General features: G+C 52.3%; 3 protein-coding genes across 15 annotated transcripts; all 3 read right to left on the bottom strand.

Moving 5' to 3' along the window:
* Nucleotides 1-428: 428 nt before the first annotated feature.
* Nucleotides 429-17,035, bottom strand: SELENON (selenoprotein N). Of its 3 annotated transcripts, XM_057305150.1 has the most exons (13): nt 16,955-17,035; nt 16,821-16,843; nt 15,230-15,347; nt 12,023-12,156; nt 9,131-9,343; nt 8,785-8,909; nt 8,061-8,198; nt 6,393-6,474; nt 5,871-6,059; nt 5,438-5,543; nt 4,248-4,360; nt 4,054-4,155; nt 429-2,740 (listed from the first exon to the last, which is right to left on the bottom strand). In XM_057305150.1, the coding sequence occupies exons 1-13, from the start codon at nt 16,983-16,985 to the stop codon at nt 2,570-2,572; spliced, it is 1,545 nt and encodes a 514-aa protein (XP_057161133.1). In that variant the 5' UTR covers nt 16,986-17,035; the 3' UTR covers nt 429-2,569. The 3 variants fall into 3 exon arrangements, with proteins under 3 accessions (XP_057161133.1, XP_048077929.1, XP_057161134.1); XM_048221972.2 differs by lacking the exons at nt 16,821-16,843; nt 16,955-17,035 and adding an exon at nt 16,088-16,273; XM_057305151.1 differs by lacking the exons at nt 5,871-6,059; nt 16,821-16,843; nt 16,955-17,035 and adding an exon at nt 16,088-16,273.
* Nucleotides 17,036-29,161: 12,126 nt separating this feature from the next.
* MAN1C1 (mannosidase alpha class 1C member 1) lies at nt 29,162-169,618 on the bottom strand. The gene is made up of 12 exons (XM_026517002.4): nt 168,062-169,618; nt 115,866-115,962; nt 64,817-64,932; nt 62,913-62,993; nt 56,662-56,756; nt 50,144-50,270; nt 47,136-47,229; nt 42,137-42,252; nt 36,599-36,818; nt 33,663-33,835; nt 32,318-32,433; nt 29,162-31,371 (listed from the first exon to the last, which is right to left on the bottom strand). Exons 1-12 carry the CDS (start codon nt 168,599-168,601, stop codon nt 31,245-31,247), a joined length of 1,902 nt encoding a protein of 633 aa, XP_026372787.1. The 5' UTR covers nt 168,602-169,618; the 3' UTR covers nt 29,162-31,244.
* Nucleotides 169,619-180,538: 10,920 nt separating this feature from the next.
* LDLRAP1 (low density lipoprotein receptor adaptor protein 1) lies at nt 180,539-230,024 on the bottom strand. 11 transcript variants are annotated; one of them, XM_026517007.4, is made up of 10 exons: nt 229,820-230,024; nt 220,536-220,678; nt 219,596-219,708; nt 217,527-217,641; nt 211,679-211,751; nt 211,232-211,318; nt 210,546-210,676; nt 209,123-209,157; nt 189,707-189,833; nt 180,539-182,334 (listed from the first exon to the last, which is right to left on the bottom strand). In XM_026517007.4, the coding sequence occupies exons 1-10, from the start codon at nt 229,905-229,907 to the stop codon at nt 182,314-182,316; spliced, it is 933 nt and encodes a 310-aa protein (XP_026372792.2). In that variant the 5' UTR covers nt 229,908-230,024; the 3' UTR covers nt 180,539-182,313. The 11 variants fall into 11 exon arrangements, with proteins under 11 accessions (XP_026372792.2, XP_044246560.1, XP_044246561.1 ...); XM_044390624.3 differs by having other exon boundaries at nt 182,212-182,334; nt 209,123-209,154; nt 229,820-229,986; XM_044390625.3 differs by lacking the exon at nt 189,707-189,833 and having other exon boundaries at nt 229,820-229,986.
* Between the last annotated feature and the right edge of the window lie 5,204 nt (nt 230,025-235,228).

Raw genomic sequence — 235,228 nt, 5'->3', positions numbered from 1 at the left:
AACCTTTACACCCAACATGGGGCTGGAACTCACAACCCTGAGATCAAGAGTCATATGCTCCTTCAACTGAGCCAGCCAGGCACCCCTTCTTCACTCCTTATACAGGCTTTTCCTGAAGTGCACAACCTCAAAAAAAAAAAAAATTACCTAATGCCTGCCTTAGGCTCTGCTTCTAAGACAATGGGTAATTAAATTCAGAATCTTTCTCACCAGATTCTAAAAACAGTAGTAAGTTCTACTACTAGGTCTATCACAAACTTACTTTAAGAACATCACTTGAGCCCTCTAGTGACAGCGAAGATAGTCGATAGATGGATAGAGGCATTCCAGCCATGCTCCCTTGCCCGTCTGCCAAGCCTATCCCACAGAGGAGTCAGACCAAGGCTAGAACTGACCCACATCCCATTCAAAGGAAAGGCACTTAGAACCACCCTGGTCTCTCCAATTTTATTATTGGCCATGTGGGTAGGGGAGGGAAGTGGCAGACGGGTGGCAGGAGGGAGCTGGGGGCCCTCCCCCACCATGAGCTTCAAGGCATAGTGGGGGGGGGTTCAGGAAAAGGCTTGAGGTGAAGATCAGAAAGCCAAAGCAATGGATGCCTTACACGGGATGAGGGCTGTTCAGTGTGGGGCGGGCCCTCCTGGAGCAGCACGAGGGGAAGAGCCTGCTGGGCCGCGAGGCTGGGTCTCCGCTGACACTGGGGGGCTCACGGACTGGTTACTGCCGCCCAGGCCTGGAAGCCTGGACACAGACTCAGGTGCCCTCCCTCCCTGTAAGGGGCCTGGAGGCACCACCTCCCGGAACGACACAACTTGGTTGAGCTTGCTGGCTCATGCCTCTTTTGGTCTGGAGATCAGAGGGAAGGGAGACATTTTGGTCTGAAAGGCTTTCTTTTTCACCTCAGTGAAAATGGGGAGGGGAGAGAGGTGGGGCGCAGTGCAAAACAAAACACTCCAAAATCGAGACAGACTGAATCTCAACTCTACTACGCAGTGGCCTTGGGCACATCACTTCACTTCCCTGAGACTCAGTTTCTTCATCTGCAAAATGGGAACAATTAACATGTGCCTCACGGGTTTGCTGTGAGGATTAAATGAGCAAATACAAGTCATGTTAACGGAGCACCCCTGAGAGAGAAGGCGCAGTACGGATACTTCAGTGGCAGACAGGAGAACTCAGCAGATGGAGGCCTGGGAGTGTGTCTGAGGAAATGTCTGCCTTCCTCTTCCAGGTTTAAGAGTGAGCCCCTGGGGGGTCAGGCATTGGGGAGCAGGTGTGGCTCCAAGGCTTTAATGAAAGCCCAAGGATCTCCCATGGGTCTGAGTGGAGGACAAGGATAGGGTTGGGGGTACACTGACCTTTTTTAAAAAGCTGGAAGAAAAGGAAGAGAGGACTATTTCTTCCCATAGTTGCAGCTGCAAAGACATCAAGCTGGACCCATCTAGGATTTCAGATCCAGCCATCATGGGGCTGCTGCTGGGGGGAGACACTGCCCCTTCTTTCTCCTCAGCGTTGGGGTTATCAAAAATACCTACAAACTGTGAGAAGCTTCTCATAAAAACACTTTTCTGCATATATAAAAAAGACTGGCTGTGGTCCGTGGCTTGGGACGTAGACCAAGGCCTTAAGAGAGGCCAAGGAGGGTCAATGGCTGCTCGGGGGTGGGCAAGCTGGTCTGGGCTGCCCTGGCAGCCGGGGCAGCACCAGCTCTGGGGGAGGCCGTGTTCTTTGGCTGAGCTACACTTCTGGGGAGCGGGGGTCTGAGGGCCAGGAGGCTGGCTCCAGTCGTCCTTCTGTGACCCTCGCCGGGGTGGGCAGTTGGGGGTGCCTTGGCCTTGGGCCTCAGGATCCCCTCAGTGGACTCCCTTGCTAAGAGCACAGCCTACGTCACAGTGAACTCTCCAGGCGGCCGGCCTCCAGCAAGCCCCACAATAGGTGCTGGGTCCTCTCGTTAGGTCGGTTGAGTGGTCTGGGGAGCCGAGGTCTAGGTACAGTGAATTCTCCTTCCGAAGGAGGGTTTTGCCCTGAGCCTCCAGAAGGCTGTCTCCAGCTGAACTGACCCCACTGGGGGACACCAGGCAGAGAGGGGCAGCCAGGAAGGAGGCTCCAAACAAGAGTGCTTCCCTGATAATCCCTCCTTAACCCCCAGTCCAGGGTTTCTTGATGTTTCTTCTGGGAGGGTGTGAATGTAAGGAGAGGGGGTGGCCCAGTCTTCCTAGCACCACTCCTCCCTGATCTTTACCCACAAGGACCTGAGCTAGGTGCCCGAGTGGGTGAGGTCCAGGGAGATGATCCGAGGCCCTGGTTTGGGTATCCTGAACAGCTTCTGGGACCATGTGGGTAGTAAAGGGCTGATGGTGGCAGCTGGAGCCAAAGGTTTATTTGTCCAGCCAGCCCAGGCACCCCCTGTCTACCCCCCATTGACCTCAGGTCCCACGGGCAGCCTGGGAGTGGCAGGGGCGGGAGTGCGAGGACCACTGGCTCTGGCCCTGAGGGGCCTGTCCTCGCACTGGAGGCCCTTCCTTCAGCTCCGCCTCTCCAGCCTGGCCTCTCGAAGCCTGAGGGCACACTAGGGCTGGAGGAGGGGCAGGCCACGCCGAAGGCCCTCCTTCAGGAACTGCATATAGGTGGCTGTGGACGGGTCTTCAAAGGCGGACGAGAAGCTGAAGACGTTGTTCTCAACATCCTCCGGCTTCATGGAGGTGATATCCAAGAAGTAGTTGGCGTTGATGTGGTGGACCTGGGAGAAGGGCTGGGTGAGGAGAGCGAGGGGGGCCCCCTGCTCCCTGTCTGCTCATGCTCTTTTGGGAGAAGGGACCACTGTCAGGCCTCGACTGTCCTCACTCCGAGGCAGATGGCAGACGGGCAGGGCAGAACCCGCCCAAGGCCAGCCGCTCCCCTCTCCCGCCTCTGGGAGCACAGGGCCCTCCGCCCGCAGAGCTCTCCCACACCTCATCTACTGGCGAGACCTAATGCCTCTCCGCCTTCCCCCCGCCCCACGCCCCCCGCAGCCCCTCTTCTCCTCTGTTCCTGGGACCCTTGAACTCCACATTCCCTTCAGCCAAAACGCCCCCCACTCTGTGTGCCTGCTCCCCGCCCCCCCCCGGCCTCTCACCCTGGCTAGTCAGCTCCTTAAGGGCAGGTGCCCAGGACACAAGCCAAGAAACAAACGGACAAGTGGGAGAGCACAGTCCCCGGGCCAAGTTCTGTCCGCCTGGCTCCGTGATGCCAGGGCCCTGCCAGGGCCGGGCCCCAGCGGGCCGAGCGCCAGTGCACAATGGCCCTCTTGCCGGCCAGCCTCGGCTCTTGCTCCCCCACTTCCTCCTCTGCTTCAGAGCCTGAGGAAGCCGACTACCCCCCCCCCCCCCCCAGCCTTCAGTCCCACACTGATCACCCCTCGGGACGCGAAGGGTAAGGGCCAGGAGATTCTGAGGCTCACACACAGGCCTGGTTTCCAAACCAGCTGCGCTTCTCAATTGTGCAACTTTCACCAAGTCTCTGGACCTTTTTGAGCCTCAGTTTCCTTGTCTGTAAAATGGGCACTCGTGATTGTCCTTCTCCCAAAGCTGTGTAGACCCCAGTAAGGCTGTGTGTGAGTGCTTACAGGAACCCCGGGGAGAGGTAAGGTCTTGCAGCTTGGCTCAGCCTGGGGCTCCCTGGTCTTCTCTGCTTGTCACGAGGCCTGCCCCTCCTTCCTCCTTCCACCCCAGAGCTGGCCACAATGGTCCAGGGTGAGCCTTCCCTTCCAGGCCATGTTCCTGTCCATTCGGCTGCTAGCCTGTGCTCCTGGCTGCCCGGTCCCCAAAGTGCTTTCGAGGTCCCCCTTCTCGTGGGAGCATCTCAGCCCCTGCATGAGGCACGCAGGGTGGGCCTGACAATTCCTATTTTATAGATGGTTACGAGTGAGGCTCAGACTGGCTAGGAGAGCAGCCGGAAGTGGTGGGGGCAGCCCCGAAGCCCGACAAGGTCTCTAAGTCTGTGCCCCTTGCTTGCTGCTTCCTCTGCCCCCCCGCTGCCTGGCCCAACTGGGGGAAGCTGTCGGGGGCTGCCTACCACAGTGCCGTTGGGCAGACAAATCATCATCTCCACGGGGAAGCTGTACTTCTCCAGGTGCAGGTCAGCTAGCTTCTTGTGGGATGGGTTCTCCTGGTCGTTCTGTGGGGACAGGTGGCACACTCCCAATGCCTCAGCCGCTGGCACCGTCCCCGGGGCTCCCATGGGGCTGTTCCCACCCACCCGCCACTCACCTGCAGGTCTTCCAGCTCCTTCACCAGGGACCAGGTGCTGATGAAGCTCTCGTTGAGGAGGGCAATGATGGGCGAACTTTCCAGGACAGTCTCCCGGAGAGTCCGCCCTGAACCTGTTCAGGGAACAGCAAAGCCAGAAGGGTGAGGCACCCCACGTCTTACCGGGTTTTCGATCAGCAATAAACCTCACGGGCTGTAGAGCGGTCTGTGCGCCCCAGTAAAATAACAGATTCCAAGAGCCTGCCACAGAGTAGTGCTGAGCAGAGGGTAGCAGTCATTCCAGTCAGTGACATCCCGGCATCCTGGGCTGAGATGGGGCAGGGGGGCAGGGGGAGGAGGGAGACAGATAGACGGACGACAACCTCGGCCCAGGGGCCTGCAGACGGTGCCAGCTTCTTCACTCTGCTAACCTTCAGAGCCCAGGGCCTTTGCACAGGTAATTCTACCTCAAACACTTTTCCTCCTGTCACTTGATAAACTTCTACTCCGCCTCCAAAGTCTCAGCTTAAATCTCTTCCTCCGAGAAGCCTTCCCTGAACCCCCAGTTACAGTCTTGTGCCACCTGGGACCTTGCCCTGTGGTACGTCCGCCTTCTGCACATGGCGCTCCCCAAGGACAGGGACCACTTCTGACAAGACTCCCAGCACGCAGCCCATGGGCTTAGCGTGGGGGTGCCAGGGGTGTTTGTGGATGGACTGGATGAGGGCAGGGGCACGGTCTTACTAGTCTTTGTACCCGCAGTCAGACACCCCAGATCTTTGTATGTGGCAGGTCTCGGGTGAATCTTCTGGAAAAGTGAGTGCATGGCCAGCCTCTGGCACCATTTCTCTCTTACTTGTGTGCAACACTTCACGGAGCACAGGCACTTTTACCCCATTTTCACAACTCTGGGAGGTAAGTATGTTACCCCTCTTTCACTGTCGAGAAAACTAAGGTTCAAGGAGGGGAAGTCACTTGGCCCAGGTCTCCACACTGAAAATGACTGAGCGGGGCTCTTTCTGCTGTGAACAGCAGCTTCTTCTGAGCTCGGCGCAGAACTCCCGCAAGCTCTTACCACATACCCCTGCCCTGTGTAGTCCCCAAGCCCCCCCATGCTCCAACAGGACAGTCCTGTTGATCTCAGAGCCCCCCGCACCCCATGAGCTGGGATGTCTCCCCCCATTCTCTCAGCCCGGCGGGGTCTCCCTCACCTCAGCAGGACTGGTCATCCAGGGCCCCCCACAGCAGAATTGAGTGCACCAGCTTGTTCTTGGCCCTGGCTTGGTCGAAGGCCTCGGTGAATGGCAGATAGGTGACCTGGGGCCAAGGGAGACAGAGAGAATCCACTGTGTGCAGCTAGGGTCCTATTCAGGGGCTGTGTATAATGTGTGTGTACGTGTGTGTGTGTGTGTGTGTGAGAGAGAGAGAGAGAGAGAGAGAGAGAGAGAGAGAGAGAGAAGGATTTTGCTGGGCCAGGGGAGGCCTCCTGCCAAGGTCTGAGTGGCAAAAGAGAGGCCCCACTGGTACGGGCCGGGCCAGGCAGGGAGGTGGCCTCAGCAGCAAGCCCTGTCCCCAGCCTGGAATCGAGTGCCCACCCCCAAGCCACTGTTCCCCCAGCCCTGACCAGCTCCCGTCCGGCCCCACCTTCTTGAAGGGGTACATGGCCACCTCCAGGCGCCGGGCAGCCTCCTCCCAGCTCAGCTCCTGCTGCCACTTGATCTCCTCAAACACAAACTGGAGGGGCTCCCCTGAGGGCGGGCGGCTATCGATCATGTTGCCGTCCTCATCCAGGATCATGGAGGGCACCGACGGGCCCAGGGCCTCCAGCTCCATCTGGGCCAGAGGGCCGTGGGGGATGACATCAGTGAGGGTGTCTCAGAGATGGGCAAGAATCCTTAAGAGACCCCCAAAGATACCCCACTCGTGGCAAAGGTGGAGGAACTGAGGCCCAGGGAAGGGCAGGGCCAAGTTGGGGCTCCTTCCACCGCGTGAAGCCGTCTAAGGGCCGATGGCAGCTGTTGGGTTTTCTGTGCAGGATCAGGTGGTTTCCCAGAATCCTGCTTTGGGGACGGTTGGCCTCAGCCCCCCCAGGAGCTCTGTTCTTCACCTGGACTGCCTGAGGCTCGTAGCCCTGCAGACCTGGGTCAGGACTGCCGGTGTGCTCACCTGGGGGATGTAGCCAATGTCCACCTCCATGTTGCTGCTCTCACTGGCCCCGTACAGCCACTCCATGTCCACATTCAGAGACCTGGCGACAGGGAGAGGGGGGCCAGGGCCGAACACCCCCATCACCAAGGCCCATGTCGAACTTTCACTCTCTGAGAGCGCACAACCCTCCCCATTTTACGGATGAGAACACCGAGGCTTGGCAAGGTGAACCCAAGGTCTTAGCGCCACTGGGATTCTGACCGCAGAGCCTGGGCCCTCTTCTGTCCTTGGGCGGCCTCTTCAGAAGGCACTGCAACCACACCAGGCTTGCCTGGCCCAGCCCCTTACAGTTCACAGAGGGCTTTCACGTCCGTGTCTCACATGCTGCCCAAGGCTCTTTGAGGTGCAAAGATTGTCAGTGCCTTCCTCAGGACACAGAGAGGGACAGGAGTGAAGGCCTGGCACCGTCCTCCCTGAGCTGGCCTCCCCGGCTCCCTCTCAGGCAGGAAGTCTGGCCCCACCACATGCCATCTGCAGATCGGCCACATGAGGGAGCCCCAGGACCGACAACTAACCGCCTCGGGCAGGGGGAGCGGGGTGCCTGAGGAGGTGGGCGGACCCGTGGCCTGGTCCTGGGGCTGGTCATTTGCCCCTGCCCTGTTTCATCCAATCCAGGACCCCCACCTCCAACCCTGGGGTGGAGGCAGATGTGCTCTGGGCTGAGCCAGTGCAGTCGAGGAGGGGAGGGGGGCTTGCTTGCTGAGGGGAGGGAGAGGAAATCACTCCTGCTCCTGGGGGCAACTTTCTCTTCCCAGGCTCTCCCAACCAGCCCTTCACTCATGCCCAGGAGCCATCCTCCCATCTAACAGACGAGGAAACAGGCCCAGAGATGGCCAGGGCCTTGCCCACAGCCATGCAGCCCACGGTGCCACAGGGGAGACTTAACTATGGGGCTCCCGGCTCCCAGCCAAGGTCTTGTCCCTGTCCTGGGTCACTCAGACCCACTAAGCAGCCACTTGCTATCAGGGAGGAATCTGGAAAGACTCGAAGCTGGCCTTCTGGTCCCATGCTCCCTGACAAGAGGCTGGGCATGCAGGTGGGCGGCTGACGTGGAGCGCTCCCGAAGGGCCCATTCCCTCCACCCCCCAGGGCCTGTGGTAGCAACTGCCGGCAGCGGAAGGACTGCCCCCAGGACTACATGTGCTGCTCCCTTTGCTTGGCTAAACCCTCCTCACCCCACCCCCTCCCCCACTCAGGTCTCTGCTTCTGTCTCTTCCTCTAAGAAGGCTTCCTGGACTCAGGCCAGCCAGGTCCCTGCCCAGCTGCCAGCACTAGGGTGCCACGCGCAGGCTGTGGTCATGGGTCTGTGGGAGGTCTGTCAGCAATATGGGGGTGTCAGGCTCCAGCTTTGGGGAGGGTCTGCTGCACTGGGTCCCTGGTGCAGAGCTGGCAGTCCAGGCCAACTGGGACATGGTTGCCGGATGATGGAATGACCCACCTCCACTCATGTCAAGCTGCCTCCTGGGTCAGCTCCAGGCCCCTTCCAAGAGAAGTGGCTCTGGGGAGCGAAGGAGGGGTAGAGACAGAGGGGGCCTCTGGGCCCTGCACCTGAGCTCCAGGAGCTGGGGGGTGGAGTGGGGCAAACTACAGTGGGATGCAGGGCTGGGCCGGGGTCAAGACTCCCACCTGTGGTTGGGCACGAAGAGCCGGAAGTCTCGGATGTGAGTGGCGTCTTTGGAGAGGATGATGTGGCCGGTGAACTGGCCAGGTGAGAACCAGAAGGGGAAGTCAGGCGGCTCGCTGAGCTGGAACTCGGCGTGGATCCTGGAGGGAAAGCAGCCCGGCTGGGAGCAGCCCCTGCTGAGCCACGGCCCACCCTGCTGCTTCTGTGCCAAAGCTGGGGAGCCCTTGGCCAGACTCTTGTGGGGGAGGACAGGGCTGGGCAGGGGACGAAGGAGAATGTGCGGGGCAGGGAAAAGCCCCGAGACCCTCCAAGCGCTGCCCATCCTCGGGGCCCAGTACACGCGCGGCCTTCTCCACAGGCCTTGCCTCCAGCCTTCCGCGTGCGTGCGTGTGTGTGTGTGTGTGAGAGAGAGAGAGAGAGAGAGAGAGAGAGAGAGCACGCGCGCGAGCTGGGGTCACAGCTCCTACACGCCCCCTTCTGGGTGGGTAACGATCACAGCCTCCAGCCCCACGCCCAGCATGCTCCCCACTTTCCCTTGCTCCCAGGAGGGGGTCACCGCCACCCCCTCCACAGGCGAGGAAACGGAGGCCCAGAGAGCCAACATGGCTTGCCGGAGCCCAGAGGGTGGTACGCGGTGGCCCTGGGGGCTTCCAGGCAGCCCCCCCCCATGCTCCCCTGGGCCCCCGGAGCGGCTGAGGGGCCTGGGGGCTGTCGAGGGCTACACACCGGAACATCACAGTGTAGTAGAAGTCGCTGAAGGCGGTCAGGCAGGCGACGGCCCCCTGAGGGGCAAAGCGCGTCTTCACGAAGGGCCGCGGGTGGAACATGCTCAGGAGCCGGTGGATGATGACCTGCGGGGGGCAGTGAAGACCCGGGCTGCGGGCTGCGGCCTGGTCCGCGAGGTGAGCGTCTGTTCCAGGCCTGCAGGCCGGGGGGCGGGGGGGGGGGCTGGGGGGCCTGGGGGCCCGGGTCAGAGCAGACGCAGAGCAGACGCAGAAGGGGCCAGGCCTGGGCGGGGGGCTGCGGCTGGGGCTGGGGTGGAAGGCCCGGCCTCACTGTGGGCGGCCCTCACCTCTTTGCCCTTGGGCGGTGGGGGGTAGAAGCGGTTGTTGGACAGATAGCCGGTGAAGACGCTCAGCTCACCGGGGATGATCCACCAGGGCTCCCCCAGTTCCACCTGGCCCCCAGGGGGAAGGAAGGGCTGGAAGTGGCGGGCGGCAAACACCGCACTCGGCAAGGCAGCGGTCGTCCAGTTGCGGAGGCCGGACAGGGCCAGGCGGGAGACCTGGGGCGGGGGAAAGCCGGGGCTCTAGGGTGCTGAGAACCACGATGTGGGGGTCCCTGTTCCACGTGTGGCTGGAGGTCTCCCTTGAGCCCTGAGCCAGCCCGCGAGCAAAGGGAGCAGCAGGACCCAGGGGGTGCTTTGGTCCTGGTGAGGGCCACAGGCCTGGCACTATCTTGCCAGAGCCGAGGCCCACCTCACCTTCCCGGCCCCCAGCAGCACCCCGCTGGCCCGCTCAGGCGCAGCCCAGGCCGGAGCTGGCAGGGCCAGCTAGGGCTGGCACGGGGTGGGGGGAGCTCTGTGCAGGGGTTCCGATGGCCTCTTCCCTCCCTCGTCGAGCCAGTCACACGGTTCCAGGCCTCACAGGCACATGGTCCTGCCTCCCTCTGCGGTGCCAGCTGGCAACCCTGAGTGCCACCACCTGCCACCCCTCCACCAGCCTTGCCTTCTCCCCGACCTTCTTCTCATCAAGTCTCCTCCTGGGGCTAATGTCCCACGGAGGGGGCTGAGACTTTGGAGAGAAGTCTGAGGAGGAAGGTGGTCACCACCTTTTGGGGGAACTCTCTGGGGTAAAGAGCAGGATGCAACCGCAGAGAAGGGGAAGGAAGGTCACTCCCAGAGAGTGCCCCCTTCTAGAGTCGCCCCCTTCCAGAGTCATCCGTACCACACTGGGCAGCACCTGGCATGCCCGGCATCCCTCAGCTGTTGCCTGTCAGCAAGGCACCATCTCTGCCAGGTGAGCTGACACGTGGGACAGATGGGGGTCAGACCGCGCGGGCCGTCTGCACATCTGGAGCGCTGAGGTGGGACCCAGGGCATGGCCTCTGGTAAAAGCTGCCCCTCTGCCAGCCCCTCCCTGTCCCGCACGAGCCTGGCCCTTCGGGGGCGCTCCACCACCAGGGAGCTGCTAGGTCTTCCATGGCATCAGGCTCCCTCTCCCTTCCCCGCCTCCACGGTGGTGGGGGGCCAGGCTCACGGGGAGGAGGGAGGTTCTCGGAGCTACCCCCCAAGAAGACTGAGCCCGCGGGTTCTCTACGCAGGGCCGGCTGTGCTGAGCCAGGCGGAGCTGCCCGCCCGCGGGGTCCTGCCCACAGGCTGGCCACCCCTGCAGGGGAGCTGCCCGCGAAGGGGGGCTGCGCTCTGTGGGGCGCAGTCCCTGCCCCATCTTCCCTCTAAGTGCAGCTGTGCCCTGGCACCCCGCCAGTCCCGCCCTGCTCTCACTGCTCTGTGGGGGACTCATCTATTCGGACAACTTCAACCACCAACTGTCCCTGCCAACCTTCCCTCCCCAGATCTTCTGTGGGAGGCCAAACCTGTGTTTCCAACCTCGCTTACTGGACTGTTCCCCTAGACATCCCCAGGCGCCTCGACTTCACTGTGTCCAGACTGACCTCATTCGCTCCCCACCAGACCCATTCCCTCCTCTGGTCCCCATGGGGCAAATGGCCCACCCTGCACTTGGTCACCATCCAGAAGCCTGAGTACCCCCTCTCCCCTCCCCCACTTTCCATTAGTAGCCATGCCCTGTCTTCCTTCCCTTCCCAGCATCTTCTAGGCTGTCCTTCCTCTCCATCACCGCTGCCCCCCCCCCCCCCCGCCTCCTCCCTCCTGAGAACTGGTCTTCTCCTCTCTCATTTCTCCCCAGCCTGCCAGCATCTGCCGAGGGAACCCTCCCATTTCAAAATCTGCTACGGTAATTTGCTGCCGCAGATCGAAGGCCAAACAAAGTCAAGCGACCAAGGCCCTCTGCAGTCTGGCGACTTCTCTCCCAGCCCCACTGACCGGAATGCCCCTGCCTGTGTCCCACGTGCTCTGGGTCCAGCCGCACCAGCTCTCTGTCCGCAGGCGACTGGCCGGGCACCTCCTGCCCTCAGATCTTTGTCCAAGCTGAAGTGGCATTTCAGGGGAGACCGAAAGGCCGAGAAGGTGTGGGCTGGGCAAAGAGGAAAAGTTGCTCCTGGCAGAGGGGAGAGCATCCGAGAAGGCTCAAGGCTGGAAGAAAGCCTGGACGTCTGGAGTGGCTGGAACAGAGCGAGCTGGGGGGTGGGTGGGGAAGGCAGGCAGGGTGTGGGGCTGCCTCAGGGCCAGGATGGGCTTGAAACCTTGGCCACGGGGGCCTCGGGGCAGGGTGGGGCTGACCCCTGCCAGGGGCTGAGCCTCAGGTCTAGTCCGGCAGAGTTCAGCCGAGCACCTGTCAAGTGCCAGGGGCCTGAGGAGGCACAGAGGCCTCGCCCTCAAGAAACTCACAGCCTGGGGGGCGGGGGAAGACCCACTTGCAGAAAGTAATGAGCCCACGTGAGGCGCCAGCTCCAGTCCCTGAGCTGCCTCCTCGGACCAGGTCCTTCCACCCCTGCCTCCCCTGGCTCAGCCCCCTCCTCCGGCAGTCTCAGCAGATGGCACTGCCTCCAGGAAGCCAGTCCAGATCCCATCTGGGTTAGGGGCTCATGCTTATCCCTCCTGCACCAGACTGTGTCCTAAACGACAGGGTCGGCATCACACCCACTGCTGGACCCCTCAGGGCCTGGCATACTGGGGGCACAGAGGGCAGCTAATAAGGGGAGGAAGGAAAGAGGGAAACAGAAACAGAGCACAGACCTCTTCTCGGGAGGTGAGTGAGCGCGGATGATCCTGTGTCTGTGGTCCCACCTATGGGCGGTCTCCACTGCCCCCACTCAGACTCACCCCCAGGAACCCATCTTTGCTCTTGGTCATGGACTCCGGGATTAGAGGCTGGAATCGGGCTTCTATGGTGAGCGTCTCCTCACTGGGGTCAAGGGGCAGCTCCTCCTCCTCGTAGCTGGCCGCAGGAGTTGACCCTATGAGACACGGTTGCTGAAGAGGGGCCCTGCCCTCCGGCTGCAGGGCCCCTCTTCTCTGGGGAGGTCCACTCCCCCCACCACTGGAAGGTGATTCATGGGAGCCAGGCTTAGAGCTGGAGTAATAGTTGACAATTACCAAAGCAACAACCAGCAAGTGTCACATTTTAGTTTCACAGTAGTCCTGAGAGACAGAGAATAATATCATTACCAATTCCATTTTACATGAGAAAGTGGAGGCTCAGAGAGGTGAAGTCACTTCCTGAAGGTCACACAGCTAGGTAGTGGGGAGTCAGGATTCAAACCCTGGCTTGTGTTACTCTAAACCCACAATCAATAATGACCGTCTTCTGAGGGCACTGTGATCTCAGACTCTGTTTCCTTAAAGGCTCAGGAACCAGATGACCTGGGTTCAAATTCTGCCCCTCACCCCTGTGTGCTTTGGCCAGTGGCTTGTTATGAGGATTGGATGAGAGAATCCACGTAGTGTCAGCACCTGGTCTGGTACAGACTGAACCCGTCATACACTTTAGCTGTATTATTACTACCAGAAGACTCGGGGTTGGGGAGCCACAGAGCTAGGGCTCAAACCGAATTCTTCTGACCCCACCCTGTGCTCTTTCCACCAGGCCAGGCTGGCTGGTTGGCCTGCTTCCCTTTGTTCTCTGAACTGAGTCTAGGTGAACTTGGTGCTGGGCCCACCAAAGGCAGTGTCCGGGCAGGCGACTGCCTGTCCCAGCGGCTGGGGTCCCGGCACCAAAGAGAAGCTGCTGCCCGGGGCCTGGAGAAGAGAACGCTCAGGCTGGGCCTCATCAGCCCAGCTCCAGGCTGAGGTCAGTTCCCTTTCCGGGATGATTTGGGGCAAATCACTCAGCCCCTCTGGTTTTCCCACATGGGCAATCGAGGCCACGCTGCCCTGCGTGAGCCTGTCCTGGGGGCCTTGTGAAGAAATGAACGCTCGTCAGAGAGCCACTGAGAAGAACGAATGAAAGCAAGGAACAGAACCATCTTTGACACCATCTTTGGTGTCAAGAAGCCCTGAGATAGATTGCAACGCCCTCAAGATCGCCAGTTTGGAAGAGAGGAGACCGGCTTCTCCCTGATTCTCTGGGTGGTCCTGTCTCCCCATCTGTGTAAGGCGGGGCTGGAGTGGCAGTGGCTGAACTTGATTTCTCGGGTCTCTTCCTGCCGGAGGTATGCCCAGTCTGAGACCTTTCAAGTGTGGACCGAGTCATGATGAAGGCTGAGGGAGAAAGGAAGCCAATTTCCAAAGCGGGGACTGATGGAAAGGAGGGGCCTTAGACGCCTCCGAGGGGGAAGGCCGCGGCACTGCTTGTCATGGCTGCTGTCCCCGGGCAGGTTCAGGGGACAGAGATGATGCTTGGCATCTGCTGGCGAACTGACAGGCCAGCTGGGAGCACTGAGAGCGGTTCTTAAACAGGAATCATCAGAATCGTTTGGGACACCTTTCTAAACTGCAAATGCCCAGAACCCTCCTCAAACCTACTGAGCCAGAATTCTCAGGGGCTGGAATCCGCACACGCCGGCAGCTTCTGAGGCAAAGCCCTGTTCTGAAGAATCACGGTTATTTCTACATTTGTAAGCCGCTGGAGCAAGACTTTCCAAAGAGCGATCTGGAAGCCTCAGGGGAAGGGAACAGTGAGAATGTGCGAGCTTATTCGTCTGCCTTGCTTTTTCAAGTATTTTACTCTTATCACAGATAATTATTAATACCGATGTCCAGCACGTTTTTCATCAAAAGTTTTATTTCCTGACTTACAAGTAACTCATTACAGACTTCGTAAAACTTTTAAGGTATTAAAGAAAATTAAACACACTCATAACTCTACCAACTAGACAGATTGCTTCTGTTTCCTGCATAGATTTGATGTTTTGGGTTTTGTTTTAGTTTATGTTTTCTTTTCCCAAAACTTGGTTCAGTTTTGCACTCCTAGCGGCCTAGGCCGTAAGGGAGGGAGAAAAAGATTTATGTGAAAAAAATCAAAAGTGCCCTCGAGCCCAGCAAGCTTGTCCAACACGCCATGATGAGGGAACTCACTCTCTCTGTCCACAAAAAAGGACCAGGCGGTGGCTGGGTGGGTGTTCTGCGAAGTGTCTGCAGAGTAAGAGGTCAAAGCCAAACCACACGACGCTGACCTGTTTACCTGCCCAGCTGCCTCCCACAGAACTTAATGCCACTGAGAGACACTGGCCACACCTGCTCAGCAAATGCACATTTTCCATCCGACCCCCTCCTCTGGCAGGGACTGTGCTCACCGGGCCAGAAAGTGGCCGATCTACCTGACCCCGCCTGAGACACGCAAGGCCTGTCCCTGGGCAGCGGGCACCTCTTCCTTGCCTTTCCCACCTGTTGACCTACTTACACCCGGCAATTTGGATAACAAGATCCCACGGTCAAGAGATGTCACAAGAAGTTGGACAGAAATGGACACAGAGGTTGGGGTGCTGGTGAGACCGTGAGAGAAGCATTTAATCATTCATTAGAATATTTCAGGACCTCATCTTTATAAAAAAAAAAGAAATCACGGATTACAACTGGGTAAAAATGGATCGCCGGGACAGGCTAGGAATCTGACAGCATCTAAACAAATAAGTAGTAATACTGGTAAGAGCCCGTGTCTACAGAATAGCGACTGTATACTGGTCACTCGGCAGATAATCTCTCTACTCCTCAAACCCGTGGCCCCGGTTCCCATCCTGGCTCTGCACCTTGCTGGGCCTCGGTCTCCCAAACTATAAACCGGAGAATGATGACAGCGACTGTTTCACAGGACACGGTGAAGATTAAAGAGATAACTCACGTGCAGGGCTTCAAATCACGTCTAGAAGCGGTCAGGGAGTGTTAACTAGTATTTGCACCTGAGAACGGGCTCAGGCAGTGCCAGGGCAGCTCCCAAACCGCCAGCTGGAAAGGGTCAGAGCAGAGAGGACCCCAGGGCTGCAGGATCCCTCTTGTCACTCTCCCGGTGGCCCTCCCGCTCAGGGCAGGCACAGTGGCCAAGACGCTGAGGGCCATGACTCGGGTGCCCCTGTCCCCAGCCTCGCCTGGTACCTGTCAGCTTCTCAGCAATGGGCTTGAACTCCTCGGGGCTGATGTACATATCCCCGTCTGTGTCCAAGGAGGAAAAGAGAAAGAGGCCTTCTGTCCCCAGGGCCTTCAGCGCCGACTCCTGCTGGGGAGGAAGGGGCTCCACTGAGCACCATTTGGATACCCAGCTGGGGTCCCAAACAGGTGGAGGGGGCAGCTCCAAGCACCATCTTCCTGGGTTCTCACAATATTTCCCAGTCCGCCCAATCCAGACCTCACCTCTGCACCATCCCAGAGCCCCAGTCCCTGCCAGTCTCTGCTGGGCCCTGCTTCACTCCGGGCCTTCATCCACTAGCCACTATGCCTAAGGCTGTCCTAGTCTCCTTCTACCTGGTCCTGTCCCCATGTCACATTCTGCCACCAGTGTCCTCTCCTGTCCCCCCAGCACTGTCCCAGCAGCCCCCCCCCCCCCCCCGGGTCGACTCTCCCCACCAGACTCTCCCCGTCCCAGCTTCACTCGCACTGTCCAAGTCACTGCTCGGGACCGCCCCTCCGGTCTGTCCCAGGCGCTGCCTCACACTGGGCCAATGTCCTGGCCTCCCTGCACCGTCCTCCCAAGTCGGCTCGACCCGCCACCCCCACCCTCACCCTCCCTTTCATGCCACCCTCCCTGGCCCAGCGGTCCCCACCTTCCATCCCGCCCCTACCCCCACCCCACGCGGTCCCCTTCCCCCTCCCTCCGAGCCCCGCTCCTGCGGACTCCGAGCCCCCCCACGCCCCCTCCCCCGCCTCCTCCCGGTCCCCCCCACGCCGCCCGGACCCCGACCCCCAGAGCCCAGGCCCCCGCGAGCCCCGCGCCCGCCCCTTCCCCGCGGGCCGGACCTGCCGCGCGGCCGCCTGGGCCTCGTTGTGGCGGGCGTAGGCTCGGGCGGCGGCGGCGGCGGCGGCGGCGGCGAGCAGGGCCCCGAGCAGCGCCAGGGCGCGGGCGCGGCGGGCTGCGGGCGGCGGCGCGGAGGGCTCGGGGCCGGGGCCGGGCGGCCCACGCTCACCCGGCCGGGCCCGGCCCATGGCGGCGGCGGGGCGGCGGACTGGCGGCGGGCGCGGCGGCGGCGGCGGCGAAGGCGGGGCGGGGCGGCCTCCGGCCGTGGGGCGGGCGCGGGCCGCGGGCTCGGCGGCGTCAGGGGCCGCCCAGCGAGTCAGTGCGGGGCCGGGGCTCCCCGCCGCCCGCCTCCCGGCCCGGCCTGCACGTCGGCTCCCAAAATGAAAGCGGGGCCCGGGCGTCGCGTCCTGCCCGGCGGAGGCCTGGGGGGCGGCGGGCGGCCGGCGGGAGAGGGGGGCGTCCGCACCCCCGAAGCTTGCCGGGGAGGGGTCTCCGGACCACCAGGCTTCGTGACCCCTCTGTTGGCAGATGGGAGGGAGGCCGGGGGGGGGGCACCCCACCCTCCACCCTATCCCACCTGCTTTCCAAACCGTCTTCAGTCGTCGAGAAGAATAAAAACCTACAAACTCCATTCCCTCAGGGTCCCGCTGGAAGGCCACCTCCGCGCAGTGGCCGGGGGCGGGGCAGCTACCTGCACAAGGCCACACGCAGGTGCTGCGGCCCTGAAACCCTCACCTGCGGGAGCAGAACGTCCGCACCTGTAAGGGGGAGTCAGAAGAGGCCTTCCCTGTGGGTGGTGGTGAGGAAGAAACACCCGGGTCGGTGGGGCTGGCAGCCCCTTGGCATGGGCAGGCCCGACGGTGACTTACCAGCTACCCTCTCCTCTGCTGGACATGGCATGGCCACAGGAGCGATTTTTCTAGAGAACAACTCTTGGCATGCCTGGAGGAGGACCTTGGGAATGGGGGTGGGTGGAGTTTGAGGAAATACTTTTGGATCTGTCAATGCTTTTGGTTCCTGTCTCAGAAGCCTTGGTTCCACTGGGGCCCTCTTCCATCTTTTTAAAGTCTCCAGGAGCCGGGGGATGGCTCTCTCTTTCCCAGGAGAGGGCAGCAACCGCCCGAGCCTCTAGACAAGAACCCTGGCCCCAGGGGAGCCGCAGCACCACCCTTGGACATCACTGCCAACCCTGGTCCATGAGCACCTGTCAGGTCCCAGATGTTGGAGGGGCCGCTATGTGCTGGACTTGGTGTTGGGTGCTTCATGCTCTTGTTCTCAAGCAACCCAGAGGGGAGGATGGTTTGCCCACCCAGGTCCATCTGAGTCCGCATCTCATGCCCTGCGGCCTCCCAGGGGATAGCCCAGCCGAACGATTGGGGGTGGGACTTCCTTCTATCACCACTCCGTTCTTCATGGATAACCAACCATGACAGCACCCTGCGGGCAGGGCCCCAGCTCCCAGAGCCCACACAGGACCTGACACATGGTAGGCATTGGAATGTCTTTTGGACGAATGACTCCCAGGGACTGAGACTTAGGGGCTCTGGACCTAGCTTTTACCCAGTGCTCTGGCCCCAAAGCCTCAGGGGGACCCGCGGAGGGCCTGACATCTGCTCTTGGCTTCTGAAGGCTTCCGAGTGTGCTACCGCCAGCTCATTACCGCTAATGTTTGGGGACACCCTGCTTACGACAGATGCTATTAGAAAACCAAATTCTGCTCTATCAGGAAGCAAAGCTAACAGCACAAAGCAGGTTAGGAAGGGAAGATTGATGAGCTAAGGCCCCTGGAAAAGAAATGAGGGAAGTTTTCTTTGCCAGAATACTTTTATTTATTACACTCAGTTCTTGTTAAAGACACAGATACCCCACTGATCTCTGTGGGGCCCAGGGCTGGGGAGATGGGCTGCTGGGATTGGGAGGGCGCTGGACGATGGGTGGGTTTACAAGACTTGACTTAGGTCAGTGAGCCTCTGGGAAAAGGATCCATGTCGGGACCCGGCTCTGGGAAGACAACTCTGGGTTTTGGCAATGGAGCCGGGCTAGGTGTCCCACTGGTGGCACCCTTCCCGGGAGGCTTGTCTCCAAACCAAGGAACTGGGCAAGGCCCGGCCTTGAGAGATTGGGCCGGGAGGGTCGCTCTGCTCAGCGGTGGCACTGCAGGGGCCTTTTGGCACCTGGTCTTTGACCCCTGAGTGGGCAAGGGTGGTATTTGGGAGTAGTGGCAAATGGAAATTACATCCAAGTAAGTGACATGCTAGCCTTGAGGGGCTCCCAGGTGAGCAGGGGAATTATTCTTAACACCCGTTCAACACATGTTTATGGAGGGTCTTCTGTGCTTGGGTATCGGGGATCCATCAGAGAAGAAAAATGGAATCTGCTCTTCTAGACAAGTCAGTGGGTACTCTGACCGCCCCCTTCCCCGGAGGTAAGTGATCTGAGAGAGGGATGTATGCAGAGGAGGGTCCCTGTGACTGTCAGGAGGGGCCAGAAGAGGCTTCACAGAGTGGAAGTCCAGCCAGGCCTGAGTTCAGGAGTCGCCAGTCAGAGCACCAGGGGGAAGATCATTCCAGGGGCAGGAAGAGCAGAGGCAAAGGCCTGACAGCACGAACATCAATGGCATGCCTCTGGCATGATGAGGATTTGAGCAGGGGGACCACAAGGGAGTGTGAAGGAAGAGGGGGCAGGAGAGATGGGCTGGGGCTCCGAGCAACTTGTGAAAAGCTTGGACTTTATCCTCGAGACAACAGAGTCACGGGAAGAGTGGGTCATTCAGCCCCGGAGGCTCCCTTCAGACTAGGGAGGGAGGGTCCTTCCCCTCCGTGCTGGGTCCACAGCGGGCATCGGTGTGGACAGCCCGGGCGCTCGGGCCGGCCGCTGGAAGAGGAGGCAGGGCCGGGGTCACGGCCTCACACCCTGGCCTCTCTCCCTCTCTTTCTCACGCACACCTGCCTGGCCTCCAGCAGCATCCTCTCCTCCCCTTGCTGGCTGCTGCTCTCCAGGGAGAAGGTCAGATCAGGGGTTTCGACGCCAGCTCTAGAAGAATGAGCTGGGGTGCCAGGAGGAGGAAGGCCATCTGGGGCGGGCTTTCGTGCTTCTCCTCTGACTCTAGGCACCAGGACAGGCAGAGGGGTTATTTGCTCTAAACCCAGCCCCTGACATGTTGCCGGCCAATCACAGGACCAGCATTTGGGAGCAAAATGCCACTTGGGAGAGGGGAGGCTTTGCCTGCCTGGACCACGAGGGCCTCTCAGCAAGCTCAGGCCCCACTGTGAGCCTGGAACCGGTGTAGGCTCCTGGCACACAGTAGGGAAGACGGACGAAGCACTTCCTCACTTGGAGCCAACTATTCCAGCAGGAGGAGCGGGTGATACATGCGCGAAGGTGATTTGGGACACTGGTGACCGTGAGGACGAGACAGGCAGGGGCAGGCATTTCCGGGGCAGCCCGAACGGGAGGGAAAGAGGCCGGCTCCCGGAGAGGAAGGGAGGCCAGCGCAGGCCGAGGGGCCGGAGCAGAGGCCCTGACGAGGAAACAAACGTGGTGTGTTCAGGAAACGTGAGAAAGGCAGGGCGGGCTGTGTGGAGCAGCAGGAAGGCCTGGCGAGAGAGCCGCGGCCGGGCCCCGAGGGCGGTGTAGGCGGAGGCAACAAGCTGCGGCTGGACACGATGGGAAACCATCGTCGGCTTCTAAGCAGGGGAGTGACATGTCACTGTTGTTATTTTTATTATTTTATTATTTTTTTATTTTATTATTTTTTATTATTTTATTTTTTTATTAAGCTTTTTAAAAAATTCCAGTGTAGTTACCTGATCTGTACTTTCAAAAGAACTTTCTAACAGCCAAAAAGGAGAGACGACCCCACTCTCCACCGAGGAGCCGATGAACAAAACGTGGCAGATCCGCGCAATGGAGATTTGGGGGCAGCAAGACGGAACGAAGCCCTGCCTCGTTCGCCAACATGGACAAACCTCGCACACATCACATTGAAACAAGGAAGCCGGACGCAAAGACCGCGGGCGTACTGTCGGGTTCCCTTAGCGTGGCAGGTCCGGTAAGGCCGGCCTGGAGACCGAACGGAGAGTCGTGGTTGCCCGGCCCGGCAGCGGGGGTGGGGAGTGGCTGCTGGCGGGCCCGAGGCTTCTTTTTGGGCATAAATGTTCTGAAAGGTGGTTACGGTAATGGTTGTACAAATCTGTGAATACACTACAAAAACAGGAATTGTACACTTCCAACGGGTGAACTTAATGGCATAAAAATTATGTCCCAGTAAAGCTGAGGTTTTGTGTTTTTTTTAAGACCTTTCTGGTTTCTGGGTAGAGGACAGACTGAGGGGAGCAGGAGTAGACAGAGGGAGTGGGGACGCTGGTTCAGTCTCAGCCCAAAGGCATCGGGGCCCTGGGCCGGGAGGGTCATGCAGCCCGTGTCAGGGAGACGATGGTGCCCTTCCCGAGGTGGGAAAGCCTGAGAGGCCCAGGCTGCCGTGTGGACATGACCCTGAGCCGCGGTGTGGAGCGCAGTGTCGGGGAGGGGGTGTGTGCAGGAGTTTGCTGCTGTGAGCTATAGGGACCATAAACTTGCGAGTCACCAGCCAATAAAGGACCCTAAAGCCACAGGATTCAATGAGATCATTGAAGGAGAGAGAAGAGGCCTTTGGTTTGCATGGCCTCGGCGGCTGGTACGTGACCACAGATGTGGCCGTGCCTCCGAGGGCTGAGTGGCTTTGGCTGGATTCACAGGCACAGGGCTGATGTGATTAGCCAGGAAATAGATGAATTGTGGGGGTCACAACAAGCTCTCGTCCTGTCCAGGCAGGGAGATTTATTTCCCGGGGTCAGGAAAGGTCCCCAGGACTCTGTCCACGTGGACAGCTTTATTCTCAGCACCATGGGCACAGGGGCCGTGGGTTGGCTAGCCTGCCTGCCACTGGAGTCTCTTGGCAGCCCAGGGGTCCTGGGGCCTCGTCAGGGTGGAGGATCCCTGGGCTGGAGCGAGTACTCGCTGGGCCTCCCTGGGTGGGGTTTGTTGGAGTGCTGAGCAGTGAATGCCAAATCCAGAAGAATTTTTCCTTCTTATAAAAACACTCTTCCTCCAATGCTGTTGCCCATTCAGGACGGGAGGTCGAGGCTCTCAAATGCAAAGACAGGTGAGTTTCATGCAAGCCACGAGAAACGAGCTGGGCATTTGGGGGCCTCATATGGTTAGTGTCAGGCCCAGGAAGATGGTGCTGGGCCAACAGCCCCGAGCTCTGCTCCTTGTGTCTGCTCTGAACTGTGGCCGGGGCCAAGCAGAGAACAGGGGTTGGGGTTATCGAGCTCCCAGTGTGCCTAGGACTGAGGGGTGCCGAGGCTGGGAGCTGCTTGGTTTGAAAAGCAGCAGAGTTCTGGGCAAGCTGGGAGGAGCTGTCCCCCCTACCAGGGGAAGACATGTCCCAGGGTCCCTCGAGGGGCTTACTTGTGCATGTCACCCTAAAGGGATAGAAAAGGGCTTTATGATGACCAGACAAAAAAGCATAAGAGCCCTGAGTTTACAGGACATAAGTTGTTATAAGTTGTCTCTTGTGAATTTGAGACCAAAAACTCAGTGGAACGTCTATAATCTGAAGACTAAGAGGGAATTCAAAGGCCATTTGCCTGAGATGAGTCCGTGGTGGGAGAGGGCAGCCCAGGGCTCGCTCCAGGCATGGCAGGTATTGGCGGACAGCAGGAGGGAGCTCTCTGGATGCTGGGGAAGTTCTCTGTCTTGATGGGGGGGAGGCTACATGAATGTGTAACAGGTGAACATTCCTGGAGCCGTACACGTAAGATTAGTGACTTTTACACATGTGGCTGTGTCTACACTATACTTCAGTCAAAAAGGTCTTTTAAGGGGCGCCTGGGTGGCTCAGTTGGTTAAGCATCAGACTCTTGATCTTGATCTCAGGGTCGTGAGTTCAGCCCTGCACTGGGCTCCATGCTGGGTGTGTAGCCTACTTAAAAAAAAATAAAGTTCTTTTATTTTTATTTATTTTTTTAAAGATTTATTTAGAGAGAGAGAGGGAGAGGGAGCAGGGGGGAGGAGCAGAGAGTCCCAAGCAGACTCCGCACTAAGTGCGGAACCCAATTCGGGGCTCGATCCCACGACCCTGAGATCATGACCTGAGCTGAAACCAAGAGATGGAGGCTCAATCAACTGAGCCACCCAGGGGCCCCCCAAGCTTTTAAAAAAAGCTTCATTTGGGAGCCCCTGGGTGGCTCAGTCTGTGGAGTGACCACTCGATCTTGGCTCAGGTCATGATCTCAGGGTTGTGGGATCGAGCCCTGCGTGGGGCTCCGCTCAGCAAGGAGGGCAAGGAGTCTGCTTGTCCCTCGCCCTCCCCCTCTGCCCCACCCCCACTTTTGCTTGTGCTCTCTCTCTCTCAAATGAATAAATAAATAAAATCTTTTAAAGAAAAGGTTCATTTAAAGGCTCAAGGAAAAATGGGGCTAATTTAAAACATTGGAGCCATGGAAAAATAAAAGTCAAATGAAGGAAGACACAGTGATTTTGCAGGAGGGGGGGTTTCCTTGAGAGAAGGATGGAGGATGTGGAGACAAGGATGGAAGGGAGAGGCGGAGGCGGAGAGCTCCTGACCTCTGGGGAGGTGGGATTAGAAGGCCGGACATGTTTGTTCTTCAGCAGGAGAGAGTTCACAGAGGGAGAGGCGGTAGGTCAGAGAGCAGGTCAGATGTCTTCCCCAGGGAGCGCGAACAGGCCCCGCTGGGAGGGCCCTTAAAGCCACAGTGGGCGGGGGCAGTCAGGGTGGCCCCCTTGGTGATCAGGTGAGCTTGGGACAGGGAAGGTGTCAAGGCCACATGGTGACTTAGGTGGGAGCCTTATGCTGGGAGAACGTGTGAAGCCGGAAAGGTGACCCAGCAGAGGGTAAGGGTGCAACCAGGGACGCAGGTAGATGGAGGCCCGTGCGGGACACTCCATGGAAGGCCATCTCCTGGTTGGAACTGCCCACGGGGGAGGGGTGAAGGCGGATGGAAAATTACATTCGAGACCCAGAACTCACTGGCATCATACCTGCGCGGATCCAGAAGATTCCGAAGAGAAAAGAGGCCCCAGAGCCAGAAAACAGCCTTGGCTCCACACAGGCTAGCAGAGGAGAAGGGCCATCTGAGGAAGCAGCTTCAACTTTCAAAAGCGCAGCTGGACCTGCTTGACAGGAGTGGGGCCACAGGGGGGAGTGGAAGCTGCGAGAACAAAGGTCATAGGAGAGGCTCCGGTGCCTGGAAGTCTCCAGTTCCCCTCCAGATGGGAAGAGTCCAGAGCTCACGGAAACACAGGGCAGGAGGCCCTTGCTTCTCCGGTACTCCCGGGGGGACCAGTTTCAGAAGCTTCTGCTGAGGACCCCGAGAAGGGTTTCCACTGAGACAGATGTAAGGGGAGGATGACTCCAAGGTCTCGCCCCTCAGAAGTCAGAGGAAACCACCAAAAATGTGAAGTAGGCCATCTCACGGCTCTGCTTCAGCCTCTTTCTCGCTGCCTCAGATTAAAATCAGACTCTGCCCTGGGCCTCGAGGCCCTGCAGGATGGAGCGCGGTCCATGCGACCTGCTCCGACCCACGGGCCGGCGCCCTGCGTTCGCTGCCGCCTTCCCGCTCCTCAGGTGCCCCGTACTTCCCACCTCTGAGCCTTTGCACTCGCTGTTCCTGCTGCCTGGAATGGTGTGTCACACAGGTCCGCTCCCCATCTCCAGTGTCCCCCCCTGCCTGTGACCTCCCAAGCACCGAGCCCCATCTGCACGCGCCTGGCCGAGGAGTCTGCGCTTCTGTGCTGGCCCCACCCTGCCACTGGCCTGCAAGCCCCACGGGGGCGGAGACCTTGTCTGTCTCATCGAAGCTGCGGCTGCAGCACCTTGCCCACTGCCCAGCAGAGACGGTTCATGGCCACCGGCGGAATTACATAAGCCTGAAGGGTTCTGGAACGTTGGCCTGGGCAGCAGCAATGAGCCTCAAAACCAGTGAGGGTCTGGGGTGGGGCCTAAGAACTTGCATTTCTATCAAGCTCCCAGGTGCTGCCGGTGCCTCGGGCTCGCCATCCGTACTCTGAGAATCACGGATCTAATGACTGCCCAATGCTGGATCATTCTGTGGGCCAAAGCAGAACCTCCCCCTCCAGGTCTCAGGGGAACTCCCAAGGGAATAGTGACTGGTGGCAAGGGGCTCCCGAGGGGCAGGGCAGGAGGGTCTGGGTGTCTCCCCACAGGAAGACAGCCACACCCCTGATGATTGCAAGGTTGGCCAGTAAATCCAAAGCCTTGGGAGAGGGAAATTGAGGTGTGGGCGTGCATGCGTGTGCACATGCTTGCACGTGTGTGTGTGCGAGAAGCCTTTTCCTCTAGACTGGGGATGTCCCCACTTGGAGAGTGGCCTGACTCCCCTGTCTTCATGAGGTGAAGGGTGGACTCATTACTTTGGTGAACTGGGTGAAGCCTGACACTCCTGTCACTTTTCCTGGGGGGGGGGGAGGTTGTCACTGCACCGACTAGAGGGCCACTGGACCTGCCATCTTACACTCCACCTTTCTGGGATCTTCCTGTCCCTTGGTGGAAGGAGCTCTCCTTCTCCCTCCCCACACACTTTTTGGAATCTATAGTCAGCCCACAATCCAGGACAGCTCCCAGCGACCTTGCAATAAAACTGATCAACTTTTCCCCTCCCCACCCCAGTTCCTTGTGCCCATTCTCAATCGGTTGGAACTTGTGGGAGGCAGGTGGGCAACTAATCCCTAAACCTCCAACAAAAACGTTTACTGCTGTCTACAACATGTTGGGGTTACAAAAGTGAGGACAAGGTCCCTGGGATCTAGGAGCCCCCAGTCTATTGGGGCAGAGTTCATCCGAACCTGGGTCTGCCTCAAGTATGGTGGGGGCCCAGGAAAAGGAGGTTTTAAGCCTGTTTCAGGTGAGAGTTAAGGAGAGGTCAGGGAAGGCTTCCTGGAGGAGGCGACATTGAGGGCAACCTTGAGGAACGAAGAAGTAGGCAGAGCACACAGTCCAGGCAAGAGGCACAGGGATGGAAATGCACGGAGGTATGTGAGAACATGGGCGATTCTAGATCGGTTTCCAAAGGAAAGGATCTCTGGGCTATTTGCATGCGTTTCCGGGTTGGATTTTACCATTCCCTAAAACACTGAAGGTTTCTGGGAGACAGACCTCAGTTATCATTCTTTATATTTATACCAGGGAGGGCTCATAATTTGTTGTCCAAATCGGGGCACTTTTGAGAGCAAAGGGGGTGTGGTTAATTGACGTGCTGGAACAACAGGTTTAAAAACTAAACTGTCCTGAGCACATGTCATGCGCAGGATGAGGGCTCCCCTAGATTTGGGGTCATTTATGTGAGTAGGGGAGAGGAAGGGTGAGGCCAGGGGACCACTGTGGGTGTCTGCCCAGAGGCCAGGAACAGCTGTTTGCCCTGAGCAGGCCTCTCCCGGCCTCAGTTTCCTACTCTGTAACTCTCTAGCCGCCGTGCCTCCCTTCCAGAGTTGTAGGAAGGATTCGTCAGGTATGTCCTGAAGAGGAAGGATGGACGGGACCTCCCCCCACCCCCCCACTGCCGCCCCTGCAAGCAGAAGGCCTCTGCTAGATTCTGGGCATGCTCCCAGCATCTTCCCTAAGCCCTCCGCCCCTGCCTGAGCAGCAACCCCCCTCCCCACGCCACCCATCCCCTACCAGCCCCGCCAGCCCCTGGAAGCCCTTGGATCTTTCCCCAGTTTCCCAATTTCATAGATTCAGGGCTAACAGCAAAATGCCTGCTCAATGTGAAAAGCGGAAAATGTTCAAATTTATTGCTTTGAGATTTTGGGCTATCTCCTGGGCCTGGTTGATGCAGTTTCCTCCAAGTTTCAGAGCATTTTGTTTAAAAAGAAGGATTTTTGACAGCAGCGTTTTCTAGTTACAGAGAGCGCTCACATAATAGCAATAACAATCATTACTATATGTATTGAGTTACTACACTGGGGAGCTCAATTAACCCTCGAAATCACCCTCCCTTTCCACAGCGACAGGCAGAGGCTCCGAGAGGTTAAGGGGCTTGCCCAAGGTCACACAGCCCAGGGAAAGGGCAGATCGTGGTTTCAGTCAGTCTGTGCTTGCCCTCTCCTGTGCCGCCTTTCTTATCTTCACCTTGACCTAATGCGCGCAGATTTCCAGACACACAGTGTGCGAGAACAAAACAAAACAAAAACCAGAGGCTGTGGTGGAAAGCAGGAGGCTGGAATGAGTATAAAAATAACCAGGTACGTCCAAGGGAACCCTCACCTCCCCAAACAATATATTTTGTGCTAAGATTATTTTTGTAATGATGTGGGTGGTAGAGGGTCCAGTGGGGCAGGGAGTCAGTGAGCAGAGGACTGGCTTTCTAGGTTCTAGGACTGAACTGTCCAAAACGGCGCCCAGTGACCACATATGGCTATTTAAATTTAATGAAAATGAAATAAAAATTTAAATTTAGTTCCCGGGAAGTTAAGTGTTCAAGATCCACTGGTGGCCACCCTGTCGGACAGCACAGAAATAGAGCATTCCCATCACCACGGAAAGTTCTACTGGACAGCACTGTGCTAAGCCACCAGCAAGCCTGCTCCTGTCTTGCCCAGACTGTGCTGGAGGGGCCGCGGATGCAGGTGACAGCTTCCTCTGCCACCAAGGTGAGATGCCATCCTGACACCTGAGCCCCTCCACTCGGGGGAGGTTACAACTCCATGGATGCAAATAATTTTTTTTAAAGATTTATTTATTTATTTGAGAGAGAGAGAGAGGGAGGGAGCATGAGCAGGAGGGGCGGGGGGAAAGGGAGAGAATCTCAACCAGACTCCACGCTGAGCGCAAGCCTGACACGGGGCTCGATCTCACGAGCTGAGATCGAGGCCCTGAGCTGAAACCAAGAGTCGGAAGCTTAAGCGACTGCGCCACCCACGTGCCCCTCCGCGGATGCAAATAAAGAGCAGATGGCAAAGGAGTGGGCGTTTGCTGAGCCTTGCTACTCAGTGTGGCCTGAGGCCCCGCAGCCTCAGCAGCTCCTGGGAGCTTGTTAGAGACGCAGCAGCTCCGGCTCGGCGTCTGACCTGCGAGTATGAATCTGCATTTTAACAAGATCTCCAGGTGGGGGCGCCTGGGTGGCACAGCGGTTAAGCGTCTGCCTTCGGCTCAGGGCGTGATCCCGGCGTTCTGGGATCGAGCCCCACATCAGGCTCCTCCGCTGGGGCCTGCTTCTTCCTCTCCCACTCCCCCTGCTTGTGTTCCCTCTCTCGCTGGCTGTCTCTCTCTCTGTCAAATAAATAAATAAAATCTTTAAAAAAACAAACAAAAAAACAAGATCCCCAGGTGATTCCAGTGCACATTTAAGTTTGAAGAGCTCAGTCTTAAGAGACAGGAGGAGCGGGATCAAGATATTGCTCCAGATATAGGGACCAGACCGATATTTTTAGATATAAAAACATAGCTTTAGCACCCCCGTTAGTGTGTGATTAAGCTTTAGTCCCAGAGGGCTAAGCATCTCTGTGCCACATCATCACTGAGCATGTTTCCAAGGACAGAGCCCCAGCGGGGTGGCGGGGAGGAGCTGGCCCTTCCCTGTCTCCAGCACCTTCGCAAACCTCGAAGAGGTCCCCTCCCCGAAGCAAAGGAGGCAGAACTGAGATTCACATCGTGGGTCTCAAGGACGCTGTCTTTAAGTCAGAGTTTCTGGTTTTGCTTTTCTTTCCAGTGCATTTGGTTTTTGAACTTTGCAAATTGCCAAGGACACAATGTGAGGCACAGAGCATCTAAGCAAACGCAGTCGTTGAAAAGGAAGCATCTGGAGAAGGACCCTGCCCCGCTTCTCAGGGGTGTGGTGAGCCGCAGGTCTCAGCGGCTGGAGCCAGGAGCCAGCAAAGCTTTCTGGGCAGGAACCAGCATCACGCCCCTCCGTGAGGAAAACAGGTGCAAATGGTGGTCCCGTTCGACGAGACTTTGAAAGAGACTGGCGGCATGCTGACCCTTGGCTGGGGAAGGAGGGTCTGCTGCCAGGACCGGCTCCAGAACCGGGATTCTGTGGCTCCTTCCATGAGGATGACTCATCCCTTAATTTCTCTCTCCTCTCAGCCTACCTTGGGTCTTACTTATTTTTATTCCCGGAATGGAGTTAAGTGGCCAAAAGGATGATATTTCTCCACCTGCAGGGGCCCTCCTGGAGGATGAATTTTAAAATATTCATTTTTACAACTTGCCCCCAGCGATAACGCAGAAGACAGAAGACTGGTGGCAGGAGATCGGGGACAGCAACATGGGCCCAGCGGGGGAGCCCGGGGCCTTAGGGAACTGCCAAGTGGCTTTGCAATGGAGAGACATTCCAGGAGCTGCCTCCGAGGAGCTGAACCAGAGGGGGAAGAGGAATGGTCAAGGATGCTTTTCATAACTCTCTTGATAATACTGAAAAGAATCCAAGCAGAACCTGCGAACAGTCCTGCTGTTTTGCCTTCACCAGCACGTGGCTTCATTATTTTGCTAGCAAACCTCATTTTCTTCTCCGGGGAATAGCCCATCTCGCATTGCACAGGGTCCTGCTGGGTCTGTCCGTCAAGATGCCTCACCCTCCACCTGCTGGGAGCACGTGACCCAGGCTAGGCCAATGGGAAGCCTGCTTCCTTGAAGGGAGACAGTAGGATCTGGAAACGTTTGAATTCACCTGTCCTGATGGAGGTACTGGGGAGACTGCCCCCTTGGTTCCTGCAGCTGGGATTCCTGGCCACACCCTCTTCCTAGTCCTTCTTGCGGTCTGACTGTTCACGCTTCTGAGATCCCGTGAGTCAACACAAGGCATTTTAATATGTTTTTTTCTTTTTCTTCTTTCCTTTTTTTCTCGTTCCCTTTCTCTGTTTCTTTTTCCTCTGTCCCACCCTCCCTCCCTTCCTTCCTTTCCTTCCTTTATTTTTTTTCTTGCTTAAGTTAGGCAGAGTTGTTTTCTATTACTTGTAACTGAGAACCCAAACTGTCACGAACCCAAACGCCCAGAAATAGGGGTTTAGATCTGGAAAGCATGATACAGCGCACGATGGAACACTCCACAACCAGGTAGAGGTACATGTGTATTTGTTGACATGGAAAGAGCTTCACAATATATAGTTAAGAGCAAAAGCAGATTACAGTAAAACAGTATTTATAGTATGATACCATGTTTGCAAAATATATTCTGTACATTCATAGAAAAAGATCTAGAAGAAAATATAACAGTATTCATTCTGGAGGGTAGAATGGTGGATGGTTTTTCTTCCTGCTTCGCATAAAGATACTCCTCACCTTTCCCACAAGGCTTGTACAGTGGGTTTTCTGTTTTGGTTTTTTTTTTTTTAAATGGGCACTGGCGGGTCTCCAGAGCCACACTTTCCTGATGCCTGTCAAAGGTGAAGTGATTTCCTGGGTTCAGGCAGGGCCTTAGTCACCAGACGGGTTCTGGCCATGGGGACGGCTCACCCACAGCTCTGATCACTGCTTAAGGAGCTGCTGGGGCATCTGCGTCCCCAGAACAAGGAGGAAGCACTTCCCACACTGCCGGGCCGCCCGTGGCTTCTGCTTATTCTCCCAGCAGCCTCGGGAGTGGGGGCTTCTCCCTCTGTTTGATGAGAGGTGAGGTGCGCTACCCAGGGTCCCACGGCCGGGACTTAGAGCCAGGTCACTTGGCCTAGGGCTCCAACAGCCCCGGGGCTCAAGTTTATAACAGCCCAGATGAGGCGGCTGAGCATGGGGGAGGGCTCAGAATGACCGTGTGGTCAGCTGTGTGGACAAGCTGCCTGAACACCTCGCTCCGCATGGTGGCCTCAAGGTTTTGGGCCTCTGGGGGGGTGGGGGGAGCAGGTGATGTCACCAGGGAGGGGGAGTGGGTTTGTGGGATACTCCTCCCGCCGCTCCTTCTTATCTTCTAGGCCTCAGCTTGAAAGTCATCTGCTCAGAGAGGCTCTCCTTGATGCCCTAAGATCATCCCTGGCCCCTCGTCTCTGTCGCACTTCACACGACTCGCAGTCATGTTCCTTATCTGTCCGTTTACTTTACGGTCCGTCTTCCCCTCACGTGGCTGTAGGCTCCCTGAGGGCGGGGCTTAGGACCGTTTCTGCCCCTGCGTCCCTGGCTGCTAGCCCAGTGTCTGGGCTCCTGCGGGCACTCACCACGCAACTGCCGCATGAGAACGGAGGCACACACGACTGGGGTCGTGAGCGACTGTGGGGACTGGGCTCCCCTCTGTCTCCACCGGCTGCGTGACCACGGGCAAGCTGCTGGCCCTCTCTGGGCCTCTTCCAAGCCTTGACTTAAGTATAAACACCCAACTCCATTTAAAGGGTCGGCTTCACCCTTCCTGAATTTTTAAGACCAATTTAAGGGAAGGCAATAGGAGTTGGGAGTTCTTTACTAAATTGTAGGTTAAATCAACTGCTGGTTGATTATTTTTTTCTGGTGATAACATTGCCATGGTTTTCCCAGGAGTCACTGATGTGCAACGAACCCAATTGTATTTCTTATTCAATAAACTCTTTTATTGTAAGTTTACAGGTTTTCCCATTACAATAATGAAAATAGCACTAGTGATTCGTTAACACCTTGGCCCAAATCAAAGGGAACACCTCCTCAAATTATAAGGTAAATGCCACGTAGTTGGACGTATAGTAAATGTTGGGCAAAAGGCATTTAAAATATCGAAAATGGGGGTCAAGGTTTGTGTGTGCAAACACCTGAAGGTTTAGTTTATCAAGATGCTGCCGCTTTCAAAAGCACGTGACTCTGAAACTATATTTCTAATTTGTGGGAAGACACAACTGCAGAGAAAAGGCGAAATCAAGCAAAACAAACAAAAAAACCTCCCCAAATGAGAGGAAGTGAATCAAAGGCATGGGGACAGTATGCAAACGTCCGTTCACTGGGCCCTGGAATGGCAGGTGAGAGGGTTTCATAGAAATTCTCCGTAGAAAGGAAAGTCTGGGCCTGGGGTGACATCGCTGCATCTCCAAGTCCTATCTCCTCACAGAGGAAAAGAAGTTGCTTGTCCGACACATCTGCCCTGGGTCTGCCTGGAGTGGGGCCTACGTTCCCAATCCGTCTGAGAACAGTCCCAAATCCTGAAAAGGCAAGGCCACCCTCCGGGGCCCCGGGTGCGGCAGGGAGACGGGTCAGAGTCGGCCCCCAGCCCCGCTGGAGCTGTCCGAGTGGTTCACAGGGAGGGGGTGGGCCTCTGTGTTGAACACCCAGTCTTCCAGGGAGAGCATGTCATCTTCAGAGAACAGAAGATAGAGATACCTGTGTCCCCGGGGGCAGGGAGGGAAGCAAGACACAGCGGGTCAGGGCTCTGGGGAACAGGGGACCACTGGCAACCAATCTCAGAGGCCTCTGCCACACGGGCCCGTGGCTAAGGGTGCAAGGAGTTCTGAGATCCCAAGTCCACTTGCAGCGCTGGTCCCAGGGAAGGAGCGGAGCATGCTGAAGACAGCGCTGAGAGTTGGGGCAGTCGGACCTGGTCTAACGCTGGCTCTGCCCCTGCCCTCCCTCTGTTACTTCCTACCCAACCGGCTTCACTCAGGTACTTTTGCCACCTGTAGGAGAGGCCGGCCAGGCCCCCTTATGACCTAGATCCTTCTTTCTTTTTACGCTGGCCTGAGTACTGCACCAGTCCAGATTCTTGGGCTGCTCCCTGATGGGCGCCCCAGGAGACTATAGACTCAAGCAGATGTTCCGGCACTAAAATGAACAGCAGTTGTGACTCCAGAACTCCAGCTTCCCAAGCTAAAGGAACGGACCATTCCAACCCATTGTAAGGGGTTAAGCACCAGTGCAAGGAAATGGGGTGGCTGCCTTCCACCCCAAGAGAGCGAGGGAGTAGTGCAGCAGCAAACTGTAGAGGGAAGGTCAACAGCAGTGACCACCGTCACTATCACTCCTCCCATTCTATAGAAGAGGACATGGTTTCAGAGACCCGAGTGACCTGAGGAGGCAGGTTACACTAACTTAGCACACAGCTAGTACCTGGAGGTGGGGTGCTGTCTGGTCTCTCTCTGAGGTGCACCCCGGGGATGTCACCCTGGAGACCCCAGGCCCCCCACCCCTCGTGGCCCACCCTGTGATGGCAGAACCAGACTGCTGGGGAAGGGAGGGGCTGCTGACCCCACACCTCACCCTCCTCCTCCCTCCATCCCCGAGAAAGTCCTGGTTCCCCTCTGGAAAGAACACTGGCCAAGCCCCAACTCACTTTAGTGTCTCCGCTAGAAAGAAAGTCTGCTGTTTGTTGTCGTGGTTGGGGACGCTGCTGTACACATCTTGGATCCCGGAGAAACCAGCGTCCGTGCGACAATATTTCTCCAAGGCCTGAAGAAAAGGGAGGCAGCTTTGGTGTGGGGAGAGGAGAGAGGCCCCCCCAAGACTTGTGCCTGCCCAGGTTGTGAACAGGCAGGCCCCGGACCACTCGGCTGGGGACCCCTGGCATTTGTGGAAGCAGAAAGACAAATCATTGAGGGCTCAGCCGTCCTGGCACCGGGGCTGAGAACTTAGTCCCAGCAGGCTGCTGGCTCGAGCCCTTCTCCTGGTCTGAATTTTTGGCGTTTCAGGGAACTAGGCTCATCCGACAGACTCACCCACAGGGGTGAACAGAGGAAGGCAGTGGAGGGCTGGGACTGGGGGGCTGGACTTAGCACACCCCACAGATTCCCTGTGGAGATATGGTCCCTGGTCCAGAGCAGGGAGGGCCATGTGCTGTCTGCCATTTTTTTTTTTTATATAAATGCCATTTTTACACACTGAGGGGTCTGGGGGCTGGGCCGAGGAGCACAAAACACTTGGCTTTCACTGGCCAAGAACCAGGGCCTTCAGGGGAACGGGGGATTCTGGTCAACGAACTGCGTAAGTGAACCTGCCCGGGCCAGTGCTCTGGGTGTGGTTCTCCCCAGGACAGCCTATGGCTCTGAGAGCGGGGGCCCCTAGGGGAAGCTGGGAAGGGGGGCGGACAGAGAAGGCTTAGCATTCCTCAGGAGACATCCTTCTGGACTTTCCATACCTGCCTTGGACACCTACCCCACAGAGGGCCATGATGCTTCCTGCTGGGTGGTTGGGGACAAGTGCGCTAGTGGAAGAGACACAGGTGGTGGGGAGCAGAGCCTAGAGACAGGTGGGGGCCGCCCAGGGCTGTGCTGGCTTTGGGCAGAGGAGGGAGGTGACCTGCCGGCCTGGCAGCCTATTCCTGTTTGAGAGGAGAACTCTAACGCCATCTGCTCAGGCTTCAGGGTGAGAAAGCAGTGCCCACAGGTGCTCTGGGCCCCTCCGGCTCCCACCCTGCCGTTAGCCCTCTACATTTGCTGGCCCTGGAGCCTGGGCCCAAAGGCTGTGGGTGCTCAGAACCCTCTCCTGAAGTTCCCGGCCTGCTTTCGCCCAGCTGGGGACTCTTGGCTCTGCAACCACACCTTGGCCCTTTGCAGTCGGAACCTTAGCCAGATGTCAAACTGGTGTGACCTTATCTTGGTGCCCGAGCTAGGGCGTTTTGGACCCTGACTGAATGCTAGGGCACCAGTCAGACAGTCAGCCCCCCCGCCCAGCACACTCACCGTCACCACCTCCCAGCCCCACGCCCTGTAGATGGGGTCGTGGGTCTGTCGCCACAGGTACATGTAGCTCTCCACCACCTCGGGCCGCAGGAGATAGTAGCTCTCGCTCAGCTGCGTGGCCACGGCCTCTCTGCCGGAGTTAAACCAGAACGCCTCGGGCCCCAGTTTGGTATCTGTGGGGAGCACCAACCAGAGGACCTGGTCAGAACTCCCACCTCCTGCTTTTCAGGACCCAGCTGCCCCAGGAGCGCCCCCAGTGGCCTGGAAGCGCTGGCAGGGTGACCGGTACAGGCTGGGCCCTGCCTGCACAGCCGGGTAGGGCTGAGCCTGGCAAACGCCCAGCTTCCCTCTTGGCCCAGGCAGGCCAAAGCAAGACCCTTGAGGCCTCGAGCACGTTGCGGTTTTAGAATCTGCGAGTCCAAATGAACTGTCCAGCAATCTGGGGAAAAAAAGGCTTGGGCGATGTTCCCCAACTGTGTTTTGAGACATTAACTCTGCAAGATGTTAACCAGCCAAGAAAGGATTTCAGGTTTAAAGACATCTGAGGAACTGTGGGTCAAATAAAGTGAAATAGTCTCCTTTCTGCAGGACTTATCAGATCCTTTAACATGCTGATACGCGGTGATGCTTCTCCACAGACCCCTTTCTTAGGGAACTGCTTTTCCGCACCTCCCAGAAGGAGCCTTCCAGAGCTGACAGGCTGGGACACTGTTGAGGTGGAGATGGAGGCAGAACTGCCCAGAAGGCACAGACTCAGGCAGAGGAAGCTAGATAGAGGGCTTGGTAAGGTCTGAGGTTTGTTGTTGTTTTTAAGATTATTTATCTGAGAGAGAGAACACATGTGAGAGGGAGAGGGAGAGGGAAGGGGGAGAGAGAGAGAGAGAGAGAGAGAATGAGCAGAGGGAGAAGCAGGCTCCCTGTGACGAAGTGGGGCTCGATCCCAGGACCCAGGGATCATGACCTGAGCTGAAAGCAGATGCTTAACCGACTGAGCCACCCAGGCGCCTCTGAGTTTTGTTTTTGTCACCGTTTGGTTTGTTAGTTTTTGGACAATTTGGTGCCATTCCCATTTTCTGAAGGACCATAGTTACAACCACGGCTACAGCCAACTCTGATTTCAGGGGCTGTGCTGGGCGCGTTAGATCCATTATTTCGATCCTAACAAATGTTCTTTTGTTTGTTCCTGTTTCGTTTTGCTAAGGTAAATGTCAGCGTTCCTCTCTCACGCATATGGAAACTGAGGATCAGAGAGGCTAAGTAATTTGTCCAAGGTAACACAGTGAGCTGTGACTGAGCTGGGATGTGACCCTGGATCTGTCTGATGCCCTTTCCCTGGGCTCTGCTCTCTCTCTTTCCCTCCTGGGTCTGAGACTCTAGGCCCCGAGTTTAGGCCAGAGGGGTCAGCCCCTCCTCCCTTCAGCGCCTGCACAGCCTGTCTGAGTCCTTCGAGTGCTGGGCTCTGGTTCTAAGCGTGCCTTCCTTTTTCCCATCAGGTCAGGACCCTGAGAGCCCCCGGGTGGTTTTCCCCAAGAGACGACTGGGGCTTTGCAAGACATCTTACTCTTCCATGGAGGGCTTCACAGAAGGGCTGTGCTGGGTGCCGTTAGCCAGACCCTGGCCCCCTTGAGTTCTCCATGCTTGCAGCTGCTCCTGGCCGCTACCAAAGGGCCGTTTTGCTCAAGCTGCTGACAGGGTGGGGGCACGAGCTGCCGCCGGGGCTGTCCGTGGACAGGCAGGCTGGCTAGAACAGCATGCTCTATTAAGCAGCTGTCTTTTATGGTCTGGGTTGATCGTCCCAGACAAATAGTGAGCTTTTTATTATTCCTGTGATTTCCTATTTGTTTACGGCTCTAGCTCTTTGAAGGGAATTGCAGACCTGTCGTGAATTGTTGGCTTCATGGAAACAGCTCCAGGAGATCTGGACTCGGCTGGAGGGGTCACAGACACCTTTCAAGCTAACACACGCTTTCCGTGCTGGGGCTGAAGGCGGCCGGCGATGTGCTTTCTATGGGACCTTCTATCTCACCCTGGGAGACCTGTGTTATTGTTCCCATTAAACAGATGAGAAAACGGAGGCCACCCCACTGGTGAGTGGCAGAGTGGCACTTGAGGCAGGTTTATGGCAAATCTTGGGTCCCCTCCACCAACCAAGACTGGGATTACACTCTGAGCAGTGGGCACCTCTCGGGGCTCTGGGGGGAAGGTTTTTTCTGTGGGGCACTGTTTAGAGAGGCGGCACACAATAAGGAGCTGGGCATCAGAAGACCTCAGAAGACATCACAGGCGCAGTGTGACTTTGGTGAAGTCACTTCCCCTCTCTGAGCTGACTCAGCTTCCCCACGTCTAAGACAAGGCTTATGTTCTCTAATGTGACTTCTGACTCTAGCATTTGACAGTTCTGCAATGAGTTAACACTCATTGGGGATGGTCAAGAAGTTCTTGGGCTTTCTGGAGGCCTTGGTTCAAAGAGGGTGATAAATGGGGTGGTACTAGAGGTGGTAAGACCCCCTAAATGGAGGGGTGCCGGGGAGGAAAGGCAGAGGCACCACTCAGGGGTAAGGGCTCAGGGAGAAGGGATCTGCTAGACTCAGGAAGCCTGGAGGACCCTCTGCTCTGTGCCCCTCACGTGGGACCTTAGCCAAGTCCTCTCTGGGCCTCAGTTTATCTGTGTTGTGAGGTTCAGCAATGATGCAGGTCAAGTGCTGAACAACACTTGGCACGGGTGCTTAACACATCACCCCTATTTTCCTTTTAACTTAGGGTATAGTCTCAGTGCATAGACAGCACATCCTCATACAAATTTGACGTAACTTCCAAGGCGAGACTGCTCCAAGACTGTGTGTTCCCTTCACTCACTGCTGCTCTGCTGGTTTTTCTAGTTCTTCCTGGTGTCTAGCCTCAGTCTCTCCTGCTGCCCCTTCCCCTTGCAGGGTTACCTGAGCGGGCGTACGATTCGTGGCACGTCTTGGTGATCTGGGCTGCGAGCTCTCGGTAGTGGGCCCTCTTTTCTTCCTTGGCATCCTCAGCGCCGAGGGCGATCATGCCCCCAGAGAAACAGGCCAGGTGCCCCATCTTGTGGTCCAGAATCCCCCCTCGCCACTCGGCAATGTAGGTCAGCCCCCCAGGAGAGACATTCAGCAAGTAGGTCTCTATTGCCTGGGAGCAAGGTGGGAGTTGGGCAGAGGGGAGGGGCATAGGAGGGGGGACAGAGAAGGGAGGGGGAGAGGACGGAAAAATGAGCATTTTGCAGACAGCAGTGAACACAGCTCTGCTGAGCCCTCCATCCCAGGCAAAGGAGGTCCTTGCCCTCGGCCGGCGGCTGGCAGTGGTCCCTGATGGGGCCGGTAGGAGGTGCTGCCACTCCCCTGGCTGAAGCCTGGTGCCTGCTGGGGGCTTGGACACAAGGCAGCTTCCCAGAGTGAATCTCTTATTTAGACTTTTTTAAAAAAATATTTTATTTTTAAGTAATTTCTATACCCAGTGTGGGGCTCAAACTCAGAACCCTGAGATTAAGAGTTACATTCTCTACCAACTGAGCCAGCTAGGAGCCCCTCTTATTTAAGCTTTTAAATCTTCTATGTATAAATATTTTTAAAAAATCTTTAAAAATTCTTATCCAACCTCCATGATGTCCTCTGTTAGGGAACCTTAACTTGAAGGCCAGCTGGCCTCTGGACGGGCTCCAGGGGGTCCAGAGGCCCCTCAAATTGTATGTGACACTCTGGTGTGTGTGCATTTTCATGGGAAGAGGGGCCATATATTTTATCTGGTTCTCAAAAAGGACGCACAGAAAGTTAAGAGCTGCTCTCTACAAGCCCTTATCATACACCGTCTCATTTAATGTCCACGACAAGCCAGGCACATGGCTGTCATGCCCTCTACAGACAAAAGGGTCGAGTGGCTCATCCCAGGTCACCCAGCCATGCTGGGATTAAGACAAAGACCCCCAGGTGCCCAAACTGGGCATCTTCGACTACCTGACAGCTGCTCCTTCTGGTGGTAAGGGGCTTTGAAAGTCCCCTGTCCCCAACTTCCATGGGAGAGGATACTGCTGGCAAAGCCCCCAAGGAAGTTGGGCGGTGTAGGTGTCAGGCTATGGTGCCCCCCACTCCCTGCCGTTAGCCTCTGGGAGCCCTGGAGACAGAGGTGAGGGCAGTGTCTGTGGCTCCTGATCCAGGGCCGGGCCTCTGGGGCCCTGGCCAGACCTCTTCCTGCATTCTTGCCCCTCTAATCTATTCTCCAGGCTGGTCCTGGACCTCTGCTCTCTGTAAATAACAGACCAGTTTAACCTGATGCCACAGACATGACTCCCAGGAACAGATTCCTCGGGTCAAATCCCACCTCTGTCAGTTCCAAGCTGTGTGATGTTGGGCGGGTTCTATGGGCTCTCTCTGCCTTGATTGCCAAGTAAATGTATGAAATGGGGATACGAGCACAAACACCTCAAAGGGTTGTGAGGATCATATGGGCTGTGTGTGCAGAGCTCAGCATACTTGCTGGCACAGAGTCCTCCGTGCGTGTTGGCTATGACAGTTCCTCTCCAGTCCACCCCCTGCCCCGGCCTCTTTCCAGTCATACCCCCTCCTCCCGTTGAATTTCCTATTAGTGGTGGCTTGGCGCACGGGATGAAGCCTCTGAAGACACACGGCCTGGGCCCTGCCTCGGGGAGCTCACCCGCTAGTAGAGATTCCCAACAAAGTCAAACACACGCAGGGATTATGATTTGTGGTCAGCATTTGAAAGAAACGTGCTCTGCCTCGACTCCGCCGTCCCCGCTTGCCTTTGCGCATGCTCGACCGTGCGCTGCGCTGGAGACCACTGCTGCCCCGGAGACCACTGCTGCCCCGGTACTCGCCTTCCCCGTTACCCTTCTACGGGGTGCTGGCCCCACCTTGTGCATCCGTCCGTGTGTGTTCTGTGGCAACCCTGTCTTTTTCCCAGGACTCTGAGTGCTGCCTGACAGAAGCTCCCATCACCACTCTCCAGCCAGGGGCAGGCATACCAAAGGTGCTCAAACAACATTCGCTCTTGGATGTGTTTTTAACTTTCCCTCCTCCTGCAAGGTCCCGGCCGGTGGGCTGGCTGCAGGACCCTCACTGAGTAGCAGGTGGGAAGCTCTGAGCACCTGCGCCTTGGGGGTCGGAGCACTGAGGGGCCTGGTGAGCTGCCCAGCCCACCCCTGGGCTGGGTCTGCTCTGCGCTGGGCCCCCCACTCCTGGGCAGAGCTGGGTCCACGCAGGTGGGGAGGACGGGTGGCAAGCTAGTCCAGGGTGCAAAAATCTTGCTCAGTCACCCGTTGTGGACACTTGGAAAACACAGACATCCAGGGAGATCCCATGAAGCCTCGTGTGGTAGCACAGAAACTGCCCCCTCAAGACTGGCTCCCATGAGTTATTTCCATTTGGGGTTAACCCCAAGCTAAGTAATCATGGTAAAGAGGAAATGACAGACCAGTCTCTGTGTGAGGACACAACGGAGACAAGCAGATAGGTGTAAAGATTAACATCAACAAGGCATTCTAAAACTCTAAGCAAAACACAAGACAGCACAGGCTGGCAACTGACCGGTTAGGCTTAAATTACCCAGGAGACGAGCAGCGCTGAGGGAGAATCCAGAGACCTAGGCTTGGATCCCAGCTCTCAATGTGAGTGTTGGGTGATTCTGGGCAAATTATTTCCCTTTTCTGAAGACGCCCCCTCCTATCTGTAAAATGGGAATAATTCCTGGGATGGCTGTGAGGTTATTCAGGGACTGGCTTTCTTTGCCTCTTGGAGGGAACCCCATCCGCCCATTCCCCAGGGGGATTTAGGCAAGCCAGGCTCCTTTGTGGTTGGCAGGAGCACCGCATCTGGAGTCAGCTGGATCTGTGTTTGCACCTTGGCTTTGACACTGGCTGCTGTGTGACCTCAGTTTCTCATCTGTAAGATGGGGCTAAATAAGGCAGTCAGGGCACCTGCCTGGAGGAGAGCGCCGTGACAGATGATCTCCCTATTCTTCCTGTTCCCCCTCCTCCGGTGACCCTCAGGGGTGTGCCCCATTGGCCTGTCTGAATCATCCTCACCCACCCCAGCTGGACAGTGGTCTCACCCCCACCCCCAGGGCAGCTTTCCAGGCTCTTTCCTGGGCCCTGGCCCAGAGGTTCTGATGTAGACTTGTCAGGGTGCAGCCTGGGCAATGGGATTTTACAGCTCCCCCAGTGATTCTTAACATGTGGACAAGGTTGAGAATTACCAGAATATTCTTCAAAGCCCCAAACTTGCCAGAGGCCCAGTCTTTACCCAGGGTCAGAGATACTCCAGGCTATTCACTGGGGGATATCAAATGAGGGGAGCAAAGCCAAGTTCTCTCCTGTTCAATCAAGTGCTTTCCATAAAGCTCCCAGTTTGCTTAAATAATTCATGGCCATTTCTTCCCTTGAAGCCTCAACCACAGTGTGCCCTGAGGGCAGGGATCCAGGCTGCTCGCTAACTTCATGTTTACCCTGCAAGGAATGGCAGAAGGTGCAGAAAGGCTCGTGCAGGCTGAACACTTTCGTCTGACAGCAGACACTGGCTGTGGTCTGAGCTCAGCCGAAGCTGAAGCTGGGGCTGAGACGGAGACGGAGATGGGACTGGAGTCCCAGTGGCTGCTTCATGACCAAGGTCTTGGTGCTGGGGAACTGGGTGGGGAAAACTCATCACCAAGCCCACAGTTTAAAAGGTCCATGGCTGTGGAAGCCTGTTTCAATGGGCTTCCTTTAAGCACTACCATTCCTGGCCAGAGGCTAGTTAGAGCTCATTCATCCATCTACCCAACTGTTCATACCCATCCATTCACCATATCCACCCACCTTTCCATCTTTCCACCTGCCTAGCCACCTATCCACCCCTCTATCCTCTACCTACCTACTCATCCTTCCACCCACGCATCCATCCACCCATCCGTCCATGCATCCTTCCATTCACTCATCCATCCATCCATCCATCCACCCATCCGTCCATGCATCCTTCCATTCACTCATCCATCCATCCATCCTTCCATCCATCCATCCATCTACCTATCCCTTCAGCAATCATGTGTTCGTTTGCTTACAAAATAGTTATGGTGCACTTCCTATGTACCAGGCACTGTTTTAGGAGTGAGGCAGACAGGGTGAATGACTAGACAAGATCCCTGCTCCTAGATAGCTCACATTCTACTTGGGGAAGACAGACAATGGACAAGTAAACAACATAGGCACGGGGTAATTTTCATGCTGATGAAGGCGAGAAAGAGAATAAGTCTGGGATATGTGACAGAGGCTGTGAAAGGCCAGTTTCCAGTGGCATTTGACTTGACCAATAAATGGGGCCCAGCCATTTGAACGCTATTCCAGGTAGAGAGGACAGCAAGTATAAAAGCCCCGAGGTGGGAAAGAGTCTGGTGTCTCTGAGGAAGGCTGGGGACCAGAACTGGGAGTAAAGGGGGGAAAAGTTCAAGGTGATTGGTAGGTCTAGCTCAGGTACCCAAAGGGGAGGAGTCTAGCTTCTTCCAAGTGCAAAAGTGGAGCCAATGAGGTAGGGACATGAATTTCGAGTTCTTCTGCCTGCTGTGTGGAGGGAGAACCAACTTCGAAGGGAGAGGAGCAAGAAGTCTAGTTTAGGGGACACGAAACCTCAGACCAAGGTGGTGGCAGAGTAGATCCAAGCTGCTCAACTTACTTGATGGCGGAAACTGAGGCCTGGAGCCTACTTAGTGTGTTTTCCTTAGTTGGGCTCAGAAGTATCTAGTGATGGGCTGATGGGATTCCATAACCCCCTTTTGAATAGCTCAGGCTAACCATTTTCCTCTTCCATCCTAAAGTCTCCCTCTCTTTGGAGAGACTCATCTAAGCCTACCATCCCTTGTTGAGTTGACACCCTGTAGACAGAGCAGCAGTGGTGAGGGACAGTGGGGGGGAACACTGGGACGGGCTTAGATCTGGCTCTCGCTCCAGCTCGGCCAGCTCTGTACTGTGTGGCTTTGAGCAAGTGCCTTCCCCTCTGTGGGCCTTGGTTTCCATCCACATAAAGAGAAGGAGCAGAACCAGATGCCCCACTGAGGGAGGCCCCTCCCTGCTTGCACATGCTGATTACGTCACCTCTGGCTCTGCAGGGAGATGGCTGAGGATCTTGCTTTGGCAGCCTCATCTGGGGGCTCCCAGGCCAGTGTCTGGCTGTGTTCTGGGCTCCGACATATTTACGGAAGCCTAAACACCAAGACTTCTGAATCAGACTGACTGCCGCTTCCTGTGAGACCTCGGACAAATGGCTTTACCTCCTTGAGCGTGGGCTTTGCACCTGTAAAACGAGGGGGCTCACATGGCCCTAATTTCAAGGCATCTGAGTAGCATCACAAGCTGGGCGTGCAAAGCGCATGGCTGGGGGGTAGTGAGCGAGCCCCCGGCACTCAGAGGTCTGCGCCAGAGCTGGTGGTGAAGGACCAACTGCCCGTGAAGAGGCCGGCACATGTCTTACCTCCAAGGCTTCGTAGTACATATCTTTAGCCTCCACATCTGTCTTGGCTGACATCAACCAGGATTTGATCAAATATTCATAAAAACTGTCCCCGAGGCCTCCAACCGAGACGTGGTCTGTGAGGAGAGAGAGGACAGGAGCATTACCTCCAACTGCTGAGGCCGCCGCGCAGGCCTTCCCGAGGGAATGCACTGGGCAGCGAGTCTCGGTCACTGCCCTCGGTGGCCTCCCCAGGGCCACATGCGGGTGGGCAGCAAGCCTTTAACCGGCAGCCTCTGAGCCCTGCAGGAACAGGGGCAGAAAGGAAGCCCCAGGCTGAGACGCGGGGAGCCCAGGCCATCCTGGGCAGGAGGATTTGGCGCTCGAGCGCGCGGCTCACCCGGGAGTATAAATCATGTCGCTTTAGCGGGCCAAGGACGGCAGGGCCTCTGGTTATTAACTGTAAATGAGTTGCATTTCTTTAAAAAGATAATCTGGTGGCAGGGAGTTCAGAGATTTTTATTACCCGGTGACAAACATGGTAATTAATGCTGGGCAGGTTCATAAACGGCCATGGACAGGAGGAACAGTAGGCTTAATTTAGGCAGGATACAGAGCCACTTGGAAAAAACCGAGCTTCAGCTGAGCAGTCTAGGATAAATGGAGTTTCCAAGGAGCGGGGGGTTGGGAAGAATTGGGTCTGAAAAGCCCGTCTTTGCCCTGGTGGCATCTGCCTAGAGTCGCCCATGGAGCAGGACTGAGGGACTCCACCCAGCGCTATCCCTGGAGAAAGACGGGTCAACCAGGAGCACTTAACCAGAGAAGCAAGACATGGAAAATGCTTCACTCACATGCTTTAAAAAATTAACAACAGGGAAACATAAAGGCATTTAATAGATATAACAAAGAGCAAATTTCAGTTCCCTGTTAAGACGCACTTAAACAGAGAGACAGAGAGAGGAAGGAAAACGGGGGCAGATTAAGGCGGGGTAGCGTCGGTGGGGAGGGTATTTCCAGCCCCTCTGGAGACAGTGGGGATAGGAAGAGAGAAGGGAGGGAAGGTAGGTGGGGGGAAGAGAGAAAGAAACAGAGAATCCATCAAAAGCTACCATTTCTCCAGGGTCTACTGTGGGCCAGGAGCTTTGCTGTACTCTCTATAACAACCTCCCAAGAATCCTGCAAGGTAGGCACTGCCGACCCCTTTCCCAGATGGGAAAACTGTGGGTGGACCTACACAGCTCCTCCAAGGCCACCAAGGTGGCAGAGCCGTCACTTTCTGCAGCTTTAGAGCCAACCAGAGCATGAAAACATGCTTCTTCTATGCCTAGAGATAAAAAGGACAAGTGTGAAGAGAGCGGGACCAAAAGTCAGAGGTTGAAGACAGTTGGGGACCAGGAAAGTGGGCTGAGAGGAATACCCAGAGTAAATCAGCCCTTCCGGCTCCCTCCAGCACCATAAATAAATCATGGCCCAGCCAGGGCTCAGGACTTGCAAAAATTGGAACAGACCAGAGAAATCCTGAGCCTTGGGGAGGCTGGACTCTGCTGTGTGAAGAGACACTCACCAGCACAACACACCCCCGGGCCCCCAGTGCTACAGGGAGGACACAGCTTGGGACACAGAACAGAGGGAGGCACAGGGGTGTGCCGGGCCCAGCGTGCTGATGGCGTGCCCGAAACTAGAGCAGGAGGTCTGTGCTGGGCAGGGGTTGGGGAAGGCTGAAGTCAAACCCGGCCAGCCTCCACCGAGGGGACCTCCCACGGCTCACAGCCCACAGAAGAGGCACACAGGCACGCCGCCAGGGGCCCTGCCATCACCACGCTCCTCCGGGCCTGCCACCTGTCACCGTTTTCTCTGCCACCCCAGGCACTCCTAGTCCCCTGCCTCCCCAGTTATCTCCCACCTGTGGTGACCCCTCCACCAGGAATACCCCTTCCCCCGCTTGCATGGCTAGCACTTCCTCACTGCTACACCCCAGCTCAGGCATCACTCTGCAGAAGGGCTTTTCTCAGTGTTGTCATAAACCTGCTCACCGTCCTTCCCTACGGGGTGACCATGAGGAGGGAGTGCGGTAAGGTGTACGCGAATCTGGCCCCGTGGCGCCTCACGTGGGAAGCGCTCCGTGGCAGCCGATCCTTCCATTGCTGGGTGTGTGCCTTGCCCTTGGGGGCTCCCAAAGCGGGGGTATCGGCATCTGCGTATGGGTCTGCCTCCCCCACCAGGCTATGGGCTCTCTATGGGGAGGGGCCGTGTATGATTCACATTTTACGCCCGCTGACCGTATGGCACACCAGGGACACCCAGTAAGTCCCAAACGAAAGAAAGGAAGGGAGGTTTGAGCTGTGCTGGGAACGGCCTCGAATGCCAAACCAAAGAGCTGGGACTTTATCATGTGATTGCAGCATGTGTATGACACGGTTGACGGCGCCACCTGGCAGGTGTGCAGGAGAGGGGAGCCAGGCCCCCAGGAGTTCCATGGGTGTTTGTGACAGGACTCCCTCTTGGGGATGTGTGAACGATTCTCATTTGGAGGTCCCACTGCTTTCTAGCTAGCGTGCGCCTGCGGCGTCCTACCCCAGCAGTGCATGCTACACGGAGAGCCCAGAGTGGGCATCAGAAGACACAGATCTGCCATGAGCTCAGGGCAAGCCATCTTCCTCTCTGGGCCTCCATCTTCTGATTTGGTATCTGAATTAGTATCCGTGAGCCTGAGCAGAGATGGGCCCTGCTGCTTCCTGACCACGTCAATGCTGTCATCACACTTGGCGTCACCATACAGGCTGGGGACGTGGCCTCCCCCATGAACCCGTGGGAGGCTGCCAGGCTGGGGCTGCCAGGCAGCTCACACTGCTGTCCCCACTGGGGAGAATCTGGACTTGTCACACCCTCCCACTGAGGAAAATGTGGGATTCAGGCAGCAGACCCGGCGGACAAGCCATTACGGGGGCCACGCTGAAGGGCAGGCAGCCCTCTGAGCTCTCAGTGGCTCTGCGAGGGTGGGCCTTGTCTGTGCTTGGCACCAGCAGGAGCCTGGTGGACCTGTCCTGGTTGTGAGTCCTAGTGGCCAGAGAGTCTTGGCCTCCCCTGTGGCCCTGCACCTTAGCTCCCCCTCCCCAAGCTGTAGTTTCTGTGGTTGCAAATGGGCTAACCAAGGATTCGAGAAGAGAAAAGAAGGTGAACATACTTAGCTTATGCAAGTTGGGAATGTTATCGTCTGTTGGAAAAACACACAATTACCAAAAATTCCCAGTGAAACCACAGAGAACCTGTGATGGACTGGGGTGCCAGAGCCGGGGGAGGGGGGCGCGAGGTAGGTAGGTGCCCAGATAAGCAGGACTTTCTAGCCTTCCCTCTGTTCTTTGGCAGGTCTCAGATTCATATTTTATTAATATGAAACAATTTTCCATATATGACCAACTTTGCCCAGCCCCTTGACCCCTGGGGCAGCCTAGAAAGAAAGTTCTGCTTCTCCCTGGAATTTGCCAAGGTAGCCGCTCAGACACCCCTCTCCCTCTCGATGGCTTCTGCTGCGTCGTCCTGGAGCAGCTGAGGTCAGTAGTGGGGTGCTTTATCTCTTTACCCAGTCAGGCCTTGCAATTAAAAGCAGTAACGGTCATTGAACTGTCTTCCCGTGGCCATAATCTGTAATTCAAACCTTCATTTCCTCCCTGCACTTTTGGATTTGGCAGTGTGTCTTGGTTAAAAAGACTTGGTATTTCTGTAAGTGGTTCTTGTAGGAGGCCACTTGGGGGTGAGGTCATCATGGGGGAGAATTCCTGGGTCACATTTTCTGGGCCTCCTGGACCTGTAATCACAGAGGCCCAGGGCTGCAAGAATCAGGCCTCTGCGGTTTCTCCCCCGTGTCCCTGCAGGCTGGCCCGACCTCCAGGCCCTACTTGCACACTTTTACTGGTGGGCACTCATTACCTTTTGGCACAACACGTGTCATCTTTGGAAGATGAACTGAAATCCGTTTCCTGCAGCTTCTGACCATGACTCCCACATCCCTCCATGGTGCACAAAAAAGCTATCTCGAGCTCCTCTCCCATTTGTAGGAGAGGAGACCAAGGCTTGAAGAGATAACGTGCGTTTCCCGTAGCCACGCAGTAATTAGTCTCAAGTACTTCGCTCCTGAGCCCCTTGCTGATGTCATAACAACTAGGGCTGGAGGCGGGGGAAAGGGAGAGGGGTCCTTGTTTCAGCAGAAGTGGTGGAGGCAGGGGAGGGGGGAGGCCCTAGAAGGGGAGAAGGGGAAGGGGGGCGAGGCCCTAGAGGCAGGGCCCAAGGAACCTGCAGCCACCAGTTTGCATTATGACCTCATGATCGGGGCCTCTTGACAGGGGAGCAATCCCAGGGTGCTGGAGACTTTTCAACACCCTCCAGCTTGCACGTCCCCCCAAAGCCCATTCTGTCTCGGTAGGTGGAGCTGGGGGGCTGTAAATGAGCTGACCCACATCTGTCTGGCTGAGGCACAAGCCGCTGAACAGAGAACAGCAGGAATCCCAGGACTAACTCTGGTAGGTGCAAGATGCAGCAGTAAATTCGTGATTTTTGTATTACTGTATAGTTACGCTCTGCTCAAGATTTTAAAAAAATAAAGGATTAAAGTTGGAGGTGGGGCACCAGATCCAAGGGGCTGGGAGAGGATGCGTGGTCTTTTCTGGGCCACTTCTGGAGCAGACAGACGGTTCTGTGTGGAACACCCCCACAAGGCTGGCGGATGGCCCGACAGGCTTCAGTGGCGCCCTAAGAGATGGGAGCCCGGAGACAGGGAGTGTTCGGGCGCTGCAGAGGGCAGGCCTCGCGAGGGGGCAGCCACCACACCCGTCACGCAGCCCACACAACACGACAACAGCGAGGACCCCACGATGCCCAGCAGGGCAGGTGGTGCCCAGGAGCATGGAGCGAAGGCCTGGCTGGCCTGCTGATAAACATGTCCCTCCTGACGTGCCCCGGGCGCCTCGCACAGGACACTGGCAGCCGTCAGTTAAAGGCGGGGCGGTGCCATCTCTATACTCACGTTGCATCCAGTTCCCGCTCACTGGGCTGAGGAAGTTGGGGTAGAGGCCGAAGGGCTTGTTGATCTTCCTGAGGACCTTTCGGATGTTCCTGACCTGCCAAGAAACGGACACCAGATGCACCTTCACTTTCTGGAAGAAGCCAGCGGCTCTCAGCTGCCGCCGCCAAAGGAAGCAGCTTGTTTGGATCCAAAGTGGAAACCACTCGGACGAGGCAGGAGGGAGAGCTAAGTAACGAAGGGCAGGCCCCAGCCTGGAGGTGGCAAGATGGCCACGGCTGGGGCCCACGTGTGGGGCATGGCAGGACCCGGCCATGGGGGAGCCTGGCCACCGCCTTCGTACTGACCACTCTGCCTGGGGCCCTGCTAGGCTCCCCTTGCTCCCCTCACTTCACCCCTTCCTCACTGTGCATTGCTTTGGGGCATGGGCCTTTTCGGGAGGGAGGACCTTTTTAATAGGTCAGAAATGGTCAATACTGGCAATTTCATAGGGTTTAGCCTAGGAATAGGTTATTGTATCGGACACCAGAGGAACCATCCAGAGGAAAGTCCTGGGCTCCTCAACACCCCTGCCCTAACAACAGCAGCGGCAGCTGTTAACATTTCTCAGCCTTCCGAGCCAGACCCATTACATACATCACCTCCGACCCTTAGAACAACCCATCTGGTATTATCTCTGTGTAACATGTGACAAACCCGAATCTCAGAGTTTCAGTGGCTTGCCCGTGGTCACTCAGTTCCTAAGTGGCAGAGCGGGGACGCGAGGCAGGGCTCGGCTGGCCACACGGGGTAGCCCTTGTGTCCAACATGGGTCAGGGCAGGGACCGTGCAGTAATGTGTGGCAGAGCTTGCCCGGCTGGAGCAGGAAGAGGCTAGGTTTGCAACCTTTGGGGCTACAAAGGGCGAGCAGAGGGAAGGCTTTCTCCCTCGGGGTCTGCTCTCTGGCAGTACGTGAAATCCTTCCAGCACAGAATCCACCAGAACAGCAAGGCCCTCGGGGACGGTACTCTATCATGCTTGTAGATTTATCTACAAGGCAAGGAGGAGGGAGAGAAGCCTTTTAGCTGTCAGACCTTTCTTTCCAGGGGATGGCACTTTGCTTTACCACATGAGATTTCATATCCATTTATGTTAACGGAGTCCATTAGAGGGGACAGGAATGTGCTTGTACCTGAGTTATTCTCGACTGTCCTGGTGGTGAGCAGTGAAGCAGGCTAAATTAGCTCCCCTGGAGGGTACGGGTGCTTCTAGAATTTGGGCCAATTTGTTGACTGCCAATAATCGCCTCTGTGGGAGGCATGATTGGGGGATGAAAATAGCCGGAGAATATAAATGTAGAGGGAGACAGAGAGACAGGCAGATGGACTCGGGGGGGAAAAGCCTGAAGCCTGCTATACTAATCTGGTCTAGAAAGAATGTGGGCTTCGGAGTCAGAAAGTCCTGGGCCTGAATCCTAGCTTTATCCCTGACCCGCTAGATGACCCAGGATAAGTGACTGAACCTCTGAGTCTCAGTGTCCTCCTCTGTAAAATGTGGATAACAAGGAGACCCACCTCAGGGTTTGGAGGGGTGATTAGAGACGCTATGAGGTACCCAACACGTAGTAGGCGCTTGGGCACTCGTAGCTCGTTTGTCCAGACTAGCCGGGGACTAGAGTGAGCTCCGTCCTGCTCCGGCGTGAGCCAGTCACAACCTTCCAAGAGGAGTTTGACTCAAGAGCAAAGGAAACAGGGAGGCTGGGGGAGGGAGGGCTTGGAGGTAGGAAAACGGATCAGTAAATAAGACCCATCAGGAAGTGGGATGGACCTTCTTCCATGAACTTGCAAGGTGGGGTGTCACAGGGTGGCAGAGGCCTCCCACTACAGGCTCTGAAGGCAGGGCTGACAGGACAGGCTATGTGAGGGGGGTAGTGAGCCCCAAACCAGAGGACGTGATTGAGGGGCTAAAAAGCTCTTCTTGAGCTTCCCAAGAATGTTCGGAGGGATTCCCACACTGAATAAGCAGTGCTCTTAAATCTAGCATCAAAAAGCACATGGGTGCTTATTAAAAATGCAGATTCCTGGGCCTGGGTAATGCCCAGGGATGTATTTCCTAGAGGCACACAGGGTGATGCTTTGAGGCTGGCTGGTGGACACAAGACTGGGAGCTGCTGGGTGGAGGTGTGAATCTATGATCTCCCAGCTCCCTTGGCACCCCAAGAGTCTAACCTTCAGAGAAGGGAAGGCTTTGGGAGTGGAGGCGCCTCCAAAGGGATATTCTTGGAGGCTGGATGTCATCTCCCGAGGCAGGACTCAGGAAGGGACAATTGCTGATGGACCCTGAGTGCCATCTGAGGATGGTGTGTGTACCGTTCCCTTCCTTGGGTTTAGGGTTAGACCCGCAGAGACACTTCCAGGCAGTGGGACTCCCAAGTGCCGTCACCTTCTTCTGGAGGGTGTCGCAGAGGGGCAGGAGGGGCAGCTGTCACGCTGGCTGACAGCCTGGATGCTATAGCTCTCAGCACCCCTCGTGCCCGCGCCAGCCCGGTAACAATGAGGAAGAACAGCCGTGTGCCTCTGCCGTGAGTGAAATCGCTTTGCCAGCCTGCTGACAACATGAGCTAGGCGGGCATCTGGAAGGAAAAGGCAGCAGATCTCACATGAAGAAGTTAACTGTGTCTCTGGAAAGGGGACTTTTGCACCCGGTGGCCAATTCCTGCCAACGCGAGCGGGTGCCTGGATGTCAGTTCGTGCACTCTCTCCGGATTCCACATATGCGTGCTTGCTGCTGAGCTGACAGCCCCGGTGAAAACCTCGCTGGCAGCCTCAGCTCCTCCCTGCCCTGGCAGAGCCCTGATCGCTCCCTGTGCGAACCTTCCTCGCTACCTGGCTTCGGGCACACTCAGGGCTCCCGCAAGCAGCTACTGGCTGTATTAGCGGTGGCCGGAGGCCCCCCTGCTGATTGGGGACCTGCTGAGTGGGGAGAAGAGGGAGGAGCCATTTGGGGGTGGGGGGAGCAGGGAGAACACTTGCCTTTTCTGCGAAGACCTGGTTGCCAGAGAGCTCAGTGAGGTGCAAGAACTCTAGGTGCAGGGATCCAAACTCGGCCAGGATGCTGCTGCTCCCGGCCATGGCCCAGCCCCAGCTCCTGTTGGAGCCACTGTGAAAAGACAGAAGAACCCCCAGTCACCCCGCTGCTGGTGGGGCTGGCGCCCCTGCTGAGAGTACAGGGACTGCTCAGTGGGGGAGCACCCTGACACAGAGCATGCCGGGCCCTTTCCTGGGAGCTTCTGACCATCCGATCTCCAATACTCCTCCCTGGGAGTCCGTACACAGAGGTCAGTGAACAGCTTGCTGAAGGCGACCTGAACCCAGGCCGGTCTACCTGCACTCTTCTTTGTTTCTACATCAAGCAGCCCTTGGGAGACGTATGGGCTCAAGGACGGTAGCAGAGCTGCCTTGGTGGCCAAGACTTGGCACCCAAGTTATGCTAAATTTACAGGTGATATGGACAATGCCGTCAGGGGCCACACAGACCCCGCAGCAGTCCGGCCACTTCATGGTCCGTGGCGCTGTGTGCGGAGGGTACACTGCTGTGGCTGGGGTCGGAACGAGGGCAGATGAAAAGCGGGGACCCCACCTGGCTCTTTCCCTCTCCCCACGCTGTCCTGCCCGCTGTGCTGCCCAAGGAGACACAATGGCCCCTCCTGGAATTCTGTGGAACCCACACCTGACGGGCAGGTGGCTCTGGTATGACCACGTGCCCAGAGCTGCAGGCTCCCCGGGAGGTCCAAGGTTAGGGAATAAAAGAGGCAGGGGCTCTCGGAGTAAAGCTCTCCTTAGCTGTTAATCACGTGTGTCTCATGAACACCTCAGACAGGTCCTCGCGGGAGAAGGCTGTCTCAGTCCCGCTTCCAGATACTGGGTGCTTCCAAGGAGGAAGAGCACAGAGGTGGGGTAATCCTCCCATCTGTCCCTCTCACAGATGAGGAAAACAAGGCTTGGGATGGTGACGTCGCCCACTCGCCATCATACAGCATGTGGAGCAACCGGGACCCAATGCTGGCCTGACGCCAGAGCCGGTCCTAACCACTGTGTGGTCTGCCTCTTTTCATTATATAATAACGAGCAAGGACGCGGCTTTTCCAGGTGTTTACACTTAAATCTCTGTAGCCACGAGGCCGGGGTCAAGCTTGTTAGCTGAGAGGCCTTGGGCAAACCTTCCCTGCCTCACGCGCCTGAGCTCCTGCATCATCAAACTGGGCAAGGGGAAGTGGTCCTGGTCTCTGTTCCTAGGGCTTTTGTGGGGTGAAGAGGGAAGAGCAAAGTGCAGAATGGGGGTGGCCTTGGGCAAGCTGCTTCCTCTCCCCGTGTCTCAGTTTCCTCATATGTATCATGATGATCTTTCCTGTGCGAAGTTTAGGACAACCAGGGGGACAGGGCAGGGACACAGCAGGGTGGAGTAAGTGCCCCCTCTCTGTAGGGGCTCCAGGGAGCAGGCTGAGGGGGCTGGCTCTGCCCCAGCCTCTGGGAAGCCCCTCCACTTCCTTGCTGGGATAGGTCTGCCTCCCTAGGAACTGGCCTCTGTCTGCCCAGGACAGGACCTAGGGAGGTAGGCGTGGGAGAAGGTGGGTCTGGGAGGTCATGGTTTGCCATCTGAGGGGCACCCCTTTTCCTGGGGTGGGCTGGGGCTCTCCTGAGGCTGCCCCTCTCCCCTCCAAACTCCATTATCTGGCCTGAATATAGCCTCTGAAATCAAACTCATCAGTGTCAATTTCCAGAAACAGAGGACTAGAGTTTTAGGATCTTATGGAGCAGGTGGCCTCAACACACAGAGATGACCATTGGCCCCTTCTTCCTGTCTCCACCTCTTTGGGCATTTCCCTGACTTGGGGGCAGGTGGGGAAGGATGGGCTGCACAGAGAGGGGAGACCTGGCTCGTGGATCATAAATGAAACAGCTTCTGTGTATTGAGCCACTACAGATCCCAGGCGCTGGGTCAAGCTCTTTGCATCTTGACTTCATTTAAAGCCCACAAGGTAAAGCGTCATTCATCCCAATATACGAAGAGGAAACTGAGGCCCAGAGAGGGAAGTAAGTTATCAGAAGGTCGGAGCTGTAGGTGGTGGAGGCCAGATTCAGACTGGGCTCAGCGCATCCCCTAACGGTCTCCCACCCAGATGGCCCCACATCCACCCAGAGGGAAGGGGAAGGTGTCCCCTCTTTGTCCCTCTTCCCCTCAGGCCAAGTGAGACTTCTCTCTCCAGCTAGCTCAGTGGGAGCCGTGGGAACCCACAGAGGGTTTCCTGAATAATGGATGCTTCCTGCCCTTGCAGAGAAATTCAAGGTCAAAACAGCCACCGGTCACTCAGCTGTCTTTTGTTCTTGTTTTCCCCCACATGAGCCTCTCCTTCCTGTCCCCTCCCTCCCGAGTGGGCTCCCTGCAGTGGAGCCAGCCTGGCAGACAGGCAGACCAGGGCTGCGCAGAGGCGGGCAGTGGGTGGGCGCCTTCCCTCTCCTGCTTGTCTTCAAATGCCGGCTTCCACAGCGCCTGGCCAGATGACTTCGGGCAGGTCGGCTGATCTCTCTCGCCCTGTTTCCTCATCTGTTAAAGGACAGTACCCACACCTCAGAGAGCTACCGTGAGGTATAAATTAGGCATGGAAGTACTGTCATTTTTCACGTTATGTAATTATGCACATATAAATCATGTGCTTATAGCTTATTAAAATTATTGTTTGAGTTATTGAGTTCCTGATGGGTGCCACACAGCTGTAGTGTCTTATCTTCACATCCAACTTTGGAGGTAGATGCCATGATTCTTATTTCATAGGTAAAGATGCTCAGACTCAGAGAGGGGGAGACCCTTCTCCAAGGTCCCACGGCAAGTGACAGAACTGGTAGCGCTGAATCCAAATCCAAATCCTAGGTACTTCGTGCCCCAAATGCACCTGTTCTGGACAGCATCCGGAGACCAGGAGGGCCTTCCGTCAGCCCTGCAAGGCAACGGGCTAACGGAGGCTCTGCCCTCTGCCTCCCTCCTAGGCTGTTAAGCCTGCAAGTGGGTCTGCAGCCTGTGCTCTCTCCCCTGGCAGACGGGGTCACTCCCCAGTGCCCCTCCCCAGCACGGCAGAAGCTCCCATGGGTATCTGTACGCCTGAGTGTGCACTCGTGTGTGAACTCTGGAGCCAGACAGACCTGGATGCTAATTCTGACTTCGCTCTACTGCTGTGTGACCGTGGGTAAGCTACCTCACCTCTCTCCTGCTCATTGTCTTCACTGGTGTGGTCATCGTGAGATTGAAGAGAGAGAACCGGATCACGCGCTCACATCATGTTTGGCGCACAGTGAATGCTCGAGAAGCGCTAGCAATTACTAAGACGCAGGTATCTGCGTGCGGCGTGCCTATGTAGATGCGTATGTGTGTGGAAGCGTGCGGAGGCACGAGTGTGTGACACGGGCGAACCTGTGTATCTCAGCCTGCATGACTGGGGTGGGTGGCAGTCAAGTGTGTCTGCATGTGTGAGAGAAATTAATCTTTGGACTGGCCACGGCCACCCTCTCAGATTCAGTGGTCCCTTGCAGGTCACAGGTCACCGCTGTCCCCACCTCTGCCTCCCAGATGGGGAGGAGCAGTCAGCCTCACTTCCGGGCAGGGCCTAGCTGTCTACCCTCCCGCTGGGACCCAGTCTGGTGCTTCCTCCTAAAGCTGCCCAGAGCGAGCTAAGCCCAGAGCAAGGGGCAGCAACGGGCGGTCCAGCTCCCACCAGCAGGCCCTCTCCAAAGAGCAAACTCCGCGCCCCGCGGGCCGTAAACGTCCCTGACATTCCCCGGGGTGGAACAGGGAGGCATTTTTTTAGCAACAGACTCTCTTACCCAGAAAATGAAAGGGAGGTGTTGCCAGAAAATATGCATGTACATACATATGTATACAGCACTGGCAGCATGCAAATAGCCTCAAAATAAATGCATTTTCTTAATCAGAAATGTCGGGATCTGTGTCGCATCCGGTCCGGGCTCTGAGGGACAGGGGTAAGGCAGACAGCCAGGGCAGTGCCATGCACAGACGAGGGAAGGATGACTGAGCTAAGGTCCTATCCCAGACTCCAGGCAGTGAGGCCCAAGAAGCTAGCCCTGGGACAGAGGCCACAAAGATACTCTGTGTCTCGGCTCCATGACAGTGGGCTTGTTTCTCCAGGATCCGTGTTCGTGGGAAAGGGATCTGAGCAGAGATCCAAATGTCCGGCTCTGAGAAATCAACCCTGGCACGGAGAATGGGATTCGATTAGCCTGGGGGCCCCTCTGTGGCCTGTGGTGAGATTTATTTATTTTTTTTTAAGATTGTATTTATTTGTCAGAGAGAGAGAGCACAAGCAGCGGGAGCAGCAGGCAGAGGGAGAAGCAGGCTCCCCGCTGAGCAGGGAGCCCGATGTGGGACTCGATCCCAGGACCCTGAGATCGTGCCCTGAGCTGAAGGCAGTTGCTTAACCAACTGAGCCACCCAGGTGTCCCTATGGTGAGGTTTATGTGAGGTCACACCGCAGGAATGTTCTCCGACACAGAGACAGTAAGTGAAGGGGCAGGCGAGTCCCCTCTCCTCTGTGAGGCCCCCGGCAGGCCGGCCGAAAGAGTAGGACCTCCCTAGGACAGAGAGGAAGCTGAGGCACGGAGGCACTTGACCGGAGCCCAGCGCTCCCCCCCCCCCCCCCCCCCAGGCAGCTGGCGGGAGCTACCACTGGATCGAGAGTCCTGAGGTAAGACAACACTTCAGGAGATGGAACGGGGAAGCCTGCTGAGATGGAAATATCACAGCCTTCCTCCCAGACTCAGGGTTGTGGTAGAGCCTCAAGAATGGCCCTGGGGAGTGCCTGGGTGCCATCTACAATGTCTCCCGGGGGTCTGCTCCTGCAGGGACAGCAGGGCTCCTGTCTGAGGGATGGCCTGGCAGGAGCTAAGAGCAGAGCTTTCAGTCTCTAACAAAACGGGCTTAAATCTTATCCCCAATTACCTAGACTTTGGGCAAGTTACTTCACCTCTCCGAGACTCTGAATAATGGGGATAATATTGCAACAAAGGGTTGCTGTGAGGAGTACTTGGTGAGGCAACGTCTGGAAACCGGAAACACTTAGCACAATGGGCACATGGAACTGCTCAGTAGTGGTCGGCACAGTGTCGTGGTTCATCTCCTATCCTGCACACGGACCTGAACACAGATATTTGTTGAAGGAATGAGCAAAGAATTGGACATGGATCCCATCCTCAGGAAGCTCCCAGGCCAGTGGGGAACATGAAGGGGCATGTGACGAGGCCACAGGAGGCAGACAGAGTGCCTGGAGGCCAGGAGAGGCGAAAATGCTTCTAGTGGCTTTAATGGCACCGGTGGCCGGTGAGCTGGCCTTTGCCGGTGAGGGAAGCTGCGAGAAGAAAGTGACGGGTAGGAGAAGAGAGTGAGGAAAGGCAAGACAGCGGGGCACTGGGGGTCCCCAGGAGCAAGACTCGTGCTCATTAAGGTTCATGGGTCATCAGGCTGGCTGGCTATTAGTTCTCTTGACTCTGACCCCATCCCTTCCCCTCTCTGGGTCTCAGTCACCACATCTGGAAAATGAGTGGATATACGCACACTCCCATCCCCACGGGAGGGAAGGGCAGCCTCGCTGGGGGCAGGTAAGCAGCCCACAGGCTTTGGAGCTGGACCCGGCAGCAGCCCTGGCTCTACCCTTCTCTCATTGCATAGCCCAGGTCCCTTCCAGTCTGACATTCTGTGACTTACTGACCACCCAGAAAGTCTCTAGTTCACACACTGAATTAAGCAATAGATCAGGAAGGAAAATCATGAAAGCAGCCAATAAGAATCAATGTTTTAAAACCAAGCCGGTAGAAAGAAGCATTACCGGTGGTTTCTTTGATTAGTGGAACCACATGGGAGTTTTCCGGTCTTATCTAACACTTTTGATATAATCCACATTTTCTGCAATGAGAACTTATTATTTTTAAAGAGGGGAAATTCCAATAAGTATTATTAAAAATGGTGTTGGAAGTCCTGGGTTTGTGTCCAGGAATGGTCAGTTACTGGCTTATGTGAACTTGGCTAGGGCCTTTATTCCTTGGAGTCCAAGCCTCCTTGGGTTTGATGCCCCCAGAAACTCCTCTGGCTTCTGACACTGGGTTCCTGAGACCCAGCCCAGAGGTCTCTCTGCTCAGGGTCTCAAGACCCCCCTAGCGGTTTGGGGTACCTCCCAGTGGGGGGAGGGTGTGATGTGCCTCCTGGCTCCTACCCTAGCAGGGCACTTCTGTAGGGCTGTGAGTCAAGGCAGTGTTGGGGGACGACCACAGACCAGCTGCCCCCTCCCCAGCTATGGAAGATCAGGCCTTATGAATCCTAAGTCCCAGGTTTGGTGACAAACATCAGCCCTGGAAAGCCCGTGGCTAAGGCTCATCTCCACTGTGCCACTGACTCGCTGTGATTCCCAAGGCAGGTCCTGACCTCTCCCTGTGCCTCAATTTCTGCACAGATACAGCCAAAGCCACAAGCAGGAAACCAGATGTCCTACCTTTTGAAGTTCACAACACCTTTTGGGATTCCCGTGGGGGTGTTGAAGGCCGGCAGAAGCTTCTCTCCCAGCTTGATGGCCTTTACTCGGAACACCTGTAAAGGAAGAAGCACGGGGCATCATGAATGGGGCTGGGTGGGCGCCATCCCTGCCCCACGCCGCTCCTGCCGGCGGCCGGACCCAGGAGCTGCCAGCGCTGAGTGGGAGAGGGCGCTGCGTCGGGCACTGGAGTCAGGCTTGGATGTGAACCTGGCTCCTCGCACTCCCGGCGACGTGGCCTTAGTGGAGGCGCCTCCTCTGAGCCTCAGTTTCCCTCCTCACTCATAAAACAAGGCCCAGACTGCCTCCCTCGGAGGCTGTTGGGAGGAATGACAATTAGGTCAGTGTACGGCAGTGTCAGGACTATGACAAGGACTCGGTGATGCCAGCTGTACTTTGGGTGGCCGCTGGGAGGATGAAGCTGGCAGGGTGGCGGTCACCAATGCCAGTGCCTGCCCACAGCTCGGGGCCAGGATGCCACAGGCAGGGCGTGTGGCAGCGCATCTGATGGAGTGTGAAGAGCGCTGGACTGGGAGCCTCGCCCGGCCCCGGGTTCCAGTCCTTGCCTCGCGGCTTGGCTGCTGTGAGCTTCTCAGCAAAGCACTCCAGCCCGTGTGCAAAACCAGGGGACAGGCCCTTCCCCGCTGACATTCGGAATCTTCCCACCGTTCCCATTTTACAGACGGAAACGAGCAGAGAAGGTGAATGGTTAAACTACTGACTTGATGGCCAAGGAGTTGTAAGGAGGCCCCAGGCCTCAGGGCCCTGCTGGAGGCTCTCACCCCCTCACACCTTTCTAATTCAGACGCACTTGTGACCTTCTGATGCCACAGTTTCCCTCTTAGGAGTCTATTCTAAGGAAATAAGTAATCAAAGGTGTTGTAAAGATTGAACTTCATGCCTATTTATTCCAGCATTGTTTAGAATGGTGGAAAAATGAAGATAGTCTAAATATCAAAGGGAAGTGTTAAATTAGGACTTATCCATGCAACGGAACACCAGGCGGCCACTGGAATGATGTAGATAATGACTTAATAGCAAAGAAAGGGTTTGTCGTTTATTAAAAGAAAAGTATATTTTGAAATAGCGTAATTCAACTTTTGTAAAAATTATATGCACGTGGATGTATGAGGAGCGGTTGGGAAGGAAATATACCGAAATGTTAACAACGCTCTCCTGGGGTGTGGGGTAGGCTCATGGAGGAATTTTGCTTTCTTCATTCAGCTTATCTCTCTTTCTGTGCTATTTTTATAATAAAAGCAAGTCCACAGTAAATATTATTTATTTTTTAAAACGTGAAACGGAAGTTCCCTAGCAACTGTTCCGGGTGGAACAGCGCACGTTTCCTTTTGCTTCAGAGCCCGAGGCCCATCCAGTTTACTGACCTCCCAAGTGAGGTAAAACCAAGTCTGCTTGAGGCCCTGGCCCCAGTACGGGCCACTGAACGGCTGAGGCAGCTGCGGAGGGCTTGCAGTGGGGACGAGTTTGCCAGACTAGCTGGGATGTGGCAGCGAGGCCTCTGAGGGCTTCTGTGGTTTTCGCTTGGGAGGGGAGAGGTGAGGAGGGAAGAGCTGCACCTGGGCCCTGGCAGGGATGGGCGAGAGAAGAGGACAGTGTCCAGTGCCAGGCAGTGGTTCCCAGAGGTGGGCACGGGGGCCATCCACATCAGAGTCCCTGCGGGAGCTTGTCTGAAACCCAGGTTCCAAAGCCTTGGCCCAGAAGCCACTGGTTTAGCACAACATAGGGCTCATTTGAGGCTCCTGCTAGTGTCACTTGTCCCCCGGGGAGGCTGAGCAGTGAGGCGCAGAGGAACTGACTCACACCTGAGCCCAGGGCTGGGGCTCCAGGCAGCTGACCGGCTGCCCTCTGCCCTGAGGACTCCAAGCTAAATCTTCTCAATGCTCTTGGGAATTTCCACGTCTCCACCTTTGGAAAGCCCTATCGCTGGTGGGCACTGCAGGGTCTCAACCACACCAGGAAGGATGCTGAGTGAGTGTGTGCGGACCAGAGGGGCACCACCGGGAGCAGAAGAACATGAGTCCTACTTATTCTCTTGGAAGTGAGTGGGTGTGGAACAGATTCTGAACCCGATTCCACTATGTGTGTGTGTGGGGGGGTGTTTCCCTATATCACCAAGCAATTCTCCAGACACCAGCTGGGTGCCCTATAATTCAACTCAGTTCTGACACTATCTTCCTGGAGACAGCATCAGATTCCGCAGTTGGAGGATTCAGTCCTACAAGACTGCCGCAGCACCCCCCCCCCCCCGCCCCCTTCAGACACCAGTCCTAAGTCCAGCCTGTTCCTGTGCTTCTGACCCACGGTCTCTCAAGTCAGTGGTTCTCACAAACCCCTCTCTGGGTTTGATTAATTTGCTAGAGTGCTTCACAGAACTCAGGAAACATTTTACTGGTTTATTATAAAAGGACACAGCTCAGGAACAGCCAGATGGAAGAGATGCTTAGGGGCAAGGTATGGGGAGAGGGCAAGGAATGGGCAGAGGGCACGCAGCTTCCATGCTTTCTCCAGGAGTGGTGCTTTCCCCAGATCTCCGGGTGCTCAGCCACCCCAGAAGCTCCATGGCCCAGTTCCTTTTGGGGTTTTATGGAGGCTTCATTACATGGGCACGACTAATTAAACCACTGCCAATTGGCTCCTGATTCAACCACCAGCCCCTCTCTGGTCCCTGGAAGTCACGGTGGTGGGACTGAATAGAAAAACCCTCTCACCCTGTGGCTGATTCTCCTGGCAACCAGCCTCTATCCTCAGGTGGGGTCCCAGAGTCGCCCAATTTACATAATAAAAGACACATTTATTGCTCTCAGTGCTTAGGAAATTCCAAGTGTTTTAGGAGCTCTGCCAGAAATGGGATGAAGACCAAATATATATTACTTATTATAAGTCACAGTATATCACTGTGCCAGGTGTCTTATCTGCATGACCTTCAATCCCTGCAACAGCCTTGTGGGGAAGGTGTTGACCACTCAGAGGATGGCACAACTGAGTGTCAGAGAAGCAATCTGCCCAAGGTTGTGGAGCTAGTAAGTGAGACCAGCTGCCTTTCCAACACAGAGAGATGCAGACAGCCATGGTAAGCCACAGTCAGGGGCCCAGCGGTTCCAGAACAGAGGTGAGAGAAACTAGCAAGAATTATATTCTGAGAGTGGAAAGTTCTCCGGGCTGGGAGTCAGAGCCCAGGTTGGCAGCTGTGTGACCTCAGGTGAGCTGCATACTGTCTCTGACCTTCGTCTGCACAATACAACTGCTCATGTGCCCTGGACGCCACACGGGGTTCTTCTAGAACTCAAGAGAGAGGATGTGTACAAGTGAATGTGCTACATGAACTGTAAAGAGCTGTGCAAACGTCACCTGGTGTGACTGTCATCACACTTGCCATTCCAGGGGCATCTTGTAGGGCTGGCCTACTCAGCAGGGATTCGCCTCCCATAGGTTCCCTCGGTAGCAAAGACAGGCCTCAGCCCAGGAGGGGGCTGGGGTCTCTGGCACCATTCCACAAATATTCGTGGGGAAGCTGAAGAATGGGAAGACCCAGTCCACAGGCACCCCACTGTGCGCAAAACGGAGGACAGAGAGGAGGGAGGCCTCAGCCCAGTGCGGCTGAGCCCTGGTGACAAGCGGTGACACTGGGCCAGGTTGCATGGGGGCTGTAACCCAGGCCCGTGGCAGAAAGGTCAGGAGCCGACGCACCGCAGACCTCAGGGAACGCGACCTGAGGGAGTTCCTTCTCAGTTCCCGCATCTGCAAGTAGGCAAAGACCCCCACCTCATGGGGTGTTTGGGGGTCAATGAGGGGGGACACATGGAGTACAGTCTCTGCCATGCGGAGGTGCTGGGGACAGAGAGGGATCGGCAGGGCGTGGCTACAGGGTTGTGCCCACAACCTCAGGAGCCTGCCTGCTCAGGGATTCTGAGCCACGTGGGGCTCCCTGGGCTTTGTGAACTATTTCTAAATCACACCCCACTGTCCAGTCTGCATCCTAGACAGTCAGACTGATGATCCTTCTAGTGACACAGGCAAACTGAAGTGACCCCACGAAGGACTGCTTTTTCTGCTCCCTTTCCTGCCTCTCTCCTTGCTGGCACCTGCACCCCTGCCTTACATCTGCCTCACACTATAAATCATGGAGCCCTCCTCATAAGGATCAAGGAGTTCATGATTTCTTTGGAATCTCCCAGCACAACAGATACCATCTAAGGAAAGCCTGGGCAAGAACGGCATACCCTAGAGACCGACACTAGGTATCTTGATGCCAAGACCTCCGGCTCCAAGGAATAAGTCACTTATGGAGGACACCTGGACCCCCGTCCTTGTTCTGACCAGTTCCTGGATGCCTGAGAGGACATGGACATCAGACCACAATCCTCAATAAAAACCCCAGATCCCAAGCAAAGAAGAGACTCGTTCTCCCTTTCCTTTCTGCGTCTCCCAGATGCTCTGTCTACACCTGCACTCTCTCTGTCTTCAATAAAATCTGCTCTCACTTCCTCTTGGCTCACGTTCCATTTCTATCCTGCATGAAGCCAAAGACCCCCCTGGGGGACCTCTCCTCCTCTGGGTCCTCAGACCCAGCCAGACTACATCACGAGGGAGCCAAGGCCTCAAACAAGTTCTGGGAATCACAGATACCCTAACAGAAGGGAGGAGGGTGAGTCAAGCATCAGGACTGAGGGGCACCAGCTCCTCCCTCAATCGCTAGCCCCCAAATTGACCCCTGTGAGCACGGAGCTGCGTGGCTCCCTCCCTTGTCCCCACATCCCGTGGGCACCTCCCAGAGCCGTGAGCAGCAGAGAGGCTGGGCGAGTACCTGGAAGAACAGCGTGCCTTTCTCTGCTCCGTGTCATTTTCCTGGCCTCGGGTTTTCAAGTGAAATTCAGGCTTCGTGTGGCTCAAAGCCAAGGGCTCCCAACTACCATTATTTGGGGATGAGTTGGTACAAGCGGTAATCTCTGCCGAGGAGGTGAGGCTTGGAGGGGGGGGCCTGAAGCGGCTGGGGAGGGGGAACATGCGCCTGCTGCTTCTGAGGCCCTGGTGGGGGCCTTGAACTGCAGGGAAGCAGAAACGACCTCCGACGACGACAGTGCTGGGGCTGAGCAGGGACTTTCCTTTGTCCCCCCGGCGGCAGGCGGTAGGGCTGACATTTGTCTCAGGGTGGACAGAGCAGGGAGAAGTGCAGGGAAGGGAGAGGGCCAAAGCCAAGGCCGTCAGCCCTAGAGCAGTGGTTGTGCTGAGCAGTAACGGGGAGCACAACGATGGATGACCCATGTCCTGGGGACTTGGCCAACCTCATGCCCAATACTTGGGCTGTGCTTTCATGGGAGTTGACGAGGGGATGAAGAGCCTCCCATTTCTACAGAGATCTGTGATCTTCAAAATTCTCTTCCAGCATGGAGAATGTGGGCTTTGGAGGTGGTCAGCTCCGGGTCAAACCTTATCCTGCCTGTCCCATTTCACAAGATTTCTGTGAGCCGATCCCCATGGTGGGGAAGGAAGCGAGGCCCAGGGGTGGGAGAGGACTTGCTCCAGGTCACAGGCAGGTATGGTGTGGGGATAAGATGCAGATTTTCTGACTCTCTGCCCAGGGCTCTGCTTTCTCCCCGCACTTCTCAGCCCTTCCCCTGGAAGCCAATGCAGCTTGCCTGGGGCCTGAGGCCTTGCACTTAGGGCATGTGATCAGCAGTGGCTGCCCGTCTTCTGTGCCACTGGAGACCTGGAGCTTTGTCTGGCTGGTGGCTGGCCCAGGAGGGGAGCAAAGGAGTGGCGGTGAAGCAGGACAAGAACAAGGGCCCCCAGGGGTGGAAATCGTGAAACAATGGTCTTGGTTTCATCCATCCTGAAAACCAACACCTGCAAAAACCAGTCCAGCAGCTCTACAAGCCCCAGCTGAGCCTAGAGCCTGCTGGGTGCTGTGCGAGAAGCTTCGTGGATGGTGTAAAAAGACTAGTCGTCGTCCTTAGAGAATTTACTACCAACTGTGGGAGCCAGCGGGGGCTCACCTGGGCAGCAGAATGGAAGGCCTCAGACAGAAGAGGAGGAAGAGTCAGCAGGTGGCCCTGTGGAGGTTGGGTGGACAACCCCAGGCAAATCCCTTTGAATCCCTGTTTCCTCACTGGTGAAATGAGGGAGTGGGATTGGATGTTCTCCAAAGTCTTCTCACACCTGAATGGTCCAGGGGTCTCAAAGGGCCAACTTACCTCTTCTCCTGTCAGGTAGAAGGCTGAGAGGAGTCCTCCGATGTACCGGATATTCACCTCAAACAAGGATGCTTCTCCACTCTGCAGGGCGGCAAGAAAGAGGAGGGAGGCCGGGTGGAGGAGGTAGGGGGAGGGTGGAGTGGGGTGGGGGAACACTTGTGAGATGCCTGCAGGGCTCCCAGGGACAGCCAGGCCCTTGAGACAGGTTACTCCAGCCCCAGCCCCAGACCCCGCTGGTCTGGCCACCCTTGTGCTGAGCTCTGGGGCCTGGCCTAGCAGGCCGGGCTATGCGGGCGGTGGTTTTCAGAGCAAAAGTCGAGAGCGATCAGCACCTGCTTGGCAGGCCACGACAGCACGCTGACAGCATTGCAAATAAACGCTGGGTTCGGCTTCCTTCCCCAGCCCTTGCCCGAGGCCATCGGAGCAAAGTTTTGCCTGGCTGCTCTCCAAGGAGCTCAAGAACTTGCTGGGGAGGTGCCGGCTGAAGCTTGCCGGAGGGGAGGCAAATTCTCTAGTCCAGCCACCGCCCCTTCCTGAGGGAACTTTCTGGCTTAGCAGGAGGGTGGGGAGACTGGGCAAGGGGAAGTTCCTCCGAGGAGGTTCTGGGGCAAACGCGACAAAGCCGAGGCTGAGAGGCAGGGATGCCAGGCAGACATGTGCAGGTTAGCAGCAATTCTCAGCCTCACGTCTGCAGCCCTCAGGGCATGTCCACACTTGCCTTAATCAGTGTTTTCTTTCTTGGGTCTGGACTGCAAATCAGGGGTCTTGGGGCCTCACGCCAAGGACCAGCTCTAGGTTAAAATCCCACCTCAGCCTCTTACTTGGCTTTGGGATGTCGGCAAGAGATCTAGCTCTTCTCTGCCAGAGGTTCTTCGTCCTGAGCAAGTGGCTCTGAGTGGGACAGGTGAGACACCCGCCCAGCGCCCCCCACATCACAGTCTTTCACTGCTGACAACCCACAATGACCCCCTCATGTGGGAGAGCCTTTCTACTGACGAGCACCACAAGGCCATTCTCAGCGAGGTCATCATTCCCATTTTCCAGATGAGAAAGCCAAGGCTCAGAGAGGGGATGTGACCCCATCTTGCTATCTTCCGAGGACCCTCCCTAACCTGCCCCAGCCTGCTTGAATGTCCCCAGGCTCCCCGGACCGGCCAGCACCTGGCACCCTAGGTAGCTGCCTGATGCCCGTTCTCTCTCCACCACCTGCTCAGGGGCAAGGGAAGATACCCCTTCCTTCTCCCACCTCGGCCTTTCTCTCATTCAATACGGTAGGAAATGGAAGGATTCTAAGCTTCCTCACACAGACCACCAGAAGGCATAACATGCCTCAAAATAACGGTAATGATGAGGAGGAGGACACCACCCTACGTCCATATCAGACTTGACAGTGTTATAATGCTCGTTATAACCCTCTGTGGTAGTTAACCTCACAACAAGCCTGTGAATTAGGCATTGTCAGTGCCACGGTCACCCAGAGGGCAGGCCATCCTCTCCCCCACCTCTAAAGGGCAGCAGAGGGTGGGGTGGGGGCTCCACGTTAGAGCAGCTCTGAGCAGATAAGCCACTTCCCCTGTTGCTGTTGCTTTGCGTGACAGATTCAGCCCTAGAAGGGACTTCCTGGGTGCCTGGCACCGCAGGGAGGGGAAGGAGGGGTCGCTGGCTATCTTCCCTCTCAGAGAACAGGCTGGTAAGTACTCATGGGCTGGCCAGGGCTGGAGAGATCCCCCACCTTGAGGCTGGTCTTAGGACAAAGTAGAGAGTGCATGGAGCCCCATTTGCAGGACTGCTCTGCTGGGCACCTTGGGGCCAGGGGCTCTGGGTCTCAGAAGTGATAGGGTGCAGCTGGCCACTGACCTTCCAGGCCCCTTTTGGCTCTAACACCGCAAGGGTCTCTGACTCACCACGTTCAGATGGAAGTTCTCTTCAACCCAGGCCTTGGCCTCCTGGAACTCCTCCTGCAGCTCCATGAGGTAGAGGGTGTCAAGGGAGTCAATGATGGTGGCCCCGCTGAGGCCTCCTGTAGGCAAAGAGATCGAAGGCATGACCCAGGCTCGTTCCTATCCTTTCCATCCCCAGTCACACAAGCCACCATCCCCAGGCCCCCTCTAAGTGCCTGGGCAGGCTCCGAGGCCAACGCTGGCCTAGGCACGATCCAGGGAGACTCCGCCAGTCTCCAAAGGGGAGTCCAAGAGCAAGTGTCCCCTCTTCTGCCCACCCCAGGCTGCGTTCTGGGCACTGGGCAGCGGACAGTGGGCAGCGGGCTGGGACACCAAGTTCACAGGCCGAACCGCTTCCCAGACCTTTGTCCATGCATATCCGCCTGCAAGTCAGTACCAGCCAGGTGCCCACCACTTTTCTGTGACATGGGGGAGGGGGCGAACCATCATTGGGTTTACACGGTCTTAACAAACATGCCAGTCCTCTGACTTTTCAATTCCATTCTTTATTTTATTCTAAGACCAAAAAAAAAAAAATAAATAAATAAAAATAAAAAATAAAGATGTTTATAAATATTTATCCAGGAGGTATTTATTGCAGTACCATGTACAATGGGGAAAAGTTGGGAAAAAACTCCAACTCCAACAATAGGGGATTAGTTATATGAATTGTGGCTCAAACATAAAATAGGACACGATGCAGCCGTCCCTGCAGGTGAGGTAGACCTGTGTTTATTGGGGAAATATCCATGGGATCTGTTAAGTTAAAAAATGCAGGCTGCAAAAAAAGAAAAGCAGCACAGGCTAATTTCTTTGTTGTATGCCAAATGTGGATGAGCCCGCACAGAACTAAGTCTACTGCCAGGATGTGATTCAATGGTTATCTCCAAGTGCTGGGATTACAGGTGCTTTTTGATTTCTTCAGCTCATGGATTATTTTTATAACCAGAAATGTATTTCCATTTGAAAAAAAAAAAAGGAAAAAAAAAGTTTGGGCAAAGAAACCAAATAAATTGCACAAAGCAAAGATTCTGTGGCCGCTCTAGGACGGTGAGTACAGAAAGCAAGAGCTAGAAGACCTGGCCCCTGCTACTGGGCCTTAGACTCTTGTCCTGGGAGTAGAGGCAGAGATAACAGTGTAAAACAACACAGCATTCCACACGACAGACCTCTCCCCATGTGGTACAACCAGAGCCCGAGTGCAGAGTACTGTGAAGGAGGAAAGGAGGGAGTAAAAGATGTGCCTGGGGCCAGCAGGAGGGCTTCCTGGAAGAGGAGGCTGTTTCCCATCAACTCCTTAAAAATACAGGTAGCAGCAATTTCCTTTAGAGACCAGCACTTGGCTTAAGAGGACTGATTGTTCTTTCAGTGTCCTCCTTGCAGAGGCTCAAAAAGCCTTGAGAACCGTTACAGGCTCCACCTTCCCCCAGCGGGCTGTGCCCCTCCAGCATCCGAGGCATGAGCACAGGCTTTGCGGGCACACCTGCATTCAGAGCTGGCATTTCATCTCCTTAACTAGTGCTTCCCTAACTGCTCGCTTCTGATGACTTTGCAGGCAGAGACTCCTGAAACTCCAACCACCACCTCTCTAGGCCAGGCAAGGTCTGATAAAGGGCATAGCCTGGAAAAGGATAGGAGGGAGATCAGGAGAAATTGGGAGAAGGATAGGCTGGAGGTTTTAGAATCCACTTCCAGAAGCAGGGGCTTCCCAATTCAGAGGCAGGCATCCCAGGGTGGTTTCCGTATTGGGGTGAAAGTGAATTTCCAGAATGTCAACCCCTCCTACACTGAAGGATTGGCGGGAAAACACCCAAAGCCAAACAGGGTTGATCTTTCCTGGTTTGTGCTGTCTGCTTCCCCTGTGGGTGCCAAAGGCCGAACACGGTTCTCGGGAACATTTTGCCGTGAAGTAGAGCGGCAGTGAGGCCTGGGGACACTGGTGTACCACAGATGCCACAGACGCAGAGCTGCGCCCGGCCCCAGAGCGCCCGCCTGGTCCATGCTCTTGGCTCTGAAGCTTATACCACAGGGCCTCACACCTGATTTTTTAAGGGCCTGAAGGGATTTTTAAGATCCCACTGCCCTGCCCCTAAATTTCGTAGAGAACCCCTAGAGAGGGGTTGGGATACGCCTAGGATTAGACCAAAGGAGAAGAACCCAAGTTCTCTCATTTCCCTGTGAAAACAGTCGGATCTGATTGCTAACCATGCCCCTCCCCCCCAAGGGGCAGGAGGCCGCTGTGACCGTGAAGGCTTAAACAGAAGCCTAAGGCCAAGGGAGACGGCTCAGAGTATCTGATTTCTGAATCCTGCCCTGGGCTGCCTGGTGTTTTCACCCCACGGGCCCTCCTTCCCTGGGCTGAGCCTGAGCCCGGGGGCCCAAGCTGGTGACCAGCTCTCCTTCCCAAGTGCTCCAGAGGCACCGCTGAGAAGGCAGCTTGTGGAGGCAGCAAGGTTCCGCCCTGCTCTCAGGTTCCTGCACCTTCGCTCTGATGACCTCTCTCCCCGGCCCACTCCTACCTCGGAGCCAGGCCGCGGGCCAGCAAGGCACTTACTGGAAAGCCTTTCATTCCAGGCCAGAGGTTACCCAGTGGCCAGGCTGGGCAAGAGAGAAGGCCCAATCCCAAATTCAACTCTATCTGTACCTGCGGCCGGAGTGGGGTGGCTCCCCGGGGGCCAGTGGGGGGTGGGGTGGGACACACACAGCTATTCAGTGAGCAAGCACAGGGTGTCTAGGCACAGAGCCAAAGGGGGACAAAAAGTCAGGCAGCCAGCTTGGAAGCTCCACTGCGCTTGGCCCTGAGGCAGATTCCAGGTTGGCTCACTCTCCCACCTCCAGCTCTGAACCCTTGCTGTGCACCAAGGACCGCCCCGGGCCCTTTCCTGCCGGGCAGGAGGCCATGAGGTGAGTTAAAAGGACAGTGCCCTGGGTTCAAACCCCAGCTTGAGCCAGCAACACATCTGCTCTCTGTGCCAAAGTTCTCATCTGTTAAGTGAGGTAAGACCCGTGGGCTAGGTAGGTACTGGGGAGCCACTGCAGGCTCCTGAGCTGGGATAAATGCATCACGTATGTGCCTGGTCTTTCTGATGAAGACACCTGTCTGTGCCTGGCCCAGAATAAGTGCTTGATCAATCAGTTCATTGTTCTTAGTCCCGGGGTCCCATAGCTCATCTTGCAACACTGGTCCTTTCAGGGAGATGTGGTTTCAAATTCTGGTTCCATCACACACTAGCTGTGTGCCAAGGCGAGTCACTGTACCTTTCTGAGTCTCATGCTCCTCGTCTTCAAAATGAGGATGAGAGTAGGACCTACTTCATAAGGCTGCAGGGAGGGCTAAACGGGGCAGTGGATGGAAAGGAGCTGGCGCAGCGCTGGGGCCATGGGAGCTTAACCCAGCTGCATGGCCCTCCTTGCCCCCAACTGGCTCTGAGCAGCCCCTCCACAAAGTCTTCTGGGGTCACCCAGGCCTTGGGGTGCTCTTGTATCTCTGGCCCCTCCTGGGCCTACAAGGCAGTGTGGCATGAGACTACGGCTTGTAGAACCCTCGGCCCAACTGAAAAGTGTCACATGGGTCCCACCTATGTCTGCTGCTGAGGCCATTAACGCCCCTGATCTGGGTGTGCACCTAGCCTCTCAGGTCTTCCTACCTCCGGGACGTCTGCCCCTCCCCTCAGATTCACCCTGCACATTGCTGCCTGACCTGTCTTCCTACAACCAGATCCAACTGTGTCCCTCCTCAGCTCAGAAGCTGCAACGGCTTCCGAGGACCCGTGCAATGGGGGGGGGGGGGGGGGCGGTGAAGCTTCTGGGTCGGACGCTGAAGGACCTGGCCAATCTCATCTCCCATCAAGCTGCACTTTCCAGACACGTGCCATACCCTCCAGCCTCCATTCCTTTCTATGTGTGCTCTCCTCTACCAAGAAAGCCGTTCTGTGCATCTGGGCATACTCAAAGCCCACATGTTCTCAAAGGTCTGCCTCCCCCTGGCAGCCTTCCCTGATTCTACCCAGCTAACCCACTTCTGCTGAGAGAGTTCCCAGTCATGCGCCTACCACTCCTGCCCTGCCTGCACTGTGGGGCTTGGCTCACCTCCTAACTAACCGTGAGCCCCTTGAGGTCAAGGGTCCCCACTGCCTCTCTGCCCCTCTTCTGCACCTTGTCTCCAAGCAGCCCCAAAGGCCAGAGCCCCCAACCCAAGTGGGCCACTTGCCATCCCCTGCGGCCTCTGCGTAGCCCCGACTTCCGTGACCCTTCTGCAGGCTGCTAGGAACTGCCTCCCCCACCCCACCGTCTCCTGGGCAATCTAGAGCCCCTCTGGTGCCTCCCTGCCCGGGAAGCCACTGAGATCACCACCCCGTGGTCTATATAAGGTTCTGCCCCCCCTGACCTTCCTCTCCTGAGAAGTCTTCCCCAGCTCCTCCAGGCCCTCACTGTAGGCCCCTATTCTGTGCACCCCCATCTCCAGAACAATGCTGCCCCCCTCTCTTCACACCACAAAGGAATTGTCAATCTGAACGTCTGTAAGAGCGGGGCTCTGGTCTGCGTCAGACCGGTCTCCAGGCTCCAGGCACAACTCCCAGTGAAAGTGGGCAGGGGAAGGGCCGGGAGCAGGCCGGTCTGTCTCTGACAGCCACACTTACTCTCCCTGGCACCATGCTTGCTTGGGGGCTGAACTTGGCCTTCAGGAAGCCACTCTTTCTCTTGCCTTTCTTCTAACCCTGTGACTGGGCCTGCCCAGTCCCCTCTGCGGGTCCCTCCTCTTCTCCAGACCTCTACGGACGGGCTCCGTTGTTGGGCCTTTTCTCATCTCTGCCCTCCCTCATCCCCTTAGTGATTCAGCACCGCCCGCACGCTGAGGACTCCCAGATGTCCACTCCCAGCCAGGACCTGTCCTCGAACCCCAGCTTCCCCTATCCAGTAGCCCCCACTCCCATCACCACTGGGAGGTCACAGACAGCTCACATTTAACCCGCTCCTCCAAATCTGTTCCTCAACCACCGTGGTTAACGCCAAGCCCCTCCTCCCAGGAGCTGTGCCCCAGCACTTGACTCAGTGTTTCTCTTCCCCACATGCCATTCCGCGGCAAATCCTGGTGCCTCTCGTCACAAGATTTCCAGACTCCACGCACTTCTCACCCCCTCTGTGCTCCCACCTTGGTCCAGCCACCTTCTTCTAAGAGCCTCCTAACTGGCCCCTGGGCTTCTCCCCTCGCGTCCCCCACCCTCCACACCTCCCCCTATCTGTCCTCAACACGGCAGCCAGAAGGATCCTTTGAAAATGACAGTCCTAGCATGCTACTCCTCTTCTCAAAATCCTCCCGTGGTTCCCATTGGACTTGGAGGTCCTGTGATCTGGCCCTGGCTTCCTCTCGGCCTCGTCTCCCTCTCCCTCTCCCTCTCCCCCTCCCACTTCTCTTGCTCCCCTCTTGTTGCCTGCTGAGTCCCCCGAGACTGCTCCTGCTCCGTGTTAGGCCTTGGCAGTCCCTCTGCCACAACAGCACCCCCATCACTTCTCCCTCACCTCTTTGTTCTCAGCACCTTCATCCCAGGGACCTTACATGTGGGATCTGTTTGCCTGTGACTGTCTTCTCCTAAGGGAGCACAGGCTTCTGGAGGGCAGAGCACTGTTTTGTTCACTGCTGTCCTCCACTGTCTAGAACACTTTCCAGCATTTGTGCATAAAGGGCCCCTCACCCTGGGTGGGGAGGGTTTGGAGCGGGCTGTGGCTCATTCACATTTTTCAGCGCCTGGCTGCAGTCTGTTCCAGGGGCGAGGCCGGATCGGCCGGGGTGGCTAAGTGTGTGGGCACCATCATCCTGTATGAAGCTGTTTGTCCTGCGTGGGTCAGTTTCTACAAGGAACTGGACCCCCGCTCCTGTTACCTCTTCCCCCTGGGGCTGCCTGGGCAGGAGCCCTGCCCTGCTGGACTGAGGTTTGTACCCCCTCTCCTGACTCTACCATATGAATGATGGTGAGGTTTTTATGTGATGTTATGTTAGCAAAGGGAAATGGGTCAGGCTGGGCAACAAACTGCAGGAAGAACACTCAGAAAGAAAAAAAAATCACCCAAAGCACAGCCTATTACCGCAGTATCCCCAGAGCCATACTCTAATGGTTGCATTTAATTTGATGACATAATCCTCAGAGACTTTTCTTAGTCTGTAAAGAAACAACACAAGTGCGGCTGTGTGGCAAGCCTTATTCCCCAAACATGGCTGCCACAGTGTACCCCACCTCAGGAGAGGCACTCTTCCCACCGCTCCTCTCCTTGAACCTGGGTGGACCTTTGTGACTACCGGGAACAACAGACGAAACCAGAAGGGATGATGACGCACTAGTTTCTAGACCCAGACCTTAAGAAACTGGCAATTCCCACCCCCTGTCTCTTGGAACGCTGGCGCCTGGAACCAGCCACCATACTGTGAGGAAGCACAAGGTGGCCCATAAGGAGAGAACACGTGTATGTTTTCTGACTGACAGCCCCCTTTTGAGCTCCCAGCCAACAGCCAGCATCAATTCCACACATGTGAATTAAAAAGCTTCCAGATGGCTCTAGCTGTGAAGCTCCCCTTCAAGCCTTTCCAGCTGAGGGCGCAAACACGGTGTTAAAGCGATAAGCTGTCCTCATTGTGCCCTTTCTGAATTCCTGACCCACTGAATCTCTGAGCATCATAAAATAATTGTTTAAAGCCACTAAGTTTTGGAGTAATTTGTTATGCAGGAGTAGCAACTGGAACGTTCTGTCGTGTGGGTTTTTAGGATGATTAAAGTGATATCTCCACTACTCCAAAGGGCATTGTTTAAAACCACACCATCTTGTATGACGAGGTCTTCTGGATGCACGAAATCCTTCCAGGGATCAGGAGCTCTGCACCTCTGTCAGGTCTGGGGCGGGGTTTTTTCCCTCCAGTAATAACATTTTTCTTGACTCTTCCCATGATGGCTATTACATGATTACACCAGGGTGCGTCCAGAGGATGTGCTTCCAGGCAAAGGTTTCTTGAGCCTCTGGAACGACTAAAGATATTTTGTAGGAACTCTTCCTGGCACTCGACAGAATGCTCTTACTAGAGGTGAATCGATAAGAGATGGTCAGATCCGATGATGCTCCTGCCCTTTATGAAGCCCCAGAGCCCTGATCACATTCAAAGTCCCTGGGGCACCGTGTGCAGGGTGCCTGTGGTCCAGGCCTCGGCAGCCTCTCCCGCCGCTCTGCTGCTCTCTGTGTGGGTGATGCTCTATCCACATGATCTCACCAGGAGCTCCCCAAATGCTCTGGGGTGACCGCTGACATGGGTCCCTAGGCCCAGGATACCATCCTTTTCTGAGCTGGCTTCTTTGTCCTGGCCTGGGCTTGAGTGTTGAGCCTTCTCTCAGGAATTCCTGAGCCACCCAGCAGACCTGACTACTTCCTCCTGGGCCAGCCTGCCCTGCTCCACTGCAGTCACAACACTGCCCCCACCACACCATACACGCCTGTGAATCCCCGGGGCGGCGGCTGGATCTGACTCTTCCCGGTGGCCCGGCATCCACCCCCAGGCCAGGCACAGGGAAGGTGAGAACAGAGATCTGTTGAACGAATGACCGGCTCGTGGAAACACTGACGGCGCTTTCTTGGAGACCCCCAAACACTTGACAAGGCCTCTTGGCCTCGGAGCCAACACTCTACACAGCAGTGGCCAGCTATCCAAGGAAAACACTGTCGCAGGGACAAAATGGGTTGCCGCAGATGTCACGGCCCTGGTGGAACGAATGGCTTCCTCCAGCCTTCCCGGACAGATGCCACACTTTGCTGCCACAGCCGGCTGGAGAATGTTTGCTGTGGCCGGCGGCTGAATGAGGGTCAGTGCGCCCAGTGACCAGACGCGGTTCACTGAAGTGGTCTACTGGACAGGGCTCCTCACGGGAAAACAGGGTATGTTTTAAAAACGTTAATGTGGTATTTGTTTGTTTTTAAGTCAGAGGTGAGGGTGCTGTCTGAGCAGGAAACGTGTATTTTAAAACTCTCTCTGACATTGCTGGGGATCAAATTTGGAACTGCTTTTTATCTCAGAACGTCTCTGAGAGAAGAAAAGGCAGAGGGAGGAACTGAAGTCCAGGAAGCTACAGTGATATCCCCAAAGCCACACAGTGGGTCAGCAGCGCAGGGCAGAGCCATAACCAGGCACCGCCTTCCAGACCATGCGATCTTGGAGGCTTGGTTCTTTCTAATCCTAGCTTAGTCCCTTCGCAGCTGTGTGGTCTTGGGCAACCAACTTGACCTCAGAAAAATGGATAATAAGGTCTTCTTTTTAGAAAGGTGTGGCCAATTCAGACAAATGTATACAAAGAGCATTCAGCAGGCATTCAGTATAAGAGAATTTGATATACCCAGCACACCACACCTTAGGTTTAATGCGTGGGCCTGTTATCATAAGGCTCAGTTCCGGCACAGGAAGTCGCAGTGGGGCTGGCGAAGCTAGGATGCCTTGCAGATCATTGGCCTCCTCGGCCACGCAAGAAAGAATAGCATGGCTTTCTTGCCAGGCAGGCAGGAGACATGAGCCCTCAGGAAGGCGGAATGGAGCTGAATAGGCATTGTGGCATTCCCAACACACATCTTGCCTCACTGGGGGGAAAAGAAAAGCAGAGTCTTCTGCTGCTCACCGTAAGAGAGATTAAAGTCCAGCTGCAGCCCCGGACACCTCCCGCGTCCCTCCATACACTTTCTACCTGGCTTTTACCTGTAAGTTGGAGCATTGCTCAGTACCTCCCTCTACCTCCATGGGAGAAGCAAACATCTCCGGCCCATTGGTCGTGTTCATGTAATTTGCTTTGGCTTCATGGTGGGTGGGGATTAAACTGTGCCCTTGATTTTAGGTTTGGCGGTGAGACTTGCCCATGGGATGAGTGGATATGACTTGAATGGAAGTTTGAAATAAGCCTGCCTGGTTGGGCTTGTCCTCCTGCGCTCCCCCCGTCACTGTGAGAAGAATGAATCTCAAACAACCACCGGTCCAAGAACGGTGAGAGATAGGTGGAGCAGACTGAACCCAGCTGAGCACAGCCTAGATAAAATAAAATAAACTCTGGCCTATCTGCAACCACACGAACAAGAAATAAATGCTCATTGTTGTCGGCCACTCGTTGTGGAATCATTTGTTCCGCAGCTTTATTTTGGAAGAGGCTGACTGATACAATGCCCTTCCAGCCTTATTTCTTACTAGTCTTTTTATGTTCTTCACACTCCAGCCAGACTACTGATTCTCTGGTCCCTTCTTCCTAGGCTTCCAGCCCATTACTCAAGCTGTTACCTCTGCTTGGAATGCCCTCCTCTCACCCCAAATGTCTCTACATATCTCCCAATCCAATGGCTACTTTAAGTCTTAGAAAAAATGCTGCTGCTTCCAGGAAGACATCCCTGATTCCCCCGACCTGGACCAAGGGTCTTCCTCCTCTGAACTCTTCTAATAAAAGAATTTCTTTCCACTTTCAGTACGGTAATCTGTGTCCTTTTCTCCAGTCCATCGCGGGCAGTGGGTGTCTTCGGGGCTGAATGTAATCTAAGCTGCAACTGGCCCTGCACAGTCAAGGCATCTCTGGGATTTGCTGAACGAAGGAACGGATGCCGTCCTCCCACTGCCTTGTTCCCAGGTGAGGAACCCTCCCTGACAGCCCGCTCCCCTTGCCCGAGGCCGTTCCTGTGTGGTGTGAGGCGCTGGGGGGCCAGAGACCAACCCCACCACACCCTGAGGTCTTGGCCAAGGGCTGGCACTCCACAAAGGTTTGCTTGTGGAATGTGGAGTCCTCCTCAACGCCAACCACCAACCCCTTCCTCATCAGAGGTTAACAGAAGTAACCGCAGTGAGCACGGCTGGGAGCTGGCTTCGTGCCAGGCGCCATGCCTAGGTTTCACATGTCGCTTTTTTACTGTGACAACTCTGTTATTGTCCCTCCTTTACACGCGAAGATTGAGGCTTCAAGGAATTAAACTGCTCGCTCAAGATTTATTTCTTCACCCCAAAACACATTTCTGAGGGCGCAGGACGTGCCTGGTGCTGAAGCACGAGGGGGAGTGGACAGTCTCAGTCCCCACCCTCAAAGAGCTGCAGGTCTGGGAGGGCGGCAGAGAATGCCGCCAACCAGGTATCTATCACACAGACAACATCTAGGTACAAAGTCATGCACGTGATAAAGGAAGAGAGAGCAGGATCCGAGGCCAGGAGAGGGGTGGCATTCGAGCGGAGGTCTGAAGGAAGCACAGGACGAAAGAGGGGGTGGCGGTAAACCAGGCAAAATGCACAGCCCAGAGAAGAGCCTGATGTGCGGGAAGTCTTGACATGTTTGTGGAGCAGAGAGGAGGTCGCAGGCAGTGGGGAAGAAGGGCGGTAGTGGGAGCGAGGGGTGGGGCCGGGCTGCACAGCCCTAAGGACTCAGGGAGAGGCCTGGATGGTTTAGGGACCCGATCCTCTGGCTGCTGTGTGAAGAGTGGCTGGGAGGGGTACCCAGTGGGGGCCCCACGTGGAGTAATTCAGGGAGCTATCCCTCTTGGTGTGTGCCTACTAGTCACTTGTGGGTGGACGGAGAGTGGCAGGGAGCACCTGGGCCCATGCTCTGAGACTGCCTGAGGGCCGCTGGCGATGCCCCCAAGCTGGGGGGCAGCTGTTCACCAGTCCAGGAACAAGAAGAATTAACCCGGAGCACAGGGCAAGGTCGGCCGGTTGCCTCACCTCAGCCCATCAGAGGAGCCTCCAGCTGTCCTCCCAGGCCCACAGGCACAGGGTCACAATGCCATCTTGGATATATGTCGTGGCCACACAGAGCTATGCATTGATCGTGGCAAACACAGCCTGTGGACCAGAGCCAGGAGACACAGATGCGTGGCTCTCATAACAAGATGAATGATGATTTTTGGAAAGGGGAAAAGAAAGGAAATCAAAGAGGCCCTATTCACCCCAAGAAACAGACACATGGCAGAGGCAGTGCCGGGAGAGCTTGGTACGGCGCTATGGCCCTGGGCAGCATCCTGACACTTGCTGGGATGGCTGAGCTGCAGGGAATGGGCTAGAAGAAAGGGGCAAGCTTGGAGCCACACTTACTAGCTGCCTCAGTTTCCTCATCTGTACTCTGCCTTGCAGAACCATGCTGGGGGTGAGCGGTCACACCGGGTGTGTAAAACACTGGACGTGCAGCTGCCCACATGGACCTCAGCAGAGACAAATCAACAGCCAGCAGCGTGTGTGGAGGGGGCCACTGAGCCGCCGAGCACCCCCGGGCAGCACCTCCTTTATGCCTCCAACAACTCTATGAGGAGGGTCAATTCATGTCCCTGTTCCACAGATGGGGAAGCTGATGCTTCGAGTGGTCATGAACATTTCCCGAGGCTGATGAAGGGTGGAATCAGGATTCCACTCGGGCCGTCTGCTACAGAGACTCTGCATTTCATTGCTGTGCCACCATGGCTAGACTCAGAGGGTCTGAGAGGATCCCAGGGAGGTGCCCACAGCCACAAGACTCCCAGGCCCCCTTCTTGCCTGTGGGCTGGAGCAATGCCCTTGGGGTACAGGCACTCCCCATGTGCGAAGATCTGGGTGCCTCCCCCTGCAGAAGCCCTGCCATGCACACAGACCAGCCTGGCCCCCCTTCCTCCACAAAGCCTTCTCAGATCCCCTCTAGTGCTGATGCTTCCTCCCTGCCCCATTTTGGGTCCCACCGCTAATCACTTGGCCCAGGCTGACTCACAGGCGCATGTGTGTTCGTCTGTCTCTCTGACGGGCCAAGCTTCAGAAGGCAGAGACCCTGACCATCTTCATCTCCGGAGTCATCAAAGGGCCTAGGTAATACCGGGCACACCAGAGGTTCTGAGTAAATATGTACTGAGTCAACCTGGAGAGCTGAGAAGGAGCCAGAGGCCACACCAGGTGGCCCTCGCCCCTCGAGCCCTTGATGGGCCCACCTGATTCACTCCCAGCATCCAGGAAGAGGACGGGACTGACTCGCCCCACTCTACTGACCAGGGACCTTCCCTTTCTTCGGTCCGTTGGCTCCCCCTGGAACTTAATAGAAGCCACACCGCTGCCCCCTCTCCTTTACTGAAAAGATACTTGTGCACATTTTACACAGAAAGTAACGCAGACTTCACCCTGCCAGACTTATGTACGTTACCCACGTAACAGGTGAGGGGGACAGATTTGTACTTCCTACAAAGGATGGGGCGAGGAAATTATTTTGGAGTCAGGCAGGCATAGAGTCAAACCTTACCTTGGCTCTTCCTGGCTGTGTGACCTCTGGTTAGCTACTTCACCCATGTGAGCCTCAACATCCTCATCTGTGAAATGGGGATAACGTCAGATAACACCCATCACTAGAGAGACTGGCATTAGTAGATGTACAGTGAGATCCTTTTTCTTTTTTTAAAATATAAATGGGCTGCAGGGGGTGCCTGTGAGTCACCTTTCATTTGATTACATTTGGTGTTTTTAGAGGCAGTAGCGATAGTGGAAAAAGCACAGGCTGCTGGCCAAAATGTTCGAGCCTTGGTTCTGTATATGACCAGCTGTGTGGCCATAATCAAGTTACTCAACCTCTCTGAGCTGTGAGTCTACATCTGTCAAAAGGGACTGATAAGACCCCCCTTGAAGGTGTGGGCAGCTTGGATAAGGCATAGAGTCTGGCAGGAAGGGGGAGCAGGAGGTGGAAGGTCTGTGCATGGGCTGAGCAGGGAGAGGCCCCTCACCCACTTGCCCACACCCACCCACTCCGCATGCCTGATATGACAACCCCGAGCATGCTTCCCTGGGTAAAAACTGCCTCTGTTTTGGATCTTTGGGCCAAAGCAATTCACAAATGCAGCAAATATGCCAAGCCCAAAAGACAGCTCTCCCTGCTTCAGAGAAAACACACAGTTCAATTTCCTAAAGATCGAACCCCAGGAGCCTTTCAAGGGTTTCCCTGAAGACAGCTGTTCTCGGAACTCGGGAGGCGCCACCCTCGTGCGACTGAACAATTAAAGCCCCGAGTATTTGTCATTCTCAGCAAAGGTTTGTGAGGAAGACCGAGAAAATGGAAAAAAATCTGATTTCAGCGGCACGGTTTTCAGAAATATATGGTAATCCATTTTTGTCAAACCGCAGAAGGCACAGCTCAAATCACTAAAAAGCCATCGTACTTAATCATGCGAACAGAAGGCTGTTCTATGCCCCTCAGATCATTTTCACATGGTTTCAGGTTAACTTTCAAAAACTGACAGGCAAGCAGGGAGGGGATTATGACAGACGATAACTTGAAGAATTTCTGGTTCTGCTTCTCAGCGGAGGGCAAGGGATTTATTTGAGAGAAAATCGCCACCCAGACCTTGGCATGGCGGTGGTGGGGACAGTGGTGAGGGAGATTCCAGCATGGATCAGCCATGACTTCTCCCCACAGGGAGTCTGCAGCCGCTTTCTCATAAAGACAGCACATTCAAGGCAAACTAGTAAGTAAATGAATACTACTGATGTATTGTGACAGGTGCTAATAAAAGGCAGGTTAGCCAGTGGTTGTCTCAGCTGTGAGCACATACCTGGCTTTGGAACCTGTCTGCCACTCACTGGCTGTGTGACCTCCCACGAGCTCCTGTCTCTCTCCGAGATTCGGCTCCCCCTCTATAAAATGGGATGCCCATCTCAGAGGCTTGGCAGGAGTGAAGGAGTTAATTCCTATAAAGCCTTTTGTACAGTGCCTGGTACACAGTAAACTGTCAGTCGAAGCAGGCTAAGCAGCTCACTGCTGAGGGGGGCCTCATAGACAACCTCTGATTTGGATCAGGAAGGATGAGCAGAAGTCTGCAGGGTGAAGAACTGGAGGAAAGACACCCAGATACAGGGCACAGCACGTGCAAAGGCACCACAGTAAGAGGCTGGTCAGGGAGGAGCACAGCGTCTGTGGGAGGAGGGGTAAGGAGGGGAGAATGCTGCAGGCTGGCATTCACAGACCAGACTAAAGGGTTTGGACTCTGTCGAGAGGGCTGCAGGGAGCCACGGAGCTGTGTCAGCAGCGCAGGCCCTCGGCAGCTGTGTGGATTAGACTCTAACTGAGGGGCCATGAGGAGGCCGTGGAAAAGCCTGGGACAGCGTGTGGTCCAGGCTCCTCACAGGGTCAGGAACATCCTACAAGATGTCTTCTTCTAGGTCTCAGCTCACATTGGGTACTTGTTGACCTCTAAGTGACCACCCCCCATCAAACTCTGACCCAGTGTCCCCAACCTCTGTTCCAGGAAAACACTGTGTCCTAGGCCTAGCAAAGATCACACTCCCCTTTGTTGGGGCAGAGCCATCATGGGAAAACTGCAGCCCGGTCAGGAACTGTATGTCCCACCCCTTTGCATTTAGGTGGGGCCCTGTGACCAAGTTCTGGCCAATGGAATGTGGACATAAAGTACATACACCACTCTGAGGCCGATCCAGCTGTGGGTGCTCCAAGGCCAAGGTAACCTTGGGAGTCATAAACTGAAGATGATGGAGCCTCCATCACCTTGGGTCCCTGAGTGACCACAAGGAACAAAGTCCCCCCCCCCCCCATCAGTTTGACTTTACATGAGAAAGAAAGAAATGTCTGTTGTCTCAATCCATTGAGCTGGGTTTATCTGTTATAGCAGCTAGTGTTACTTTAAATAAATATACCCACTCAATGGCAGACCTTGGGTATGTTACTTTGCCTCTCTGAGCCTCAGTTTCTCTCATGCAGACTGGTATGAAGGTCCAATAAGATGACAAATATGAGTGCTGCTTTGCAAGCAAGGAAGTACTAGAGAGGTGCCGTTCATTGCTGGTGTTCCTGGCTTCCATCTCTCCGAGAGCCTGAAGGAGAGCGGACTTGCACAGACCCTGCTAAGGCAGGAGAAATGCAGCCAGGCTTGGAGAAGCTCTAGGCAAGGGGTCAAGGTCCACCAGCAGATCCTGACCTCACTCCACATTTTAGTTCTGTCCCTCAACAGAGATGATCCCCAAATAGCTGAGACCCCGGGGGGACGGGCTGGCGCCTGGCTTCCATCTCCTGGCAGCTCCCCTGGGAAGGAGTCAGCCCAGACTTCTGATGACTTGTTCCAGCCTCTCGCAACTCATTAGCAGGAAATCGCATGCCCTGCCAAGAAGACACACGCCTGATTTTTCAGACATGTCAGGTAGACGCTGTTATCAAAACCTTATCATGTCTCTGCACAGCCCCCACATTCGCCTGCTCTGGTGTCCTCCTGCCAGACTCTGCTCAGGACACACGCCTGCTGCCTTTGAAGATCTGAGAACCTTGTGTGGCTGAGAGTTCTATCAGCCAGTCTGGCTGGGACCCAAGGCTCAGGATGGAAGCCTGCAATCGGTGGCTGAGGCACCCCCTGCACCCCGCTCCGAAGCAGTACTGCACTCACAACCCAGGACTGACGCTGAGACCCGCAGGAAGACAGGAGAAAGGCCTGAGCAATATGTGATGAGCTGGATCTGGCCATCCCCAACTTCAACAGGACCCTGGTTATTACATGTCCTGTAATAACAGGGGGCCTCCTCTCCCACAGCCTGGGGGCACGGGTAGGGAATCCCCTCCCCTAGCCTCCAGGGCCTGGAGTCAGGGGCCCTGCTGCCTGTTCTCAGGCAAGGGCGGGCGGGTGCAGACCAGACTTTCTCCCACTGGCCCTCGCCAGCTCTGGCTGGGGGCTCTGAGGAGCTCTCAAATCACCTGATGGAGTAAAGACCCTTCACGCCCTGGACTGAGCTCTCTGGAGACAGAGAAGAAACAAGAAGGACAAAAAGCATCCGTTTCCAAACTCTTTCCGCACACAGCAATGCACCTGTTTGATCCTTACACCTCAGGGGTTCCGTCACCCCTGTGTCACTGAGGAGGAAACTGAGGCTCATGGAGATTAACAACTGGCGCCCGAGGACTCAGGTAGTCCCCTAGGCAGCAGTCTGTGCTGGGTCCTGCAGCCCCCACCACAGTCACGGCCACCCGTTCAGCACGCCCTGCATGCCAGGCGCTACCCCGAGCATTGCATTCAGCTCCACGGCTCGGGGGGCTATGCTATGTCCATCGCCAGAGGACGAGGCTGAGGCTTAGTGAGGTTGAGCAACTTGTCCGAGGTCACACAGCAAGGAAGTTGGAACCACAGCCTCCGTGCCTACAGTGTTGGTGCTCTCTCCTACACCAGCTGTCTCCCCAGGGCGAAGGCTCCCCCCTGGGAAGGCAGGGAAAGAGGCTGCAAGGTCCTATCAAGCAACAAAGCAAGATAGACAATTGCACCCACGTCGGTCACCATTCCGTTGCACACACGAGTGCGCGTGGATCCGATGGGGCGGTAGACAGTGGGCGTGTGCCTCCGAGTGAGGTGCGACCTGGCCACTTCTGTTAGCTCACGGTCTCCCTGGGCTGAATTCTTCTCCGTACGGATGGCTGAGGGTTAAGGTAAATAGGAACCAGGTAGGTGCAGGTGTGGTGGCTCAACCTTTTCTTGGCCCTGGTGGCAGAGGGTCCTCCCGCCCCTTCTTCTGGTGCAGGAGCCACCTGGCAGGGAACCTCTCCACCTCCCCACATTCCAGACACGCTTCCCTCTCGGGCAGAGATCCAAGCAAACCGGTGACCACTGATGTGAGCACTTAGCGCTTTTGAAAAAATCGAGAGTCACAGGAGGGGGCCTGAAGCAGCAGTTACAGCCCAAGCAGCGTTAAGAAGGCCCCCGTGTCTGCAGTGCCCCCATCGTAGACGCTTAGGCCAAGCAGCTGGCCTCCAATTGCTCTCTAAAAGGCCCTTGGTGGACCTGGTCCTGCCCACCTGGGTGGCTCATTACCCACGTTTCATTTCATGTACAGTCCTACTCAGTTCCATGTGCCAGACCAGCAAGCCTTTGCCCGGGCTGGGCCTTCTGTCCAGAATGCCCTCCCTTCCCCTGCCCTCCTCTTAAGCTCTAGAATGCACATCTGTGGTTCTCAATCGCCCTGAATCCATCCCTCAGGTTTCAGATCATTCAGAGCCTCCCTCAAAAGGCATATCCTAAACTTCTATTAAAACAAACACTTTAGGGGCGCCTGGGTGGCTCAGTCGTTAAGGATCTGCCTTCGGCTCAGGGCGTGATCCCAGGGTCCTGGGATCGAGCCCCGCATCGGGCTCCCTGCTCTGCTGGGAGCCTGCTTCTTCCTCTCCCACTCCCCCTGCTGTGTTCCCTCTCTCACTGGCTGTCTCTCTCTCTGTCAAATAAATTTTTTAAAAAATCTTTAAAAAAAACCAAACAAAACACTTTAGGAGAATCCTAGTACTCCTGGCAGGGAGAGAGGAACTGAAAAGTGAAATGGCCCAAGGACGCACCCCACACCTGTGCTCTCAGAGGCCTCAGCATGGCCTGGGAGCCCCTTGGCAGCCTTGTTCTATTTGCCTCTGCACGCACTCCTGGCTCTCACACTGGCACGCCCTTGCACACACTGTGCCTTCCTCCTAGAATGCCAGGTTCCTCTTCTCGGCCTTCCAGGCTCAGCTCAATGTTACCGGCTCTAGCAAGCTCCAGAGGTGGAACCAGGGGCTCCTTCCTTTGTGTTCCCCACACTCTGCATATCACAATCATGTGTAGGCCCTTCCCCCCACACTCTCTGGGGACAGGGGACACGGCCAGCTCACCTTTGCATCTCTAGCAGTAGCCTGGAACTGGCCTAGAAATGCCGAATGAAAGAATGAATGAATGAGTGAGCCTCTTTTGCTACGATCCCAAGATGCCTAATGTGTAACGTCCTGTGGGCCTCCCCTCTGCAGTCACAAGAGGTGCAGACTGTGCTCTTTGTCTTCACACCACAGTGGTATTGACCAGAGTTGGGTTTTAATGGTGCTTTGACAAAAGGCAGCGCCCATGTTCATTTTCCTTGGCTAATTACATTTCCCGATTGAAACGCTTATCTCTGGGTTGGTGTTAAAGACATAATCAGTTTCCAGAATGGATTAAAAAGAGGTGAGAAGCAAGAAAATAATTAAGACAACTTCTGATTGAATCAAATAATTAAGCAGATTAAATCGGTTGCCTGTGATCTAGAGCCCCAGCCTGTGCCTGGGGAGTACATTTCTCTATCGGAGAGATCATTTCTGATTGTTTTAGAGACGGAGAGCACCGCTCCCAAGTAGTAAGCAAAGGAATGACTCTGTCAACTGAATACAGATCAGGGTGGCAGGACCCCAGGGTCCGGGTTTAGGCAATGCACTCTGGGTTTAATAGAAGAAAACTTGAGGGTGGGGGCACTCTGCTCCAGAGCCACGCCTAGACACCCGTGGGGGAGAGGCTGCTCAGTGGCCCCAGCTCCTCAGCCCTCCCAGTGTCCGTGCCCTTCGCCACTCTGAGCATGGGGTGTCTGACCCTCTCCTTTTACTCTGGGCTCGGCCATGCAACTAAGTTTAACCAATGACAGCAAACAGGATGTGAGCAGAGGCTTGAAAAACACTTGCACGTTTTCCCTTGCTTTCCTGCCCCTTTGCCATTGCCATGAGAATATTCCTGGACTAGCCTGCTGAAAATGGAAGACACATGGAGCAGAGCTGAGTCACCCAGTTGTCCCAGGCAAGGGTCTCCTAGATCAGCCCACACTCGGCCACCCCCAGACACGAGGGTGAGCCCATTCGAGATCAGCAGTCAGTCACTGAGCTGACTCAGCCAGGAGCAGCTGAACCCTGAAGACCCTCGTGCTAACTAAACGCTTTTTGTCGCATGCCGGTGAGGTCTGCGGGTGTTTGCTAGGCCGCATCACTGTGGCAAAACACAACCGGTACAGCGGGTGACGCCGAGGCCCAGGGAGCCACACAATTAGAAGTGCAAGAGATTGTGGTGACAGATAGCGGGCTGGGTATATGCATTAACGTCTGTTTCTCCCCCTGAAACTCCACTAAAACAACAGTGTGAGAATTATCCTTTAAAAGGCATCAATCCACAAGGACAAAGCAAATAGGAAAAGACAACAGCAACAAAGTTTTGGCAGCTGGAGAGGAGACAGGTGTGTATCACTGACTTAGCGAAGCCAAGAAAGCAAAATGGAAGCCCTGATGCCGAGAGCAAACACGCACCAGGTCTCCATCAGCAACTCCAATGGCTCTGGAACTGGCGACAACACAAGGCATCTCTGGAAGTGGAATAATAGGAGGATTTGTGTAAAGTCAGCTTAAAGGCAGTAAGACCCCTAGATCTCCTCCCTACCCCTCCTCAGCCAAGAACACGTCTCCTCCTCACTCCAGCAGAAGACTACAGCTTGAATCATGAGAGGAAGTAAGACAGAGGTCCTCTGGACTGTGGGATCCCTGGAAAAGGCACAGAGACTCATCCTGAGAGCATGAGGGTTAAGTGAAGGTTTCTGGACTATCCCAACTTGTCCCCCAGCCCTCCTCCCCACCCGACTCTCAGCAAGCTGGAGCCAGGAGTTCACCCTCTAGGAGGTGAATGGAAACATCCTCTCTGCAGAATCTGACCAGCCCTAGAAAGCAAGAACCTATATCAAGAAGTCTGCTGTCAGATTGCCCTACAGTGAGGTATCAGCTAATAAAGCCCAGTCACCACCCTGGAGCTCCAGCCATCCTGTTCTCTGCCCCACATTTAACACGAGCACACAACCAAGGAAAAACTGACATGTGAGCTAGACACACCTGCGTATACACACACACAGGAAAAGTAAATTCAGAGGACACGGAGGCTCCGCAGGAGGAAGGAAACGACACAGAATAATATCCTCAGAGGGACATACTGCATCCATGAAATAAGAAAGGGATACTCAAAATAGAACATTCACAAAATAAAACAGAATTCTTAGAAATAATACAGTTTGACAGTAGAAATAAGAAACTCAATAGAAGAGTTGGAATATAAATTTGAGGAAATTTCCCAGAGTGGAACCAAAAAACATTTTTTAAGTGGTAGAGGGGGAAAGAGAGAGAAAATAGAAGAGAAATAAGAAATTTAGAGGACCAACTCAGGAAATCTAAAGTCCAAACTACAGGAATTTCAGAAATGGAGAAAATGGAGGGAAGAAAATAATCAAAAAAACAATTCAAGAAAACTTTCCAGAACCAAAGGACATAGGGTTGCATACTGAGAGGGTCCACTGAGTTCCCAGCACAGTGGCTAAAAAGAGATTCACACTAAGACACGTCACCATGAAATTTCAAAACATCGTCAACATATAAGCTTCCAGAGGAAATACACATACAAGCAATCAGGTGTCAGAATGGCATCAGGCTTCTCATCAGGAATGCTGGAAGCTAGAAACAATGCACCAATTTCAAAATTCTGAGTAAAAATGACTTTTATCTTACAATTCTTAATCTAGCCCATTAGCAATGAAGCATGAGAGTAGAATACAGAGATTTTCTGATTTTAAAGTTTCAAATATTTTACCCCCTCAATTCTCCCCATTGCACTCTTTTCCAGGAAACTACTGGATGGTGTAAACCAAGAAAGAGAAAGATAAGGGATCTGGAAAATTGGGGCTTTGAAACAAGAGGGACTCACTGCTAATATCCTACTTAATAGTGAAAGGCTGAAAGCTTCCCCCCTAAGATCAGGAACAAACAAGGACATCTACTTCTACTTAACATTGTGCTGAAAATTCTAGACAGGGCAGTTAGGCAAGAGAGAGAAACAAAAGGCATCCACATTGGAAAGGAAGGAGTAAAACTATCTGTTTGCAGAAGACATAATCCTTTTGTTTGTTTTTTTAAATTTCAGTTTATTAACATATAGAGTATTATTGGTTTTAGAGATAGAGTTCAGCGATTCATCAGTCTTATATAATACCCAGGGCTCATTACATCACGTGCCCTCCTTAATGGCCATCCCCCAGCCACCCCATCCCCTCACCTCCCTCCCCTCCAGCCACCCTCAGTTTGTTTCCTATGATTAAGAGTCTCTTATGGTTTGTCTCCACAGAGGACATAATCTTATACATAAAAAATCCTAAGGAACTGGGGCACCTGGATGGCACAGTCAGTTAAGAGTCTGACTCTTGGGGGCGCCTGGGTGGCTCAGTCGTTAAGCGTGAGCATTTGGCTCAGGGCGTGATCCCGGAGTCCTGGGATCGAGCCCCACATCAGGCTCCTTTGCTGGGAACCTGCTTCTTCCTCTCCCACTCCCCCTGCTTGTGTTCCCTCTCTCGCTGGCTGTCTCTCTCTGTGTCAAATAAATAAATAAAATCTTTAAAAAAAAAAAAAAAGAATCTGACTCTTGGTTTCTGCTTAGGTTGAGATATCAGGGTGGTGAGATTAAGCCCTGTGTTGGGCTCTGCACTCATTATGGAGTCTGCTTGGGACTGTCTCTCCCTCTCCCCTTGCCCCTCCCCCCTCAAATACATAAATAAATCTTTAAAAAACAATCCTAAGGAATTTTAAAATCCTAAAAATTAGGGGCACCTGGGTGGCTCAGTCGTTGGATGCCTGCCTTCAGTTCAGGTCTTGATTCCAGGGTCCTGGGATAGAGCCCCGCTTCAAGCCCCACATCGGGCTCCCTGCTCAGTGGGAAGCCTGCTTCTCCTTCTCCCACTCCCCCTGCCTGTGCTTCCTCTCTCACTGTGTCTGTCTCTCTGTCAAATAAATAAATAAAATCTTAATATTTTTTTTACTTGTTGATTTATTTTTTTATAATAATATTTTTTTATTATATTATGTTAGTCACCATACAGTACATCCCTGGTTTTTGATGCAAAGTTCAATGATTCATTAGTTGCGTATAACACCCAGTGCACCATGCAATATGTGCCCTCCTTACTAAAATCTTTAAAAAAAATTTTTAAATTCTAAAAATTAAAAAATCCTAAAACACCGAAATTTAGAAAACACTGTTGAAAGAAATTAAAGAAGATCTAAATAAATGGAAAGATGTTCCATATTTGTGGACTAGAAGACTTTAATATGTCAAGATGGCAATACTCTCCAAATTAATTCAGTGTAATGCCTATCAAAATCCCAGCTGGCTTTTTTTGTGGCAGTTGACAAGCTGATCTTAAAACTCATACGGAAGTACAAGCACTCATACAAGGAACAGCCAAACAATAGCCCAAACAATCTTGAACAAGAAGAACAAAGTTGGAAGACTCACACTTCCTGTTTTAAAAACTACAAAGCTGTAATAATCAAGACAGTGTGATACTGGCATAAGGACAGGCGTGGAGATCAATGGAACAGAGCTGACAGTCCAGAAATAAAATCTTACATTACGGTCAACTGCCTTTTGACAAGGGTGCTAACACCACTCGATGGAGAAAGAATCGCCTTTTCAACAAATACTGCTGGGACAACTAGCTATCCACACATAAAAGAATGAAGTTGGACTCCTACCTCACACCATACACATCAAGCAACTCAAAATAGATCACAGTTCTAAAATAAGGGCTAAAACGGAAACACTTTTAGAAGAAAACACAGGAGTTCATGACCTTGGGTTAGGCAATGGTTTCTTAGATATGACACCTCAAAAGTACAAGTAACCAAAGAAAAAATAGAGAATTGGACTACAACCAATTTAAAACTTGTGTTGAAAATGAGACCATCAAGGGGCACCTGGGTGGCTCAGTCCATTAAGCATCTGCCTTTGGCTCAGGTCGTGATCCCAGGGTCCTGGGATCCAGCCTTGCATTGGGTTCCCTGCTTAAAGGGGAGCCTGCTTCTCCCTCTCCTCCCCGCTTGTGCTCTCTCTCGCCTTCTCAGTCGCTATCTCGGTCTCTCTTTCACTCAAATCAATAAATAAAATCTAAAAAAAAAAAAAAAAGATAACTATACCATCAAGAAAGTGAAAGACAGGGGGGCGTCTGGGTGGCACAGCGGTTAAGCGTCTGCCTTCGGCTCAGGGCGTGATCCCCGCATTGTGGGATCGAGCCCCACATCAGGCTCTTCCGCTATGAGCCTGCTTCTTCCTCTCCCACTCCCCCTGCTTGTGTTCCCTCTCTCGCTGGCTATCTCTATCTCTGTCAAATAAATAAATTTAAAAAAATCTTAAAAAAAAAAAAAAAAAGAAAGTGAAAGACAATCCACAAATTGGAAGGAAATGTTTGCAAACTATATATCCAAAAGGGACCGGTATCAGGAATATAGAAAGAACTCTTACAACTCAACAATAAAAAAGATAAATTACCCAATTAAAATATGGGCAAAGGATTTGAATACATATCTCTTCAACAAGATAAACACACTTGATCAATAAACACGCAAAAAGATGCTCAACCTCATCAGGTAGCAGGGGAATACAAATCAAAACCACGATGAGATCACTTCATTCCTACTAGGATCACTGTAATAAAAAGGATGATAGACTATCACAGGTATTGGCCAGGACGGGAGAAGTCGTAACCCTCACACACTGCTGGTGGCCATGTAAAATGGTGCAGGGTCCTTAGAAAACAATCTGGCAGTTTCTCAAAAAGTTCAACAAAGAGGCCTCCCATGACCCAGCAATTCCATTCCTGGGCATACACACCCAAAAGAAAGAAAAGCACTGGTTGACGCAAAAATTTGTACGTGAATGTTCACAGCAGCATTATTCATAGCAGCCAAAAGGTGGAAACAACCCAAATGTCCATCAGCCGATGAATGCAAACATAAAACGCAGTGTGTCCTTCATGAAATATTACTCAGCAATGAAGAGAAAGCGATACATGCTACTACACAGATGAACCTTGAAACAGGACGCTCAGTGTAAGAAGCCAGATGCAAAGGACCCCAGACTGTGTGGTCCCATGTTAATGAGATGTTCAGAAAAGGCAAATGTACAGAGACAGAGAGTAAACGGGTAGTTGCCTGTGGCCGGGGGTGGGAATGGGCACAAGGTTTCTTTCTAGGTGCTGAAAATGTAAAATCAGATTGTGGTGCTGTGATACAGCTCTGTAAATATACTAAAATTCGCGGAATTGCACACCTAAAAATGGGTGAATTTTATGACATGTAGCTTACATGTCAACATGAACTATTAAAAAATAAAACCAAGAGAGGCCACAAGATCCACAGAGAAGAGCCGCCGTGCAACAGGCCTGGGGGTCAAGTCTCCAGAACGGAGCAGATCAGAGGCTCAAAGAGAGACCTTCAAGAGGAAGAACTCGATGCCGCACCTGATGCCCTCGAACACGCGGAGAGGAATCTGCAGGAGGGAGGACGCGGAGATGCGGAGGTAACGGTAACAAACTCAGCAGCAAACAAGTGGGACAATTACAAACTGCAGGAACACAGTTATGTAGGAAAGAGAAGAAAGTCATGCCGTATCAGGATTGGCCATGCAGAGCTGCCATGATGTTAAACACCAAATAATTGATAGTTTGTTAATATTCGGTAAAAGAAGGAATGGAGAATGGGAAGTGTGTGTGTGTGTGTGTGTGTGTGTGTGTGTGTGTGATAGAGAGAGAGACATAGAGAGACGGAGACGGAGAGGGAGAGAGATGAGTGTGGAAACTAAATAAAGCTACAATGAGATATCAATACTTATCCACCAGAATAACTAAAATTAAAAAAAAAAAAAAGGCTGACAATACCAAGGGTTGGTGAAGATGTGGAGCAACTGGAACTGAAAGCAGGATGGAAAATGGTAGTTACTTTGAAAAAGAGTTTGGCAGCTCCTGACAAAGTTAGACACTTCATATAATGCCCAGCAATTCTGCTCCTGGGTATATGCAGAAGAGAAAGGAAAATACACATCTGCACCACGACCTGTACACAAAGACACAAAGCAGCCTTATTTGTAAGAGCCCCAGAGTGGAAAGAACCCAAACGCCCACCAGCTGGATAGTGGGTGGTGGTGGATAAACCAAGCAGGGTCCACCCGCACGAGGAAACACTAGTGAGCAATAAAAAGGAGCGAACTCCTGATACATACAACATTACGTGAACTGAAAGACCAAGACATAAGAGTGTACACTCATTTTATTATATTTATTATTATATTATGATTTTATTTATACAAAACTCCAGAAGGTTCAAACTAATCTAGATTGACAGGAAGCAGATCGGTGATTGCCCGAGCCAGAAGTTAAGGAAATCTGAACTGCAAATGGGGCCTGGGGGACCTTTCAGAGGTAAAAAAATAAATAAATAAAAATGTTGTGTATCTTGATGTTGGCGGTGGTTAAAAGCATCTGTCAAAATGTACTGACCTGTATGCTTGAAATGTGTACATTTTACTGTATGAAATTGTATCTCAATATAATTGATTAGTAAGGGGGGAAAAAGGGATAGAGCTATTTGACTGGGGTTAAAAACCAGGGAGACTTCACGGAGGAGGTCGTGTGTCAGCTTGGTTTTTAAAAACGAATGTGAGAGACATACAGAAGAAAGGGCAGGGACCCGTGTGCAGAGCAAGCAAGTGTGGTCGAGTCTGTTAGCTGCTCCCTAATGTCCATTCTCCCTTGATTTCCAGAGAAACAGAAGCCACGGCTTTAGCTGAACACAGGGCTATGAGAAGAGAGGCTCTGTCTTCAGCCTCCCTTGCAGCTAGGTGCAGGCACGTGTGCACGTTTCGATCACTGGGACGTAAGTGGGAGTGGTGGGTGCAACTTCTGCAGAATATGTTTGAAGGGTGGCAACATTCCTTCTCGTCCTTGTCTTCCCTTGCTGGGATGTGGACATGATGACTAGAGCCCGAGCAGCCCCCTTGGAGCACAAGGTAGAAGGCGTCGCTAAGGAGGAAGAGACGAACTGGAGTTGCTGTGGAGAGTGGAGCTCCCACCCCAGTCCTAGACTGACTACCCAGACTTTAAGAGGGAAGTAACTTCTATTCTGGTTAAGCCACTGCTATTTTGGGTTTTCTTTTAGTTCCAGTAGGATCCCATCCTAAGTAAGAAAATGAGCAAAGGCATAACAGTGAAGTGCTCTTTTCCCAGTGCTGTAGACTCTCCCAGACACCACCAGCAGGATTTGTCTACACTGCTTGTGGGCAGGGCCCTGGGGCTCCTCATCTTTCTGTTTCCAGGGCTGGCACACAGAAGATTCTCCGGGAAAACACTGCGTTGGCTGGAAGACCATGATTCAAGTTCCAGCACGATGTTCCAGACCGAACGTTTGTGTCTCCCCCAAATTCATATGTTGAAATCCTAACCCCTAAATGATGGCATTTGGAGATGAGGCCTCTGGGTTAGACAGGTCATGAAGGTGGGACCCCCTGACGGGATTAGTGTCTCCATAAGGAGAGACGCCAGAGACCTTGCTGTCCTTCTGCCTGTCTCTCTCCCTCGCCTGACATGTACGCAAAGAAGTCACATGAGATGTGAACACACAGCATGATCGCAGTGGCCTACAAGCCAAGAGAAGAGGTGTCAGAATGAAGCTCATGTTGCTGGCACCTTGATCTTGGACTTCTAGACTCCAGAACTGTGAGAAATAAATTTCTGTTGTTTAAGCCACCAGTCTGTGGTATGCTGTTACAGCAGCCCAAGTTAACTAACATACACAAGATGGACTGAGCTTGCTGTCTGAGGGCAGGGCCTAGACCCTCCTGGTTACCACCGTAACCCTTGTACCTAGCTCCAGAAGATGTGCTGTGGGATCTCAGGTATTTGTGGAAGGAGAGAATGAAAAGCTAATGTAGCTGAAGTCTGAGGTTTCAAAGGTCAGTATCCACACATCCTTCTTTAAATCGCCTTCTGGGTACTACCTCTCCTCCCTCACTCCTAGTCCATGTCTTTTTTGGGGTGGGACCATCCAGACCCTGAGCAGTGGGGATGATCGTGTAATCCAGACCTCAGGCAGTCCGCACCTTTCAGTTCTCTGGAAATAAGGATTAGTCAGGGACAGACAGAGCCATGGGCCCAACCAAAGCTTATTAGAGCTAATCTTAGGACTTCGACTGAAACAATTAAGAAAATGGCACTTTTATGCCATGCACAAATTGGGTGGATGGAAGCTAATTTAGCTGTAGCCAAACTGAGAAAGTAGATCACAGGGGCAGAGAAAAAGAAACTGAGTCTTAGTGGCATCATCTGATGCCTGGATCAAGCTGTGCCTGAAGTCCAATCCTAGTGATTTTTTTTTTTTAAAGATTGTATTTATTTATTCGAGAGAGATAGAGACAGCCAGAGAGAGAGGGAACACAAGCAGGGGGAGTGGGAGTGGAAGAAGCAGGCTCATAGCAGAGGAGCCTGATATGGGGCTCGATCCCATAACGCGGGGATCACGCCCTGAGCCAAAGGCAGACGCTTAACCGCTGTGCCACCCAGGTACCCCCAATCCTAGTGATTTCAATCAAGTGATCTAGTAAATTCCTTTGGGTTTAAACCAAATGGGTTTGAGTCTTTGCTTTTTTTTTGCAACTCAGAGAGTGCAAACTAACACAGTTGACCTTGAGGGTCAATGTCATCCCTAAAATACATCATCTTGGGGATAGTGTTGTGTTCTAATACATGTACCGGGGCACCACCAGGTTGCTGCACTCTCCTTCCTTCTGAGTATAGCTGAGTCTGAGAACTCAGACAAGGCCTTGCTGATTCTACCTGGTATGTGACACTGTAAACCAATCTCACATTATCAGCACTGCAAAAATTCCCCTATAAAAACACAGGAGTCTACAATGTTAATCTGGGAATTAGTGGACATTTATCTTCTTTTGGATCAGTATAATTTCCTCCCATTTTTTTTATCTGCTTTCTGAGCCACCTCATTCATCTAAGCTTTCAAAAGCTCATGCAAGACACATAAGGCACTTCAGCTACAAAAATCCATGCTCGAGGACGTGTGTTTACCAGGATTGCTACAGAAATTCTTATACTGCTTTTCTGAGGCCTTACTATCAAAATTTTTATTTGTGAATAGAGCCAGAGTAGTTTTACTTATCAACAAAGCTTTCCCCTAATTATCAAATCAGGGGGGAAAAGTAATTAAAAAATATTCTTTTTTTATTTTTAAGGGGAAGGAGATTTATATTGGTTTGGGTTTCAAACAACCCTCTGTCCCCACCAACCACCCAAGACAACTGACTGACTTTAATTAAAGATCATTTACCCTGGGAATGGATTGCTTGCTGCAATTTGTACTGAAGAGACACATTTGCAGACAAATGGATTGCAGCCCTTACATTCTGCTCCAACGACAAAAGAAGTGATTATGTTCCCCCATCACTTCCTCCCTCTGAAGAACTCTATTAAGAGAATAATTTGAACGGACTCTTCTGCTACTCTGCATTTTAAAGTGTGATCTATTTCAGCACCACCAACATATTTCCCCTTTTAAAAATGAGTGATATTTAAGGAAAAGTGCCAGCTGGGTACATATTTGAGGAGGGGCTACGGGGAACACAAAGGTTTATATAACTCCCTCTGAAGCTCACTTGCTTGCAAGCGCTCAGTAACCTGTCGCCTTGGTTTGCGGCTGCAAATAGCAGCCAGGGACAGTCCTAGAGCACAGGAGGGGACTAATCCAATTCACACGCAGGCCCTGGACACCTTGTTCTATTTTCCCATTTCCTGTTGCCCAGTGCTGGAGGGGTTTGGATGGGGCTAACTGCAGAGTCGTGGAGTTTAAATGGAACTCTTAGGCCCTAAGGCCCCCTGATTTGTATGTGGTCTAAAAAGAAACCCATGGATCTGCCTCGGAATTGGGATGAAGGAAGCCCGGACTGCAGGGAGCTCTCTGGTACTGTGTTAAAACAAATCCAGGGCGCCTTCTCTGTGACTCCATAAACCCCCATGTCTGCTGCATCATAATGCTCCGTCTGGTATGCTCAGGCCTGAGCATGTCTTGAGAGCAGGGGCTAACCTACCTTCTTGGGGCTTAGCTCAGTAGCTGGCATACAAGTGGTGCTCAATAAATGTAGAATGAGTAGCGGCATGAAACCGTGTCTTTAATTCTGTCCATTTGGATCTAAGCTCTGCACCAACAGTGATAGGGTGCCTGGTCAATTTATCCCAAATCCAGGAAAGGTGCATGTAGCCTGGGCCCGAGATGATGGGGATCCTACCTTTTTTCTCTCGCAGTGACCCAGGAGATATTTGACTTCAAAGGTGTTAGAGTAGGAAGGAATCCAAGTGTGGTGGATTGCAAAAGCACTCCCTATTCTCCACCCTTCCCTGTACCCACACCTTTGGCCCCGTGACTTAGCAGCTGCTCCCATTAAGAGATGGAGTCTATGTCTTTGGCCCTTGTATCTAGACTGGGCTTTTAACTCGCCTGGCCAACAGAATATGAAGAAAGGGACAGTGTGCTAGTTCTGAGCCAGGGTCTTAAGAGGATATGCACGCTTCCATCTGTTCTTTCAGACCCTGTCCCTGCCATGAGAAGAAGTCTGGGGCCACATGTAGCAAAGCTAGGTCATCCCACCGAAGCCATCCTAGACATCTGGCACCCAGGTGACCTGCCAGATGCCTCCAGACACGTGAGAACTAATAAATGGTTTTTGTTTTAAATCCCTCAGTTGTGGGATGGTTCGTTATACAGCAACAGCTAACCGATACACTGAGTTCAACATTGCAAACAGGTGGGTGCCCTGAGGCCCAGAGAAGGGAGAGAGCTTCCCTAAAACTGCATCTGCCAGGGACAAGAACCCGAGTCTGGGAACCACTCACCCAGGGCCTTTCAACCCTACTGAACACCGATCTTTCTTCAAGATGCCACATCTTCCGTCTTTCTATGTCATTAACACTCAGGATCCGAACAGTGGGCAGGAGCGGGTACATGAAAGTCATCAGCACCCACTCAGAGGCAAAGCAGATGCCACTCGTTCCTAGCCTGCTACCTCTGAGGTCCTAGCATCGTGTTCCTAGGAAGCCATTGGGTGCCCGTGCGTTGTAACCAGGTGTTCTGCCATGAAAATCAGACCACAAGGGCCTTTTCTCAATTTGCAAACAAATTACGGAAACCAATAAGATTTTATATATTTCAAGTAATGTCCGAAAGGCACTTAGAACAGCATTTGATACCCAGTAAATGTTCAATGTCCAATGAATGTTAGCTATTATTATTAAATTCTCCTCTCACAAATCGTTCTTAAACCTTTGGTGCCTGCTGCCATTTGTCGGCCCGCAGGCAGAGGGATGAACAGTAACAGGCAGCATGAAATCTACTGAGTCCCTGTGTAGGCCAGGCCTGTTACACACGTCACTGCACTTACCAACCCCACTTTACAGAGGAGGAAGCCGAGACTTAGCGGGATGGATCTGCCCCAGGTTGGCAAATCCAGGGAGCGGTGGAGCAGGAGTCACGCCGGCGGTCTGACGCAAGCCTGTGGGAGCACAGACCATGACCACTCATCTCTGTTCTCCCTACCCCTTAGCCCAGAGTGGGGACTGAACAAAAGTGCAGAGTTCACAAATACATAAATTCCAAGAGGTTCAAAGAGGATAGTGTTTCCCCCCCACACCGCCTGCCAGAAGGACTAAAATTTAAAAGACTGACAATATTAAGCATTGGTAAGGATGTGGAGCGACTGGAACTCTCACGCACCGTCTCCCCCACCCTCTACCCCCTCACCAGATCCCAGGCTCTTGTACTTGAAAGGACATGCGTTGTGACTGAGAGGGCAGGGCCACCAAGCACGTCGGATTGATGAACACAACTGAAGAGGCCTTACAGAGCTGTGGTTTATAAGCGTGGATTTTAGAGGCGGAGTGAACAAGGAATACCTGTGAGCCTTAGAGCGCTAGTCTGATCCAGCCCTGTTCTTCTCTGTAGGACTCATTCACGGCTTGTGCAGACCTCACTGCGCACCTGCTACATGCTCGCATGGAGACCCTGGAGCTGCTGCTGTTAGGACTGCAATGTAAGTAGATGGTCCTACTGACCCTGGAGCTGCTGCTGTTAGGACTGCAGTGTAAGTAGATGGTCCTACTGGATTTGTCTGGACTCAACCAGCCTGCCTGGTCTTCGGTCACGGCCTCTAAAAGCTTCATCGGGTCCCCAGGTGTCCCTGCTCTTTGGGAGCAGGAAATGCCACTTACCATCCAAGCCTCACCATTTTAGAATAACCAAAGCTACAGGGACTGCCGTCATACCGGACTTTTGTTTCTCAAGTGGGAAAGCGTGTTCCCTCCCTGGCACGTGGAAGCCTGGGGATTTTCCCTATTAAAAGGTGTATCAACAGACTGAATGTTTGTGTCCCCCCAAATTTCGTATGTTGAAGTCCTAACTCCCAATGTGATGGTATCAGGAGGCGAGGTCTTTGGAAAGTGATTAAGTCATGACGGTGAAGCCCTCGTGAATGGGATTTGTGTCCTTAGAAAGGGGCCCCAGAGAGCTCTCACCCCTTCTACCACGTGAGGACACAGAGAGATGACAGCTGTTCATGAACCAGGAAGCCAGCCATCAAGCAGGCAATGAATCTGCTGGCATTTTAACCTTGGACTTCCCAGCCTCCAGAACCATGAGAAAGAAATGTCTGCTCTTTAAGCTCCCCAGTCTGTGGCATTCTGCTATAGCAGCCCCAACGGACTAAGTCAGGTGCCATTTGGTGGGGGCAAGATGACCTTCCATCCAGTCCAGCCCTCCCTTGCTTAGTGCCCTGGGGTTACCCACTCCAGTGTTTCAGCTGGGCAGACCTACAGACTCCCTCTCTCCTAGGCTCAGGAAAATGCAAATGGCCAAGCCCCACTTGGAGCTGAATATGAAATTCACCCGGGACTTTCTCAGATACTTTTCAAGACAGTGGCCCTTTGGTACTGACTTGAGATAAACTCCCTCCGCCTCAGGTTCTAAGATCACATAAGCAGTTGTCCAACATTTTATATTTAAAAAGTACGGTCCTATGATTCTTCTTATTTAATCCTTCTAACCGTAATCCTCTGAGGCTGGCCAGACTTACGAAATAATCCACTGAGGTCTGAGAGGTGAATTCCTGGCCTAGGCTCACACAGGCTTCCTGCCTGACTCAATCCAGTGCTCTTTCCACTATATAGCTCATATCCTCTTGTAAATGTGGTGTGGTGGGAGCTTTTGTGTGTCATCTCCCCACAACTATGTGAGATAGTACTGTGCCCGTTTTACAGGTGAGGAAACAAATCCCTGGAAGCCGGGTGATTTTGCCAATGTAACGATAATAACAAACGGCAGAGCAAAATTCAAACCCATGTTTTGAATCTCCACAGCAGCAGGCAGAGACCTAACTTTCCAGAAACAGAGTCTATTGGGGTCCTAGTCTGGTGAGTGACAACAGATCAGTAGGACATGATACTGCATGGCTCAGGCACTGGCTCCTGAAAGCCGCTCTCAGATGGGAGGCTAGCGCTGTCTGAGGCCAGGCGGCGTCAGGGAACGTGAGCAAGCTTGTCAAAAGCGCCACCATGAAAAAGAGTCACTTGTGTCATTCTAGTGGTTTTGTTTTGCTTTTAACCATACAAGTTTTGAGGTCAAATAAGATGAGACTGTCATTCTAGAAGGATGCAAGGCTGTCTTATTATCCTAGGCCACCCTCGTGGATTCTGTCCCTGAATACTTCTTTTGGCTGGAGAACTTCATCCCCTCTGTGCTTTGGGGTACGAGTTAGTGTTACTGGCCCTGGGGAAACAGGAAGAACCCAACTGAGGTACACAGTGTAGCTGTCACCACTTCCGGGGACACTTTTCCATCAACCAAGCTCTGGCCTATAGCAGTTTGCAGCTTCTGAGCGGTTCACAGAGAAAGGAACAGGAACAGTCTCTCCTCCATAGCTGGTTCGAGACTTCTGACATGGCCCGTCCCGGTCACCTGCAGATGGGAACCAACCAGATACCCGCGCCCATGCTGGGGCAGGGGCTGGAGGCCCCTCCTTTCTCTTCTGGACCCCCGTTTCCCCACACCCACATCTTAACTCTTTGCAGCTATCTTCCCTGTGAGATCATGAGCAACGTAAGGGCATGACCCAGGTCTGCGTTCTCTTTGAAATCTCTGGGTCTAATCCAAGACTTGGAACTCTACAGGAGTTCAACGATGGCTCGTTGAATAGACAAGTGAAAGAATGAATGAATGGTAAGTCCTGTCCAGTGACTGTTTCCTTGTTCCAGGGGTCCGATGGGAGCAGCTGTGTGGAGGAGGAGGAGGAGGAAGAGGAAGAGGTGAACCTGTTCAAGGTTATAGCAGAGCCTGGACAGCAAGAGCAGACACTGACCTTTTCAACCTCAGAGCCTGCAGTGGCTTTTCCCAGTCAACCTACACCCTCAAATGCATTTTCTCCTCCAGATCCTGTTACTTCAGAGGCGAACCAATTCTCTGGTTAAGTAAAAAGAATGTGAGCAGATTTTCCACTGATTATCATCCCCGCAGGGGCTTTAGATAAAGCCCCCCCAGTCTGGGCTCTGCAAGGAACACTGATGGGCCCAGGGGCAGGGGGATGGGTGGGTCAGGGGCAGGAGTTTTGAGCAGCCTGATTTTCGTGCTTTGGAAATCTCTGCTGCTGTAGGACGGCTTTTCTATATTGGCATTTCCGCTCCTTGGGTTTTAAAGAATGAGAAATCTGTGGCTGATCACATATTCAGCAACCAAGTACACTTATTCGAAGACCTAAATTGCAGAAATAACTTGTGTGATTATTTGAATGAATGAGTCTGGATCATCAAGCTCAGTCTATGGATAAATCAAGAAGAGCTAGCTGGACAGAGGGGAGGGCAAACCCTCCCCATCAGGCTCTTCTGCTGGGCCAAGACACCCTTGCCCCGCAAGGCGCCAAGGCGGGAATCCTTGAGCCTCTGCTCCTTGGAGATGCTGTGCTTTGATCTGCCTATGTTTGTTTTTTTTTTTTTTAAGATTTTATTTATTTATTTGACAGAGGTAGAGACAGCCAGCGAGAGAGGGAGCACAAGCAGGGGGAGTGGGAGAGGAAGAAGCAGGCTCCCATCAGAAGAGCCTGATGTGGGGCTCGATCCCAGAACGCCGGGACCACGCCCTGAGCCGAAGGCAGACGCTTAACGACTGAGCCACCCAGGCGCCCCTGATCTGCCTATGTGACACAAGCAGCCACATCCATTGCCCCAGCTCCAGGGCAGAGCCTCATGGTCTGAGACAGCTAGAATCTGGTTATCCCCAAAGGGATGAGTCAGGCAAAGTGAGGGTCATGAGAAGAGCACCCCGGTCTCACCTCAGGGCCATAAGCCCATCCTCGTGCTCACTGGTGAGTCCTGCAAAACAGGCCGCACCTTCTGGGCTCTGGCCTTGGGCTTGCCCAGTCTAGCAGCAAACCCCCAAGGCCCCCACCCTGGAATCTGCCTCTTGCTCACAGCCTTCTTCTCCCAGCGTACTCCCTGTCAAGGACTCAGGCTGCCTTACGTGTGCCCAACTGTCCCCAGAGTGGCCTGGGAGGACGCCCCATGCAGAGCCCAGCTCCCGTGAGGAACCTGCTGTCGGAAGAGCCCAAGTCCTCCCCGCACAGCTGGCTCGGCTCAGCCCACAGGTTGGCCAAGCTTGCTGCGTTGTGCAGACAGACACTCCCTTCCTCCCTAACATGGGCCTCTAGTCACTTCAACTGCCTGGCTCTGGATGGTTCCCTAGAAGGCACTTCCCAAGGACCGAGAACCACACCTAGGTCACGGTGTTGCCACCAATTCTTCTTTTCCTATTCCTCTTACAGGACTGTGGGTAGGAGGGAATTCTGAGAGGCCAGGCTTCAAGCAAGACAGTCACAGAGCTGGGGGAAGGAAGCAGGGGACAGGCACTCTGACCCCACACAGTGGGAGGCCAAGCAGACCTAATGTTTTGTATCAGAAACTTCTGGGGTCAGAGAGCTTGGGTTTAAATCCTGGCTCTGCAATGTGCCTGCTCCGTGATCCTGACCAAAGTATGTAACCTCTCTTGGCCTCAGTGTCCTCATCTGTAAAATGAGGGTATTTCTGATAGGATCATTTGTAGGATTCAATAAATAATATATGTAAAGTACTCGGCAGAGTGGCATGTGGTCAATGCTTGAACATTAGCTAGTCGTGTTCTAAAAACTTATCCTAAGAAAACATTAGGACACGTATGTAAAGATTAGGGAGCTGAATCAGAAAATTCATCTTACCAGTGCTTAGAATGGCAAAAAATCAGAAATAACCTAAATGCCTGGTAAGAGGCATAAGGAAAAATATATAAAATGTATGTGTGTATATATAATGTGTGTGAATACACACACACACATACACATTGAGTCCATCCTCACAACAGAATACCACATAGCCATTAAATATGATGATATAGGTGTTTACTGTTTAACAGCTTAAAAAGGTGATCACAAAATACTAAGTGAGAAAAGATCACAAGATAGTATTTATCATATGATTCTATTTATGTAAAAATACATATTTATATCTATTCGTTTTCATGGGGACATATCTGGAGAGACGCATGAAACCGCAGGATGTCTGGGTGGTGGGACTTCAGGAACTTTTCTTTCTGGTTCTTGTAATTTCTCATTTCTCTACAATGGGCATGTATTACATTTATCGTTTTTCAAAAAAAAAAAGGAAGAAAAAACAGATGGAGTAACCGTAAGGCTAGAGAAGGATTTTCACACTCAGATAACTCCAACATGGATAAAGGGATCTGTTCAAACTTCATCACTCTCCAACTAAGAAGAGACACCTAGAATGGTAGGCTTAAGAAGAGGGAAAATCCCACATTTCAAGGTTCAGTGTCTGAGAAGAGCAGCTTAAAAATGAAAGCGTCTCCAGCCGTCCTTCCCCATCACTCCGTCCTGTGGGACACCAACCTTGACAGCAACAAACCAGACGTGAAACATGCCTTCCTCTCCGGGAACACAAAATCAGAGCATCAGAATAACAACAAATTTCTGTTTTACCTCACCAAGAGACCCTTCCTGCTGAGATGAGAAAATGTGGGGCACAAATCAGCTTTCTGGAGGGAGGAGGGACATGTTCACAGGATCAGCTGCAGGTCGGGGAAAACTGCAAAGTCTAAACATTCTTCATGTCATAAGTTTGTCAGCTGCACTGAAGGTGACAAGATGCTTACTCAGCACCTCAAGACATACGCCAAATTGAAGGAGTTGAATGTGGAAGCTATCGTAACTACTGAGATTTCTTAGCAAGCAAGTGCCCAGGGGACAGCTGCCTCTGCTCCCCAGCCCGGGGCCCGCACAGCCCCGCCGCCCAGGAGTTGGATTGATTCATTCACCCGCCCGTTCCCAGCACCTGCCCTGTGCCCGGTGCCAGCGCGGGCGTGAGGGTCTGGGCCCGCCTTCAGCAGACCATGTTCCTCAAAGGGGAAAAGAGGAATCCGATCTACCTCACAAAGGGAATGTGGGGCATTGGAGGCAAGAAGAACGATAAAGGGGATGGTGGATCCGGAGGCGGTGGTGCCCCTCAGCTGTGGGGAGAGAAAGGGGCCCAGACGTCCTACTTTCTGGCTGGATCCTACTGGTCAGAGAAGGGAGCGGGGTTGTGCGGAAGGGTAAGGAGCAAGGTCAGTGTGCCCAGTGGGGGCTGCCCCTGGGCTGGGCATCACAGTGAGCTCCAGCAGGAGAAGGTGGGGATTTGGGGCCCACCAGCACCGAAGAAGGTGGGCCATGTGTGATAATACAGCTCCTTGGAGGCTTTCTTAGCAAAAGCATCCCAAATCCTCTCCCTGGCAACGCAGGCATTCGGGGCTGACATACATCCTCATTCCCAGCCCCTTCTCAGCCTCGCCTCAGAAACAGTTCGAAGTTACGCCAAGGATACCGCGTCACCTGAGGGTAGCATCAGCCCCCAAGTACTACATGGCTGGAAGGTAGCCCCTTTACACACAGCTGCTCTGTCTGCCATTTGCAAATGCTATGGCCATCAAACATCTGCTGAATGAAAACCCCTACACATGCTGGCCTCACTCACACAGCGGCCCAGGCCCCCGCAGCCCTGCTGTGGCACTGGGGGCCAGCCACATCCGATAGTGTGGGACCCCCCCTACATGGCGGAGTCAACACCCAAGGGGACTCCCCCTTGTCAAAGGCATTACCTGGGCTAACAGGGCTATGGGTGGGGGACCAACCACTTCAGGAATGACAGACTTTAGGCCCAGGAGGGTCCTGTGGTTCCTAACCCACGATGTGCTTCAGAACCCCCGACAGATTCTATTTTTTTTTTTTTTTGACAGATTCTATTTTTAACACAGATCCCTGGGCCAGCTACAGACTCTACTGAATCAGAATTTCTGGGGATGGAACCTGGAAATCCATGTTTGCAAATGTCCAATAGGTAGTTCTGATGTCTTCCCCTGCTTAAGAGCCATGAATTGGCCCAAGCTACTCATTTCATAGATGGGGAGACTAACCCAGGGAGGGGTGGGGAAGATGCATTGTCCAAGGTTGCACAGACGATCCTTGTTTCCCTGGGCAGCTTTCACAATACTAATGGTAAAGATGATGATGGCAGCCTCTACTATTTATTGGTGCTACTCTAAGCCCTCTACATTATTAACTAATTAAATTCTCACAACCACTCTATGAAATAGGTTCTATTATTCCTGTTTTTTCCAGGAGAGGAAACTGTGGCACAGAGAGGTTAATTCACTTGCCCAAGGTCACACAACTAGGAAATGGAGCCAAAGCCCTGTGTTACTATCCCCCCGGCAAACCTGCCTCAAATCACCAGGACCCTGCCTCCGGGGTTTTGCCTCCTCTCTAGTCCCTGGGTTGAGCTGCAGGGTCTGGGATGTTTCTGGGGAACAGTCTCTGCCCAGGTTTGCATCCTGGCCTCTGGAGCCCGGGGGAGCCCAGAGGGTATATCTCATTTGCCAAGGGACCTGCTTTTGCATGTATACCCTGGTCTGGTCATGGTTTATGTCTGTGGAGTTCAAGGCCCTTCAGATAAAGCCATGCTGCTGGTGGCAAGAAGGACCCCACTGCTGGATGTGGGCAATTACAGGAGAGTCAGGTTTCCTAGTCCAGCCAGACCCCTGTGACACCCTCTTAGACTCTGGAGAGTGTCCAGTAAACAGCCTCACCTGGGGTATCTGGGATTTTGTCCTTCTTGGTTTGGGGAAGATAACTAACTACTTTGGCTTTCCTTTTAACGCAGGGAAGAGGGATGTGATGGACAAAGGCTGAGCCGTGTCAAAGGAAGGTCACAGCCTCCTCCTGATGTAGTTTTGGAATATAGGTGAGGTTTGGTGGGGTGGGGTCTGGAGCCGATGGCCAAGAGAGAATTCTTGAGACGTCTTTGGTGCAAAAAGGTAGTTTTATTAGGGCCCCTGGGTGGCTCGGTCAGTTAAGCATCCGCCTTTGGCTCAGGTCATGATCCTGGGGTTCTGGGATCAAGCCCCGCAATGAGCTCCTTGCTCAGCAGGGAGCCTGCTTCTCCCTCTCTTCGTTCTCTCTCTCTGTCTCTGTCTCTCTCTCAAATAAATAAAATCTTAAAAAAAAAAAAAGGTGGTTTTGTCAAAGCACAGGGACAGGACCCATGGGCAGAAAGAGCTGCACTGGGGTTGTGAGGAATGGCTGACTATATACTTTGGAGCTGGGGGACATAAGGAAAAAGGGAGGTTTTCAAAAGAACTTTCATATGCTAAAGATGACCTACAAGATAATGAAGGCCTTGCTATCATCAAGCTAAGGTTGTTTTTCCCTCTAGTAAGGCATTAACATTAAGACAGTTGGGAGCTTCCTGGAGGAATGTCACACAGATCCCACCCAGGACTGTCAGCCTGTGCTTTGTCCCTCAGCCAGCCTTCTGTTCCTTCATCACTTCTCATCAGTTCACACACACAGACCCTTCCTTGCCATTCACCGTTGCCACTGGAGACCCCAAAAGCACCATCTGGGTCCGTGCCATAACCAGGGACGCACAAGGCAGATTTTGCGGGAAGTCCTGGCCCGCGGGGGGTACAGAAGGCCGAGGACACGGGACGTGCGGGCTTTGGAGGTAGGCAAGCCTGGGTTTGAACTGTCGCTCTGGCTCTTTGCAGGCTTGGACAAGTTACTTCTCTCAAAGTCTCAGTGCTCTCGTCATCATAACACCTACTTCCACGAGGAAGACCTGAAACTCACTAGAAGGTAGGTGTGCAAGCTGGTGGGCACCTGGGGATGCACCCTTCCCACTCCACACTAACTGAGACAAAGAACCTGAGTTGTTTATGTGCCAACTTTCAAGACAACGATGAGAAGGAAGGAGTTCTTCCCACCAAGTCAGAGTGGTAGCAGGCTTTGGGGACCCTCCCCTGGCAAACAACACAGAAGCGGGGATGTGTATGATGTTCGTGGGCCCTACCATTTATAAAAAAGATATACTAAAAATGATCTTTTACAATTGCATTTGTATAAAAATGAATATAACCCAGGCTGGATTCAATATTATATTCACTTTTGTCTTCTGATTTTAAGAGAAATTAAAATTACAATACTTCAGTGAGCTGTAGGCACTGTGTCTAATGAAGATGTCAGCCCTGTACGGGGGCATCTTGTATACCGGGTGCCAGATGCCGGACCAGGTCTCTTCCCTCCAAGCCTGCTTCCTCCCACCCCACTCACTGCCCCCACCTCTGTCTCAGCACCCACACTCTACCCAGCATGACCTCCTGGCGTGGCCTGTGCTGTTGCGCCACCTGTAACAGAGATTTCACTGACATTTGGCAAAATCTACTCCGAGCAACTCTGGCACCCAACAACCTACCCCCTCCCATACGACTCCTCTCACTCCTCTCGGATGCACCAGCTTTGTGGTCTGTCAGCAATGAAATGTGGGGAACTTTATGAGAACTTTTAGAATAGTTTCAGGAACTTGTTCGGCGGCTCTCTTGGGTACTGTCACTCTCTCCCGCAACCACGTCACTCAGGCATGTGTCCTGCCTGGCAGCACAGGCAGATGGCCTTTGTCTTCTCTCCAATGAGCTCATGGCATCTTGCTCATTTTGCACCCACTTCCTGGCTCCATCCCCAGCTGGGAGCCTGGCACACAGTAGGTCCTCAATACAAAGTTGCAGAATTGAATTAAAACTTAAAAACCAAACTCTCCATGTCCCCAACAGCACTCTCAGTTACTTGTTGCAAAACAACATCCAGATGCATTTCTGGGCAACTGCTATTTCAGGAACAGTGTTATTTGGGGAGCCGAGCCGTGCTGGCTGGGTAAGAAGCAGGCAGAGGGCCTCCGCCACCATGGCTCCCTTCCTCCCTGTCCTAATCATTTGCTTGGCCATCGGTAGGCTTAGACAACAGCAATTATCCCCACATGGTCTATTCCCAGAATTCAAAGTTATTGGGGGAGAAAATGCAATTGTGCTTTTATCCAGTCATTAAAAAACAAACAAAACAGGAGCCATGGATTTCAAACTGCCTTTCAGATTTGATGAAAAGAAAAACAAACTTGAGTATTAGCCCTAAATTGTGCTGACAACACACTTCCGGGTCTCTTTGTCCTCCTCCACGTTGCCTTCAGAAGTTTTCAACAATTCCCATTGATCCCTGCCTGGTTCTCATGCCTGGGGAGAGCGGCAGTCTGTGGAGCAGGGACCGAGCAGGGGCCCCGGGCGGAGGCGGGGGGTGGGGAGTGAAGTTCCGGCTCCCCCTGCCCAGAGAAGCGACCCTTGCTGGGTCCTCACTGGTGACCAGTACTGCACCTCCGCCCCATCACTGAGCCCGCTGCCTGCTTGGCCACGACAGACCTTCATCAGCCAGGGTGAAACACACCCAAAAGTAGCCCAATCACCGACTATTTTAGGACCTAGAAGTAACAGGAGAGTCCATAGGCCATATGCCCACACTGCATGATGGGGAAACGAGCTCCGAGAGAGAATGGGCCTTGCCCAGGTCACAGACCAGATTGGTGGCTGAGAAGCAATTAGAAGCCAGGTCTCCTGGTTCCTAAGGTTCAGGATGGGGAGAAAACACTGGGGAGCTACATGCAGGGGATCCCATTTTATGCCAGCATTGCTTACATACAGTCTCTTACCACACCCCCACCTGCTCTGGCCACCCCCGACATCTTTTAGACCTCGAGGGGCCATGGTCTTGTTCATCTCCCCTCCAGGCTGTTGCGCTGACGTGACCCCTCTTATGCTTCTTCCTTTCTGCTTCAAGTCTCAGTGTAGAGGCCACCCACTCCAGGAAAACTTTTTGAAGCCCATCATTACAAGAATGAATTAGAGAGTCCTCGGTGTGAGGACTTGTACTACCTTAACTGAAACTACAAGTTGATGTTAGTTTCCCCACTAGCCTGGGAGGTCTACACAGGTATCTCTCTGTCTTGCTTCCTATGGCTTCCTCCTGTGTCTAGAATAGGGCCTGGCACACTAAAAGCACTAAACAGTCATGGACAGAAAAAAAAAAAAGGTCTCATATGATCCCAGTAATAATCCTATGAGATGTCAACCTCCCCATTCCACAGGAGAGAAAACTGAGGCTCAGAAAAGAAACGTGACCCCTGCTCGGTGAGTTGGTAGAGCCAGAATTTGGAGAATCCAAGTCTTCTGACCCCAGGTTAACATTTTCATTGTCATGACCCCCTTCCTGGCATAATAACCAAACTAAAGAAGGTCCGGTTCACACCATTTTGGACCTGTGTGTTACAGCTGGGGTGGACTGGGGAGTGGAGAGGTCACCCCATGGCACTGGGAGACGGCGTGGGGAGGGGGTAATGAAGGAAGACTTTGCTAACCATTCCTTTTGCTACAAGGAGCACTTGAGGCAGTCAGCCTGGGATGGGAACCCCAACTCACCCCTAAGTTAGGGCAGGAACAACAGGAACGCTTCCAGACCAGGGCTGAGCAGGCTGTGGAGGGCAGCTCTGTTCCACGGAGCTCGGGCTTGGAACAACGGGTGGGGCGTCTTGATTAAGAGGGAAGTATCATTCAGGAGGAGGTGACAATTAAGCAAACTGACAACAGCAAGCACTGGCGAGGATAATGGAGTGACTAAAAGTCTCACTCGCGACTGGTGCGACTACGGATCGGTTTATCCACTTTGCAAAAGTGGTGGCATCCGACTAAAGCTCAACATAACTAAAACGGTATGACCCAGCAATTCAAATCCTGGGTAGAGCCCAACATAAGTGACTGCTTGTTTCCACCAAAAAGCACGTACAAAAGCGTTTATAACCCTCCAATACTCCTGATGGGAACACAAAATCGTGCAGCCGCTACACAAAACAGTCTGGCAGTTCCTCAGAAGTTTACACACACAGCTACCACGTGACCCAGCAAGTCCGCTCCCAGACAGATACCCAAGAGAAATGAAAACCCACGTCCACCCAAAAACCGGCACATGAATGTTCATAGCAGCATTATTCAGAATAGCCAAAAAAAAAATAAAAATAAAAAGTAGACACAATCCAAATGTCCATCAACTGCTGAAAGGATAAATAAAATATGGTCTCTTCACACGATGGGATATTATTTGGCACTAAGGGGAAATGAGGAACCGGTACCTGCCACTGTGTGGATGAACCATGAAAAATGACGCCCAATGAAAGAAGTCCGTCACAAGAGACCAGATATCATATGATCCCTTTCGTATGAAACGCCCAAAATAGGCAAATCTATGTAGGGAAAGAAAGTAGCTTAGCGGTTGCCAAGGGCTGGCAGGGGAGAGGGAGCTGGAGAGAGTCACTGCTGATGGGTATGGGCTTTGCCTGCAGTTGCCACGAACTGGAAACAAAAATGTCCAACAACAGTAGAATGGGTGGATAAACTCGAAAAGGAATGAACTACTGTTTATGATATAATTATGAGTGAAAAGCAGCAAACCATGAAAGAGTATAGACCGTCTGGTGTGCAAGTTTAAAGCAGACAAACCTAATCTAAGACGACAGAAGTCAGAATAGTGGCGGCTCTCGGGGGCTACTGACTGGGAGGGGCCCGAGGGGACCTTGTGGGGTATGGGAAATGCTACGGGCTGTACCTGTACGTAAAATTCACTGGGATGGTGCCTTCTACTGTATGTAAGATATAAGTTACAACTCGGTGTTTAAAAAGTAATTTTTAAAAATTTTTTAAAAAGATAGGGGCTCAAGTGAAAAGACCAGGGCTCAAGTCCTAGCTGTCAGGCCTTTGCGAGAGTCCCTGTCCCTCTGCGTGCCTCGTTCCCCATTCTCCAGACATCGGACCAGATGGTTTCAAAGAATCCAACTGGCACTGACAGTCTGAGATTCTGCGAATTCACATACCTATTTGTCACTGAGTTTGTTGGGAAATTTGGCAAGTGCTTGCCATCCATGTGGTGCAAAGAAGAAGGGGGCTGGCTGTCTGCTGTGGGCTCAGCCTTGTTTCCAAGGAAGGCAAGGTCTTTGGAAAGTGGGTGGGCACACCCCGCCCCCAGGAGGGAATGTCACTTGCAGTATGAATCATCTCAGGCATCCAGCAACTTGCTCTGGGAATACATACCCTGACTCACTTCTCCCTGACAGGAACAAGACTTGCTACTAAAATTTCAGATTTCAAGAGAACCAGCACAGCCCAAATAGCCTCTCAGAGGCGGAAAAAAAAAAGAGAGAGAGAAGAAGAAATCAGCCTAGTAACCAACCAAGAATCACAGAGGGGTTGGGCGTCTTTGTACTGAAGACCAGACGAGGCCCAAAGGAGGCTGCCGGCTCACATGGCTGCTGGCGCCAGGGCTGGGACGGGGACCCAAGGCTCCTGACCTCGAGTTTTCTTTTTACAACAACCTGCTACTATAGTTTTTAGAGAAATAAATTATGCTCTGTGCTGGTGGGAAGCCTTTTAAACAAAAAGAAAAAGAAAACAGCCAAGATGCATCTTAATTAGAAAGTGCTTGGGAAAACAATCTTGGAGGGAGGGGGGTGCAGAGCACCATGCCACGAGTGGTCAGCGGCATGAGAGAGGGAAAATCCAGCAGGCTGATTCAAGGTGAGCGCCTTGCTCTGATAATTACCCAATGTGACCTGAGGGACTTTCTCGTTGTTAGGAGGTGGCAGCGAAATCATGCATATGTCATTCAAGGCCACAGGGAGACCCCCGCCCCATGGGACCGTAGCAACGGCCAGTTCTGCCTGTCCTTCACGTGTGGGGTTCATATTTTCATCCCATTATCCTCCTTGTGCTAAAAGCCCATCTGCCAGTGACCGGCGCTTCTAATCCATTTCCTCTGTGCTTTGACAGCCCCCAGCATCCGGATGGAGCAGCCACGGCTCCCAAAACATGTGACTCCCCGGAAGGTCTGCTCGCTGCCCTTACGCCTGACCCGTTCTATGCAAGGAACTGCAACATCACCACTTCCACCACAGATGACAGCTCTTTCTCAAAACAAACTCAAAGCCTGGGTCAGGAATGCACACCACGGCCTGCTAAAAATCAGTGAGCCACATGGCCTGACAATGATTCTCCAAGAACTATGGATGGATACTGGATGTTTTTGTTTTTCAGGGAAAAAAAAAAAAACCGAACTCAAAAAGTGTATCTATATGGTATTTTCAGGCGGATAAGTCAAGGTGTTCCGTTACCCAATAGCAGGGGAGGAGAGAGAGGGACCGGGAAGGGTGTGCATACATGCCAGGCAGGGTACTGGGGTGACCTACCCCTGCCCCCACCTTCACAGGTAAGTAAACTGAGGTTTGGAGAATTTTGTGGCTTGCTCAATTTCATTCAGTTGGTAAATGCTGAGGATTTGAACCCAGGCATACCTCTAACGTCAAAAGGCTGCTTCCCAGAAACAAGCTTAGAGATCCGTGGAAACAACATGGAGTTCTGTGGAAAACTGCAGAAGCAGGTGGTTTTTGCAAACGGTCTCTCTGGCAAAGTGTGCAGTTCCCTAGGCAGCCATACTGGTAGAGTAACTCTCACCCCCAGAGAAAGATCCAGTCAGACTGGGGTATGTGTGTAGGAGACTGTGAGCATTTTGCAGAAGGCACTACTAAGTCACACGCCAAAAAGCAATTGTAAAAGTGACATCTTGGGACCTGGATTTATTCCCTCTTCAACATCATATTTGCTCCGTTTACAAGGCAAAGATGATTTTTCTCTCTGCCAAGGCCGAACATTCCCAGCCTGTGATCTGAAAATCATGCTGTGTTCATTTTGCCTCTTAACTCACCCAAGGCCATAAATCATCCCTCGAAATGGGGATTTGGTTGGCAGTTCTATCGGGGATTCACGAGGCAGAGGCGGAATCCAATTTGGGGCTCTCACGGTCATCCTGAGCTGGCTAGGCCACGGGAGCGCCTCCACGCTCCACGGAGAAGACGCCTGAGCAGCAGATCTGCTGACTGAGCAGGACCGTTGCTCTTACAGGGTTAGTCTGCTGATTCTAAATGTACTTTGTGACAGAGGAGGAGGTCAAGGCAGCTGAAGAGAAGGAGAGGAAGAGAGCAAAGCAGGATCCAGCCCTTCCCAGCCAAACCTAGGATGAAGGGCTAAGGGAAAACAGGGCCGGCAGAGACTGCAGTGGGCAATTCATTCATTCCAAAGTATTTATTGAGAGCCCACTACCGGTTATGTACCAGGCACTGTTTCTTTCCTTGGAATATAATTATTTTCCCAAGTATTTCTTAACAAATAGAATAATAATGGCAGCAGCTTACTGTTAACAAGTATACACGGACGGGGACGTGTAGACACGCGGGCAGGTGCTGCACGTGAACTTCATCTAATCTCCACAACTGCTGGGTGAAGGAGGTATTACCCTCATTGTACAGAAGGAGAAACTGAGGTGCAGAGAGATGAAGAAACTTGCCCCAAGTCACATGACTCGTAAGTGGCAGAGCCAGGATTCAAACTTAGGCAGGCATGGTTTCCAAAGGCATACTTCCCTCAGCTCATCGTGCTGACGGCCAATGGCATGCTTTGTAATTCTGTGTTTTCGGGTTTCTGGGAGGGGATAAGATAGTTTCCTATGCTGGGAGAAAACAGGAACATTTGAATCTTTTTTCCAAGCCCTGAATACTCAGCCAACGTCTACTAATCCCTGATGCGCGGAGATGGGTGGCTGCAGACCCTGACCATGCAGTGCATGTCCTCCCAGCTCCCATCAGGGCAGGGGAGAAGAAGATGCAGGCCCACCAACCCTGAGACCAACCCTCTGCCCGGTTGCTGTCTCTGTGGCCACCATATGTGGTCACTGGGGAACAGGGCAGCACGCTGGCTTATGGACTGGGTTCTGGAGTTTGAAAGCCTTGTGATCAAGTCTCTGCTTGATGACTGTGTGACTAAGCAAGTCCTAATACTTGCCTAGCCTCAGTGTCCTCATCTGCGAAATGGGGATAAAATGGGTAATTTATTCCTTTCATGGGCTGTGAGGACACAAGAGAATGTAGCTACAGTGCCTGGTGTGATGCAAGTACAGAAAGCTCTTCCCCCCAAATCATACACCCCCTGATAGCCTGCTCTTACCAAAGCTCTGCAGATTTCTAGTTCCTAGTGGTGATCTGGCCATGACCACAGGCCTGCATTTCAACAATCTGGCCTCGGTCAGTTTAGCTCATCTCAGAGTGGGTGGTGAAAGAGCACTGGGCTGGGACTCAAGCCACCAGAGTCCAAGTCCCCAGTCCTGCAATTAACATGCTGTGTCACCTTGGGCAGGTCCCTTCCATCCCTGACCTTGGTTCCCCCCAACTCAGATGAAGGAATGGGACTTGCCTTCAAAGGGCCTCTCTGGTGGTACCCTCCCAAGACTCGGTGCCCATGCTGATTTTCCCTGCTGCCAAGGGAAGATGAAGTTATCATGGCTCACTCTGACTTCTTGGGAAAATTAATGCTTGTTAAGTGCTTCAGGGCTGGCAGCTGGCACAGTGCAAGGTGTCACTTACTAACCGCCCAGAAACTCTTACCCTGGCAGGGGGCTGATTTATTCCATGGCCTTGAACCTTAACCTTCCCCTGCCTACAAATTCCTCTGTAAGCTGCTTAAATGAAGGAGTGAACAGGACACTGCCTACCAGTGGGCTGCCCACCTGCAATCTCTACCATGGGCATTTAAGGGCTGGGGAAACAGGACAGGAGTGATCGGGGCTTGGAAAGCCCCGGAGCCTTCATGTGGGTCCCCGTGTCCAGGGGTCTTGGACATGCTCCAGTCAACATGGGAGAGGCACACACTGTCCTAAGAGCCTTACGTCATCCTCATAGCGGCTGACTTGAAGAACTCCAGACACAAACATGAGTGCTTCTCATGTCTTAACTCATTTAGTTCTCAAAACAATCCTGTGAGTAGGTAATATTGCTGTCCCAACTTTACAGCTGGGACCCTGAGGCCCAGAAAGGTTAAGAAACTTGCCCAAGGTCACACAGCTAAGAAGTGGCACAGCAGCATGCAAATGCAAGCCATCTGGCCCCTGAGTCCATGCTCCTCAGCTGGCTTGTCTAATGTCCTCCCAAGTCCTCACAGCAGCCCTTTCTACAGGTAAGGAAGCTGGGCCTCTGAGTCCTAAGCCACTGTGCTTTGTGGCACTGCTGGCGGCACCACAGCTGGCTCCCCTCCCTCCCCTCCCCGAGGGGCAGACTTGCCTCTGTGACTTACTGGTGATAAGAATGCTGCCATGAGGGGCGCCTGGGTGGCACAGCGGTTGAGCATCTGCCTTCGGCTCAGGGTGTGATCCCGGTGTTACGGGATCGAGCCCCACATCAGGCTCTTCCGCTATGAGCCTGCTTCTTCCTCTCCCACTCCCCCTGCTTGTGTTCCCTCTCTTGCTGGCTGTCTCTATCTCTGTCAAATAAATAAATAAAATCTTTAAAAAAAAAAAAAAAAAAAAAGAATGCTGCCATGGGGGGCCCGCTCTGGGCCTGGCTCCGGGCTAGGCCTTTGTCCGTCTCCAGTCTGTCACCACGGGCCCAGGAGGCAGGGGCCTCTGCCCCATTCCGCCGTCTGAGGCCACACAGCTCCTGAGTGAGTGGCAACACAGAGGTTCTCCTCAGGCCTGCCTAGATCCAAAGTCCACACTCTTTCCACCCCCTGGCTGGACGCTAACAGGGACATCTGAGCGACCTCTCAGAGGAAGGGGAAAGAGGCAGATATGTGCCATGGCCTGGGCCACAAGGCAAGGAGCAGGCTGTGGGCTTGCTCGCAGCAGTGGGGTCTGGGGAACATTTTCTGACAGGGCCTGCTGAGCTGGACGATAGGAAAAAGGAAGCCACTCTGACACTGAATTGTTAAGGGTACAAAAACTGGCTTGAGAGACACCTCACTCAGCAGTCTTGCTCTCAGAGTGAGAACGGATTCAGGGAAGGGTGCACGGGCAGCTGGGAGGGGAATTCAATTTGGTGAAATGCTGCACAGGAGATCAGGCTCGGCATCTGATGTTCTCACTGCAAAGCCAGGCACCAGTGTGAACTCGTTACTCTTTTCCATATGCAGCCTTCTCGGCCCTGCAGGCCCAGAGAGGGGGCTGCAAGAGCCCATGTCCAAACAGCTCAACCAGGTGGGGCGGGGGAGCACTGCTGTCACCTGGCCTTCCTGGCAGGGCTCAGTTTAAGTCACTGAGGATGGCAGTGGCCAGAGCCCAGCAGTGATGCCACCTCACAGCCCACGAGTCTGGAAAAAGAAGAGGGAGGGTGACGAGTGGCTTAACTCAGGCCAGTTCACCTCCTTCTATCTTTGGGAATAGTCTGGCTTCAAAAGCCTCTCATGGATCAACCCCAAACTAGAACCACCTCCTCTGGGTGCATCCCCATAAGCCCCATGCGTCATAAGACACAGTTGTGGGTGACCACGGTCATAGCTACCACCCATTAAGCAGCTTCTATGTGTCAGGCAGGCCCTGGGCGGGGGGTCTGATGTTTTCATTAGCACCACTGTGCAGAAAAACTCAGGCTCACAGAGAAATGACTTGCCTAAGGTCACACAGCCAGGAGGTGGTACATAAGCATTTGTTGAGTGAAAGAGTAAACAGAGACCAGCTCTCCCTGCCCAGTGCCCGGGTCCCTGCACATCTTCCTTTCCCAGGGGCCAGCCACCCACTGCGACCTCTTTGCTGGCTACAGAGGAAAGATGCTGTCTCACTGCCGGGACTGTTGTAGGCACTGGATGATGGGCACCCTGGGGAGTGCCTGCTCTGGGCGACAGACACCCAGGGGACCACAGGACTTCCCATGGGCTCACCTGGGCAAGGGCCAATTGCAGGTATTATACTGTAAATCGTAAATTACTCACACATACTTGGTCCTCTGCATGTTCGTACGTGCTCTCACAGCAGTCCAGTATGAAGGACAAATGAGCAGGGGCCCAGAGAGGTTAAGTGACTCAGACTTGGCCACACAGATAGCTCAGGACAGAGGGAGGAGTTGCCCCAGGGCTTTTGACTCAAGGTCCAAGTTTCTTTCCACCATTCTAGCTGCCCACTTTCTCCATCAGGTCTGGTGTTTGAGAAGGGACTGAAGAGTTGAGATGCAAAGGACAGCCCTGAGGACTTTGACACAATGGGACTTGGCTTAGCCCAATCCTACTTATAATGCTCCCTGTGGTGCTCCCCCTCCCCCTGTCTGAGCAACAGCTATGCCCATGCTGTGCAGTTTCAGAAATCGGCCTCCCCCGACCTCCACCAATTCCCCGAATATTTGCAAACTGTTAGAGAGAAGAAGAGGGGAAGCCTCCGTGATTCCATCCCAGATTTACACAGTAGCCAAAGCTCCAACGACTGTGGTGAGACCCACCCTGGCCCCCTTTCCCCAGGGCTGATGTGGGACGTCGGGGAAGGTCTGTGTTCCAGGCCAGAGAAGACAGCCGGGTTCTGACACACAGAAATCCACACATTTCACATTTGAGGGTAAAGAAACATTTGTCTTCCTCTCTTCTAATTCAGGGGTCCTCCCTAGGAATCTATCCTAAGACAACATTCTATGCGCGACGATGACAACGGCTGAATTATTTTTAAAAACAAAAAATTGGAAAGGACTTCTGTCCAGCATTAGCAGGATGGTTAACTGAATTACAGCACATCTGTGCAATGACTGCAACCATTAAAACCACTCTTTATGACAACATTTGAATAAGTTAGGGCAATACTTATGATGTAACATTAAGCCAGAGAGAGAGAGAGCGAGAGAGCGAGAAAGGACATAAAATTGTATATCGAGGCAAAAAAAGCACAGAGAAGATTGGGAGGAAATGAACCAAGATGTCAACAGAGGCTGTATCTATGTGGCAGAATGAGTTATTTTTTGTCTGTTTTCCACTTTTTGATACTTTCTCTTTTCCCCTGTGTTCCTATGATAATCAGAAAAATGGAGGAAGCTGCCTAAATTCTCTCTCTCTCACACACACACGCACACCCAAGGGTAGTGAGTTATCTAAACATCCAGAAAGGATGTGAAGCTGACCGGTTAGAGGGAGGAAGGCAGGTGCCTCTTCCCATAACACAAGCACTTCCCACAAGATCACACACGTGGGGGCCATCCCTTTAAATCTGCCTTGAAGGTTTTCCTGGGACTTTTCATCTGACTTGGTGCTTTGGTTCTGGACCGCAGGAGCCTGGCCTCTAAGGAGAGAGGAACACAGCGGGTGAATTTCCGCCTCCAGCCCCGGACAGCTCCTGCCTCTCAGGGAAGAAGCAAGCCAGGCCACCTCCGGCATCTTTTCTGGAGAAAGGCCTGCAGAGAGGAGAGCTGGCGACTTGGAAGGGTGTTAAATTTGGAATGTGAGGCCGTGCCCACAATCAGGCACTCCGCAGACTCTCCAGCTGAGAGAGGCTTTCGAGTTAGGAGAACCCGCGGCTGGAAAGGGAAGAGACACGCCAAGGGAGGTGGCAGGTCACACGGGCGCTGCCAACAAGAGGCGGCACCCGTGCTGCTCCCTGACCAGTGACAGTTCTGTCCGACCACCAGCTGAGCGTGCGAGATGCACCCGCAGGACCCTAAAGGCGGCACACACACCCACCTCATCAGAAACGTGTTCCGTTTCTCCACAAAAATCACCCGAGACCGTCTTACAGCTATGCTTGGGGGAGTGGATCTAAACCCAGTCCTCTGTGTCCTTCAGAACTGCAAACCTGCTCCTTGGAAACAGGTCTCCGCTCCTCACCATCCCCAGTCACACGTCCAAGTGTGTTTGCTCTAAAACACAGATGCTAAGTGCGTACAAAGAGTGTAAAGTGAGAGGCAAGCATGTTGGCTTCCCCCAAATCTAGAAGGCTCAGAAGCTTCAACAGCCCAGAAGGAACTCAGACTCAGGAGTCCCCGGGTCTGGGGGAATAGGGACACAACTCAGCGCAGGGGAGGGGGGGAGAGACAAAACTGAATTCCACTCAGCCACCAGAGGGGCAGTGGGTCTCCCCAACACCAACTCACCAAACATGTTGCCCTCATAGCCGTCTTTTGTGAGTGGCCGGAGCTCGTTCTTCCCCATTGCATACAGCTTGTAGCTGTGCCAGGCGAACTGCATCATCTGCAAGAAAAAGCAGGAGACAGAACCTGAGCGCGGCAATTCCCAACCACGTCCACTGGCCACCTGGCTTTGCCCTCTGCAACAGGATCTGAAACCACATTTAAAAAATGTGGCACCTGGGTGGCTCAGTCGTTAAGCGTCTGCCTTCGGCTCAGGGCGTGATCCCGGAGTTCTGGGATCGAGCCCCACATCAGGCTCTTCCGCTGGGAGCCTGCTTCTTCCTCTCCTGCTCCCCCTGCTTGTGTTCCCTCTCTCGCTGGCTGTCTCTCTCTCTCTGTCAAATAAATAAATAAAATCTTTAAAAATAAAAAAAAATAAAAATAAATCTTCCAAATGGAGGAAGACAACTTCCCCTCACAGAGTTCTGTTCATACTTACAGCTGCCTGGATGTCCATTCTCCTCAGACCATCCCACGAGCCCAGAGTCTACCCAAAGATTCCTTAGAGAAGACAGAGAAAGCACTAAATACATTCTAGCCATCCTTCAGTGCCAAAGTGAAAAGCCACCTCTTCCATGAAGCCTTCCTGCTTTGCTCTGGCCTAAAGCAATCCTCTGAAAGGAAGGAAACAACTCACCGAGTGATGCCTGGTATAATCTAATAAAGCAATTCCCTGGGCTAGGGCTTGTTCACTCCATTCTGTAGGTAAGGGGACAAGGCAAAGACATAAGGTAATTTGTCCAAGGGTTACCCAGAGTCAGTGAGAGTGCTGGGAACTGAACCTATGCCCTGTGGCTCTGAAGCCTTAGGTCTGCCCCGAAAGCCTTTGTTCTGTCCCCTAAAGTCTCTCTGATCTTCTCTGACACTTGGCTTGACTTACCCTGGCCATCCCAGGTTTCCCAGCACCGCAGCTGGTCCCTTATCAGTTTTTGTTTCCCTGGCTATGAACCATAAACTCCTCAAAGCCAGAAACTATGCCTGCCTCAGTTTCCCCCCCCAGCATCCAGTATAGGGCTTGGCATGTGTAGGCAGCAATGAGTATTTATCAACTTTGCTCCCCAGTCCGTGCATGAGTTCTTACCACACTAGGGCAGCTAAGTCAGTCCCTAGGAACATCACGCAAGCGGGTCCCCCAGTGGCACTTAGCCCGGAGGCTAGAGGAATGCAAGCTGACACGTAAGCTCAGCCCCGCTCCCCAGGCCCCAGGCTCTCCCTGATTGCCTCTATGGTGCTGCCTTTTTGCTTCTGCATGGCGGGCTGCTTGGGTGGCCCCAAGGCAGGCAGCAGAGGCACAGCTGAGGGCCCTGTGGCCCGGGGAGGCTGCTGGTGGGGTGCAAGGAACTCAGGCTTCAGAGCCAGAGCTGTCTGCGTTCTCATCTCACCTCTGCTTTGACCTTGGCAAGTGACTAAATGTCTGGAGCCTCGGTGAACTTCTCTTTGAAATGGGAATGACAAGGGCTGTTTTGCTGAAAGGTTTAGCCCCCAGGCCTCAAAGGTTTACATGAAAGACAGTAGCTGGAAATGCTCAGTTTCTGACCTGCACGGCACGTGATTGACAGACAGTAGTCCTCTGCCCTCCTCAGCCTCTAAAGTCCCTGCCTGGTCCTCCAAGCCACAGCTACCACCCCTCCTTCCATCCATCCTTGGTTCTCAAATTGTGCAGGCAACAGAATCACCTCGAGTTTCGGCTTCAGCAGGTCTGGGGTGAGCCCAAGAATTCGCCTTTCGGGCGAGTTCCCACATGATGCTGCTGGTCCGTCGGCCACCGCTGAGAACCACATTTCTGGTACACGTGTTTATTTCTATTTCTCACCTCACCTCCAAACACTGTCTGACACCTTTTTACTTTTCTCCTTCTCTCTCCCAGCCTACCTTCCTGTCTCAGCCCCATCCTTCTGGACATCTCCGCCCTCATCCTCCATGCTCTGCCGTGCCGGGCGCCAAGGCTTAGAAGCGGCCTCTTCCAGGCACATCTGCACTGTAACTTCTGCTGTGCTTGCTGCTGCGGCCCAAATACACAGGCCAGGAGGGCAGATGTGACAAGTCTATGGCCCACGCTCCCCGTGAAATGGCAGAGGGACCCAGCAGCACCTCTCCATCTCACAGAGGTTCCAACTAAGGCTCAGAGATGGAAGTGGTCAGGACAGCACAGCCAGCAGGGCTGGATGAGGCTTTCTCAACTCCCAGGCCGGCAGACCCCACCCTTGTGCTCGGCCTGATGTGTGGCTTCCCCTGTGACACACATGCAAATGTCATGGTAATGCATGCCAAGCACTTGGCACAGGCGTTGAGTCCTAGTTCCATTCCTCTGTTATTTTCTACTTATCCTGAATTGGCAATAACAGAAACTAATTGCCGGGTATGAGTGCTTAAGGGAGACTGTCCTCCTCCCTCAGTCTCTCTTATCTGGAGGCTCCCTCCTTTAAGTCAATGTGAACTGAGGTGGGGGGAGAGCAGCAGGAGGCTGGTAAAATATAAATGACAGCAGAAAAGAAGCCACAGAGGTCTGGAGGGAGAGGACCACACCCTCCTCTCCAAACGCCTCCCGCTTCAGAGAAGGAGAGGGAAGTGGATGTTCCCGAGTAATGAGGAAAATCATAGGTATCTACACGTTCCCAGGGGAGCTGCCACTGCAGGGACGTGGAGACGTTTGGAATGGGGCCCGTTACCTCAGTCATGCACATCAGCGGAGGGGAACGAAGGCACCAATGATCCCTATGCCACTTGGGACTGGATTCAGAAGGCAACCAGAGTGGCTCTCAACCCTCTCTTTCTCTCTCACGCGTGCACACGCGCACACACACACACCCCCGGGTCTCCCTTCTCAGGTCACAAGTGGCTCAGCCTGGGCACTGGATGAGCAGGGGACAGGAAAAGACCCCCAGCCAGGCAGTCCTTACTTCTCTTCCTAAAGTGCCCTAAGCAAGCACCGACCCCGTGTCCTGTCCTGTGTCAGCTACAGTTTGGGCTACAGCCCCAGGGGGACCGCTGCTCTGGCACCTCCTTCTGCTTCCCTGCCAACTGCTTATCTGTCTTCAGAGACCAGCATTTTGCAGGAGGCCGCCTCCCCAGCCATGCCTAAGTCAGGCCCCCACTCCTTGCCCACGTTGCTGATGCCACGGCCCACAGCAGCCTGCGTCACGCTTTTAGCAGTCATGGCTGCACGTCTCGCAACTCATCCGGGGACTGGCACATCCTAGGTGCTCACTAAATATTTGCTGAATGTCTGTAAGAACAAGAAAACAGCTGTAGAGTTTAACATATGGTTGGCAGACTGGTAGACCACACACGTCCTGGGTAAGATAGGTAATGGGTCAGAGGGGAGGTGCTTCTGGGCAACAGAGGCACTGAGAAGAGGGCACTGTATGTCTCAAGGGGTTACCCAAGCATCCTGATGGACACACAGGACTGTGAGGGACACAGGAAGAGGATGAACCACAGAAAGGCTATCTCACTCTGGAGCTGGAGATACAGGCCTTGGGTGATCCCTGGACTGGGCTTTGGAGGTGGACAGACCCTCACTTCATGTGAGGCAGTTCTAAGACCTCAAAGGTCATCCAGACTACCTCCTGCCCCATGCACTTTTGTTCCTTAACAAAAGATTAAGTAATGCCTCTTTGAACACCCCCACTGATGGGGTGCTCACCACCTTACCAGGCAGCCCATTTGACTACAGTTTCACAAAATTCTTCCTTAATCGGTCCAAATCTGTTTACCCCTATGGGCCACGGGGAAGAGTGTTCATATTGCTTTCAGACCAGAGACTTCAGACAGGGGAGCCAACTCTCCAGTCACCTTAGGCAGTCTGTTGGCCCACCGAGCAGAGCGGCCCAGCTCCTGCAACAGTTCCCCTCATGGCAGATCTCTGAATTCCCTGAAACTGCAGACCCACACGTTGTCATGTTTTTCCGGGATGCCCCGAGACTTTGTTGCCCATTTGTTGTGGTTGGCTATACTTTTGTTAATGAGCAGAAACCGAAGTGCCAACTCTCCCTGGTTACATCTGGACCAGATCCTGTGGGCGTGGACTTGCCATTTGTCCTTAATAATTTTATCCTGTAGGACTCTGCCTACCATTCTGTGCTGTCAGGATCTTTCTGGAACCAGATCTTATAATTCAATGTGTGTGTGTGTGCCTGCTTTGGGTAATCTGCAAACCTGATAGGACTGCCATCTGTGTCTCCCAGTCCCCCCGCCAGAGTTTTGGACAGAAACACTAAACAGGGGCCTGAGAACAGCGTCGGGGAAATCACAGCAGAGGCCCTCCTCCTGGATGTTGCATTTTTGAGTGTCACCTGTCAGTAAGTGAGGAACCCACCAATCAATACAGCCCCCGTGTCTCCATTTTTATACACAAAGATGCTGTGACGGACAGGGCTGAAACACAGAAAACACTCCCCTGGCATAGCTAGTACAGAAAAAATAAACTGCTGCATTTTTTTCTTTTTTTAAGGAAAATCAGGGGTTAGACGGGCACGATTTGTTCTTGATAATCCATTTTGGTTCCTACGAATCATCACTTTTTATTCTAAATGCTTGCAAATCACTAACTTAAAAACCTATTAGTGCCTCTTACGAGGCTGTAATCAAAAAGACGGGTAATAACTAGTGTTGGCCGCAATGGGGAAAAATTGGAACCCTCATACATTGCTGGTGGGTATGAAAATGGTGCAGTCGCTCTGGAAGACAGAGCAAAAAAAGTTAAAGAGAAAGTTCCCATGGGATCCAGCAATTCCACTCCTATGGACCTGTGCAGAAAAGAACTAACAGCGGGCCAGAGACTTCCATCCCTAGAAAGGGCCTGCCTGCCAGGCTGGTCCTCGGCTGGCATCTGGGAACGAGGATTTCACGAGTATTCCCACCATCCTCTAACTGGTGAGGGTGGTTTCCTGTCCTTAGACTGTACAATCAGTGAGGCTGAACACCTACCAGCTCTCCTTCTGGGAGTCTAGAATTTTGGTATGTGTTAAAATGGTACCCATGTGACCAGCCCCCAACAAAAACCTCCGGCACTGAGTCTCTAATGAGCCTCCCTGATAAATAACACCTCACACGTATTGCCACGATTCAGTGCTGGAAGAATTCTGCGTACCCTGTGTGATCCCGCGGGGAGAGGACTCTTAGAAGCTGTGCCTGGTTTCCTCTGGGCTTCCCTGCATGCCCTTTTCCCCTCTACTGATATTTCTCTGTGTCCTTTCGCTACAATACAAATCACAGCTGGGAGCAGGACTAAGTGCTGAGTCTTGTGAGCCCTCCTAGTGAATCACTGAACCTAGGGGTCCCCTGACACATCTCCTAGAAAATAAAAAACGTAAGTCCACACAAAAACTTGCACACAAATATGTATACCAACACAATTTGTAATAGCAAAAAAGTGAAAAACAACCCAAATGTTCATTGACTGATAAATGAATCAATAAAACGTAAAATATATATATAAATGCAATGGAATAGTACTCAGCCATAAAAAGAAATGAAATACTGCCTCATGCTACAGGAGGGAGAAAGCTCAAAGCCAGACACAAAAGGCCATACAGTGTAAGATGCCATTTCTACAAAATGCCCAGAACAGGCAAATCCATGCAGATAGAAAGTAGGTTAGTGGTCACCAGGGACTAGGGAAAAGAAGATACAGGGAACGACTGCTAGTGGGAATGAGGCCTTTCTGGGGTGATGAAAATGTTCTGTAATTGATGAGGACTGCACAACTCTGTGAATATAATAAAAGCCACTGAATTTTACACTTTCAAAAAAGGTGAATTTTATGGTACATGAACTATATCTCAATAAAGTTATTTATGTATTTTTAAAAATCTTTTAAGATTTTATTTATTTATTTGAGAGAGAGAGAGAGAGAAAGAGAGCATGAGCAGAGGGGAGGGGCAGAGGGAGAAGCAGACTCCCCAGTAAGCAGGGAGCCCAATGTGGGGCTCGATCCCGGGACTCTGGTATCATGACCTGAGCCGAAGGCAGGCACTTAACCGACTGAGCCACCCAGGCGTCCCTAAAGTTATTTGTATTTTTAAAAACTATTATCAGGGACAAATAGATGTCATATGCCACTTGATATGACACACGGATATGATGCACTCCTTCATTTCAGTGGTATTCCTGCCCAAAACGCAAACCTAACCTGAATCATGAGGAAAGATCACACAAACAGAAATCTGTACAACATAAATGACCCCCACTCTTCAAAAACACTGAGGTCATGAAAGAAAAGGAAAGACCGAGGGACTGTTCTAGATCGAAGGAGACTAGAGAGACATGAACTAAATGCCACACGTGAACTTGAATGTGATCCTGGAGCAGAAATAACAACAATTATTATTCTTTCTATGAAGACAATTGTCAAGACAACTAACAAAATTTGAATGGGGTGTAGGAATCAGCCTGTAGTATTGCTGATATCGGTGTTAATTTTTTCTTTTAAGGGTTTTACTGTGGTTATGTAGAAAAGTGGCACTAAGTTTTTGGAAATACACAGTGAAATATTTAAGGGTTAGCGTCTTTATGTTTGCAACTTCCTCTCAAATGATTCAGAAAACTCTGTGTGTGTGTGTGTGTGTGTGTGTGTGTGGCAAGAGAGAAAAAAGGAAACAGTAAAATGTTAACATTTGAGGAATCTGGGTAAAGGGTAAATGTGAAACCTTTGTTAGATTTTTTCAACTTTTCTACAAAATTGAAATTATTTTTTAAAAAAACCCATTGAGGGGGCACCCGGCTGGCAGTTGGTAGAATATGCAATGTTTGTTTTCGGGGTTGTGAGTTCGAGCCCCAGGCTGGGTGTAGAGTCTACTTAAAAAAAAAAATTAAAAAATTGCATTATCTCTTTCTCTCTCTATCTTTTAATGTATCTAACATATAGATGCTCATTGTAGAAAAGCGGAAAGAAAACCACCACCTATTATTCCAATACTATAACCACCATTCCCATTTGGTGTCTTTCTTTCTACTCTTTTCCCATTCATCTTTGCTTCTTCCCGGGATGACAACATAAACATTTTCCACTTTATTAAGAAGGCTTTGCAAACATCATTTTCAAGAGCTATACAATACCTAGCAAGGAGGTTCACCATCATTTACTTAACCTTCCTCCCATATAATCGGACATTTCAGTGATTTCTACTTTGCAGCTATTGTAAATAATGCCATAACGAACATCTCTGTGCACACTCCTTTTTCTGCACTTCAAATAAGTTATTTAGGCCAGAATTGCTAAGAACTTTCTGGAAAAAAATTAAAAGTTATTAATATGTATGTTCTTTTTTAAAGAGTAAATCAAGACAGCTTGTTTTGCCCATCAATATGCAAAACTTGGTGAATGGACAAATATATAACAAGCTTGTTATACAGTAATGTAGTTCACTTGGGGAGCTAAAACTAAGTAATAGTCAGTTATATTTGTGTAGCTCTTTGCACATTTTATCTCATTTGATTTGGGTAGCTCAGTGGTCTTGACAGGATAGGCATTATTCTCATTTAGAAATAATCATGCAGGACCTCAATAAAGTATGAGCCGTAAAGTATTAAACAGATGATAAAAACCGTTTCCAAGTGCACAGTGATATACAGAAATGCTACTTGTATAATATTAAGTGAAAAAGCAGGGCACCAAATTAGATAGTGTGAAACTTACTGGACCATGTATGAGTATTTTAAAGAAGAAGAAGAAAAACGACGGGAAGGAAATACACCAAAATGCTGACAGTGATTATCTCTGACAGTGAGAAGTTTAGCGGTTGTTATTTTTTCCTTCTAATTGACTTGTATTTTCTGGATTTTCTATAATGAGTATCTAGAAATATTTGTAATGTGAAAATTAAAGGTTGTTAGAATGAAAAACATAAGGAAGAAATGATATGGTGCTACTCCTAAGTCAAAAAGGAGTGCTTGGGTGGTTGGCCATGGGGTGGGTAGGATGGAGCCAGGTTTGACGAAAGAGAAGAAGGCCTTTTACAGCTGGGAGTCAGAGAGAAGGCCAAGCAGCAACAAAAACAACATAAACAGAAGTACAGAGCCAGGATCTCAGAGTCAAACGGAATCTGAGTGCCAAAGACATTCTCTATTCCCAAAGCCACATTTCACGAGAGCTGCATGAGGCTCAGACTGGGGAAGCGATTTACCATGGCCAGGACACAGAAGTTCACAGCACGGCGGGGATGGTCCTGTCTCCAAGAACATGGGCCAGGACAGTGATGCCGCTGACTGGAGCAGGGGCAGCCTGAACCGTGGCAAGAGGGATTTGGGATGGACTCAAGAACATGACTATAAGAATCAAGAGACATGAGAACTAAATACCAAGAGAAATTATTCCTCTGCCCCCATTGGGTTCCAGAAATACACACCAGGCAGTCATCGTCTGCGTGTGCATACGTGCGCGTCCGTGCCGGAGACAGAAGGCAGCTCTGGATGGTCTCTAGAAGGCCCTCCCTTCCAGCAGTCTGTGATTTATAGATTCAAAGAACACCTAACAATAGACCACAAAGCCTTCCTTTTGCCAAGTCCTGCAAGGCAGAAAACAAAGCTGCAATGATAGACACAGGCAGAGCAACGAGGGCTGAATCCTAAGACGCCCCTCCAGTTCCTCCTCAGACAAAAGGCGTTCTTGTCCACCTGAACAAATTACAAGGACATGAAATCTTAAAATGAAAAATATTTACTAGTCTGGGGTACACATTATGATTTTGTTTAAGATGTTCTTTCCACCTGTCTCAGAGCTCTAGAATTCTCTCCCGAGAAAAGCACCTGGAATCCACCGCATTACCCAGACACAGAGGCCCAGCCTGGCTCAAGAGCCCCAGAACAACGGAACCAAGAGAGAAAGGGTGCATTCGAGGAGGGGAGGAAATGGGAATAATTGGCAGCCTGCCTCTAGAGTGGAAAACTAAGAGCTTGTGTTGGAAAGTTCTTTGGGGGCAACTGGGGAGGAAGAAGTAATCACTGACACGGTGTGACATTCCCCCTTTTAAAGAAAACCCACCCACAGACAGCATCAGGCCTGCCAGTGACCCAGAACCACCGTCACAACTTCCCAAAGCTGCCAAGAAGGGAAATGGATTTTCCCAGTCATTAGAGACAAGTGCTCGCACCATGACTCGCAGCCTTATTGGCGTCTCCCAGCAGTGACACCTGGCCCCATCTGCAGGGGCTGAGTGGGAAAGGATTTGGTCTCTAATGATCCTGGGATCTAATGACCACCTGGATAAAGAGATGAAAATGTTGGGTTGATTTTTTTTTTCCTTCCCTTTCCAGTCCAGGGAGACAGCTGACAGCTTGGTCCATAAAAACCATCCTTATTAGATTCCTCAATCTACCTCCATCTATCAGTGCCTCACAGCATGATCTGATCGGCGACTGCTGATGAGACATCCATGAATACACATAGCCCCTGGTCTAGTGCAGAAGCTGGACACAGGTGGGATTTGGTTGTGCTGAGGGGTGGAGGCGTGGGGTGGGGAGCAGAAGGGGGAGGTACTGCCTCCAACACTTTCACTTTGGGGTTTGCTTGAGATATTGAGAGGCAAATGTAGGAAATGAAAATGTGGTACCGCTCCCTACCTATCCGAGGTCCAGACGGCTCTCCCACATCCTGGCTATGGGGATGCAGATTCGAGCAGTCTCGGAAGTCTCGCCTCACCTGTAGCTGTTCTAAAGCACCGGTTGAGAGTCTGGACCCTGGAGTTAGACCCTTGCTGCTCAAAGTGTGGTCCAGGGACTAGAAGTTGGGCATACCCAGGGAGTGTGTTAGGAATGCAGCATCCTGGGCCCCACCCCAGACCTCCTGAATCAGAACCCGCATTTTAACAAGACACCCACGTGATCCAACTGCACATTAAAGTTTGAGAAGCTGCTGTAGGGCCCTGTCACCTACTAGCCATGGGCCTTGAGTGAGTGACAACCTCTCTGAGCCTCAGTTTCTTCATTTGTAAGATAAGGACAGGAATATTTAATCCTTATAATAATCCTTAAAGAAGATAACGCATGAAAAGTGTTTAGGGACGCCTGGGTGGCGTAGTCAGTTAAACATCTGCTTTCAGTTCAGGTCATGGTCCTAGGGTCCTGGGATCGAGTCCACTTTGGGCTCCTTGCTCAGTGGGGAACCAGCTTCTCCCTCTGCCTGCTGCTCCCCCTGCTTGTGCTCTCGCTCTCTCTTGCACATGCTCTTTCTCTCTCTGACAATTAAATATAATATCTTTAAAAAAAAAGAAAAATGTTTTTAGCACAGCAGCTGGCACATCATATGTGCTCAATAAAAAGCAGCCATAGGATCTTCACTACCTTATTAATTTACCGACTAAGTATCCCTCCATTCTTTTCTCCCTACACCACCACTCTCATCTAAAGCACTCCCATCTCTCCACGGGACTCCTGCAGCAGCTCCTAACTGGCTACAGCTGCAATCTTCTGCCTCCTACACTGTTGTCCACACTGTAGCCAGGGTGGTTATTTGAAATGCAAATGTACTCATATCTCTACCCGACCTTCAACACACACTTAAATATTTCTATCAGGTATAAAGATCAAACTCAATAATGCTCATCAAGCCCTGCAGTACCCACCCCCTCATGCCTCCAGCCTCAGCTCATCTTCCCTATCTCTGCCTTAACCGTACCAGCTTTCCTTCTTAGTTCCTCAAAGAACCACACCTCTTTCTGCCACAGGGCCTTTGCACATGATAGCACCTCTTCTTGGACCATTCCCCTCTCCTCCTTATGCCTGGCAAATTCTACTCCTCTTTCATATCTCAGTCCTAGAGAATCCTAGCCTCCAGGATCAAGTCGAATTCCCTTATTACAGAAGATCATCAAAGCCAGAATTTTTACATGAATTGTGCGATTAATTAGTATCTGTTTCTCCCCACTAGAACGTAGGCTCCATTGCTCACTACTGCTCCCCAACCCCTAGCAGAGTGCCCAGCACATACAGGCCTTCCATGTATACATGTTGAATAAATGCCCAAGGGTGGTGATGACACAGGGAAGCTTCACCGGGCTGCTCAGGTCATGAGGACCATGCAGAAAGGGCAATGCTGGGACAGAAACACCAACTGCCCAGGGGCTTTGACTCAGGATTCACCAAAGGCCCAACAAGGGAAGAGCTCCAACTGTGAGGCCACAAAGGATAGCAAGAATGAGAGAGGCACTTTCCTATGGGATACCTTTATGATCTTGGTACAGAGTCTGCGGCCGGTCAAAAGGAGCTGATGGAGAAGATCACAAGCAAGTCTGAGCTCTGCCACTGCACTGAGATTGGTTCCCCACCTGCAAAGTGAAGGCTCCTCCCCACTCCTCTATTCTGTCACAGACTGGGTGTGGGGGAGGGACCGGGAGATGGGGCGTGGAGAACAGAGATGAATGGCAGCAGGGAAGACCTCAGTGCATCTGTGAGTGAACTTCCAGGGGGAAAGGGTTCAACAAGGCCCTCTGAAGGATTTTAGTACAAAAACCACCTATGCACGTTGCTCTGCCATTTCCAAAGTGCTCTCCCTTCCTCATTTGAGCCTTATGGTCACCTGTGAGTGAGGGTGGGGGTCACCACCCCCGTTTTACAGAAAAAGAAACTGCACTTCCACAGACACACATTTATGGAACACATACCGTGTGCCAAACATGATAAGGGCTTTTGTGTGTATTAGCATGCACAGTTTTCACTTTCGAGGAGAAGGCAAGGTATAGGAGCTAAGAGCCCGGCTTTGGATCCCAGCTCTCCCCAGCTGTGTGTCCTTAGACAAGATACTTAACCTCTCTGTGCCTCAATTATTGCATCTGTTTAAAAATAATGATACTGTTATGCTTATCCAGTATTTTCCATGAGTCACTGGTGATTTACATATGTATTAACTCATTTAAATCTTCATGTTAACCTTATAACGTTAGTATATCATTACCTCCAATTCTCATATAAGGATATTGCCCAAATGTGCCCAAGTGTCACAGCAAGTCAGTGGCAGAGCTGGGATTCAAACCCAGGCAGTCTCTGCTCTTGGCCACAGTACTCCCCCTCCTCTCACAGAGTGGAGCAATTGGGTGCCGCACGGATGAATTACAACACAAGGCGCTCAGCACAGTGCCCGGCACATGGAAAACTGGTCAGCATTAGCATTTGTGACTGTCTACCGCGGGGTCCACGGGCATCATTCTCCTCCCATCAGGAAACAGGACCACACCTCATAACCGGCAAGGCTGTCACTGACATCTCTGACACACACCTGTAATTCACCTCCTTCCTCGCCCCCGCCCCCAGTCCCCTGTCCCTGAACATCAGCCAGTCTCCCTGCTTCCTCTCGTGCCCCACTTCCCCCATCCTGTCTCCAACCGCTGGAGCTGATCATTTACAAATGTAAACCACTAAATGCCATTCTTCTGTGTAAGTGCTTCGGAGAGCCTCCCAACTCTCCGGGCCTGAAACGCCTGCTCTGGCCTCACCCCAGACCCCTTCTCAATCTCTGTGTGTCCACCACAGGGGCCTCTGGACAATGCCTCAAACACATACAGCCCCATCCTGCCTGGGGTAGGCAGATAATGGCCCCAGAGGTGCCACGCCCTAATCCCAGAGCCTGTGAGTATGTATGGTAAAATGGAATCAAGGTTTCAGATGAAACTAAGGTCGCTAATCAGCTGACCTTGAGATTAGGAGATTAGCCTGGATTATCCAGGTGGGTCAACGAGCTCACAAGGTCCTTAGAAGTAAAGGAGGGAGGCAGGAGAGTCAGTGTCCACGTGGTGAAATGTAAAAAAGACTCCACTGGCCTTTGCTGGCTTTGAAGACAGCGGAAGGTGCCACGAGCCACAGAAGCTGGAAAAGGCAAGGGGATGGATTCTCCCCCAGAGCTTCCAGAACAGAGTGTATCCTGACTAACACCTTGGTTTTAGCTCAATGAAACACATTTTCAACTTCTGACCTCCAGAACTGTAAGAGAAAAGATTTGTGTTGTTTCAAGTCACTCAGTCTGTGTGATTTGGTACTGTACCGGAGGCTAATCTGCTACCTCAGGGCCTTTGCACTTCCCAATGAAGAACTGAATGAACAAACCACCAATCTCCAAATGCACTTCCCGCTCCACCATGGCCCTTTTTCTGCACAAGGACTTCCGATATTCTGGAGCATGGGGACCAGCATTCCGGAATTCACTACTCTCCTGCAGCCCTCTTGCTATCCATCAATGGCAATACTTAACACTTCAGCAGGGTCATGATTTCTTTCGAGTCTGTCTACCCTGCCCTTGAGCTCTTTGACCTATTCATCAAAACATCCCCAACCCCTAGCCCAGGAGCTGGCCAAATAGGAAATCAACAGAACACATTAGTAATAACAATGGCTGTATGCATTACCTCTGTTATCCAGTAACGGACATGAGCGGAGCAGTTACTGTGTGCAGAGCACTGGGCTAGGCCTTTCACGAACATTTCATCCACCACCAACCCTGCAAGGTGGGCTACCATTATCATCCCTGTTTTACAGGATGATGCATCAAGCCCTGGAGGATTAGCTACCTTGCCTAAGGACAGAACAAATGGTGGCAGAGCCGGCCACGGACGCAACAGGGCAACTTGGAAGCCTGCACTCTTAACCACGACAGCACACCGCCTCCCACCCAACAGCCCTCCTAGGGGAGATCAGCAGCTCCTTTTCCCAACACCGGGGGCTATGCAGAGTGGTACAGCTGGTGTTTGAAGCTGGGGTCTGGCTGATTCAAAAGACTCTGTGTCTCTTCCATCCCACCAGGCTGCTCCGCTATCTAACAAGTGAAGGAACAAAATGTTGACCCGGCACCTCCAGACGGCATGTGGCACACAGAGAACCAAACCGAGCACCAGCCTGCTGCCTAGTGCCTGGGCTGAACAGCACATCTGAAGGTCTGTTTCTCTTTGAAAACAAGAAAAATCCACAATCCCAGTTCCTGAAGGCTCAGGCTGCTAGAAGAAATGGATGACCTGCTTTAAAGCTGCTCCAGCAGGTGCTAGAGCCTCTGGAAACATGAAAGAGGCAGAACCTATTCTTTTGCCTAAATGTTAAGAGTTTTGTAAAAAGAAAGGGGAAAAAACAGATTTAAGTGAAAACAAGGAAAATACTGATGTGAGCGCTGCACAGATCTTGACTAGAGCGTGGAGAGAAGTAATCTTGCTGCCACATCTCCCAGCGAGGTGACGCTATCTGAAATCTGGAGGTTTGGCCTTGATAACCAGTTCCTAAAGACTGTTAGGGGCACCTCAGTGACAGCAAGGAGCCCAATTTCAGGGCCTTTGGGGTTCCCAGGAAGGCCCTCAGCCGAGGAGGACAACAAAAGCTCCAGGAGGACAGCAGTCTTGTTTTCTAGTTGGTGATGCCATCTCTTGAGGACGAGCTTTGGGTATAGAATCCCTGGGGCCCCCTCCTTCATGCACCCATGCAGAACCACGTGGAGCCACCTTCATTCTCCTTGGAGCCCAAAGAGGATCAGAACTGTTCTCAGAGATCCCAGTCCTGGACTCAAGAAGGAGGTCTGAGAACCACTGGACACTCATAGACAGTGAAGGGCCTTGTTTCTTGTCCAGGAAAACAGTTTCAATCAAGGCTTGGAGAATGAACCAGCATTTACTATGTACCTTCACGTACCAGTCCCTGCACCAGATGTTATCATATACTTTATCTCACTTAATCCTCCATGGCTACTCTGGGAAGCAGGTGTCATGCCCATTTTATGGAGGTTCAGTAATTATTCCAAGGGTACATAGTCAATAAGCAGAGGGTTTGGATTCAAACCCAGGTCTAATTCCAACCTTTGCCTCCTCCTGTTCTTTCCTCAACCTCCCCTCCCCTGACACCATTCAGAAAATACATATCAAGCCCCTACTATGTATCCTGTGTTCCTGCCACCACAGCTCCTACACCGTGTGGGGAAACAGACAATAAGAAGGAAACAAGTAAGCAGGGTAATTTTGAACGGTGGTATGCACTATGAAGAAAAACCAAGCAAGGTGAGGGAAGAGAGGGTGAATGAGTGGGTGGGGATGGTGGAGGAAAGCCCCTGAGATGGTAACTAAGCTGAGATCTTAATTAGTATCTGAAAAACAAAGCTCCTTCTGTTTTCCACGTGTAGCCTGAGAAACGCACCTGACTTTTCTCTTTATTCCCCCTAGGTCTCCATCAGCAGATTCCAAAGTACATAGTTTCTTTTTTTGGCTAGAAAGGCTTGCAAAACCCAGTGATAAGGTTACCTGTTCACCCCAGGAGAGAGAATTCCAAAGCAGTAAACAGACCTGCACAGCCTTGTAAACACCATATGACTCGGGTCTTGGAGCTCATTCATCCTACCAAGCCAAGTAGCTGCCACCCCATAAGTTCTCTTTGAGTTTGCATTAATCAGACAGCTCAACGTAGGTTTTCTTCTCATTCCTCTAGGTCTCTGATGATGGATGACGTGGCGTGGCACTTCTGGATGCATAATAAGGGGTTGGTGGTGTTTTCTCACTCCCACAAGACTGAAATTCATGGGACACAGGACATTTTCCTTGACAGCACTGATCTGAAACCCTGTGTTCTTGAAAGGATTACTGCAGTCCTATTATAAAAGATAACCTAATCACATGGGAGAGAGTGATTTGATTCCAAGCAATTTGATTTCAAAACCCGGAAAGAGAATACCAAAGAATAATTAACTATGAAAACCGAAAGACACTAATCTTGATGAGCTAATGGCACAGACTAGGAGAGACAGAAAACTCAGATCTTTGGGTTTCACAGATTCTTGAATTGTTTGCATGATCAGAATCAAAGCTCTCTGCAGGCCTTCAGCCGGCTGGATTTGTAGCTTTCTCCTGCCTCAAGTCCACGCATCCCATGGCCGGACGCACCTACCCCTGCTCTGCGGCTCTGACTCCTATTGGACTAGGATTTTCTCTTGCCTAAGCTGCCTCCAGATCTGGGCTTCCTGCTGGGGCCTGGTAAACCCGCTGCAGGAAGGTGGCAGCTCCTGCCATGCGGGCAAAACAGACCCTTTCACGGGAGGGAGACAAGCAGACTGATGGCCCGTGACAGGTGATTTGATGAGACCTTCACAGAATTCCTCTTCCCTGGGTTTGCTTTGGAGGTACTCTGGGTGATGGTGGCTCCCTGGGACTCTTTCATAAATCTCAAAGACAGGCCCTTTCAGGCATTCCCTACAAAAGAAAGGCCTCAGTGAGATTTCTGTCACTAACGGCCATGTATCCTGTATCAAGGAAAAACCATCATGTTTTCCCAATTCTGAGCACAGTGGCTGAAAAACAAAACAAAACAAAATGGTATCAGTTCAGCAAGCGGAGGCAGGGGTGGGTTGGGGTGATAGTGGGGGCGCGGGGCGGGGGAGGGGTCTTCTCCAGCTGCTGTTAATAAAATCACAAGTCTTGGGTGCCTTTTTCTAAGGAGTGTGGCTTCCACTCAACCTGCTGACCCCAGGAGCTACTCTTTTTGTGCGTCTCTTTCCGGGCAAGAGGAAGAAATGCCTCTTATTGTCACTGTGGACTTGGTGTTCTATTTATGCACCTGAGAAAGATGTGAGTAACCGTTCACACTCAGATCTGACTCCAGGCCTGGCTGGTACCGCTTAAAATGAATAAAAAGGATGAGCCTCAGTATTTGGAATCCAAGGGCCCCCTCACCGATAGGAAGTCACTAAGTGAGAAAGCTTCACTGGAGGAGGACAGAAGGGGGGCAGGGATGGAAATGATGTGAAAGAGACAGAGAATGTCAGTGCGAAAATGCTTTTTGAGTGATTAGCTGTGGCTATTTAAACCATTAAAAGTTTAAACCTTCTTGAGGTAGGGGAAAGAACCAGAGGAAAATCAGAGGCACAGTTCCTCTCTTCTTATGATAAACCCAGCAAAATTTTAAAATGCAAAGCATCTCTAAACAGCTATTTGATTAGGTTTTTTTTTTTTTCTTTTCCAACGAGGCTACGATAATTAGCAAATGCCTGGGAGATGAGATTTAAATATGCCAATCAGTCCATCTCAAGAGTTTAGCAGAAACAACGTGGAATGTAATTATCTTTAAGCGATAACCACTTTTGTGGGGTTACAGCCTTAACTGGAGATCTGAAACCCAACACATGACCTCTCCCCAGACCCGAGCAGCTGCTTTCCCACTTGAAGAAAAAAAAAAAAAAAAAAGCAATGCCAAGTGTTATCTGAAAATCCCACCAGTGTGACCTTTAAGGAGACGGATTTTGAGTATTTCTGGTGATAACGCCGCTACTACCGTTTCTCCCACTAATGGGGCATTTTCAAACCCAGCAGGGTGATGGGGATAACCTGACTTCACAGAAGCGCAAACACACTACCTGCAACATCTAACACCCCATTTTCTCCATCAGTGATCCTTTCTTGGGTAGGAAATCGTCAAAAACTTAAAGATTCACAACATCTCACGTCTCACACCACCCGTAGGGACGTGCAAAACGGGTCCCGCAGCAGAGATTGGTCTGTAACGGGGCAGAACGTTTTCCAAAAGAGGAGAACAGTTAGCTGTTCCGGAACGTTTTTGTCTTGCTACTGGGGCTCGCCACATTGTGAAGAACTACTCCAGTTAAAACGGAGTCTTTTCGAAGATTCAGGCTGTTGTCAGACCAGGGCCATTTTTCACGCCATAGACTGGGCTCCACTATCTCTCAAAATAGCTTTTTATACTACGGTGATGGCAAAGTGGCTAAGAGAGAGGAAGGTTTCACTTCTTCAACCTGTAACTACAGAAACATGTGTGTCTTGGGCACAAAGGGATGTTACCAGGCAACGTGACAGAAATGAATAACATTGATAATCAATCCCATAGTAATAGCTTTTATAATTAAAGATTACTGCAAGTACAATAGATTCTAACACAAATGGGAATAATGGAGACATGGCCATCTCTCTGCCTCTTTGTCAGCAACTGTCCTCCTGCTTACACGTGGACCCTGCTATGCTTCTGTGGCACGGGCCAAGTCTGTAATTAACCACCTGCCAGTATTGGTGGCCATAACTCTAAGCAGGCCAGCACTTTCTTCACTAAGTTCTTACAAGTGATAATTAAACCCGCTAGCCTTGCTTGTGAGGTCTGATCACAACTGAGCAGTACATACTTACGTTGGCATGTCTAACAGCGATGGATGCTCAAAGAACCACTGGCTGGTGCCTGGGCTGCCAGCACTCTAATCATCAGATAAGTATCTCCTTATGTGAGTGCCTTGAGTCACAGCCCCTGCCCCGTGAGCCTTCACCTTTTCTTTTAATCGAACAACGTTTTGCAATTTCAGCTCCATCTATCAGGCGCTTCTATTGTCTGCTAATAGAGTTTACAGAATCCTATTCCCCAGTCTATAGCCAGAGCCAAGAAATCTTCCGTCATTCCTGTAAGTCCAAGAACGTTTCAGATGCACTATAAACTGAACTTGAACGTTGTCCACCATCGGCTGCTGACCTGAGAACTTGCCAGCAAGGGCTTTAATTCATAATTAGATGTTGGCTAGACAAATTACCTGCCAATGGTACCGTTGCCCACCACTATCGCACAGGAGAATAATGTTCAATGTGGGGATACATGGAAAGAGAGAGCTCTCCTGGGAGGAAGTGTTTTGCAAAATCTATTTCCTTGACAACTGTTTTCCAAGCAAATGTTAGTACTGTAGGGTTTTTTTCCCCATGGTTTTGAAATATTCTGGTGTCTAAAAATCAACATTGTTAAACGCTCTAATGTGAAAAATAGGGATCAAAACTGAAGCAAAAAAAAAAAAATAATCCTCCAGAGTTGAACATTTTTAAAGGCCAGGGATTCACACCACCTTTTGTGTGTGGGTAGGTGGGTGGGTGGAGGGAGACAGTAATGAGCAGAAGATGGGCAGCTTTTACAGGTACCACTAGGGATCACTTAGTTACTCAGCACAGGTGACTATGGAGAAGAATGTGGATGACAGATAACCCGCCATGCTGGGTCCCTCTACCCAGAGCTGGAGGACTAACTTAGACTCTGTGGGGAGTGCAGCCTTTCTGAGGGTTAAAGAATCTTTAAGAACAATCCAATCAGCCTCAGGATTAGGTTATGTTCCTTTAGAATCACTCAATCTCTGATTCTCTGAGACAGGCCCAATTTCAAATAGTCTGTCCCATTATTAGACAATGTGTCAGATACCATGTTCTAAGTTTTTATTTGGAAAATGGTTTTATGGCATTGGTGGGCCTCCAGGTGTGGGCAGAACCATACTTCTAGTGCCAGGACAGAGTAATGGTGTCAAGAGTGCTACCATCCTCTGCTCACGCTGACCCTTCTCCCCCTGATGACTTCAATGGAATTATTAGCTCAATTCTAAACAGGTCGTGCCAAATCAGGACACTTTTTCACATACCCATTCACCCCCACAATATTCTACATTAAGTAAGGTCTATATGCCAAGAACCATGCTAGATATTGGGGGCTCAGAGGAACAGGATGAGTGCCTATTATGGGGAATCATTTTTTTTTTTTAAAGATTTTATTTATTTATTTATGTGACAGAGAGACAGCCAGCAAGAGAGGGAACACAGCAGGGGGAGTGGGAGAGGAAGAAGCAGGCTCCCAGCGGAGGAGCCCGATGTGGGACTCGATCCTGGAACGCCAGGATCATGCCCTGAGCCAAAGGCAGCCGCCTAACGACTGCGCTACCCAGGCGCCCAGGGAATCATTTTTTAAAGCGGGTTCTTGATTTGGGGTTTATGGATGGAATTGGAAATGAGCCCCTTGAAACTGTACCTAAAACTGCGTAGTTTTTTGTGTGCACATATGCACATACCATTAGCATCATTCTGGGGGAGGAGGGTTTATACTTTTTATCAGATAAGCATAGGGGTCTGTGACTCAAGACAGGTTAAGGATCACAGAAAAGCTGTAAGGCAAACTGCTGTGTTCTCTCACCAAGATCCACCCACAGACAAGGGGTAAAGGCAAGCTATGCAATGGAGGTGATGTTCGGGCAACGTCTTGGCAAATGCAAGGGCTTGGCTTCACCTGCCTGGAGTCAAAGAATGAAGGCTGCATCCTTCCAACTCAAGCCTCTTCCTCCAGATGCCCTCCGGGCCCCTCACCTACACCAATCTCCCTCCTCCACTTACTCAAGTTTTTCCGGAGCACTTACTTATGGCGGGCTGTGTGAGAAAGACACGGGTCCCTGCCTTCCTGGGGCTGACATTCTTATAAGATAGACAGACATCAATCAAACACAGACATACATCATTACAAACTGAGATCAAAGCTAAGTAGGGGAAGAACGGAGAAAGAGAATGATTGCCTATGGGGGCCTGATTTCAGAGAGATGGGCAAGGCTTCTGTGCTCCCTGGCCAGCAATCTGGATTATAAACTGCCCCACAAGTTTGAAAATCCTCCAGGGGAGAGACCACGGGTCACTTGGCGTGGCAGCTCACAGAGCTTGCAAGCACCTGGCACTGGGTGGCACGTGTATTTGCTGAACAAACAGATGAGAGGGTCAGCAGGCTATCCTGCGCTCTTTCTTATATTAAATATTTTTCAGACCTTTCAGGTACACAGGTCTCATCTGAGACCTCCTTCAGCCACAGCACAGAGAACAGCTAAAAAATCACCCCTGGGAGGGTGCATGCCATTTCCCAAACTCTCAAGAAACGGAGTTCGCTTCCCTCTTACTGGCTTTCTCCCACAAGGCTGCTTCAATATTCAATTCCAGGCCTTCGTTCAAGTTCCAAGCTGTTCGCACGTGACTCTGCTCACACCCTGTCCTGGAACTGAGGCTCATCCCCCTCAGTGAAAGGCTGGCAAGGCGGAGCTCACTCTCCGTGGGGAGGAGCAGGACCCAGAGAAGGCGGAACGTGTGCCTGAGAGCAGAGTTTGAAAATGCATACTGTGGAGTTGACATTTATTTTGTTTATTGTCTGTTTTGTTCACTGCCGGCACATAGTTCACACTCAATACTTATTTGCTAAATGAGCCAGTGAATGAAAGGGGGCTTGGACATGCCAGTCAGAGGCAGGCAGGTGGCAAAATACACAGGACACGGGGCAGCGCCGTCCCAGCGGCGTACTGGCCAATGTGCCCTTCCCACAGGAGCTCCGCGTGGTATTTTTGCTTACCTTTAAGAGTACGACAAAAATGAAGTAAGAGAAAACAGAACAGAATTCCATTTGTCTGTCAATGACAGTAGCAGATTCTTTGCTGAATTTGACAGCAGTTTTTGAAAACCGGAAAAAGGTTATTTTCCATTTTTTGTGCTATTTACAACGATACACGCTGTTTACTCTGCATTAACATTCTCTCCACCACTTTCCTAAGTCTAGACAATCACTGGAACAATAAATCGGATCCTGATTTATGGCGCTGGCTAGTTTCTGTGGTGTAAACATTCCCACCACTGCCTATGTCAAGCTACCGACGTGACGTTAGGAAGAGATGTGCAGAAGAGCACGTTACATTCAGAGCGGGTAGGTGCCTGTCCCCTCAAGAGCAGAGATGAGTAATACTGTAGTAAGTTACTTAGGAAGTGAGGAGTTTTGAATACTGGCTGCCTTGGCTTTTCATATACTTTAGTTGTAAATTTATAGAATTCATTTTTAAGTAATGGCTGTTTTTAACAACTGGCTCCCAAAATTTCTGAAAATTTAACAGTGGCTCTGGGGCCTCAGCTCTGGCACGTCACTGGGTGCACCCCATGGGCAGACCAAACCCTGCTTTGGGATCACAGGAGATTCAGCTGTAATGGACTCTCCCAGGACTGTGCGATCATGTTTATAAACTTACATGTAAGTTCTGTCATTTAAAAAACAAAACAAAACAACCAGAATTCTTTTGAATTCTATTTCGGGCCTGCTAATCTCCCTGAATTTGGGGTTTTTAAAAACTCTGCTGCAGCCCCACCCCAGGCCTGCTCAGTTCCCCGGAGGGAAGGGTGCCGCCTCTCGGAGGCCTCAAAAAAGATGTACTGTGCTTTTTAGGTAGTGAAGTGCACGCGACAGAAAACTGTGGCCTGCGGATCAAGCAGAAGCTCTGGCAGGTCAGCCAGAGGAGAGGGAATCCTAGGTCTGAGGCAGGGGTGGGAGGACAGAGCTGGTCAGGTAAAGAAGTAGAAGCGTAGGCTTTGTTGACACCGTGGGGCATGGGGAGTGGGGCAAGGTCCCAGAAGACAAGGGCTCTAGAACACAGTGGTCCTGACTTTGAAGGCTGCCCAAGACAACAAGAACATCCCCAACTCCAACTTCCTGAATCGCATCTGAGCTCCAGCTGCTAGCGGTTGTGATAAAACCAGGGACCATCCAGGCAAGTGGGTGACTTCACAGCTCAAGTCCTTTGTCAGGTGCTGGGAATGAGCACCCTTGGCCCTGCCATGGCCTCCTGCTCTTCCTGACATTCCTCCCCCGGCCGGTGGGCTCAGGAACAACGTAGGGCATGCAGGGGAGAGGCGGGCAGGGTCAGCGTTGTTGGTGACACTGCTGGCCAGGCCTGGAAGAGGCAGACTGCAGTTAACACGTGGAGTCAATGCGGCTTCTCTCAGCTTCTTCACGGTCTGTGAAGAGTCAGTCTGATGGAATGGGTACGCCGGGGGTAAGCCAGGGAAAGGAGGAGCTGTGAGGGTCTTGGGAGGGACTCGGAGGGCCCAGCCTAGCGTCTTTCCCTAGGGTCAGTCACACCTGGAGTTTAGGAAACACGAGCATGGTGGGAAGGGCAGGGCTGGGGCTGGCACAGAAAGTAGAGAGTACAACTCAGACCCCAAGTCCTGCTAACTCTCCTGTTTGCCACACCATCTTGCACAAGCCCTCCTTGCGGGCCTCGGTTTCCTCATCCAGAAAGACGGCAACTGTGAGAATGATTTCCAAGATCAAAAGAGAGAAAGAGAAGGGGCCACAGAAGTTGCAACAGGCTGAGGAGAGGGAGGGATCTCAGAGAAGAGGAAGAATTTCCGGAGGCAGGTCTGGTGCAGCACAGGCAGCCTCTTTACCGGGCTCACTCCAACCCGTGGGCCAATCTCTTTCACTCCCATGAAACCTCCGGCCTCCTCCCCGCTCACACAGCCCTTACGGCCTATAGTTGGTGCAGCCTATGATTAAGGGCAGAATGGGATAGCCAAGGGTCCCATTCTAGATCCACACCCTGGCTCTGCTACTTTCTGGCTTTGTAATGCTGGGCATGTTGCTTCACATCTCTGAGCCTCAGCTTCCTCAACTGTAACACAAGGAGAACCATCATCTCTGTCTTCTGGAACCATCATGAAGATGGATAGCCTCTGGGAAAGGTCCCCCCCCCCCCCACATACACACACTCTGGTAGTGGTCACTGAGTTGTGGCTTTGGATGGCTAACACCTGCCAGGCCACCCAGAGGGAGACCAGGTGTTCACAGAGAGCAGGGGTGTGGTCTTGCTTAGACCACTCAAGGCCTGGGGGGCTGGGAAGTGGGCATAGAGAATAGGGAGGAGCACAGCAGGGGCCTGGCTGTAACTGCTCCGAAAGGGGGTGAGCCCTCAAGGTGGGCAGGTGTCCAGCTGGTGGGTCAGACTCCATGTGTGGTCACCCACAGCCTAGAACTCATGTCCCTCATCACACTACAGAGCGGGTGATTCATGCAAGTTGCATGGGTGTTTTTATTCTAGTAAGGATAACATCTAAGAGGCAATGGTAGCCGGTGATAACTTACTGAGGCCAAAGCTCCCGTGGGTAACAGGGCCTAACATGAGGTTCCCAAGCTCCCTGCTCCTGCCTTCTTGTTCTTCCATGGCCTTTGCTGCATCAATCTCTTTTCCGTGTGTTTGCTCAAAGGGCAGCCCCAAGTCCCCAAATGGGACATAAATAGGACTGATGTACAATGAGCTACTATATTCTCAGCACCGGAAGTGTAAGGCCCTTAGCCTTAAACTGACAGATGAGTTGGAAATTATTTCTTGCTAAAGAATAATGAAGACCATCAACTGCTGTGTGTGTGGACGATTCACTAGAAGGTAAGCGCCTCCAACCAAACACAAAAGGCGCCACCACTTCCAGCCTCGGGGCCTTGCTTCATCACTCTGTTCCTAGACTTTGAGCAGCAACCCCCCCCATCCTGACCCCTGCCCTTCTAACTGTTGCTCCTCCTTCTCCCCAACCTCTGGACAAAGGTGCATGCTGAGGGCGGCTTTCTCAGTCTGAATGTTCCTTCAGCCCCAGAAAAGGCTCTCAGAAGGTTAAAGGCTCTGGGATCCATTTTCCATCTGGATCCATGTGAAGACCTTTCCTCTGCTTGGTTACGACCCAGGTTGGCCTCTCGATTCCCCTCCACCTCTTTGACTCCTTCCTGATCGATGAATCTGAAGAGCAAGACGCCAGCGTGGGCGTGACCAAACAAGTGTCTTCTCCTTCCATCTTCCACTTCTAGCAGCACCTTCAAAGGAACCACTACAATCAAGCAGACAGAAGCGCAGCCTGACATACAGCGGAGAAACACACATGGAATTACCTGCAGAAGGGAGCGACCCAGAAGGAATTTCACACTCAGGTTTGTTTATTCTAAATACGAAGCCGACCGTGTCAAACTGGGGGAGTGTTTCAGCTGACACTTTGGTGAAGGACTACTAAACTGGCGAGTCTCCAGACCTGGAAAAGGTGCCAAATGTACCTGTAGCTATATTATGTATGAAATGATCCCTTTTAGAAGGACGGGATAATCCCAACCTAAGACCCACACTGGCTTTGTAGGCAATCCTCTGGAGACATGCCCCACCACCCCCACCACCCCGCCCCTCCGGAAGAGGAAGCAGCTCAGGAGGACCCCAGGCCGGGCCCTGGGCTTGCTCTCCCACCCCCAGCTCCAGGGAGCTATTTCATATTGTCGGGCTCAAGGACAAGAGTTTTGTTTGTTGGTTTGTTTGGGTCAAACTGCAACAGGAAAAACTGAGATTTCAGAGTAAGAGTAGATTTCCTTACATTGTCCTATTAACCCCTGGTACAAGTCCTTGAGGGAAAACTGGCATTTTCCAGAGGGCTTTAAAAAGGAAAAGATTTCAACGAATAGACTTGGCAGTCAGTACCCCTGACATGAAGCCGACAACAGACCCAATGAGACAAACCAGGAGTTGAAGAGGGATGTGAGATGAAGAGCCCACTTTTTAACCAGCCACGCTCTGCCCCACACATCCATCATCTTCTGTCCCCAAGGGTCAGAGGAAAGAGCCAGAGAAGAGTTTTCCATTTGTATTTGTCAAACTCAGCTCACTCCCTTGAAGTCAAGAAAAGAGATTTTAACTATGAGTATCAGTCAGCTCCATGTAACCAAACTCGTCATTTGGTATTTTGAGAGCATCTGAGGATCGTAATTATGGAGGGGAGGAGAGGGTCACTTCCTCAGCTCGCCCACACCTTTCCGAAGGGGTTATTTTCACCCTGGGAGAGCGGCACTAGGTTCCCTCCCTACGTTCCCTAAAACACAGGAGCTGAGTGAGAGGCTGCAGTAGGAGGGAGACTTGGGGATCGAGTTTGGGGCCTACATCTTATAGATGAAACTCAGACCAGAGATGTTAAAGGACTTGCCCAAGATCACACTGTGAATTAATTCCTTAATCCATGACTTTTGGGGATGAAGTAGGTTGGAGCCCTAAATCAGAGATATGTTCTAAGTTTTGTGTTCTTTTTAAAATAGCCTAGCTTGCAAGACAGCTTATTCCAAACCAATAAGGCCTTGCTTTGTTTTAAGCCACTTCAATTATCAGAGGACAGCATGTGTTCTGGTGAACTCCACAGCACTTTGGAACCACAGAAAATTTACAGCCTAAACGTGAGCAGATTACGTTCCACAGCATCTGCCGTAAAGTCAGGCTTCTCAATGCAGCCACACACAGATTAAAAGTTCGCTACGCATAAAGAAGGGACAATTATTTGGAGGCAAGAAAACCTGCTTCCGCAGTGGCTACGTCCTGGGACGTGGGCAAGCTTAGGGGTGAGTACCCACCCACCCCGTGAGTATGCAGAGTCTGGATCCAGCACAACAGTCCCCCAAAAATAAAAGTCAGAGTTCTTTTCTTTTTACAAAGCCTTACCCTCTGGAAGGAGTCAGGTGCCTCATGAAGGAGGCTGGGATCCCCTAAGGTAACAGTCTCTACGTTAGACCTAGAAGTCGGATAGATCCTCGTCGGGAAAGGCAACCTCTAGCATCCCTGAGTACAAGGAATGAAAACTAAGGTTCAGAGGGGCTAATCTGTCCACAGTTGCACAGCCCATCAGTAAGAGATAAGCGATCCTAGGTTCTCGGGCTGGGGAACAGGAAGGGATAAAGGACTCAGGCTGATCTCTCAGGGTGATGCTGTTCCCTACAATCCTTGTCTCCTCATCCAGCAGGGAACAGATCAGGGTTTCTCAACCTCAGCACTACTGACATTTTGGGCCAGATAATTCTTCACTGTGGGGGGCTGTCCTGTGCATTGTCAATATTTAGCAATATCCCTGGCCTCTACCCACTGCAAAGCCATCCCCTGCTGTGACAACCAAAAATATCCCCAGACATCATTGACAAATGTCACTTGTGATTGGCGGGGGGTGGGGGGTATGTGGCACAAGATCACTCCCGCTGAGAACCACTAGAATAGGCTGATAGCGAGTTTCAGGGGCAGTCCCCACACTGTCCTCCCAAATGGGCCTCATCCCTTGCCCCCCAGGCAAGAGCCAGGCCACTCAGCAAATTTCCTCCTGGAGACAGACTTGAGGGAAACTGAGGCCAGCCACAGCAGCCTAGCTCTGGGGAAAGCAGCTTAGCACCAATACCCTGGCCAACATGGCCCCTAGCCCAGGACACTGACAGCTGTTGGGTCTAAGAGAGTTCAGAAAAATTCAGGCATCTGTGGAGCTCCCACCTTAGAAGCTAGAGAATTGCATCCAGGACAAGGGACAGGACATCTGATTAGAAGGCATCTGAAGGAAGGGCACACAGTAGTCACACCCCAGCGCAAAAAAGATGGTTTCCTATAGAAGCCCCCCAGAGAGCTGAGTAATTCTCAGGGGTCTCAGCAGAGACGTTACAGCAGAAGCTCATGAGGATGAAACACCTACTATGTGCCAGGCACTCTGCTAAGCACTTTATGCGTGTTCCCACCTCAAGGACGGTGTCCATTCTCACTCGTGAGGAAAGCGAGACTGAGGCAGCAGTTACGTGACTTGCTCCAGGCGCCCTGCTGCCCGCACGTCTCTGGAGCACAGGCCCAAGCTCGGCGGCGCGACAGCACCTCACGAGGCTCTGGCCTAGCTCACAAGGCCCACCGAGGCAGGGGGAAGGAGGGCGCGGCTCGAGGCCGGCGGCGCCTCCGGTCCTTGCTAGGCAGCCGCACGCCGAGCGCCGCCCGCACGTCAGGCCCGTGCCGGAGCGGGCGCTGGGGGCCTTCCAGCCTGTGGGGCAGGAAGGGCGGACGCCAGCTGGAACAGAACTTGGGAACACATTAGCAGAGCCTCACTTCCCAGGAGCGCGCGACTCCGCCACACTGAACAGACTTCTTTGGCAGCAAGCAGTACTCGCAAGAGCCCCAGTGTCACTTGGAGGAGCCATTTGTTTCCCAACAGCCACCAGGAAGGCAGCAGCTGTCCTGCAGCAGGAGTCTTTGGCACTGCCTGAACCTCTTGCCAGGGGCCACACAGGCCTTCCAGCCCCGACACGCGGGGCAAAGGCTCCTTGGCTCCTCGGGGAGCAGAGTGGCTACCCGTGTCCTCGGGAAGTGGCTGGAGGCCTGGGGGTCAGCCACTCAGACACAGGCGTCAGGAGCTGCTGCGGGGGCGAAGCGGAGAGACGAAGCACTTGGCTTTGGGTAGCCGTTGCCGGGAAGCAGGACGGGCCCTCCGGGTCTCCAAACTACTCAGCAATCCCTGCTCAGTGTCGTCCCGCCCCCTCAGTACCTATCACAGCACTGATGCGGGACCATGTTGCTAACGGGTCTCAGACGGAACAGGACTTCACCGCTTTTCTAAATCCCACAATCCAGTAGTCAATGAAATGCCTGAAATAAACCTGGAATAGCCCCCAATGCACAGATTTTCCCCATGGGGAACATCTCTCTTTTACTGACAGCTGACCTCAGGCCCCAGCCAAGGGTGGGAATTAGAATGCACTCTAGTAGGCCAGAAGGATCAGCTTGTGGTTAAAGGGTGAGCGTTTTAATTCTGGGCAACCTGCTCAGTGACAGTAGCCAGAGGAACACACGTTAGTCTCTCCCTGCGGAGAGCGTCTTACTTGAAGATATGGAGTTTCACCTTGGGTCATGGCCCCACAGACACAGAAGGGTCAGGCTACCTTCAGGAGCCCTGTCCACAGTGCTGGGCTTGGGCTGCCCTTTCCAATGCTGGGAGGCTGCTCCCAAGTCACAGGGGCAGAACAGGAATCTGTCCAGTTCGAACGACTTGTAGGACAACGAGCAGCCTGGAGCTGGCCCCTCCTGGCCCCAGGAAGGCAGTGAGCTCGGAGAGAAGCTTAAAGGACAGCTGAAGAGCCAAGCACGCTCAGGGGCCAGGCCTGGAAGAACCAAGAACCATCTCACCTCTCCAACTAGGCAGTTTGTCTTTCTGGCCAGCTGGGCCCAGTCACCAATAGAAGTCTCTGGCAAGGACTAGTCTCTGCTTTCCTCTGGGACACTCCAGAAGACTCAGCAGTGGCCAGACTCTTGGTTCCTGGCATCCACTGATTTCTAGAATGTTTGCTCATTAATTGGTGGACTCCACTCTGGGTGTGCAGGGGACGGGAATCTCTCCAGAACCAAGCTTCCCTCCCCATCTCTTCGTGTGGGCATCATTGCCTTTCTCCCTTTCTCCTAAGCCAATCCCCTCCAGTTCTCTTCTGAGGGTTTTTTTTTTTAATTCTTTTTTTTTTTTTTTAGATTTTATTTATTTATTAGACAGAGATAGAGACAGCCAGTGAGAGAGGGAACACAAGCAGGGGGAGTGGGAGAGGAAGAAGCAGGCTCATAGCGGAGGAGCCTGACGTGGGGCTCGATCCCACAACGCCGGGATCACGCCCTGAGCCGAAGGCAGACGCTTAACCGCTGTGCCACCCAGGCACCCCTCTTCTGAGGGGTTCTTACTTACTAAATGAACAAGCTGAAAAATAAGTTTAGAAATAAGCTTGGATAAGAGCAATAAAGCCTCCCTTTAGCCTGTGCCATTAGAACTGATTTGAAATAGGAGAGCCAGACTTTCCAGGTGAGAATTACAGGGTTTGTGGATTAGGAAGACAACTGAGTCTCCTTTATTTTTCTTCTATAAGAACTAAATTGATATTTACTTGCACAAGCCAAGAGCGAAAAGGGGCAGTGAGCTCTCCTAACAGACATTTAACCATTCAAGTGTGGCAGATTTATCAGAGTCTGAATTGGCAGAAAGAGAATTCAGAATATTCTACGTCAGAGATAAGTTCTATATGGTCCCAAATAGAGTTTTCTACTGTTACAAGTCCCTGACCCTTGCTGGAGGGGAGATTTGGTTAGGCCACAGAGTTAAAGCAGACAATGTCTGACCTGGTCTCTCGAGGGGGAGGTCATGAGCTCCCAATACAGGCCCCCCAATAAGCTCAGAACAAGTTCAGAAGCAACCACAGAAGCAGCCTGGGGCAGTGGGCGCCTGCGGAGCTGGACAGGTTTCTCAGAGGCCCCAGCATGGGGAGCACTGGGCACTGACTTGGTAACAAAAGGCTCCAAACCACTACAGAGTTTCTGGTTGGATCCCCCTCAGCTCGTGGTCCAGCTCACCTATGATTGACAAGGTCACAGTCAGCAATGAGCCACTTCATCCATCCCTTGACAGCAGGAGAAATAAATGTTGGCTAAGAAACAATGCTGAGAACGTCATTTATAAAAGCAAGAACGATATGCCTCGTGGCAGGAAAGACCTGCTTTACACCCAAGGTAAGTGGAGACCCACTAGGATCCCGTCAGGAATGCAGATCTGAGAACCTTCAGGGCTGGCAGCACACATACCCTCTGCTTTTTTGAGTCAGAAGCTGGTTCTGTCCCACCACTTTGGCAACTCGGCTTGGCTAGTAGCAAAAGATCTTTGGGAAGTTAGTACAGCCGGGGGCAAGAGGGAGCATCCTAGGATTTTCAACATGAAAAGCAACAAGGCTGGAATACGTTCAACCTCTGGAGTTCACCTTGTGACACTGGACAAGAACCAGATGCTTCTCCCAGACGTAGGGCAGCTGGAGCAGAGCAACAAGCAGGCACTCAGAAACCAAGGAATCAAGAAGTCCCCTTGGACAAAACCACACTGAGATACCACCTTACGCCAGTTAGAATGGCAAAAATAGACAAGTCAAGAAACAACAATTGTTGGAGAGGATGTGGAGAAAGGGGATCCCTCCTACATTGTTGGTGGGAATGCAAGTTAGTACAGCCACTCTGGAAAACAGTGTGGAGGTCCCTTAAAAAGTTAAAAATTGAGCTACCCTATGATCCAGCCATTGCACTACTGGGTGTTTACCCCAAAGATACAGACGTAGTGAAGAGAAGGGCCATATGCACCCCAATGTTCATAGCAACATTGTCCACAATAGCTAAATCGTGGAAGGAGCCGAGATGCCCTTCAAAAGATGAATGGATTAAGAAGCTGTGGTCCATATATACAATGGAATATTACTCAGCTATCAGAAAGAATGAATTCTCAACATTTGCAGCAACATGGATGGCACTGGAGGAGATAATGCTAAGTGAAATAGGTCAAGCAGAGAAAGACAATTATCATATGATTTCTCTCATCTATGGAACATAAGAACTAGGATGATCGGTAGGGGAAGAAAGGGATAAAGGGGGGGTAATCAGAAGGGGGAATGAAACATGAGAGACTATGGACTATGAGAAACAAATTGAGGGCCTCAGAGGGGAGGGGCGTGGGGGATTGGGATAGACCGGTGATGGGTAGTAAGGAGGGCACGTATTGCATGGTGCACTGGGTGTTATACGCAACTAATGAAGCATCGAACTTTACATCGGAATCCGGGGACGTACTGTATGGTGACTAACACAATATAATAAAAAATCATTTAAAAAAAAAAAAGAAGGGGGAATGAAGCATGAGAAACTATGGACTCTGAGAAACAAATTGAGGGCTTCAGAGGGGAGGGGGTGGGGGAATGGGATAGACTGGTGATGGGTAGTAAGGAGGGCACGTATTGCATGGTGCACTGGGTGTTATACGCAACTAATGAATCATCGAACTTTACATCAGAAACCAGGGATGTACTGTATGGTGACTAACATAATATAATAAAAAAAACATTAAAAAAAAAAAGTCCCCTTGGAGTCCAGCATTCTGGGACCCTCCAGCCCAAGAGCCACATGTGTGTTGGAAAAGAAACATGCATATAGGTGAACTGGCCTCTGAGCTCTGAAACCATCCCTAACCTGTGAAATGATAGCAAAGCCTTACAGGCCAAAGGGCCTGCGGAGAAATCCAGAGCAGCTGAGACTAGAAATGACAGGTTCCTAGTGCAGGTGTGCAGGGCAAGATGCTAAGGTCCCCACCTTAGGGCTTGCCACTGGTGAACTCCAGTAGCAAAAAGACCCATCTGCTCTGACTTCAGAACCAATAAGAACAGCTCCAAAACTGGGAAATCCAGGACCTAGTCAAAGGGCCAGCCTAAATGGATCAAGGATAACCTCAAAAATTGCCAGCAAAGTCCAGAAATACAATGACTTCTTTGTTCATAGATAGGATCAATGAAGAAAGTCGAAGGACGGAGATGAAAACTGGGCCAATGAGTCACAGACAGGAAGACATTCAGTCAGACTTAGGTCTCTGAGGTTCTTCTCCATCTTTCCCTCGCTCTGTGGATTCGCACCACTACTGGGAACATATTTGGGATTTCTGACACTCAAAAGGTGCCTTAGTATTAGCACGCTATGTATGCTGTCATATCGTGCATTTGTCACAAAGACAAAATTGAAGCTCACGGTCTCTGGTGGAAAACGTCGAGCATCTTCTGGAGACCTGCTCAGCCTGCAAGGTCTACAAAGAGGCTGGTGCCAAGAGCTCTTCTGAGACTTGAGTGTTCATGAGTGGCATGTGCTAGACAGTCCAGGAAGGTGCACTTTTTAAGCTAGGTGAAAACTCGAATCAGGAGTCCTGGCATCCTTCCTGGGATGTGCCTGGCATAGAGGCTAAGAACAATGCTTGTGGAATTCCTGAGGAAGCGCAGCGTGCTGGTTTGGCTTCCAGCATTAGGTTGTTGACAGGAAGCAGGAGACAGGTAGTCAGGGAAGAATGACAGTTTGGGGATTCATGTGATGACAATTAGCCAAGTTCTGCTCTGCTTCTCTTTACAAAGAAAACTTCCCTTCTCTTTGCTCTTGGAATGCCATGTTAGAAGAGAGACATTTCCATGGCAACCTCATACACATTTAGTGATGTGTCACTAAATTTGTATGTGCACAAAGGCACATTAGGAGACTTTTTGAATGTGGCAAGAGAAATAGATTTTCATAATTGAATGTTGCCCTCAAGTAGAGTTTACCATTTGCTGAAAGCTGGGGCTGCAGCAGGAGATGTTAACTCTGCCTCAGCAGAATTGAGGCTCGACCCAAAAATCTCAGCCAACTGGAGCTGAGGGCTGTTTCTTTGGTAGGCTGCTGCCCAGAAAGGGGCTCAGACAGATGGGGGCACAGCCAGGGGGCCAAGATGGCCTTGGCGGAGACAGAGAAAACAGATCTCTCTCATGTCTGACCAGAGCCTGGGGAGAAAGAAAGCTATGTGTATAAGAAACAGACATGACCCTGATCGTTTCCCAGGTCCTCAGCACCTCGTGACCCCGAGACTACCATCTGCCCTCACAAATCGCACACTGGAGAAGAAGAGCGCCGATAACATAGAGTCCCCCTCAAGAAGTGGAACACGAGAAGAAGAATGCCGAATCTACAGCCAGGAGTCCCAGGTGTGCGTCCTAGTTCTGTCTCTTCCTCATCATGCAACTCTGAAAGCCCTTCTTTTTCTAAGCCTCAATCTGTAAACTGGGAATAAGCTTCCCGATTACCGTCAAGGAGCCAGTGAATGTAGAAACATCACTATGAAGCTGAAACACCAGTAAATCGTAACACCGTCAGGTGGCACTGACTCGGCCCATGTACGCCAAGACGCAGTCTGGGCTCCCGGAGAGTGGGTATGGTGAAGGGGCCACCCCCACCCTGCCGGTGCTGAGTTGGGCCTGCTGCTGGCCTTTCTGGTCCTCCCCAGCCCCACCACACCTACTCTCGGTCCTAAGCCAATCAGTACAGCCACCAGACTGCCTGGGCGTCGCTTCATATTACCTTTAACTCACAGATACTTGATTCTGCCTATCTGTCGCCTCCTCCCCCAATATCTTTATTTTCCCTATTATGCTTTTCTCAAGCAAACTAGGCCTTAACCTCCGCTGCCCCAAGGAAAGTGAAGCCACCACTGAAGGAGCAAACAAAAGCAGCTGAATTTTGGCTTTTAAGCTTTCAAGGGCCACGGTCCTGATAATGAGAAATTTTCAAGGATACTTTGACCATAGGTGATGTTACCTCACATGCTTGATGCAGAACCTAACCCCCGGTAGGGGGCAACCAGCCGCCTCTGCCTCAGGACAGGGGCACTGCTTTAGGGTAAAACATGGTCCCTCCACACTGGAACCCGTGAAGTACCCCCATCGCCCATCACACGCTCCTTCCTCCTACCCCCATCAGCCTCATCTGTGGGCTGGGCTTGGATCTCTAACCAGGCTTCCCCACCCCCCAGTGAGGCCCTCCTCCGCCACCATCCCAGGCTCAGCCCATAAACACCACCCAGATCAGCCCTCCAAGCTGACCACATGGTCCTTCCCTGCCCAAGTCACTGCCCCTTACACTTACTGTCACACACTGCCACCAAACTAGAGAGGCTCAGCCACCCCTGAGAGTTGGGCCGTAGCATGCTGGGCCCGGTATGCATTACCCGGTATGCTGACCACGTTCCCCAGGCCCTGCATCTCCTCCCTGCTCCCTCCCGATGCCACTGGTCCCAGCTACTCTGCAACTGAGGCTCACTTCACATAATATTTTTGGTTTATGCCAGGGGGGCTGGCACACTTGGCTCCAAAAGTCACTATGTCCCCTCACACAGCTGATAAGAATGTAAGACAGTATAGCCAGCGAGGAAGTTTGTGGAAGTTCGTGGAAGTTCCTCAGTAAGTTCAACATAGAAATGTCACATGACCCAGCAATTCTACTCCTAGGTAGGTACCCAGAAGAACTGAAAACATAGGTCCGCCCAAAAACACGTACACAGATGTTCATAGCAGCATCATTCATAATCGCCAGAAGGTAGAAATATCCCAGTGTCCGCTGACAGGTGAATGGAGAAACAAAATGTGGTGTACTCACACGAGGGAGCATTATTCAGCAATGAGTAAAATAAATGAAGCTGACACATGCTACCACATGGATGACCTTGACGTCATAAGACCACACAGTGTATGATTCCACCTAAACAAACTATCCAGACTAGAAAAATCCGTAGAGACAGAAAGTGGGTTAGTGGTGTCCAGGGGCTGAGGTCGGGAAGGAAATGGGGAATGCTGCTCAACTCGGAGCGATGAAAACTTCTGGAACTAGCCAGTGGTGATAACCACATAATATTGTGATGTACTTAATGCCACTGAATTGTACACTTCAACATGCTTAAAATAATAAGTTTTATGTGTATTTTACCCACAAGTTTTTTTGAAAGTCACCTCATAACAGTCTGTGCAGTCCCTTGGTCCCATTCAGTAGCGTCTGCAGCCTTGCTAATGCAAGACTTTGTAGTCTCCAGAGCTCCAGGACTAGAGGGGGCCTGCTGGCTCTGGGACTGGGGATGGGGTGCTAGCTCTGGGACTGGGTTGGGGGGCTGCTGGCTCCGGGACTGGAGGGGGTTGTTGGTTCCAGGACTGGGTTGGGGGGGGTGTTGGCTCTGGGACTAGAGAGGGGGTGCTGGCTCCGGGACTAGAGAGGGGGTGCTAGCCTAGGGACTGGGTTGGGGAGATGCTGGTTCTGGGACTGGAGGGGGGGTGCTGGCTCCGGGACTAGAGAGGGGGTGCTAGCCTAGGGACTGGGTTGGGGGGTACTCGCTTTAGGATTGGAGAGGGGGTGCTAGCCTAGGGACTGGGTTGGGGGGTACTGGCTTTGGGATTGGAGAGGGGGTGCTGGTTCTGGGACTGGAGTGGTGCTGGTTCCGGGACTAGAGGGGGGTGCTGGCTCTGGGACTAGAGGGGGGTGCTGGCTTGGGGCAGAAGGTGCAGGCCCAATGGGGGGTGGCACTGCACGGAGGTACAGAGTCAGGAAGTTGGACGCTTTTCAACTTAGCTGGTGGGGCTGCTCCGAGGTCCTCTGCCAACGTCAATAAATCCTGTAAGGACGAGCAGGGACAAAAGAACAGGAACACATTTTAGCTTTCGTCACCTCCCTGAAGAGGTTGAGCAACCCAACAGAGGCTGGCGTTGAAAATACAGTGACACGGGGGAGAAAGACACCACACACTTTTCACTGGACTGGACTAGCACTGGCCACGTCTCACCTGTTACTCCAGGGAGGCAAACAGACCTAAATATTCTGACTTCGAGATGCTCAAACCACTACAGGAAAACTTAGAGCAACTTGGGCAAGGCAGAAAAAGCCAAGACTACCTCGTGGCCTCAAGGCAGGGACTGCTTTGGCACTGGAACATCGGGATTTCTTCTAGACACAGTCCAGCTAAAGAGCCTGTTTACAATCCTGGGCCAGGGCCAGGAAGCAGGGCAGCTTCTGCAGCTCACATGTCTTGAGAAAATCTGGAAGGGTGTCCAGGGTGAGAAAGCCACACAGATGTTCCTTAGATGGCAGTTTCGTTAGGGACCCTCCCTGTTCTATGGTCAGTGGCTCAGTTTCAAGAGAACCCTTCCTCTGGAGTGGAGGATTCCAGCCACAGGCTGAGAAGAATGTGGTGGTATCTCTTTGGCTACTGCCTGCTTCTGGTCACTGAGAAAAGACAAATGTGTCTTCACTTCTCCACAGTGTCTTCCTTTCCTGGACAGCAATGAAGATTAAACTATGCCTTCTCCCTCCACGCATGGCATCCTACTGATGAGCTGGCCTACAAATCTTTACCACATTGCCAGGCTGGAGGCGCGCACACCCTGTTTCCAGAAAGAAGTGGAGGAATGTCTCCACATGCTCCTGTGGGACAAGGAGTAAACCACAGGGCTGGGCTCGCTCAGCACCAGGCCAGCAGAAGAGTCCACCCAGAGCACCCAGTTCTTCTTAGCAGAGGTCCGAAGGTGAGTCCTGATAAACCATGAGAAAACGAAGGGGAGAAACAGACTCTAATCCTTGATGCCCTCAAGGAAGGCCAGCTGAGGATTTTGTGGCCAGTAAAGACAGTCCACTGTAGCTGGGCAGGGGTGAGGAGGAGAGGAAATGAACGGCAGGCCCCTCAGAAGAGGACACAGCCCAGCAAGCCAGCCTGAGCCTGGGAGCTGCTCCCAGGGCTTGGTGGGCAGCCAGGTGTGGCAGAACCCGCTGGAAAAGGAGGCTAGATGTGGCTCTCTTGGTCCCTCTGCCACCTGACTCTACCTTCTCCCCAAATCTCGGTTTCTTCTTTCAACACTGGTGCTCCCAAAGTTTCCCTTGAATGGCTTTGCACTCCAGCTTTCGGCCCCTGCCACACTGCGACTTCTCCATCAGCGTCCCCTGTGCCATCCCCCCCAGTCCCAAATCCATATTTCCAACCATCCACTGGATGTGTCCACCTCAATTTCACAAGTGTATCATTTGATCACGCCTAGAGTTCAACTCCTCTTGCCTCCCAGGATTTCTCACTGTCCCCACTCCCCGGTGTCCCCATCTACCCCAGGGAGAAACTCTGGGCATTCCAAATTTCACCTCCTACATCCACACCTCCAGCCCCTGCCCAGATCCAGCACGTGGAGCAGCCTGCTATGCCTCAAGCCCACTACCCCTGGTGTTCTCCACATCTGCCTGAAATGCTGTCCTTTTCCCCAAGTGATGTCAAATTGATGGGACTCCCCAGTCCTTTTTCATCCCTTTATTTGGGCCCCTCTCTGGTGCTACAACTGTATACACACCCGCTGTACCCTGGCTAGATGTTCTGCCCCTGAGAGCACAGCCGCGTCTCTGCACCCTCAGCATCCCAGGCACCGCCTGGCGTGCGGTAAGAACAAGGCAAGTTCTCTGAAAAAGTTGCACTGAACCGAACAGATCAGCGGCAGGTGGTTAACATTCCTCTCACTGCGTATCAGTTCAACTACGTTATTTCATCAAGTCTGGGTTGGACCCGTTTGACAACTAGATTTCCAACACGAATCAGCTCTGCAAATTCCGGCAGTCGCATAAAGGCGGTTTCTAGAACAAAAAAGGTATGGGGGAGGGGGGAATACCCCAGCAGCTAATAAAAAGGAAGGACTGAGAATTTCATCAAGAGGGGAGGGGAGGTCGGGCCCAGAAATGCCCAGTCCCTCTCCAACCTAGGAATGGCATTCACCCAGGAGAACTGGCAGAGATGGACCCATGCAGAAATGCCTCAGCATCTAATTAAACATTTTAGACTCCACTGCACACGAGAAGGAAACCTATGTCCCCCACGGAACCCTGACAAATGAGTCGTTTCCAACCAATCTATCACCATAGCATCTGGGTACCTCAGGAAGATGAAAATAAGACCAATACATAAATGAAAACCAATATACAAACAATCATGTTCCCACACAGGCCTCCACAAAGCCGCAGCCACAGCCATCTGCCAAGTTCCATCCCCGTCACTGCTTCCTGCAGCCAGGGGCCTCTGAGTAAGCACGGTTTAATGTAAGATCTAACAACAGAAGGCGATGTCTTCTCCGAAGTCTGTGTCTCCATTAATGCTCCTATGCTAAATGTCCACCCTGGAAGCTGGAATGAAATAAGACTGGGACAAATAGGACTTGTTTTATATGCCGCTTCAGCCAAAGAATTTGCTAGAAATAGTTGGGACAGATTGAAGAAACAGGGTAATCTGGCACAGGTGGAGAATTCCAAGGTTTCTTGCACGGAAACAGAGCTCTCAAGGGGACTGTCGGGAAGCCATGGGGAAGACACTCACACTGCTTGGTAGCTATTCTCACCTTGTGCGGCTTCCACCGGAGGAGGCCTGGCTAGGGTCGCTCTGATAACCCAGGCTAGCAATTCTCAGGTTAAGTCACATCCAGCACCTGGCAGGGCAGAGATGGTCCGAAACTGCAGAGCCGGCTGCTGTGAGTCTGAACGCTGGGGGCTGGGTTCGGCTTTTCATTTCTTCAAGATCTTCTTTTTCCTGAGCACCTGTTACTCGATTTTAAGGCCCAAACGGCAATGTGAAAAGGCTGCCCCGGCAACTGGGAAGCGGCAGAGTGGCCATAGGCTGGAGGGCGATGGTCTTTCGGGAAATCTACTTCTGGACATGCAAATATTTTCATCCCAGATGTTTATGTCCTACCGCTTCCCAAAAAAAAGGATTTAGATGGGACGGGCAAATATTATGCAGCTAACGAATGTTTCCCTCCTTCTATGCATCAATATATGGTGAGAAGTGATTCAGACACATGACAATATTGCACTATAAAATTCCTTAAGCCAGAGATTCATCGTTGCCTTTCCTTCAGCTCATACAGCCTTCAGTGTATAACTGAAGCTCAATAGATAGTGGGTGTTCTCAATGCTTTTTCTTAAAGTTTTAATAAATTCATGGGTTCTCTTGATCATGTTAACAGTATATTCTCTTCACTCTGGAAAATTCCGTTTTAATTGAGCCCTTTCCCCAGCTCATTTTTTCCTTATCTGATCCTGGCCTAAGTCTGAATAAATATCGAAAATTTCCAACCTCTTCCCTAAGTGGGTAAAAGGAAAATAAAGCCAGAAAGGAGACACAGCCTATGTGAAGACAAAACTGCCATAGGTGTGTTCAAAAGCATGGCTGTGCATTAAAACCATCTGGAAGTTTTTAAAAATCCCAGTGCTTAGGCTGCACCCAAGACCAAACTCTTTGGAGGAGGAACGTGGGTGTCAGTATTTACTAAAATCCCCGATGGGGTTCCAGAATGTAATAAAAGTTAGAATCCCTGTTCTAAAGATTCACCAAACCAGTTCTTTTGATACCTACCAAGACTGACAATTTCTACTTTATTCCGTCCCAAAGTGAAAGCTCTTTCTCTAAATTATCACCCATGAGCCTTTAGATAATGTAATAAAATGAATGTCAACCGAAGTAACAGGAGAGCAGGTTTATATCATCTACCGGTGTTTAAACTGGCAGGGCCTGGAGGTGGTGGCTGCCTTTCCAGTGTCTCCATTCTCTCAGCTATAAAATGGGGCTGTAGTCCACGCCCTGTGATCCACGCCCTGTAGTCCACGCCCTGCAGGCCACAGGCTGTGCTGGGGATCAGCTAAACTCTTAATGGGATACTAGGGCTCTACTAAAAATACCACACACAGAAGGAGCTCTTGATCGCATCTCCCCAGGAGGAAGCAGGCATCATCCCGGCCCAAGCCCCACTCCCCTCCGAAGCGGACCCCCTGTGGATTCTCCCCGGGGACTGAAATGCCGGTGGGCAGTAGAGGCCAGAGAGTCAGAAACCCTTTTTATAACATGCACGATGACTTCAAATACCAGGGCTGGAAACCTGGAACTCTGCTCCCACTGGTGCCGAGTTTAGGAACACTTTACCCAGAGCACAGAGACTCTTATTACGCTTTAATTTAATTCAGGGCCTAATCACAGGAAAGGTCTAGTATTGTCTCCCTCAGACCCCTCCGGCCTGACACTACTCTGGTACCATTCTTAGCTACTCAAGGATCAATAACCAGACAGACCTCCCAGCATGATTATAAGGAGGCTATTCCACAATACTACCCCTGAAAGTGCCTCTGCCCCTTCCACACCTTTACATCCAGGAAGACCTGCATCTGAAACTGCGAGAGAAGTCTCTAGACTGAGCTGCTGTTTTTCTATCTAAAGATGAAGCCTTCTCTATAAAGGCTTTCCTTATACTCCAAGGTAACAACATCCGTTAAATTTTATCGGCTGCTCTCTACAAGGTCCCTCTCTGAAAGCAAGAAACTTAAGTCTTCTTTCCCCATTGATTCTTATAATTAAATACCAAGACTACTCCAGAGCTCTGTAAGGTATGTGATAGACATGGAGAACGGCCTCTGGGAGAGCTGGAAAGGAGAAAGATTTGCTGATTTAGGTCAAGAACACAAGTACAGAAAAAACAACAACAACAACAACACAAAAATGGTGCTGAAATGTCTTCCCAGGAGATTAGCATTTATTTGGCAAAGTTTAGGTTTAACCTCTGAAAAGCTCACTGCAGGAGTGAAAATGGGGGAGAGGGGTCTTAAATAAGTGATTTATAACTTTAATTCAACACCCCACTAGTTTCAAAGGAGACAAAGTTAAAGGTAGCCTTTGCCATAAAATACTATCTTTACTCCACACTGAACTTTATTGAATAAGGGGAAATAAGAGACCAGATCTCACAGAAGGCACTTTGGAAATCCTTCATCCACGTATATTTAGCTTTCTTCTGATCAGTAATTCAGTAATGTGGCCTATGTGAACAGTTTTATTTTGTTCTGTTTTTTTAATGTGGGCATTTCCAAAACAAGGTTTAGAAAGTAGTCGTTAGACTTCAGGTAAGGAGCCCAGAGAAAACACTTGACGGGTTAAATCCTGGAAGAAAGTGACACTATCAGAGGCCACTGGAACATCAAGATACTAGCAAATATTTCTTCTAACATCTAAAAACAGAGGAGCAAAAAATGCACAAATAATTTAAGATCAAATCAACCAAAAATTAGGAGCCCTTTGAGAACAGTTGTTTTTACTTAGGATATAGATTCAATACAAAATTATATTTCATGTACCCAATACCAATCACCAAAAATAAATAAGAATCTTTAAATATCTAAACTACACTAAAATATGTACATTAAAGTTCATGCACTTGATTCAGGAGTCTTTAGAAACCTACTCAAAGTGTTCATTTGTATGTTATATGTAATGCTAACTTATAGAAGCTAGACTGAATGGTTTCCTGGACAAGTCCAGGTTAGAAAATCACAAGACAGGAGAAGTAGAAAATAAAATAGCCAGAGCAGGTATCCTGAGAGCTACCGGAAGTGAAGAGGAGGGGAGAAAGACTGCATAAGAGCAGATGAAGCTAGAATCTTAAAAAGAGTAGGATTCACAATGTTTAGCACAGAATTTAAAAAAAAATAAGTAGACACGTGAAGACATAAAAAAAAAAAAAAATGTGAACCAGGAGATAAAACAGTCAATGAGTACAGACCCAATGATGAGAAAGATTTTGGAAATAGCCAAAAAGACTTTTTGAAAAAGTATTATAAATATGTCTTAGACCTTAAAGAAAAATATGGAAACAATAAATGAACAGATGGGAAATATCAGAGAAACAAAAACAATGGAGAAGGTCCAGATGGAAATTCTAGAAGCAAAAAAAATCTGAAATAAAAAATTCACTGGGTACGCTTAACAAGCAATTGGACACTACAGAAAAGTTCAGTGAACCTGAAGATATGTTCATATAACTATCTACATCAAAGCACAGAGAGAAAGGCTGAAAAGAAAATGAAGAAATTCAGTGACTATAAAAAAAGTATCAAGAAATCTAACTCATATGCAACTGGAGTTCTAAAAGAAAAGGAGACAGACGGAGGCAGAAAAAAATACTGAAGAAATATGAGCCAAATTTTTCCAACCCTGATGAAAAAATATCAACCCACAGACCTAAGAAGCTCAATAAACCTCAAGAAAAATAACGACAACCACATCTAGGCACATCGTAGTTAAATTGCTGAATATGAAAGGTAACATCTTAGTAGCATCCAAAGGGAGGGGACAGATATTATATGAAGGGGAACATACTCTAACCTCTCATCAGAAACAATGAAAACTACAAGACAATGGGTCTTTCATTAAAGAAAAATAAAAGTCAACTTAAAATTCTATATCCAGCAAAAATATCCTTTTAAAGTGAAAGCAAAATAGACAAAAGCTGCAAGAATTTATTATCAGCAAACCTACACTACAAGAACTATTAAGAGTAGTTTTTCAGGCTGAAGGGGAAATGGTACCAGACAGAAACTCAGACATACAAGAAGGAATGAAGAACACTGTAAATGGTAAGTATGTGTGTGAATAAAAAGACTCTAATTTATTTATTTAATTAATTAACTGACTGAAGCAAAAAAATTACTTATGTATTATGAGGTTTATAAAATATTTTAGAAGCAAACTATATGACAACCACAGAATGAAGACTGAAAGAGGGGAACTGGACATAACAGACTGTCAGAATAAAGAAATTATAAGAAGATAGTGAATTAAGCCCAAAATAAGCAGAAGGAAGGAAATAAAGACAAATGTAAATATTTTTAAAAATTTTAATGGGTATTTATTTTTTTAAGTTTTATTTATTCATTTGAGAGAGAGAGAGCACAAGCAGGGGGAGCAGCAGGCAGAGGGAGAGGGAGAAGCAGACTCCCCACTGAGCAGGGAGCCTGATGCAGGGCCCAACCCCAGGATCATGACCTGAGCCACCCAGGTGCCCCTTTAACGGATATTTTTAAAAAATAAAAATAAAAAGCTGGTTCCAGAAAAAGATCAGTAAAATTGGTAAACTACTAGCTAAACTACTTTTAACAATGAAACAGAGAAAGCAATTACCAGTATCGGGAATGAAAGAGGGAGCACCACTACGGGTCCTACAAATGTTAAAAGGAAAATGAGAATCTTAGGAACAATTTTATTCCAATAAATTCTACAACTTGGATGAAACAAGTTTCTTGAAAGCAAAATTGACAAAATCAACACGAGACAAAAATTCTGAATAGCCCTACACCTGTTAAAGCAATTGAATTGATAATTTAAAACCTCTTCCTCTCCCTCCCTCTCTCTCTCTGTCTCTCTCTCACTCACACACACACACACACACACACACACACACATGCACACACAGACTAGGCCTAGATGGCTTTGATGGTAAATTCCATCAAACATTTAAGAAGACATATTAGTGTCCCACAAACTTGTTCAGAGAACAGAAGAGAACATTTTTCGGTTCATTTATGAAGTAACATAATGCTGTTCCAAAAACCAGACAAAGCTCTTATAAGAAAACCACAGACCAATATGCCTCACAAACACAAAGACGCAAAAATTCTTGACAAAATATTAGAAAATCAAAGGCAAGTTTAACATTCTTCTAAAATCAATATGATTCACCATATTAACAGAATTGGAGAGAAAAACAATATGATCATTTCCACAGATGCAGAAAAGGCATTTGACAAAATTTCATCCTATTTCTGATAAAAACTCTCAGCAAACTAGGAATGGGAGGAAACTTCAACGGGATAAAAGTCACCTACCAAAACCTACCCCTAACAACATACTTAATGTTAAAGACTGAATGTTCCTTCCTTAAGATCAAGAACAAAGGTGTCAGTTCTCACCACTTCTATTTAACCTTGAACAGGAAGTCCTAACCCGTGCAATCAAGGAAGACAAAGAAATAAAAGGCATAAACATTGGAAAGGAAGAAGTAAAGCTGTCTTGACTCACAGACAACATGATTGTATACCTAACAGATCCTAAAGAATCTACAAAAAAGAAAAAAATTAAATGAATTCAATAAGGTCACATGATATAAAGTCAATATACAAAAATCTCTTGCATTTCTATGTACTAGCAACAAAAATTTAAAAACAAAAGTTTAAAGATTACCATTTATAACAGCATAAAAAGTATAAAATATTAGAAATACAGTTAATAAAATATGTTCAAGTCCTCTATGTTGAAAACTACAAAACACTGTTCAGAGAAGTTAAAGAAAATCTAAATAAATGGCAAGAGATACCACATTCATGGATAAAAGACTCAATAGTGTTAAGGTATCAGTTCTCCCCAATTTGACTTACAGGTTCAAAGCAAACCCAATCAAACTCCCAGCAGGATTTTTCACAGAAACTATCTTGTTCTCAAATGTATGCAGAAATGCAAAGGACCTATTATAGCCAAAGCAATTTTGAAAAGGCAGCTCAAAGATAGAGGACCTGCTTTTAAGACATTATAAAGCTGGGGCGCCTGGGTGGCACAGCGGTCAAGCGTCTGCCTTCAGCTCAGGGCGTGATCCCGGCGTTATGGGATCGAGCCCCACATCAGGCTCCTCCACTATGAGCCTGCTTCTTCCTCTCCCACTCCCCCTGCTTGTGTTCCCTCTCTCGCTGGCTGTCTCTATCTCTGTCAAATAAATAAATAAAATCTTAAAAAAAAAAAGACTTATTATAAAGCTACAGCATCAAGATAGTATGAATTGGCATAAAGATAAATCAGTAGAAGAGTCCAGAAACAGAACCATATATATATGTTCGATAAATCTAAAATGGCATCAGAGCAATTCAATGGGAAAGGGAAAGACTTTTCAACAAGAAGTACTAAACAACTGGACATCGAAATGTAAAATAACGACTCTGGACTCCTACCTCGCACCACATTCAAAAATTCACTTCAAGTAGAAGGGAGACTGCAATGTAAAAACTAAAATGATCAAACTTCTGAAACTAAAGGAGACTATTTTCATAACCATGGGGAAGGCAAAATTTTTTTTTCTGAGTAGACAAAGAAAGCACTAACCGTAAAAGAAAATATTGATACACTGAGTTCATCAAAATTTAAAACTTCTGCTCTTTGAATGCTACCACTAAGAAAACGGAAGGACAAATCGTAGACTGGGAGCAAATATTTATAAAATGTATATCTGACAAAGGACTTATATCCAGAATATATAAAGAATTTCTATATTCAATAAGATGACAAAGAGCCCAATTTTTTAACTAAAAAAGGGTGTAAGATTTGAACAGACCCTTAAAGGAAGATATAGAAACAGTAAATAAACACATGAAAAGATGTTCAGTACCAATAGTTATCAAGGACTCAAAACTTAAAATGACAATGACCTCTTGCTACACCTCACAGAGGATGGCAAAACTTGAAAAGGTGGACAGCAGCAAGCGTTGACAGAGATGCAGAAGTCTCGCACGCTGCTGATGCAAGCCTAAAGTGGCTTAAGTACCTGGGGAAAGTGTTTCCAGTTTTCTTATAAAACTAAACATACGTCTACTCTACGAACCAGCAAGTCTACTGCTATGGATTTACATAAAAGAAATGGAAAATGTCTATACAAAGACTTGTACATAAAATAGTCACAGAAGCTTTATTCATAACAGCCAAACACTGCAAACAACCAAAAAGTCCACAACAGGTGACAGAGGAACACACTGTGGTACATTCGTGGAACAGAATGCGTCTCGACAATAGAGAGGGATGAAGTGTGAATCCACACACGGATGGATTTCAGAAACATCCCTGGTGAAGGAAGCCTTTGCACAAAAGGGCGTATGTTGCACTACTCCATTTATGTGAAGTTCTAGAACCGGCAAAACGAACCTCTCGTGACAAACTGAAATAGTAGATGGGAGGTGGGTGATGGGGGATTGCCTGGGAAGGAGCAGAGGGATCTTTCTGAGGTGACGGAAATGTTCCGTATTTCCATGTGTGCTTTACGTGGTTTTCTGCGTTTGTTAAAATTCAGCAAACTGTGTATTTAAGATCTGTCTATGTAAGCTATACTTAGACAGTGCCTGCATCACAGGATTGTTGTAAACAAAACAAAACAAAACAGCAACACAAGAACAGAAGAGACAGGCATTGAGAGGCCAACAGACCTGTCCAGACAACGCAGCAGGCCCTACAGAACACAGCTGTACCACTCAGTGGATTTTCTGTGACCACCAAGTCATGGTGGAGGTGGAAGGAGGGGAGACAAATCTTCTGTTATTCAGCCACTGAAAATGGCTGCTATTTAGTGAAAACTATTTGCCTGTAATGTTCACCTATGGAGCAGCTGATACCCAGGGCATGCCCGATAAAAGCACGATTATTGCTCATTGATTAAGGAGAACGCTAATCAGTATGCCAAAGTTTCTTCTGTAAAAGTTACCACTAACAGCGTTGCCCTAAAACGGATGGACAACTGCCCTGGTCTTAGCCTTTAATTAATGAAAATGCAGTTAAGAGACATACTCAGACCTCCTTGTGAGTGAGAGCTATTCCGACTGCCCGCCTGCCAAGTTTGGGGAGCTCTCAGCCCAAATCTTAAGAAAACAGCCTTTTCAGGGAAGAAACACCTACAGCTGGGTCACCACACACACTGAGGCCACAGCCTATATCTGTGGTCTCCGTGGCTTCTGTTCTCTTTGGGGGTGGAGGTGCCAAAACCATGTGACTTACAGTGATCTCAGCCACATCAACTCTGCATTTGAAAGAACCAAAACTGGGGCACCTGGCTGGCTCAGTTGGAGGAGCATGCGACTTTGATCTCAAGGTGCTGAGTTCAAGCCCCACATTATGCATGGAGCCCACTTAAAAAAAATAAAAATAAAAAAATAAAAGAACCGAAACTATGCTGCCAAAGCTATTAACTAGCCCCTAGAGATGAGTGGGGGAAAAGAAGAGAGACTTCGGCTCTTGGCTTCTCAGAATTCTTTTGACCAGTCCCCAATTAGGTGTCTTGTCATCATCTGCTATGAGAATACAGAGCTAAGAAAATCTGCTGTTTCTTTTCCGCAAATCATGCAAACACTTTTGTGTAAGGCCTTGGCCGTGGGGTCGTCAGAAGTCAAGAACCAGAGCTTGCTGTTTGAATGAACCTGGTCTTTCTGGCCTGCAGGTATCCAGACCGGATGATAATAATAATCTTTGATTCAAGACACTCATTCCTGCTCCATGCATGGTCCCCTTTTATTTTATTTTTATTTCTTATTTTTTTATTTTTTTAGAGGGGGGAGGGGAAGAGGAAGAGGGAGAGAACGAGAATCCCAGGCAGGCTTCACGCCCAGTGTAGAGCCTGATGCCGAGCTCCATCTCACCACCCTGAGATCATGACCTGAGTGGAAATCAAGAGTTGGGTGCTTAACCCACTGAGCCACCCAGCTGCCCCTGGTGTCTCTTTTAAAGTAAGGTAACAAATACCCGTGAATTCACCAGAGGCAACTACTTTCCTGAATCTTGTCCATCATTCCCTTGTGAAGGCTTTCCTGACCTAGCCAATGAAAGCAAGGCAGGGAGAGAATTTCCTAAAGCTCCCACCACCTCCCTTAACACAGACTCAACTTCGGTTACAGGAAGACCAGAGGCAGTACCCACAAGACCGGCTGCCCCCTGAGATAATCAAACTGCTTCCCTGGATGGGATTTTCCAATTTGTGAGCCTGATTTATTTTTTTCAGTAAGAGAAAAGATGTAAGTCCCTTTGAGCAAAGTATGCCTGATATATATCACAATATTTATTTTTGGTAGAGTAATGGATCAGTCTTCAGGGAAAGCTAGAGAAAAGGCATTTCTTGAGCTCAGATGTAAATCAGTCACTCTGAAAACCGCAGGGGAATCTATATTCCTACCCCTCTGCTAACGACAGTGTGAAATAAACAGCTGACTTTTAAAAGTCACTGTTTCTAGCCCTAACACTAACAACAGAGTTAAGGATGTGAGGCCCAAAAAAGCAATTGCTCCTGGAATGCCTGCACCTAATTCCCCAAAATGATAGTACAACTCAAAATGAAAGAAGAGACCCACCCAGCCTGTAGGTATTAAGTTGTACACCCAGTGGGGACAAGTTCTAAGCTTTACGTGCAGTACTCAGTTCCAAGGAGGAAGGATGAAGTGTGGCTGGGCTCAGGATGTAAGGGTCCCCCAAGGGACCTGTCCAGTTATTATAGGCCAGTCTTCCTATCTACATTAAATGTATCATAGAGCAGGACAAGAGGGAAACTGAAGGACAGGGGGAGAAAACGATCTTCGATGAATCGGCAACTTAAACAGAGCTCTTCAAAGGAAAGCTATTTAAATCTAAGGTGTTCCTAATATCAATTATCCTGAACATCTCACAGGCTCAGATTCACATGCTACAAAGAACACAAAGCCTTTTAATTTTCTTACCTGTCCATGGCACTAGCGGTGATAAATCAGATATACAGAGAAACCACACATGACTAACGAACCAGCCCATTAATGGCGAGCAAAGATCATTTGCCAAGATGACTTATTCAGACACAGTCACATATCATAACCAGCAATATCCTGGAGGCTTAACGCAGCAGGCATAGAAAGCAAGAGCTGGGGCACTCCCTGCCAAGTCTCGGGCACTCCAGGGCGACTCGGGCATCCTCCAGATGCCTGCTATCCAAGCATGAAAAGATTGTATTCATGGCTGCCACCTCCCCACTCTCTTCAAGGTAGACTTGCACTTGGAAAAATACCGCAACTTCTAAAAGGTCTCTTGGGTCACAGAGCTGCTGAGTCCCCAACCTTGCTATGGCCCCTCCTCTGGCACTCTCAGAATTCCAGGTGCTCTCAGGAAGATCCAGCCTCTGCCACCAGCAACCTTAGCCGTTAGTTTATAGATCCTTACTGTGGGAACTCATTCAAGTAACGAAGCTCCAACTAGGTGATTGATCCTCTTCTAGGTACTTGGGCAGACCCATAAACAAACCAGTAAATAGGTGGGAGTGAGGGAAAGAGAAGAGTTCCCTAAGTGCCAGTCCCTTTGTTTTACCGGGAAAACAGGCCCAGTGACAGGAATTTTTCTTTGCAGTCAGAGTTGATGGTGTGGCTAGGGCTTGAACCCAGGCTGGATTCTTAGCGGGACTGCCACCTACAGTGGGGCACAGGAGATGGGGATGAAACTCAATCCATGTTCTGCATATGGGCCAGGGGCAGCCTCATTCCAATACTATATTCTCAATGTCCCAGACTGCCCAATTCCCTTTAACAAATGCCCCCTTCACTGAAAGGGACAACTGAGGTTCCCCAGATCAGCAACCAACCATCATTAGCAGGACCCAGGAGAGTTTGAGTCCTCTCACTGGAATGTAACCCTGACAAGCTATACGCCCCCAGCTCTTGCCATGAGTGAGAAAAGTCTGTTGAACTTGAATCTGTAAGAAATCCACCAATGGCGAAGGTCTCCTATAATTAATAATCATGACAATAATTTCCTATATTATCATCAGATCTGAAAGGGAAGGCTGCTAGCAAGCTGTTTTACATTCTCGCCAACTCCTTTACTCTTCGTGATCCCAAGCTGAAGATCTGTCATTGTTCAATCCCATCTCTAAAGTTCCATAGGGATGATGGAAATAATTAACTTAATCAACTATATGGATATCTACTCTTGACAAAGTGCCAGTGAATACCACTACCACGGTCAACACACAATTGTCTCTGACTTCATGGAACTAACACGTTGAATACAGAGCCGGGAAAAACCCAATTGCTAAGGAGTGCCTGACCAGACTAGCAGCCTGCTTGGGGGCCAGCTCTGGAAGCAAGATTGTACGTGACCAGCCTATTCTCCCCTCCCTCACTCCATTTTATAGAAGGAAAAATAAGGTCCAGGAATGAGAGCAGGTGGCTTGCCTAAGTCAGACAGTTGATAACTGAGCTGGGATTGGAACCCACAGTCTCTGGCTTTCCCCCTTTCCACCACATTGCCTCCTCCAAGGTTCCAAGGCTGCAAAGTGAAGAGAAATAGTTGGTTCTACTGACAGATTGTTTCCTGATGCATGTACACCCAGAACATGCAGCTTCAACCCATCTTATCAGCACAACCTCATGCCTATGTTCATCTCTCATACCAGCATGTTTATAAATAGACTTCATTGATCTAGAGCCCTGGTGTCCAGTCTTCATTCACTCTCATTTATCACCCTCTCTGGGTCTCTCTTGACGTTTACTTTCACTTTAAAAATCTCATAAGAACAGAGCCCTTTTTATCTGATGCTAGCTCCCCCTCTGCTCCTGGGGTCTAATCAATCCATGTCTGGAAATAAACAAGCCAGAGAGGGAAGCAACAGTCCCTTTTATGAAAACAGGCACTTTTCTAAAATGATCTACCCCTGGGCATGGCACAGATAGAAATTTAAATGAGAAGGAAATAAAGACATCCTCCAGCCATAGTCCTACACATTCCTTATCAGGCAGGACACCAGGGAAGGTAACCCCGCATTAACAGCTAAACCAAAGACTCTGCCTCGCATTTTTCAGGTTGTTTGGAAAGGTGGGGGTCCAAACTCAAGAAGTCTGAAGAGACAACAGGCTTCAAAATATAATAGTGTGTATAGTTCAGCCTCCTCCCTTCTGAGGAGTTTAAGGTCTCCGAGATAGTAAGAGAGGGCTCATTGAACACCAATTGCAGGTAGCTACTACCAGGGGTGCTCAGAGATGCCAGACTGAATGATCCAGACATCTGGCAACCAAGACAGACCTTCACCCACCATGTTATTTCACACCCACCTCCAGAGCAGAGTCTCCACACCTCCCACCACTCCCTAGCTGCTGCAGCCTGCAGCCTCGGCCAGCAAGGGAAGCTGTCTATGTACAGAGGGGCAGAACCAAGTCCCCACTAGCCAGCCCACTCTTCTTACCATGGCTCCCAACCCCAGGCTTTCAGAAATAGGTCACGGATCTAGATGCGAATGCAGAAAGCACCTCTTCTGAAGAGGACAGTAGTTAATTCTTAACTGTTTGGGGGATCCTTTTGAAAATCTGATGGCACCTCTGGACACCCCATGAGAAACTGCATGCATGCAGTTTATATGTAATTTCACTGGGGGGTGACTGCCCTCTGGGGAGGTATGAAAAGGCAGAAAGGGCTAATGTGCTCAGAGCCAGCTTAAAGCAAGGAAACTGTGGGCGAGTCAGGTAAGTAGTCAAAACCAAACCAGTAGTTCTTAACCAAAAAGGGAGAAATGATGTCCCTTCCTTAGCTACTGCAAGTTCCAGCTTTCAATTAACCTTTGAGATTTCAACAAGAATTTGGAAACTAAGAGCGCACACATGCACACACGCACAAAACAAAATTTTTGTGGCTTCCTATCTTGACGTCACGAAATGTCCTGTGATTGCTAGTTAAGATAGAGTCTCCCAACAGGGCTCACTGCAGAAGGGCTGAGTACCAGCAGAGGTAAGAAGTAGGGCAGAGGTGGACACTGGGATGGAGGACAGTCCAGACAAGGAGAGAGGGATAGCTAAGCTCTCCACTGGCTCTGAGTAGATCCTGGCAGGGCAGGTCCTGACCCTTGCTGCCGGCTCATCTTGGAAATCAGACCTGCTGACTCCTTTGCAGCAAACCAAGAAGTCCATCAGAAATAGCCCTTTCCACTGGGTCCACGGGGAGTGGGGGATGCATCCTCTCATTTCTGGGGAGGAGACCCTGGCCCACAGCTTGCCCATAGCCCCCTCGTGGCTCGGGGGTGTCACTGCAGCCCCCTCTGCATTGCTGGGCAAAAACCTCAGGGAGGCAGCCCTAATAGTGGTAGAGCACATTTAGTGACGGCTTGGCAACAGTCTTCAAGCCATGGTGAGGCTGCGTTTGCTTTTCATTTCTTAAACTAGGACCAAGATTGACACTCAAAGCGATCCTTCTAAATCCCTCCCTGGTACAGACCCTACAGGAAGCAAGTCCAAGACCTGCTTCATTAAGCCAATAACCTACGAGCTTCTGTAACATTACCACCGCCCTATTGATCACTCCTTCCTGTATCACATGCGATTATGCACAATTGTTTCAAAGCTTGATAGAAATAGTTAGCAAGAATGTACAACAACTTCTAGTTTGCAGGTTGCTGGTTAGATTACAAAATACTTGCAGGACAACAAATACCACCAATCCCACCCCCATGTCCTGAATTTCCAGGTAGCAGATTCTACAGGGGTTTAGGGGAAGTCAGGACTTAAGGACACACAGTGAGAAAGAATGTGGCCCTTGGCCCCATGCAAGCAGAGAGGGTGTCCATTAATGAACCTAACTAGCAACTGCGCAAAGGGACAGGTGCAGCCCTCCTGGGTTGGGACTTAATTGAAAAGACCAGAGTTGGGGTGGGGGAGAGTCGATCCAGTGGTTCAGCTACCACCTGTCAGAGGTGGGGATGATTAACTGAACCCAGCCGTGGGAAAGTACCCACTGAGGAGAAGGTGGAAAGTTTGGGAGGAGAGAGGACGGTGCAGTGTGCCCGGAGGGCCTAGAGCAGTAGTCCAGGGACCCGAAGTGACTGGGGCCAGGGGAAACGGATGGAAGCACAGAGGGTCTTTTCCTTTCCCGGGGAAAGAGAGTCCTTACCTCCTTGATTTTCTCCCGCTGGGCTCGAACTAGGCTCTGGGGCTCCTTACTCTCATCTGCCCTAGTCCCCAGGACCGGGTGGCGGAGGCGGCTCCGGAACGCACTGAAGTCAAAGCTAAACGGGATGGCCCCCTCCTGGGGTCTGAGGGCTGTGCTGCCGCTGCTGCGGGCCGCCGTGGCCATTTCCCGTGTCCCGGTGGGCTGGGTGCGCCGCAGCCACACTTTCCGGCGGCGGGTACTGGCTTGGCTGCTGGCGTCGTCCTCACCCGGGGCTGGCACAGCCGGGGCCGGGTTGGGAGGCGACTCCTGCTCGCGGGCCAGGGGGTGGCCGGCGACTTCGGCCACTACCTCCAGGCCGGGCTGCTGGGTCCGGGGGGCCAGGAAGAGGCGCTTGAGGCGAGAGGAGTTGGGCAGCAGGAAAAGGGCACCGAAGCACAGGGTGACGAGGCCCGAAAGGAAGAGAAGGAAGAGGAACTTCTGCGGCAGCCGCAGCCCCCACGGGGAGGCCGGGACGAAGACGGGCACTTTCCTTATGAGCATCGTGGCCTGGCACGGGGCTGGGGCCGGTCAGCTCCGGCCGGGCCCCCGAGGCCCTGGGAGTGCAGGCACTGGCCAGCAGGGGTTCGGCGCCGGGAGGTCGTCGAGGGGCGCTGCCCGGGGTGGGGGTCCCTGAGAGTTTCGCCGCTTCGGGGGCTGCCCTGAAGTTCAGGGAGTTTGGGGCGAGTCCCCCAGCGCTGAGGCGGGGACGCAACGACCTCGGCGGGGCCCGGGCGCGCCGGGCTGCACGGCTCGCGGCCCGGGCCCGCAAGGGTCGGCCGCGCGCCACAGCCTTCTCTCCGGCCGCCGCGCAGCCCCTCCTCGCAGCGGCCGGAGCCCGCGGGGCCCGCGCCTTCCCGTGCTGCGGCCGCCGCCGGGGCCGTCACATGCCGTCCGCGGCGCCCAGGCCGTCCGCGCGAAGGGGCACCGGCAGGCCTCGTCTCCGCGCCGAACCACCCGCAGCCCCTCGGCCCAAAGTTTCAGCCTCAGAAGCAGTTTCCAGAGGGGGCTGGCTCAGGCGGCGAGGCGGTGGCGGGGCTGGTGTGTCAGAGCCGCTGCGAGAGCGCGCCGACCCGGCGGGGTCGCGACAGCGCCCGGCTCGGCTATCGGGACACGTCCACAACTTTGCTCCGCCGCGGAGCGGGCGCCGGGCAGCGGGAGCAGGCACTTCTGAGCCCTCCGGGCGGGGGGCTTCCTGGGCCCCCGGGAGCGGAGGGATGCCGAGCCGCGGTCCGGAGCCGGGCGCCGTCCGCGACTAGCCGCGGCGGGGCGGCTGCAGCTGCGCCCGGGAGTGCGGACTCCCGCCCCGCCAACTCGGAAGGGCTCGGGAACCCGCTGGGATCACCTGTTCCCGGCTCCCGCCGGCTCCACGGAGCGCGCAGCACCGGCTGCACCTCTCCCGCCGCAGCTGGCGTCCTCGCAGCGGCCGCTCCAGACGGGTCGCTGCCGCCGCAGGCTGAGCCGCCGCCGCCGCCGCCGAGCCTGCGCTCCACACGCGCGCACACCCGCTCGAACGCCTCCGCCGCCGCCGCAGCTCGGCTTTCACTGAGACAGCGCCCGCGGCCCCGCCTCCCTCCGGGCCACGCCCTCGGGCCACGCCCACTGCGCGCGCCCCGCGGTCCACCTCCGCCGCGGCGCCGCAGCCAGGCCAATGGCCTCGCGTCCGTGGGTAGGGAGCGCGGGGCCTAAGCGCTGGTGGGGAGAGGCGAAGGGACTCCAAGCCACGCCCCCTCCCTCAAGAGGCCAGCGCCGCGCACACTCCCCCCCATCCCACCAGCACCAATGGTCCAGCTGCGCGGAGTTGGCGAGGGCGGGGTGGAGAGCGGCGCGAGGTCATTGGCTGCCTCGGAGGGATCCCCGTTGGGCTGCAGTCGCCCATTGGTTAGTGGCCAGCGTTCGCGGACTGGGAGCGACCGCGAGGCCCCCTTGCCGCCCCCGCCCGGGCCGCTCGGGTTGTTGGCGTCCGGGTGGGGGCGGGAGACCCGGCCGGTCTGAAGGGCTCTGGCCATTGTTCAGGAACCACTGTCACCCCTCCGTGCCAGTCCACGATTGGCAGAGAGCTGGGGGTCTGCCCAGGAGTCCCCAGAGCTTCTGCAGGAGCCGTGGTGGTGCTGCCGTGGCAGGCCGAGGAAAAGGTGGCGGGAGCCAAGCCGGGCAGCTGTAGCCACGGCTGGACCAGGCTAAGGCAGTGTTTCCACTGGACCCCCACCGACCACTGCTCTGCCTTCCTTTTCCCACAGCCCCAAACGGACGAGGGCCCCCAGGTGGGGGAGAGAGAGATGCGAGGGAAGGGCAGAGAAGAGAGAACCCTGGTCGTGTGTGCCGACCACACACATCATGTGACATGCGTACCTAGATGCCTACGTGTGTTGATGTGCACATGTGTGCTGGGATGCATAGATACATATGCGCTCAGAGATTGTATGTGAGTGAGCACTTGCACACATACACTTAATTTAGGTATGGACACCAAGAGATTATACTGGAGCATACACAGACTTGTATACATATCAGTACAAATATTGACACGTGCACACACATAGCCACTGACGCACAACAGACAGGTCCAAAAACACGCACGTGTACACACTGCCAGGCATATATTGCCAGACACGCGTGTGTCTCGACCCCAAGGCCCTCCCTCACACCTTCCTGCTCAGACTGAAGTCTCTCTGTGCCTCCCCTTCCTGTTAAACCTAACCCAGGGCAAAGCAACATTGTGCGGTGTGGGTCTTTCATGCAAAACACTTTATAGAGACAAATAACAGCAGAGGGAGAGACAAATTAAGAGGTGTAATAGGCAAGAGGGAAAATATCTGCTTTCAGCTGCAATTTAAAATGAAATGCAGCATTGACGAGACAGAAAATACTGCAGGGAGGCCTTTACTGTTAGAAGAAGCGGCCCAGGCGGGCTCTCAACTCATAAATCTTGCTTCTTCCCTGAGGCCTGCTAGGATGGGCCACTGGGACTCAGACATCCTTCTCCCTCTGGCAGACCACTGACAGCAGACCCTCCCCTGATATTTAAATATCCTTGGCATGTAAATTTCTTTCACTTGAGAGTAAAAGACTGCTCCGAGTAACAGGTGCAAATATGTTGTAACAGGTGCAAATATGTTGGTGACTGGAGACGAACAGTCCCTCCCAACCCCACAAGTTGCACCTAGCTTAAATGTAAAATTCTAATTCAGATGTTTCAGTCTCTCATGAGTTTAACTGGCAGGAGTCAGTTCCCTGGAACCAGCTGTGAACATCAGAGACAAACACGTGATCCCCTTAGATTCAGGAGCCCTGACACCCAGCCAGGCCTCTTCCCATCCCCAGTGCCCAAGCAACCCTCCCTGGATCCCACCCCGGGAAGAGGCAGGCTTGTCCTTGGAAAACCAGGAGCCCACCATTCGTTGGAGGCACCCAGGTTGTTCCATATTGCAAGTGTAAGGGAATCACTGTTCAGTGCCCTGAGAATGTAGGATCCGGGGGGAAAGGGAGGAAGGAAAGGCCGTCTTGGAAAGATATGTCTGTTTGAACTGGGTGCTCAGTGGGATTGTGACACCTGGATCAGCCTCTCATATGTTGGTGAGCCAGGGTAGAAAGTGGGGCTGCAGCAAAACTAACACATTCCACAGACCCAGGCTACAAAAACCAGAGCCCAGAGAGGACAACTCCGTTTCAGATTGAGGTCATGTTGGTGGCTACACTGCATTGGTGACCTTTTACACTCTCCCTGAAGAGCTTGCTGAAACCCTACAAGTCCCCATCTCAGCTTCCGTAGACCTCACACACATGGTGGCTCTTTTATCGCTGGATTTTGCTATTCATATGCTGTCCCACAGCAGACACTTCCTCATGACAGGGACCATGGCTTGTTCACCTCTTTAACTGCCCTGGGTCTTAATTACAATACCTTGGAAATGGGCACTGTGTTTGTTGACTAACCAATGAATAAATGAGTGAGTGATGCCCATTTCACAGATGAGGAAATTGAGGCTTAGGGAAAGGAATAATAATGAACTAACATTTTCTATGTGCCAAATACCTATTGCTTCATTTACTTTTCAGAACACTCTTATGTGGTGAATTTTATTTATAGCCTCATTGTATAGATAACAAGACTAAGGCTGGAGAGGTATAGGATAAGTTAACAAGTATCTTTCTCAGCTTAATTTAGAAACTTAAATGGGGCAGGGAACAGAAATGAATAGCCATTTAAAAAATATATTCTGTCAACAAATACTTATTGAACTTAGATGCTAGGTATTTCACTAGTCTCAGGTTGGACACAGAGATGAACAAAGCACGGTCCCTGCCACTATTGATTCATTCATTCAGTAAAGAACTATTTATTGAGGGGCGCCTGGGTGGCTCAACCACCCACTTATCCTGGATGGCTAAGTGTCTGCCTTTGGCTCAAGTCATGATCCCAGGTCCTGGAATGGAGCCCTACATCAGGCTCCCTGCTCAGCGGGAAGTCTGCTTCTCCCTCTGCCCCTCCCCCCGACTCATGCTCTCCCTCTCTCTCTCTCAAATAAATAAATAACATCTTTTAAAAAAAGAACTACTTAATGAACACCTACAATTACCAAGTACAGGGGGGCTGGGGATAACAGCCCTAAATAAGGCAGATGTGAAGCCTATCTTCAGGAAGCTTCTTGTCTAAAAGGCAACAGGGACCAATTTAGCCTGTCAGGAAGGACCACGGGGCACTGGTCTGCATGCTTCATATCTTATTCTATCAGGCCCTCGTGATGGCTCTCTGAAGCCGGCCTTGAGATCCCAGTTTAACAAATGGGGAAACTGAGGCTCAGGGGTGTGACCTGACTTATCCAAAGTCACACAGGGAATGATTTGCAAATCAGATTCACCTGCACACCAGATTCACCTACCCTTAGAATCTATGCTCCTTCTATTAATAATATTAATATTAACTAAGATCAATGGGGCACTCACTATGCACCAAGCCCTTCCAATGGCATGTTCTAGAAGTTCACTTATTGGATCCTTACAACCATCCCACGAGACAGGTACTATTATTACTGACATTTTACAGAAGAAGAAACTAAAACACAGAAATTAAAGAATTTGCCCAGTGTCCCACATCTGGGAAGTGGCAGAGGGAGGATTTGAACCCAGTCAGTCAGTCTCCAGAGCTATTGTTCTCCATCTTATAATGGAGAAAGCAGGTGCTGTAGGAGGTCAGAGCAGAGCACTGGCCTCAGGTGAAATTCTTCCAGGCTTGTTGGGAGGATTGTATGAGCTCATTACCATCACTCAACAAGTACCTATAAAGTGCCTGCTATGTTCCAGGCAATATGCAAGGCATTAGGGATATAATGGTGAGCAAAAATAGACACGTTGTTCCCATTTGTGGAGCTTACAGTCTCAAGGGGAAGAGGAGTTTCAACAAATAAGCAATCCCCAAATATGTACACAGGCTGAGATGACAGTGAGGAAAGAGAGAGACGCCGCTGTAGAACTTGGAACAACGGACCCAGACCTAGACTGCGGGGGGTGAAAAGTGGTCAGGGAAGACTTCCCCTAAGGCTGAACGGAGTTACGTAAGCAAAGAGGGATAGTGAGAACACAGAGCTGAGGGGACAACATGTGCAAAGGCCCCGAAGTGGAGATAACATGGTGCTTCTGAGAACAGAAAAGCCAGTAAGTCTGGAGTAGAGAGAGATGGGGAAAAGACAGGTAGCATCACTGAATGACTGCAGGCCGGAGTAGGAATGTGTGTATAGAGGTAGGTGGGTAGTAGATTCAGATTAACATTTTAAAAAGGCTGCTCTAGCCGCAGTGTGGACAACAGAATGGAAGGCAGGAGTGAACAAAGTGGGTGCCTTTCGGAGGATATTGCTATAGTCTATGGTGCCTCGGCCTGTGGAAGTGGGAGTCACCAGGACTGCAGGATCTAAATCATATTTAGAATCCAAAATGGATAGGACTTGGCCAATACTTGAAGTAGGACATTGATGGAGAGGGAGACATCTGCGCTGATTCCCAGCTCTCTAACTTGCCCCGGAGGTGGAGGCATTTGTTGAGATGGGAGCAGTGAACCAGGCTTCGAGGGGCTTCCCTTCAGGTCATCAAGAAGGTGCTGGGCAGGGCAGCTGGTGGGGAATCTGAATCTCCAGTGGTCATTAGTCCCATTTAGAATCAAAGACCAGAGATAAAGCCAAGTTTGAGCCAAGAGATAATCATCAGGCAGGTTCCTTAATGGCCTCCAGATAAATTGAACCCTGGGCAGGAAAGACAGTGATGACTGGGGCCCTGCCCAGTGAGAGCACATGCCCTCGGTCTCAAGATAAAAGTCCCTCCAGGTGGGCTCACACCAGCAGGGTACAACACCTAGTCGATACCTCGATGTGCAGTGGGGGCTGATTTCTGAGTCACAGAGCCCCGGACACCTGCCCTCATGGATTTTTTTTTAAGACTTTATTTATTTATTAGAGAGAGAGAGCGCACAGAGGGAGAGGGAGAGGGAGAAGCAGACTCCCTGCTCAGCAGGGAGCCCTATGAGGCGCCCTTGCCCTCATGGATCTTAGAAGAAAGTCATGAAATTTCCTTTCACCTTGTCTTACCTGAGTCCCCAACCCCGCATCAGAAGTCACCCAGTCAGCCAGGAGCAAGAATTCTCAACCGGGAGCAATATTGCCCCCAGAGAACATTTGGTGAAGTCTGGAGAGAATTTTTTTTTTAAAGATTTTATTTATTTATTCGACAGAGATAGAGACAGCCAGAGAGAGAGGGAACACAAGCAGGGGGAGTGGGAGAGGAAGAAGCAGGCTCATAGCGGAGGAGCCTGACGTGGGGCTCGATCCCATAACGCTGGGATCACGCCCTGAGCCGAAGGCAGACGCTTAACCGCTGTGCCACCCAGGCGCCCCTGGAGAGAATTTTGGTTGTCACAATTGGGAGAGGAGTGCTACTGGCATCTAGTGGATAGAGGTCAAGGATGCTATTAAACATCTTACAATGCACAGGGCAGCCCCCTACAATAAAGAACTGTCCCGGGGTGCCTGGATGGCTCAGTCGGTTAAGTGCCTGCCTTCAGCTCAGGTCATGATCCCAGGGTCCTGGGATCGAGCCTTGTGTCAGGCTCCCTGCTCAGCCCACTTCTCCTTCTCCCGCTCCCCCTGCTTGTGCTCTCTCTCTCTATCAAACAAATAAATAAAATATTTTTAAAAAAAGAAAAGAAAAAGAACTGTCCAGCCACAAATGGCAACAGTGTCAAGGGTGAGAAACCCTGGCTTTGAAGTCAGAGAGGCCTGGCTTTGCCACACGTTGACCGGTTGATCTCGGCAACTTGTCTGACCTCTCTGAGCCTCGATTTTTCCATCTGTCAAAGGGGGGGGTGGTCAATAGTAATACACACCTCAGGAAGACGATGTGAGAATTCAGTGGGATAGCTGACCATACAGAGCCTGAAGCAAACGTCAGGCTCACCCTCCAAGTGAGCAGGAGCTGGGCCGGACTTGCTCTTGATCCGCCTCCCAAGCCCAGGTCCTCAGTATGCTGAAGAAGAGAAAGCAGAGCGGCGAGAGTAAGAACCCTAGAGTCAGAGTACCAGTTTTGAGTCTGGACTCAGTCTCCTACCAGCATTGAGACCTTGGGCAAATTGCCCACCTCTTGAGTCCCCGGTTTCCTCATCTGCGAAATGGACATGTTCACAGTACCCACCACATAGGGTGGTTATGAGGACTACAGGAGCGAATCCTCGTAAATGTCTGAGCACAGATTCCAGCACGTAGTGAGCACTTGAGCGATGGGAACCAACGTTATGAAAGAAAAAGAATCACGGCTGCCTCATTTTCTAGTGGCAAGCAAGCTAGCAACCCAAACTGAAACTTTGTAACAAAGTTTTCAGGAGGGAAACTCCGTTTTCAAATACTCTGTCCATGGTCCCTATGAAAACTCTCATTTGTCAAGTGAAAATTAAATTAGACATGGATTTTCATTTCAAATGAAAGTCCTATTGTGCTAAGCACTACTCAGGCAGGCCCCTCCTCTCTAGGAGTTTCTAGATCATCCAGCTCAATGGTTGAATGTCGCAGATGTGGAATCTAAGGATCAAAGCATGTAAGTAAGTAACTTGAAGTTAGAGGCGGAGCAGCGGCTGGCTCTCAGTACTTGAGAATACCCCCAGTGGCCGCTTTCACAAGCACGCAAGGGGATGAGGTTCTTCTCACTCCTGAAATCCAAGATGACATTTACCTCGTTAACATTGTGAGGATTAAATGAAATAATCCACGTTAATTCCTTATCAGAGTGCAGGGCATACAGCAGGAACTAAAAACTAAATATTGGCTATTATTTATGGTACTGGCACTTTTTAAAGAGCATGTAAAATAAATATCTGAGTCTCATAAAAGTACGCTTCCAAAAGCTTACATCAAGCCCCATAAAGCTAGAAATGAAATGGTATCTTTAAAATGTAACCCTGGCATAATGTAGTCATCTGGTTCCACTTGCTAATATTAGGGAATTTTTGTCTGTCTGTCTGTTTTTTTCATGTCTATGGGTTGCTTAGTGCGGTTCCAGATTCCAGGCAGGATCTCAACGTATCTGCTCTTATGGTGTTAAGATGATAAGAAGGGCCCAAGGCATCAAGCAGGTGTTGCTGGGTGAGGACCACATGGACCAAACAATCTTGGGAAGTATCCTCAAGCCTTATCCGTTATGGCCTTCAAGTGTTTTCTAAAACCAGATCAATAAGGCAGAGTGGCAAAAGAATTGTGGTTACAGCCTTGAATCTTAGAGACCCGCATATGAACCCAAGTCCTCCCTCTTATTGACTATGTAACTTTGAACAGGTCATCTCATCTATTTCTGCCTCAGTTTCCTTGGCTACAAAATAACAATGATGTTAGTACTAAATCCAGTATATGTTAAACATTTGTATGATTCGAAAAAATAGAAAAAATCAAGTTTAGGATTCAAGGTTGATAAACAAAAAAGTAAGATGGGTTTGAAAACAGAACCCCACCAGTTAGCTTCCCTGTCCCAAGCCCCAGCTCTGCCATTTGATTGGATGAGCTGAGCAGATCAGTCACCTCTCTGAACCAATTTCTTCATCCATAAAGGGGACCCATAATAAACAACTGGGGTAACCAGTGGGCAAGCACTTTGTTAGTAGGAAAGAAAAGAGACATGTTTGTTGTGGCAACGATCCCTCTTCAGAAAGAATTTTCATCGTTCCACAAACACTTATTGAGCCTCACCATGATTTAAAAGCTTTGCGATTCCCTCTCTTTCCTATTTTGTTCCATTCTACTTTTTCTATTATCCTATTCTCTATGTTTTTTAAAAAATTAAAAGCTGATAGAAACCGAGTGGGTCATTTGCCCCGTTTGCCAGGTATTTCTGGATGTCTGCCTTTGGAGCACGCGGTAGAATTGCCCCACCCCCTTGCGGTTGAATGGAGCCACGTGACTAATTCTGACCAATGAGTTGTAAGCAGAATGGCAGGTGTCACTTCTAGGCCAGAGCATGTGATTGCCAGAACCATGTCCTCCAGAGCTACGGCTTTCCCTCTAACAAGGTGACTTACAGCGCTCGAGACAGCAGCTGCTCCATCGGCCAGAGTCCCTGCATGATTACGATGAGCGGAGCCTTCTGCACATCGGCATTGGCTGCATAGTCCTGAAGCTCAGATGAAAAATTAATCCATGTTGTGTCAAGCCACTGAGACCATAGGGCTTTAAAAAGGTTTTTAACTTAAACAATCTTTAAGGTGAAGTTAACTTTAATAACGTATTTTACTTAATCCAAACTAGCTAAAATATTATCATTTCAATTATTTTAAAATCAGTAATAAGTTATGTTCTTTTTTACATACCAAGTCTTCATGGTCTAGTGTGGTTTTTACATTTATAGCGCATTTCAAGTGCACCACAGCCCCACGTGCCTAGTGGCTACTGGACTGGGCAACGCAGCTGTAACGGCTAATGATCCTCATTTTGAAGCACACTATTCTAAGGTATCCTGAAGACATAAATCTTTATCCCAGTCCAGGGGAACTTTAGAAAAGGAAATCCAGTGTTTCGTAAAGTAGGCTGTGGCTACATTTCTGGTACATTTTTCCTCATTTAGTGTGCAGTGGGGGTATTCTTTCAGCGTTCAAACTCCCTGCCACTTCCCTCCCTTTCGCTCACTCACTCACCCCTACTCTCCCCCAAAGGAAAAAAAAAAAGAGAGAGAGAGAGACAGGGGTGTTCTCAAGTGCCCAGGTTGATGGTAAAAAGAAAACTTGACTATCTAAAATGTTCTCAGTACCCACGGTATTCCAGGAGTAGAAATTCACGAAGCCCCAGGTAAGGGTGAAGGAACGATCAGTGCACTTTCTTCTCCACGGGCTGTGAACTGCAGGCTTCAGGATCGCGAGGGAGGGGAGGTAGAGGTGGGAGAAGTGTAGAACTAAGGCGTTAAGACTTGATCTCATATCCTAGGGCAGAGAGAATTCCTTCTGACTTTGAATATTGGCTTGGAACTTATCCTCAAGGATCAAGGGTTGCAGGTAAGTGTTACTTGCTTTTTTATTAATTTGTTATTATATGTGTGTGTTATTGTTGCTATACGGCACATACTGCTTGGAAAGTGTGCTTTTTTCGATTTACCAATATGTCAGGAGCATTTTTCCATGAAATTAAACATTCTTCTACCTCATCATTCTGACAGCCAGATAGTATTTCCTAAATGGGTATACCGTAATTTATTTACCCAATCTGCCATCGTTGGACATTAAGGTCATTGCCGATTGTTAATTGTGTTCGACAGTAGCTTATCGCTCGCATAGTGCCTCAGCTCCTGCACAAGGCTTGGCAGAGGACACACAGATGGAGGAAGGCGTGATCACCCCAAGGCGTCCTTCCGGCAAACTGGGGTTTTACCACACAGGAGGCCGACTTCTGGGGGGTGAGGAGGGCACAGCCTTCTCGGGACACTGCCAGGAGAGCGGTGTAAGATGAAAAGAGTGTTGGAGACAGAGGGCTGTGGGAGGTCCCAGGTGCTGCCACTTAGAAGCTCTGTGGACACCATCACTGAGCCTCAGTTCCCTCATTGGGAAAATGAGGGTAATAAGTGGCCCCTTGGTATTGTTGCAAAGATTAAATCAGAGTGACAATGAAATCCGGTTAAGTAAGACAGATGGGGCATGCGTACACCCAACTCGGCTCCCTCCTGACGCTCCTCTAACATGAAGGCAAAAGGGATTTTTTTCAAGGCATAAAACCACAGGGATAATTAGCACAAAGAGATAACATTAACAAAATTTGGAAGGCAGAAAAGCAGATCAATGGGTTGTAACTTAGAGGAACCAAGGACCCCGAGCCCTAAACTGCCAGTGGGGAAAACTGGAAGTAACACTACTTACACGATAGGAGCCCCCAAAGGCTCAGTGATTACCTACAGAGGCCAGCGGAAGGAGGAGCTAAAGACAGGAGAGTGGTCCCTTCCCTTCTTTGCCCTCCCCCGTACCTGGTCTCCGCTTCTGGACAGAAAACCAGGGTCAGGGCCTGAGGACAGATGGGAGAAAGGCTGTCCCTCCCGTGGGCATGTGCATCCCCCTCTGTGCCAGGCCCCACGTGCCCGTGGCGACAGAGGGTGGCAGACACAGCAGCAGACTCTCCTGGGAGGGGGACTGGCAGGACCCAGCAGAAAGTCCAGCTCGCCCTGGGGAGGCAGAGATAAAGATCAAAGGAGACGGGGACAGGGGTCTGGTGGGCTACCCCAAATGTCCATGTTAAGATGGGGGCTCTGTAGCCCAAGAGGAAGAGCCTTGCCCCAAACCCACACTCTTTAGCCTGTCCCTGTCCACGTCTCCAGCCCAGTTCTCCCTGTGCTTCCCTTTCACCACCCAGGTGGACAGTGGCCTCTTCCAGGCCCTCTCCAGGTGCTTTCCCTTCAGCCTGTTGCTCAGATAAGGGTAGGGAGTATCCTGCTCAGCCAGTAAGCTGGGCCTAGGATCCCCAGTTTGGGTCCCTTTCACTCCTGAATCAGGCCACTCTCCACCCTTCTGGCAGCACCTCCCCCACCCCTTCCAGGAAATCACCACTGAGCGCTCTTCTCAGAAACTCCTGCTCGCCGTCCAATGTCACCTAAAGTACTAGCTGATAGAGCTTTAACCCTCCCAGAGGGAGACGTGCTTTCCTAACCATCTGAAAAGAAACAAGTTTCCGAAGATCAAAAGATTGTAGCTGTAACAGTGGAAACCTATAGGCAGTGGGGCCAGTCAGGAGGACAAAGGAGTGCCGCTCAAACCATTCTTGCAGATATACGTCAGGGCAAATGGGCTAAGGGGAAAATAGAGAGAAAGGCATTCCTCAACCTGTCTGCTCACCTAGAGTCAAATGCCTTTGGCAGAGGCAGGGAGGGCTCATACACCCCCGGGATAGGGCAAGGCGGATGAGGGCTGCGATTTACCAAATAAAAATACAGGGAGTCCAGTTACCTTTGAATTTCCAATAAGCAACCAATGATTTTTTTTTTAAGTTTATTCATTTAAGTAATCTCTACACCCAACATGGGGCTCGAACTCCTGACCTTGAGATCAAGAGCAGCGTACTCCTCGGACTGAGCCAGCCAGGTGCACCTCATAGATAATTTCTACTGTAAGTATGCCCCGTGCAGTATTTGGGACATACATATACTAATAGATTATTCACTAATTTGTCTGGAATTCAAATTTATGGGGCTTCCTGAATTTGATCTGGCAACTCTACCTGCCCCCAGCACAGGGTCTGGCACATAGTAGGTACTCAGTGAAGGAGGGATTTGTTTGAGCTTTGAACTGGATGGGAAATCACAATGTTACATTTCACTGGGTCAGAATGGACTTTCCAATTACTGGAAGTGAGTTTTAATTACCAAAATGAAACTGTTATTTTAGCCCAAAGGGACCAGAAAGTCATGGATCTGCCTGATTGTTATCAGGAGTCAAAGAAGGAAAAACTGCCTTTGACCAAAGAAGTTTGCAGGTGGAGAAGAAAAATAAGGCCATTTTTCCCCCCGTACCCCATTGGTTCCAGTCCATTACATTCATTCATTCAACAACTGCTTATTGCATGCCTACTGTGCGCCAGGCACTGTTCAATAAACCAGTGGGATTATCTGATCATCTTCTTATTACCTCCATTTGATTGAAGAGGGAGAGTGAGGTCCAGAGCAGTTAGGTGACTTGCCCAAAGTAACACAGAAGGTAGGGGGTGGGGTGAATCTGGGATTCACATCCAATGTATCTGACACCTGAGCCCTTGCTCGTTCCCTTTTATGCCTCCGTAGAGATATGAGGTACTGAGTTACAGGGGCCCTGAGAGTAGCAGGAACAGAATGGGTAAAGCCCACATAGATGACCAGCTGTCCCCGAGCCATCACCCAACATTACAATTTTATCTCCTAAGTATCTCTGAGCCACCCATTTTGCTCCCTTTCAATTACTACCCCTCTCCCCCCAGCCCAAGCCACAGCCTTAACAACAGGTGAGTCAGGCTGGCTCACCTCTCCAGTCTGTTCTCCACACAGCAGGCGGGGTGGTCCGTACGAAGGGTAAATGCGAACATGTCGTCTTTCTGCCTAATATGTTGCCACAGTTTTCCTCTGCTCTCAGGATGACAACAAAACTCCTGACCATGGCCAACCAGGTTCCACGTAATTTACTCCTGCTGACCTGCCCAGCTTCATCTCACTTCCTCTTACCCCCTCCCACCTGCATCAGTCAGTATTTTGGTTATCTGTTGCTGCATAACAAGTCACCCTGAAACGTAGTGCCTTAAAACCACACCTGTTTGTTACCTCTTGTGATTCTTGGGCTTGACTAGGCTCTGCTGTGTGGTTCTTCTGAGGCTGACGTCATCTGGAGCTGTAACCAGCCTGGGCCTCCAAGATGCTCACTCAGCTGTCTGGTGATGGATGCTGGCTGTTGCCTAGGAGTTCAACCGGCCCTGTGGACCAAAGGCTACATAGGGCCTCTCCATGTGGTTTGGGATGCTCACAGCATGCCAGCTGGAGTGTCTCAAAAGTGAGCATTCCAGAAGGTAAAATGTAGAAACGTCTAGCTCTTAACTTCAAGGCTAGGCCTGGAATAGAGTACCACTTGTGCCACTATCTTTTGGTTAAGAAGTCACAGACCCAGTCCAGGTTGAAGGGGAGGAAAAGCAGCTCCATTTCTTGATGGGGAAGAATTGGTGGCCTTCTGATCCACCACAGCCGGCCTCAGCTTCTGATCACAGAAACCGCTCCAGTTCCTTTAAGCAGAAAGGAATTTAAGACAGAGAAAAGGTACCCACAGCACTGTAGGGAGGGCTGGAGAGGTGGGTTCTTGGCTGAGCTTCCAGAAATGATCCCCAGAATGACACTGCAGCCTCTGCTGTGGTCAAGACACTGGGAGATCAGGATGCCGGCACCACCACGGCTGGCTCCAGGACTAAACCCTGCCCTGATCCCCTGAGAGAATGGGGGCCCCAAGCTCTTCGCAAACGAGGGTCTAGACACTAGGCCCTTTGCAGCAGCTGCTGCAGAAAAACAAAGTCTCCTCGCCCCCAAATCAGAGTGGCATGATTCTGCCCTACAGTGTTAATGTCCGCAGTGCATCCGTGGTGATGCTCTGGAGGCCTGGCTTCGGAAGGCTAGCTTCTTGGTCTTTCTAGTACGGGAAGGCACACTACGAAAGATGCTGAGTAAGCCATGCTACAGTATCTCCACCGTCCTGGGCCTTTTTTCAGTCCCTAGGAATCACTCTGCGTCCTCTTGCCACAGGATCTTTGTACATGCTGTTCTCTTCTGCCCATAAGTCTCTTTCCTCTGCTCTTCTTCTCCTCTTCCTTCACATCTCTCACTTCTATCTCCTATCTTCTACCTCCTATCTTCTCTGATTTTCCTATTAGTTTATAGCTCCATTTTATGGATGAGGAAGGTGAGGCCAAGTGAGGTTATGTACTTTGCCCAAAAGGGGCTCCTGGGTGGCACAGCGGTTAAGCGTCTGCCTTCGGCTCAGGGCGTGATCCCGGCGTTATGGGATCGAGCCCCACATCAGGCTCCTCCGCTATGAGCCTGCTTCTTCCTCTCCCACTCCCCCTGCTTGTGTTCCCTCTCTCTCTGGCTGTCTCTATCTCTGTCGAATAAATAAATAAAATCTTTAAAAAAAAAGATATTTTAAAAAAAAAAGTACTTTGCCCAAAAGCACATAACTAGTAAACAGGGCAGCTGGAATTTGAACTCAGGCAGCAGCTGCATTATGTCATGCAAAGACAAGTTCACCTGTGTTAAAAGGCCAGGGGTAGGGCATACAGCCATCCTATAAATAAACAAGGATGATGCTTTAGCAAATGTTGACGAGCCCAGAGAACTCTGAGAGTGACAGGCGGTATAGGTGGAAGGTTTCAGGACAAGGTCAGATGCTGTGGAGCTTGGCCCCTGGCTCCCACAGTACATCGATAGGCTGAGCTTCAAATACAGCTGAGCTAGAGGAGTCCACAGAACCCTGACACTTCTACCCTCCACTAGGGAGCAGAGAGCAATTCTCACTGCGTATCAAGGGAGGAAAGCATCTCATGTCTCTCCCAAGAGGGATTATCAATTTCAGCAGCAAAACCCACAATCACAGTGAACAAAGTGTGCTCAGTTCTCATAACTTTAACAGGCAGAATTTTGTTAAGGAGAGAGAGCCATCAGAAAGGAAGGGCGTGGGGTAGGTATAATTGGTACCCCTGCTCGCCTCCCCTTGGCAGCCAGGGCCCAGTGAAGGGAGTCCAGGAGTCCAGAGGACCACATTTGATTTTTAAAATGTAATATGTCCTCAGTCCATAAGCAGCGAATGGGATCACTTGCCCTCCCTAAGCTAGGTCTGGGAATTCTTGGAGTAAAAGAATGGCATTCCCTCTTCCCCAGCCACCACAACTCAAGTCCCTGTAAAGTCAGCAGATGCTCAGCAAAGGAAAAAGACAAGACCAGGAAACCTTGGTTAGCAAACCTGCTCTGCCACTTACCTGCCGTATGACTTTGGGCAAGAACCTTCTCCTCTCTGGACCTATTCCTTGTCCATGAAATGAGGGCATTGGATGAGAACAAAGGATTTAAATTTTCTTAGCACCAGAAACCTTTGTTCAAAAAAAAAAAAAATCTCACAGGGCACCTGGGTGGCTCAGTTGGTTAAATGTCCGATTCTTGCTCTCAGCTCAGGTCTTGATCTCAGGTTGTGAGTTCAAGCCCTGCTTTAAAAAAAAAAAATCTTAGGGACACCTGGGTGGTTCAGTCAATTAAGTGGCTTTTGTTCAGGTCATGATCTCAGGGTCCTGGGATCAAGCCTCATGTCCTGCTCTCTGCCCAGCAGGGAGTGTGCTTGTCCCTCTGGCCCTTCCCCTGCCTATGCTCTCTCTCAAATAAATAAATAAAATCTTTTTTAAAAAAATCTTACACATCCTGTCCTCTAGGAAATAGGGATGTAGGGACTAAGAGACCAGACCACTTACAACCCCCTCTTCTGTGAAGCCCATGTCCTTGAGTGAAAAGCCACTCAAGGAAATGATGTCATAGGATGCCATTTTGGAAATCCATGAGCAGTTTCTGGGGACTAAAGGATTTAGCTTAGGAAAGAAAAGTTTACTAGTACTGTGACTGGCTCAATCTGTGACTTTGCCTGCTGTGGACCCCAGCTTTCTCATCTAGAAGCTGAAAGCTTTGGGCTCAGTGGTCTCTGCAGTCCCTTTCAGTTTTGACAATCCAGGACACTGCCCTGGTAAGGTTACGGTAAATAAAACCCATGGTGGGGAGGAGTGTATGAGGGGAAGAGGGCAGGAACAACAAGAATAAGGTGATTTTCAGAGATTCCGTTTAGGGACAACCTAAGGGGCAGCTCAGGGGGAACCAAAGCTTGTAAGAGGCAATGAACCCCCAATCAGAACTCAATAAAAGAGGTCATGGCCACGGTTTCTATTTTTAGGAAGATTAGAACCAGGAGTTAAGAGAGTAAGTGTGGAATTTGTTATGTGGGATGGATAGATAGATGGAAGGTTGGGTGGGTGGATAGGTGGGTGGATGGATGGATGGATGGATGGATGGATGGATGGATGGATGGGAAATAGGTGGATAGGTAGACAAAGGAATGGATGGGGAATGTTAAGTAGAGTATTTGGGTGGAGGGAGTGGGTGCATATATTTGGTAGATGGGACAGGTGCATATATTCAGGTAAATGGAAGGCAGGTGAGGAAGTGGGTAAGTAAATGGGATCTGTGAGTGGGTGAGCAGACATGCAAAAAGGTGGGTGGGCACAGGGGGAGGCAGGTAGATGCCCAGGTGGTTAAATGGGTGAGTGGGTTTTCCAATGTAGGAAGGCTTAGGGGACAAAATTTGATTGACTGGTTTGTTTAGTTTTCTTGGTCATTTGCTCCATTTCCTCTTCTATACTCTACTCCCATTCAAAGACACCTGAAACATTTACAGTGAGTTTCTCAAAGTGTGGAAATTGTACCAGTGGTTGTGCATAAAATTATTTTACGGAGTTATAATCTTAGAAGAAATCCAGACACAGCTTGAAGTAACGCTGAATCACATAGCAAGGAATATATATGCCCTTTGACTCCTCTTTCCATCTTTCTGGTGATTACGTCAAGGAGAAAGTCCCACCTGGTGCTATTGTGTCTTTAGCACTTTGCTGATTCTTTAACCTCCCTTTTTAACAAGAGAAGGTAGACTTTGGGATCAGGGCCTTAGGCAGGCAATGGAATGTAAGAATATTTCATTTTCATTAGGTTTCATTTTACTGTCACTTTGCACATTTGACACAAATTAGGATAGTGTTACAAGGGTTTCCTTTTTAAATGAATGCATATACATAAAATGAGTAGGCTACATGTAAAATATTCTGTGAACGGTCTCGATCACTGGGACAAGAGATGCTGGATATGGTGAGAAAACACTGGTATGCAGAAGTACGATCTGGTTATGTCATTCCAAGCTCAGCGTCTGCTCCAGGTCCTTCATGAGGGGACCCCTGCCCAGCCCACCACCCAGCCTCTACTGCACCCCTTCTCTCCTCCCCTCTCTGGTCCAGTCCCACAAAACTTCTTTACCTTCCTCCAACTTGCCAGATTTTCTCTTGCTTTCAGGCTTTTGAGCCTGTACATCCCTCCGTCCAGGACTCACTCCTCCTCCCCCGCACTTGGAGGACCCCACTCAGCCCTTAGGTCTTGGTGAGATGCAGCCTCACGCAGGAAGCCTTTGCTCACCCTCCCAGCAGGGTTATATGCTGTCCTCACTGCCCCCAGAGCATTCTGCGTGCCCCCATCACACCACCCGCCTGCAGTGGAGAAACTGGTTAGCTGTCAGCGCTGCCTGTTAGAAGGGGAGCTGGTTGAGGACAGGGACTCTGTCCAGGTCACCCCTAACTTATTTGTTCGTTTTATTGTCTACTCAGGTGCCAGGCACTCTTCTAGCAGATACAGCAGTAAATGGGGCAGAAAAATTCCCTGTCCTCATTCTAGAGGGGGAGTTGGACAAACATAATTGTTTTTTAAAACCGTATCTATTACATATACAATTTCAGGTTGCAATACGTCCCTTCAATAAATTAAAACAGAGTTAGGCAATTAAGAGAGAGAGAGAGAGGCAGAGGGAGAGATGAGCAGTGATGGGGACAGCGACAGCTATGTTAGATTGGGGTCAGGAAAGGCCTCTCTGAGGAGGTGACGTTTGTACAGAAACTAAAGGAAGTGAGGGGAAGACGGGCAATGGCAGGGGGGAAGGCCTTGAGGTACGAACAAACTTGGCGTGTTTAGGGAGCATCTCCGGGGCAGGAGTAGCTGGAGCAGCGTGAGCTTCCAGGAGGCAGCAAGCCTGGACAGTGGCCCCCACTCTGGGACTCAGGGGGCAGGCTGCCCTAGGAATGAGGCTGCCTTGAGCAAACAGAAGGGAGGATGCCTTCTTTGCCCGCATGCCAGCCTACCCTGAGCCCTGCGGGAGAGACCGCCAACATTTGTAGAGGTACTTCCTGTTAACATTTACCTTGGCTGAATGTTTATTAATCGGGTCTATTAATAGACCTTTTTTTCCCCTTTGCCCTTCCTAAGGAATGCTCCTTGGAAGGAGCATTTCCCCCCCATGATCCTCCACCTTGCATCATGCTTCAGGTTTGTACGTTGCTTTTCCGTCCCTTATCTACTGATCTGTGTTTATTTATCCATACGGCACCCAAACAATTTATTGAGCAGGGAACAAGACAGACTCAGCTCCTACCCTCACGAGGTGTCTACTGTTATGAGAGACAACCCTGGGGCACTCTGGCAGGGCCCGACTTCCCTCTCACTTTTGGTAGCTTAGCAGAGAGCTGGCTTGGCTGGACCAGGCCCGTCTGCCAGGAGCCGCCCATGTCCGCTTTGGCAAATACTGGTGATCCTGCATGCCAACACCTTCGAGGCTCTCCCTGAGTCCTCGGGGAGCGGCTCATGGCCACACATCCCTCAATGTATTTCTTATTACTTAGAGAAATTGCGTGTGCCCTCGTCCCTCTGAGCCCAAGAGTGATGGGTAGGTCCTTTTTCCTGGAGCCTGTTGCACGACCGGCCCACTGGCTGCGGTGGGCTCCTCTCTGCTGGAACACTGGCCATGCTGAGGGCCACACTGAGCGTGTTGAGAGTTCGAGGGGCTGCGGACACCCTACTACTCTGCCTCTCAGTTCCTCCCTGGTGCTCTCAACCTGCCCCGAGGGGAGCTAGTGCTGTGTGTGCACGGCCGCCTTGCACAAGAACTCTAGTGAAAGTAGACAGGTGCCCTAAATTGTTGTGAGCATTACAAAGGAGATGACCACATGTCGTGGGAGTGACTCAGGACTTGGACTAGGGGTGTCACAGGCTGGGTTCTCTGGAGGCAGAAATTTAGACGGAGGTCAGCATGTAGGTGTGTATTAGTGTTCTGAGATCAACACCCATGGAAGAGAGGGGAAGGAAACCAGGTGGGAGGAAAGGGGAGACCCCAGGACTGGTCCAAGGACCTCAGCTGCCCCTAGGGGAGCACTGGAGTGAGAACAGCTCTTCGCAGTTGCCCTGGGTTGGTTGAGAGGGCTGGGAGGAGTCCTCTGATTCTCCTCTCCGCCAGTGCTCACTGAGCAGTCACCAGACATGGGCAGCCCTGAACGGGGTGGTGGCTGAAGTGTGCAGGCTGTCTGTGGGCAGCACCCCAGACCCAGGACACCAAGTCTTTCACCGAAGGGCGATCTGCGTGGTGCATCTTACATCCACCACAAGGAGCTTCAGGAAGACTTCCTAGAGGAAGGGGTATTTCACCTTGGGAGTGCAGGGGTGAGCAAGGAAAGAATAGCTGTTCAGGCAAAGGAGACAGTATATAAGACCCCGAAAGGCAAGATGGACAACAGTGCTCTCAAGGAGCTACACAACCCATGAGGAAAGCAGTGGGTCCATTTTAAGATGAAGAAACCACCTCACTGAGGCCAGGGGACTCGCCCAAAGTAGGGTTACAACACATGAGAGAGCCCGGATTAGAATCAGGGTTGTGCCTCAATTCCAGAGCCCTCCCAGACCCCTCCTATTTGGATGCCAGTCCTTGTCAGTCTCTTCTCTTCTCTGAGATGGCTGCTGCCGGTCTCGGTTCTCCCCTCCATGCCTGCACACACAGTGCCTACAGCTGTGCCCCGTGAAACACTAATACTCCCTCTAGTTTCCAGCACCGATTCTGCCGTCTGAAGGGATCCTGGCTCCCTCTTAGGTTAGGTTTCAGGTCAAGGGTTGACTTGTTGTTTGGAAATTTAAGATCAGTCTGTGGCCACGGTCACAGTTCAGCCAAGGACAGAGGTCGGGACTGAAGTTAGGGCTGGGTAATGATTGAATTTCTGACCAGAGCCAAGATTTAGTTGGGGATTAGGTTTAGAGCTTCATCTATAATAAGGGCTCAACCTGGAACCAGGGTCAGGGAATGGTCTGGAATTGGGTCAGAGCTCAGCCTGGAACTGGGGTCAAAGAACAGTCTGTAAAAAAGATGGGGGCTCAGTCTTAGAATAAGGCCAGGGCCCAGTCTGGAACAAGGTCCAGGGCTCAGTCTAGGGACTATGATTGGGACTTAGCACGGAGGTCTAGGGCAGGTTTGGGTCTTGGCCTGGAAACAGAGTCAGGGTTAAACCTTGGGCTGGGGCTCAGGGATGGGAATCTGTCTGAGAGGGACTGAGGACTGTCAGGCTTCTGACTTCCCAGCCTCTCAGCCTGAGACCTGCCCAGGGTGAGAGTAGGCAGGAGAAGCCTAGTGAGGAGAGGAGAGCCCAGCTGAAGATCCGCCCCTCCTGCAGTGCAGTGCTCCAGATTCCCGAGCTCATCCCCCTCCCTCTCACCCCCTCGGCCCGGCATTGGCAAGCACACGCGGGTACGCAGTATGTGGGAAGCAGGGATCCAGGTATGAGGCCCTTGGGAATGCTGTGGCACTGCTGAAGTCTGGTGTTTGCGAGGTCTGCACAGATCAGAGGGGGCCCCAGGGAAATCAGAGTTAGCTCCCAGGAAGGCACAGAGGTGGGTGTAGGGAAGGGGATTGGCTTAGGCTGCACTCCCCCAGCCTGACTATCATGAGAGCCCCAGTGCCACCAGCCTACGGAAATCTGGGCCTCTGCATTGACTGCCTACCGTGAGTCTCCTGGGACTGGCCCTACGCAGACCCCGGGGAGGGTGATGACCAGGTGTAGAGGAAAGAGCCCTGGGCTGGATCTGGGGGGCCTGGGCACCACTGCCTTGCTTCCCATCTCTGAGCCATCTGTAAAATGGAGATAAAATAAATTAAGAAGGGTGAGTATCTGGGGCGCCTGGGTGGCTCAGTTGGTTAAGTGTCTGCCTTTGGCTCGGGTCATGGTCTCAGGGTCCTGGGATCGAGCCCCACATCGGGCTCCCTGCTCAGTGGGGAACCTGCTTCTCCCTCTCTGTCTGCCTGCCACTCTGCCTGCTTGTTCTCTCTCCCACTCTCTCTCTCCCTCTGCAAATAAATAAATGAAATCTTAAAAAGAAAAGAAAAAGAAGAAGAAGACGACAAAGAAGAGGAGGAAGAGGAAGAAGGGTGAGTATTTGACAAAGGAGGAAACTGACAAAGAGGGGAGGGACTGATCCTGGCTCACAGCCCAGTGAGGGACAGCGTGGGGGCCAGAACCCAAGACTTGTAGCACCAAAACCCTTACTTCTCTTGCCAGTCTGGTGTCTTTTGTCTCTGAGACTGACCAGCAGCCCGCTCATATCCCACCCCACGCAGGCTTCCAGGGAAAGGCAGTATAAGAGAAAGAATGGGCAGGGTACAGGACAGACGCCTTTTCATGCAGGGACCCCTCCCAACTAAGCCTGTGGGAGAGGTGCCAGGAAGATCATGTTATTATGGAAGTAAGAAGGTCCCTGCTAGGAGGCGAGGTTGGCATCTCCCTCCTGGAAACAGTTGCTGGTGGGGCAGACTTGTTCTGGGCCCACCTGAGCAGGGCAGGAGAGAAGCAGAGAGAAACAGTAGGTTGGAAAGAACTGGCCAGGGGGCAACCTGCATGCCTGACACTTGCTGAGGGCCAGTAGATGCCACAGAAAAGAGCCGGGCTTGTGCCATCTCAGGTACCGATCCAAGAAGGCATCCCACCACACAAGGGTCCCGAGACAGGAACCATGGGGCAGACTGCTGCAGGCAGGAGCTGGGGACAGGAGGTTATGGAAGAGCCAGATATCCACGTCAGGGGACTGTGGAGGCCAGGGCTCCCATGGGACCCCCAAAGAGCCCACTCTCGAGCCCAGCAGAGAGCCAGCATTCAGACACCCGCCCCGCTGAGGGCACCGGCAGCCGGCAGGATCAGTTCGCAGGGAGGAGCCCAGCCATGGTAGATAACAAGGAGATGTGGCCTCCTGAGCCTTGATTCCCTCGACATCTGTGCCTTAACAACAGAGAAGGGGGAACGAAGCACCAGCTACCACATGGCCACACATCAAAACCATCGTGCTGAGTGCAAACAGCCAGACTCAAAAGGCCACATATTGGATGATTCCATTTATATGAAATGCGCAGAGCAGGCAGATCCACGGACGGAATGTAGGTTGGCAGTTGGCTAAGGTGGGGGGCCGGTAGGGGAGGGTTTCCAGTGGAGAGGAGATTTCCTTTTGGGGTGATGAAAATGTTCGAAAGTGGATTGTAATGTTGATTGCACAACTCTGCGACTGTACTGAACCCCATTCATGTGTGCACTTTACACGGGTGGATTGTATGTTATGTGGATCATATCTCAATACTGCTGTTATTTAAGAATGGAGGTGGATTTGTTTGGGGCCGATGATAAAGTTCTGGAGATGGACGGGGTGACGGTTGCACAACGGCGAGTGTGCTTGATGCTGTGGGGCGGTACGCTTCCACGTGGCTAAAATGATAGATTTTTATCTTAGGTGCATTTTACTGCGATTTTAAACAAATAAAAATTTAAATCTAAATTTGAAAAAAAAAAATGGCAGGGGAGGGAAGTATCCCAGAACAAGACTACATACTCCCAAATACTCCCAGATACTGGGGACCAGAGAAGAACCCATGCTGCGCGCGTGCACACACACACACACACACACACACACACACACACTCACACTCCAAGTCCCACACGTCTGTCACCTGGAGACAAACGAAGGGAAATCTTTGAATTGCCCCTGGGATTAGGATCTCCAACAGATGGCCGTGTAATAACAGTGTGACCACGACACCCTGGGATCTGCCACTGATCAGTTGGGGCCCGTGACTGGAGAAAAATGAAGCTGTTTCCTGTTAATACCCTTATAACCAGGGAGCTCATCAAACCGGCTACAGCTGCTCAGTGTCAGCTCCCCGTGGAGCATAAACTCCTTGAAGGCAGGGACCACCGGGTCTGGCTCGTGCCCAGGGCCTGGTACAGAGCCGGACACATCACGGGTCCTCAGTCGACGTCTGGGGAAAGAGTGAAGAGCCTCCCCTATTAGACAGAGAAGAAACTGAGGCCCAGGGAGGCCATGGCCCTGCTGAGGGCCACACAACCAGGGAAAGGGGGCAGCCAGGATCAAAAGTCAGATTTCCATCTCCTGCGGCCCCGGTCCGTGATGCGCAGAGCTGGATTCCACTGACAGCCGCACCTCTGGCTGTGCACATCTGTTGGCCTCGGTGGGATGAGGCAATCACCCAGGAGGCTGGCCAAGGACTCAGGCATACAGGACAGAACAACCAAAGGCACTTCCAATGGGTGGGGTTGTCAGCCCAGCGCCAAGCCCAGGTCCCCATAGGGCTGCCTCCTCCTGCCTGGCTCTGGGAGCTACATTCCTCAGGCCATACCTCACGCTGTCACCCTAATTCCTCCTGGCTGGGAGGCAGGAGTCCTGGGATACTGTCCTGGTCAGGGGCTCTCTGGGAGATGAACTCAGCAGGTGCCTGCCCCTCTCTGGGTCTCAGTTTCCCCTTCGAGGTGATCAGGTTCCATCCAGTTCTGTTAGTTCCAATCTGGCTTTGCTGACACGGACCTAGACTTAGCCTAGCCTAGTCTGAGGGAAGAGACATCCCATCCTTAGGTGCCCCAGTCCAACCCTGCACACACAACCTCCTGAGAGCCAAAAGAGATGTCACGCCACTGGAAGGATCCCCCAGTCTAAGGAGGGAGAGCTCCTCAGATGGGGGAGACCTGCGCCACCAGCAGGAGGCCCCTGTGTCAATGCTTGGGCTCTGGCTGGCTTCTATTTTTTTTTTTTTTTGAGATTCATTGATTGGTCGATTGATTGATTTAGAGTGCAAGTAGGGGAAGGGGAAGAGGGAGAGAGTGAGGGAGAGAATGTCAAGCAGACTCCGCACTGAGTGCAGACCCCGATGCGAGGCTCGGGCTCATGACCCTGAGGTCGGGACCTGAGCCAAAATCAAGAGTCGGAGGCTTAACCGACAGAGCCCCCCAGGTGCCCCTTCTCTTTCTCAGATACCCTCTCCTCTTCTCACTCACAGGGTTAGGGGCTCACGCCTGTTTCTCAGAAGCCAGCGTCTCTCAGTTTACACAGCAGTGCGTACCAGCTTCCTGACAGCCTGCCCCCATCCTGAGGCCTGACATAGAGCACAGGCTCCTGATACACCATTTGCTTTGGGAGGGAAGCCCTCTGGCTCAGCTGTGTCTGTCACAGCCCCCGGGATGGTGCCACCTTGGTCCAGAACCTGCCCCAGGCAAGCCAACAGCAGAAGTGTCTAGAATTAGGAAGCACTCAGACCTGGCAGGCTCCTTCTGCCTGTGCAAGACCCAAAGACCAAGGCTGGCCTAAATTCAGGACAACCCCTCCAAGAGCCTGGCTCTGAAATGTCTGACATCCATGATGCACAGCCTGGTCCTCAGAGGACCACCCCCCCCCCCCCCGCAAACTCTGGGTTTCTTACTGATGGAGAAACTCAGAGCTTGCTTCCCCAGCTACAAAGTGAGGTTGATAAAAGTAACACCCTTCGGAAGATAATTGTGAAAGATTCCATTGAGGAAAGGCAGGCAAAAATGCTAGCAAGGTGCCTAGCCAAGGGTAACGTTTGCTGTTTTATGCGATCCCCCCCCCCCCCCGCTCAGCATTCAAACCCCTTTCTTGTTTGTGGGACTATCTCCTGGGGGGGAACCTTACAGAGGCGGCTGTCCTCCCAGTGTAGAGGCTGAGCCTCACAGGGTCCGTCAGTCAGGAGCCTGCCCTGAATTCAGGGATGACTAAGGTGGTACAGAGGACAGTGCAGATCATTTGTGGGGGACAGCAGCCGTGCCCAGGCCGTGACGTCTGGTGGCCCTGGCAGCAGCACCGGAATCACGAAGCTCCTCTCCGGGCCCTTGGATGCGTCTTGAGCTGCGAGCCTCCTTCTACATCTGCCCCTTCCCTGAACCAGGTTGGTGTCCTTCCAACAAATTCATGTCCTGCTTCAATTAGTGAGTGTCAGTCTCCATTGTTTTCCACCGGGGAATTTGACTGGTTTGGAAATTGGTCTTTTGGGGGGGGGGGGGGGTTCAGACAACACACCCGCAGGGAAATGGGGGAAATGATTATTTGGTCTAGCTGAGACTAAAGGTAGCGAAAATCCAGTTAGTATCCAGGGATGGGAATCTAGCAGGCTGTGGTATGTAGTGGTGAAACAGCTAATTAAATTAAATTAATGAATTACATTATGGCCTGTGGCCATCTGGAAAAAAGTGCCACTGAAGGCAAAGCTTGGAGGGCCTCAATTGCTACTGCCATTGAACACATGAATGGCACGAAGATTTTAAAGATGGGTGGCTGCTTCCATGACACAGGACAATTAAAAGAATAACAGCTTTAATCCCTGCACTCTTGGCTCAAGGCATGGACTGGAGCCTAGGAAGTTTTTTACAGCGGGGCTAGAAATTCTCTTATCTTTTACTGCAGCAGGATGAAGTTTGAGGAAAACTAAATGCAAACGTGATCCTTTGCCTGGCCGAGTTACACTGGCGGCTGAGCGCCCAGCCTCCTCTCCCTCCGCTGCGCCGATGCTGAGGAGTCAAGGCTGCTCCTGGGACCTCTTCTCTTCCCGGTCCACGTCGCAGCATGGGGGGTGCACTTGGCCGCAAGTGGCTGAACACCCTGGGAAAGTGGAGGCCCGGGGCAGGTGGGCCCCTGGGCATGGCACAGCTCCCAGCAGCTCCCAGCACTGTTCTCTCAGCTCCACCTTCCTCGGGGTTGGCTTCAACCAGAGGGGCTGGAGCCGGCTCACTCTGGCTTGCAGAGCTGATTGCACGCACTCTGTGCGTTCAGTGATGCTCTGTTGGCAGCTTAAAAGTGGCCACGGAGGGGATATTTACACCATGGAAATCTGCAACCCGCTACCAATCAGCACCTTCTTTTTTTAAGGGGGAGAGCTGGTATACCAGCCCACGACTGGCTTCCTGCTAGGTCTGGTGCCCTGAAGGGTAGCAAGGCGGCCACCGGCTTCTTTGTGTTTGTACCAAAGAGGGAGAGGATGAGTGACAGAGGGAGAGAGGATCTCTCTCCCCTGACCGTGGAACCAGGTCGGCTTTTCAGCCTCACTGAGCTCCAGCACCAGATGGAATGCTACGACCCGACTGGCTGAGTCTCACCAGATCCCTCTCCGGAGCTGGAGTGTGGGCTCAGCTGCCCTGAAGAGCATGGGCTGTGTTGAGGGCAGAGCTCTGAACAAAATGGGTCCTTCGGGGAATGAGGAAAGGACTGGAGAGGACGAGTGGCAAGACGAGTACCCACCACACCCTCTTAGGGTGTCCAGCCACACCCACGGCTTCCCTGACCACTACCAGAGCTAGTCCCCGCCCAACCATGTGTAACTGATCACAACTGGACGTCTGCACTCAGGCGATAAGAACGACAATCCTAACAGCTAAAGCACATAGTGTTGGCCACGTGCCAGCTGCCATTCTGAGTGCCTGACATGTATCAGCTCATCTAACCACAGAAGAGCCTGTGTGAGGCGGGTGCTGTCCATGCCCCCATCCACAGATAAGGAAAACGAGGCCCAGAGGGGTGGCATAACTTGCCAGAGACCACAGTGGTGGCACTGGGATGCGGAAGCAGCTACCTGGCTCCAGGTCCTGGCTCCGAAACTCCATTCCAACCTGCCCCTGAAATGCCCACAGGAACCTCAAACTCATTGCCTTCTCTTCAAACCTTAAAGCCCTTCCCCTCCGCGTCAACTCCAAGTCAGTGTTCAGGTGTCGCCAAAGGCATCCCTGTTCTAGAAAGCTTTCTAACCCCATGCCAGGCTAACGCCCTCTCTATGGCTGGCCCAGCAACCTCTGCCTCCCCCATCGGAGCCCCGAGCACTGGGCGTTGTAACTGTCTGGCTTCTTGTCTGTTTCCCTGGAGGGCAGGAAATGGGTCCTATTCCCCCCACGCCCCGACATACCCAGTGTCCTCAGTGCAGACCTGGCACGCAGGGGCCACTTGGTGAGAGCCCAGCCCTGGGCCCTCCATGCGCTCCCCTCCCCCACTGCCAGGTCCTGCTCTAGCGGGCCCAGCGCATGCAGACCCCTGCCTCACTTTACAGGCAAATGTCCCAGCAGCCCCTCTGCCACTCCACCACCCCAGCTGGGTCTACTTCACACGCTCAGCACGGATTTCCCCACCTCCGCTCCTCAGCCTCCTTCCTGCTTTACTCTTTTATTAAGATTCTAATTAAATAATTCTAATGAAATGTAATGAGCTGAATCGACAAACTTACTGCGATAAAACAGCATTCGAGACATTCTCTCTCCTGTTCTTTCTTTGGCAGTGGAAGCAGGATAGCACGGGGCCTTTACTGCCTGGGGGGGCGGGTGGGGGGGATCTGCAGGGCTGGGACTGAGGGCCATACTCACAGGACATCACCATGGGCCAGAACCACTGGCCTGGCATCCCCACCCTAGCTGAGGCCTCCCCTGACTGAGCCACCCAGGGGCGCCATGCTTAGGGCAGAGGTCTGTCTGCTAGGAGACCAAGCACCGCACCTCACTGTCGGGCCCTCTTCAGGCCTATGCCTCAGGCCAGCCCCAAGGCCTCTGCCTGACGGCCTGTATTGCCTTCTCCACACCAGCAGGGGCAGCTGAAGGCTCCAGACCTCAGAATTGGGGTTTGCTAAACACACAGGCATCTGGCGCTGCCCTTCAGCCCTGCTCTGTGCAGAGGAAGAAAGGCCTGGACCTGCGTCTGGCCCGTCTCCAGCGTGGCCTCAGACAAGTTCCACCCTTCCTCTGGGCCCCAGCCCAGTCTCTGCCAAACATCAGGCCGACACTGGCACAAGGGAGCCTCTGTGACAGAGAAAGAGCACTGGGATGTTGAGTTGGGCCTCACCTCAAATCCTGGCCCTGGCCTTTCCTGCCTCTGTGGCCTGGGGCAAGTCACTTCACTTCTCTGAGCCTGTTTCCTCATCTACAAAATGGGACCAACATCACCTACTCTGCAGAGCCGTTGTGAAAATGACCTTAAAACAAAAATAAGTGCGGTGCCTGGGTGGCTCAGTCAGTTAAGCATCTGCCTTTGGCTCAGGTCATGATCCCAGGGTCCTGGGATTGAGCCCTGTGTTGGGCTCCCTGATCAGCAGGGAGCCTGCTTCTCCCTCTCCCTCTGCTGCTCCCCCTGCTTGTGCGCTCTCTGTCAAATAAATAAATAAAATCTTTTAAAAATAGGGGCGCCTGGGTGGCACAGCGGTTAAGCGTCTGCCTTCGGCTCAGGGCGTGATCCCGGCGTTATGGGATCGAGCCCCACATCAGGCTCCTCCGCTATGGGCCTGCTTCTTCCTCTCCCACTCCCCCTGCTTGTGTTCCCTCTCTCTCTGGCTGTCTCTATCTCTGCCAAATAAATAAAATCTTTAAAAAAAAAAATCTTTTAAAAATAAATAAATAAATAAAATAAAACAAAAATAAGGCAATAGACTAGTAATTGGACCAAGTATTTGATAAATTATCATCATGAATTATCCCAATCCATGTCCCCTTCCCTATGGCAACCCTGGGGACTCAGAGCTGAGGTGGGGGAGTTAGAGCTTTCAGAATCTTCCAGACCTGACCCACCTGCCTTCCCACCCTGGGTTAGACCAGAGCCATCAGCCAGTGTAGGGACACAGTGCCCTGGTGGCCTCAAGCAGGACTATATAGCCTCCGCTCACAAGTCCTGCCCAGGCAGCAGCCCCGTTACAGCCCCTCTGAGCTTCCTCCCACGCCTGATCTTACCACCTTCCTGCAGGGAAGGCAGAGATCCAGTCGTGGTCCCATTTCACAGACAAAGAAACAGGCGCAGAAAGGGGGCAGGGACTTGCTCAAGGCACACAGCCAGGCAGCAGGGGTTGGGCCTGGAAGCCAGGACCTCCCGCTCTGACACCAGTGAGCCACTAACTGCCATCTTCCCCTCCAAGTGCCACATGGCCCAGGCCGTGAGACCCAACAGGCCTGGAGGCAGGCAGGGGTACAGAGGATGGGGACAGTCCACAGAGCACAGCCGAAGAGCAGGGCCCTGGTTCCTGGGCTGCCCCAGGCTCACCCAGCCTCGGGCTCTGCTGCCGGCACAGCAACACTGACTTTGGAGTCAGGCAGACCTGGGTTCAAGTCCTGACACTGCACCCACTTTATGGGTCATAGGACCACTGATGGCACCTCTGGGAGCCTGGGTCTCTTCACAGGGTTAGCGGGGGCAGGGAAACGGGGAGGGTGTTTGTGTCCTGGGAAAAATGGAGGGCACTGTGGATACTCTGTCACAGCCTGTATTAGCTTCCTGGGGCTGCTGTGGCAAAGCACCACAAACTCCGTTGCTTAGAACAGAAATGTATTGTTTCACAGTTCCCGAGGCCAGGAGACCATGCTCCCTCTGTCACCTGCAGGGGAAGGATTGTGCCTCGCCTCTGCCAGCCTCCGACTGCCCTAGAAGTCCCCAGGGTATGGCAGCACAGCTCCAGTCTTCACATGACGCTCTCCCTGTGTCTCCTCAGTCCTTCCTCTGTGCCTGTCTGTCCTGTCCAAATTCCCCCTTTTATAAGGATACCCGTCACATTCGACTAGAGCCCACCCGAGTGACCTTGTTTAAACTCGATGACTTCTGTGAAGACCCTATTTCCAGGGGCGCCTGGGTGGCACAGTGGTTAAGCATCTGCCTTCGGCTCAGGGCGTGATCCCGGCGTTATGGGATCGAGCCCCACATCAGGCTCCTCCGCTATGAGCCTGCTTCTTCCTCTCCCACTCCCCCTGCTTGTGTTCCCTCTCTCACTGGCTGTCTCTATCTCTGTCAAATAAATAAATAAAATCTTCAAAAAAAAAAAAAAAAGACCCTATTTCCAAATAAGGCCACATTCTGAAGTGGGGCTTGGAACTTCCACAGAGCTTTTTGGGAGGACACAAGTCAACTCATAGCAGGATGCAAAGCTCTTTTGTGCACATCTGATCCTGATGGACGGGCCCCTCCCCACTCCGGGAGAGGATGTGACCAGTACGAGGTCGTGCAGCAAGGGAGTCATGGAGCCAGGGTTTGAACTTCGGTCTCCTGAGTCTAGGGCTTTTCCACTACCCTCTTGAAATTTAAAATGAGAAATGAGAGTCCAGAGCTATCCTTCGGGGTCAGGAGTTTGATCCTGAATGGCCATTTGGCATCAATAACAACACCACGGACCAAACACCAACCGGGAGGCAGGCACCCTGCTTTCTATTCACTGTCTCACACTGCTGCTTTTGCAGCCACAGTACCTGGCCTAAGCCCAGGCTCTGCCCATTCCCAGCTGAGTGACGGGGCAAGTAACTTCACCTCCCCAGGCCTCAGTTTCCCCTTCCGTGAAATGGGGACAGCAGCCATTTCTGAGGGTTAGGGTACGGACCAGAGGAGGTGCTCCATATGAAGCCCCTAGCACAGTGCTTGGCGCGGGGGGAGTGCTCACCTCTGCCGCACAGTAACACCAGGAGGTGTCCCCACTCTGCAGACAGGGAAAGTGCAGTCATCGGACCAAGGTTAGGAAGGACGAAGTAACAGAAATGGGATTTGAACCCAGGTCCCTCTGATTCCTAGCTCTGGGACCTTTCCACAGTACTAAAGACCTGGCCTTTCCAGAAGGCCCTCAGGTCCAGGAATCTGGCTGTTACTTAAGGCTGGCAGGGCCCAAACATCAGACAGTCTTCCTAACAGGGTGGAGGGAGCCCCAATCCAACTTGGTCACCAGGGAGGGAGGGGGAGTCCTCCCTACTTCAGCTGTCAGAGACCCCCAGGGGGCAGACCCTCCACCCAAGTCCCCAAGAAGCACACATCAACTCCACTGGGTCCCAGGGGCCATCTGGTTTGATTCACTATAAAAAGTCGAGCTGAGCTCTGTGGAATGTCAAGCAAGCAGGGGTCCCAGTGACTGAACCAAAATCCAAGACATTCCCCATTGTTGCCCCCTACAGACAAGCAGGGACCCACACGTATACACAAAGGAATACACATGCCCATGCCCCCCCCCCACGCCCCCCAAACTCACATGTTCCCAGGCTCACATTTAGGATTCGGGTATGCACGCCTGGGACGCGCACAGACCCACTGAGCCAACGTGTGCTCACTCCACCCCCCAAAGTGATGACACGCTGTGCCTGGAGATGCTTGCAGCACCACGGCCTTGTGGCTGGCAGGCACTTAGAGATGCCAGCCCTGCACAGCAGATAAGGATGCTCAAACTCTGGACCCAGCCTCACTGAAACCCACAGTGTCCCTGATGCACAGATTTGGGTCCCTGACCAGGCTCATGGTATTGCCCTCACTTGGAAAACAGAGAGGGAGGAAATGCTGCTTCCCTTTCAAGCTTCTGCCGCCCCTTTCCTAGACCCAAGCCTGCTTGCTCTTGGGCCTGCGACCTTGGATGACTGCGGTACCCCCGAGGTCTCTGCATCCACCCTTGAATGCCGCCTCTCTGCAATCTTGTCTCTCTCCGCACAGAACCTTCTGATGACCGTCTCACTCAGAAGGCAGCCCAAGGCCACTACCATGGCCCCAAGGTGCCACACGCCTGACCTGCTCTAAGACCTCATTTCCCAGCTCTCCTCTCCAGCCACACTGATCTTGCTCCTCCTGTTCCTGCCACATTCCGTTTCTGTCTGCCCCAGGAGCTTTGCACTTGCTGCAATACTCTTTCCTCCAATAGCCCTATGTTGGCCTCCCTACTTCCTGTGGGGTCTCTGCTCACGTGTCCCTGCCCACCCTGGGTAAAACAGCACTGCCCACTGGGTAGCTCTATCACCTTCCCCTGCTTTCTCTCCTTCATGGCACTGAGCACCATAGATGACTGATTCATAATACGGGGGAGTAGGGGGAGGTCTCAGTATCATCCAGAGTGGAATGTCAACTCCACGAGGATGGGACTTGGGTCATTTTATTTCCTGCCATGTTCCCACCACCTAGAGCCCTGCCTGGCATGTGGTGGGTGATCAATCAGTGTGTGTTAAAGGAATGACTCTTGATCCCTCAAAGCAGCCAGGGGCAGGCTCATCTACAGAGAGCCCTGGGGTACAGTCCTGGTCCTGTCATTTAGCATGTCACTTTGCCTCAGTCTCGGCTCTCACAGGGCTGTCCTGAGGATTAAGATGGTGTGTGAGTCTAGTGTGGCCCGACAGGTGGTGGATATGGCAGGGAGGTTTGCTCTGGACCACCCCCCTCCCCCCACCGGAGTGCAGGGTGGGAGGGGTGCCTGGTGGTCTGGTGACTCTTCCCTTCTAGATGCCCTCTTGTATCTCAGGGCTAGACGCCTATAAACCACTTTCCCACTTCCCTTTGTGGGCAGACTCCAAGCAGCTTCTGCCCGTGAGACCAGATCACGTTGAGAGCTGTAGGTGAGTGGGGCCCGGGATCCCTGGCAGCAAATTCCCTCAACCCCATCCTTCCCTGATTCCCTGAACCTTTGGAGGGGGCCTCTTCACTCCCCCAGCACTGCCAGTGGTTTTGTGAGCTGAATCTCTTTATTAAGAGATTTATTTCCTACTTGAAACTGCTAGGGTAGAATGTTTTCTTGACTGAATCCCAAATGGACAAGAAAGATTCTCGAGTTTTCCCAGAGGGCACATTTTGGTGGTGGGGACAAGCCAGACTATGCACTTGAGTGGCATCAGGGTAGAAGCTGGTGGGACATTTGCCACCACGAAAGGTGGGGTGGGCCTCTCCCCCGGGGGGGAAACTGGTCCCCAGCCCTGCCTCCCCCCACCCGCAGAGCAGCCCTCACAGGGACAAGGACAGAGGGACAGCTCCAGTGGATGGTGTTTTCAGCACCTTATAAATATGAAGTATCCATTAACTCATTCTCTCCTCACAACACCCCAACTTGGAAAATACTGCATCATCCCACTTACCGGGAGAGGAAACCCAGACCCAGTCATGGGTAAACGAAGTCGTTTACGCAGCAGAGAAGTGGCTAAGGCTGGCGCTAGAGGCTGGGCTCATCATCACAGGTCTGGGTTCTCTCTTTCAGGCCTTGTGCCAGCACTTGAGCTGCAGAGGAGACCTTGGGGCTTGGGGAGGGGGCTGAAGAGGCAGAAGATGAGCAGACACTCATTCCCTGCCTTGGAATTCACCACGCCCTTTCTCCAGCCCTTCTTATAATCCTTTGCACTTCCCTACAAGCCCTCAAACCTCGAGCACGTGGCCCTTTCCAGCAAGCGTGGAGAAGGGACGTCTCTTTTCTCCCTCTGGGGTGGAGGACTGAGCAGGGGGCCCTCGGAAAAATGTATGGCTGGCATCGCAGCTCTGAGTAACTACCCACACAACCTGGGGGAGTCCTGTCCCTCTGTGGGCCTCAGTGTCCCAGGTATAAACAAAGTGGGTGGGCTGGAGAACCATCAGGGGCTCTTCTGGCAATAACATTCTAGAATCCTGCTTTAAAGACATTTTGAAAACCAAGATCTTTGGTCAGGGTGGAGGAGCAGACCACGTTTTACCAAACCAGGCGGGGCTGTGTGTGGCAGAGACATAGAGTGCCAAACCCAGGGGAACTGGGGGAGTTTGCCATACAATGGGTTTGCCTCCAGAACAGATACCCTGCAAAGTGGACCGTTGTGCCACAGAGGCTGGTCTTGCCTCCTCTCTTAGCAGGTTCTCACAGGAAGCCAGGCTGGCCGTCCCCTTTTTGGTGAGCTGACTCTAGTCACTGATGGCCACTCGGTGCCAGGTGCTATGCTGGGCACTGGGGCCACAGGTGTCTCAAATACAGGTCCTGGCTGCCCAGAGCTCAGGGTAACCAAGGCAGTCTCCAACCTTTGCACTCTCCTTCAAGGCGCAGAAGGAATACACTCCCCTCTTCCAGAAGCCCTTGCTGGCTTCCCCCAACTCACTTCCAACGTCCCCATGGTGTGAGGCAAACCTACGTCATGCCCAGTTCTCCAGGGCACCGTGACCCACAACCCCTGGACTGCAAAGAGAGCAGGACAGGCCCTGGAAGCCCCACCCCATGCGGGGGGCTCAGCAGGTGCAGTCAGAATTGTTGCTTGGCAACCAGGACTTGTGACACAGCTCACATCTGTCCTGGCTGGAAGCAAAGGCACCCACCTGATCCAGCACCTGTGTGCTGGGGGCTCAGCTCAGAAGCTCCTAAGCAAGCAAGGTATTGTCCAAATGTTCCAAGTGACCCACAGAGAGGCAGAGCCAACCCGGGACAGTGGAGAACACACAGGCTTTGAGTCCCAGGCCTGCCTCTTCCCATCTGTGGGAGGCTGGCAGGTCACATAAGCTCTGTGAGCATTTCGTTGTCTTTAAAATGGGCTCATAATGCCTACTAGCACAGGCACGGCACAGCAGCTTCGACTGGCTAACGTGTGCAGGTGCTGCCAGTGTTCCAGAGACGTGTTCCCCTCCCTGGTGCCTCCGAGGCTGCCATTCACCACCAGCCACCCACCAAGTCTGCCCCCAGAGGAAAACTTCCCCCTCTGAGGGACCCCAAAGCTCACTCTGGCCACCCCTTCCCTGCATGGCTCAGGCTGGGCAATGCCTACTGGGGGCAATACATGGTGCTGATGTGATGAGACATGCCCTGCCGGGTCCTAAACTGGGCACGTCCAGAGCAGTAGCCCAGAGGGCAGCTACCTAGTTAGAGGCAGGAAGGGTGTTTGGACCAGTCTGGAAGATGGCCCTTGCTTTAGGCGCCTAGTCTGGCCCAGGCCCTGCCACTCTGTCCATGGAGACACCCACTGGTCAGCAGCTCCCCTTTGTCCCACAGAAGAGGCTGCCCATTTCTGGGCATGGGCAGCTCAGCTCGGCTTTGCCCTTCACTCCACAGGGTGGGTACTCCCGTGGAAATAAACAAGCACTAGAGTCAGACAGACTGGGGTTCGAATCCCAGGTCCACTCCTTACTGGCTATGAGACTTTGGTCAATTCACGTATCCTCCCTGACCCTCCGTCGTCCCATCTTGAAAATGGGACTAGGACCACCCACTTCATAGCACAGCTTTTAGAAATAGTATCACCGATGTTAGGTGTAAAGGGCCTAACAGGGCCTGGCATGTACGAAGCACTAGAGAAAGGTTCACATCCTAACAGATAAACAGGCCACTTGTTGTCATCTGTACACGCAGGGTAGCAGGAGGAGGACGGCCAGACCCTAAGTCAGAACCGAGGGCACGGAATCTACCCTGATTCCCTATTTGGGCTTGTTGAGAAGTCCCTGGAGAGACTTAACTGGGATGGTATCTCCTCCTGGGAGAGAAGACCTCGACATCGACCCGGTGAAGCTGAAGGTCACATCAAATCTGAAAGGCGACTTTGTTCTTCCTGGCTTCATCCGTTATGCATGAAAGAGCAGACGGCGGGTGCTCAGGATTCATAATTTGAGACATCCGGAGACTAAAGACATTGGCCAAATTTAAACCGAAAGATGAACTTGTTGGGTGTCTTTTCAGATTATGGGAGAAGAAAGGAGAGAATTTCTTAGTTATCTATGATCCACTCAGAATTCAGTGAATCGGCCTGACATCAGAGGGCTCCGCCTCTGCGTTCCTGACATTTTAAATATCACTGTTTGGAAGGCACAAAGAGATACATGGTGGAGGAGACTCCCACTGGAGCCTGAAGAGAGGGGCCTTTCTGTGGCAGGCACCGTGGGGCTCACAGGAGGCCATGGGAGGCATGACTACACGTGCAGGTCCGGGAAGGTCAGGATGTGGTGGGGTCAAGGGTCACACAGATCTGAGTCTGGCCTACGGCTCTGCAAACCCCTGGACGCATGACTGCCTTCCTCCCTAGCCTTAGGGTTGCAGCAGCAGGAGATAAAAGCACTGGGCTCAGACGAGATTAAGTTTAGCACAGCCCCAGGCACAGAGTAAGAGCTCAGTTAACAGCAGTTGCCTTTAGTGTCAATTTTATTTTGACTTCCTTAAATTCAGTACAAATGCCTTTTGCTCTGAAATAAACTTTGAGTCATCTCAGTAGCCACAGATGCATAATGGTTACCCCCGAGTCTCACAAAAACCAGGGAGATAGGAGGGGTGGAGCTTGCTGTAGCCTTTTCCCAAATGGGGAAAACGGGGCTTAAGGAAAGAAGTGACCGATCCAGTGTCACAGCCTGAGCGAGGCTTTGGGTCTCCCACATCACACTATCCCCCACCCTGGTCCCCAGTCACACCAAAGCCACAATCTGGAGTCCACCTGGACCCTCTCTGGACTGCCAGCCCCAGAACTTGAGCTCCAGGCCTGGGTTGTATTCGGCGCAGAATTTGCCAAATGAACGCATGTCAGGGACCCACGTAAGAATATGATGGAAATGATGGACATCCTCCCCAAGAAAAATGCACATGTGGACCCACATAATTATATGCACATTCCATGTGTTCACAGACCCCTGGCCAGGAGGCCCTGCCCAAGGTTTCTGCTGCCCTGGATCGCTGGTGTGGCCCCGTGAGCTCTCCAGGGATGACCTCGCCACACACCCACTTCTGTTGGGTGAAGAGGGGCCCCAGTGGGCTTCTATCAGGGGACCACAGACCATTAACCCCCCACGTCTCCACCTGTGGTCACTGCCACTGCAACCACTAAAGGTAGGAGCTGCCCAATGCCACGCTCCCATCTGGCCACAGGCCACTCCAAGTGCTCTTCGTATTTCAAGAACCTTTATTAGTCTTTTCCTCATTAGAACGTCTTTTCCAGCAACACAAAGCAAAGCACAAGACTCCTCTGCAGACACGCGGGGAGCACACCGGCAGCTTGTCAGCCAGGGACCCATCCACACATATACGCACACACACACACACAGCACGGCCGCTCGGGTCTTCCGGACCCTCGTGCCAGGGACAGCCGGTGCTGGGCCCTACCCTTGCTGCCTAACAAATCCAGGGGCCGATACCAAGGAGGTCTGGGGTGGGCAGCAAGGTGCAGGAGCTGGGCAGGGAAAGGAACTGATCCCCGTACTCTGAGACAGACTCTACAAATGCTACCCCACTCCTGGGCCAGGCACTTCTGTCTCTGTGCTCCGATTCAAGTGCTTAGAGAAGTAGATTCTGAGAAATGGCGTGTGTTTTTCCTGGGCTGGTGAAACCTGCTAGCGTTAGTGACTTGAGCTCAGTAAATCCAGACCCGGGAGGCACCTCCAGGTGGAGAGGGCATTGGCAGCTTTGCTGGGAGCCTTGGGGTGGGGGGTAAAGTGGGAGGAGGACGGGAAACTGAGGACAGACGGCCTCTGCCATGGCCCGACCCAAGAGGGAGAGTCAGGAAAGATGAGCATGATACTTCGGAGTCTGGTTTGGTTTCACCCTCCAAATTAGCATGGACACTTCCATTTCCACGGAAAGCGGCAGCCAGACAGCTAGCAGGGCACGGAGGTTCAAGCCAGTTGCGTGTGGAAAGGCACCAGATGGTTTGTTACGAAACACATTTTGGTCAGAAAAGAGCTGGGGTTTTTGGTTCCTGGGAGGACAACAAAGCCAGAAAGAAGGGAGGTGTGAGCCGGGAGAGGCGAGTGAGAGAGGCAACTTTGGCATCAGATCTGGTTCTACTCTGCACTCCACCCCTTCCACACTCAGGGCCTGTCTCCTCCCCTGTCTAATGGCGACAAAACAGTCCTGACCAAGTCTCGGTGTCCGGCTCCACACGCTGTCCCCGGAGGCATGGGGAATCGGGGCTCAGAGACACCTACGCGGACGGAACAGTTAGAATGGGGCTTATGCCCGTCCACCTCGCGGAGACGAGACGAGTGGGGGACCCCCACGGAGGGCAGTCACACACAGATGATCCCCACTGTTGCAGTCAGACTCTGGGGACCTGTGGGCAGCCAGTTACACTGGTTCCGAGCACCGTGGGGGACTGCCCGCAGGGACTTCTTGTAGAAGGGCAGATGGAAAGCTCTATGCAATGCAGCACCATTGAGGAGCCCCTGGGGGCCACACCTGCCATGTGTGCTTTAAAGTGCCAGCTACGCATTGTCTTTGGTCAGGGGCTGCCCCTCTGTCTGAGAGCCCTGGGGCGGGGGCACAAGCCCAGGCCTGCTGGGCCCCAGCTGAAGGCACACTTGAGGATGCAGCGCTCTCCTGAGGCTGCGGGGCCCTCCTGTGCACAGCAAGGAGTGGGGGCGCCGCCAGGGAAATTTGGGCCCTTAGAAAGAGAGAAGGGACGAGAAATGCTTTGGTCACCGTCCTGACACCCACAGCAGAACAGAGCTTGCTCAGGAGAGGGCAGAAAGCTGGTTAAAACACTGCACTTGTGCCTGACGCAAAACCGGCTTCCGAGTTGAACCAGGAGTCACTGAATAAATATTCAAGGCATCCTTCAGTCTTACAGAAAGAGTGGGGCTAAAAAATTTTTTCTCCTTCCTCCCTGCTTGACGGGATGCAGCTGTGATTCGCAGGCTGACGGTGCTGCTACCCAGCAGAGAGTGGCGGGGGGGTCTTGGAGCTGGCCCCACGCCGCCACAAGTGGCTTTGGTCTGTCATGTGTCTCGCCAGCTCTGAGGCCCTCAGAAGGTGAAGAGGTCATCCTGCTCGGTGCCGCTGCTGTCAGGCTTGTCCCAGTCGACAGGTGAGTGGCACTGGGCATACTGGATGTCCTGTGCTGTCAATCCAGTGTCTAGGACCTGAGGGTTCGTCCGAGACTGCGCAAGCCTGGAAGGCAGAGCTGTGTGAGCCCAGGGCCCCCTAAAGGGGTTGGCAGGGGCCTGAGCAGCCAGTCCCGGGACAGAAGTGAAAGGACATGGATGGGAGAAGGCCAGGACACAGGGGCCAGAGAACAAAGTCCTGATGTCAGGACAGGTGAAGCCTCTGACCAGAATCTACCCTTGAGGACCAAATGGCTCAGAAAACTGTGGGGCGAGCAGGGACATTCCTGCCATGGAGAGAGAGGCCAGGGGAGCCACCCCTACCCGGACTCCACCAGGAAAGAGGGGGAAGGGCAGCGCTGGCGAGGGCAGTGAGGACCACACACGGGGAGGAGGCGGTGCCACCAGGAGCGGACTACGGACTAGAATTCTGTTATAGGAAGGTAAGCATCCAAAGAATAGGGGAGAGGTAAGTAAATTACAGCCCAGGTCCTTAGAAAAATGCGAGGCAGTCAATAAATGAGGTGTTTACAAGGAGTTTTTAACAGCCTGGGGGACTGTTCCTGATAGGTCATTGTTGAGTGAAAACCAGGACCCCCAAATGCAAATGCCATCATGAGCTTTCAAGGCAGAAAGAAAAAAAAATGTAGATGTATAGGATTAGCATGAATTAAGCCCAAAAATCTGGGCCGTGGGATTATAGGATGGTGTTATTTCCTGTTTAATGCTTTGCTGATTTTCAAAGTTGTTAATAAAGGGCATAGGATACTTAAGTAATCTGGAAAAAGCAAATGGAAGATTTTCTTAAAATGAGGGGGTTGTTGTCAGCTAGCGAAGCAGGAAGACGGTAAAAAGAATGGCTTTGCCTCCATGAACGGGCCACCCAGGCTGATCCCCCACCTGCCTGGGCTAGGCCGGGATTTCTAGAAGGTTCTGGCAGGGAGGGGTTGGGGAGGAAGGAGAGGGCTGCAGGGGGCTGCTCAGAGTCCCCAGGCAGACAGGGGCACCTGACTGACCAGGCCCAGTGCTCAGAACCCTGAGCTGCCCAGGGCTCCTTCAGCCCAGCCTTCTTGGTGCCATGTCCCCAAGCGGAAGGTAGCCATGGCTACAGAGATGGCCCCCGGGAACATGGGGAAAGGCCACCACCCTGAGGCAAGACCAAAATAGCTCCTTGCTGTGCCTCACATTCCTCCTCTACGCACAGCTCCATGGGCTTAAGCATTACCTCCTCCTGCCCCTTTTCGCAACTGCAAAGCCTCTGGAGGGAACAAAGCCTGCAAAAAGCCTGCAAAAAGCCTGGTTTGGACGGCTACACCAGATGTAGGGAGAGGGAATCAACCCGAGCTGCAGAGTGTTTAGTTCGTCTCAGACTGTGGTAGAGAAGCCTCTAGGAATAGTTTTTGACTCAACAGCAACAGCCTTTAGCAGACCTGGCCAAACCCAGAGAGTGAGTTCCCCATCCCTGGAGGTATTCGAGTTGAGATTTTTTGCTCTAGAAAAGGTCAGAGTTCATGCTCTCAGATATGGCAAAAGACCCCGGAGACCAGCCCACAAATGTCAGGCCCTCTTCCCAGGTACCAGGAGCCCAGCTAATGTTACCTTGAAAATGCTTCATCCAGGCCGTCATCCAGCTCCTTGGGGAAAACAAAGCAGGAGATATGAACCCTCAGTGGGGGAGCCCAGGCTCACAGCCAGGGCCTAGCCCAGCCCTGGGTAAGCTATGGGGACTTGGGACATAAGCGTAGGAGTCTGGTGGGTGCCTGAGGAACAGGCACACACTTCTCAACCCACGGGCCCAAACCTGGGGTGTGGAACAGGAGAAAAAGCACTCTGGTGGGTGTAGATTTCCCAGCTCTGCCATGACTCAAGGGACACCTTAGGCAAATCACTGCTCCTCTCTGGGACTTAGCTTTTCCTTCCGTGAAATGAGGGAGTTGGACTGGACGAGGTGGATGGTTTTCAAGTTCCAAGAGGAAAGAGGGTAGGGAAGAACGTTTTCTTGCTTTCATCACTTCCAAGCTCCGAGGGATAACTGATGGCAGGAATCCCACAACTCAGGCGGGAAAACAATGGGCGGGGCTCCCTGAGTCCTCCCTGAGTGGATGGGTAGGTGCTAAGGGTGGTTCCCAGGCAGCAGAGAACGGGCTCTTGATGCCTCCTCGAAGAGGCCACAGGGAACAGGAGTTGAGTTTTTCAAGTCCGTCACCGTTCCAGATATTTTACAATTAAAGAGACATGACGAAGTAACGCGTGATACTGCAAGTGATCCGAGAGCAGAAAAGGGACGTGCGGTGGGCACGCGGGGAAGTGTGACTGCGGCCTGCGGATGACCTAACAGCACCGCACTGATGGCAATGATCCCCATCACTGTAACGTGCCTGTGAGATGCTGAGATGTGGACGATTTGGATGAGAGGTGAACAGGAACGCTCTGTACTGTTTCTGTAACTTTTTTGTAAGTCTGAAATTATTTTCCAGTGAAAAAAATTTTTTAATTTTTAATAAAAACCCCTCCAGTTTCCTCTGGGAGATTCTGCAGGCAGAGGTCATCATCTTTACTGAAAGGATGAAAAAGCTGAGACACAGAGAGGTCAGGGGGCTTGCCTCGAGTCCCAGAGCGAGTCAGGGCCCAACTGATGACCGCCAGACTTCAGGCTCCTCCTTCAGATGGCGGAGTGGGGAGGCGTGTCGGGAGCAAACTGTGCCCACGCCAAGAACAAGGGAGCCTTTGGCTGGTCCTCTGGTGGGCCGAGCCATGGACGCTCAGACCAAGAGGCTGGGCATTGTAAGGAGACAGCTGTGCTGGGAGCCAAGCCTGCTGAGGAGGCAGCCCCAAGTTCAAAGGGGACATTGTTCACCCCCCACCCTGGGCCTGGGCGCTGCTGGGCTGAGTCTGGCCCTCCCAAAGGACTGAAGTCATGGGTGCCAGGGCCTAGGCCCTAGAGCAGCCTTAGGCCTCAACCAGGGATCAGGCGGAGGCTCGCTGGATCCCTGTGGGGTCCCCCGGCCACATGACCACTCACCCAGACAACACTGCTATTGTTCAAGGCTTGAGGCCTCGGTGCCTCATCCACGTTGGTGGTATTAGCGCTGACTGTGGACAGTGGGGCCTTGGCCATCTCTTCCAAGTCCAGCAGGTTCCCAGTGGCAACCACTATGAGGGGTCCGGTCAGGTGTGTCAGTGGGAGGAGTCTCCTGTTTCCAGGCCTCATCTCCCAGCCCCATCCTGGAGCCTCCCGGGCCATCCTGGCCCTGACTCCGTCCTCAGGCGTGGCCTTCCGAGGCCTATCAACAAGACCACCCAGAGCCCCACCCGTGCACCTCCTGAAGCAGCTGGACAGCTGCCCACGGGGTGAGAATCTCGCCCCAACTCATGTTTTAGACTGAAATTTTTACATTCACAACAGGTGCTGAATTTTTTAAGAGATCACATAAATAAGATGTTAAATGTACAGAGAGAGATGTATACATATATTTATACAGTTGCATAGGGACATATTCGGAAGAACATGCACCAAAACGAGCCATCTTTCCCTTTATCTACATTTTCTAATTTATCTATGATGAGCATGTATTATTTATTTAACAACAAAACAAAAATATAAAACCAAGGGTTTGCCCCAGCCCAGGAGGGAGTGGGGGGCTCTGGATGAAGGGCAGACCCGGATCATGCAGCTGATTCTGGCCCCACCCCTTGCCCAAGACTCACGGCTCTTCAACGACGGGGTGCTGTCTCGGAGGCCCCCGCCCAGGACGTCCCCTCCCTCTTGGCTGGCTTTCTCCCTCTTCTCCTTCTCTGTGGGACCAAGGCACAGAGCGTTGGAGCCCCCGCCCCCAGCAATTGCTGGATAGGGGCAGGCCGCAGCCAATGTCAGGGGGCAGGCATTAGTCTTTAGCAGGGAGAAAAGAAACTGCAGATTTGACCCTCACAAGCACCCTGGGGGAGGGAGACAGCTCTTTCCATTTCTTCGAAGGGGGACAATGGGACTCAGGGAGGTGAAGGGACCTGTCCAAAGTCACACACCAGGTAGGTGAGGAAGAAGAGAGTTGGGCCTGGACTCTAGGGCCTTTACTACCCGCTCCCCACTCCTCTCTCTCTGCCAGCCTTCCCCCTTCCCCCCCCACCCCCGCCCAGTGTCCCTGAAACAAGACTCACCTTCCTTGGACACCTGCCAAAACTCAAAGGCGACTTTGAAGGCCTGGGCTACTGTGAGGGTGACAGCCTGGGCCTGAAAAACAGGAAGCGGGGTGGGGAGGGGTGCCTGTCAGGCAGGTAACAGCAAGTCTGAAATGCAGGCCCTGAGGATCTGCTCTGTCAAGGCTCTGAACTGCCAGATGGGTGAAGACAGAGTCCCGGCCCCTCCCAGGTCACCAAAGCAGCCCTGCAGTGGGACAAGGCCACACCTTCTCTAGGCAGATGGGGCCACATCCTCACTACTCCTAGCCCAGCCAGGGTTCCCACCTCTATTCCAGCCCCGACGATTGCAATGGCTGTTCATCTCCACTTTTTTCCCTTTCCTTTGGGCTTCTCTATATTCAAATTACTAGGGGCTTATTTCTTCCAAGAAGCCCCCCCACCCCATTTCCTGAGGACTTCACACAGTAACTTAGCCCTTGGAATTAGAGAACAGAAAAGCCAGAACTGGAAAGGGCCTGGCCACAGCCTGAATGACCAACAGCCAGAGGCAAAGGTTAGACTCTGGTTAGCCCTATGCCGGATCAGAGGGACTTCTAACTGGATCCAAGATGTCAATGCATGCCCGTGGCAGGGGACCAAAACCATTCAGTGTCATAACTCACCTGGAAGAGGGGGCCACACCTTGGCCCTTAACCCCTGAGGAACTCCCATGCACCCCTTCAAACCCAACTCATTTGTCACCAGCTCTCTCAGGTCACCAGCACTGGGGCCCCACAGGCCCACCTACCTCTCTCTGGCATCATGCCCATCAAAGAGTCACCAGCTCACATGCCTGTGTCACCCCATCTGGGTGCTCCCTAAAGTCAAGAACCTGGTGTAAACACCCCTGGTCCCCAGAGTAGGTCAAAGCCCTCCAGAGGTTCAATGCTGCATGCGCCCAGGGGCAGGCCTCCTGAGGCCTCACTCAGCCAGGACCTACCCCCAGCCCACATTCATTGCTGCCTCTTCCTCTCTCTGCTTCCAGTTCAGGGTTAATCACAGCTCAGCTGCTGGGAGTGGGAGTCCCAGAGCTCAGCTGTAGCCGGAAGCAACATCCAGCTTCCTTCTGACAGCCCAAGCCTAGGGAAGAAAGCACCAGATTCTTTCAAGTGCACAACAAGTTCAGGCCTAACCAGCCTCGGACCCACTCCCTTCCCTCCTCCAGACAACTTGATTTAATTGAGAAATGAATCTGTGGCTACTGCCTTTAAAACTTTTTTTTTTTAATTTAAAATCCTTAAACAAGCTGACTGATCCATGTCAATTAAACTTCACGAAGTATAAAATCTCATTTGAATGTCTCCGTCATTTACATTTTTGATGGAAGTACGGGCGCTTTATGGCAAAACTTAAATATGGTAATTAAGTATGAAACTCTTCACAGCTGTTTACAATTTAAGCTGTCACGTCTGAATCAAGTTTAATAGACCCAGTTACCATTGAGAATTGCCCATGAACTAAAAATATGGGCTGATTACCAGCGGAGTCAGCTCACTATACACCCAAGACAGGGCTGGTCACCTAATGTGGCAGGGAGATGGAAACACCATTACTTTTGCCTCCAGGATATCTGGGGGCATGAACCTCATACTGTTTTTGCATAAATCTCCTTGTTCATTTGCATACATCCCTGCCCTTTCGCCCTGAAATCCCGAGCTGCAAGTACACCAAATATAACCCAAGATGCACATGTGCGCAGGTGGCTGCAAGCCCAGGGTGGGCAGGGACGGGGGCGGGCTGGGCCCTGCTCTCTGGGGCGGCTGCAGGAATCTGGGCAGCATTACAAGAAAGGACTGCTCCGGGCTGCCCACGGGGAGGTCTTCCTTCCCTGATCCCGCAGGCTAAATGCTTATCCCTCCTTGGAGTGCCTCTGGCCTGTGAGTCTCTCAGCACCTGAACTGGGTTCTACCTCACCCAGTTTTTCATGTCTCTCGCTTGTTCCCAGGATCCAGGCTGCGTTCCCTCAAGGGGCCAGGTCTAGCTCAGGACCCCCCAGGATCCCAGATCCCAGCCTAGTACTCAGACCAAGTCTGGCCACGGGTCCCTTATGGCCCTGCTGCCCCAGGAGCATAAATCCGGCACAGAAGGATTACCTGAGGAATGCCGATGGCCATGTATGGAGAACAGCTCTGCCCCAGCCTGCCCAGGGTAGAATTCCGGGGGGGGGGGGGGGGAGTCACTTTGTTTACTGTCAGTCCACCTGCACGGCAACCCTGTGCCCCCCATCAAAGCCGGCAACCCCACCTTCACTTCACCCCGAGGCTGCAGCACTGGCAGAGGCCTCCCAGTTGGGCAGATAGAAACATTTATTTCTGGAGGAACTCATCTTGGCTGTGCCCAACAGTTGTCACCAGGGGAGGGAGTCCTGGTGGCTGTGCTGCCCGAGCTGAGCTGAATGGGTGGGCGACCCAGAAAGGAACCCTTTCCCCCCACCCTGGGTGGTCACAGACTTCCCGTGCAGAGAAAGGGTGGGGATATGTGGAGACTGTGGGCTCCCGGCCAAAGGCAACGAGGGCTACGTCAGCATCCAAATTTAAGTTTCCCTCACAGGCTGACTCTACTTTGCCACCCACCCCGGCTCCAGTCACATCTGAGTCCTCAAACCAATCATACCCTTTAATTCTGCACCTGTGTGTTTGCACGTGCTGATTCCTATGCTGGGGTGCACACGCTCTTTTACTGCCCCCATCCCCCTTCTCTCGGCCAGCAAACTCTTACTTATTACTCAGCCTTTATTACTCAGCCTTTAAAGCTCGATTCAAAATGTCTCCTTCTGGGGCTCCTGGGTGGCACAGCGGTTAAGCGTCTGCCTTTGGCTCAGGGCGTGATCCCGGTGTTATGGGATCGAGCCCCACATCAGGCTCCTCCGCTATGAGCCTGCTTCTTTCTCTCCCACTCCCCCTGCTTGTGTTCCCTCTCTCGCTGGCTGTCTCTATCTCTGTCGAATAAATAAATAAAGTCTTTAAAAAAACAAAAAAACAAACCAAAATGTCTCCTTCTCTGGGAAGCCTTACTGACCTCTGGTGAGACTTCATGACCTCCACCCTAGAACTGAGCCTGCTGTGTTCCTGTTACCGAATCCTAGCCCTTCTCCCCCACCATCTTGCTGGTATCTCCACGGCCGATTCCCTGGGTCCCCGGGTGCCCAACACAGGGCTTAGCCCAGGACAGGCAGCAGCGGCTATCTGTGGAGGCACCTGGCCGCTGGGGGTTGCAGAACCTGAGGCCCCCATTTCACCTTCTGCCTCCTTCTCAGAAACGTTCCCTAAGCCCTGAGAATCTCAGGATTCCCAACACGGCCAGGCTACTGCCAGCTTGGGCTCAGCGGAGGCCGGGGGGCGGGGGGGCACAAGAATACCACCCTCACATCAGGAGGCCTGTTTACCCTGCCCTGCCCTGGGCTGTCTGAAGGGGGAAGGCCAGCTGAGAAAGGGTGGATAAGCCATAACCGAGCCAGTCAGCTCCTGACACAGAGCAAAGCGTGTGAGGAAAAGTGAAGAGCCTGGGCCCAGGTGTCTGGCAGTAGTATCCCCTCTGCCAGATCAGGGTTCAGCTGTCAGCGCCAAGCGGTGGGCAGGTTGTTTTCCTCAATAACTGACCTCTTGGCCTAGGGCAGGCTGATTTTGTTCAAGCCTGTCTAAAGTCCTCTGGCCCCAGACCAGGCCTCCCTTCAGCCACTGGGCCAGCACCTGCTTTCTTTTACCCCCTAGCTCCCCTTCCCAGGGAAAGCCTCTGGAGCTTGGCGCCCCTCCTACTCAGGGTCCACACTCTGCAGCAGTCGCTGTGGGCCAGCTGCCCCTGCCCAGTGCCTGCTCTGGTCAGTGGGGAGGAAGAGACAAACAATGGGAAATAATGAGCCTGTATTTTTAAGTCTCTGTGGCCTCATAAGAGACAAAGCCAAGAGTCACTGTCTGTGAGAACAAAGCCGTCATGGGAGAAGCCACTGCAGCTCAGGGACCTGGGCCATCATGAGGCCTTGGGTGAGTGGCTGGCGACACTCAGTCTGCAGGAAAAGAAACAAGGTACACAAAAGAAAGGGGCCTTTCAGAACAATCCTGGAGGTCACTCAGGTGACCTCTTCATTCTGCTGATGGGCAAGCAGCCCAGAGAAGGACAGGCTTTTATCCACAGTCACACAGTACAGCAGCCAGGATCAGACCCTAATCTGTCTCGCCCTGCAGTGCTCCCTCCAAAAGACCTACGGTAGGCTGAATCATGGCCCCAAATCTCGCCCTGCAGTGCTCCCTCCAAAAGACCAACGGTAGGCTGAATCATGGCCCCCAAAGATGTCTGCATCCTAATCCCTGGAACCTGTGAGGGTTAGCTGGAAGCGCAAAAGGGACTTCACAGGTGTGATGAAATTAAGGATTTTGAGATGGACAGTTATCCTGGATTACTTAGGGGGCCCAATCACAAGAGGCCTTCTAAGAGGGAGGCAGGAGGGTCAGAGCCACTGACCATGGACTGTGACAATGGAAGCAATGTGACAATGGAAGCAGGAGGAAGATCGGGAGGTGCTGCACTGCCGGCCCTTGGGTTGAAGAAGGGGCCAAGAATGAGGGAATGGTGGTCTCTGGAAAGTTTAAAAAGGGCAAGGAAACGTATTCTCCCCTGGAGCCTCCAAAAGGATCACAACTCTGCTGACCCACTTTAGACTTCTGACCTCCAGAACCCTAGAACAAATTTGGGTTGTTCTAAACCACTACTAAGTCTGTGGTTATTTCTTACAGCAGCTACAGGAAACTAATACCTTATCTCGAGCAGGCCCTGAGGGGTAGCAGGAAGCCTGGCGGCCACTTAAAGACTGTAATGTCCTTGATGTGTCCGTGATAAGAGGGGTAGGGGAGAGGATCTCGTCTCCTTGGTTCCAAGGACCACAGGGTATGGGGAGTAGGGCTCTGGGCCAACAGTCACTGTCTGCCGTAACCACTGTACCAGTAGAAGGGGGAACAGAGGTTAACAGAGGCCAACACTAAACCAGTAAACATCAGAGATCTCCTCACAGAGCAGATGCTCAGACCTCTGGATCTCTGAAACGCAAGCCTCCACACCAAAGGTGGACTCACTCTGCCTGCTTGTCCTGAAGCTCAAGACAAAGCCCAGAGACCACAGAGGTCCCCACTCGTCTCAGCTGGACGAGGCCAGGGGCCAGCCTGGAAATGGGGCAAGGAGCTCAGGGCTCCTCGTGGTCATGCAGGGAGGAGAAGAAACAGGTTTAAATCCTCACTCTGCCTGGCTGGCTGCGTCATCTTCAGCAAGACAGCTGACCTCTGTGAATCTGCTTCCTCATTAGAAATAAAAACAGTGAAGCCAGTAGCAGCTGCCACCTCACAGAGCTGTGAAGACTAAACAGAAGATCCCTTAAAGTCCAGCACTGAAAGAGGCGCATGATAGGTACCAAAAAATGGCCATTTCCCTCCCCACTCTGGCTACAGCAAGCCAGGTCCCCTTGCCTTTCCCCTGGGCCCTCGGATCACCAGTCTCCAAGGACTAATTCCTGTAAGGCCCTGAACCCCCAGACTGTACTACTGACAGGAGTGACCCCCCCATTCAAACCCAATCAATCATGTTAGAGAGGAAGGGACCAGGGCACTCACTGGGGACATGGGCTTGTCACCACCCACATGCCAGGCTGGCCAGCAAGGGCAGCCCACGGTGACAGGCTGTCCACTGACTGCAGCCTTACTCAGTGCTCTCAGCATCCATGTGGGGTTCCCAGGGATTTTATACTTCCTATTAAGTGATGTCACCTCTGGGTCCTGCCTCTCCCCAAGGGCAGGGCTGCCAAGGCCAGAGCCCGCCTGGGCCCCAGCCTCTCCCCACTGACCATTTTCCGCTTGGTGCAGAGGAAGGCATGGCACTCGAGATTCTCATTGTGCTGGCTCTGTGCAATGTAGGCGAACACTTTGTCGTGCATCTTGTCTGCTGTGCAATAGGAGATCCTGAAAGGTAAGCGGGAAGTGTCACCAAACCCGGCACAGAGGCCTGCCCACATCTGGGGTGCCCCACAGGGCATCTCCCGAGTCCCTAAGAGCCGGCTATCCTACTCCACCAGGGAGAGACTCTGGAGAGACAGCTTTGGCCTCTGGCCCTGGCATTCTGGGCCATCGATGGGGCGCACCCAGGCTGGGGAGGAAGGAGTAGAGGGAAAGACTGAGGGTACTTTCCCCCTTCTACTGACCCATACTCCAAAATGGTAATAGCTATGCCTTTCCTGCATCCCAGGAAGATTCTAGACATTACTTCACTTAATTCTCAGCTGCTCTGAGATGGGTTCTATTATTATCCCCACTGTTCAGATGAGAAAACTGAAGCTAAGGGTCTCAGATCACCAAGCTAGTGGCAGAGCTGAGACCTGAACTCACCTGCGGATTCCAGAGGCTGTAACCACTACCATGCTACCCTTAAGGCTCTGTGCTGACCAGAAAGAAGGGGAAGCAGGACAACGCCCTGCCCACGGATGCCCTTCACTGGGCCTTCCCTCCCTGCCCTCCAGTCATGCCCCTGCCCAGAGGTTGGAGGAGTTCTAGGCCCTCTCTCCCAGGGTGACCGAGACTGCTGGCAAATTCTCCTGGAGCTGTGGTCAGAGGGCGAGGAGCTGGGAGTCAGGTGAGGGTGTGTGAAGATGACTAGACCGGGAGTCCCAGCGGGTCCAGGAGGAATACACAGCATCTCCCTCCTCTTGGAACACTTGCCCCCATGCCCCTTGTCTGCTCCCTCCCTGCTTGGCTGCTCAGCCTGGGAATCTCAATCAGCAGAGGAACTGGCAGCCCCAAGGTGGGGCAGGAGCTCAGCAGACTCCTTCCCCTAGTACAGCCCCAGCTTCTACCACAGCCACTGACACAGGGATCGGCACCACTTAGGACCCCCAGGCCAGCAGCTACCTCTTCTCCATCCCAGCAGATCCAGCCTCCTGCCACCTCCCCGGGGAGGCCTTGCCAGGTCAGACAGGCCCCTCCTTCTCTGCCCTCTTGGGAAATACTTATACTCTCTCTCCTATTTCTTTCCCTCCATGCCCTCCTTGCTGGCAGGGGCTGGGTCTGAGGCCTCCCCTAGTTAAAGGACAGGCAGAATCAGGAAGGCGAGAGGAAGACACCAGCCAGAAACTCTAAAACCAAATCCCCCATCCGCCCAGTACTGGCTTGTACTCCGGAGGGTTGAGCCACGTGCTTGGAGACAAAGCAAGAGGGTGGAGGAACGCCTGGCAGCTGAGCGCCTGCCGGACAGAACTCCAGCCTCTGTGGCCTGGTCCCAGCTCAGCTACCTCCTCACTGTGGGGCCTTGGGAAACTCCCCGGGCCTCAGCTTCTCCATCTGTAGAATGGACTGTCCCTTTCAGCAGCTCTGAAATCTTACAACTGACCAGCCAAGACAGGGAATGGGGAGAGCCTGAGGTTCCAAGGCTGGGCTCTGCCTCCTTGAGAACAGCGCCTCCCCACTGACTCCCCCCCAAACCATCTATGCTCTGGCCTCAGACTCTGCCCTGAGGCCTCCCTGAATGCCTGGCCAGATGTCCAGAGCTGAGCTGCTGCATTCATGGCGGAAGGAAAAGGCAGTGACTCCACAGCTCTCTGCTCCAAGCCTGACTCAGCAGCAGGCCTAGGGAGGGACAGTGGGGAGGGGTCCTAGTTCTGACTAGGCCTCAGCTGCCTACTGCAATAGGAATAATGACAGCCGCAACTGCCCTTGAACCAAGTGCCCACTGTGAGCCAGGCGCTGCGCATGCAGCACGTCCTAACAGCACCGTGAGGCAGGATCTGTTTCCACCCCCACATACACACGAGGAAACAGGCTCCAAGGTCACCCAGACAGAAAGTGGTGGAGCCTGGATTCAAGAAAGGGCGCCCCACCCACTGCCCCAAGCGGCAGAGTGAATGTGGGTGCTGCTGAGCATTACCTGTAAATGGACACGTTCTCAATGAGCTGGTTGGTGATGTTGTCGGTCAGGATAATCCCTCGTGGCGACACCTTGAGGGTCACTTTCTGCAGTTTCTTCCCGCTGGCCTTCGCCTTGGGGTAGATATGGGTCAGAGAAGCCTGCCTACTCTCATGGGTTACACCTAGCTGGTCTAAGCCCCAGACTCGAGGCCCCCATGAAGCCTCAGCGTAGAGACGGCAGACACGCTGGGGAAGACAGTGGTCAGCGCTCTCCTGTGATAAACACAGGGACAACTGCTGCTCATGGAGCACCTGCTGTCTGCCAGGCACGGGACCTCAGGTCGTGCTTAGAGGCAACAAAGCTTCTCCTGAGGAGGAAATGGACTCAGAGGTTAAGGGAGCTGCCCAAGGAAACACAGCGAGGAGGGACCGCAGCCTCTGAGCACTGAGTGGGCTATCACAACCCAGCCGGATCGCTCCCGGGGAGTCTCCGCTCTACCCACTATTCCTGCGAGGGTCAGAGCTGAGGGGTCCAAGGCCACCAAGGGAGGTGCATTTATAGGGCCATGCTAACTCAGGATGGGGAGCTGGGGAGGGGGAAGATCTGTCTCTGGTGGGTTACCTTGTCCCTCAGGCCAGAGCGCAAGCGGCTGTGTGACAGCAACCTCCCCACTACTCCTTGGCACTAAGTCACCAACCCTGAGGCAGGGGACCTGAGCTGGGGGAGAGGAAGCTGGGAGACCAGGCCATGGCCACAACAGCTGGAGAGGACGACACTGACTCTCACCCCACAAGTCCAGTGGCTCCCCTCTACCAGAGTCCCTAAGCCGGATGCAAGGGGACTCAGGGGCGGGAACAGCTCAGATACATCCAATCAGGGTAATAAGCAGGGGATAAGTGGTACCCCAAGAATCTGGCCCTCGGCTCATGGCTCCCCCCGCCCCCCAACTGGGGCTCACCGTAGCGACAATCCTCTTGACTGCAGCAGCTGACAGCTCCTCACCCTTGGGCTGCTCCACCAGTGTCATGCCCAGGTACTTGAGGCTGAAGAGCATTCCCTCGAGCAGGGTCTCCCGAGTGTCTGTCCAGTTCTCCGGCAGCTCTGCGCAGGAGGAGGACAGGCCTTCAGACCCCATCCTCCCAGCCCCCATTTCCTAGGAAGACCTAGCAAGGGGCACTGGGGTCGTCCATCTACCATTATTTTTACCTATAATAAAGAACTAACATTTTCCAGTACCTACCATGCACCACGGTAAAAAGCCTTCCATAAAATATTTTCATTAATCCTTATGACAACCTATGAGGTAGACACTTTTATCACACCCACTTACAAAGACACTGAGGCCCTGGGAGGTGAAATCACACAACCAAGTCCACAGAGCCAGTAAGTGTAAGAGCCAAGATCTGAACCCATATTTTCAAGTTCAAAGCCCAAACTCTATACTTCAACACTAATACTTGCTGAGAGAAAACCATGCTATTTTCTTACTGAATCTTCTACATGATCCTGTGAGGTGGATGTTATCCTCACTTTACAGATTAGGAAACTGAGGCTCAGAGAGGCAAAGTCATCAAAGGCCACATACAAGTGAATAAAGGGTTGAGTTGGGAGTCAGAACTCAAACCTGGGTGGTTCCCAGGGCCCCAGCCTGCTCTGCTGGCCTCCATCTGTACAGCCATGGAGAGGGAGAGGCAGGGAGGAGAGGGACCAGGAGAGAGGCGGTGGCAGGGAATGGGAGAGGTGATTGCTCAAAGGACATCCTATGAAGGCCACCGGAATCCAGCAGACCTGGGTTCAAGTTCCAGCTCTGCTTCCCACCACCAGCATGTGTTGGGGAAGTCCCCTCTCCTAAGCCCAGTAATGCTGAGGCCATGGTACGGAGCAGGGCACACAGCAAGAGTCCTCTGAAAACTCTGCCTGCGACTGAGGTCAGGGAGGTTGGGAGACAGGGGAATGAGCCCAGCTCACTGGGTAAGGAAACAGACCGGGAGAGAGCTAGAAAGCCCCCGTCTCACCCCACCCACTCGAGAGAGCCCTGAGCAGGTGGAAGGACAGGAGGGCAAGTGTGGTCTTCATCAGTGGTTTGAACAATCCCCAGGGTTCCTCCCCAGATCACTCAGCTGGAAGCAATGAAGCTAGGAGCGGAAGGAAGGTCTCTAGGGATCCTTCCAAGCCCGATCACCAAGACGAATTAACACCCCACACTCCTGCCTGTCAGGGCCCTTTGCCTGTCCCTTATCACCCTTTCCCTGACCATGCTGCCGTGTAGGAAGTATTACGATTGTAGCCACTTTAAAGAGGAGGAATTGGCTCTTCAGCTTCACACATGATCTTGGGTAGGGCAGGATCCACAGAGGAATCAGTTTCCAGGGGCCACCACTGAGGCGGCCAGGGCCAGCTTCCGTGGACCACTTTCTGGGAGAGGAGCTGGGAGAATCCTGTACTCCCCCTGCTCCTGCAGGGGCCCTCAGTGGCTCTAATGGGAGAGCCATGGAAGAAAGCTTTGGACTGGGCATCACTGGTGCCAGGGCAGCTGAGGTCCTGGCAGGGCTGTGGGCCCCGCCTACAAGGCACAGCCTGGTTTGGGGGTTCCTGCGCTACTGTGCCCAGGTGGCAGCACTGGGCCCTCTACCCTGTCTGTCCCGTGCTGCCCCTCCCCACAACTGTCTTGGAGTTCTACTCTTCCAGGGGCTCTGCCTCCTTCTCCACCAGCCAGCAGGAGCCTTGTATACCCACACCTCTTTGGTTTTGACTTGAGCAAGCCACTATCTCTCTCTGAGACGGCTTCCTCATCTGAAAAAGAATGCATGTGTTGGGGGGTGGGGTGTCTTACAAGAAGTTATAGGTGTACCCAGTCCCCCTGTTTGAGATCCAGGTGAGCAGGGACTTGTTGGCTGGTCATCCAGAGCATGGCATGCAGTTGGCACTCAATATTTGCTGAGTGAAGAAATGACCTGGACAACTCCATGGCTTCTTTCAGGCCTGCAATATCTCAAACCCCATCTTCAGCTCTGGTCCCAGCCTACTGCCCTCCAGCCCTTGCACTTGGGCCACCACGCCAACAGGAGGCCCAGCCGCTGCTGAGAAGACCCCCAAGGGACCTTATCCTCTGCTGTATTGATCACGAGCCTGTTTCATTTGATTCTCCAAAAAGAATCAGAAAGGCCCTGAGGTGACCCAGTCCTGGGTTGGGTAATGGAAGCCCCGGAGCAACTCGGACCTGAGCCTCGCTCTCAAAGCAACCAAGACCACCACCACATCATCAGCGCAGAACAGAGCTGTCCAGCAACAAAGACAACAATAATAACAAAGCAGCTCTGACCCTTGCTTCTAATATTCACAGCTACCTTACAGCCAGGCATTCTTTCATTCCCCTTTCAGAGGAGGGAAGGGAGGCTCAAAGGACACGTGATTTGTCACAGTTGTCTATTTCACTCTAAAGCCCAAGTTCCTGACTAGTATCCCATACTATCTTCTCATGAGGCAAACTACCTTGATTTTAGCAAAAGGTCAGGAAGAAGTTCCTAGAGCCAGAGATATTTCCTCCCACAATTCCTAATTCCTGAGGCTTCCCCTCAGTAGGCATTCAGACTACTGCTTTCAACCCCAGATGTATCTAAGCAAGGATGGCCAACTATGTGCTGCCGTGCCTATCGCTAGCGTCCTTGACAGACATTGCTAATCAACTGCGGCTCTATTCCCTCTGATTTACAGGCTTTGGACTGTTTCTCAATACAAGGCTCCAGGCAGGCAACATTAATCAATCAGGGGTGGCCTTGTTCATCTCACTATCCATCCCTGCCCTACAGCAAACATCCTTCATCCCCACCATTTTCATGTCCCCACTATCCCATTTCCTTCAGCTCAGCCTTTCCTGGCCCCTCTCCAAAGCCACTTCCGCTCCTTCCATTCCAAAGGGCCAAAGCTTGCCAAGATCACAGATGACCTTTTTGCTGTCAAAACATTCCCCAGTCCTCCCTGACCTCTGAAATGCTTGGCATATTCTGCATTCTTCCTTCCCTGACTGACCCTTCCCCTATTCCATGGCCTCCTTCATGAGGGCCCTGATAGACCAGTTGCCACTCATCAGCCTTGGAGACCCTCTGCCCAAACTCCTCACATGACAGATGACAAAACTGAGGCCCAGAGAGGGATGGGACTTGTGCAAGATCACACAGCAAGTCAGAACTTCACCCCGCAACCCCCCACCAGCTCCCAATCCACTGCAGGCAATTCCCACAATGATTACTGGGGAGTCACAGGTGTCCCAGTGTCCCCTCCTACAATATCCCTGCATGCACACACTCATTCACATGCACACACAACAGAAGCGCCAACCATGAGCTTCTTTCTCATGATGTAACATTTTCCCCCCACTTCTATGCCTTTGATCAAGGAGTTCCTTCTATCAGAAATGCCCTTACCTTTATTTGATTGAAACCCCTTGCAACCAGCTTCATCCAGGAAGCCTTCTTTTTTTTTTTTTTTTTTTAAAGATTTTATTTATTTATGTGACAGAGAGACAGCCAGCGAGAGAGGGAACACAGCAGGGGGAGTGGGAGAGGAAGAAGCAGGCTCCCAGCGGAGGAGCCTGATGTGGGACTTGATCCCGGATCGCCAGGATCACGCCCTGAGCCGAAGGCAGACGCTTTAACGACTGCGCTACCCAGGCGCCCCTCCAGGAAGCCTTCTTGAAGGCAGGATAGCCTAGCTGTTAAGAGCAAAGGCCTTAATCCTAGAAGCCCAGTTCTGACATTGTCTGAGTGATTTTGAGCAAATTAATTACCTTCCCTGAATCTCAGTTTTCTCATCCATAAAATAGGGGAAACAACAGTCCCTGGCTCACAGGGCTACTGTTTTGATCCTTTGATGAGATAATAAAATGTAATGTGCTTAGCACAGGACCCCACCCATGGTCATGCCTCCTAATGGGACCTCGTCCCTCTGTGAGCGGGTTGCCTTTGGATTTCCTTCTCTTCCTGCTCCAGCCACGTCACACTCAGCCAGCAGCTGTCTACCATGTGTCTTCCTCTTGAAGGACTTCCGTTCACGTGTGTCTGCCCCAGAAACTGGACAAGGTGCACTGCTGTCCAATGTTGAGGCTCTGCCTCCTTCTTTTCCCCCTTCCCATTACCCCGTCCTCCCACGCCCAGCAAGATCCTCCTTCCCCTTGAGGGAGGGAACCCTGCCTCTGCTCCTATTCTGTCCTTCTGGGCATGACTCATCCCTTCAGTGAGGTGGAAGGTCTCTCATGCCCCACACCCTCCCTGAAGAAACCCACACCTAAGAGCACTCAAGAAGACAAACGCAGAGTTGGTGCCTGCTCGCCAGCCAGCCATCTCAGGCTGGAGACCACACGCTCCTTCTTAGGAGGAACCTGGGGCTTCAGGAAGGGCTCCCAGAGGCCCTCAGGCAAATACAGGCCTGAGTCCACAGCCCTGTTCCGGTCCTGGTTATTTTTGGCCCTGTGGTGGATAATGACTGAGCTATTTTAACTTAGCAATTTTACAGATGACCTGCTGTCAAGAGTTAGCTGGGGACAGACCATATGCCCAGTTTAACTCGCAGCTGCAAACGTGTGCTCTTTCCTCATTAAGAACCCTGCCCAGGACTCAGAGCTGGGCAGGGTGCCTCTGTGCCCCTCTGGCTGCCCTGGAGACCCAGCCTGGCTGCTGTCTGGAACATCAGAGCGACAGCTAAACCCATGGGCCAGCGGGGAACCTCCAAGGGCTCTGGCCTCCAGCCTCCTCCATCCTGGTAGGGAGGTGGCCTCAGAAGCCACAGAATAACATCTCAGAAGGGGACTCAAGCTCTACCATGACCCGGAATGCAGCTGCTTCTCTAAGGCCACAGTCTCTTTCTCTGACAAATGGGTTCAGTTGCTCAAGGGCATCGTCAGAAACAGGTTCAGCATGTAAAAAGTGCCAGGCAAATTTCAGAAGTTGTTAAGATTATCAAAAGAAAATAATTAAAAAATGATCATAGCATAAGCTCTCATTTCCTGGGTACCTACTTACTCTGTAAGAGAAAAATGTGCTGTCAAGGTTAAAACCACGGGGTCTGGAGATGGGCTGTGGGGTTCAGTCACTCCACCTCCCTGGTCCTCAGTTTCCTCACTTAAAGATTGGGACAAGAAGCGTGTCCACCCCACAGGGTTGTTGTGAGGATGAAGTGAGTTCATGCACCAGGTGGGCTTAGAACCATGCCTGGCACATACTGACGGCCACTGAAGTGTGAGATACTGTCATTACCAAGGGTTGAGGGCTAAGAGCTTGAATGTGCACACAGCCATTTGCAGTATTTTGTGAGGAGAGGCAAGGATATATTAGGATTCCCACTTCACAGATAAAGAGGCTCGGAGGAGTCTGGCCATGACTCATAATTGACAATGCTGATCTTTGCCTCCCACAGCTCGGGCTATTCACTCATGCCCGCTGCCCACCAAGCCCCTTCGCATGCAAGGCAGGGGTCAGGCACAGGATCACCCAGGGGGGTGGGCATCCTGTCCTGCAGGGCTGCCTGAATAGAGTGCCCCTCAGTGAGCAGGGGATGATCTGCCTCCTTCAAGGCACATCTGCCCCCCCCTCGGCCGCCATACCCAGCAGGGCCCCAGCCTCCAGTTAAACGTCCCCTCCACCTGCTGCTCCCTCTGGATGGAAGGCTGTTCCCAGATTCCTCCCTCCTATATTCTCACATGTGCTCCAAGTCACCTTCTTGGAGAGGCCTTCCCTGACTGCCAGCACTGACGCTCTCAGCGCCCCACTTTTATCCCCTCAGTGGACCCCATTTCCACACACGCCACCTGACAAGCCACCTCTCTGCCTGCAGCTGTCTCTGGCTCCCGGAGATGCCGCTGCCCATGCAGACCGGGACATTCAGGGCTCCCATCCCTGAACCCACCTACTGCCAGTAACTGCCCCTCAAACAGAGTAACTGAAGAGCACATTCTCTACTGCCTCCCAAAGCTCCCCACGGGATGGCGCTCCAGTCACCCACGCTGGTGACTCTCTTCCCTTCTCACTTCTCCTAAAGATATTTCCTGGGATCTCTTCCCAAATAGATGACTTGCACTCAGATCCTGCTCTCAGCATCTGCTTTCTAGAAGAACCCAAAGGAAGATACCACTCTAAGGAAGCAGTCCCTGCCATTTCCTCAGCCTGCTTTATCCTTCTTATGGTGTTACCACCACCACTTATCACCACACCATTCATTTGCTCCCTGGACATTCTGCTTCCTCCACCAGACCGTGAGCACTGCTGGCGGACAGACTTGTTCACCAGACTCTCCAGTACCTATTGGTGCATGACACGTAGTCTGTGATCAATAAGTACTTGAACTTGGGGGTTTATTTGTTTATTTTATTGTAAATATATGTAAGTACAACTAGATTCTCTGTCCCCTGCATACCACCATACTCTAGCTTTCCTGGAACCTGTATCTCGCATTTCTTTACCTGCTCTGAGGCCTTGGACAGCCTGGAGGGAACCTGAGGATCAGAGGGACCCCTCTTGTAAAGAAGGGTACTGAGGGGCCAGGGTGAGCCACCTTTCGGGCAGCTGGAAGAAAGGAAAATCCCTGGCTAGGGACTGAGATAAAATATTTATGGCTCCCGAAGAGATGGGAAAAAGGCCATGTGTGGAAGAGGGAGACAGTTCTTCAAGCTCAGGACTAGCTGGGAGACAAGGGGCCATGAGGTTCAGTGCAAAAGAGCCTGGGGTTCTAGTTTACTGGGTGACCTCAGGTAAGCTGCCTCCCTTTGTTGGGTTTCAGTTCCGGCACAAATAAAACAATGATCATGCTAATTCCAGCTGAGGATCTTGAGTGGTTTGGTGAGGAGCAAGTCACAGCTGATAGCAGGTGTCAAGTCTAACCTTAACTCCACTGGCTTCATTTTGGCCCCAAAAGTCAACCATAGGGCTCAGTTCCAGGTGGCCGGAACACCACCTCAGGCCAAGCTACCCCAGCACCTCCACCCCAGACACAACTCACAGCTTCCCTCTCTACCTTGTGGCTACCGCTGTTCTCAGGGGCTGTCAGCCCAACCTGAAGTGGGGCCTGCCCCAGCTCCTCCCGTGGCCAGAGCCCAGGAGGCACAGTTATAAGACCCCTGGGCTGGGGATTCAGAGTGCTACCTCTAGGAAGCTGTGCTGGAGCCTGAGCCTCGGGTCTTTTATCTCTGACACGGGTCTGGTAAGAATTCCTGCTCTGTCACCTCACAGGAGCAAATGAAATAACAGAAGCAAAAACTGCTAAAACATAAAGTGATAAAAGCAGTAGTTATTATTTATTGAATCCCTTTGCTATTCAGGGCAAAACACTATTTCATTTAATCCTCACACATAACAACAACAACAAAAAAATCCCAGCTGGGTACTATTGTTATTTACAATTTACAGATAAGGAAACTGACAATAACAAGGGACAGGTGAAGATTCCACCCAGCTCATTCTGGGTCCAGAAGGCTCAGGACAGCACTCCGGGCTTCCTGGGGGTCTGCAGGGGAGGAGGGAGGTTCTCCTCTCCTTTTCTCTGCGGGTGTAGATAGGTTCTGAGCCCCCAAAACTTGTCCCACTACAGCAATAGTCATGTTGAAGGTCCACATGACAGGAAAGGGGAACAGGACAGGAGGAAACCACCAATGAGCTGCCAGTAGGAAGCATTATGAATAATTTTTCTCAACACCTCTCTCAGGTTAGAATTTTTATCCCCATTTTTCTGGTGAGGAATCTGAGGGTCAGAAAGGAAAATGACTTGTTCAAGATCAGAGCAGCACAAGAAACTCTTCCACCATCCAAGGTGGCCCAGAATCAAAAGAGGCTTCTAAGCTTTCTTCCCTTACCCAGCACCCCCCTTCCTCCCCCATCCCAGGAGAACTGCAGGGTTCCACCACTGGAACAAACCATTATTCTCAGAAGTCCCAGTCAAATCCCTTAAGTATTTAAAGGGGCTATTTAGGGGCCAATAAGTGTGGGAGGAGGTGCACCCCTGGCCTGGCCCAGACCAGCCCTAACGGGTCTCTGACCCCACCCCCACCAGCAGGCACCAGCCCATGTTCCCAGTGCCAGTCTTGGTTTAGGAGGTGGCCACAGCTGGAACAGCAGAGTGGGGCAAGAGGGAGGGGCAGGGCGGGCTTTCTAGGCCCAGACACGCTGGCACTGGGAACTCGGGCTCCCCTGGTGGAGCCCTGGAAAGAAGGAAGGGGGGGTGGGGTGTGACTGTACTGTGGGGGGGGGGGGGGGAGAAGCTGAAGTTCCAGGTGTTTGATAGGAGGGTGGGAGTGTACAAAACTCCTGGTTCTGGCTCCACATCTACCAGGAAGGCCTGTGTGACCCCAGGCAATCCACTCCCTTTCTCCTAGAGAAAAGAGGGACTTGGGCTGGGTTTCTCAGGCCTCAGGGGAAGGTGCCAGGTGACGGGTTCCTTGAGAGTAATTTGAGACGGGGAGGGGGGGGGGCCCTTCCAGCCTCCCAGACGCCCCCGGGAGAAGGGAGAGGTGGCGGCGAGTCTGCCATTCGCCTGGGCGCCCCGGGACTTTGGAAGCCCGAGGGGGAAAGTGCGAGAGAAAACAGGTTTCAAAATTAGCCAGAACGCCAGCCTCGCCGCCTAGACGTGGGAAGAGGAGGGGACGCAAGGGTCTGGATGGCTCCGGGTGTGAAAACCTCCTGAGACCCCCAGGCTGCGCCTCGCCCCCAACCTCAAGTAGGTACCTGAGAGCCCGCTCACACCTGAGTCGGTTTCTGGGCGCCTGGGAGTCAAAAGACGACCTCAAGGGTTGGCGGGGGGCGGGGGGAGGCACGTGGGCTCCCACCCGCCGCCGACCTCGCGGCTAGGGCGCAGGGTATCTCCCCAAACCCCGGTGCCCACTCCTCCCCCGGGCACTGTCTCGCCTCCCGCGGAGCTCCTGTCTCCCCTCAGCTGCCCAGCGCGGCGAGGGGGCCAGGTGCCGGGCTTCGCGCACGTCTCTTCCCCTCACCTGCGGCCCTCCGACTGCCGCCTTCACCTGGGGACCCCGAGCTCCGCGCTCTCTCCCTCAGCTTCTACCCCTCCTCCCCAGCCGCACAGAGCTGGGACGGGAGTGGGAGCGCGACTTGACCCCGGGCGACCCCCAACCCCGCAGGACCCGGCAGGGCCGCAGGGCACCGGGTAGAACGCGCCTCTGCCCCCGGCACCCGCGGGAGGCCGGTCGCTCGGCCCGACCCCCGCCCGGTCCCCGCCCGGCCCGGCGGACGCTCACACACTCACTCCGATGCCGGCCGCCGCCCCCCCAGCTCTGCTTGGCGAGGCTGGGGCTCCGGATCAGCGCCCGCCCCGCGGACTTGAGCGCGTCCATGGCCGCTCCGGCCGCCGCCACCGCCAAAACTCCGTCAGGGAAAACTTTCCGCCGGGGCCGCGCGGCGCGCGGGCTCCGCGCTCCTCCCCCCGCGGCGCGAGCTCAGCGCCGACGTCCGACGGGGCGGGGCGAGGGCCGGCCAGGCCCCGCCCCCGCCCCCGCCCCCTCCGGCCCTGCCTCGCCCCGCCCAGCCCGGGCTCCTGCTCTTGCTCCCCAGGGAGTCCCCACAAAGGGCGCCGCTAAGGTAGAGGGCCGAAAGCCCGAGAAGGCTCTTCTTTTCCTCCCTCTCCCAATCCCCTCTTCCTAGGATTTCTAGGCAGCCCAGCTGAAAGGTTCTCAGGGGCCATTTTACAGATGGTTAGACTTAGGGTCAGAAAGAAGGGTCTTGTCCGAGAGGAGGGTGATGCCCAGGGCAATGGGAGCCTTAGAAGGAGAGGTGGGAGTAGTAGAACTTTTCTGGGAACCGGGCAGGACTATAAAAGTTTTCCTTAGTAAGACCAGCTGGGCATTTTACTCACCCCCCAGCACCCAGGCTGCTCTCTGGCACCACCTGCGCACCTGGGCTGCCCCACCCCACCCCACTCCCCATGTAGTGGTATGGTCTGGGTGTTATGCTCTAACACTGCCTTGCTCTGTGACCTTAGGTAATTCCTTCCCCCCTCTAGGTCTTAATCTTTATCTGTCAAAGGAGATGGGATCCTATTTCTAGTGATCCTTCCAATCTGGCAAGGCCAAGTGCTGCATGACCTTGACCCAGAGCCCGCCATGCTTAGTAGGAGGCATTCTGAGGGGAGTCTGGATTCTAGAGTTCCTCCAGCACAGATGTTCTAAGTCCAGGATTTAGAATTCTCTCTAGGATCCTAGAACCTCCTGTTAGGCTTTGCAGTCAGAAGAGCACATGCCTCCGTGCCGCATTCTGGCTTCCAGATGGGGAGCTTCGGCAAAGTGAATTTCAGCCTCTAGGATTGCTGCTAGCTCAGAAGACAGGAGTCCTGTTCCCGTGTTGGGGGAAAGATGGGGCTGTGCTGTCCCCAGCTGGGTAGTGAGGCCTCACTGACATTCCTCTCTTGGTTTATAAACTAAGTGGTTTTTCGACCATCTGTCCTTTGCTCCTCCAAAACCCTGCAGCCAGCAATACACCCACTTTACAGATAAGAGTCCAAAGTCTGGGAGAGAAGCACTCAAGAAGAGTCTCTGCAAGTCAAAAGTCAGGATCAAACTCAAACCCAGGCTTATAGGCCAGAGTAGAACGCTCGGGATTTGAACCTGATTCCTTCTTTTGGTGGTTGTGAACTTACCTTTCTGAGCCTCATCTCTAAAAGCGGCAACGACACCTATTCCAGGGCTGTCTGTAAGAATTAAAAACATGAGTTCATGAGTTGGAAAGGCAGAGACTTGTCCTTGAGAACTCACCTATGAAGTTGCCTCCTCCAGAAAGCCTTCCCTGACTGCCACCCCATCTGTTAGGCTTCTGCCTTTGGGATCCCACAGACCTGAGCTCTCAGCATTGCGAGCGTTGCTGTTGCCTGTTTCAACTCTGATTGCCTCCACTACACTTTGGGTCCTTCAAAGGCAGTAAGTTTTTCTGATTCATTTCTGAATGCCTAGCAAGGGGTCCAAATGGAGTTGGAATACAGTCAATGTTCCTTTCCTTCCTCTCTTCTTCCCACCCTCCCTCCCTCTCTCTAGCTTTTTACCATATGAGGCTGTCTTCTCCCACAAAAGGCTGTGGCGATGGGTAGGAAGGTCCTCAGGGCTGAGCCCCCCAGCTCCATACCCTGAGCCAGCTGGGTCCTGGGGCAGTAGAGAGAGCATTCTGGAGCCTGAAGGAAAAGCAATCACCCAGGGCTGGCAGGTGAAGGGCAGCTGGTGGTGTCCGGCTGGCGGGGGGCACCATATGGGCCTAGTGAGCAGGCAGGCCTGAGAACGCTGAGCCTGCAGTGAAGGCTGTTTCCAGGCCCATCACATCGTCCCGGAGGTGACTTGCTGGGAGCTGTCAGCCATGTATCGCCCGCAGAGGGGCAGCCTGCCTGTGCCCCTTCTGCCAATCCAGGAACAGAAGCAAAAACAGAAGGTCAGAGCTGCAAGGGGCCTCCTCTGAGGTCACCATGTCCAAACGCTCCTTTCACAGGTGAGGAGCCTGAGGCCAGAGAAGGGCAGGGACTTGCCCAAGGTCACACAGTGAGCCAGGACTGGAAGCCAGATCTCTTCCCATCTTGGATGCTTATAAAAACAGAGAGGGTGCAGAGAAATTTTGAAAATAACACCAGTATTCAAGGAAGAGTTTTAAGGTGATTTTTCTTCCTTTTTTCTCTGTTTTTCTCATCTGATCTAACTTTGTAAAAAATTTTTGCAATGATCATATAGCCTTTAATAATCAGAAAGAAAAATGAATAAAAGAGGGGCGCCTGGGTGGCACAGCAGTTAAGCGTCTGCCTTCGGCTCAGGGCGTGATCCCGGCGTTATGGGATCGAGCCCCACATCAGGCTCCTCTGCTAGGAGCCTGCTTCTTCCTCTCCCACTCCCCCTGCTTGTGTTCCCACTCTCGTTGGCTGTCTCTATCTCTGTTGAATAAATAAATTAAAAAAAAAAAGAAAAGAAAAATGAATAAAAGAGAGGAAGAAGCTACATCTGGTTATAACTGGCTTTTGTCTTTAGGAAAATGGTGCCAGAACTGTAATTTTACTGTTTTCTCCCCCACAGGGCCCTCATGGGATCCCAGTGAGATAGTGGGTGCCAGAGGGTTGGGAGGGCTCTCGGCTTCTCTCCAGCTATCACTTGGGCTTGCAGTGGGACCAAGACAGAAAGAAGCCTAGCCCAGGAACAGGAGCCCTGATTTCCTCAAGTGATCTGTCCTCCCTACTTGCCTGAGCCAATCCCTTTACCTGGCTTGGCCTTAGTTTTTCCATCTGTAAAATGGAAGTTTTTACAGCAGAGTGTGTTTTCCTGCCCCCCACCAGCAGAACACAGTACTTAAACACATGGGTACTGGAGCCTGAGATCCTGTCTCCCCTACTCCTTTACTTCATGACCTTAGGTTTGTCACTTAAATTCCACAGACCTCAGTTTCCTCATCTGTAAAATGGGGATTATACATCATGGATGGTTGCCAGGATTAAAAGAGCTAACGTTTGGAACATGTTTAGAATTATGCCTGGCCTGTGATAAGTGCTATATATATGTGTGCGTGTATATGTTGCATATTTTAATAAAACTAGAATCACTTTTCTGACTGCATGAACAGTAAAGGTGGAATGGCTATTATTATCATAATTCTTGACTGGCCCCAGCGAAGAGAGCTCTCTCGCAATTGGAACCAGCCTGGCCCAGTCTGAGCTGCGGGGAGTCCAGCCTCCCCCATCGTCCCCACCCCCACTCCTGACTGCTCAGGCCCAGATCTGAGACAGCCCTCTCTCAGGGAATCAGAGGGAACTTGGGTTACTGGTGTGTCCGAAGCACAGGGATTACTGCTTAGTCTTGGCTCTCACCTTTCGCCCCACCCCAGGACCTCTCCTGCCTACTGTGTCCCGTTGATCCAGCCGCTCCAACCCGTTGCTTCTGAACCCTTCCCTCCTCAGACCCTTCCCACGCTGCTTCCTCTTCCAGAAACATCCAGCCAGATTGCCTCCTCAACTCTCCCAGACTGCTCACCGTTGCCCCAAAGGTCTAGTTGGCCTCCTCCCTAATACCCAGCTACCCACACACTTGTCTTCCCTGGCAAATGATGATGACACCTGTTTGACCTTGGAGTTCTACATACTTGGGCCCTAAAACCAAATGCTCTGTCTGTATATATGCAATCTCAGCCAACTGGGCTTCAGTTTCCCCATCTGTTCAGTGGGCATAACACCTGCTTTAGAGGGCTTTGTAAGGGGAAATGCTCGGCCTAGTACCTGCCAGGGGGCAAGTGCTCAGTAAACGGTAAGTCTGGTTACCATTCATGTTTTATGGTTCTGGGTGAGCCTGTTAACCTTCTCCAGCCGCTGAGCACGCCCCAAGCAAGGGGGCCGGGACTCATCCTTCGCCGCAGGGCTCCCTGAAACAGCTGACCAGCGCCCGGCCCCGAGGAGGCGCCCAGTACACATGCAAGGACTCCACTTAAGTTCTGTCCTCTGGTTCTCAGCATGTGCCCAGCAAGCGGGTAACCCTCCGCAGCTGGAGAAGCAGCAGCACCTAAAGGGGCTGGGGAAAGTGCTCCTGAGGGGCCCTACCCCCCCAGGCTGCCCACCTGGGTAGGACCAGCAGCTGTCTCCTGCTTCCACAGGGAGCTCTTCGCTTATGGAGCTGCTGAGCTAATTAAGAGTGACAAAGCACCATGTAATTGCCAGCAACTGAAGAGTCCCCTGCCTCTTCCTGTCCCTCCTTCCCTTTGTCCTCTTTGGCACTCTCTGACCTGGAGGCCTGGCCTGGAGGCAGGCGGAGTGGCAAAAATGAGCACAAATTAGTATCAGGAGACCCGGAGGCTGGCTCTTCTGCCCTCCTCTTGTGTGGGACCCTGGGCTCCATTTCCCCATCTGCAAGGGTCTTGAACTTGTGTTAAGAGCAGAGACAAGGCTACAGGGCCAGGCCAGAGGGCTCTGCTGAGGGAATGGGCTGTACCTGCCAGGTGGGTTGAGGCAGACAGCCTCAATAAGGCAGACAGGCTTGGGTTGAAGTCCTAGCCCCACTTCTCACCTGCTGTGTGATCCTGGGCAGGCTGCTTACCTTCTCTGAACAACAGATTCCTCATCATCAAAATGGGATTCGTTTGACAGCACTTCGCTCTTACTAGGAGAACCTTCATTTGTCCTAGATGGGTGCCTGCAACAGAGACTCCCTGGACAAGCACGTCTCTATCACAGTGAACACAGACACAGAGGGTTGGAAACTTCTAGTGCAATTTGATAGAGCAGGTGTATGTCTTGAATCTCATAATGAAAAGAAAGGCTTGTATTTTTTTCATTTTGCTTTTCAAGTAATTCATTTTCCTTGTATTTTATAAAAGTATTGGTCTATGACAGATTAGAAATATTTTTAAAATGGTCCTTCTCCACGGGTGGTTTGAGAAGCATTGCTTTAGAGCCCCTTGTAAAACAGACATGGTCACAATGTCACCACAATATTTACATAGTTCTAGGGTGTGATTTCCAGGGACCTTCCACTTCTGTGGCTCCCGAGCCTTCAGGATCAAGACCAGATCTCTTAGCCCGGCTTTCAAGGTCCTCCTTACTAAAGTCCCAACCTACCTTCTTCTCTTGCCTTCTTCCCCATGACACAACCTTGTAATACAAGGTTCTCTGTGCTCCCCCCCCCACCTCCCATGCCTCCTCACCCCTCCATGC

This window comes from Ursus arctos, unplaced genomic scaffold (assembly GCF_023065955.2).
Source record: "Ursus arctos isolate Adak ecotype North America unplaced genomic scaffold, UrsArc2.0 scaffold_32, whole genome shotgun sequence".
NCBI classification, from domain to species: domain Eukaryota; kingdom Metazoa; phylum Chordata; class Mammalia; order Carnivora; family Ursidae; genus Ursus; species Ursus arctos.
This window is presented reverse-complemented; position numbering and strand designations above follow the sequence as displayed.

Bases quoted from the DNA above. Each gene is read 5' to 3' on its own strand.
- LDLRAP1 (XM_026517007.4), bottom strand. From the start codon at position 229,907: ATGGACGCGCTCAAGTCCGCGGGGCGGGCGCTGATCCGGAGCCCCAGC. The intron at 211,319-211,678 runs GTGAGTCTTGTT...TTGGTCCCACAG, and splicing joins TTGGCAGGTGTCCAAGGAAG to AGAAGGAGAAGAGGGAGAAA. The intron at 210,677-211,231 runs GTGAGTCTTGGG...GACCCCTCATAG, and splicing joins CACCCCGTCGTTGAAGAGCC to TGGTTGCCACTGGGAACCTG.
- MAN1C1 (XM_026517002.4), bottom strand. From the start codon at position 168,601: ATGCTCATAAGGAAAGTGCCCGTCTTCGTCCCGGCCTCCCCGTGGGGG. The intron at 64,933-115,865 runs GTGAGTTGGTGT...CTTTGCCTACAG, and splicing joins CTATGAGGGCAACATGTTTG to GAGGCCTCAGCGGGGCCACC. The intron at 36,819-42,136 runs GTAAGACATGTG...CCTTGCTCCCAG, and splicing joins TGTACTACGAAGCCTTGGAG to GCAATAGAGACCTACTTGCT.